The 264087-nt window shown below is 36.7% G+C and overlaps 5 protein-coding genes, 1 long non-coding RNA gene and 1 pseudogene across 13 annotated transcripts; 4 read left to right on the plus strand and 3 right to left on the minus strand.

Moving 5' to 3' along the window:
• Positions 1–8618: 8618 nt before the first annotated feature.
• Positions 8619–133377, minus strand: SYCP1 (synaptonemal complex protein 1). Of its 5 annotated transcripts, none has more exons than XM_078451532.1 (33): positions 133069–133158; positions 132626–132757; positions 129327–129411; positions 129105–129148; positions 126941–126997; positions 125438–125602; positions 124685–124752; positions 115924–115997; positions 106867–106925; positions 105360–105429; positions 104343–104416; positions 101889–101997; positions 94494–94588; positions 93843–94027; positions 92321–92388; positions 85435–85496; positions 78762–78866; positions 77844–77947; positions 76456–76573; positions 75591–75661; positions 72487–72568; positions 69180–69242; positions 66673–66735; positions 66448–66510; positions 52587–52703; positions 52055–52165; positions 50714–50806; positions 50127–50201; positions 29279–29338; positions 23014–23193; positions 16886–17029; positions 9156–9245; positions 8621–9058 (listed from the first exon to the last, which is right to left on the minus strand). In XM_078451532.1, the coding sequence occupies exons 2-33, from the start codon at positions 132731–132733 to the stop codon at positions 8921–8923; spliced, it is 3000 nt and encodes a 999-aa protein (XP_078307658.1). In that variant the 5' UTR covers positions 132734–132757; positions 133069–133158; the 3' UTR covers positions 8621–8920. The 5 variants fall into 5 exon arrangements, with proteins under 5 accessions (XP_060481329.1, XP_078307658.1, XP_078307659.1 ...); XM_078451533.1 differs by lacking the exon at positions 133069–133158 and adding an exon at positions 132878–132965; XM_060625344.2 differs by lacking the exon at positions 133069–133158 and adding an exon at positions 133198–133371 and having other exon boundaries at positions 8622–9058.
• Positions 133378–135277: 1900 nt separating this feature from the next.
• LOC132673624 (bile acid receptor-like) lies at positions 135278–184394 on the minus strand. Its single transcript, XM_060626342.2, has 11 exons — positions 184285–184394; positions 146935–147046; positions 144463–144825; positions 142714–142854; positions 140930–141069; positions 140720–140824; positions 140457–140556; positions 139487–139609; positions 138955–139080; positions 138689–138802; positions 135278–136110 (listed from the first exon to the last, which is right to left on the minus strand). Exons 2-11 carry the CDS (start codon positions 146996–146998, stop codon positions 135863–135865), a joined length of 1524 nt encoding a protein of 507 aa, XP_060482325.1. The 5' UTR covers positions 146999–147046; positions 184285–184394; the 3' UTR covers positions 135278–135862.
• On the plus strand, positions 155539–169024 carry LOC132673628 (uncharacterized). The gene is made up of 4 exons (XR_009608133.2): positions 155539–155623; positions 155779–155834; positions 166087–166171; positions 168821–169024. It is a non-coding gene; the product is annotated as an uncharacterized LOC132673628 (long non-coding RNA).
• LOC132670920 (microtubule-associated protein 1 light chain 3 beta pseudogene) lies at positions 180120–180602 on the minus strand (annotated as a pseudogene).
• SIKE1 (suppressor of IKBKE 1) lies at positions 184370–191645 on the plus strand. The gene is made up of 5 exons (XM_060626345.3): positions 184370–184528; positions 184766–184871; positions 185739–185881; positions 187739–187852; positions 189695–191645. The coding sequence occupies exons 1-5, from the start codon at positions 184370–184372 to the stop codon at positions 189794–189796; spliced, it is 624 nt and encodes a 207-aa protein (XP_060482328.1). The 3' UTR covers positions 189797–191645.
• A 10457-nt stretch (positions 191646–202102) lies between these two features.
• On the plus strand, positions 202103–241368 carry CSDE1 (cold shock domain containing E1). Of its 4 annotated transcripts, none has more exons than XM_060626337.2 (21): positions 202103–202232; positions 210982–211368; positions 217864–218010; positions 219668–219866; positions 221133–221242; positions 221643–221735; positions 222354–222451; positions 225458–225539; positions 225892–226020; positions 226130–226255; positions 227106–227318; positions 228938–229078; positions 229162–229326; positions 231636–231743; positions 232340–232515; positions 233074–233186; positions 234305–234424; positions 237478–237656; positions 238370–238533; positions 239540–239672; positions 240041–241368. In XM_060626337.2, exons 3-21 carry the CDS (start codon positions 217873–217875, stop codon positions 240086–240088), a joined length of 2535 nt encoding a protein of 844 aa, XP_060482320.1. In that variant the 5' UTR covers positions 202103–202232; positions 210982–211368; positions 217864–217872; the 3' UTR covers positions 240089–241368. The 4 variants fall into 4 exon arrangements, with proteins under 4 accessions (XP_060482320.1, XP_060482322.1, XP_060482323.1 ...); XM_060626338.2 differs by having other exon boundaries at positions 202214–202328; XM_060626339.2 differs by lacking the exon at positions 221643–221735.
• Positions 241369–241495: 127 nt separating this feature from the next.
• On the plus strand, positions 241496–252257 carry NRAS (NRAS proto-oncogene, GTPase). The gene is made up of 7 exons (XM_060626346.3): positions 241496–241628; positions 242133–242260; positions 244455–244633; positions 247267–247426; positions 247928–248051; positions 248637–248678; positions 248786–252257. Exons 2-5 carry the CDS (start codon positions 242150–242152, stop codon positions 248045–248047), a joined length of 570 nt encoding a protein of 189 aa, XP_060482329.1. The 5' UTR covers positions 241496–241628; positions 242133–242149; the 3' UTR covers positions 248048–248051; positions 248637–248678; positions 248786–252257.
• The last annotated feature ends 11830 nt before the right edge of the window (positions 252258–264087 follow it).

The raw sequence follows: 264087 nt of genomic DNA on the forward strand, positions 1-264087 counted from the left end.
GAATATTATGAACAACGTCATTTCAAATACACTCAACCATTTAGGAAAAAAAATATGCATTTTGTGAAAGATAGAAATTATCAAAATTGACTCAAGAAGAAATAGTAAATGTAAGTAGCCACATATTTATCAAATAAATTTATTCATAATTAAATATATTATAAAAAAAAAACTCCATTCCCAAATGATTTCCCTGGTGAATTCTATCATGCATTAAAAAAAGAATAATACCAATATGACATAAACTCCAAAAGTTAGACTGCGGGAATGCTTCTCAACTCATGTTATAAGGCCAGCATTACCTTGATAGCAAACCAAACAAAAATATTACAAAAAAACAAAACTAGATGCCATTCCTCAGAAAATCTTTAGCAAGTTGAATCCAATAATATATAAATAGAATAAAATATAATGACCTTCACATTCCAGGAATGCAAAGTTAGTTTAACATTCAAGACTCACTCGGTACAATTCACCATATTAACAGACTAAAAGTAAAATACCATATGATCATCTCCAAATATTCAGAAAAAGCCTGAGAAAATTCAACTTTCATTCATGATACAATTTTCAACAAATTAGCAATAGAAAGAACTTCTTTAATCTGATAAAAAGATATCTAACAACATACTTAAGGTTAAATAATTGGGGAAAAGGCAAGGATGTCAACTCTCATCATATATATACAACATTGTACTGAAGGTACTAGCCTGTGCAATAAGGCAATAAAAAGTTATAGATTGAAGAGGAAGAAGTAAAAATGTCTTTAGCCATAGATGACATAATCATCCACATAGAAAATCCCAAGGAATCTATAAAAGTGCGACTGGAACTAGTGAGTTTATCAAGGTTGTGGGATACAAGTTGATTAGACAAAAATCTCCACCTCCCCAGGCATCATTATCTTCCCCCTGCCACACTGTATCTGGAGGGCCTGGCCATGCCATACTCACACCTCCTTTTGGATCCTAGGCTCTATAGATGGGTACTGCTAGGGGGCCATCCTTGGGCCCATCTACCTGCTGTCCCGCTAGCTATCCTGCTTTAGTTCCCATACACCAAACACCATCTTCTGATTCCTCCAAACACATGCAGACCTCAGCAAGGCAGACTTCCTCAGTCAGTGAAGCTAGCAATAGTAGACCAATGCTCCATGCCAATTTGGCTTTTCACAGACTGTGGCCACCTATTACTGGCCAGAGCTGCCCTGAGGTAGCCCCTAACGTGTCCATTCATAGGAACAGTAGCCTCCAAGTTAACTCCAAATTTTTCAAAGAACCTGGGAGAAACAGGTGTGTGGTAACAATAGCTATTGCAGGCACCAGTCTGGCAATATGGATTCTGTTGACATTTCAGGTATTCCTAGGACAGAAAGGAGGCTTCTGAGGCTGGAGAGAGTCCACTTGGCCAATTTGGAGCTAGGGAACTTCTAGAATACAGGTCCTTCTTTTTCACTGTCCCTGTTAAATTTTCACCTTCACATGGTGAGTCAAATTCATCAAAATCCACTGAAAGCCTACATGTCATGGGCATGCATAAGATTGATTTTATTAATAAAAATGAGAGGTAATCATGATTAGCACTTGCTTTGTGCTAGATACCTTTCAAAATGCCTATTATTTTTTTCTAGTTATAAGTATCATCATTTTTTTAGACCTAAAACTCAGCCACACAGAGGTTGTTATTCAAAACATGAACAACAGTTGCTAAGATTACAAATTCAGTAGGCCAAAACAAAAAATAAAAAAACAAAACCCAAAACAAAACAAAACAAAACAACAAAAAAACCCACAATACTTTTAACTGACACTTGTAACATGCAGACTGGCCCAAAGAATTAGTTTTGACTTAAGTAAACATGATAACCCCAACAAACTATAGTTGTGATTTAGCTGATAAACAGAATATACAAAAATCTCAGTTATTATTATAAGGACTAGAAAACTTTTAATGTAATATCATATAACATAGCAATAATTTTTAAAAATTAAAAAATAATTTAGAATAATCAATTTGTATTACAGTTTACAACTCTTGATTATCACTTAACTTAATGTTTATTTTTTAGAGAGAAAAAGCATGAGAGGGGGAGGAACAGAAAGAGAGAGAGACAGAGGATCTGAAGGCGACTCCAGCTGACAGCAGAGAGCCCAATGAGGGGCTTGAACTCACAAACCACACGATCATGACCTGAGCTGAAGCTGGATACTTAACTGACTGAGCCACCCAGGCTTTTATAAGAGAATAAGCTGTACTCTGTAGAATATATTGTCATAGAATATAGTTTCAACTATTAATTACATAATGATTTACACACATAATATATATTTCCATACCAGTGATTACATATTTTTACTATCGCTCCTAGACAACACCTATTAAAAATTTTAATATGCATATCTGTAGGCCCATCAATTCCAAAGTTAGTAATTTACAGAAATAAAAGCACTAACATTAGCATTGTTCATAGTGCAAAAAACTGGAAACAAAGAGAATTCTCATTATATCAGTTAAGATAGAGTAGGTTATGCCAACAATCATAGACAACCCCAAACTCTCAGGGGCTTAATGCTACAAAGTCTTATATCTTATTCATACTACATGACCATGATGGGCTAATGGGGAAACTTTATTTTATGTAATTTTTACTCACGTAGAATGACAGGAGTTTTGTCATCTGTAACATCACAAATTGCTGCAGCAGGAGGAAGAATGTTCTAGAAGGTCTCACACTATTAATCAAATACTCTGGCACAGAAGTAATTAGTGCGTATCAGTTCTATCTAAACTCCCTTGGCCAGAACTTACAATATAGGCTCACCAAGATGCGAAGGGAAATGTAATCTTTATCTTGTGTGCCTAGAAGGAGAGAAGAAGTAGGTATAGGTGATCATAAAAGTCTCTACCATACTCTAATATATAGCTAAATTATGGTACATCCATGAAATATTACTACAGCCATTTAAAAGAATGAATTGCAGGGGCACCTGGGTGGCTCGGTCAGTTAAGTGACTCTTGATTTCAGCTCAGGTCATGCATGATCTCATAGTTGGTGGGATTGAGCCCTGTGTCAGGCTCTATGCTGACAGTATGGAGGCTGCTTGGGATTCTCTCTCTCCCCCACCCCCTTCTCTGCCCTTCCCCAACTTGTGCTCACTCTGTCTCAAAAATAAATAAACTTAAAAAAAATAATAATAAAAGAATGAATTGGAACTACACCATGCTTTAAAGAGATTGTCATGAGATACTGTGTAAAGACTCTGAAAAGCATATATATTATCCCATTTTTGTAAATTAACCATGACAAGAGAATCCTGTGTGTGTACCTATGTAGAAGTATGTAACTAAATATATTACATTTATTATCTACATCTATCAGTGATTGAAAAAAACAGGAAAGGATTTTTCCCCCAGGAGAGGGGGATTTGGCAGAGGGCGACCCTGATGTGTGTGGAGAGGGGAAGAAAGGGGGAAGACAAAAGCAAAAGGAAAAAAGAAGGCAGTAAGATTTTATGATTATATTTATGTATTGATGTAAAGTATGTATATGCATAGAAATTCAGTTTTCAAAACTATCTTTGCCTTTTAATTATGATTACTTTTATAGGCCTCAAATTATTGATCTATTGAAATTAAATTATCTTTTCAGTTCCCTCCAGCTCTAAACCCTACGATTTCATAACTTAATAACGGTAAGTCCTACCTGTCTCCTGTTTGTCATTTCCTATTTCTAACCCAGAGATGACCTGCCACTGATTAAAGTAGATGTACTTCTACAGCCTGTGGACTACTAATTATACTGAATTCAGGTTGCCTAAATTATAAATAATTTATTTCTAACCTTTATATCAACCAAAGCAAGTTGTTCTTTGACATCATTAACTTACATTTACATGAAGGAGGGTTTAAAGAGATAAAATTATGGATATTTTTCTTATGCTAGGTATTAGATATAATCTAAAAGTCTGGAACTTAAAATTTTTAGTCTAAGAAATTTTCCCATCTCTCATCTGGACTATTTCCATAGCTGCAATAACGTCACCCTGTTCCAACTGACCTTTAATGAGCTTTCTAAACACAAAAGTCTTTTTCAATTATGGGGATGAATAATAGAGTTGGGAGACCTTATAAACACTTGTTACACTTTTGTAAAACTTAAATTTTAAAATACTGTATTTTAAATAATAAAGTCTTATTTTCCTTGCTTAAACTCTATTCAATTTTCCATATCAAAAAGTCCAAGCTTTGGAATATAACATACTACATGAAGACACCATGGTCTGGTTCAGCTCATCCTTTATATTGCTATTTCTCCTGCCTTAATTTTCCCTTGTCCTTCTTATACACCGGTAGCATTCTTTTTTATGTCCAAAATTCATCTCTTCTAGAAGGTCTTCTCTGAAGCCAAGACATGAAATTATCTTTCACATCTCTGTATCTCTTACGTACTGTTGAATTGCTTACATTATAAGTGATTCATTTGTTTACACATTTATATTTGCTACTGGACATCAAGTCATTGACGGCAGAGATTGTATGTCATATAGATAAATCCAATTATTTGCTTTCAAGTATTGCCACTCAGAAGGATTGGACATGGGAGAATACTCCCTTCTTAAATCACTTTGGTCTTTAAGCTTCATGACCCCTTACACTTCACCTGTCTGTCCTTCTTAGTCTTTGCAGCAACTCCTCTATTGCTTGACTTTTAAATGGTCCAGTATCCCAAGGGTATTAACTCTTCTCTGTAACTACACACTCACTGTCCACAGAAAGAGTGCACACAGTCCTATGCTTTAAATGACATGTATATGCCAATGATTACCAAATAATGATCCTTCTGGAGAACTCCAGATTCATTTGTTCAAAGATCTATTCAACATCTCCACTTAGATATCAAAGATAGCTCGGGGCGCCTGGGTGGCGCAGTCGGTTAAGCGTCCGACTTCAGCTCAGGTCACGATCTCGCGGTCCGTGAGTTCGAGCCCCACGTTGGGCTCTGGGCTGATGGCTCAGAGCCTGGAGCCTGCTTCCGATTCTGTGTCTCCCTCTCTCTCTGCCCCTCCCCTGTTCATGCTCTGTCTCAAAAATAAATAAACGTTAAAAAAAAGAAATTAAAAAAAAAAAAGATAGCTCAAATATTACGTAGCCCCCGCCTCCAAATATTACATCAAAACAAAACTTCAAGACCCAACTTTGTACCTTCTTTTTCTCTCACTTCATCCTTATTTCAAGCCAATCTGTCAGCAAATCTTTTTGGTGTTTCCCCTTTTGCAGCAACCTTGGAAGCCCGTTGTTAAACATGGCAGAACTAAAAGTTGGAAGTAGCCAGGTTTCCTGAATCACTGCTTGGAGGAATGCTTCTCACTAAATAGGAACATTTATGTTGGAGTTTAGATAAGTGACAAGTTGATGAATGATTAGCCAGAGAAGCTTGTTACCTTAATACACTAGCCTGGTGGCTCAGTTGAGCATCTGACTCTTGATTTTAGCTCAGGTCATGATCTCACAGTTTGTGGGGTTGAGCCCCAGATAGGGCTCTGCACTGACAGCTTGGAGCCTGCTTAGGATTCTCTCTTTGCCCCTCCCCAACTCATGTGCATGCACTCTCTCAAAATAAACATTTTTAAAAAATAAAATGTTTGAAAATACATAGCTTCAAATACAAAATATCACATTATCAAGACCAATAATCCTCTAAAAAACACTTGCTCAGGAGACTAATTATAAAATTTCAATCACGATATCAGAAAGCTGAGGGGCATCTGAATGCCTCATTGGGTTAAGCCTCCGACTTCGGCTCAGGTCATGATCTCACAGTTGGTTGAGGCCGCATCCAGCTCTGTGCTGACAGCTCAGAGCCTGAAGCCTGTTTCAGATTCTGTGTCTCCCTCTCTCTTTCTGTCCCTTCCCCACTCATACTCTCGCTCTCTCAAAAATAAACAAACATTAAAAAATTTAAAAAAAAACAAAAACAAAAACCAGAAAGCTGGAAATCCCCAAACCATTTCCAGTTATCAGAGTATAGTCAAAGGCTTACAAATTGAAGGAGGAACACAATTTCTGTAATGTTATAGCATTTCCATTTTTTCTTGGCACACAGAATTCCACACTATGAGGGAATTAGAGTTCTACTACACCAAAATTGTTAGAGACAACTGGAACTATTTTTTATCTACTTGTCAGTTGTTTTGACAGTTTATTTTCGCTTCCCTAGTTTATATGAATCTTTTACCTGCTCATCTTTCTCCTCCATTCTCATTCTCAATTCTTACTCCACTAGGAAAATTGAAGCTATGAAACCACAACTTCCACAAACTCCTATCCACTTACCAACATCTTGTGTGATACACTCTTCCGTTTCTCTGGTTACTATGGTAGAACTCTCTATTTTCCTACCTAAGGCCCAGCACTTTCATTTTCCACTAGATTCTATTCATCTTGCCTATCATAGAACATTCTACCAAAAAAACCCAAAACAAAACAGTAAAAAAAGCACTTCCCTCTCTCCTGCATAATCATTTCCCCCCATCCTGAATCCTTCCCTAATTATTAAACATGCTATTAATTCTTAGATCTTTAAAAAAAAAAATCTCTTGATCCACTTCCATTTCTAGTAACTGCTTCATTTATCTTCTTCCCTTTAAAGTGTAACTTCTTCTGTTTCTTACACTTTTTAAAAAAATGTTATTTTTGAGAGAGAGCACAAGGAGGGGAGGGGCATAGAGAGAGACCAAGGATCCGAAGTGGGCTCTGCGCTGACAGCAGAGAACTGATGCGCGGTTTGAACTCATAAATCATGAGATCATGACCTGAGCCAAAGTCAGCCACTTAAACAACTGAGCCACCCAGGCATACTGCTTCTTACTCTTGATAGAGATGTTATCTCCACTTCCTCTACTCCCATTCTCTTGACTGTCCCCTTCAAATTCCAGTCACCAAAACTGCCATTCTTAAGATCATCCAGGCTCCACATTAACAACTTAACCAATTTTACTTTACCTCTGAGCAGTACTTAACACAATTTATCACTCCCTCTTTGTTGAAATACTTTCTTGCTTGACTTCACTATCACTCTTAGCTAATCTTTTGATGGTTTCTTATCATCTCTCTAATCTCCTCTTTTCTAGGTACAGTCACACCCATGATTATACATGTTCTCATCCAGTTTGATAGCTTTAAATATGCTGTTAACTCCCACCAAATTTATATCACTACCCTAAACTTGTCTCTAAGCCTATTTACCATCCCCTATTTGGATGTCTAACAGGCATTTCAAACCTGACATGTCCAAAACTACATTGCTCAGGCCGAAAATACTAAATTATCCTTGGCTCTTTTTCTTATCACGTCCCAGATCTAATCTTCAAAGCAGATCCAAAAGTTGACCACATTATTCCTCTACTGCTTTCACCCTTGTTCAAGCCAAATACCATCTCTCATATGCATTATTAAAATAACTTCCTGGGACACCTGGGTGGCTCAATCAGTTGAGTGTCCAACTCTTGATTTCAGCTCAGGTCATGATCCCAGGGTCATGGGATTGAGCCCCATCTTGGGCTCCATGCTGGGCATGGAGCCTGCTTAAGATTCTCTCTCTCTTGCTCTGGCCTTCTCCCTCACTTGCTCTAAAATAAAAAAAAAAAAAAAAGTTCCTGTTTTGTTTTAGCCTTTTGTCTTCTTTTCAAAATCTGTTCTCAATATAGTAGTCAGAAAGGTCCTTATGTTAAAACTTGAGTCAGATCATAGCTCTTCTTTGCTAAAAAATACTATTAATTTCACATCTTATTCAGGGTAAAAGCCACAGTTCTTACAGTAGTTACAAGCACTACATAAACTGCCCACCCAAATTCCCCATCCTGATAAAGATAGACCTTTTCTCCTTCTACTCTTCCTTTTGCTCATGATTCTCCAGGTACAGTGACCTCTTTGCTGCTTCTCAAATACAGTAGGCACACTTCCACCTCTGGGTCTTTGAACTTCTGTTCCTTGCGCCAGGAATGTACTCTCCCATAGAGCCACAGGCTCACTTGTTAGTCATCAGATCTTCAAATGTTATCTCAGTGAGGCCCACTCTACTTAAAAGTCCAACCTTCTTCATACTCCCTAGTACTCTTCTGTTTTATTTCTCCTAGCAATTACCATTAACAGTACACTATGTTTTGGTCTTTAAATTTTCTGTCTTGTCTATTTCCCTCACTAACATGTAAGCTCTAGAAAAACAGAGGGTTTCTTTTTTTTGTTCTGTTCACTGTCATATCTCCAGTATCTAGAACTGTGTTTTGCTCTTAGTGGGCATTCAATAAATATTTGCTTAAATTAGTAAGTGTTGAATAAATAATGTTATGAAGGCATACTGGTATAGCCTTTTTCCCCCTACAACTAAATAGATAGAGCTATTAGTATAGCTCTAAAGTTTAGTATAGCTAAAAGGTATAGCCTTTTCCCCCCTACAACTAAATAGATAAAGCTTCTTCAGAATTATGAAACTTCACTAAAAGGACCTTAAGATTTTAAAAACAAATATTATCAAAATTATGATAAGCTGTTCAGATGACCTCACAGAATCAATTTATTTGCGTTCAAAATATTTTAATAGTAAAGAATAAAGAGTAAATCTCAATGTGTTCCTAGCATTTAATGGATAACTTTACAAATTTGAAAACTTAGCTAAAACAGTTTTCATAAATACAAGAAAAGGTAAAAACAAAATACAATCTTCTTATTATTTGAATACAATTACAAGATTTCAGGTAACATGTGGTTATTTCAATTTAGGCCAAAATATACAAATTTTAAAAACCAAATTATTTATGCAAAAAGTCTCAATTTCAGAAACTGGCTCTTCAGAAAATAAACATTTTTAATTAACTATAAATAAGATGTTATTAGGCTCCTTAATCACACTTATTTTCTGAAATTAAGCAAATAGCTTTTCTGCATCCTTTAGTTTTTTTTTCCTATCCATTTTGGCAATTACAGCCCAACGATCTTCCCTCATTTTCCTCATAGCTCCAAACTTCAGTGTAGATCCAGGCGTTGTTAGAGATGAAGGGGTCTGAATATAAAATAAAATAAAATCATAGTATATCTAATTTAAAAAGATAAAGTCCAGCTTTTGAAATTTGCTTTCTGAAGTAAAAATGAAAAGATACCTGTTTTGGTGTTCTGACACAAAGATGAGGAGTTGGTGGATTATGAGTCTTGTACAGTTTTTTCGATGTGTCTTCTTCTGCTACCATGCCCTTAAAGGAAGATACAAAAATATTAATTTGGAGTCTGTCATCACTGATATTTGTTATTAAGATTTTTCCTACATATCACAGAGAGGAGGAGAAAAACGAGGAAGGGAAAAGAGGAAGAAAGGAGGTAAGAGAAGGGAAGAGAGAGGAGAAAGAGGAGAGAAAAAAGAAGAAAAACTGAAGACAATGACAAAATAAATCCTCCATCTGTCAAACAAGGACATAGATTTGGATTCTATTAACTGTGTTCCTGAAAGGTTATGTGAAATACAAGATGTGTATGAATAGTACTTAGTTATTTCTATTTCAGTTTCAGAGTCTTTATACTACCTTTCCTTCTCCTTCCCCCCAGCCCACTTATTCAAACTCACACTTCAGCTTTAGAATAAGCATTTATAATCCTATAAAGCTATAATGTTATCAATTATCAACTTATGAGTATTGTAATGTCCCTACACAATAGCTAACACGTATTTAGTACTTTATGTTAGAAACTGTTTTAATCACTTTGTGTATTTTAGCTTTAATCCTCACAACAATTTTATGAAGTAGGTATACTATTATTATCCCCATTTTGAGGGTGAAGAATGAAGACACAGAAATATTAAGTAACTTGCCTAAGATTATACAGCTAATAAGAGGTGGAGCCAGGATTCAAATCCAGGTAGGCTGGTTCCAGAATCCATTCTCTTAATAAATATACTACACAGATTTAGTCAGGCAAGCAATCTGTTTACATTATCTTTTCCTGCTCCTAATGTCACATTTACAGAAGCTTCATGAATAAAAATATTCAGAGAGATTTTCATGAATTCTAAGATTTCAGCAGAATTCAGTAATTCATAAAAAGCTGCCTTTTCAGTTATACTCAGAACCAGTATGTACCAACTGACCAGCTTAGAAAAGAAAAATTTTTTAAATCATCCTGGAAACTGTTAAAATTTTACTCAGTACATAGCAAACTGATAATTCATTAATGACTGCCCAAATAAAAATAAATTAACCCAATTAAAACAAAACCTTATCTGTCCTTCTAACTCTGTAATGTTCACCTTTTCATGTGCTTGTTGGCCATTTATATATCCTCTTTGGAGAAATGTCTATTCAAGTCTTTTGTCCATTTTTAAATTGGGCTGTATGGTTTTTGGTGTTGAATTATGGGGGTTCCTTATGTATTCTAGATATTAATTCCTTTTCAAATATATGATTTGAAATATTTTCTGCCACCCTCTAGCTTGTCCTTTCACTTTAATAGTGTCCTTGGATGCACAAAAAATTCTTAATTTTGAAGTCAAATTGATTTATTTTCTCTTTTCTTGGCTGTTTTTGGTGTCATACCCATTAGGTCCTTGCCAAATTCAATGTCATGAAAATTTTCCCAATATTTTCTTCTAAGAGCTTCATGGTTTTAGCATTAAGTTTAGATCTTTGATCCATTTTTACTTAATTTTTATATGTGGTATAAAGTAAGAGTCCAACTTCATTCTTTTGCATATGGGTATATCCAGTCCTAGCACCATTTGTTGAAAAAAATGTCTTCTCTACCCACTGAATGGTCTTGGCACTCTTGTCAAAAATCAATTGACTATATATGTGAGGATTTATTTCTGGGCTATTTTATTCCACATATATCTGTCCTTATCCTAGTATTAATCTGCTTAAATTACTAGCTTTGTAGAAAATTTGAAAGTTGAGAACTATGAATCCCCCAACATTATCCTTCTTTTTCAAAATTGTTTTAGCTATTTGGGGACCCATGTAGTTCTGTATGAATTTTAGTATCAGAGGTAGTTTTGACATCTTAACAATGTTGTCTTCCTATCCATAAGCAGAATTTTCTCCTATTTCTTTAAGTCTTAATTTCTTCCCGCAATGTTTATAGTTTTCATTGTATTTCAGTGTTTTACCTTCTTGGTTAGATTTGTACCTAAATAATAGTACTAGTAGTAGTAGTAGTAGTAGTAGTAGTAGTAGTGGTAGTAATTTCCTTTTGGATTTTAATCATTGCTGGTGTATAGAAACATAACTGATGTCATGTGTTCTACCCTTCCATGTTGCTGACTTCATTTATTAGCTCTAGTAGCCTTCTTGTGGAGTCTTTGTGATTTTCAATGGATAGGATCATGACATCTGCACATAGCTGTACACCATACTCCATCTGTATGCCGGCTTTTTAGCTCCCTCCCTCTCCCTTTGTCTTTTTTGTCTTGGCTATAACTTCCAGAACAATGTTGACTAGCAGTGGTGAAAACGGATATCCTTGTCTCATTCTTAATCTTAGGGGGAAGTTTTCAATCTGTTACCACTATGATGTTAGCTGTGGGTTTTCGGAAGTACTTTTTATCATGCTGAGGAATTTTCCCTTTATTATGAGTTTTTAATCATGAAAAAATGTTGGATTTTCTTGAGTGCCTTTTCTGTACCAATTGAGATGAAATTTTTTCCCTTTGTTCTATTAATGTGATATATTACATTAATTTTCTTATACTGAACCATCCTTGTATTTCTCAGAAAAACCCCACTTGGTCATGGTGAATAGCCCTTGTAATATGATGTGGAATTTGACTAATATTTTGTTGAGGATTTCTACATCTACAATCATAAAAGATAATGGTCTTTAATTTTTTTCTAATGATATCTGTATTTTGCTTTGGTATCAAGGTAATGCTGGCCTCAGGGAATGAGTTAGCATGAGTTCTCTAATTTTTTTAAACTTGAGAAGGTTATATCCTCAAATGTTTGATACAATCCATCAATGAAACCATCTGGTCCAAGGCTTTTCTTTGTTGAGAGTTTTATTATTACTAATTCAAATTCTTTACTTACTGTAGATAAGTCTGTTGAGATTTTCTATTTCTTCTTGAATCAGTTTAGGTAATTTGTGTTTTGAGGATTTTACCCATTTGTCCATTTCTTCTAGGTTATAAAATTTGTTACCATATAGTCACAGTATTTTTTTTTATCTCTGAATAATTAGTAATAATGTACCCACTTTCATTTGATTCAAGTTATTTACATCTTCTTGTTAGTGTAGCCAAAGATTTGTCAATTTTGTTCAAATAAACAAATTTTGGTTTCATTGATTTTCTCTATTGTTTTCTATTCTCTGTTTATCTCCCCCTTGAATATTTATTATATCCTTCTTTCTGCTAGCTTTGGGTTTAGTTTGTTCTTCTTTTTCTAGTTACATAAAGTGTAAAGTTAAGTTACTGAACTGAGATCTTTCTTTTTTAGTAGGAATTTGGGAACTATGCCTTTCCTCTGAGTGTGGTTTTTGCTGTATCACATAAGTTTTGATATACTGTGCTTTCATTTTTATTCATATCTAAGTCTTAATTTCCCTTGTGACGACTTCTCTGATTAAAAGTGTGTTAATTTTCACAAATTTGTGAATTTTCTAATTTTCCTACTCTTACTGATTTCTAATTTCATCCCATTGTAGTCAGAGAAGATACTTTGTATGATGGCTATCTTTTAAAATGTATTGAGACTTGTTTTGTAATCTATACGGCTTATCCTGAAGAATATTCCATGTGCACTTGAAAATGATGTGTATTCTGTTGTTGTTGAGTGTTTTGTATAGATCTGTTAGTCCTATTTGCTTTATTGTGGTTTTCCAGTCCTCTATTTCCTTATTTATCTTCTGATTGTTTTATCCTTTATTGAAGATGGGGTATTGAAGTATCCAACTATTGATGTAGAACTATTAGTCCCTTCAATTTTGTAAAGACTTGCTTCATGTACCTTGAGGATCTGTTATTAGGTATAAATGTTTAAAACTCTCATATCTTCTTGCTGTACTGAACCTCTTATTAATATAAAATGTCATTCTTTGCCTCTTGCACTTTTTTTATTTAAAACCTATTTTGTTGGATAGAAGTATAGCCAGCCCAGATCTTTTATGGTTACTATTTGCATGGGATATCTTTTTCTACCTTTTGACTTTCAATTTGTGTCTTTGGCTCTAAGATGAGTCTCTTTTAGACAAGACACTAGTTGGATCATTCTTTATTCTGTAAATCTATGTTGGTTGGAAAGTGTAATCCATTTAAAGTAATTACAATAAAGAGAGACTAACTTCTGCCTATTTGCTGTTTGTTTTCTATATGCCTTATAGGTTTGTTGTTTCTCTCTCATTTTCTCCATCACTGTCTTCTTTTATGGCTAGGTGATTTTTTTTTTTTTTTTGTAGTGAAATGTTTCGATTCCCTTTTCATTTCCTTTTGTGTATATTCTACAGATTTTTTTTTGTATGGTTACCATGGGGATTACATTTAACATCCTATAATGTTATAACAATCTAATTTGAATTTATACCAACTTCACTTCAATAGCCTGCAAAAATCCTGCTCTTATACAGCTCCATGCTCCTTTTCTGTTATTGATGTCACAAATTACATCTTTATACCTTGGGTACCCAGTAATGTAGATTAACAATTCTGATGCAATTTCTTTCAAATCCTGTAGAAAATAAAAGGTGGAGTTACAAACAAAATTACAATGCTAGCTTTTGTAAGTTCCTGTGTAAATTATTTGGTAACTCCCTCAGCTTTTGTTTATCTGGGAATGTCTTAATTTCTCCCTCATTTTTGAAGAACAGTTTTTGCAGGTATCAAATTCTCAGTTGACGATTTTCTTCTTTCAGCACTTTGAATATGGAAAACTATTGTCTTCTGGTTTCCAAGTCTTTCTCAGTGAGAAATCAGCTGATAATTGTATTGAGAGTACCTTGTTTGTGATGAGTTGATTCTCACTACTTTCAAGATTCTCTTTGTCTTTAGACAGTTTGATTATAATGTGTTTTGACGTGAGTCTGTTTGATTTTATACTACTTAGAATTCAATGAGCTTCTTGGATTTGTAGATTCATTTTCTTTCATCAAAGTTTGAGAAGTTTTCAGCTATTACTTTTTCAAATATTTTTTCCCCTTTTTCTCTCTCTTCTTCTTGGACTCGTACAAAACATATATTGATATGTTTGATGATGTCCCACAAGTCTCAGGCTGCCTACTCACTTTTCCTTTTTTCTTTCCTTTCCTCAAACTCAGTAATTTCAATGATCCTATTTCCAAATTCATCAATTCTTCTGCTTACTCAAATCTTTTGAATCTCTCTAATGAACTTTTCATTTTAAGTTACTGTACTTTCAACTCCAGGATTCCTTCTTGGTTCTTTTTATAATTTCTATCTCTTTATTGGTATTCTCATTTTAGTCATACATCATTTTTCTGTCTTTGTCTATGTCTTCGTTTAGCTCTTTCAGCATCTTTAAGATGGTTGTTTTGAAACCTTTATCTAGTAAGCCCAACATCTGGGCTTCCTCAAGGACATTTTCCGTTGACTTGTTCTGTTCCTTTGTATAGCCATACTTTCCTTTTCTTTGTATACCTTGTGATTTTTGTTGAAAACTAGACACTGGAATCTTATAATTAGATAGGTCTGCAAATCAGATTCTTCACTTTCCCCAGGGTTTGCTGTAGTGGGTTAGTTTTGTTTTTGTTTTATGTTGTATAAGTTTCTATGCCAGGGATCAGGATGAGGTGAAAATTTGAGATCTCAGGTTTTTTCTGAGCTGGTCTTTCCCTGGGCACATGTAGTGGTTTTAAATACCCCATAAATGTGAGTGCTTTTGAATGTACTAATTCTTAAATGCCTGGTCTTCCAAAGAAGAAAAATGAAAAGAAGAGGAAGGCAAAAAACAAAACAAAACAAAACAAAACAAAACAAAACAAAAAAACCCACAGGTACAGATCACTTAAATCCTCTAAGAAGACACAAGCCAGCGAGGGTTGAAAGAATGACAGGAAGTTTCTGTGCCTGCACCTCAGTGGTGAGAAGCAGCAATCATGATATGGAACAATGAACCTTGATACTCAGAGAAAAAGTCCTTGTTGCTTACCCTGGCTATGGCCAAGACCTGAGCATAGCTGTCTGCCACAGGCCTATGGATTGGATGATAGGTAGTTACCACCATTCTTAAGGTTGCAAACTTAACTATAATTTACCAAGTTGCAACCCTGGAAACTGCAAGCATTCAAATAGTCTCCAGAGCTCCAAAATAGTTACTTCTGGCAATTTCTGCAAGTACAATTGCTATCTAGGTGGAGAAATAAATTTGTGGTATGTCCTACTCCACCATCTTCTCCAAGATCACTTAGACAATCCATTTTTACATCTAACTTTTTATAATAATTTGAATGTTCATCAAAATTTAAACACAACAGTTAAGAAATTTACAAAAATAGTAACTTCAAATGATAATTATAACCAAATAAACAGACATGAAATGTCTTTTTAGACAAGTGGAAATAATTGTGTATACATATAATAGTGTAGTATGTTTATGGTGTTGCAAAGTTGTGATGCTCCTTTTAAAAATGAGATGAGTCATTTTGAATCTCAGATCAGCTAAATTCACACTGCTAGAAAAATAGTAGGGATTCCAACCCTGGAGTGTCTAATCCCAGAGCTCATAGTCTTTCTACTAATTCTCCTTACATTTTTATATATCTGGACTTCAGTTTAAGCTGGAAGTTACTATGTACATGGTCTTACATAGGCTTTGGAGCTAGATGGTCTGTGTTCAAATTTTGGCTCCCTGCCTTACTAGCTATGTGATTTTGGGCAAGGTATCTGTGTGACTCAGTTTCCTCTTCTGTAAAATGAGAACAGCAACATTGTCTATACTTCTTAAACAGGAGATTGTTCTAAGAAATAATCTATGTAGTCTTTGAAACATTGCTTGGTTCAGTTTTAATCATTAAAATGTTAACATCTATAAAACAACAGGTACTTGAGTAAGGATTCTGTATGTTAACTTCAATAATTAAAGTTTTAAGACTTCAGCTACTCATTTTTCCAGAACAAAGAAGTCCCAAAAAAGCTTGAAGAATCTCAAAAGTTGTAAGTGGCAACAATGAAACAAGTGCTTTTAACTGGAATTTTGTAATTAGGAATCTTTGGTATATTGCTTCATTTTGTGTGATGAGATTTATTTGGTTTTAAATTAAATGAATCTAAGTTTAACTATTCTCAATAAATCAATATTATAACTTCAGAAAACACTGGTATGTGTGGATACACCCATGGTAGGGAGTAATTACTACTACAAACTGCTAGGGGAAATATCTTCCTTAAACAACTCATCTTTAATACATTAACTCTTTAAGAATAATAGTAATGTTATACCTTGATACAGATTTCAACCAAAAAGTGGTATAAAATGAAGTAACATGTATATTAGCAAAATCAAAAGGGGCCCTAAATAACAAATTTGGCCATAGCAAGATTCATCTAACCTTTCTGAAAGAAAGAAAGAGGAAGAAGAAAAGAAACAAAAAAAGAGAAAATGTGGTTAAAAATTCCTTGTAACACTCTGCTGGAAAACAAGATTGTTAATCATGTGTCAACTATGTTACATTAAGTAATTCAAAATGCCATGTTTACTGAAGTTAGATTATTTGAACCCTATCCGAAATGCTGCAAAAGCATATAGGGCTCTGTGTTGTAGTAGAGTTCTACTATATTTTAATATTGCAATGGTAGATGCTATGTGTATATATTATACATATACATCAAAAAGTAATGTATAAAAATAATGAATAATGTAAACAAGTAATAAATACTGATTTGTAGTATTTTTACCAAAAGATCAGTAGTTTCTGAACTATCCGAGTTAATATCAAACTCAAAGACCATTTTTCTCTTTTTATTACTTTCTTCGGTAGGTATATTCTTGCTTTCTCTCTGCTGAATTTTTAGTTTCGTTGGTGTCTTCACAGTATATGCCTATCCAAAAAGAAAAACAATACATTTTCCCATCAAAAACCCCGTATTATTAATAAAGGCAAGTTAAGTCTTTAGCAATCAATAACTCTCAATTATTAGTGGAATGTATATAGAGATTTTTGATAAGAATTTAATTCAGGTATTTTTGATGCTAAAACTTACAACTTCCTTCCAAAAATTTTTAATAGAAAACTTTTTCTTTGTCCTTCCCTTCAACTTACTGAAGAAAATAATGGCAGGAGAGAGTGCGGAGAGACACTCTTCAACTTCAGGAGTCAACGATCTTAAGAAGAGGGATTTTTAACTTTTTTAACAATGATTCAGACCAAAAAACAGAGTGAGTTTAGCTCTCTCTACAAAAATCCTTACTGATTTATGAGAAAATAGGTATGCTTATATTTTGTTGATTAAGTAATTCACATTAGTCAATGTTTAGTATTCCGTATTTCCCCGTAAGTTTTACAATTTTTTTTCAAGTACCTTAAAAAGTTAGGTCAGTGACATCAGCAAAAATGGCACAGTAAGGTACTCCAAAAATTTTCTCTTCCATAAAGCAATAAAATACTAGCAAAATGGTCAAAGTCCACTTTTTCAGAACTCTGGAAATTAACCAAAAGCTTGTCACAAACTGTAGTGTTTATTTTAAAAAAATAATAATTGGCAGAGGGGTGCCTGGGTGGCTCAGTCAGTTAAGCTTCCGACTTAAGCTCAGGTCATAATCTCACAGTTTGTGGGTTCAAGCCCTATATCAGGCTCTGTGCTGGCAGCTTAGAGCCTGGAGCCTCCTTAGGATTCTGTGTCTCCCTCGCTCTCTCTGCCCCTCCCCCACTCATGTTCGCTCGCTCTCTCTCTCAAAACTAAACATTAAATTTTTTTTAATTATAAAATAAAATAAAATAATTGGCAGAACCTCCATAAGAACAGCAAGCTTTGCGGTGTCTTAACTTTTCTTCATCCTAGCTCCCATTCTCTATGTTACCCATAAAAATAACATCCCACACTCCCGGTCCAGACTGGCAGCCATTAGTCAGAGCAAAACAAAATTGAGAGCTCTTTCAAAGCTTTTATTCCCAAAGAGTTGTCATTATTTGATCTGTCTAGGGGTTCTGTGAAAGACCTCACAAGCTAGTCTGTATTTAACCTGATTCAGAACTCATTCAGTACAAAAGCTTTCTCTTTGGTGTTGAGTAGGACACAGCATTTATCAAGACAATTATAGACAAGTGTTTTCACTTTGCAGTTCCATGAGGCAATGATTTTAACAGGTCAAATGATAAACTAGACAAAAACTTCAAAAATTCTGGCATTCCTGGAAATGTAGAAAGCCACACATGCATAGGACTGTGAATAAGCACAGGAAAGACCTAAGAAGGCCCTAGTTGAGCTTGAAGATTCAGTTATCAATGGTCTGGCTGAGTGCTGAAGGTATACCCTAATAAGTACCTACAGTCCATTGGTAAAAATTGGGAGATTTATTGGTACAGGCTCAGTTGGTTCAAACATTAGCTGAACATTAAGCTAACCAAGTAGAAACTTCAGTGGCACTCAAAGAATACAAACTTTACAGAATTAGTTTAGAAAAGTCACTAAACAAACAACAACTATAACAAGCAGAAACAACAAACCCTAAGGACAGGGGTGAATCTGATCTCCACAGCTGTCACATTATGTTATTTTTAGTGTTCAGATTTCAAGAAAAAATTATGAGACATGCAAAGAAACAAAAAACTATGGCCCATCACAGGGGTTGGGATGGTACAATCAAAAGAAACTATCCCTAAGGAAGACCTGTCATGGATTTCCTAGACAAAGGCTTTAAGTCAGTTATTTTAAATATGTTCAAGGAGCTGAAGAAACCCATATCTAAAGAAATAAAGTATGATGACAATCTCTAACCAAATGGAATTATCAATAAAGATAAAACTTATTTTTTTTTAAAAGAACCAAATTGAAAATTGCAGTTGAAAAGTATAACTGAAATGAAAAGTTCAGTAGAGGGGCTCAATATCAGATTAAAGCAGAAAGAATCCATGAACCTGAAGATAGTTCAATTGAAATTATCTGGTCTAAGAAATAGAAAGAAGAAAAATGAACACGGCCTCAGAGACTTGTGGGACACCATCAAGTATACATAATGGGAGTTCCAAGATAAGAGCAGAGAAAGGGAAGAAGAAACATTTGAAAAAATAATGGCTGAAAACCTCCCAAATTTGGTGAAAACATTAATCTATACACCCAAGAAGCTCTACAAACTCCAAGGAGGATAAACTCAATTAGAACTACACTTAGACATACAATCAAACTGTCAAAAGTCAAAGACAAACTAGAAAAGCAGGAAGAGACAAGTGACTCATTACATACAGTTGATTTCTACCATAAAGCATGGAGTTAAAACAGCTGTAGGTTGACTCCAAAGCACTTAAAAAAACCTGTTTCCAAATAATTCAAATAATTCTATATACACCAAAACCATCCAGTAAAGAAAACTATATAATTATAAAAGATAGTATACATGTATTTCTGTTTATAATTCTTTTTTCCTATCTAATCTAAAATATAGACACATAAGGCAATAATTATTATACTGTATCAATGGGATTAAAATGTATAAATATATGATTTGCATGACAATGATATCAAAAGAGAGAGGGAATGAAACTAAGTCTGGGCAAAGTTTTTGTATACCGTTGAAATTACATTGGTATTAATTCAAACTAAATCATTTTAAGACGTTAATACTCAGGTAATCACTAAGAAAATAATTCAAAAAGTATAATAAAAAAACAAGAGGATTAAAATGGTATACTAGAAAATACTTAGGGGCACCTAGGGCTCACTTGGTTAAGTGCCCAACTCTTGGTTTCAGCTCAGGTCACGATCTTACGGTTTGTGAGCTCCACACTGGGGTCCATGCTGACAGCTCAGAGTCTGCTTGGGATTCTCTCTCTCCCTCTTTCTTTGCTCCTCCCCACTCATGCTCTCTCTCCCTCAAAATAAATAAATAAATACATAAACTTTAAAAATTTAAGATCAAGACTAGGGAAGTATGCCAACTAAATGCAAAGTGGTACCCTGGATTGAATCCTGGAAGAGTAAGAAAACATTAATGGAAAAATAAAGTTTAGTTAACAGTAATGTACCAATGTATGTTTCTTAGTTTTGACAAATGTACATGGTAATGTAAGATGTTAACAATGTAGAAAACTGAGTGACTGGTATAAAGGAATTCTCTGTACTACCTTTGCAATTTTCCTGTAAATCTAAAATTATGGTAAAAATGTTCTTTTTTAAAAAGTAAAGTCACCACAGCCATGAGAATGGCTAAAATCAAAAAGATAAAAAGTACCATGTGGTAGCAAGGATGTGGGGCAACTAGAACTCTCACTTGCTGCTAGCTTAGATATAAATTGATGTAATGATTTTTTTTTTAAATGATTGGCAGTGTGGTACAACAAGAAACATACCTTTAGTTTTTGTCCCTGGTTCCTGACAGAGAACTTCTAAAACGCATGTAATTTTCTGAGTGAAAGGAGCATCTTTTGGTACAACATTTGGTCTTTGTTGACAGTAATGTGATAGGAGTCTTTTCCTATTCAGAATGAACTCCTTTCAACTGGACAAGAGTTAATGTTAATGAAACAATTGGCAGTAAAGGGCACCTACATAACTTCAGGATGGTAGCTTATTGCCGGAAAAAAACAAGGTTTGATTAGAAGTTTGTAACCTTTCAGTTCCACCCCCTGACCTCCCGGGAGGGGAGAGAGGTTGGAGATTGAGTTACCAATGGCCATGATTTAACCAATCATGCTAGGTAGTGAAATCTCCATTAAAAAGAAACCCTAAACGATAGGGTTCTGAGAATGTCCATGTTGGCAAACACACAGAGGTGCTGCTGGAAGGATGGAACTCCTGAAGAGAGCATGGAAGCTCTATACCCCTTCCCCTATACCCTGCCCTACTCATCTTTTCCATTTGGCTGTTCCTGGGTTGTATCCTTTATAATACACTGGTAATAGTAAGTAAAGGAATTTCCTGAGTTCTGTGAGTCATTCTAGCAAATTAGCAAACCTGAGGAGGGGGTTGTGGGAACCCCCAATTTAGAGCCAGTTGGTCAGTAGTACAAGTGGCAAACCAGGATTGTGACTGGTGTCTGAAGTGGAAGCAGTCTTATGAGACTGAGCCCTAACTTACTGGGATCTACATTAGCTCTAGGTAGTGTGAGAATTTAATCAAGTTGTGGGACACCTAGTTGGTGTCTGCAATCAGAGAACTGGCATGAGGGGGAAAAAAACAAAAAACAAAAAACACATGTTTTGTATCACAGTAAAAAACAGCTCAGGCAATATCTATTAAAATGTAACATATTATGCATAATGCTATTACCCAGCAATTTCATTCCTAAAGACATACCCAACCAAAATGCATACATGTCAAATACTAGAATTTTTATAGCAACACTGTTCATAAAAGTCCCATCTGGAAACTACCCAAAAGTCCACTAACAATACAATAAATAAAATATGGCACATCATACAATGGATTACTATACAGGAACAAAAACAGAGAATCTACAACTTAAAGCAACAATATAGATGAGTCCCACAAACATAATGTTAAATGAATAAAGCCAAAACAAAAATAATGATTCTGTTTATAGAAAATGCAAAAACAGATACATCAAATATTAGAGTTCGGACAGTAGTTAGCCTTGGGGGAGAAGCTAGTAAGGGGGCAAGAAGATCTTCAGAGGTGATAGTAATGTTCTGTATTTTATTGTGAATGCTGATTACTAAAAAAGTCATCTTTAGTTTGTAAAGATTCATCCAATTGTATAATTAAGACCTGGGCATTTTTTTTGCATATATTTCAACAAAAAGTTTTTTTTTTAAGTAAGGTTCATTTTCTATAAAGATCATTTCATGTGAATAATATAGTTATAAATACAACAAAATAATTTTATATAAAAGCCTCTCTAAGCCATGTAGTTTACTAATTTTCATAATTTCCATGGTGTGGATAATATGTATCAACAGGATGTGAGAGACTCTTCTTTTTGCTCTGGAACTGTTAACTGGGGCACAAAGCTGTGGAAAAAAGTGCTAGTAACCCATATTCTAAAGAAAGTAACCTATGATTAAAGCCTGGATCCTTCAATCCTTCTTTTGGGCTTATTAAAAAGTGGTTAAACTGGCCATACAAGCACCAAACACCTCCTTTCTGGGAAGAAAAGAGGTTTCCTTATCTTAAGGAAACTGAGAAGGAAAGGTATGAAATTTCAACTTAGAAGGATACAAAGAGGTAGAGATATTTTTCCCTTCAAGTTCCAAGCCAAGTGAGGAACTAATATAAAACTAGGGGCACCTTTAAGAAGATACACACTTAATGTATACCTCACTAGATACACACTTAGGAAGAAATTTCATTTGTCTTTGCATCTGGCTGAATAGTTTAGAGTATAAAGAAATTAGAGAGAGATGGATGGTGGTGGGGGAGGGGGGGCGGGCCAGAGTAGACATTCTGTACTACCATTTAGCACGGAAAGGCTGAATGAATTCCCCATGGATTAAGTGGGCATATGGAAGATAGCTAGTAACTCAGCCACCTCCTGGTGGTACCTGATCCACCAAGGGCTGACTGCTAAGTAAAGGACTCTCCCAGCAAGATGATGAAGGGTAAATAGCAAAGGAAGCAACTGGGGTGAAAAATGCCAAGTCAGAACCAGATTTCCCACATCAGGGAATGCCACCTGGTGAATGCCAAAAATTTACGGAATCTGCCCAAGATGTCATTAAGTTGTAGACAGTAATTTAAAAAAAAAATTTTTTTAACTTAAAAAAAAAAAAAAAGGAAACCATTTCATGCTGGTATCACAAAAACTGAATTGGTTTTATATATGTATGTGCAATACCAGATATATGGCATATGATACTAAAACCTTTTTTAACCAAAACGTTATGAACTTCTTACAAATTTTAGCAACCAACCTTTGGCAATGGTGTGGATAAAGTACTTTTGGCAGATGTCCACAAATAGTCTCTTTTGTCTTTGGATTTGCCATTGTCCACTGATGTGATGTTTCTGGATACATTTTGTGAAGGAGCTACTTTAGAATCAAACTTCCAATAATGAGTTTCAGGTGTTTCCAACAGAGATGTCTGTGTTTTCTATATTGAACAACAAATAGGAATAAAATCATCACTATATGTCATTTAAAGTGCAGCAACTACTAGAGATAACACTGGAATAAACTAGAATTTACCCCCAAATTTATTATTAAATAACTTTCAATAAATTATATTTATCACTTTATATTCCCATTTAAGATGAAAATGGTGTCTGCCCCTCTCTGTCTTCACAGAGCTGCTATAAAAAGAAATAAAACATCTCAACTCTCTAACGGACCAAAAGTTGAGGATTTGCTAAAGAAAAACCTCTATTCCTGGTAGCAAAAAAGCCTTTCTTTGTTGTTCATTACAATAGTCTAAAAGCCAGAGGGCAGTTTATTCTCATTTCTATCCATTCTCTTTTATGCTTTCGTATTTCCTCTCTCTCATCTATAAAAATATCACCTTTCCTATCCACCAGCCTTACTCCCCACCAAAAAAAAAAAAAAAAAAGAAAAGAAAGAAAAATAGGTAAGAAAACCTATAAAAGTAAAGAACCAGAAATTTTTTCCAGGAGGAAAAAAAAAATGTTTGTTTTTTTTTTTTTAAGAAAAAAATTTTTTTGAAGAAAGAAATTTTCTTCAATTCTGAAACAAATTGCAAATTTACTTTAAATACTTAGGTTTTATTTCAATTCAATGTCTTCCATTTTTTTTCTACCTTCATATGTATCTTCTCTTTAGCATCTGACCTATCTTTCTAGTAACAGTTCGTAGTAGCTACTTTAGTGGAATTGTGTTAGTTGCTTTGTATTTTATCACTTCTCCTGGTTGCCACTGTCTCCATGCATGGCAATTACTCACAAGAAAAAACGGAGCACATACAAACCACACACAAAGGGCTATTCTCAAAAGTTCAGTGGTTAAGTCTGCCATAAATTTAAATTAGGAGGTTATAAGATGCAGGATTAAGAGGTGACCACATGTGCTATAAAAATATTGGGAGTAGGGGAGCCTGGGTGGCTCAGTCAGTTGAGCATCGGACTCTTGATTTCAGCTCAAGTCATGATCCCAGGGTCATGGGATTCAGCCCCGTGTCGAGCTCCCTGCTGAGCATGGAGCCTGGTTAAGGTTTGTTCTCTCTCTCTCCGCCCCCGCAAGTTCCCCCTCTCCCCCCTTTACAACTTTCACACTCTCACTCTCTATAAATTAATTAATTTTAATTTAAAAATTAAAAAACTTGGGGCACCTGGGTGGCTCAGTCGGTTAGGTGTCCAACTTCGGCTCAGGTCATGATCTTGTGGTTTATGAGTTCAAGCCCTGCATCAGTCTCTGTGCTGATAGCTCAGAGACTGGAGCCTGCTTCAGATTCTGTGTCTCCCTCTCTCTCTCTGCCCCTCCCCCACTCGCACTTTCTCTCTCTCAAAAGTAAATAAAACATTTAAAAATTTGTAATAAAAAATCCCACACTGGGGCGCCTGGGTGGCTCAGTCAGTTGAGCAACTGACTTCGGCTCAGGTCATGATCTCATAGCTTGTGAGTTCAAGCCCCGTGTCGGGCTCTGTGCTGACAGCTCAGAGCCTGGAGCTTGCTTCGGATTCTATGTCTACCTCTCTCTCTGCCCCTAACCCACTCGCATTCTGTCTCTGTCTCTCTCAAAAATAAACATTAAAAAAAAAATTTTTTTTAAATCCCACACTGGACTAATCAATAGACAAATGGATAAGGAGGATGTGGTATACATACACACACACACACACACACACACACACACACACAGAGGAATATTACATAACTGTGTTATTACATAACACAGAGGAATATACATATAAAAAAGGATGAGATTGTGCCATCTGAGACACCACGGATGGACCTAGAAGCTATTATGCCAAATGAAATAAGTCAGACTAAGAAAGACAAATACCATATTATTTCACTCATATGTGAAATCCAAAAACAACAAAAACAACAAAAGAATAAACAAAAAGCAGAATCAGACCTATAAATACACAGAACAAACTGATGGTAGTCAGATGGGAAGAGGATGGGAGAATGGGCAAAATTGGTGACAGGAAGTGAGAGATACAGGCTTCCAGTTAGGAAATGAATGAGTCACAGGAATAAAAAGCTCAGCATAAAGACTACAGTCAATGATATTATCATGGTGATGTAATAGGACAGATGGTAGCTACACTTGTGGTGAACACAGGATAATGTATAAACTTGTTGAATCACTATGTTGTACCTGAACTTACATAACGCTGTATGTTGACTATATTTTAAAAAACAGAACAAAACATTAGACTAAGAGTCAAGGAATATACTCTTTTCTCCTCAATCTTTTACTATCTTGCTGGGTGATTCTAAGTAAATCTCCAAGTACCTCTTGGCTTAAATCTGTCCATCTACATAAATCAAGGAGCTAAATGAGGTGACGTGTAGGCTTCTGCCCAGTTCTAGTGATCTCACTTCATAATCTTTTTTCCAGCAGGTATAAATTTTGGTAGCTTTTTTTCACACACTTGCATTTTTGTATCCTCCTTCCTAAATATTTCTGCATCATAGTTGATAACACAATTTTGATGGAAGTAAATCTTTTTGCTCTCTGGACTTATCAGGAGTCATCCTCAGAATTTCCAAAACGTAGCTGTTTTCATAGACAAATTTTTCTCTCTTGAAAGGACTGATAATGACAACTACACCACCTTGTGGCCAAGTCTAGGAATTTAACACTTCCTGGGGTAGAAGGGTAGTTTGAAAGAAAATTCACCCCCATTCTAGAATACTGAAATATTCCCCTTCATAATAAGTCATAGAAATGTATATATTCTCCTACCAGCTCATTCTTTTCTGAAGGTTACATTTCTAGTGATGCATATACAGGCATATCTCCTTTCACTACACTTCACTTTACTGTGTTTCAGATGCTGTGTGTTTTTTGGTGTTTTTTGTTTGTGTGTCAAGCAAGCCTATTGGCAACATTTTTCCTTAACCATTTTGCTCACTTACTGGAACTTTTTTCTCTTTGTGTCACATCCTGATAATTCTTACAATATGTCAAACTTCTCCCATTATTGTTATATTTGTTATGGTAATCTGTGATTGGTGATCTTTGATGTTACTATTGTAATTGTCTGGGGGCACCATGAATCACACCCTCATAAGATGGCTAACTTAACTGTTAAATGCTGTGCGTATTCTGATTGCTCCACTGACCACCCATTCCCCGTCCTTCTCCCTCTCCTGGAGCCTCCCTATTCACTGAGACCCAACAAAACTGAAATTAGGCCAATCAGTAACGCTCCAATGCCTCTACGTGTTCAAGTGAAAAAAAGAGCATGAGCTATAAATGATTGAGCTTAGAGAGAGGAAGGCATGTTGAAAGCTGAGATAGGCCAAAAGCTAGGCCTCTTGCACCAAACAGCTAGGCAGGTTGTAAATGCAAAGAAAAAATTCTTGAAGGAAATTAAAAGTGCTACCTCCAGTGAACACACACAAATGAGAAGTAAAACAGCTTTATTACTGATATGGAGAAAGTTTTAGGGGTCTGGATAGAAGATCAAACCAGCCACAACATTCCCTTAAATCAAAACCTAATCCAGAGTAAGGCCCTAAATCTCTTCAATTCTATGAAGGCTGAGAGAAGTGAGGAAGCTGCAGAAGAAAAGTTTGAAGCTCGCAGAGGTTGGTTCATGAGGTTTAAGAAGCCATGTCCATAACATAAAAGTGCAAGGTGAAGCAGCAAGTGCTGATATAGAAGCTGCAGGAAATTATCCATGAGACCTAGGCTAATTAATTACTGAAGGGGTCTATGCTAAACAAGAGAGTTTCAATGTACATGAAACAGCCTTATATTGGAAGCAGATGCCATCTAGGACTTTCATAGCTAGAGAGGAGAAGTCAATGATTGGCTTCAAAGCTTCAAAGAACTGGCTGACTCCCTTGTTAGGGGCTAATGCAGCTGGTGAATTTAAATTGAAGCCAGTGCTCATTAACCATTCTGAAAATCCTAAGGCCCTTTAAGAATTACACTAATCTACTTGCCTATGTTCTATAAATAGAACAAAGCCTGGATGACAGCACATCTGATTACAACATGGTTTACTGAATATTTTAAGCCTGCTGTTAACACCTACTACTGCTCAGACAAAAAGATTCCTTTCAAAATATTACTGCTCCATGACAATGCACATGGTTACACAAGAGCTCTGATGGAGATGTACAAGGTTACTGCTCTGATGCCTGCAGCCCATGGATCATGGAGTCATTCTGACTTTCAAGTCTCGTTATTTAAGAAATGCATTTTGCATTTTTTTTAATGTTTGCTTATTTTTGAGAGAGAGAGGGAGAGAGAGAGGAAGAGAGAGAGAGAAACAGAATGTGAGTAGGGGAGAGCAGAGAGAAAGGGAGACACAGAATCCGAAGCAGGATCCAGGCTCTGAGCTGTGTGCACAAAGCCTGACACAGGGCTCGAACTTATGAACTGTGAGATCAAGACGTGAGCCAAAGTCAGACGCTTAACTGATGGAGCCACCCAAGCACCACTTAATAAGTGCATTTTGTAAGCCTACAGCTGCTACAGATAGTGATTCTACTAATGGATCTAGGAAAAGTAAATTGAAAACCTTCTGGAAAGGATTCACCATTCTAGATTCCATTAAGAATATCTGTGATTCATAGAAGAGGTCAAATATCAGTATTAACAGGAGTTTGGAAGAATGTGATTCCAACCCTCATGGATGACTTTAGGGGTTCAAGACTTCTGTGGCAGAAATAACTTTAGATGTGGTGGAAACAGCAAAAACACTGGAATTAAAAGTGAAGCCTGAAGATGTGATTTAAAGGCTGCAATCTCATAAAACTTTAACAACTGAGGAGTCACTTCATGTGGATCAGCAAAAAAAAAAAAAAAAAAAAAAAAAAGTGGTTTCTCGAGATGAAATCTACTCTTGATGAACATGTTGTGAAGATTGTTGAAATGAAACAAAGGATTTAAACTATGATGTGAACTTAGTTGATAAATCAGCAGCAGCATTTGAGAAGACTGACTCTGATCTTAAAATAAGTTCTACTATGGGCAAAATGCTATCAAACAGTATCCCGTGCTACAGAGAAATCATTCGTGAAAAGAAGAGTCAGTGAAGCAAACTTCATCCTTGTTTTATTTTAAGAAATTGTCACATATCCCAACCTTCAGCAACCATCATCCTTGATCAGTCAGCAGCCATTAATATCAAGGCAAGACCCTCCACCAGCAAAAAGGATTACTACTCATTAAAGGCTCACATGATGGTTAGCATTTTTAAGTAATAAAGTATTTTTAAATTAAGGTATGTACACTGTTTTTTAGACATAATGCGCACTCAACAGACCACAATATAGTATACATGTAACTTTTATATGCAGTGGGAAACCAAAAAATTCATTTACTGTGGTATTTGCTGCATTGATCTGGAACTGAACCCGCACTATCTTCAAGGTGTACCTACATACAGAACATTCACGATTTTCTGCTTTACTTTTTTAATGGAAATATAATTAACATACAGTATTATATTTGTTACATGTATACAATGTAATGATTCAACAATTCTATACATTACTCAGTGCTCATCACTGTATTTTTTAAACACTTATATGGCATTTTCTATGTGCCACGCTCTATTATAAATGCCTTAAAATATTATCTCATTTAATCCTTATAACGTTAAAAAATAGATACTATTAATTATCCCTATATCAATGAAGAAACTGAGGCATAAAGTAATTTTCCCAAACTCAGAAATGTTTCATAAACCTAATAGTCATTACATATAAAGATTGTGCTATTTCAATATTGTTGGAATAAGGCATAGCAAATAAAAGCTTATTAAAATTTTTTATTTCTTGTATTATTTCCTCATTTGTAATTTATATATCCAGAACCCCAAACGAAATATAGGGCATTTACTAATCTAAATAATGGGCCTATATTACTGGAATTATACATGAATCAAAATAACTCCATAAGCATACATGATATATACTGGTATACTCTAAGCACATTCTATATTTAGAAATGAATATTAGATGTTCCTTACATATTTATCAAAAAAATTTTTCAGGTAAATGTTAGAAAAACCAGGAGAATTATATAAAACTCTTACCTTGTCTTTTTTTTCTTTGAGAAGAACTGTGTTTTCTTTGGTCTCTTTTTTGAGTTTTTCCTATTAAAAATGAGTACACACAATGCAGTCATTACTGTTATCAAAAATTAATGCTATTATCAAAATCTTTGCTGAGAAGTATCAACAAAGAATGCTAAACTCTAAATATTAGAAAATAATGAAAAAAAAGCAAATTAGTTTCTTTCTACAGAGCCCATTATTTAGTTTTGATTATCTTTTTTAAAAATTCTGATCTGTCTAGTATGTATCTGTGGAATCCTGAGTCTTTTAAAACTCTGAATCAACTTTCTCATTTGTAAAATGAAGTAGACGAATTGGATTATAAACTAAGGAATACACACAAGTAATAACTGTGAAGAGCTATAAAGAGATCCAAGTATTATGGGCCTTTAGATGTAGAATTCAATTTTTCTGTGTGTTGAGAGAGGATACATCTCAGTTGGACCTTGGATAATGAACTTTCAACATGAGATAATCAAGGATGAGGGAAAAAAGAGTACAAAATACTTAGGAAATAATAGATCACTTTTGCTGGAGATTAGGGTATGTGTACTCAGTATAGAAAAGAGAAAAGTTACCCCTGGCCTACAGAAAAGAATATGTATTATGCCTTTAATATGACAGCCAACTGGAAAACAGAATTGTTACAGCCCCAGGGGAACTTAAAGGACTCAGAGAAGGGAAAGTTCCAACACACAGAACTTTAAGCAAACTTGCCGTGCCTGCCCATGATGCCTATGCCAATATCAATCCTCACTGAATGCCTCTTGTACATTGTGCTCTCTATCCCAGAGTGTTGCTCCTAACCAAAAAACTCACTTCACCACAAAGACGCTGGCAGTAAACTAATTTAACAATAGTCACTATTCTTATTATGTATCCTATCAACCACCAATGGTTGATTTTTAGTTATAGTGAAAACTGGGGTCTCTACTAAGGGACTAGAATAAGGGCCTAGAATGCTATCTTCTAGAGTAAAGTACATCCTCTAAACCAGCAAAATTGCACTGCCTCTCTGAATATGTATCTTGGCTTCTAGAAGACAGAAGGGCAAAAGCACCTCTTATGACTGCAATGACTCTATTAAAGTCTGGAGACTTTTACTGGTCTGGAGATCTTAGTACAGTCTATTCTAATACAACATATGTTTCCAAGGTGGGAATTATTAGCTCATACACAAACATGTATCTTTGGGAGTGGTTAATTGATCTTGAGTTCCTTAAGAACATACCAACGCGCAGTCCACTATGGTCCCTATTCAATCTGAATAACTAAAATATGCCTGTAATACACATTGGCAAACAGAGGATTGACTTCAGCCACAGGAATAGAGAATGACAGGCCTATACCCAGATTTCAGACTTGAACAAATTAAATTTATAAACCTAGAACCCTCTAAATTAAAAGAAAGCCTGGTAACTCTTGTGGAACGATTTTGTAATAGTATCACAAATAAATACTGTATTTTCTAGTATCTTGTGCGCTGAAACACTAAGACTTATGGGTAAGTGGACACTGACTATAAATTAACCCCATTTATTACACCCATAATGTTACTATTTTTTCATTAGATCAAGTGCAGGCGTTTTGGGATCAGGTGAAAATGGCATTTAATCCAAGTCTACTTTCACAATGAGCCCATGGAACTATAAACCTAATCTATGGTCATTTCTTTGGATCCTAAGAATAAAGTTTGATAGAGAGTTTAAATTCAGTAAGTGCCATAATCCCCATACTGGTTCTAACCACAGAATGAGGGTTTTAAATTTGGAAGGACCAACTGGAAGACTTTGTTATTTTCCTCCATATCAAGAATGTAAACAAATACAAATCAAATGTCACATCTCACATAGGCAGAGACTAAGGTCCCATTAAACCATGGAAGATATAGAGAAGGTGATTTATCACAGTCCCACAGAGATAATTTTTGGAAAATTAAATTTGACTGTCATCTAGTAATAATTTGGTCATACCAATGGGCAAGTAACAGAAGTCAAAATACGGATTGCCATAATGACTGGGACCAAAATTGAGAACTAAGAAAATAGTTTCATATAAAAGATGAACTGAATCGGGGTGGGGGGAGCGCCTGGGTGGCTCAGTCAGTTAAGCATCCGACTTGGGCTCAGATCATGATCTCACGGTTGATGAGTTTGAGCCCCACATCAGGCTCTGTGTTGACAGCTCAGAGTCTGGAGCCTGCTTCAGATTCTGTGTCTCCCTCTCTCTCTGCCACTCCCCTGGCTCGTGCTCTGTCTTCCTCGCTCTCTCAAAAATAAATAACCATTAAAAAAATGAAAAAGAAAAGATGACCTGAATCTATGTAAATATAAAGCTCAAATTAAATACCAGAATCATGGTTACAGAACAAATACATGTGTTTATTAATCTTTACAATGTAAATTAATACCAAAATTGTATAAGCAAAGGAAGAAGCAGTAGGAGGAAGTGTTAGATACACTGTTTACAAATACAAAGGTAACCAGTAAAATAACTGAAAATACTACACACACCTTTCAAATTAACAAGATACCCACACACACATTTAGAGAAAAAGAAAAAATAAATAAATATTAATATGTAATGTAAAATAAGAGGACAAAAACATGATATAAATCATATCAATAAGGGGTTAATATCCAGAAAATATGTCAACAACAAAAAACAATTTAAAAATGGGCAAAGGATTTGAACAGACAATTCTCCAAAGAAGATGTGTAAATGGCCAACAGGGGAAGGAAACAATTAAGAACTTCCAAAATAAATTCAATAACATAAACATACAATCACATGCCATAATTTCTGATTCCAGTGAGACTCAGCACGAGAGCCACTGTAGACCTGTGCTTATTTGATTCTAGTCAATATGGCTCTTAACCTAATCACCACTTGTATAGTACTGGTGAAAGTGGACACATATAATAATGAGAATAACTGTCACTAGTATACCTGTATTGATAAGAAGTAATCTGAGGGGATAAGTAGGCAGTCCAGGAAAAAAAAAAAAAAAAAAAGAGGCCTATAAAATGCACAGAGAGTGAAAGTTTCAGGAAAAATGACTAAATTTTTTTCATTTTGGTCTATCTAGTCTGGATAAAGAAAGTACAACAAACATACCCATACAGAATTAATTATCCATGCCAATAAATAGGACATACTAGCAATAAAGTCAAAAGACAAGTTAAAAAAAAAAACAAGAAAGAAAAGATTCACCTGAAGCAGAAAACACAAAAAGAAGAGATTCACTGAAAAAATAAATGAATTTTGTCCTTTTCCCAGCCTCCCTCTTACCACGCTGTAAGTAGAATATACCAAATCACGATATTCTTATCTTTCTTGCATAAACTGCATGAAGAAACACAGCTTGAAGAGAGACTGGTAAATGGCAAAAGTGAATACACACACTGGAATAATACTCAGCCATGAAAGAGATCTTGCCATTTACAACAACATGAATAGATCTATAGAGTATTAAGTTAAATGAAATAACTCAAAGACACACATACCATCTGATTTCACTTATGTGGAATCTAAAAAACAAATAAACAAAGCAGAAACAGACCCATAAATACAGAGAACAAATTGATGACTGCCAGAGGGGAAAAGGGTGAAGAGATGGCAAAATGGGTGATTGAGAATAGGAGATACAGGCTTTCAGTTATGGAATGAATAAGTCAAGGGATGAAAGGTACAGCATAGGAAATATAGTCAGTGATATTATAACAGCACTGTATGGTGGCAGATGGTAACTACACTTAGGGTGAGCATAGCATACAATACTAAATGCTTTCAATAGGAAAAGAGAAGATTGATGTCAGCAAAATGGCAAGAGTTTTCTACCATCTACCCCACCAAGACAACATATTTTAACAATCATCCACAGATGAGAGTTCCTCTATGGACATCCTGGAATCCAGCAGAGAAGTTACAGCATTTCACTGCAACCAAAAAAGAAAAAAAAAAAGAAAAAAAATCATAGATCGAACACACTGAAGATGACAAGAGGAACAGTTTCACTTTACCCATGTTACCCCTTCTCCCAAGAAAGCACAGTTCAGTGCCAAGAAAGACCTCTCAGCCAGCAGTTTTTCCTATGGGAAAAAGTGAGACCAAGAGAGAGATGCCCAGCTTCCCCAGTTATATAGGATACTGCCAAGAGAGGGATGCCCAGCTTCCCCAGTTGTACAAGATCACTCCATCCATGATACTGAGGTTAAGTATAAGACTAAGGGGTGAGGAGGGTTGGGACTATAGCAGCAAAAGTTCAGAATGTATTTAAGGGACACAGATCCTACTAACTACATCATGGACTCTATTGGAAAGCCTGACTAAGAGCTGCTGAGGATACCTTGCTTGAAGATCTCCTCAACTGGCCAATGGGCATTCTCCCAACGCTCCACACATCTCACCCATACACGTCCTACCCCGCTGCCAACCTATGCATGCCCCTATAAGTGTGGCAAGTGTGGGTCTTTGTAGATGGCAAGTGATCATGTGCAGAAAGCTGGGTCAATGCTGCATCATGCAGACATAATGAAAGTAGTCCTTCAAGCTGAAATGAGAGGATGGTAACTAGTAATATGAAAACATATGAAACTATGAAACACACTGGTAAAGGTCAAATTCAAAATACTCTAATATGTATGAAGGTGGTATGTTAATCACTTAACTATCTCTCGTATAAAAGTTAAATAAGCATTAGAAATAGCTAGAGCTATAAAATTAACAAGTCAGGAAACAACAGATGTTGGCGAGGATGCAGACAAAGGGGAACCTTTTTGCACTGCTGGTGGGAATGCAAACTGGTGCAGCCACTCTGGAAAATAGTAGGGAGGTTCCTCAAAAAATTAAAAATAGAACTACCCTATGACCTGCAATTGCACTACTAGGTATTTATCCAAAGGATACAGGAGTGCTATTTTGAAGGGGCACATGCACCCCAATGTTTATAGCAGCACTATCAACAATAGCCAAATTATAGAAAGAGCCCAAATGTCCATTGATTGATGAATGGATAAAGAAGATGTGGTACGTGTACACACACACACACACACACACACACATGGAATATTATTCGGCAATCAAAAAGAATTAAATTTTGCCATTTGCAACACATGGATGGAACTAGAGTATATTCTGCTAAGTGAAATAAGTCAGAGAAAGATAAATATCATATGATTTCACTCATAGGTGGAATTTAAGAAACAAAACAGATAAACATAGCGGAAGGGAAGGAAAAATAAAATAAGATAAAAACAGAGAGGGAGGCAAACCATAAGAGACTCTTAAATACAGAGAATAAACTGAGGGTTGCTGGAGGAGTGTTGGGTGGGGAATGGGCTAAAGGGGTGATGGACATTAGGAGGGCACTTGTTGGGATGAGCACTGGGTGTTATATGTAAGTGATGAATCACTACATTCTACTTCTGAAAACATTACACTATATGTTAACTAACTTAAATAAAACTTAAAAATTAAATTTTAAAAATGAGAAAAAAGAAATACAGCTACAATAATTTGTTAATGGACACACATTATTAAAAGATGCAAACTATAACACTGACTGAAAACACAAAATGTAAAAGGGACTTGTTTGCACTACAAGTTATTATCACCTTAAAATAGACTATTAGAACTATATGAGTTTCTAGGGAGGCCTCATGGTAACCACCAAGGAAAAACTTACAGTAGGAACACAAAAGATAAACAGAAGGGAATCAGAAGGGAATCAAAATATACCAGTAGGTAAGATTATCATTTCACATTTCACAAAGGAAGATGCAAAAGAAGAAAGAAACAAAGGAACTACAAAACAGCCGGACAACAATTGGATGGCATTAGTAAGTCTTTACCTAACATTAATTACTGTAAATATAAATGGACTCAATTCTCCAAGCAAAAGATGGAGAGTGGCTGAATGGAAAAATACGGGTAATGGATGAAGAATGGATAAATAAAGATCCAACAATGTGCTGCCAACTAGACTCAGTTATGCTTTAAGGACATTGGTCAAAGTGAAGGGACAGAGAAATATTCCATGCAAAAAAAAAAAAAAAAAGTCTATTTGACAAAATAGACTTTCAGTCAAAAGCTATAACAAAAGACAATGAAGGTCATTACGTAATGATAAAGGGGTCAACTTATCAAGATCATATAACAACTGTCAATACATATGCACCCAACAGCAGAGCACCTAAATATATTAAGCAAATACTAACAAACCTGAAGGGAGAAACAGAAAACAATATAATAGTAAGGGACTTCAGTACCTCATTTTTTTATTGAAATATAATTAACAATGTTAAATTAGTTTCAGATATACAACATATTGATTCAACAATTCTATATATTACTCAGTGATTATCACAATAAGTGTAGTCACTATCTGTCACAACACTGTTATAATATCATTAGAACATTGTTATATCATTAGAACAACACTGTTATAATATCATTGACTATATTCCCTATACTGTAGTTTTCATCTCTATGACTTATTTTATTTTTTATTTATTTTTAATGTTTATTTATTTTTGACAGAGAGAGAGAGAGAGACAGAGCATGAGCAGGGGAGGGGCAGAAAGAGAGGGAGACACAGAATCCAGAGCAGGCGCCAGGCTCTGAGTTGTCAACACAGAGCCTGATGCGGGGCTTGAACCCATGAGCTGCGAGATCACAACCTGAACCAAAGTCGGACGCTCAACCGACTGAGCCACCCAGGCGCCCCTGACTTACTTATTTTAAATTGAAGTTTGTACCTCTTAATCTCCTTTACCTATTTTACCCCTCCCCACCACTTTCCCTCTGGCAACCACCAGTTTGTTCTCTGTATTTAAGAACCTGTTCAGGGCGTCTGGGTGGCTCAGTCAGTTAAGCGTCCGACTCTTGGTTTCAGCTCATGTCATGATCTCACGGTTTCATGAGTTCGAGCCCTGCATCAGGCTCTGTACTGTCAGACTGTCAGTCCCTCTCTCTCTCTCTCTGTCCCTCCCCTGCTCACACTGTCTCTGTCTCTCTCAAAATAAATAAACTTAAAAAAAAAAAAAAGAGAGAGAGAGAGTCTGTTTATTCAAGGGTGCCTGGGTGGCTCAGTTGGTTAAGCGTCCAACTTCAGCTCAAGTCATGATCTCATGATTCATGAGTCTGAGCCCTGCCTGCATTGGGCTCTCTGCTGTCAGTGCAAAATCCACTTTGGATCCTCTGTACCCCCCTCTCTGCCCCTCCCCTGTTTGTCCTTTTCTTTCTCTCTCAACAAATAAAAAATTTTAAAAATAAGTAAAATATGAGTCCATTTATTCATTTGTTTTCTCTTTTAGATCCACATATAAGTGAAATCATATGGTATTTGGCTTTCTGTGTTTGAGTATAATACCCTCTAGATACAGCCATATTGTCACATATGGCAAGATCTCTTTCTTTTTTATTGCCAAGCAATATTCCATTGTGTGTGTGTGTGTATCTCATGTCTTCTTTATCTAGTCATCTATCAATAAACACTTGGATCACTCCCACATCTTGGCTAGTGTAAATAATGCTGCAGTAAACATTAGAGTGCATATATCTTTTTGAATTAGTGTTTTTTGAGAAACAAAAAACCTCCTGATTTTAAGATTTATTACAAAGCTAGAGTAATTGGTAGAATTAGTGGATCATATGTTTATTTCTATTTTTAATTTTTTGAGGAATCTCCATACTGCTTCTCACAGTGGCTACATCAATTTACATTCTTACCAACAGTGCCTGAGTCTTCCTTATTCTCCATTCTTCCTTACTCTCCTTATCAACACTTGTAATTTCTTATCTTTTTTTATTCTAGCTATGCTGACAGGTGTGAGGTTGTATCTCATAGTGGTTTTGAACAGTACTCCATTTTCAACAATGGATAGATCAGTAAGGAAACATTGGAATATGAACTATGCTTTAGACCAAACAGACCTAACAGACATACACACAACTTTTCATCCAATAAAACATATTGAGACGAATATTCATTCTTCTCAAAACACATGGAACATGTCCATGGTAACTCATATGTTAGGCCATAAAACAAGTCTTAACAAATTTAGGATGACTGAAATCATACCAAGTATGTTTTAGAACCACAAGAGTACGAAATTAGAAATCAGTAACAGGAGAAAAACTGGAAAATTCACAAATAATGTGGAAATCAAACAACATACTCCTGGATAACCACTAAAGAAGAAATCCAAAAGGGAATTTAAAAAATATATAAAGCAAATGAAAATGGAAACATAACACACTAAAACTTACAGGATGCAAGTAGTTCTAAGAGGAAAAAGTTTATAGCAGTAAACACCTTCAACTAAGAAAAAAGAAAGATCTCAAGTAAACAACCTAAATTTACATCTCTAGAAAATAGAAAAAGAGGAACAAACTAAGTTCAAAGTTTGCAGAAGAATGCAAATAACAAAGATCAGAGTATAAAAACATGAAAGAGACAGATGAGGAAGGGGAGAGGATGGGACAGGGGGAGGAGGACAGAAGGAAAAGGACAATGGCTAAGTCTGATCATTTGAAAAGATAAACCCAACACACCTTTGGCTAGATCATTAAGAAAAAAGAGAACTAAGAGTCAAATGAATAAAATCAGAATTAAAAGAGGAGATATTACAACAAACACCACAGAAATACAAAGAATCCTAAGAGACTACGAAAACAATTATATGCCAACAAATTGGATAACCTAGAAGAAATGGGTAAATCCCTAGAAATGTAACCTACCAAGACTGAATCATCAAAAAATAGAAAATTTGAACAGACCAATAAGAATCAGTTGTCAAAAGTCTCCCAATAAGAAAAGTCCAAGAGAACACCTGATTGCTTTTCTGGGGAATTCATCCAAACATTTAAAGAATAACTGACACCAATCTTTCTCAAAATATTCCTCCCAAAGTGAGGAAGGAACACTTCCAAACTCATTTTACCAGGCCAGCGTTACCCTGTTAACAAAGCTAGGGAAGAGAATTATAAGAAAATTACAGGCCAATATCCCTGATGAACACAACTGCAAAAATCCTCAACAAAATACTAGTGAAGGGAATTCAACAGTACTGAAAGAATCATACATCATGATCAAGTGGGATTTTTCCCTGGGATACAAAGATCGTTCAAATACACAAATCAATAAATGTGATAAACCACATTAACAGAATTGAAGGGTAAAAATAATATGATGATCTCAACAGATGCATAAAAAGCACCTGACAAAACTGAACACTCTTTCATGTAAAAACTCTTAACAAATTAGGTATAGTAGGAATACACCTCAACATAATAAAGGCCATATATGAAAAGCCCACAGCTTACATCATAGTCAATGGAGAAAAGCTGAAAGCCTTTCCACTAAAATCAAGAAGACGACAAAGATGCCCACTGTCACCACTCCTATTCACTTATTTCTCTGCCAAAGAAAGCAGACAAGAAAAAAAAAAAAGGCATCAAAAATGGAAAAGAAGAAGTAAAATTATCTCTATTTGCAGATGACATGATTTTATATGGAGACAATCCTAAAGACTCCACCAAAGAGCTGCTAGAATAAACAAAGTTGCAGGACACAAAATTAATGTACAAAAATCCATAGCATTTCTATACACTAGCAACAAGTTATCTGAAAAAGAAATAAAAAAAATAAAGAAAATGATCCCATCCATAATAGTGTCAAAACTATAGGGTATTTAGGAATAAATTTAATCAAGGAGGTGAAATATTTGTGCATGAAAACTTTTCTTTAAATATAATTTATTGCCAAATTGGTTAACATACAGTGTGTAAAGTGTGCTCTTGATTTTTGGAGTAGAGTCCTGTGGTTCATCACTTACATAAAACACCCAGTGCAATGTACATGAAAACTTTAAGGCACTGATGAAAGAAAACAAAGAAGACACAAATAAGTGGAAAGATGTCCCATGTTCATGGGTTGAAAGAGTTAATACTGTTAAAATGTCCATACTACCCAACACCATTTATAAATTCAATGTATTCTCTATTGTTTCCAATGGCATTTTTTACAGAAGTAGAAAAAACAATTCTAAAATTTACATAGAATCACAAAAGACCCCAAGTAACCAAAACAATCCTGAGAAAAAAGAACAAAGCAGGAGGCATCACACCTCCTGATTTTAAGATCTATTAGAAAGCTAGAGTAATCAAAAAATAAATAAAAATAAAGCTACAATAATCGAAACAGTATGGTAATGGCATAAAAACAGACACATAAACAAATGGAACAGAATCAGGAGTCCAGGAATAAACTCATGCATATACAGTCAACTATTATTTTACAAGGGAGCCAAGAATACTCAATGGAGAAAAGACAGTCTCCTCAATAAATGGTGCTGAGAAAACTAAATATTCATAGTAAAAGAATAAAAGACCACTATCCTATATTTACACCACACACAAAAATTAACTAAAAATGGATTAAAGACTTAAATGTAAGACTGGAAACCATGAAACTCCTTGAAGAAAGCAGGGGAAAAGCTCCTTGACAGGATCTTAGCAATGATTTTTTGGATAGAACACTAAAGCACAAACAAAATCAAAATAAATAAGTGGGACTATGTCAATCTGCACAGCAAAAGAAATGATGGATCACATGAAAAGATAACCTACAAAATGGGGAACAAATATACGCAAACTATGTGTCTTATAAGGGGTCAATATCAAAAATATATAAAGAATTCACACAATTCAAGAGGAAAAAAATCCAATTAAAAAATGGGCAAACGACCAGAATAGACATTTTTCCAAAGAACATATATGAATAGCCAATAGGTACACGAAAAGGTTCTCAACATCAGTAATCATCAGAAAAATGCAAATCAAAACCATATTGAGATACCACCTCAAGCCTGTCAGAATAACTATCATCAAAAAGACAAAAGAGGATGTATAGAAAAGAAAACCCTTGAAGGGAGCTAAGACAGGGGAACGTAGGAGGACCCTAGGCTTGCCTTGTCCCTCAAATACAGGTAGATAAATATCAAATCATTCTGAACAGCCAAGAAATCGATCTGAGGACAGAACAAACTGCACAACTAGGAGAGAAGAGTACACATGACATTGGAAGGAAGGAGGTGCGATATGTGATTGGGGGAGAAAAGGATCTCAGGTGCTGCAGGGGAGAGAGTGCCCTGATCACAGAGAGAGGGAGGGAGAGGGAGGGGAAGGGAAAGAAGAAGAGGGAGGGAGGAAGGAGCACAAGGAAAACACTTTCCCAAAGCCAATGATTGAGAAAATGAAAGGGGCTGATTATCATGAGTTCTTACAACAATCAGAGTTCAAAGACTGGAGTTTTAGAGGTCTGTACCATGGCTGGTGTTGAGCCTGGTGGGCATTGCAGTGTTCCTGTGGAGAAGGAGGGCAGAAGGCTGGGAGCAGACAGCGAGATCTGACGATCTCCTGGGATGCACTGGGAGAGACGGATCCTCCTTCTTGGAGCACAACTGGAAGAGATGGCATTGCTTCTTGGCGGACAAAAGAGCCAGCAGGCACCATTACACTCTCCCACTCCTTAGCATAGGTGCAGAGACAACTGCTGAAGACAGCTAACCTGGACATTGGCTTTTTGCTGAGCTTTACTCCAAATTCAAAGTTCCTGCATATTGGTGTGACCCCTTCTGGGATAAACCTGCACCAGCCCCATCATGGCAAGACCCTCCCCCAGAGGATCAGCATGGATCTGCTCCATGCCAGGTCTCTAAAGTTTGGAGTTTTAAATTTTTTTTAAGTTCATTTATTTATTTGGAGAGGGGGGGTGGGCAGAGAGAAGGGGAGAGAAAGAAGCCCAAGCAGGATCTGTGCTCTCAGCTCAGAGCCTGACACAGGGCTCAATCCCACAAACTGTAAGATCATGATGTGAGCTGAAATCAAGAGTCAGATACTCAACTGACTGAGCCACCCAGGTGCCCCTAAAGTTTGGAGGGTGTTTTTTCCTTAATGTGTATTTATTTTTGAGAGAGAGACAGAGCACAAGCAGGGGAGAAACAGAGAGAGAGAGGGACACAGAACCTGAAGCAGGTTCCAGGCTCTGAGCTGTTAGCACAGAACCTGATGTGGGGCTTGAACCTACAAACCTCAAGATCATAACCCGAGCTAAGGAGGAATGCTTAACCGACTGAGCCACCCAGGCGCCCCTGGAATTTTTTAATCTTAGCCATCCTGCATTGGATAAAACTCAGGTGTACTGCACTGCCAGAGTGGGCAGATCACCCAAACACAGGCAGGGTGAAGGCAGGGATCTGAGGGACACCTGGCACACATGAGTGGAGATGGTTCACTCTTCCATGAGGGCTTCCCAGACAGCAGTGGGAGCAAACTCCACTCTCCAGGGACAAGAGAGAGGGCTGACATCATTTTCCTCCCCTATCCCTTAGTGTAAACTAATTTCAGTTAGCAGGACAGCACCAAAATTGAAGGCCTAAACCACTTATGCCAAGCCCCACCCCCCAGTGTTCTGCAGGTGCTTCTTTACTAGGGCAAGTGTGCCTGAGAACCAGAGCACCAGGCCCCTCCCCAAGAAGACCAGTACAAACCCCCCACATGCACCAAGTCTGCTGACCTAATAGAATGCTGCAAAGCTTCAGGTCTAGTGCAAATAACTGATCAGGTCTATTTTAACAAGCAGACAAGAACACACCTAGTTAAAACTCACTACACACTCTGGCCAAGGTCCAAATACTCCCCACTGCAGGCAAGGAGAAACTGCAGAGGACTGACCTAAGGGAAAGAGCAGCCAAAACACAGTGTACACCAGAAACACTTCCTAAAGCACCAGGCCCAGAACAATATATGACCTCTTCTTAAAGTTATTACTCTCAGGAGCAAGAAACATAACAGGCTTTCCTAACACACACAAAAAAGGCAAAGACCTAGACAAAATGCCAAGACAGATGAATTCATCCCAATAGAGCAAGAAAAGATCATGGCTAGGAATCTACTGGAAACAGATAAAAGTAATATGACTAATCTAGACTTTAAAACAACAATCATATGGATACTAGCTGGACTTGAGAAAAGCACAGAAGACACCAGGGAGTCCCTTACTGCAGAGATAAAAGACCTAAAAACTATTCAGGCCAAAATAAAAAATATTATAACCGCAATGCAAAACCAACTGAATGTAATGATCATGACAATGGGAGAAACAGAGGAACAAATGACTGATATAGAAGATAAAATTATGGAAAATAATGAAGCTGAAAAGAAGAGGGAAAGAAAAATACTGGATCACAAATGTAGACTTGGGGAACTCAGTGACTCCATAAAACATAATAACATTCATACCACAGGAGTCCCAGAATAAGAGAGGGAAAAAGGGACAGAAGGTTTATTTAAGAAAATGATAGCTGAAGACTTCCCTAATCTGGGGATGGAAACAGACATCGAAATCCAGGAGGCACAGAGAATTCCCATCAAAATCAAGGAAAACAGGCCAGCACCAAGATATATCATAGTAATGTTTGCAAAATATATACATAAGGAAAAAATACTAAAAGCAGCAATGGAAAAGAGGTCCCTGATTTGCCAGGGAAGACAAATAAGGTTATCAGCAGACCTCCACACAGAAACTTGGCAGGCCAGAAAGGAGTGGCATGATATAGTCAATGTGCTGATGGGAAAAATATACAGCCAAGAACACTCTATCCAACAAAGCTGTCATTCAGAATACAAGAGACAAAGAGTTTCCCAAACAAAACCTAAAGGAGTTCATGACCACTAAACCAGCCCTGCAAGAAATAGTAAAGGGGACTCTTTGGGAAAGAAAGACCAAAAGCAATAAAGACCAAAAGCAAAATAAAAGAATAGAGAAAATCTCCAGACACAATGACTTAACAAATAATACAATGGCACTAAATTCATATCTATCATTAACCACTCTGAGGTAAACAGGCTAAACCCTCCAATCAAAAGACATATAGTATGTCAGAATGGATTAAAAAAAAGACTCATCTATATGTTGTTCACAAGAGACTTATTTTCTCCTATTTTATTTGAGAGAGAACAAGCAGGTGAGGGGCAGAGGGAGAAAGAATCTTTAAGCAGGCTCCATGCTCAGTGCAGGGCCCAACGTGGGATTTGATCTTACAACCCTGGGATCATGACTTGAGCCAAAATCAAGAGTCAGATGCTCAACCGAGCCACCCAAGCACCCTAAGACTCATTTTAGACCTAAAGCCACCTGTATACTGAAAGTGAGAGAATGGAGAACCATTTATCATGCTAATGGATTTCAAAAGAAAGCCAGTGTAGTAATACTTAATTCAGACAAACTAGACTTTAAACCAAAGACTAACAAGAGATGACTAAAGGCATTATATCATAATAAATGGGTCTATCCAACAAGAAGATTTAACAATTGTAAAAATTTATGCCCCTAACTTGAGCACACCCAAATATATAAAACTAATAGCTAACATAGAGGAACTCATTGATAATAATACAGTAATATAACACCCACTTACAGCAATGGACAGACCACCTAAACAGAAAATCAGCAAAGAAACAATGGCTTTGAATGACACACTGGATTAGATGGGCTTAAGAGAAATATTCAGAACTTTTCATCCTAGGGTAGCATACACATTCTCCAAAATAGATCACATACTGGGTTACATATCAGGCTTCAACAAACACAAAAAGACTGAGATCATACCATGCATATTTTCCAACCACAACACTATGAAACTTAAAGTCAACCACAAGAAAAATCTGGAAAGACCACAAGTACATGGAGGTTAAGAATACCCTACTAAATAATGAATGGGTTAAACAGGAAATTAAAGAAGAAATAAAACAATACACAGAAACAAATGAAAATGAAAATATGACAGACCAAAATGTTTGGGATGCAGCAAAAGCGGCCATAAGAAGAAAATATATAGCAATACAGGCCTACCTCAAGAAGAAAGAAAAATCTCAAATATACAATCTAACCTTACACCTAAAGGAGCTAGAAAAAGAACAAATGAAACCTAAAGTCAGCAAAAGAAGGGAAGTAATAAAGATTAGAGAAAAATAAATGATACAGAAACAAAAAAATAAAACAGATCAATGAAACTAGGAGCTGGTTCCTAGAAAGAATTAACAAAATTGATAAACCCCTAGCCAGACTTATAAGAGAAAGGACCCAAATAAATAAAATCACAAATGAGAGGAGATCAAAACCAATACCACAGAAATACAAACAACTGTAAGAGAATATTATGAAAAATTACATGCCAACAAATGGGGCAATCTGGAAGAAATGGATAAATTCCTAGAAACATATAAGCTACCAAAACTGAAAAAGGAAAATCAAAAACGTGAACAGAGATAACTAGCAAAGAAATTGAATCAGTAATCAAAACACTTCCAACTAAAAGAAGTCCAGGGCCAGATGGCTTTTCAGGCAAAACCTTTAAAGAAGAGTTAATACCTATTCTTTTGAAACTGTTCCAAAAAAATAGAAATGGAAGTTCCTTTCAAACTCACTCTACAAGGCCATCATTACCTTGATTCTGAAACCAAAGACCCAGCTAAACACAAGAATTACAGACCAATATCCCTGATGAATATGAACACAAAAATTCTCAACAAAATACTAGAGAAAATCAAATCCAACAATACATTAAAAGAATCATTCACCACAATCAAATGGGATTTATTCCTGGGCTGCAAGGTTGGTTCAATATTCACAAATCAATCAATGTGATACATCATACATAAAAGAAAGGCTAAGAACCGTAATGATCCTGTCAATATATGCAGAAAAAAGCATCTGATAAAGTATCTCATCCATTCTTGATAAAACCCCTCAACAATGTAGGAATAGAGGGGACATATATCAACATCATAAAGGCCGTATATGAAAGATTCACAGCTAATATAATCCTCAATGGGGGAAAAACTTAGAACTTTTCCTCTACTGTCAGGAACAAGACAGAGATATCCACTCTTGCCATTATTACTTAACATAGTACTGGAAGTCCTAGCCACAGCAATCAACAACAAAAAGAAATAAAAGGCATCAAAATCAGCAAGGAAGAAGTCAAACTTTCACTATTCGCAGACATGATACTCTATGTAGAAAACCCAAAAGACTCCACCAAAAATTGCTACAACTGACAAATGAAATTAGTAAAGTCAAAGGATACAAAATCAACTTACAGAAACCTGTTGCATTTCTAAACACCAATAATGAGGCAGCAGAAAGAAAAATCAAGGAATCTTTGCCATTTACAACTGCACTAAAAACCATACAATACCTAGGAATAAACCTAAGTAAATAAGTAAAAGATCTGTACTCTGAAAACTATAGAACACTGATGAAAGAAACTGAAGATGACATAGAGAAATGGAAAAACATTCCATGCTCACAAATTGGAAGAAAAAATATTGTTAAAATGTCAATACTACCCAAAGCAATCTACATATTTTATGCAATCCCTATCAAAGCATTTTCACAGAGGTAGAACAAACAGTCCTAAAATTTATATGGAAGCACAAATGACCCCAAATAGTCAAAGCAATCTTGAAAAAGAAAAGTAAAGCTGGAGGCATCACAATTCTGGACTTCAAGCTATATGACAAAGCTGTAATATGCTACTGGCACAAAAACAGACACATAGATCAATGGAACAGAACAGAAAACCCAGAAATAGACCCACAACCATAGGGTCAACTAATCTTCTACAAAGCAGGAAAGACTATCTAATGGAAAAAAAGTCTTTTCAACAAATGGTGTTGAGAAAACTGGACAGTGACATGCAGAAGAATGAAACTGAACCACTTTATTTTTTAATTTTTTTATGTTTATTTTTGAGAGAGAGAGCATGTGAGCAGGGAGGGACAGAGAGAGAGGGAGACACAGAATCTGAAGCAGGCTCCAGATTCCAAGCTGTCAGCAAAGAGCCCAACATGGGGCTCGAACCCATGAACTGCAAGATCATGACCTGCACCGAAGTCGGACGCTCAACCAACTGAGCCACCCAGACACTCCAAAACCGAACCACTTTTAACACCATACACAAAAATAAACTCAAAATGGATGAAAGACCTAAATGTGAGACAGGAACCATCAAAATCCTATTAGAGAAAACAGTCAACAACCTCTTTGACCTCAGCTGCAGCAATTTCTTACTTGACACATCTCTGAAGCCAAGGGAAATAAAAGCAAAAATCAACTGTTGGGACCTCATCAAGATAAAAATCTTCTGCACAGCAAAGGAAACAATCAACAAAACTAAAAGGTAACTGACAGAATGGGACAAGATATTTGCAAACAGCACAGCTGATAAAGGGTTAGTATCCAAAATCTATAAAGAACTTATCAAACTCAACAGCCAAAAAACTGATAATCCAGTGAAGAAATAGGCAGAAGACATGAACATTTTTCCAAAGATGACATTCAAATGGATAACAGACACAAAAAATATGCTCAGCATCACTCATCATCAGTCAAATACAAATCAAAATCATGATGAGATACCACCCCCATACCTGTCAGAATGGCTAAAATTAACAACACAGGAAATAAAAGACATTGGTAAGGATGCGGAGAAAGGGGAGCCCTCTTACACTGTTGATGAGAACGAAAACTGGTACAGCCACTCTGGAAAACAATATGGAGGTTCTTCAAAAAGTTAAAAATGGAACTACCCTATGACCCAGCAATTGCACTAGGTATTTACCCAAAGAATATAAAAATACGGACTCAAAGGGATATATGCACCCCAATTTGTTTACAGCAGCATTACCAACAACAGCCAAACTATGGAAAGACCCCAAATATCCACTGACTGATGAATGAATAAAGAAGATGTGGTATAAATACACACACACAAGGAATACTACTCAGCCATCAAAAAGAATAAAATCTTGCCATCTGCAATGACATGGATGAAGCTAGAGTGTATCATGCTAAGAAAAATAAGTCAGAGAAATACTGTATTATTTCACTCATACATGCAATTTAAGAAATAAAATGGATGGACATATGGGAAGGGGGGAAAGAAAGGAGGGAAACAAACCATAAGAGACTCTTAAGAACAGAGAACAAACTGGGGGTTGATGGAGGGAGATAAATAGGTGATGAGTATTAAGGAGGGCACCCGTTCTGATGAACAGTGGATATTATATGTAAGTGATGAATCACTAAATTCTACTCCTGAAACTAAGATTACACTATATGTTAACTAACTAGAATTTAAATACAAGCTTGAAACAACAACAAAAACAAGAAGAAAAGAAAACTCTTGTGCACTGTTGGTGGGACTGTAAATTGGTACAGCCACTATGGAAAACACTATGGAGCTTCTTCAAAAAAATCAATAATAAAATTACCATATGATCTAGCCATTCCATTTCTAGGAATACATCCAAAGGAAATGAAAACACTATGCTAAAGAGATATCTGTCCCCACATGTTCATTGCAGCAGCATTACTTCCAATAGCTAAGACAAAGAAACAACTTAAGTGTTACCAACAGATGAATGCATAAAGTGTGATACACATACATACACATATATACACACACACTGATATATTATTCAGCCATAAATAAGAAGGAAATCCTGCCATTTGCAATAACGTGAATGGACCTTGGGAGCATTATGCTATATGAATTAATTCAAAGAAAAACAAATACTTACATGTTCTCATTTATATGAGAGTCTAAAATTTTAAAAACTCCAGGCACCTGGGTGGCTCAGTCGGTTAAGCATCTGACTTCTGCTCAGGTCATGATCTCACAGTTTGTGGGTTTGAGTCCCATGTTGGGCTCTGTACTGACATCTCAGAGCCTGGAGCCTGTTTCAGATTCTGTGTTTCCCTCCCTCTGCCCTCCCCCATCCCGCTGCCCTGTTTGTGCTCTGTCTCTCTCTCAAAAATAAACAAACATTAAAAAAAAATTTTTTTAACAAAAAACTCATAGAAAAACATCAGATTTGTGGTTACCAGAGGCAAGGGGCTTGGGGCTGGGGAATTATATGAAAATGGTCAAAGGTTCAAACTTCTAGTTATAAGATAAATAAGTACTAGGGATGTAATTTACCACACAATGACTATAGTTAATACTGCTATATGGTATACGTGAAAGTTAAGAGAGTAAATCCTAAGAGTTCTCATGAAAAGGGAAAGAACATTTTTTTTTTTTTTGGCATCTATATGAAATGATGGATGTTAAATGTATTACAGTAATCATTTCACAATATATGTAGGTCAAATCATGCTGTGTACCTTAAACTTGGACAGGGCTGCATGCCAAGTATATCTCAACAAAACTGGAAAACATTTGGAAAGAAAAGAACCTTAAGAGTAGTTAAAAACAATGAAGAAGACCTCTTATACTAAAACAGCAGGATAAAGGTAAGTATATGTTACTAATACAGGTGAAGAGAAAACCATTTAGTCATTCCTCTGACAACATTCATTAAAAGCAGAAACTTTTCAGAGCCTCCTTGGTGGCTCAGTGGGTTAAGCATCTGAGACCTTTGGCTCAGGTCATGATCCTGCGGTTTGTGGGTTTGAGCCCCGTGTTGGGCTCTGTGCTGACAGGCCTGCTTCAGAATCTGTGTTGCCCTCTCTCTCTGCCCCTCCCCCTCTTGCACTGTCTTTCTGTCAAAATGAACATTAAAAAAATAAAAATAATAAAAAAATAAATACATTAAAAAATTTTTCAAAGCACTGTGCTCAGATAAAGAGAAAACAAAAATAAATAAGATATAATCCTTGCCTCTGAAGAGCCTGAAATATAATAGAAGCATAGAGTGACATAACTATTTTAATGTAAGTACAAACTGCTATGAAAATACTTATATACAGTAAGCTCACCTTTGGAAGTTGAAAGATGTGTCAGATTTGCCATAGTGAAGAAAGGAATTAAGTACAAGAAACAAAGTGAACAAATGCACAGGGTCTTGAAATTGAAAGTGCAAGTTACCTAGGCTGCTGTTGAGTCATTAAGAGCACAGATTTTGGAATCATGTAAAATAGACCTAGATTTGAATTCTAAGTCATTTTACTTTTTTATTATGTGATCTTGAATAAATAACCTAAACTCTGTAAAAATGAGGATAATATGTATTGCTTATACCATTGTTGTAAGGATTAGGTAGGATAGTCCTATAGAAAGCAAGAATAAATAAATAGTATCTGCCATTTTAAAATAAGCCCATTCAGTTTGTCAGGGTGCCTGGGTAGCTCAGTCAGTTGAGCGTCCCACTTTGGCTCAGGTCATGATCTTGCACTTCGTGGGTTCAAGCCCATGTCAGGCTCTGTGCTGACAGCTCAGAGCCTGGAGCCTGCTTCAGATTCTGTGTCTCCCTCTCTCTCCACACCTCTCCCACTAACTCCTGCATGCGCACTCTCTCTCAAAAATTAACATTACAAAAAAATTTTTAAGTAAGTCAATTCATTTTGTATACTGCAAAACACTATACAAATATAAGGCATTATTCTTTCCTAAAACCTGATGAATAGTTTAAAAAACACATCTAAATACATAAGCATTTTATAATATATGAGATAATATTTTCCAAGTACTTCTATCTAAAAGCACTCCTAAAGTATGGCTATATTTATATGTTTAACATTTCAATAAAGGAATATACTAAATATGTCTGAAAAAGAAGCTAATGGGGAAAAACTATATTTTAAAAATATATATTTATTATATATATATTTAATATATATAATAAATATATATTTTCTAGTATGACATGTTTATAAGAACAATGTTGCAATTATACTTCAGTAAAAAATTAAGAAAACAAAGTCACACCTAAATGGTACAATTAGTTACTTTATCTATAATGCCACAAAACCTACCTTTTCTTCTCTTTCTATTTCAAGTTGTTTCTTAACAGACAAAAGTTCATTTTTGAAATTAGATAGTTCAGCTTCCTAAAGAAAAAAAACATGAAATTTTCAAGTACATCCATGTATTTCTCAAAACAATGCTAAAAAATGCTTCAGATATATTCAGTTTTTCAGAGAAATAAATTCACTAATAAAATATATACACTTTAAAAGTCTACTGATAGCCTGCTAGCTGAACATGACTAAAGATTTCATTTAGACAAATTTCTTACAGTTTTCTCTGAATAAATATTAACACCATGTATATTCTCCTCCTCAGCATCTCCTAATATATCCCATTCCTCCTCTCCCCATCTCTATCAGAGCTCCAAATTTATTTGTAACTGGAGTTTATATTTATTCATTTGAAAAAATAGTTCACTCCACCATTTCAGAATATAAATTGGAAAACCACTTAACTATCAAACCCATAAGATCTTTTTCAAAATGTAAGATTGATTCTATAGCTCTAAAATTATGGCTTTAATATATTACTCTTTACCACCAGCCATGCTGATATGAAAATTGGCTTTACTACTATTTGCTCTGTATCTCACCAAAGATGCCTTCATTGATGACTGTTCTTGTTCTTTGCTTTTATAAAGTCCTAATTCTGCGTCTCTTTCTTCAACTATTTTATCATATTGGTGCTATATTAAACAGAGAAAATATTTTAGGTGTATCAGAACACAAATAGGTCATGTTTTAATAATAGTGGTATTCTTAAGCATTTAATATTTGTTAGACAATGTCTAGGAATTCAGTGATATATATTTGAGTTTTTTCCTAACTTTTCAAGTCTTTTTTATTCATATAACGTAATCAATGAAACATAAAAAACAGTCTTGAAAATAATCTAACACAAGAGCAGCAAAAAATTCTTTTTAATTAGAAATGTTGAATGTCATAATTTAAAAACTAAGGTAGGAATGCCAGGACCTCTTAGAAAAGTAACTGATTCCAGATCTGGGAATACAGGATGAGTCTTGGAACATTTGTCACAATAGAAAGCAAAAAAGCTGTCAGAAATTATTAAGGTCAAAAGGACTGGCCAGTGAGTTTGAAGAGCCTCCCGCTGGCCAAAAGATAAACAATTTGAGCATCAAGGATTATACTGGATTGAGATATATAAAATATATTTAAATCTATGAGTTCACATTTAAAGTAAGCTCCACGCCCAGCGCGGAAGCCAATGTGAGACCTGAACTCACGAACCTAAGCTGAGATCATGAGTAGGATGCTTAACTGACTGAACCACCCAGGCACCCCGAGTTCCCAATATTTTTATGAATTCTGTTAATATTTATTACCTAAATATTTTTAATTCTTGTTGGTTACCTCATAACAATGTTATATTCCACCAACAATTTTTAACATGGATAGATAGATAGATATAGCCTACCTCCTCTCCAAATCTTGAAGGGAATAAAGGTAAATTCCCCTAAAAGAATGACTACTTTTAGAACAAAAAATACAGCATACTCACAAACACAACAAACATGAAGTCTTTCATCTATTTATACCACTGATAAAAATTTGTTTAGCTTAATATGTGTTAGCCATATAGATGATATAAATATTTACCAGATACATATCCTGGGGATGTGCTTAAATAAATAGAAGGTGGCTATAAGAGACTACTAGGAAAATTCGGAAGAAAAGTGATCACTTCCATACATCATAGATGACAAAGAGAGATTCTACCAAGGAAGTGACACCCGAACTCAGCTTTGTGTAGTTAAGACCCAAACTGAGAAATGAGAGATCAAGAATATTCAAGCTGTAATAAGACATTCTTGCATAGTTTTCTGACATATCAGAATGTTATCTTGATTTCATTTTATTCATAAATATGGCTCCAATTAATAGTTTTCAATACACCAAAAGGGAAGAGTTACCTTATGTTTTTCCATAAGTGCTACCATTTCAGCTATTTTATGTTGACATCGTTTATCAATTTCTTTCTGTAATTTTACTGCTTCATCAGCTATTACTTTTGCTTTCTCAACCTATCAAATAGAGTGATTCTTAAAATTAATGAACAAAAAACAAATTTAACTTAAATCCAAAGACCATACACACTACTTACATAAAATGCAGAAATCAAACACAAGGATATTAGGAAAGCCAAGCAGAAAATGCATTACTGTTTTGGTTCATTTTAGGGTGTTCTATCAAGTGAGATGACAATATAACACTGTAATGTTATAACCTTTTAATGTTATAATCTTAATCTTGGCAAAATATACTACTCAGTAATCAAATACCTAGAATAACAAAGATATTTTTAAGCTTCATAGAAACTGTCTCATATACATTTATTAAATCTTTTAAAAATCATAATTTAAAAATAAGAATTGCTTTTCTCTTAAAGTGCTAATAAAAAATATAGTTTTAAGATAACAAATTTTCAAACATAGTTTTTCCTACCTCTTCCAAAAGATTTTCTTCTGATATCGTTTTGTCTTTAATTTCTTTTTGATAGATGTCAGTCATTTCTTTAAATTTTTGTTTGGCAACTTCTAGTTCTAACTCTAATTTATTGACCTTTGAGCAAAGAAAATAACATGAACATTAGTAAATGCTGTGGATTACTTAAAAATATTCTGTATTCATTTTGGGGTATTGTGAATCTTAAAAGATTACTTATTCATTGCAATTGTGGTTAGATCATTTTCTTACATTTTTTATATGGTGAGATGTGCTTTATTTTTCACAAAATCTATCTTCTCCCCTGAAGTATGTATGCAGTCTTAGCAAGTAATGTTTTAAAAGCAAACATATATATTTTTTAATCCATTCCTCAGCAATATTTATTTAGTCTCAGGTTTAGGTTTATTATAGTAAGTACTCCATTTGGATAGAACACCCATGTGACTCAAAGAAAAGTCTGCTCTTTTACCAAAACAAAACAAACAGCTTTACTGAGGTACAACTGATACACATAAAAAAAACTACACGTAATGTATACAATTTGATAAATTTAGACATATGCATATACTGTAAAACCACCACGATTCAGATGATAGACATAATGCATCACCTCCAAAAGTTTCCTGCTATCCCTTTGTTTTTTGCCATTAAGAACATTTTAATGTGAGATCCTCTTAAATGAGTAAGTTCACAATACAGTATTGTTGACTATAGGTTCCATGCTGTACCATCTGCTGCTGTACAGCTGATCTTAGAACTAATTTATCCTACATAATGGAAACTTTATACAAATTGAGGAACTCTCCATTTCCCCCTACCCCTTGCCTATTCTAATCTCTGCTTCTGTGAATCTGACTCGTGCCTCAAAAAAGTGGAATCATGCAGCATCTGTCCTTTTGTGACTGGTTTTTGTTGCTGAATTGGAAGTGTTCTTTATATTCTGAATACTAGATCATTACCAAGTATATGATTGGCTAATATTCTCTCTATTCTGTGGGTTGCCTTTCACTCTTTTGACACTGCCCTTTGATACATTCAGTAAAATTTCTACCAACATCCCAACTATCTTTTTGTCAGAAAATATAGAAGCTGATCCTAAAGTTTGTATGGAATTATGAGGGACCCTGAATAGCCAAAACAATCTTGAAAAAGAATGATGTTGGAGGACACATACTCATTAATAATTTATAATAAAACTTATTATAAAGCTACAATAATGAAAACAGTGTGATATTGACATAAGATAACATACAGATCAAGGCAACAGAATTGGGAGTCCAGAAATAAGGCCATACAGCTATGGTCAATTTGTAACTTATTTTCAACAAGAGTAACACGACAATTCAATGGGGAAAGAATACTCTAACAAATGTTACTGAGACAATTGCTATTCACATGGAAAGAAATAAAGTTGGACACTTAACCTCGTATCATAAAAAAAAAACAAAACAGATTAAAGATTTAACTGTAATAGCTAAAACTATAAAACTCTTAGAAGAAAATAGGAGCTAACATTCATGGATTTGGCAATGGACTCCTAGATAGGATACTAAAAGCACAAGCAAATGAGAAAAATAGATTTCATGAAAGACATAGTCTTAAAGAGATTTTCTATAAAAAAATAGTATCTCTGATTTCTATTATTTTCATATATTTTGTACAAAAATGTACTGAGTTGTGTAGACATGATTCAAACACAGAAATTATCAAAAGAAAGAGAAACCTGAATTAGCATATCCACCCTCCAGAGTCACTTATTACTTTAGAGTTGAATTAGAAATGAAGAGTAGGTATATGGCAGGGACAGGAATTGGGGAAGGGAGGTATAAGTAATTTAACAATGAATCAGACCGTATACTGTACTCAAGAATCAACCACCAACTTTAAGATGGAATAGTATCAATATTGATAAATACTTCTGAGTGCCTCTTTTCATTGGTTTGCCCCTTCTGCCCCTCAAATGTAACAAATATCCTTAATATTCATTTTTCCTTGCTCTTCTTTATAGTTCTACCGTATATTTATCTACCAATACTTCAGAGTTGTTTTTGAACTTTATGTAAATGTATGTTTATTTTTCTTTCTTGTATTTTTTATTCATCAGTATATTTCAGATACTTATGTGTGTAAATACACTTCCTTCATTTTCACTGCTAAACGCTGTTCCATTGTATGAGTGTACTGTAGTGCTTGGTGATGAGAAAGAATGAAATCCAGTCATTTGCAACAACATGGTCGGAACTGGAAGTTATTGTGCTAAGAAATATGTCAGAGAAAGAACAGGTACCATGTACCACCATATGTGGAACTTGAGAAGCTTAACAGAAGACCATGGGGAAAGGGAAGGGGAAAAATAGTTTCAAACAGAGAGGGAGGCAAACCCATAAGAGACTCTTAAATACAGAGAACAAACTAAAGATTGATAAGGGGGATGGGAGAGAGGGGAAAATGGGAGATGGGCATTGAGGAGGGCACTTGTTGGATGAGCACTGGGTGTTGTATGTAAGTGATAAATGACAGGAATCTATCCCCAAAACCAAGAACACACTGTATATGTTGTATGTTAGCTACTTGACGATAAATTATATTTTAAAAAAAATGAGTGCAAGGGCGCCTGGGTGGCTCAGTCGGTTGAGTGTCCGACTTCAGCTCAGGTCATGATCTCACGGTCCATGAGTTTGAGCCCCGCGTCAGGCTCTGTGCTGACAGCTTAGAACCTAGAGCCTGCTTCGGATTCTGTGTCTCCCTCTCTCTCTGCCCCTTCCCCGCTCACACTCTGTCTCTCTCTCATAAATAAACATTAAAAAAAATTTTTTTTAAATAAAAAATTTAAAAAATGAGTGCAGAATTTTGTCAGATGCTTTTTCTGCAATCACTGAAATGATTACATTGTTCTCTTTTATTACTTGATACAGGAAATTACACTAATAGTTTCAAATTTTAAACTACCTTCTCAAGATAAACCTTCACTCGTTCAATGTAAGATAGTTTTCATTACAAGATTAAATTTACTATTATATTAAGGATTTTATACATATATATTTTTTAGTGTTATTTTTGAGGAAGAGAGACAGAGAACAAATGGGAAAGGCAGAGAGAGAGAGAGAGAGAGAGAGAGAGAGAGAATCCGAAGCAGGCTCCACGATCCAAACTGTCAACACAGAGCCTGACGCGGGGCTCAAACTCATGAGCAGTGAGATCATGACCTGAGCCGAAGTCGGACGCTTAACCAACTGGGCCTCCCAGGCGCCCTTATACCTATATTTTTAAGGGATAGTGAAAAAATAAAAGGTATTCTTGTAATGTCTTTGCCAGGATTTGGTATCAAAAAAACTAGTTGAGAATTGTTCCCCTGCTATTTTTAGGAAGAGTTCATAGAAGGCTGATATTATTTTAAAAAATTTCTGAACATACAGTTTTACATTACTTTCAGATGTACAACAAAGTCATTCGGCGTCTCTATACATTATGCCACACACTCACCACAACTGTGGCTACCATTTGTCATCACACAATACTATTACAATTACAATACTACTATGTTCCTATGCTGTACCTTTAATTCCCACAACTTATTCATTCCATAACTAGGAAGCTGTATCTCCTACTCCCTAACACCCATTTTGCCCATCCCCCAAAGCGGGTATTATTTCTTCCTGAAGCATTTGTTAGAATTCACCAGTGAGACCTTCCAGATCTGGATATTTCTCTAGGAAATTTTTCATGACGAATTCAATATCGCTGATATATGATTCTTTAGATTTTCTGTTTCATCTTGTGTCCGTTCTAGTAAATTAGGTTTTCCAAATTTTCCCATGTCATCTAAGTTTCAAATTTATTGGCATATAATTGTCCATGACATTCCCTTATTATCTTTCCAATAGTTATAATATTTATATTAATAATGTCCTATTTCATTCTTACCTTTAGTGAGTTTTATTATTTTTGTGATCAATCCTGCTAAGGGATTATCAATTTTAGTAATATTTTCAAAGAATCAACTTTTGACTTCATTGATTTTTTTCATTTTTTTTTTCTGTTTGTCTCTCTTCTGTTTCTTTGATCTCTCTTCTTTACTATTTCCTTTTGTCTACTTTCTTTCGGTTTAATTTGCTGAATAAAAACGTGAGTCATTTCTTTTCTAAGACAAACATTGTTGAGAGGAGAGGGAAGATGGCGGCGTAGGAGGACGCTGGGCTCACCGCGCGTCCTGCTGATCACTTAGATTCCACCTACACCTGCCTAAAGAACCCAGAAAACCACCAGAGGATTAGCAGAACGGAGTCTCCGGAGCCAAGCGCAGACGAGAGGCCCACGGAAGAGGGTAGGAAGGGCGGCGAGGCGGTGCGCGCTCCACGGACTGGCGGGAGGGAGCCGGGGCGGAGGGGCGGCTCGCAGGCCAAGCAGAGCCCCCGAGTCTGGCTGGCAAAAGCGGAGGGGCCGGATGGACTGTGTTCCGACAGCAAGCGCGACTTAGCGTCTGGGAAGTCATAAGTTAACAGCTCTGCTCGGAAAGCGGGAAGGCTGGAGGACAAAGGGAGGGAGAGCTGCTGAGCCCCCCGGAAGACAGAGCTCAGTTTGGTGGGGAACAAAGGCGCTTGCCAGCGCCATCTCCCTCGCCCATCCCCCAGCCAAAATCCCAAAGGGAACCAGTTCCTGCCAGGGAACTTGCTCGCTCTGCGCAAACACCCAACTCTGTGCTTCCGCGGAGCCAAACCTCCGGCAGTGGATCTGACTCCCTCCCGCTGCCACAGGGCCCCTCCTGAAGTGGATCACCTAAGGAGAAGCGAGCTAAGCCTGCCCCTCCTGCTCCCGTGCACCTTGCCTACCCACCCCAGCTAATACGCCAGATCCCCAGCACCACATGCCTGGCAGTGTGCAAGTAGCCCAGATGGGCCCCGCCACCCCACAGTGAATCCCGCCCCTAGGAGAGGGGAAGAGAAGGCACACACCAGTCTGACTGTGGCCCCAGCGGTGGGCTGGGGGCAGACATCAGGTTGGACTGCGGCCCCGCCCACCAACTCCAGTTATACACCACAGCACAGGGGAAGTGCCCTGCAGGTCCTCACCACTCCAGGGACTATCCAAAATGACCAAACGGAAGAATTCCCCTCAGAAGAATCTCCAGGAAATAAAAACAGCCAATGAACTGATCAAAAAGGATTTAAATAATATAACAGAAAATGAATTTAGAATAATAGTCATAAAATTAATCGCTGGGCTTGAAAACAGTATAGAGGACAGCAGAGAATCCCTTGCTACAGAGATCAAGGGACTAAGGAACAGTCACGAGGAGCTGAAAAATGCTTTAAACGAAATGCAAAACAAAATGGAAACCACGACAGCTCGGCTTGAAGAGGCAGAGGAGAGAATAGGTGAACTAGAAGATAAAGTTATGGAAAAAGAGGAAGCTGAGAGAAAGAGAGATAAAAAAATCCAGGAGTATGAGGGGAAAATTAGAGAACTAAGTGATACACACTAAAAAGAAATAATATACGCATAATTGGTATCCCAGAGGAGGAAGAGAGAGGGAAAGGTGCTGAAGGGGTACTTGAAGAAATAATAGCTGAGAACTTCCCTGAACTGGGGAAGGAAAAGGGCATTGAAATCCAAGAGGCACAGAGAACTCCCTTCAGACGTAACTTGAATCGATCTTCTGCACGACATATCATAGTGAAACTGGCAAAATACAAGGATAAAGAGAAAATTCTGAAAACAGCAAGGGATAAACGTGCCCTCACATATAAAGGGAGACCTATAAGACTTGTGACTGATCTCTCTTTTGAAACTTGGCAGGCCAGAAAGGATTGGCACGATATCTTCAGTGTGCTAAACAGAAAAAATATGCAGCCGAGAATCCTTTATCCAGCAAGTCTGTCATTTAGAATAGAAGGAGAGATAAAGGTCTTCCCAAACAAACAAAAACTGAAGGAATTTGTCACCACGAAACCAGCCCTACAAGAGATCCTAAGGGGGATCCTGTGAGACAAAGTACCAGAGACATCACTACAAGCATAAAACATACAGACATCACAATGACTCTAAACCCGTATCTTTCTATAATAACACTGAATTTAATCATACTTAAATGCGCCAACCAAAAGACATAGGGTATCAGAATGGATAAAAAAACAAGACCCATCTATTTGCTGTCTACAAGAGACTCATTTTACACCTGAGGACACCTTTAGATTGAGAGTGAGGGGATGGAGAACTATTTATCATGCTACTGGAAGCCAAAAGAAAGCTGGAGTAGCCATACTTATATCAGACAAACTAGACTTTAAATTAAAGGCTGTAACAAGAGATGAAGAAGGGCATTATATAATAATTACAGGGTCTATCCATCATGAAGAGCTAACAATTATAAATGTCTATGTGCCGAATACCGGAGCCCCCAAATATATAAAACAATTACTCATAAACATAAGCAACCTATTGATAAGAATGTGGTCATTGCAGGGGACTTTAACACCCCACTTACAGAAATGGATAGATCATCTAGACACACGGTCAATAAAGAAACAAGGGTCCTGAATGATACATTGGATCAGATGGACTTGACAGATATATTTAGAACTCTGCATCCCAAAGCAACAGAATATACTTTCTTCTCGAGTGCACATGGAACATTCTCCAAGATAGATCATATACTGGGTCACAAAACAGCCCTTCATAAGTTTACAAGAATTGAAATTATACCATGCATACTTTCAGACCACAATGCTATGAAGCTTGAAATCAACCACAGGAAAAAGTCTGGAAAACCTCCAAAAGCATGGAGGTTAAAGAACACCCTACTAACGAATGAGTGGGTCAACCAGGCAATTAGAGAAGAAATTAAAACATATATGGAAACAAACGAAAATGAAAATACAACAATCCAAACGCTTTGGGATGCAGCAAAGGCAGTCCTGAGAGGAAAATACATTGCAATCCAGGCCTATCTCAAGAAACAAGAAAAATCCCAAATACAAAATCTAACAGCACACCTAAAGGAAATAGAAGCAGAACAGCAAAGGCAGCCTAAACCCAGCAGAACAAGAGAAATAATAAAGATCAGAGCAGAAATAAACAATATAGAATCTAAAAAAACTGTAGAGCAGATCAACGAAACCAAGAGTTGGTTTTTTGAAAAAATAAACAAAATTGACAAACCTCTAGCCAGGCTTCTCAAAAAGAAAAGGCAGATGACCCAAATAGATAAAATCGTGAATGAAAATGGAATTATTACAACCAATCCCTCTGAGATACAAACAATTATCAGGGAATACTATGAAAAATTATATGCCAGCAAATTGGACAACCTGGAAGAAATGGACAAATTTCTAAACACCCACACTCTTCCAAAACTCAATCAGGAGGAAATAGAAAGCTTGAACAGACCCATAACCAGCGAAGAAATTGAATCGGTTATCAAAAATCTCCCAACAAATAAGAGTCCAGGACCAGATGGCTTCCCAGGGGAGTTCTACCAGACGTTTAAAGCAGAGATAATACCTATCCTTCTCAAGCTATTCCAAGAAATAGAAAGGGAAGGAAAACTTCCAGACTCATTCTATGAAGCCAGTATTACTTTGATTCCTAAACCAGACAGAGACCCAGTAAAAAAAGAGAACTACAGGCCAATATCCCTGATGAATATGGATGCAAAAATTCTTAATAAGATACTAGCTAATCGAATTCAACAGCATATAAAAAGAATTATTCACCATGATCAAGTGGGATTCATTCCTGGGATGCAGGGCTGGTTCAACATTCGCAAATCGATCAACGTGATACATCACATTAACAAAAAAAAAGAGAAGAACCATATGATCCTGTCAATCGATGCAGAAAAGGCCTTTGACAAAATCCAGCACCCTTTCTTAATAAAAACCCTTGAGAAAGTCGGGATAGAAGGAACATACTTAAAGATCATAAAGGCCATTTATGAAAAGCCCACAGCTAACATCATCCTCAACGGGGAAAAACTGAGAGCTTTTTCCCTGAGATCAGGAACACGACAGGGATGCCCACTCTCACCGCTGTTGTTTAACATAGTGCTGGAAGTTCTAGCATCAGCAATCAGACAACAAAAGGAAATCAAAGGCATCAAAATTGGCAAAGATGAAGTCAAGCTTTCGCTTTTTGCAGATGACATGATATTATACATGGAAAATCCGATAGACTCCACCAAAAGTCTGCTAGAATTGATACATGAATTCAGCAAAGTTGCAGGATACAAAATCAGTGTACAGAAATCAGTTGCATTCTTATACACTAACAATGAAGCAACAGAAAGACAAATAAAGAAACTGATCCCATTCACAACTGCACCAAGAAGCATAAAATACCTAGGAATAAATCTAACCAAAGATGTAAAAGATCTGTATGCTGAAAAATATATAAAGCCTATGAAGGAAATTGAAGAAGATATAAAGAAATGGAAAGACATTCCCTGCTCATGGATTGGAAGAATAAATATTGTCAAAATGTCAATACTACCCAAAGCTATCTACACATTCAATGCAATCCCAATCAAAATTGCACCAGCATTCTTCTCGAAACTAGAACAAGCAACCCTAAAATTCATATGGAACCACAAAAGGCCCCGAATAGCCAAAGTAATTTTGAAGAAGAAGACCAAAGCAGGAGGCATCACAATCCCAGACGTTAGCCTCTACTACAAAGCTGTCATCATCAAGACAGCATGGTATTGGCACAAAAACAGACACATAGACCAATGGAATAGAATAGAAACCCCAGAACTAGACCCACAAACGTATGGCCAACTAATCTTTGACAAAGCAGGAAAGAACATCCAATGGAAAAAAGACAGTCTCTTTAACAAATGGTGCTGCGAGAACTGGACAGCAACATGCAGAAGGTTGACACTAGACCACTTTCTCACACCATTCACAAAAATAAACTCAAAATGGATAAAGGACCTGAATGTGAGACAGGAAACCATCAAAACCTTAGAGGAGAAAGCAGGAAAAGACCTCTCTGACCTCAGCCGTAGCAATCTCTTACTCGACACATCCCCAAAGGCAAGGGAATTAAAAGCAAAAGTGAATTACGGGGACCTTATGAAGATAAAAAGCTTCTGCACAGCAAAGGAAACAACCAACAAAACTAAAAGGCAACCAATGGAATGGGAAAAGATATTTGCAAATGACATATCGGACAAAGGACTAGTATCCAAAATCTATAAAGAGCTCACCAAACTCCACACCCAAAAAACAAATAACCCAGTGAAGAAATGGGCAGAAAACATGAATAGACACTTCTCTAAAGAAGACATCTGGGGGTGCCTGGGTGGCGCAGTCGGTTAAGCGTCCAACTTCAGCCAGGTCACGATCTCGCGGTCCGTGAGTTCGAGCCCCGCGTCAGGCTCTGGGCTGATGGCTCAGAGCCTGGAGCCTGTTTCCGATTCTGTGTCTCCCTCTCTCTCTGCCCCTCCCCCGTTCATGCTCTGTCTCTCTCTGTCCCAAAAATAAAAAAAAAAAATTAAAAAAAAAAAAAAAGAAGACATCTGGATGGCCAACAGGCACATGAAAAGATGTTCAACGTCGCTCCTCATCAGGGAAATACAAATCAAAACCACACTCAGATATCACCTCACACCAGTCAGAGTGGCCAAAATGAACAAATCAGGAGACTATAGATGCTGGAGAGGATGTGGAGAAACGGGAACCCTCTTGCACTGTTGGTGGGAATGCAAATTGGTGCAGCCGCTCTGGAAAGCAGTGTGGAGGTTCCTCAGAAAATTAAAAATAGACCTACCCTATGACCCAGCAATAGCACTGCTAGGAATTTACCCAAGGGATAGGGGAGTACTGATGCATAGGGGCACTTGTACCCCAATGTTTATAGCAGCACTCTCAACAATAGCCAAATTATGGAAAGAGCCTAAATGTCCATCAACTGATGAATGGAGAAAGAAATTGTGGTTTATATACACAATGGAATACTACGTGGCAATGAGAAAGAATGAAATATGGCCTTTTGTAGCAACGTGGATGGAACTGGAGAGTGTGATGCTAAGTGAAATAAGCCATACAGAGAAAGACAGATACCATATGGTTTCACTCTTATGTGGATCCTGAGAAACTTAACAGAAACCCATGGGGGAGGGGAAGGAAAAAAAAAAAAAAAAAGAGGTTAGAGTGGGAGAGAGCCAAAGCATAAGAGAATGTTAAAAACTGAGAACAAACTGAGGGTTGATGGGGGGTGGGAGGGAGGGGAGGGTGGGTGATGGGTATTGAGGAGGGCACCTTTTGGGATGAGCACTGGGTGTTGTATGGAAACCAATTTGACAATAAATTTCATATATTAAAAAAAATAATAAATAAATAAATAAATAAATAAATAAAACAAACATTGTTTATAAATTTCCTTCCAAAACCTGCCAAATGCATGCCACAAATTTTGACATGCTGTATTTCTATCATTATTCAGTTTAAAATCATTTCTAACTTTTCTTGTGATTTCTTCTTTGGCCTATGACTTATTAGTGTGATATTTAATTTCTAAATATTCAGACTTTTCTAGGTATCTTAAGGTTACTTATTTCTAACTTAATTCTATTGTAGTTAAAGAATATACTTTGTAAAACTTCAATCTTTTTAAACATATGGAGACTTGTTTTATAGCCCAGCATATGGTCTTCCTTGGTAAACATTCTATGTGTCTACAAAATAATTCACAGCTTAACTATAGTGTTCTATAAATGCAAATTAAGTCAAGGTAGTAAATGGTGTTGTTCAGAATTTCTACATTCTTACCAATTTTTTACTAGTTGTATCAATTGCTGAAAGAGGTGTATTATAATTCATTTTAGTTTAAGTTTTTGCTTCATGTATTTTGAAGCTCTGTTATAAAATACAAACATACTTGTGATTGTTACATCTTCCTGATACATTAATGCCTTTATCACTGTGAAATGCTCTTCTGGATCTCTGATAATACTTTTATCTTAATCTGTTTTGTGTGTTATTAAAACAATCACTCCAGTTTTCCTATTCTTACTGTTTGCATGGTATACAATGTATCTTTTTCATCTTTATTTTCAATTTCCTTGTATCTTTATATTAAATAAAGTATGTCTCTTATAGGTAGCATATAGTTTGGTCTCAATTTTTTATCCAGACTAACAATCTCTGCCTTTCTTTTTATTATTTAGTCCATTGATATTTAAGGTAATTATTGATATGCTTGATTCAGATGTATCATTTTGCTCTTTGCCTTCCATTCACGTCATCTTTTTGTTCTACTCTTTTGGATTTATCAAAATTTTTTAGTATTCCACTTTTTTGGCTTTTGGCTGGGAGGAGATGAAGGTGCAACTGTCTTTGGTGGTCCTAAATCCAGATTCAGCCAACATCAACTGCTGTCACCATGCCAATAAAGTTTGATCCCAATGAGATGAAAGTTGTATACCTGATGGGCAATGGTAGAGAAGTTGGTGCCACATCTGTCCTAGCCCCGAAGATCAGCCCCCTACGTCTGTCTCCAAAAAAGGTTTGTGATGATATCACCAAGGCAACTGGTGATTGGAAGGGTCTGAGGATTACAGTGAAACTGACCATTCAGAACAGACAGGCCCAGATTGAAGTAGTACCTTCTGCCTCTGACCTGATTATCAAAGCCATCAAGAAACCGCCAAGAGACAGAAAGCAGCAGAAAAATATTAAGCACAGTGGAAATAACACTTTTGATGAGACTGGCAACAAAGTCAGACAGATGTGGCACCGATCTTTGCTAGAGAACTCTCTGGAACCATTAAAGAGATCTTGGGGACTGACTGCCCAATCTGCGGGCTGCAATGTTGATGGCTGACACTCTCATGACATCAATAGAGAGCAGTGGAGCTAAGCTGGTGAAGAACTGTAAATAAAAATATTTCAAAAAAGGATCATTTGACAACCAATGGAAAAATTTTTTTCTTCATTCCATTTTTCTATTGGCTTTTCACTGTTTCTTTCCATTATTTTATAGTGACTGCTCTAGATAGAATATGTATCACTAACTTATAGTCTACACAAGGACTTAATAGTGTACTACTTCATGTATCATGTAAAAATCCTGCAACAAAATAGTTGTATTTACCTTCCTGCCCTTTGAGCCATGGTTGTCATATATCTTATGCACTGTACATAGAATTTTTTTATAGAAGCCAAATACACATTTTAAAAATTAAAAAAAAGAAAAATATATAGCCTTTTGTATTCATTTACATATTTACTGTTTCTAGTACTTTTCATTCCTTCCATTGATTCAAGTTTTCATCTGATGTCATTTTCCTTCAGACAGAAAAAAATTCCTTCAGCCAGAAAAAAATTCCTTCAGCAGGTCTTTAACGATTAGTACAACTCTCAATGTCCTTATTTTTGCTGCATACAGAATTCTGGCTTGATGGTTTATTTCTGGCACCACTTTACAGATGTCATTCCTTTGTCATCCAGCCTTCACTGTCCTAATGCAAGGTCAGCCCTCATTTGTGTCATTGTTTCCCCATATGCAATATGATGTTCTTCTCTGGCTGCTTTTAAGTTTCTATTTTGGGTTTTAGCACTTTGACTAAGATATACCTGCCTAGGTATCATTTTCTGTTTATCTTCCTTTGGATTTGATAAAAGCCACAGATCTGCAAGTTTCTGTTTTTTATTAAATGTGGGAAATTTTTCAGAAATCCTTCAAATAACCTTCTTTTGACCTATTCTCTCTCTACCCTCTTCTTAGGGTCTCCAACTACACATTTAAAACCACTTGATATTGTCCCGCAGGCCACTGAAGTACCATTCCTTTTTTTTTTTTTCTTCTCCATCTTTCTTCTGTGCTTCTCTGATCATTTCTATTGATCCAGCTTCAAGCTCACTGACACTCTCTTCATCCATTTTCAATCTACTACTAGGACACTTGAAGTTTAAGATATTTTACTTTTCAGTTTTAGAATCTCCATGTGATTCTTTTTTAAAGTTTCCATTTATTCATGGAGATTCCCCATTTGTTATTTCATTATAATCATACTCTCCATCTTTGAACACAATTAAAATAGCTATATAAATGATCTTATCTGCTAATTCCATCATCTGGGTCATCTTAGAGTGATTTCCTATTGACTTATTTTTATACTGCTAATGGTTATTGTGTCATCTTCAGTTTAGGGCTACTATAAGTAATGCTGCTATGAAGATTTTGTACATTTCTCTTGATTCTACCTACAGAAGGCTGATTTATAGGATATATGTATCAGTTACTTTTCTACATAATTCCAGCAGTTTGAGACTTCTTTTCATTTTTAACACAATGTTTATATATTTTTAATCTCAAATAGTATTACAGGAAGGTGTAATATTTTTGCTTTCCTAGAAAAGGGACATGTCTCAAACACTGAGAACCATTGTTTTCCATTCAAGACTCAAAAACTATTTGAGTACTGTCAGTTGTTGTTCAAAGACTTGGGCATATGATAACAAATTAGAGCTCTGACATCATGAGCTGACATTCCCTAAGTTTAATTTGTTTCTACAAAACCAATGGTTCTCAAACTTCTTGGGCAGCCAGATAATCATATGTAGAGCTTCTATAAAATGTAGATTCCAAGGCTCCATCCCAAAATCTACTCAATCTCAATTGTGGAGGTATGGGTAAGGAATATGAATACACACATATACCACACATGTTCATGTATTTTAAGCTGCTTATATTATTTTAATTCAGCTAAATCACAGACAAGTACTCTATTACAACTAAAAGGATTCCTGTAATCTCAAAAGATAATTTCTGAAAATTACTGCTACAATATGAAGAGTTTAAAATTCCTAAGTTCTCATCTACTTACTAGTATTTTAAAAACAAAGAGTCCAAATACCTTTATCTCATAAATATTCAGTTGCTTGCTTTCTGCTGTACCCTTTTTTTTTAAGGCCTTATTCTGTAAAAAATTAAAAATACAGAATTACATTTAGTGATTCAATTTTGCACTGCCACTGACTTAGACTGAAATTACTAAAGGAAAGAAAAGCATTATTCTCTAAAAGTATAGTGAAAAAAATAGTTTTCCTTTAATAGTTTGATTTTGAGAATCAGCACGTACCTCTTGCTGGAGTTCTTCAATACACTTGCTTTTATTTTCAACTTGTTTCCTTAAATTGTTACACTACAAATTATGAGAAATTATAATTATTTTATTCAATATTCCAGTCAAAATAAGTAATTTTAAACAAAAATATTGCATAAGGTAACAAAGAGGTCATTTCAAAAATCATGTGGTTAAGTAATTCCATTAATGTCAAAAATTATGTGATCAAGTATAAATTGTATAATGAAGAAAATGTGCCTCTTGGTAAATTCTATACAGAAGGCTGAATTATATTAATTGGATTTTCAAAAGCTACAGCCAGAGATAAGATTAACTGTAATTTGTTCCCCATTATTACTCATTATTCCCCATTTAATTATTCCCCACTCATTATTCCCCATTTCTCATTTCTGAGTCTCTTTTACTTGTTATATTTGGGGAAGGGAAATAAGGTGATACTCTATGTTCTAGCTACATTCTAATTCCTCTTATCTAAACCACTTTTTTTAAATCTCACTTTAAGAGACTATTTCACCTGAGTACACAGGCATGATTGGATCAAGAGGCATTAGGCTAAGAAATATTTGGAGCACCATAAAAGCACAGATTTCTAAACAGTCCTAAGACATTACAACTTTGTAAATTGTCCTAATTTCCATCAAAATAGAAACTCCAAAGGGGGGGGGGGGGGAACTAACCTCTCTTAGCACAAACTATTGTGTTAAATATTTTTACTGCAAAACCCATGTGCAGTCATAGTTAAGTATTATTCTAAAGCTGAGTAATACACGGCACTGTTGTTTAAAGTGACTTATTTATCTCCTTTTTAATATCCCCCACCCCCAAACCGTCTACTTCACGGAAGAAAAGTTAAAGAAAAGTGATTTTCACAGCAATTTTACTGGTATAAACATATTAGCAGGTACAACTATTTGTGTATATAATTTTTCCTTACTTCCAATTTTGACAGAAAAGGCAGCTAGATACTCTGAACAACCTTCCTGATAATTTAAAAGTAAATGGCTACAAAACAGATAATCTGCTTACTTGAAATTACAATTTAAAGTGATAATAGTAGGTTTGCGGGTAGCACCAAAACCAGCTAAGGATGTATGTTGAAACTACCTAGGGTAAGGGAAATAGATAAAACTTAGAGCTCACTAAAGGTAAAGAATTCAATAACACAACCCCGCATAAAGCCATAAACTCAAAAGACTACCTACCCTATGAAAATGTAAACAAGAAATAAATCTGCCACACAGAAGGGTACTGTAAGAAAACTTGTCTGTCTTGATGCTAACACTTAAGTTAAAGGTATCAAAATCTTCCCTGAAATTTGTAGACATGAGGTAGCCTTATATGAGTTTATAGGCTTAATTCATGCTATCTCTATTATTTGGAAAAACTTAAAAATGGAGAGTTTAATTTAAAATGGTTCCTGGTGAACAGTGCTCCCAAGAAAATCTTTTGGGGAAGATCCCAACTTCAATACAAACCACAAAGAAATTCCATAGATGAAATTCCAAAGAATCATTAAAAAACACAAAAGAATCAGCAGAAACAAAAAGCAGAATGAGACCTGAAAAGACTTCAAATACTGGTATTCCTAAAAAAACCTTCTTTATTATTGGCATTACTACCATCCAAAAATTATATACCTTACTAAAATGATAGTGGCATCAAAACTATCAACTTTGAAGTCATTTTGACTGCCCCATCTCACTCTCCCTTCTTTCTGAATAAGCTAATGAAAATTAAAGTAACAAGTTTTCATTCCTTTTAAGTTTAAATAATCTCCAAATTTAGGGATAATGAAGATAAATATATTTGGTAGGATGTCCAAAAATTCTTGAAAAGGATTTAAACTATCACAGTTTTTGAAATCACAGTTCAATTTTAAATAAAATAATTCATGTGCATAGAAACAAAGAATTTTATTCACCAGAATTCTAGGTAGAAGAAAACAGTGTTGCTTATTAGAGGTCAGAACTTCAGAGAGTGAACTATACTTTTCCAGAGGACTACTCAACTATAAAGAAGGTCAAGTTTAGTACAAGTGTGTGGTGAGGGACAGAGAAAGGAAGAGTGAATTGGGATGGACAGCCAGGCAGTAAAAACACTTCATAACTTCACATAAAAAGACGAGAAAATTTTCTGTAGCTCCCTTGATTATAAGAATGAGAGCAAAGTCTAACAATAATGTTTAAAAGCATCTTGCCGCTCTAAAGATATCTGCAACAAATACAGCTGCTGAGAGTGTGAAATCTGGGGAAAGGGAAGAGATAACTAAAGAGAAGTTTAATGAAACTTTGCTCTTTGAAGCACTGTACAAAACTCCTGAACTAATGGCCTCTTCAAAGAAACCTGCAGTAAAAATCCAAAATTATTCCTTAAAGCCTTCAATGGAGAATTGAGATCTCTTTCTACAAGACAGTGTAAAGACTCCTCCTAAAGAATCTAGTCATACATATATTGTTACAAAGTCTCTTTTCTCAAAAACATTTTTTGCAATTTGATAATACCTTGTTCTCTAATATCTTCATTTGTTTATCTTTTTTTAAAACTTCACATTCAATGCTGCGAGCCTAAAAAACATTATATGACATCAGATTAAAAACGCTAACAGAATTTTCTTCTATGAGAATCTTATAGAAATGGAATTATAAAACTTAGTCTTATATTTCTACAAAAATATCCATTCTCCCAGTTTATTTCAGTATTCTTTTTTTTAAAAAAAAGAAACTGTCTTTAATGTTCATCATTCTTATCTTGGCCCAACAATCACTTTATATTTTATTAACTTCCCAGTTTACCCTGAAATTAAAAAAAGAGGTTTACTTATTTATTTTGAGGGAGAGTGCATGTGTGTGCGTATGCACACATACAAGTGGGAAAGGGGCAGACAGAGAGGGAGAAACAATCCCAAGCAGGCTCTGAGCATCAGCACCAACGCAAGCCTCAATCTCACAAACAATGAATGAGATCATGACCCGAGCAGAAATCCAGAGTCAGACACTTAACCAACTGAGCCACCCAGGCACCCGCTACCCCGGATTTTTAACAGTTGTCTTGCATACAAATGTTTATAATTTTTTAAATATGTCTTTCACAAACATTTGTTAGATCTGAACCTTGTAACAACCCAATGATAAAGACAGGTCAGGTATTATTATCTCCATTTTAGAGATGAGAAAATAGGCTCAGATAAAGCATGCATGAAACAATATAAATGTCTAAACTAAGGTAGCAGACTGGGGGAAAAAGTGTAATGAATATCAATGCCAGGCAAATATCTGAGAACTACTTACAAACTGGGATTCTTTCTGAGAAGCTGTTTCAATAGGTAAATAGAAATCCAACCATGGAAAAAGCTTAAATATGCTAACAACTTGTTTTGCATTTTGGGTTTTTTCCCTTAACTCATCACTAATATCTTGTACATTGATAACATAAATTTAAATTCTTGGTAGAGAATTTTTATTTTAAACACTAAATTCATGTTTTACCACAACACAAACAAAAGGACTAGGGTCTTGGGCAGCCTCCGATGCAAATTTTAAAGCAGTAAATTACATAGCAAGTCTTTAGGATAAGATTAAATTGTTTTTTTCTGGTTGAACGTAGTAAATATGAAACTGAAAGTAAAAAATACGTTTTTGGAAGAAAAAAATATGGGAGAGTCTAAAGAATGGTAGAAGTCTAGCACTACCACTACTACTTCTTATTCATGCCATTCAGAGTCTCAATTTCTTTTTTTTTTTTTTAAGTTTATTTATTTATTGGGGGGAGGAGGCGGGGAGAGATGAACAAAGAGGCAGACAATCCCAAGCAGGCTCTGTGCTGCCAGCCAGAGCCTGATGCAGGGCTCAGTCTCACAAACTGTGAGATCATGACCTGAGCCGAAGTCAAGAATCAGATGCATTACCACCAGACTGAGCCACCCAGGTGCTCCCAGAGGCTTGATTTCTTAATTCATAAAAAGAGGACAAAAGTAAGTTCCAGTTAACTAAGATAACATATATAGAGAACTAGAATGTTCCTGGTACACTGTAAGCCCTTCAAAATATTAGCTCATCTCATCCTTAGTTGAGATGGTCTGACAACTTTCTAAAAGTAAACATGACATTCCTCAGGTCAAAACTCTTCAATAACCTCAAATTCCTAAAATATAGTTTATGAGACTTTAAATAATCTGCCCTCATCTCTCCCAACTTTCATTTTCCCTATCCTCATCTCTCCACTCTCATCTTTCCCTACTCTCTACACTATTACCACAATCTTAAACTCCACCTTTCAACCAAGATGAACTTTTCATAATTGTTTAAATACAAAAGACTCTCTCATGGTCTGTATACAGTGTGTGTATACTTGTAAATTAGAACACTCTTTTCCCTGATATATTTATGTCCACCTCTCTGCCTTCCACTAATTCCTATTAATCTAAGGTTTCAAATTGAATGTCACTTATTCCAGGAAACTTATCCTGATTAGATGCCCCGTACAGGCTCCAACAGCATCTATATAAAGGACCTATGTTTTGGTCTGGCCACCATTCTTTCCCGAGAAAACTCTGTTAGTGTAAATTCCATGATAATCCTGCTAAATCCATGTTGTTTGATCGAAGCTAATCTGTCTCCAGGAGCAGGTGGGTAAGTACCTCAGGCTTTGCCAAATTACTCTACCCCTTACCCACAATAATCAATTCAGGAAGAAGTAAGTAAACTAAACTAGGCCAAAGTCCTTTCCAAGATTTTTTTTCCAGAGCTTTCAGGACACTTTTTTAAAGCCTTCCAACTGACTCCAGCACCTTTCATATCTCCTCATTCCATTCTTAAAAATTAAAAATATCACTTCCCTAATAACAAATCTTAATTGGGGGCACCTGGGTGACTCAGTCAGCTAAGCATCTGACTTCCGCTCAGGTCATGATCTAGTGATTCGTGAGTTCGAGCCCCACCTTGGGCTCTGTGCTGACAGCTCAGAGCCTGGAGCCTGCTTCAGATTCTGTGCCCCCCCACTCTCTCTCTCTCTGTCCCCTCCCCCCATGCTCTCGCTTGCTCTCTCTCAAAAATATATAAGCATTAAAAAAAAAAAAAACTTGGGGCGCCTGGGTGGCGCAGTCGGTTAAGCGTCCGACTTCAGCCAGGTCACGATCTCGCGGTCCGTGAGTTCGAGCCCCGCGTCGGGCTCTGGGCTGATGGCTCGGAGCCTGGAGCCTGTTTCTGATTCTGTGTCTCCCTCTCTCTCTGCCCCTCCCCCGTTCATGCTCTGTCTCTCTCTGTCCCAAAAATAAATAAAAAACGTTGAAAAAAAAATTTAAAAAAAAAAAAAAAAAACTTTAATTGGATCACACATTATCCACCAGAACAAATGAAGTCCAAGCTTGACACCCAGAACAGTGCCTAGAACATGGTGGAATCACATACTTTGTACTATTCCACTTTTGTGATATTCTTCCCGGAAAACCTTCTTCCTATCTCTATATATTGACATCATACCCACCAAAGCACAACACACACTTACCAATTTTATCAGTATGTCATTTACTGACAAATTTTTTCTTGAGCCTCTTTAGCCTAAAAATGTATATCAACATTAAATGTTGAGGATTTATGAAAGAAATTTAGAATTATACCACTATTTCTTTTATTTATAAATCCTGTAAGCAAAATAACTCAGCTTTGCCTGTATTTTTAAGGTCAGCAGTCTACAATAGTCCCTATATCACTATTTATACACTAGAATATTCCACTTTATTTTTTTTTTACACACATGGTGATTTTATGATTTGAAATTCTATTCTACAATTTATTATTAAATATAACATACATTTTCTTCGCTCTTGTCCAATTTACATTTAACTTCATCTCCTTTCTGCTTTAGTTCTTCTCGCACAGATTCCAGTTCATTCCTTAAAGGAAATGGAAGAGTGATATAGTAATAAACTTTATATTTTTTGTTCTATTCTTTTTCTGGGATTTCTAAAATGCTTGACTATATTTTTTTGTTGGTTTAGATTTTCATTTTGTTTGGTAATTATTCATGCATTAATGTCAACATATATACATCCTCTCCTACATTTAAATGAATTTATACATTTAACTTGAAACTATGTAGATCCTTTTTCCACTAAAAAAACCTCTAGAAAGAAGTACTTCTGATTTAAATCAAGACTTCACTTTACTCTTCCTTAGTCTTAAATTAGTCATCATAGTCAAGACATAGTTATTATTTTATACAAATAAATTAGGGACATAAATACAAGTGATTTTTAATGAACTACTACATGACTGAGATATTTGCATAGACAAATATCCTTACATAGAGAGAGAGTATCTCTGGAAACACACATAAGAAACAGTGATACCTCTGGGGAGGGAAACTAGATAGCAGAAAGACAAAGGAAAGACAGTTTTCTTTCCTTATGTGCCCCCCTTCGTCACTTTGAATTTTGTACCATATGCATGTATTATCCTTTCAAAATTTTGTAAATTAAAAATTTGTTGCACATGAAAGCAATGGTCTTTTGTCTTTAATCCTTGAAGCTATTTATTTTTTTCTTTTTTTTTAATTTTATTTTGTTTTTTTTAAAAATTTCTTTTTTAACGTTTATTTATTTTTGAGACAGAGAGAGACAGAGCATGAATGGGGGAGGGTCAGAGAGAGGGAGACACAGAATCCGAAACAGGCTCCGAGCTGTCAGCACAGAGCCTGATGTGGGGCTCAAACTCACAGACCGCGAGATTGTGACCTGAGCCAAGGTCGGCCGCTCAACCGACTGAGCCACCCAGGCGCCCCTTAAATTTTATTTTAGAGAGAGCACATGAGCAGGAGAGAGGGACAGAGGGAGAGGGACAGGGAGAGGGAGAGAGAGAATCCCAAGCAGGCTCCATGCTCAGTGTGGAGCCTGATGCGGGGTTTGATCCCACGACCTTGGGATCATGACCTGAGCTGAAATCAAGAGTCCGATGCTCAACCGACTGGCCATCCGGGCACCCCTTCTTGAAGCTATTTCTATTTATAGAAATATATAAATATTATTCAATCATATGAAATAACTGGCCTTGTAAAAACTGAATTCAGGCTATTTACTCTTTAACTGAGTATAAAATTTTTAATTGGCATATTCTTACTTCTATATATGAGTGTATATATATATAGTATATAGAGTTGTGATATATGTAATATATATTGTATATAAAATTACATAATATATATATACAATATATATAATTATATAACATATACAGTTATATATAACTCTTCAGAGTGTATATATACATATATATTCAGAGTTATTTATGTCCATAGAGTAGGTAGATGTACAAAAAGATATTTTCTAAGTAATTTTAATTCTCCTAAATAAAAGGTAGCCTTTCCCTAAAATAGGTCTTCATTTTTTATCTCCAAAATATACAGTGCTTTAATCACAGAGATTCAATCTAGAAATAACAGCTACTTTCTCTGAAGGAGAAAACTGAGCAACAACAACAAAAGCAATCATTAGAAGTGTAATAAAAGATGACTTTCCAAACCTAGAAAATGGTGACGGTCTTGTGGCCAGACACTATATGTAGTACTTTATTCACATTACCTCATATAATCCTCAATCCTATATATTAACCAAAATGAGAAGCCAAAGCTTAATACTTCAAAATATAAGTACAGACAAGGACCCCCAAGTATTTAGAAACCATCTAAATTAACTAAAGGATTAAAAGGAAACTTAAAATACAGGAACAGGTTGTTTAGAAAATAAACATTATAAACACTATATATCAAAACCTAAGTCATAGATCCATAGCTGTGTTAAGAAGTAAACTGCTATCTTCAAATGTTTTTATGATTTGAAAAAGAGAAAGAAAACTAAGTATCAATATATCAATTTGAAAAAGAACTAAAGAAAAGATTAATATGTGATTTTAAGCAGGCAAAACATTTCTAAGTAGAAAAGCAATGGAAAAATTACCAAAAAAAGACAACTAGATTTAATTCAAATTAAAAAAATTTACACACAACAAAAAATTACCCAAAATGCAAGGAAAACAACAAGTTGGGGGAAATATGTACTGTAATATATTGTAAATGTATGTAAATATATTATTTAAAGCTTAAGTAAATCAGTAAGTAAACAAGACCTCAAAAGTATTAACAGGCAACAGATATAAGCAATTTTAGAAATAAGAAATTCTAGCAAGCAAACACAAAAAATTCCAAAACTTACCCCCCAAAAAAGAAAATTACAAGTCCTAATAGCAATGAGTTTTTATCTATTATATTATCAAATAAATTAATAATAATACCCAAAACAAATTAAAAGATATTTGGAGCCAGCATTTTCATACAATAGTGATTGTACTGCATGGTTTACAACTAGTATAACCTATTAGAAACCATTTGACTATCAACAGTTATTGAAATAATTATTCCTATGACTCAGTAAATTCTCCTTGAAATGTATCCTATCAAATTCAAAATAAGGGAAAAAATCTGTATGCTCCAAGATGTTTACTACAATACTATTTATGATAGTGGAAAACTGGAAAATGTCATCTCTAAAACCAACAAGGATTAAAATAAATTGTTATATCCACTTGACTGGTTTACAGGCATTAAAAATAGACGATTGTGAAAACACCTAGAAACATGGACAACGTTTTAAAATAACATTAATTTTTTTAAATTTCGCTTCTAAATTTTCTTGCATATAATTACTTTCTTCGTGATGCTTTAAAATTCCTGTCTAACCTATTTCAACAATAGAACAAAAGACATTGTTATGATTTTATTTTTAAGCAGAACTCCAAAGCAATCATTCTAATTTTTTACTTTATACCATATCCAACATTAAGTGTAATTTAAATTAACCATAACAAATAGAAACATACTAAAATCTTTTGCCAGACAAAAAAAAGCCAACTCATTAGTCTTGCCTTAATTGTGTTTCAGTTTTTTCCATATTTTCTATTTGTTTCAACATCCGTTCTTCTTTCTTTTTGCTATTCTAAAGAAATAATAAATGTATATGTTAATCATTCTGTTTCAACAAAAATAAAATTGAAACTAATATTTAAAACCTTTATCTGTCACCATAAAATTCAATTAGTTATATATAAAACAAGACAGTGAGCTATTTAACTTGCATAGTTACATACTATTTTTCCAGCCTTATTTTAATTATTCCCCTAGTAATTTATATACAACAGCTAAAAAGCAAGTCTTACTTATTGTCTCCCAGTGACACTTTAAGGCCTTCTATCCTTGTTCATATTGTTGTGATTTCAAGGAATGCTTTTCCATTCACTATTACCTACTAAACTTATAATCAGTCATCTTTTAAGACCAAAATCAATGCTATATTCTCTCTGAAGCCTTCTCTTCCTCCAAGGAAGAAGATAACACTTTGTCCCCAAAACAACACATATAACATAGTATTTTAAGTTATTTGAGCATTTAGTTCTTCTCTTGAGTCATAAGATCTTAATGAGGAAAGAAGGTATTTTATTCATCGTTGTATCCTCCACACTGTCATATGATTTACCCGATAAATACTTGAATAAATATTCATAAAAATCCTAACGCTTAAAATTACATTAACTTTATCAATGGGTAGTTCTATAGTCTGTTGCCCATTATCACCATCGAAATCAATATGCACATTTTTCTTCTGAAACAGAGGATCAGTTCTAAGATAATCAGATTTGTAAAGGGTAAAGAATCTTGGAAAGTCATCTATTCAAACCCCCTATTTTTACAGGTTAGAAAACTAAGTCACTGGTACTTTCTTTTACAACTCACATCAGTATCTTCTTGCTGTTTCTTGAGTTCTAGGGCCATTTCACTTGTTTCTTGTGCTAATTTTTTGTTCTCCAGTGAAAGTCTGTTGCAGCTTGCATTTAGTTCAGTAGTCTTAAGCCTGTTTTTTAAAAACATGTCAGACCTAAATATTTACCTATTAAATTATATGATGTAGAATTTAATTCAAGATAATCTTAGGGGAAAGGGAGAAAGGGCTGGGAATATAAATAAGATTGGCCATTAATTAATAATTTCTGAAGTGCAATGATAGCTATGTGCTGCTTCATTACATTATTCCCTCTACACGTTTGAAATTTTCAACACTAAGTTAAGATGCCACAGATTTCCTTGCATATTCCCTACACCTCATCTCCCCATACTTTTCCACAAATTTTGAAGGGTGTCTTACTTTCTCATATAATTTTCTCTAGTAGACAGTCTCAAAACTATTCCAAACTTCTGGTGATTTGATTATAGTAGCACATGAGGCATGAGCTATTTTTAACAAAATATTTTCATTAAAATAAGTAAAACAAGATTTAATTTTTGTGTACAACACTTAAACTGCTCTTACAAGATCTCAAATACTCTACACTGGAAGAGAGATTACTACTGCTATTAGTGCAGTCAGGATCAATTTTAAATCAAAGAAGGGGGAACTGTGCGGTTCTATGGAATGATTTCAGTAGCAAGCACCTATTATCTTCTCCTACTTAACCAATACTGGAAATTCATCTAAGAGTAGATTAAAAAATGAAAGGTTGAAAAAGCAAACATAGCTTTGAAAGGTTGAAATAGGAAACACTAAACTAATGTATAAATAACCAGTCCATTTACTAAAAGGAATTTTGGTTAATAAGTTTTACCCAGAATTCAATGACCTGTATGTATTTTGTCACTTCACCAAAACAAATCTATGAAATAATTTAACAAGCAACCAAAATAAATGGGTAGAATTGCAAATAATTATTTTTATGAGGAACTAAGTATCGCCAAGAAAAGTAATATATTGATATTCTAAAGAAGTTCTCAACTTTGTGATATACTTTTTTTATGTCAATTATATATATATGTGTATGTATATATGTATATGTATATATGTATATGTATTTGTATATATATATTAACAATGGTGTGTGTATATATGTGTGTGTATATATGTATATGTGTATATGTATATACATACACATATATATATATATACACACACACACACCATTGTTAATTTCATCAGCAGTAAAATTAATAAATTATTTTGATCTCTAATTAGGAATAAAATACAACTTTAACCCCATTCAAATAAATATTGAATATAATTTACTAATTTATTAACTACCAGAAAGCTTAAAAATGAAATATATAAGCTATTTATAAGATAGAAAACTTACTTCTCATTTTCAAGTTCAGTTTTCAGCTCTTTAACCTGTTTGGAATAATGTTGCTCACTTGTCACAATGGCAGTTAACTGTACTTCCAAATCATGCACTTTTCTCTGGAAAATAAATGTGTATAATCACAGCAAACATTTTTACAATATTCTTATTTTAAAAGTATGGTCAGTCTGTAATCAACTCATATATTAGGCAAAAATTTGGTAAGAAAATGTCACATTTTAAAATTTAATAGACTTAATGCCAAAAGCATTATAATTTTAGAATAATGAATAATGACAAATGTAATACAAGTAAATTCCATCTTGATATTCTAAAGCTCAACCAGTAAAATTATATTTACAAATTATAAAATATTTTCATCAGTTTTACTCAACCAGGTAATTAATCTCCATTAAAATGTTATATTATCAAGAAAAAATATAATAATTAATGAAGTCAGGCAGTATCTTAAAAACTAAGCTGTTCTTACTATTTTAAACTATTGTATAGTTACAACGTAATACTGTTATGTATTGAAAAAATACCTTTATAAAATAAAAAACATATTCCAAAATTATAACGTAAGCACTATAAAAATTATTGTAAACTAAGAACTTAACAAAAGTTAAATTTTAAATGTTTAAATTAAGAATACTGAAGACATCAAAAATGTGATTGTTATAAACCATAGCATCATGCATACTCCTGATATCTTAAATGCTGACCTCTCTCTCCCACATTAGAATATGAAGATTTTCTAGATGTGTATCACATAAATCATTAGTACATTAAATGTAGCAGGAACACTTCCTTTGAAAGGAATTTTGTGAAGAAATCTTTCACAAAGCTAATAGCTATACCATAATCTATTCTGTAAATCTGTACTCTACTAACAAAATGTTGCAGGACAAAATGTATCTTTTCTAAACAAACCTCTCTGGTGTGGAGAAGACCAGTCAGTTCTTGTTGTGTTCCTTTTAATTCTTCAGCAATCTTCTCAAATTGTTTCTTTTCATCTAAAAGCTTTTGGTTTTCTACCTATTTAAGAACACCATAAATCATGACAACCAAAGCACACACGTATGCAAAACGATCAAACTACCTAACTAGAGTGAAGAGACTTACGAGTTTCTCTTTGGCTAAAATTTTTTAAAAAGAGAACACAAGTAATTAATAAGTTAATTCCAAAACTAAATATGATAACAAAGGATTGAATAAACAGAGCCCTAAAATTTTTTATTTAAAAAAAAATCAGACAGGTCATTGAATTCAAACCTTATCTTATGTATAATTCACTCTAATTTATTAGCATTTATTAGTCACTCACTATCCTACCAATCCTGTTTGTCTTTATATTGCACTAAAACGTGCTTCCCTATAACTTCCATGCAATTGTCATTGTTCTGCCTTTCTCAGTCGCATAGAAGTCTAATTCTTTTTTTACATGATAGCTGACAAATATTTGAAGAGAATTATCAACACTCCCTAACTTTTCTTTTTCTCTTAACCATTCTAAAATCTCTAATTCTTATTATCATTCTTCCTATGAAATGGTTTTAAATTACTTCATTCCCCGAGGATTCCTTTGTCAATATACAATCTTAAATAAGGTATCAAGAATTAAGTTCAATGTTGAAATATGGCCCTTTGTAGCAACGTGGATGGAACTGGAGAGTGTTATGCTAAGTGAAGTAAGCCATACAGAGAAAGACAGATACCATATGTTTTCACTGTCATGTGGATCCTGAGAAACTTAACAGAAACCCATGGGGAAGAGGAAGAAAAAAAAAAAAAAAAAAAAAAAAGAGGCTACAGTGGGAGACAGCCAAAGCATAAGAGACTCTCAAAAACTGAGAATAAACTGAGGGTTGATGAGGGGTGGGAGGGAAAGGAGGGTGGGTGATGGGTATTGAAGAGGGCATCTTTTGGGATGAGCACTGGGTGTTGTATGGAAACCAATTTGACAATAAATTTCATATATTGAAAAAAAAAATTAAATTCAATGTTCTAGACAATCAAGGATCAACAAACTACAGCCCACAGGCCAAATCCAGTCCCTACTTGTTTTTAATAAAGCTTTACTGTAATACAGCCAACATATTTATATATTGTATATTCCCATTTTGCCTTGTAACAATGAAGCTGTATAGATGCAAGAGAGACCAACCACATGGCCCACAAAGCCTAAAAATTTGCTACTGGCCCTTTAAAGAAAAATTCTGTCAATCTTTGCTTTAGATGGGTCCTATACAATAGAACTTTCTGCAATAACAGGAACATGCGGTAGCTACTGATCACTTCAAATGTGGCTACTAGAGCTGAGAAACTGACTTTTTTTTTAATTTGGTCTATTTTAATTAATTTAAATTTAAGTGCCACATTTGGCCTCTAGTTACCATACTGGATGGCATAGCTCTAGAAAGTGAGCAAAACTAAGTATAAAACAACCATTAACTCTTTACTTACAGGTGCTTAATTACTATCAACTCCTCCTGTTATCCAACATAGATTTAAGTCAATTTTCATGTTGTTTACTTAAGCATGAGATCACAACGGTTTATTAAAGGCTTGACAATAAAGGCCCTATATTAATAATAAAAACTACTAAATTGTGTTTATAGAGTCTCAATTTTATAGGCAATGTGGAGCTATTTAAAATTTTGATACAGCTATAACATGATCGCATCTGTGATTTAGAAAGCTAACTCCTATGCACTATTGCATAGGAAGACCCAATTATATACAGACTACATATATACATATACACAAGTGTTTACAAATAAAAGACTAATCCAGTTTGAAAGATATACCTTGCAAACCATAAACATTCTTCAAGACAAAAAGATACTGTCAGAGATAAAGAGAGATATTAATAATGATCAAAGATCAATTTGTCAGGAAGAGAGAATAGTTCTATATGAATGTGAGACTTATAACAGAAATTTAAAGTACGTGAAGCAAACATTGACATAATTATAGAGAAATAGACAATTAATAAATCAAAATAAGAGATGTTAACACCCCTCAGTAATAGAACAGGACAAAAAAAAAAAAATCGACAACACAGAAGATTTTCACAACACCATCAATCAAATGAATCTAACATTTAAAGAACACATATAGAACCTAACAACAGCAGAATACACATTCTTTTCAAGTCCACATGGAACATTTACTAAGATAGATTATAACCTTTATAAATTTAAATAATAAAGTATATTCTTGAACCATAATGGAATTAAACTAGAAATAAGTAAAAGAGGAAAATCTCCAAATACATGGAAATTAAATAACAGACTTCTAAATAACCCCAGGGTCAAAGAGGAAATCGAGAAATTAGAAAATATTTTAACCTAAATAAAAATGAAAATATAAGATATCAAAATTTGTGGGATGCAGTTAAGGAAGTGATTAAATTTATAGCATTAAATGTTTAAATGGAAAAGAAAAGTCTCAAAACAATCTAGGTTTTCATCTTAAGAACCTAGAAAAAGAACAAAATAAACCCAAGCAAGTAGAAGAAAGGAAATAGTAAAGATAAGAGCCAAAACTGATGAAACTGAAAATGGAAAAACAGTAGAGAAAAATCAACAAAACACAAAGCTGGTTATTTTGAAAAGGTCAGTAAAATCAATAAACTTCTATCAAGACTGACAAGACAGAAGACACCAATCACCAATATTAGTAATCAAAGAGTATAGACTATAGACTCCATAGATATTAAAAAAATAACAGAATGCTACGAACAACTCTATGCACAGAAAGTTGACAACTTCAATGAAATGGACTAATTCCTTAAAAACCACAAACTACCAAATCACCTAAGATAAAACAGGTCACCTTAACAGTTCTGTAATAATGAAAAACATTAGATTCATACTTTAAAATCTTGCCAAAAAAGAATCTCTAAGTCCAGATGATTTCACCAGAGAATTCTACCAAATGTTTAAGGAAGAAATAACACTAGTTGTATACAATCTCTTCCAGAAAACAGAAAGAAATGCTTCCCAACTCATTTTATGAGGCCAGTATTAGCCTGATTCCAAAACCAGATAAAGACCATTGAAGAAAACTATAGACTTCCCAAGAACACAAAACCAAAAATCCTCAACAAAATATTCATAAATTCAACAATTTAGAAAAAGAATAATATACCACACCAACTGGGATTTATCCCAGAAATGCAAGCCTGGTTCAATATTTGAAAATCAATGTATGACATTGATTAGAATATTAATATTCTAAATAAGAAAAACAACATGATCATATCAGTAAACACAGAAAAAGCACTTGACAAAATTCAACACAGATTCATAAGAAAAAAAGCTTAAACTAGGAACAGAAGGGCACTTCCACCAAAAAAAAAACAAAAAAAAACTAGAATTAAACATCATATTTAATGGTAAAACACTGAATATTTTCCCTTAAGATCACATCAAAGATGTACATGGTCACCACTCCTTTTCAACATCATACTGGGAAGTCTGAGCCAGTGCAGTTAGACAAGAAAAAAAGAACTACAACTGTCCTTATTTGCAGACAAAATAACTGTCTACATAGAAAATTATAAGGAATGTGCAAAAAAACTCCAAGAACTAGTAAGTCATTTTGAAAAGGGGTACCTGGGTGGCTCAGTGGATTAAAACATCTGACTCTGGGTTTCCGCTCAGGTCATGACCTCACCAGCCATGAGATCGAGCCCCACATCGGGCTCAGCACTGACAGCATCTCTCCCTATCTGCTCCCTCCCTCTCTCTCAAAATAAACAAACATTAAAAAAATAAAAAATAAATGATTTTGGCAAGACTGTAGGATACAAGGCCAATGCATAAAGCAATTGTATCCCCACCTGCTAGTAATGTACAACTGGAAAAATACAGGTTTTTTGGGAAAAGTACTTTTAAATACTACTTAAAACACTTTCCAGAAAGGAAATATTTAGGTATAAATACAACATGTACAGATCTGTATGTTGAAAACTAAAAAATGCTAAAGAATGAAGGAAGATCTATACAAATGGACAGATACCATGTTCATATATTAGAAGACCCAACATAAGTAATAACAGCAATTCAACCTAATTTGATTTCACACAATTACAATCATAATCACAATTACAATTACAATCACAATTACAATCATAATTCTGGTAGGATTTCCTTAGATAATAGACAAGCTGAAAATCTAGATGATAAAGGAACTAGGATAGCTAAAACAATTTTGAAAAAGAATATTAAAGCCAGAGGAACCACACTACCCAAATCTAAGACTATTAAGCTACAGTAATCAAAACACTAATATGTCAGTGAATTGATAACAAATAGATCAAGAAAACAGAAACAGTCCAGAAACAGATCCACACAAATATGGCCAATTGATTTTTTATAAAAGTGCAAAAGCAATTCAAGGGGGAAAAAGAATCTTTTCAACAAATGCTAATATCATCCTGGATTAACCTAAGTATTTAAATCTTAAATATCTCTCAAAACCATCCACTTTTTCTCACCACTACTTCCCAGCCTAAGCTACAATCATCTCTCCTCTAGCTACTGTGATTGTCTGTCTAATTAACTGTTCTATCTTAATCTGTTCTCAATTCTGCAAGCCAAATGAGCTTTTCAAAATGCAAACCAAGTCACTCCCTACTGAAATTCCTTAGAGTTTACCATACCTCTTGGGATAATGCAAAATTATCCTGATAAGATTTAAAAGGCCATGAACTGCCAAGCTCCTACTACCTAACTTTCTGGCCTCATTTTGTACCATTCTCTTCTTTTCACTCGAGGTTGTACTCACCATACTCCTTCCTATTAAAGAAACTTTGCACATAATATTTCCTCTACCTGATAAGCTCTTCCCTTCCTTCTCTGAATTTCAGTTCAATATTTATTTTTTTAAAAAAAGACTTTCCTGACCCAACTAGTTCAAATTCCTTAATTATAGGCCTCATAGCACTGAAAATTAATCCTTTATTGCCTTTGTCACCATTGTAATATTACCTTTGAATGACTGCTTATATTTAAATGTGATTATTTCATGACTGTAGATCCATGAAAGCTGCATATGCATCCATTTGCTCCCAGCTGTACCCCCAGAGTATAGCATAATAGAAACTCAACAAATGTTTGTTAAAAGGGCAAATGTATTATTTTATTTATCCCTTACAACTACCCCATTAGCTATGTGCATTTCAGAGATGGAGATCTGAGGCATCAAGAGTTTAGTTAAATTGCTCTTAGTCATACAGTTAAGAAGCAAAGAGCTAGATTACCAATCAAAACATAATTTTAAGGACCAAGATATTAATTGTGTTCTATTGCTGTCCAAATATAACAAAACCTTAAACCAGTTCTTGTCTGCATAGGAGTGAATCTTTACACTAAAAATAATGCTTTAGTATTCATTCATTCAACAAATATTCATAAAGTGTCAGTCATTGTACTAAGTACTAGGTTTATAAGGAAAACAGGGCATGGATTCTTAGCCCTTAGCCCTTATGGGAGCATACATTCATTCCACTATTTATTAACTGAAGACCTACTGTATACCACCTACTGTGCTAAGTAAGGGGGAATCAAAAGGGTGAATAAAGCTTTAAATAATTTTACCAAAAATAATTCTATTTGTGATAAATGCTATACAGGAAAAGTACAGGGTGGCTATGGGAACAAGCCATACAGAGACCTAAACTAGATAAGAGTATTAAAGAGAGGTTTCCTAAACAACTGATATTCAAGCTGAAACTTAAAGTATGAGTCTGCATTATCAAATCTGAAAGCAATGTAAACATTACTATTCACAAGAGTTTGAGTTAAAGCAATTCAGTGGAGAAAAGATAAGCATTAGGAAATAATGCTTCCCAAGAGATGGAAGAATCAGGAGTTGCAAAGTCAGGTAGAGACACAATAGGTTAAACCCACCATCAAATATCTATAATCATAAACAATACTATATAGCAAGGGTTGGCAAACTGTAGCCTGCTAGATAAAATCAGCCCACAATCTCTTTATGTAGGCCCTTGACCTAAGAATAATTTTTACATTTTATTTAAAAATAAAAGAGAGGAGGAGGAGAAGGGGGTGTGGAAATAGGAGGAGAGGAGAACTAACATTCTGTATATAGCTCATAAAGCCTAAAATATTTACTATCCAGTTCTTTAAATAAAAGTTTGCCACCCATGCTCCACACATTATAATCAATTAAAACATAATGAAGCCTACCCTAACAAATCCATTAAACGTGATTTTATCTGAACACTTAACATAGCTACTGAATATATAACATACATATCTTCCTTAAAAGTGTAGCTTTGTGGTTCAAAGGGATCAAAGGCATACCAAATTTACAACCAGCTATATCATATGCATTGCTCTTACTTAAAGGTACTGTCAACACATGTTCAAATAACATAAACACTTTTGCCAAGACAGATGTATAAAACTTGGTACAGATAAGAATGTGGTTTTACTAAAACACAAGTGTATTTTTTTATATTTAGCTGAAAACACTAATATAAAATATCTATAGTGTATGAGACTAGGTCAACAGATTCATATTATTTTGAAAAATAACTGCTCTGTATTAATAAGAGAAACTATATACTTACCAAGATTTTCTTCAATTCTTCAAGTTCTACTTCTTTGTTATTTTTAAGCTTAGTCATCTCTTCTAAAATAAGCAAAAGAATACAAGGTGTGAAAAGCCAGATTAGAAGAACAGGAAAGGAAAGATGAGAAATAAGAATACCACAGTTTGAAAGGGAAGAAAACCGAGATGGTTTAGTGCAACTAAAGAAAGCACCATAAAAGGACAGGTTTCATTCTTTCTCATTGCCAAGTAGTATTCCATTGTATATAAAAACCACAACTTCTTTATCCATTCATCAGTTGATGGACATTTAGGTTCTTTCCATAGCTTGGCTATTATGGCCTTTTGTAGCAACGTGGATGGAACTGGAGAGTGTTATGCTAAGTGAAATATGTTATACAGAGAAAGACAGATCCCATATGTTTTCACTCTTATGTGGATCCTGAGAAACTTAACAGAAGACCATGGGGGAGGGGAAGGGGAAAAAAAAGTTATAGAGGGAGGGAGGCAAACCATAAGAGACTCTTAAAAACTGAGAATAAACTAAACTGATCCTTATTAAAAAAAAAAAAAACAAAAAAAAAACGATACTGTTACCCATAAACTGATCCCTTATTAAAAAAAAAAAAAAACTGAGAATAAACTGAGTGAGGGTTGATGAGGGGTAGGAGGGAGCGGAAAGTGGGTGATGGGCGTTGAGGAGGGAACCTGTTGGGATGAGCACTGGGTGTTGCATGGAAACCAATTTGATAATAAATTTCATATTAAAAAATAAATAAGTAAATGCCTTAGTTAAAAAAAATAAAATAAAAAAGAAAGCCCCATAAAGCATAGAAGAAGTCCAAATGGAACTACGCAAAAATAATGGATACGTATTAATAGCAATGTTTGTATCAAGTTAATTCCACAACCAAATGAGCCCGGAGTTCATTAGTCAAAATAAGCAATACACACACACACACACACACACACACACACACACACACACTCCAAATATATTTGGAATGAGATTACTCAGCATGTACCTTTACCTTTAATTCATCACTGTCTAAATACCTGGCCTCTTAATCTTCACTCTCAACTAAAAAGGACAAGTGATCTACTTTTCTCAAGCTAATTCTGACCATTGTACTCTGGACCTCAACATTCCTACCTCCTCTGAGACTTTAGTTGCTTATATAACCAATATATATACTGACTCTCTGTAAAGGAATCTTTCATTTCCCCCATCCCATCGAAACATCTATTTGAATACAAAACAATATCTGACTGACGTTTCTGCCTTTTCTTACTACTGTCCAATTTCTTTCGTTTGCAAACAAATTCCTGTTTGTTCTCTACACATTTCTTAGTCCTATGCAAAACTAATGCCTATCTCATGACATTACATTAATTACATCTCTTACATTATTTTACATTATTTATAAGTATTTATAAATATAAATACTTTAATATTTATAAATAATTCATAATTTATATTTATAAAATATTTATAATTACATTATTTATAATTACATTATTAAAACTATGATCCTCAATAACCATTCTGTGGTACAATTCTCAGTCCTCTTTATTGTGGAGCTTTCTGGAATTTAATGCTATCAACTACTCTCTTTCTCTTTTTGATTTTCAAGACCTTGTGTTATTTGCATTTCCTGTTTTCTCTGCTGACACCCTTCTTTTTTTTTCCTACCCTAAATAATAACACTCTACACAACGCTTTTATTTCTATCTTCTATTAATTCAGTATTAGACTAATAAATTTATAAAACTTTTCCAGGCCAAACCACCTTTATCCTCCTTTCTTAAATTCTTTAACCGCCTACAAAGTTCCCAAGTGATGCCTAGCTGTCAGCTACAATTTTATTGTATTTGAAACATTGTCTTTCTTCACTGTTAATTAAGGGTTTTTAATAAATGGAGATATAAGAGATTTACTGGAAATTTCCAAGACTCTGTACATTAAAAATAAACAGGGGTACCTGGGTGGCTCAGTTGGGTAAGTGTCCGACCTCTGCTTGGGTCATGATCACATGGTTCGTGAGTTTGAGCCCTGCGTCAAGCTCTGAGTGGACAGCTCAGAGCCTGGAACCTGCTTTGGATTCTGTGTCTCCTTCTCTCTCTGCTCCTCCCCCGCCTGCACACACACTCTCTCTCAAAACTAAATATTTTTAAAAAATAATAAAAAATAAAAGTAAAAAATAAAAAATTGTAATAATTGCCCACAATTCTTAAGGAAAAATCAAACAAATAGGAAATGCCAGCATGGAGTCTAAAAGAAACACCTGTCACAAGCAAAGCTTATTTAACCACAATTTTCATTTTAGGTAAAAAGAGTTTTTCAAACTCAAGGATTAATTAAAAATAGTTGACTAAGCATATCTTCACATTCTCTCATCCCCACTCTCGTAAAATTTTTTAAAGATACATATATATATATATATATATATAGATATAGATATAGATATAGATATAGATATAGATATAGATATAGATATGTGTTTTATATATATATAAAATATAAATCATATATAAAAATATATGATGAGGGAGTGCAGGACAAGCTGAGGGCAAAACACAGGCTAATGGCACCACCCACCCCCAGGTGGGATATGTGTGATATTCCTCAGACAGTCCTGGCTACCCAAGAATAAAGGAAAGGGATTTAAGTGTTTGCCATGATGATGTGGAAAACGAAGACAAATGAAAAATTAAATTGCCTTACTGTCTACAGCCCACTGACAAGTCCTCGGAACAGGCAGAGTGACCTCTGCTAGGGGCAAAAGGAAATCTTGGCTTATCCTGACCCCCCAGGAATCTGTAAGTCTACTTCAACATATAAAAATTCCTTTGGAAACTTCCTTATCTCAACTCCCCTAAGATATATGCTGGCAATTATACTCCAAGCTTATGGCCCCCTGATACACATATGAAGGGTCTCATGACAGGTTTTACTGAACGGTAATAAATGGTGTTTTCCTAACACAGCTAGCCCCTCAAAGTCCTGGAAACCTTGCTTCCAAAATACCTTAGAGAGTTACTCTATCCCTAATCCCCTCCCAACCTGAGGGTATATAATCAGTTACCTGTCACAACCCCAGCACAGCTCTTCCTGCCCACGGGTCCTGTCCCTGTGCTTTAATAAAATCACTTTTTACACCAAAGATGTCTTCAAGAATTCTTCCTTGGCCGTCCGCTCTGGACCCCACCATCACCCCAAAACCCCTTCATATATATATATTTACAACAATAACAAAACCAGACAGACTACCATGAACAAACCAAAATACTGAAGAATCCTAGAAGGAGGAGGGGTCACCTACATTAATTCATTGAAGACTATGTGCAACAACTAGACCAGGTGACTATACCTCCCACCACAGAGTCCACCTCAGGTTAAATCAAAGATCCTAGGAATTGGAGCCCAAGGGGTAAGGCAGTGCCCCCAAACAGCTCATGATCTCTACAAACAATCCCCTAAATCCAAAAGATTAGCTACCGAGCCCACCCTTCCCTACAGTACCTCCCGTCTCCCCCCAACATAATCAGAAAAATCACATTATAACATATGTGGGAGAAAAAAGATTCTCAAATATTTAGATGAGTAAATAATCAAAAATCACCAATTAGTGAAGAAAAGCAAAACCATAAATGTTAGGCACCAAATTCAGAGAAGAACTAAAATAAAATTCAAGAAGGAATTAATAGAGCAAACAGAAGCAGAAATGTTGCTAAGTATAGTATGTTCCAACAGGATACAATATCCATGAAATTAATCACCTAGAGCTCTCAGAAACTTAAAATTTGGTAACTAAGACTTTAAAAACAGCAAAGTAGGGGTGCCTGGTGATTCAGTCATTTGAGTATCCAACTCTTTATTTCAACTCTAGTCATGATCCCAGGGTCGTGGGATCTAGCCCCATGTCGGGCTCTGCACTAAGCATGGAGCCTGGTTAAAGATTCTCTCTCTGGGGCACCGGAATGGCTCAGTTGGTTGGGCATCCGACTTTGGCTCAGGTCATGATCTCACGGTTCATGGGTTCAAGTCCCGCATGGGGCTCTGTGCTGATAGCTTGGAGCCTGGTTTGGATTCTGTGCCTCCTACTCTCTCTCTGCCACTCACCTGCTTATGTGTGCACTCTCTCTGTCTCTGTCTCTCTCTCAACAAATGAATAAACATATTTTTTAAAAATTAAAAAAAAAAAAAGATTCTCTCTCTTTCCCTCTGCCTCTCCCCACCCAGCTCATGCATGTGCTCTCTACCAAAAACAAAAAAAGGCAAATTAAACATATCTAAAGACTGAATTATTAGGGAGAAGCCAAAAAACTTTTTTCCCAAAATTCCCCTCAAAATAAACTAAAAAGTAAAGAGTTTAAGAGAGAAATTTTAAAATATAAAGGATTGGGGCGCCTGGGTGGCTCAGTTGGTAAAGCGTCTGACTTCGGCTCAGGCCATGATCTCATGGCTTGTTAAGTTCAAGCCCCGTTTGGGGCTCTGTGCTGACAGCTCAGAGCCTGGAACCTGCTTCTGATTCTATGTCTCTCTCTCTCTGCCCCTTCCCCACTCATGCTCTCTCTCTCTCTCTCTCTCTCTCTCAAGAATAAAAAACATTAAAAAAAAATTTTTAAATAAAAATATAAAAGATTCAGAATTTCTAAAATCCACCTATCAAAATTTACAGAGAGAGAACAATGACACTAGAAAAGAAGAATTAAGAGAACTTTTCAGAGCTGAAGACAGTGTCCTCAGATTCAAGAGCTCACCAAATGCTAGCAAAAGTGTGATATGATTCCACTTTTAAAAGATAGTCTCTCATGCCTGTACCACTCAAACAGCTTCTAATATGATTTCTCCTCTTTGTCCTTTTCCTATCATCATTCCCCACCCACCACCAAATTTATCTGCCATACAAAAGTGGCAGTGATCCTCTAAAAATGTAAACCACAGGCACCTGGGTGGCTTAGTCGGTTAAGCGTCTGACTTTGGCTCAGGTCATGATCTCATGGTTCATGAGTTTGAGCCCTGGTAGGACTCTGCACTGACAGCATGGAGCCTGCTTGGGATTCTCTCTCTCTCTCTCTCTCTCTCTCTCTCTATCTCTCTCTCTCTCTCTCTCTCTCTCTCTCTCTCTCTCTCTCTGGCCCCTTCCCCACCTGTGTGCACCCTCTAATAAATATTTTTTAAAAAGACAAAGATTCGCAAGATAGAGTTAAATTAGTTAGATCTTACAAGCTAGATAGATATTAAAAGTTAGAAACAACAGCACTGGATAACCAATTAGAAGTGAAAAGTAAGGGAGAAAGAACAGTACAGAATATCATTCAAGATTTTGATTTTGAGAACTATACTATTAACCAAAGAAGGAAATAAGCTAATGCTCAGTACTTATGTCATTGTTAATGCTGCTCTCCTACACATAATGCTTTATACATTCCATCATTCTCTACAACTACCCAAAGCCTCTTTATACCTTAAAGTCTACTTTTAAAATCTACCTCTTCTAGAGAATCATTTCCAATTCTGCAGTCCACATTGATACCTTTGGCTTCCTCTTGTCATCAGCATTAACACATCTCCATCAGCAACAAGTCTGTGAGCATTCACCCCAAATACATACTTATATATCGTGTAAAATTTTAAAATATAAATGTGTACTACACTATTCATTATGAAATATATGCAAAGCATAAGATAAATAGAAATAGAAACTCTAAATATTCCCTTCTCTTAATAGAATTCTTGCTCATCCCCTCATTGCTCTAATGATTTTATGTGTTCAACCTTTCTCTCATTAAATTAGAGATTTCTCTATTATGAGAAAAATCACCTTATGCATTTGATTTGTTAATCTGACAATAACAGCCACTTAACTTCAATATCAGACTGAATTGTTACAAATAAATATCCACTAAAGATATTTTAAGGACTAAAATTATTCCTTAGTCTACCACATTCAATTGAATAATTCTAAGAAAGCAGGTATGTGCAGTGATTTAAAATACTACATTATGCTTTGAAGGAAGATTTAAAAATTAGATGAAAATTGCATTTACAGTCATTGTAATATAAAATAATACCAAAGGAATTATTTACCACTGAAAAGTACAATTTTGGATGCTCAAAGATTGGTCTAGTCTATAGTGGGAGATTAAGCATTGCCAAAGGAAAGGCATAAATAAGTTTTGAAAGTTCAACCAAACATCCTAACAAGGCAAAATTTCTTACAATTATTTTAATTACACAATTTCTCAAACCTAATAATAAAGTTTACAGAATGTTGTGGAGACAGTCTAGAAAACACCTGCAAATTCCTGAGTTAATTTATAGAAATAATTCTTTTCACCAAAATTGGAAAAATGTTTTTATAGCTTTATAATTCTCCACATCTGTACATATGAAGATTTGTAAATATGAAATACAGGAGTTAAATTATGATTAGCTAATTAAAGGGTTATAAATTCACAAAATAACTACAGAACTTCTTTCTCTTTTGGCCATGAAATCTATTGAGTATTAACAATACTACATGACAAAACAGGACAGCATTCTCCTATAGATAGTTCATAATCCAACATGACTAATCAATAAAATGTCAAAATTCAATTAAAATATAACAGACCTTTTCCATTAAGAATTATTAAGGCCTCTAAATCCTAAAATAAGAAAAATAAACTAGAAACATCTCTTAAGCTCCTTCCACTTCTAGACATCTATGAATTGCATAATGGCACAGAATAGTCTTTCTTAAGGTTTAAATTTTCTGTCTTTGAAAATCAAATTAAAAGTTACAAAATAATTATTATTGATAAATGACAAAGGAGAAACTATATTATAATCTGAAATAGCATTTATATCTGTATAATAGACTAATATTATCACGTACACGTTATTCTCTAAATCTTACCGAGTTCACGTGATTTCTGCTGAAGCTTCATGGTAAGTATTTTCAATTGATCTTCACTTTTTTCCAATCTTGTAAAATATTAATTTACATGTAAAACATTCTTTTAATCACAATTCATCTAGTAACTAAAACTGGTGCAATTTAACAATATATCTTTCACAGATTCACCCAATTAAACAATTTTTGAGTACCTACCATGCCATATAGTATAACATTTCAAAATAAGGTATCACTATTATTAATCAATAGTTGTATATTAATTATATCTGCATAAAACCTTAAAGCTTATGGTCACAATTTATCTCTTAGCTATTGATGATAATCAAATTAATGCATCCTAGAACTTTAAAAGAGACTGAATATGTAACTACTGTTACATTGAATTCTGCCTTAGAAACAATATAAATGTGAGAATTGGGCAATCCGCTTAACTCTTCTAGCTTTCTGCTTCCTCATCTATAAAAGTGAGGTAATTGGGGGCCCCTGGGTGGCTCACTCAGTTAAGCATCCGACTTCAGCTCAGGTCATATCTCGCTGCTGGTGGGTTTGAGCCCTGCATCGGGTTCTGTGCTGACAGCTTGGAGCCTGGAGCCTGCTTCAGATTCTGTGTCTACCTCTTTCTCTCCCCTCCCCAGTTCTCTCTCTCTTTCCCTCTCTCTCTCTCTCTCTCTCTCTCTCAAAAATAAATACTTAAAAAAAAAAATTTTTAACTGAAATAATTGGAACAGATGATATTTAAGCTAACTTACAATTTCAAAATTTGAAAATAACCTATAATATCAACAAAGAATATATAAGATGAGCTGAAGTAGAAAAACTAGCTTTTCTTCCACCACCATACATAAGCAGTAGAGAAGAAATACTACTAGGTTCGGGTCATGAATTCACAGAAAAGCATGTTCCTGTCTTTCATCCTACTAGACTTACTAAACCCTAATGCTAATGGGACAAAAATAATAACTTAGGCCTCATAACACAGCTTTAAAAATACACATATAGTGAAAACAGAGTAAGTTTTTAATTCAAGCTTTAGACAAGCTGTTATTTAGATGAAATTCAAATGAATATCTTATATATAATATTCACTAATTCATTAATTTAATAAAAAAATGTTTTGAGTACCTACCCTATACCAGGCTAGTACTAATTTTATACATCAGAGAGGTTACAGACCCAAGTAAAACAAACTCACAACCTGGGAAGTTATTTCTATGAAGCTAATAATGATCCACAGTTTAATTAAATACGTCCTATCACTGCATCAGCATTTATGAGCTTCTTTATATAGCTGGACTCTGTGGCCAAGTATGCATGGGAACTATCCTAAAGAATACCTGCTATCTTTTCCCAGGACACCTGCCTACCTAATACAAACTTTTAAAATGTATTCCCATTTTATAAATTAAAAAAGAGACTTGGTTACAGATACTATAGGAATTAGAAGTCACTTGACAATGAATAGAAAATACAGTGAATATTGGAAATAAATTGTTTTTATCTAGCTAAATAAAAATAGCTTTACCTTTGCTGTTCTGTTGTCAATAATTCTTTCAAGCTGCAGACAGAAGTTTTAAGTTCAGTAACCACAAATGAATGAGCAGCTTTAGCTTTGTTAAATTCTTCCATCTGAGTTTCTTTTTCTCCAGTGAGCTGATATATTTTTTTTGTTGCTACCTGTAAATCTTCCTCTAAAGCCTTCTGAGTAATCTAAATGAAATAAAATACAAAACAAAAGCTATAATCCAAGGGCCTTAAGAAAAAAAACTGAACTCATCTGCCTTTGCCGCCTCTCCTCCCTCCTTATTATTCTATCACCCTCCTCCATTACCCCACCCTGGCCAATTTCAATGCCCATTCAGTATTCCTACTTCAATTTACCATTCTCCCAAAGCCAACCTATAGTCCCAACCTCCCAATGGAGTCTTATTAGCCCACAGTGTTCTTTCCATTTTTAGAACTACTGTAACAATTTTAGCCTGAATCACTCTGTTGGTATTTAGCAGAGTCTTCTATTTTATACTTTTGATGCGTTTTTACCCAATGTTTCTAATTATAAGCATTTTGTAGACTGGGATGAAGTTCCGGGTCCTTGTACACAGTATTAGCATTTTATAAGTATTTATTGATTCATAGTGTGAGGCTTATCACACACAAATCAGTTTTTAAATCATACCATGCTTCTTTGCAAAGACATTTTAGTATCTTCTAGTTCTGATGTCAAATGATCCTGCTTCTCATTTGATTCTTTTAAGTTTTCATTCTGTAATTCTAAAAAAGAGAGTTGTGGATTGGTAGTACTTAATAAAAAAATACATACCAAGAAAACAAATTATTTGTTCAACTACTTTTCTTTCCTCCATGAGATACTCCAAAATGAAGGAAAATTATGCAAATATAGACGCACTGATATTGGCATCATCTACTTTTACTGACTTTTCAAGACTATTAACTCCCAAGCATTCACCAGTAAACATGAGGATGTTTGATGCTACATTTTAATAACAGCTAAACAAAGGAAACAATCTAAATATTCAATAGGAGATAAATTAAATTATGATGGTACATACACACAATGGCATACCATGTAACCACTATAAAAGATAATGGACTTTATTCCAAATTGGAATACATATTCACAGAATATGTATTAAATAAAAAGGGCAGAATAAAAAGGGCAAGTTTAAACGGTATTTATAGAAATAATGCATATGAAAGGAAACAATACAAAAATATTGCAAGTAATTTACCTCTTAATGGTGAAATTATTCAATACTTTATTTTTATCATTGCACATCTTGATTTTTAGTTTTCTAAAATATTACATTTATATATTGAAATATTATGAAAAAAGGCTTTTGACTCTATACCTAATATTTATTAAATACTAAATGTTACGTACTAGTCTATGAGCTTTATATGTGTGCATTCTACTTTTAAACCTCATGGAAAAAATAGGGTGAAAAAAAAGTTCATGCTCTTCCCTGGATTCAAATTATTCTATGTCCTCTTACTAGCTACCTAAACTTAGGCATGATAATAACTAGTCTGTCACTACTTTTCTCAACTGGAGAAAGAGAATAATCATAGTTATTCATATCCTGAAGGATTAAACAAAATAATGCAACTTAAAATGATTAACCACAGTGTCTAGCATATATAGTCAATTAGTGTTAACGATTAGTATGATAATGATGGTGTAAACTAGAAACTGGGCCTTAAAAATTCATGGTATTTACAATGCAAGCAGACAAATAATCAATGATAACTGCTGATGGGCACTCACTCAGAAATTCTGGAAATATACAGACGGGGAACTTAAGCCAAAAAGGATCAATAAAAGTTAGAGGCAAGGGGAGACAGACATAAAGAGGGAAAGTTCAAGGAAGGCTTCCAGAAAGTGACAGATCAGTTCAAACATTTGAAAGCCAGTAAAAATTAATAAGAGTAGTGGGAGCTAGGAGAGAAAGAAATATCACAGACAGGTCAAAGAGCATGTACAAAGACAAAAATGAAAGAGACGAGATGACACATCTAAATGTCTAAATGAAATGCATTTCAGTAGCATGAAACATAAAGTAAGAGGGAAGAATCATAGCAATTATGGTTAGAAAAATAACAAGGACAAGATAACAGGATTTATACGACTTGTTCAGAGGTAGTTCAGAAGTCATAAACACTATGAAAAATGATGAAAGATGCTAGACCACAGAATGTTTCAAGTTCATATTTTTTTAAAGTTCCACTCTGAAAATCTGTGTAGAAATGAAAAGGTTAGTGGTCCACCTCTGAAAACAAAATGGGAAAAATAGATCTGGAGAGAGGAAAATGATTACCAAAGACTATGGTGTCTGCTATGGTACTATTTATTATAGTCTGGTAATAAATGTCTCCTCTGAGAAATCATAATCACAAACTAGTACTTCAGCATGTATGAGAACTGAATGTATGCTGCTTGAATGTTCTAAAAAGCTCCAAGCCGAAACTTAATTTGAAATGTCCTTAAGTTCACCCAGGAATCCAGAACTGCTAATGCAAATTTTCTCTGTAGAAATTTACTTCCAATCCAAGTCTTAAAGAAGTTCCACAGATGAAGTTACATGACCTCAAAATCACAAGAGAAAACAAAGCACCATGAGCAGAGTCAGCATAATAAATGAAAGGCGTACTTGGATCTGCAAAAATTTCAGATGTTAGAATTACTGGCTGTGGATTAAAAAAAAAAAAAGTATTATAACATTCTTTAAAAACTAAAAAAGGAAGATATCTATAAACTAAATAAAACTTCTAGAAAAGACTTTTTTAAATTTTTTTTTAACGTTTATTTATTTTTGAGACAGAGCATGAACGGGGGAGGGTCAGAGAGAGAGAGGGAGACACAGAATCTGAAACAGGCTCCAGGCTCTGAGCTGTCAGCACAGAGCCCGACGCGGGGCTTGAACTCACGAACCGCAAGATCATGACCTGAGCCGAAATCGGACGCTTAACCAGCTGAGCCACCCAGGCGCCCCTAGAAATAACATTTACAAAACTGAAACTGAAAATTCCATTGGGGTAATGAGTAAGATATGTCATTCAAACATTCCTCTAAAAAGGCATAAAAACCCAGGATCAAATGTTAAGAATATTAAAATCATTAAGCTCCTGACAAAATCGTAAGAAATTACCAGGACCAAGTGAAAGAGAAAACAGAAACTTGGAGAACATAAGCACAGAAACCCTCTTTTGCCCTGAAAGCATTTGCAGATCCTGGCAAAGTTAGACTTTTGATTTGAAATGAGGTGATGAAAAAATGAGGTCAGGAAAAGAAACATGAAAACCCAAAAAGACTGTATAAGACAAAGAATCCAAGAACTGAAGCGCCTGGGTGGCTCAGTCAATTGAGCGTCCCACATCGGCTCAGGTCATGATCTTGCACTTCATGGGTTCAGGCCCCATGTCAGGCTCTGCGCTGACATCTCAGAGCCTGGAGCCTACTTCAGATTCTGTGTCTCCCTCTTTCTCTCCACCCCTCCCCAGCTTTCCTCGCTCTCCTCTCGCTCTCCCAAAAATAAACAAACATTAAAAAAGGAAAGGAATCCAAGAACTAAACCTCTATACAATAAGCTGACACACTGTTTATGTAAAGGAAGCCAAAGGAAACCAATCCTCAAGCAGATTTGCAGCCCAGGTTCCCATGACCTGAGTGGTCCAAGGAACCCGAAGCCTTGAAACTGAAGCTCGGAGCCTGGAGCCTGGAACCTGCTTTGGATTCTGTGTCTCGTTCTCTCTCTGCCCCTCTCCCACTTGTGCTCTGTCTCATTCTGTCTCTCAAAAATAAATAATAGGGGCGCCTGGGTGGCGCAGTTGGTTAAGCGTCCGACTTCAGCCAGGTCACGATCTTGCAGTCCGTGAGTTCGAGCCCCGCGTCAGGCTCTGGGCTAATGGCTCGGAGCCTGGAGCCTGTTTCAGATTCTGTGTCTCCCTCTCTCTCTGCCCCTCCCCCGTTCATGCTCTGTCTCTCTCTGTCCCAAAAATAAATAAAAAACATTGAAAAAAAAATTAAAAAAAATAAAATAAAATAAATAATAAATGTAAAAGAAAAAAAAATTTGAATAGACCCATAACCACTAAAGAAATTAAATCTTACTCAAAAACCTCCCAACAAACAAGACTCCAGGGCCAGACAGCTTTCCAGGGGAATTCTACCAAACATTTAAGTAAGAGTTAATACCTATTCTTTTGAAACTGTTCCAAAAAATACAAATGGCAGAAAAACTTCCAAACTCATTCTATAAGACCAGCCACTATCTTGATTCCAAAACTAGATAAAGACCCCCACTAAAAAGGAGAACCACAGCCCAATTTCCCTGATGAACATGGATGCAAAAATTCCCAACAAGATACCAGCAAACCAAATCCAACATTACATTAAAAGAATTATTCACCACAATCAAGTGGGATTTATTCCTGGGATACAGGACTGGTTCAACATCTACAAATCAACCAACATGATACATCACATTAATAAAAAATTAAAAAAACTACATGATCCTCTAAATAGAGAAAAACCATTTGACAGTATACAGCATCCTTTCTTGATAAAAACCCTCAAGAAAGCAGGGACAAAAAGGAACATACCTCAACATCACAAATGCTATATAGGGAAGACCCACAGCTAATATCAACCTCAATGGGGAAAAACTGAGAGCTTTCCCTCTAAGGTCAAGAACATGACAGAGATGTCCACTCTCACCACTGTTGTTCAAGATGGTGTTGGAAGTCCCGGCCTCAACATTCAGACAACAAAAAGAAATAAAAGGCATTCAAATCCACATGAAAGAAGTCAACTTTTCACTATTCACAGATGACATGATACTCGACACGAAAAACCCAGAAGACTCCACCAAAAAACTGTTACAACTGATACATGAAATCAGCAAAGTCACAGGATATTAAATCAATGTACAGAAATCTGTGGAATTTCTATACACCAATAATGAAGCAGCAGCAAGAGTAATCAAGGAATTGATCCCATTTACAACTGCACTGAAAACTATAAAATACCAAGGAATAAACTTAACCAAAGAGGTAAAAGATCTATATGCTGAAAACTACGGAAGACACAAGAAATGAAAAAACATTCCATGCTCATGGATTGGAAGAACAAATATTGTTAAAATGTCAATACTACAGAAAGCAATCTATGTAGTCAATGCAATCCCTATCAAAATAACACCAGCATTCTTCACAGAGCCAGAACAAAGAATTCTAAAATTTGTATGGAACCAGAAAAAACCCTGAACAGCCAGAGTAATGTTAAAAAAGAAAACCAAAGCTGGAGGCATCACAATTCTGGACTTCAAGCTGTATTACAAAGCTGTAATCATCAAGACAGTATGATATTGGCACAAAAACAGACACATGAATCAACGGAACAGAATAGAGAACCCAGAAATAGACCCACAAATGTATGGCCAACTAATCTTTGACAAAGCAGGAAAGAATATCCAGTGGAAAAAAGGGAGTCCCTTCAGCATATGATGTTGGGAAAACTGGACAGTGACATGCAGAATGAACCTGGACCACTGTCTTACACAAAAATAAACTCAAAATGGATGAAAGACCAAAATGTAAGACAGAAAATCATCAAAATCCTAGAGGAGAAAACAGGCAATCTTTTTGACCATGGCCACAGCAACTACTTCTAGACATGTCTCCGGAGGCAAGGGAAACAAAAGCAAAAATAACTATTATATTTCATCAAGATAAAAAGTTTCTGCACAGTGAAGGAAACAATCAACAAAACTAAAAGGCAACCAATGGAATGGAAAAAGATATTTGCAATGACATACTGGATAATTGGTTAGTATCCAAAATCTATAAAGAACTTACCAAACTCAATGCCCAAAAAACAAATAACCCAGTGAAGAAATGGGCAGAAGACATGAACTTTTCCAAAGAGGACATCCAGATGGCTAACAGACACATGAAAAGATGCTCAATATCACTCATCATCAGGGAAATACAAATCAAAACCACAATGAGATACCACCTCACACTGGTCAGAATGGCTAATATTAACAACTCAGGAAACAACAGATGTAGAATTACCCTACAACCCAGCAATTGCACTACTAGGTATTTATCTGAAGGATACAAAAATGCTGATTCAAAGGGTCACATACATCCCAATGTTTATAGTAGCTCTATCAACAATAGCTACATTATGGAAAGATCCCAAATGTCCATTGACTGACGAATGGATAAAGAAGATGTGGTATATATAAACAATGGAAAATTACTTGGCAATCAAAAAAAATGAAATCTTGCCATTTGCAACAACATGGATGGAACTAAAGTGTACTATGCTAACCGAAATGAGACAGAGAAAGATAAATATCGTGTGATTTCACTCATATGTGGAATTTAAGAAACAAAAGAAATGAACATAGGGAAAGGGAAGGAAAAATAAGACAAAAACAGAGAGAGAGACAAGCCATAAGAAACTCTTAAAGTACAGAGAACAAACTGAAGGTTGCTGGAGGGGTATTGGATGGGGGGGGGGGGGATGGACTAAAGGGGGAATGGGCATTAAGGAGGGCACTTGCTGGGATGAGCACTGGGTATTACATGCAAGTGATGAATCACTAAATTCTACTTATGAAATCATTATTACACTATATGTTAACTTGGATTTAAATAAAACTTTAAAAATAATTTAAATATTTTAAAAATAAATTAAAAAGAAAAGCAAATTAGACACAGAAGGTGGGATTAGGTAACAGGTCAATAGAAGATCTCCCAACTGAAACAAAGAGAAAAAATAAAAGATATACCGCATATGGGACACAATGAAAAGTAACTTAAATGAATACATTTCAGTGCTTATGAGTCTGCAGAATCACAGAGAATTAGTTACTTAGTACCAGGAAATTGTTTCCAGTTTAAATGATAAGATTAAACATTCATTCATCCTAACAACTCTTTAGCTATTATGTACACAGCAATATGCTAGGCATTGAATTACACAGATACTTAATGAAATACAGCCCTGCCTGCAAGACACCCATAGTCACAGATGAGTAATGGTTAAGCCATTCTTAAGAATAAGGAGTTCACTGGAATTTAGGCAAAATATTTGGAGTGGAGGTAAGAGGCTCACTTGTGGTAGAGGAAGTAGCCAAAATCATGATGGAGAGATAAGAAGAACAAAAAATGTATGGGAAGTTAAACTATTTCATACCTGGAGTATACCGATTTAGTAATAACAGTAATGTAAAATGAGTGGGCAACGTTTCACCCAAACTATGTAATCATTTGCCATGTGAAAAAAAGAATTTTTTTTTAAGAGAGAAGTGACAAATATCACAAGATCTGTATGATGCTCTGGAAGGTATACAGTATTTCACAAAGTGTATTATGCCTTCCAAGTGCCCTGCCACCTAAACAAGTTTGAAAAATATTCAATAAGGTGGTCTAAACATAACATGACATTCAAGAACCTTCACAATCTGATCCAAACATTCTTTTCCAGTCATGTACCTGAGTTCTCTAAGATATAAACACACAAATCAGTGTTTCAAATATACCCTAACTCTGACACTTCTATGACTTGCACAAGGCATTTCTTCTGCCTACATTCTCCCCTCCAATTCAGTAGAGAAACTTTAATCATCAAAGGTATATTTAGTTTAACAAGCAATTTTCCCTAATACCTTTCCCAATACCTCTAGAGTGTTCCCAGGGTATTCATTCATTCATGAAATATTTATTGAGTATGCTGTGTGCCAAACACTGTTCTAGGCACTTGGAATGCATCAGTAAACAAAAGAAAGAAAATCCCTGTTTTCTTGAAGCATTTTGTTGAAATTCTGAAGAAAGGGACCGTATGGAAAAGTGAAAAGAGCATATGTACACTGAAAAATCTCCCTAAGTGACTCTATTACACCCTCCTCCAAAGATCCAATCCATGTTGAGAATTACAGCACTAGAAAGCATTACGACAAAACTGTAATGAAAGCCAAAATTTTAAATATAACAAGAGTAATACACAAGACACATTGTTATATTTTCTTATGTAAATTCTTACTTGTCTTTTCCTCTAATCGATTAACTTTATCTCTGGATTCCTCCAGCAGAAATACCAAATCTTTCATTTCATTTTCTTTCTCAGTATTTTGGACCAATAGTAGTGATACCTAAAATGAAATATTTAAATAATACAATATAAATATGAAAAATTAAATATAACACCTTAGCATTTACCATTACCTACGATTATTTATGTATTTGTTTATATGCTTTTCAACTGGTTGTGCCTGGCATTTAGTACATATTTGCATAATAAACATTTACTAAGTGAATGAACAAACTAATATGATCTACCCAATGATCTACGCGATATTATAATATGCATTTCAAGTTAGTACTTAGAATACACAGATAATGAAATAGATATATAATGAAATCTATTGGCTCATTTATTCCATAAATATTATGGAGCACCTACTTCATTCCACAAACCATAATAAGCATTGAGTATACAGAGATAAGGAAACTTACCTTAAAGAAACTCAGAGCCTACACCAGGAGACAACTATACTTGAATATTATTAGTAACAGGACAAAATGTTATATGAATCAGCACACACACACACACACACACACACACACACACACCTAAACCAGTCTTAGAGGATGTAAATAAAAATTAATCCTTCTCAGAGTACTGAATTGAGTCTTGATAGACAAATAGAAATTAATCAAACACAGAAATTAACATTCTAACTCATACAAGAACACAAAGGATCAAGAGATCATGTTTTATTTAAAGAGCTGAAAATATTCAGATGGCTAGAGTATAGAGTCCATGTGAAGAAAAAGGTAAAAGGTAAACTTATAAAGACAAGCTGAAGACTCACAGATTCAAGATGGCAGAAAGACCTGTCTGCCCTGTATTCAATTCCAAATCACCCAAGAAATAACCAGGAGAACAAAGACAAATTCCATTTCCCATGAAACTATGAGACTTCTATCACCCAAACCACAATATGTAAAGAAGGAAAGCAGTTAAAAGGAATGGAAAATGATGTAGTATAAAAAAGCAAGGTCAAACCTAAGAGCCTACACAGGGAAGATACTATTGAGAAGCAAAACAATTCAATCCCAAAGGACTCCAGAATGTTTCAAGAATTAGAGGCAACAGACACTGTGGAAGGTAGGTATAAAAAAGACTAAGTATAAGGAGGCTATTTGGAAGTCTGTATAAAGCGTATTAAAACCTCCCCAGGTCCACTTAATCCTCCTTTTTCGGACTCTCCTCCTTGATAGCCAATGTAGTCAGAGAACTAACCTGACTAAAGATACAGACGTAGTCATATTGAAAAAGAGAATCTCTAAACCTAGGTTTTCTAATCACAGGGAGGGTTGTAATGAAAGGTCAGCCTGTGGAATAGTAAAACTCATTCTGTCCTTCCTACTCTGCCAGCCTCAATCCAAAATGCCATCAGTCAAGTCTGTATCACCATGCAGGAATTTGGAGAATTAAAAAAAAAAAAAAAAAAAAGCATTATAAATAATGACATTTAGGAGTCCATAGCAAAACACTAGTTGGCCACGCCACCATTTCACAGGGAACCCCACCAATCTATAAGCCCTGCCCATGCACCCAGAACTCCAACAAGCTTTTTAGCACTTCCTTCTTCTTTTGTGTTCTTTATAATATTCACAATTTTAACTTTTAAAAAGGCCTTCTCTCAGAAATCTGGTTTAAAAGTTCAGTTACAATATGGAAAATTATTAAGTCTTTCAAAAGATCTAAGCCTTAACACATAAATTTAACCAGAATTTAAAAATACAAGTATCTTCTCTGTACTTTCAATTAACTTTTGTTACTATTGTTTAAGTAGATATCCTTGTTATCTATCATTACAAAGTATCTTATAAAAAATAAAAAAAAAAAACTCTGAAAAAATAGGGGGAGACAGAAAGAAGGGGATTCCTTTCTATAAAACATTTTCCATTGGTAAGCATGACTTGAAATTGATTAAGTTGGCATAATAATTGACATTCTTGTGAATGTCAAAGAACACAGACATTATTTTCACATTTTCCACTATGTGACATTAATAGAAAGAAGCAAAAGAGTATTTTAGTTCCCCCTCCTTGGTGTCATTAATACCAAATACATTTCAAAATAAACTGCAAAATAGGAGTTGAGTGGTCAACGATCATCATCTTTACATTTGATAAAATTTTTATCTAAAGTTCTCATAAAATATTTTTGCAGCAATGTTACCCACTAATATAAATATTGTAGAAAATTCACTGAGTTTTTAAAATAGGGCTGCCATTCAGGGCATGCATGTTTGAATCAATGGAAATTAATTCTGCTAGGTAAATAGCTAAGTATTTGGAAATATATATTTAAAATCTCTCACAGAAATTTATCATGCAGTCTGCAATAGATTTCTTTTGAAATTTTAAGTATTTTATGAATTAGCGAATACAAAGAATACAAAGAGTTGATTTTTTTTAAAAATACCTGCTTTTCCTTGTCATTTACTTCCCTCTTATATTCCTCTTCAAGGTGTTGGAATTTTTCATGATCTTCCTTTACTTTAAAAATAAAGCCGATCTACTTTAATATCTTAACACAATTACACAATAAAATTTAAAGTTTCTGAGACTTTATTTCACCTCCTTATGTATCTAGATACTAAACTTCAAAGTTCTATCAAGTTAAAACTGCTGTTTTCTTGCTGTTTAATAAAATATTGAATTTAAATAATATCAAAATATAACAAGAAAATTCTATAATTTTTATAACAGCAAATATGTAAAACCTTATACTTTATAACACCCTAACCTGAAATAACAGATTTTAAATATATACAGAGTTGACCCCTGAACAACAAACATTAGGGACACTGACCCCTACACAGTTGAAAATCCACATATACTTTTGACTCCCCAAAAACTGAACTACTAATAGCCTACTGATGACCAGAAGCCTTACCCATAACATGTTTTGTAGGTCATATGTATTATATACTGTATTCTTGCACTAAAGTAAGCTAGAGAAAATGTTAAGAAATTCATAAGAGAAAGTACATTTATAGTACTATGTTGTATTAACTGAAAAAAATCCACAGAAGTGGACCTGCACAGTTCAAATTTGTGTTGTTCAAGGGTCAACTTGTTATTTTATCATGAAACTTTACCAAGAAATGTAAAAATAAGACCAAATCACTCTTCTAAAAAATTAAGTACAAACCATAGTAAGTTTGATTTCAGGGAAAATGTAGCTTTGAAGCCAAAAGACTATTTTTAACATATATCAATTCCCTGCCACATTCCACAAGATTTTGAGGGGTTTACAAAACCCTGAGTACGAAATTTAAAAGACCTGAGGAATCAAGCTGAAACTAGGAAAACATTAAAGGAATCTAATTTTTTATTAGATTTATATATTTTTATTTATTTTTATTTTATTTATTTTATTTATTTATATTTTTTATAAACATCAGTAGAGTAATATAAAATTAAATAGGATCCATACATTTAAAATGCATTTCCAATCTGGAATTCTCAGCTTGCCCACGAAGTTCCTCAAAAGCTATTATCATTTTCTGAAATATAAAATTTGACTTTTAAGAATCATACTGACATTTTTTAAATAGGTTCTTCAAACTATGAAAATATTAATAAATTTGTCTCATGATCACTAGATATAAAAACACTCAACTTTGAATAATGAAATTCCCATAACTTGCAATAATTAAATAACTTACTAAAAATGTATTAAGTGCCTACTAAATTAGCTTCCCAGATGCTTAAATGCACTGGAGACATGTTACATACTACCAAACAGCAGCAAAATGATTTTTGGTATTCTAGTCATTTACTTAATAGCCCATATCAAAGTCTATAATTTTACATATTTTTTTGCTTACTTAATTTCTGTCTTCCCCCCACTAAAGTGTAACCTCTGTGAGGTCTCCCTCCTATTAGAGTCCAAATTAACACTTACGTCATCTAGCAGTGTTAAGTTCATTCAGCATTCAACAAATCCTGATTTGCGGATTTGTACGAATTCATTTATTTGTTTAATAAATAGTTACTGAGTATCTACCATGTGCCAGCCACTGTTTTAGGCACTTAGGATATAGGACAAGGTTCTGATAGGGAACCAATTTATATTCCAGGGTAATGGAAAATACTTACATATACATCTATATCAAATAAATGTCATGTGGCTTTCAGCAAAGTTAAACACGGTGAGGAGATAGAGAAAAACTGAAAGGAAAGGTATTTTAGATAAAGTAGTAAGGGGGATAATTAAAAAGGAGAATGAAGCTTAAGAGTTCTCATAAAATCTTGGACACAAAAGTTCTAGACAAAGTCAAAGAACCGAGATCATAAAGAAGTTACAAGTTTGAGAAACATAAAAGAGAATGACTATAGCTGAAAAAGCAAAGTGGAAAACAAGAGGGATAAGAAAGGTAAGGAGGAACCAGACACATTAGTAATACTTTGTATTTTTTTTTCAAATTAATGGTTATGTAACATAATGTGATAGTCTCTGACACAGAGTTAATACATTTTTGATAAATTAAGTTAAATGGTGTCACTAACACATAAATTCAAAAGCCACTGAATAACAAAACATTAACACACCTAGTACAGAATCTTAATCTTATTGGATATAATCCTATGTCAACAAATAATAATCCTTTTATCAAGAAGAGTTACATATATCTTTGTAGCTATCACTCAATTTTGCTTAGAAATGTCTCTATTTAGCAGTGCCTATGTGGCTCAGTCAGTTGAGCGTCCGACTTCAGCTCAGGTCATGATCTCATGGTTCATGGGTTTGAGTCCTACACATCAGGCTCTGCACTAAAGGCTCGGAGCCTGGAGTCTGGTTCAGATTTTGTGTCTCCCTCTCTCTCTATGCCCCTTCCCTGCTTGTGTGTGCTCGCTCTCTCCCTCTCTCTCTCTCTCAAAAATAAACACTTTTTTTAAACGCCTCTGTTTAAAACATTTAACTTTTCACTACAACTTACCTCAATGTTATTATTTAGATCCACATATACTTGCCTAGTTTCTTCCCGTTCATATTCATCTATTAATATAAAATAATTCAGAATTAAATTTAAAAATGATTATAATGCCAATAATACTCAAAATGCCTCAAGAAACCATTAAAATATTTAAAATTCTGTTAGTGAAATGTATTAGTATATCCTGAGTCTCTGAAAATAGTATCAAATGTACAGAATTGTTGATTACTATGTTGTACATCTGAAACTAACATAATGTTGTATGTCAACTCTACTTCAGTAACAAAGTTTTTTAAATAAGCTACTTCATAGTAGTTTCACAGCAAGGCACAGCAAGGCATGATTTTATTTCAACCTCAAAAGTTCTAATTTTCTTTTACCGAATTACTACCCATGAATTTATTCAAACTTTGTAAAATATATTTACAGTTTTAGCCTTTAAAATGAGTAGGGATTTAACAATTATTCTATTAAGTACTTTCTCCTGTGTATATTTATGATTCATAGAGTCCACATGAAAACCAAAGCCCATGATCTCTTGCTCTACTTCTGAGGAGGCAGAAAGGAAGATAAACTTGCTCTTCATGCCTTGAGGTTTAAGAATAGGTGTGGCTCCAGAGAGAAATCCCCTATAAATCCTCTACAACCTTTTTATTTTTCTGGGTGTTTTTTTTTTTTACCTGAGCAATGATTCCCTCTAGCTATGCTGAGGGGAATGAAGGTAGAAGGCAGTACCTTAATTACAAAGCAGTAACAGACAACGTGGCTGTTCCTTTATCATCCCCCCAAATGAGACCAGCATTACATTAAAGCATGTTAAATTTAAAGATGGTAGGGGCGCCTGAGTGGCTCAGTTGGTTAAGCGTCCAACTTCAGCTCAAGTCATGATCTCACAGTCTGTGAGTTCGAGCCCCGCATCAGGCTCTGTGCTGACAGCTCAGAGCCTGGAGCCTGTTTCAGATTCTGTGTCTCCCTCTCTCTCTGACCCTCCCCCATTCATGCTCTGTCTCTCTCTGTCTCAAAAATAAATAAACGTTAAAAAAAAAAAAATGTAAAGAGGGTATTAGTCCCAGACTCTCAGTAACCAGCTGCAAACAAGAGAATAGCAGCTGTCAATGGGAACCTAAATAACCAAAAAGAGGGTACATGAACTATCTTTAGAAGAATGCAGGTGTGCTAAACCCCTAAAAAATAATGGAGAAAGCTCTGGACTTACAGCATATGAAACAGGAACTGAACCAATTTTATCTGAATATTAAAGGGCTGGAAATAAAGGGCTGGAAAATTTAAGGAAATAGAGGCAGAATATATCAGCATTTGAACAGAAAGATAGTTCATACTTCTCACTCCATCTATTCTGTTTTATATTCACTACTTACACACTTAGTAACACATCTTCTCTATTCCTCAGAAATGATTTGTACCAAAGAACTGCATTCTACTGCCAACATCTCCAATTTTCCCATTACCAATACCATTAGTACTTCCAAGATACCATCCAGCCATTCTTCCAATAGAAAAGTACTGGAAATTAAATAAAACTACAAAAAAGAACATAAACGGGTATAGATATACTTTACAGTTGTCAGAAGCAAGACCCTATAGGTAGTACAAAGTAGGGACTCTGGTAGCTGTTGAGTGTTCCAATGTGGTAATGCAGTATTGTAAAAATATAACCCTACATTTTCTGTTTTTCTTCTTGATATTTATCTATCCATTGATCTATCTCCCTACCCCCCACCTTCACTCCCTTCCCTTTAGCCTCCCTCCCTCTCCCTTCACACTCTACCCCTCCTCCCCCCCTCCCCCACACATGCTTTGCCCCAGTTTGGGCAACTAGATCTTTCAGCATGTACTGCCTTAAAGAAGAAATGATTCAGGGGTGTCTGGGTGGCTCAGTCGGTTAAGCATCCGACTTCGGCTCAGGTCATGATCTCATGGCTCATGAGTTCGAGCCCCGCATCAGGCTCTGTGCTGACAGCTCAGAGCCTGGAACCTGCTCCAGATTCTATGTCTCCCTCTCTCTCTCTGCCCCTCTCCCACTCACACTCTCTCTCTATCAAAAATAAATAAACATTTAAAAAATAATTTAGAAAATAAGAGATGATTCAAACAAAAGCAAAGAAAAACTCTTTGGGTTTCAAAACACCAGATTGGGGATTAAGGGAAGGATTCAGGACATAAACACTAGGTTTTTTAAATATATGAGTCAGAACAAAGATTCTCATCCTCTACGTCAAAGAAATATTTACTAATTTGTGGGAAAAAGCCTTTAGAAGGGGAAGCTAAGAGAGCTTGGTAGGTTCTGGCAGACACTTAAGAAAAGGTTCTGGAGCCCTCTACACTCACCAGACTAAGCCTCAGGGTTGAAGACCACAAAACCCCCAGCGAGTGTGGGCCAACCAAGAGCAGAGTGAGACTATACTTTTTTTCTTCAGTAGGGCTCTAGAAAGATGACAAAACCTAAGAAGAAATGCCTGTGAAGTATATCTAGGCAGATAGGGCTTTAGACAGCTTCCATTACCCTTGTTGCAACACCCGATGCAGCTGAGCATGGTGGGACAAAGCACAGAGAACCAGCAGATCTGAATGGGCCCTGAGGACAGAAATGAGGGAGGACTCAGCAGCAACCTATGTGGACCAGTTACCCAATACCAGTCGAAACGAGAAAAGTCTCCGTGGATAACAAATGTCCTTCCCTACCACGTGGTACAATATGGGAACTTCCAAATTTAGATTCAACCCCAGGGGAAGGGGGAAAGTTCCCAAATTTACTAAGATTATGTTTCTTCTACGTTAGCAGCATCAAGGCTTTAAGATATTAAAAATTAAGATTTTTTAATATTTTAAGATATCAAAGTGTTATGCATGTTTCAGTTTATTGATTACAATTATGCAGAATCATAGTTTCTACATTTATCAGAGCATCAGAAAACTAGCCAGAAGGGGCAGAGTTACACAAGGTGAAAAATTTACAAACTGCTCAGGGATCTGCCATACAACTGTAAATATAAAAAGAGGATTCAGCCACTAAACCAGAGGAGGTAAATCCAGACTAAAGTCAGTTTATCACCTAGTTTATTTAGTCTGGATAGTTCTTGCTTTTTTCAATGACATATATGGTGAGAAAACCCACATGAGGCCTACAAAAAAATACTGTCAAACAAAGGAAAGGGAACAACATGAGAGATGTTAAAAGGAATAACCTATCTCTGAAAACAAAGTCTATCTAGAGAACCCAGATGAAGATTTCAGAAAACTATCCAGTATTCTCAACAGAACCAAGAAAATATGGTCAATGAAAGAGGAAGATACAGTGAAAAAAGACAGAACAGGCCACAACAGAAATGCAAGAAATGGGATAAATCAAATAGAAAAATAAATGAGGAGGAAAGGGGCAATGAATTAGATGACACTACAAGAGAATTACAGGTTAGAGGCGGAACAGTACAGAATTGATATTTCAAAAGTCAAACTGGAAATATAGGAAACAAACCCAATGAGGGGGAAAATATTAAAACAATTAGAGAAAAGAAGAACTGAAGGCCAACAAACAAGTATTGCCCAAACAAAAATCAGACAGTGCCCAAAGATATCATAAAGCATTCATGAGCTAAAAAAAAGACCGGTACAGACTGAAATGGTTGTACTGACAAAACTGTGAATTATAATGATCAAAAATACACACACACACACATACACACACACATACACACACACACACAATATCTAGGTATAGATCTAGGGAACTGTGATTACCCCCATTTCACAGATGAGGAAATTGTGAGACAGAAAATTATGTTATTTTCCAGGATTCCAAAGCTAGTGAGTAGTGGGACATGATTGAAACACAGGCGTGCCTGGGGGCACCTGGGTGGCTCAGTCGGTTGAGCGTCTGACTTCAGCTTAAGCCATGATCTCATGGTTTGTGGGTTTGAGCCCAGCATCAGGCTCTGTGCTGACAGTCTGGAGCCTGCTTCAGATTCTGTGTCTCCTTCTCTCTCTGCCCCTCCCCCACTTGTGCTCTGTCTCTGTCTCTCAAAAATAAATAAATGTAAAAAAAAAATTTTTTTTTTTTAAACACAGGTGTGCCTGATTAAATCTAGTTTGGATAAATGCAAAGAATGCTATCTGGATCCAAAAATGTAAATGTACATGCAAAGAATGAAGCAAAAAAGAAAATGTAAAGGTTTTAATTAATAGTGAACTCACTAAGCCTATAATGCATTGTGACTATCAAATAAGCTGACCTTAGAGTTCATTAAAGACACCTACAATTAGACAATGAATAGTCCCTTACACAGGTTAAGTTACAAAACTAGATTACCTCAGACAGATCTGGACTCTATAACAAAGATGTTCAACAGATCAACCAAAATGCCAAAAGCACTTAAGAATCTTCAAATGTCTAGGCTAACGACAAGATTCAAAAAGGACAAGAAGCCAGCTTTAAAGATCTAAAGAGATAGCACATAAAAAATGACTTAGACTTTTTCCATATGCCCTAAGGAGAGCTACAATAAGAAGACAGAAACTATGTCAAGATTTCAGCTCAACATAAAAATTAAGAGCTGTCCTTAAATGACAATCTTGGGGTTAGTGAGTTTCCATCACTGAATATATTCAAACATAAAAATGACTACCACTTGGTTAGACATGCTATAAAGGAAAGTAGATCAATGGAAATGTAAGTAGACTACAAAAGCTTTAAAGTCTTTCCCAACACTAAAACACTAACTACTTTAGGTTAGGACTTAAGGCTACAAAAAAAAAAAAAAAAAAAAAAAAAAAAAAAAAAAAGCTAGCGCAATATTTCGAATGGCAGGCTAAAGAATTCAATATCATTCAGTGTGCAACAGCCATTTAAAGGGTTTTTTTTTAAAGGTGCATCTAAGAACAGATTTGTTCTTTTTTTATTAACCTATCACCTACTATCTTGAAAGACATTGTCTAAAGAACGGACTATACTGAATTAAGATATGATCCCTTGTCCTTAAGCTTGCAGTGAGATGTCTAGCATATAGTAGTAGACACTCAAATATTTGTTGAGGGAATTCATAAATACAGTACATGGTAAAGGTATACAAAGAAGAGGAGCATCTAAATCAGACTACAAAATTGGGGAATATTTCCCAAGAGTAGTAACATTTATTCTGAGTTTTGAAGGACAAATACGAGCTAAGGAGATGAAGGAAAGAGGATCAGTCAATAAAAAAATATATTCAAAAGCTCAGAAGCATAATCTGTTTAGGGAGTAACAAGTAGTTCTCCATGAGCCTGTATATATGGGAAAGTGGCAAACACCATGCTATCCACCAAAAAACATATGGAAAGCCATTTAATGAATTAGACAGTAACATGATTTGGTCTGTATTTTAGGAAAGCATCAAGGACTCTGTTTTCTGGTAATAGCTAAGTAATTCAGACCAACCCTCCTACTGCAGACAGTTAAAAACCTGGAGGATTTTTTAATTCTTGAAGGAATCAAAGATCTAAAAACATAATGATGAAAACATAATCAGGCCAAGAATAGATTGAGGGTTATAATTCAAAAACACCAAACCAACTTCCAGTGCCAGTCAAGATGAAGTAATTCCACTATAGCTTTTCTCTCCCATTACTTACAGCTAAAATCCCTGAATGAAATACATAAAGCAACTACTTCAGGACTCTGAAAAGTAAGCAAAGGCAGATATGCTGGAGACAAAAAGTAAAATCTTAAAGAAATGACTCATGGGAAGGTGAGTTTCCTGTTAAGGTTTTTTCCTATCTTCCCTCCTAACAGTAGCCAAAGTGTAAGGCCCCAGCAGAACTGTAACAGGAAACATGAGCAGCAAAAGGAAATCTTGATTTTTTTCTTTTTTTTCCCCTCACAGCCCTGTCCCCAAAATGGCCCTAGTAGTGGAATAGTAGCAGCCATGGCAGCGAGGACATACAAAACCCCAAAAGAAATTCCACATTTACAGCCAACGGGCAGGGAAAATGGGCCCAAGGCTGAGCATGGGGGAGAAATCTTAAAGACAGCTCCAAAAGAGGATTACCTAAATTATGATATGAGTCCCATGGGAAAATTGAGAGACTATACATGTACAAGACAGACCCAAAACAAATACAGCAAGGGCTTTGAAAACTAAACTCCAATATAAACCACTACCCACATCCCAGACCTAATCTTGAGTGGAGCATACAAGAAACAGAGCCAGAGCAGTATACCAAAGGCTTTGAAAACTGAACTGATACTGGAACCCAGCACACAAAAGGCAAGATAGAACTTGTGATCTGATCTGGAGTTGACAAACTGCTAAAAAATAAATAAACAAACATACATTGTCCTGGGGATTTTAAAAGGACCCAGATTCTCACAACATATAATTTCAAAATGTCCAGGATATAATCAAAACTTTTCAACATTCAAAGAACCAGGAAAATGTGACACCATTCTAGGTCTCAAGCAAATAATCATAGATAATGAAGTACACAATGAGATAAACAAGAAGTAGAATCTAGAGGACGACACACCAGAATAGACCCCTTTAATAAACTTTATTAAAACCTTAATAAAATAATGTTTAATTTACTATGTTCATGGAGATAAAAAAGCTGAACTTAAAAATTTCAGCAAGGAACACTAGTGGTGAACATCGCATATTAAATCACTATGTTACACACCTGAAACTAATGTAACATTGTCCATCAACTTTATGTTAAAGAAAAATTTCAGCAACAAACCTGAAAGTCTAAAAAGTGACACTACGGATATTTTTAAGACCAGCTAATATATACAAAACCAAAAAATGCAATAACAAAAATTGAAACTTCGATTAATGAATTAAAAAACAAACTAGAACTAGCTAAAAAGAGAATTAGTGTACTAGAAGAGAGATTAGAAGAAATGTTCCCGAATGGCACACAAGAAAAAAGATGAAAAACATATACAAGGCAGAAATATGAAAGGTAACAGCACAGTGGCCTCACTGACTTGAAAAGATTAAACAGGCTTTCCTCTAAGGGACTTTGCACTTACTATTTCCCAAAATAACTACATGGCTCACCCCCCCCCCCCACACACACACACACACTTACTAGGGTCCCTAAAATACTTCCCCAATCACCCTATCCCAAAATACTCTCTCCTTAAGTAGTTACCATCACCCAACATATAATTTGTTTATGGTCTGTGTCCCTCCACTAGGATGCATCCTCCTTAAAAGCAGAAACTGTTCATTGCTGTTTTCCTCAGCATTCAGAATATTTCATGACCCAAAGTAGACACTTAAAAAGCTGGTGAATGAATAAATGAGACAGAAAAATCCAACAGCAAAAGGAAAGACTTCAGGAAGAATCTAGATGGAGTTTACATTAATAAGTGTAAAGACTTTGTATAGGAAAAAACGATCTACACATCATATCAAGATACACTCATCGGTTCATTTAAGAAATCACCTAAAAATCTTTTTAAAGATTCAGCAAACCTCTCCCACCATCTATCTCTGACTTAGAGAACATAAAACTAAACAGAGAAAAAAAAAAAAAAAAAAACCTAGCAGCCTTGTCTCTATGGCCCAGGTTACTTTCTACAAAGCAGTCAACACACCATCCCTCTACACCCATCAGTGTATACTTTTCACCATTTTTTATATATAGATGGGAAAGCTAATATTGAAAGTTGAATAAACAGGATGCAGTGGAGGAGCTGGTAGGGTACACTACATTCTAGAACTATATATATTAGTTCTAAAAGCAAAGTACTATGTGTAGGGACAAAGAATTAAAAACACTAGCAATAGTGCATACTGGAAAGAAAGAAAGAAGGAAAGAAAGAAAGAAAGAAAGAAAGAAAGAAAGAAAGAAAGAAAAAGAAAGAGAGAGAAAGAAAGAAAGAAAGAAAGACAGACAAGGAAGAGGAGAGGGGGAAGGAAAAGGAAGAGGAGGAGGAGGAGGAAAAAAAGAAAAAGAAAAAAGAAGAGGGAGGAGGAGGGGAGGAGCACTTTGCACTGTTATAAGCAATTTATATTTATTAACAAATTTAATTCTCAAAACAACACTAAGAGGCACTTTATTAACCAATAAACAGTGGATCAGAGATTATATAACTTATCCAAGGTCAAGTAGACAGCAACCTAACTCTTAAGCCCAGGCTCTTAAGCAATAAGCTGTGTGACACTAAAATTTTAGCTATCCTGAAAAAGCAGATAGACAGTATATCCTAATAGATTCTTGGCAGAAACAAAGTAGAGCTAGTGTGAAAATAATGACAAAGATAAAAGTATTATTTTTGAAAATAAAATTTGTTTTTCATCAAAATGAAAAAAATTCCTACAAGTAAAATCAAAATATGCATACAATGAAAAAGTGTACTTTCATATATATACCACAACCTTATTTGAATATTTTAAAAGCATGTTTCTTTAGAAGAAACTTGAGAATTCTATTTAGATAGGAAATAAATATTGCACTACTCTTAAGTACTAGGCCTTCAGCATAGCCTTCCACCAGTAGTTTCTATTATAAACATGGTTATGCATCAAAATTTAATATGCTGGTTGTTCCAGACAGAAAGAAGCTTAGTCTCAAGATCACATTTTAACTGAAATAAGAACTACAAATGTCAGATATACAGCTTTTGAAATAAATTATCTTTCAAAAAAACTTTGAGCTTTGAAAGCTCAAAGAACTGAGAATCAAATCACTACTTATGCAAAGAAATGGTATGAGGCACATGTAACTTGTTCAAATCAAAGTTGGCTCCAAAAAGTGAAAAAACAATTTCTTCCCTTCTCCATTAAAATAATAATAAGTTGATGGGGTGCCTGGGTGGCTCAGTTGGTTGAGCATCCGACTTCAGCTCAGGTCATGATCTCACGGTTTGTGAGTTTGGGCCCCACGTCGGGCTTGGGCTAGGTGCTGACAGCTCAGAGCCTGGAGCCTGCTTCTGACTCTGTGTCTTCCTCTCTCTGCTCCTCCCCCACTCTGTCTCTCTCTCAAAAATAAACATTAAAAAAAATTTTTTTTAAATAACAACAAACTTAGAAAATCACATAAAACAAGAAAAATATTTACATTTCTTTGTCTTTTCTGCAGATCTGGCACAGGTTTCTTTGAGTAAATTACATAAATGCCTTGTAGCATTATTCCTGAAAGAAAGCAAAGAGTCTGTGTAAGTGCAATCTGATCTCAAAGCAAAATCATATGTAAAAGTTATGAAACATTATTGTTATAATTTTTGAAGAAAGTCTTATAATACTTTAATATATATATCACATCCCTCATAAATGACTATATGGAAAAAAAATGGGTTGACTGCACTATTAGCAAAGATGATTTAGTAACTGCTTCCCTTTAAAGTAAAAAGGATAGTTTCTTAACAAGTTTCTACCCAAGTAGCTATCAATAACCCTTCAATAAACAGATCTAGATTTGCAGAAGAAAAAATATGAGAAAAGAGAGTAGGGCTTTTCATTTACTAATTACCCCACATATACTCTAGCTGTCTTACCCTCAAAACAGTAAACAGGTAATTTTCTGACTAGCCTTTCATTACATGAATAAGACGACCTCTGATCATCTCAATAGATGCAGAAAAAGCATTTAATAAAATTCAATATCCATTTGTGATAAAAACTCTCAACAAAGTTGGGTATAAAGAGAATGTACCTCAACATAATAATGGCCATATATGACAAGTACACAGCTTGCATCATATTCAACAGTAAAAAGCCAAAAGCTTTTCCTCTAAGATCAGAACGAGACAAGAATACCCCCTCTTGCCATTTTTATTCAGCATAGTATTAGAAGAACTAGTCAGAGCAATGAGGCAAGAAAATAAATAAATTAAAGTTATCAAAAAAGGTATCCAAATTAGAAAGGAAAAAGAAACTCTTAACATGATATATAGAGAAAACTCTGAAGACCCCACCAAAAAACTGTTAGAAAAAACCAGTGAAGTGTGTAGGATATAAAATCAATATACACAAAAATCAGCTGCATTTGTGTACACTGATAATGAACTATCTGAAGGAGAAATTAAGAAAACAACCCTATTTACAGTTGCATCAAAAAGAATAAAATACCTAGGATATTTAACCAAGGAAATTAAAGACCTGTGCACTGAAAACTATAATACATTAAGAAATTGAAGACACAAATAAATGGAAAGATATTCCATGCTCATAGATTAGAAGAATATTGTTAAAATGTCCACATTACCTAAATGGGTCCTAATACCAATTCCAATGTGGAGGGGCAGCGGTTCAATTCTTGGGACCAACAAGCAATTCTTGGGACACCAGTTGAGTGTACCACAATTCAATTCAATCTGACACTACCTACCTGGAGATAGCCTCAGATTCTAAGGGTTCGGTCCTACAAAAACTGCTGTTCCCCCAGTCCTACTTGAGATTCTACAAGTTAAGGGTTCGGTCCTACAAAACTGCTGTTCCCCCAGCCCTACTTAACCAGTTGCAAGCCCAAGTTGTTACCTACACTTCTGTCCAACTGGCTATAAATAAAAAATTCCCATGACTCACTCCTTAGTTTTCGGACACCAGTAACAAGCTCAGATTGTTACCTATACCTCTGACAAACTGCCTATAAATCTGAGGTTCCTTAGGTTCAATTAATTTGCTGGAGCAGCTCACTGAACACTGAGAAACAATTCACTTGCCATGTTACTAGTTTATTATAAAAGAATGTAAGTCAGAAATAGTCAGGTAAAAGAGATGCATAGGGACAGGCATGGGGAAAGGGTGGGGAGCTTCCATGCTCTCTCTCTGAGCTCACCACTCTCTTCAAATCTCTTTACCAAGCTCGAAGTTTTCCTGAACCCTGTCCTCTTGGGTTTTCATGGAGGCTAAGTTACATAATCATGATTGATTAAATCATTGGTCAATGATGACAGATTCGACTTCCAGACCCTCTTCCCCTTACCAAGGGTGGGGGGGTAGGGGTGGAGAAGGACTGTAAGTTCCAACCCTCTAATCACATGCTGGGTTCTCCTAGCAGCCAACCTCATCCTTAAGTAGGTTCCAAAAGTCATCTCATTAACATAATAAGAGATACTTTTGTCACTCTTAGCACTTAGGAAATTCCAAGGGTTTTGGAAGCTATGAGCCAGGAATGGTGGATGAAAACCAAATATATATACATATATATATATACATATACATACATATATGTGTGTGTGTGTGTATATGTGTATGTATATATATATTTATATTTATATGAGAAATACAGATTTGGTCATCTGAATGACCAAATATATTTTTCTTATAAATATCACACTACCTAAAACAATTCACAGAATCAATGCAATCCCAACCAAATTTTCAATGGCATTTTTCAGATACAGAACAAACCTAAAATTTGTATGATATCACCAACGAGCCAAAGCAAACTTGAGAAAGAAGAGCTAGAGGAATCACACTTCCTGATTTCAAACTATATGACAAAACTAGAGTAATCAAAACAGTCTGGGAGGAGGGGGGAACTGGTCAAATAGGTGATGGGGATTAAGGAGTACACTTGTTGGGATGAGCACCAAGTATTGCATGCAAGTGTTGAATCACTGTATTGTACACCTGAAACTAATATTCATTGTATGTTAACTAACTGAATTTAAAAAGTTTTTCAAAAGTATGGTATTAGCATAAAAACAGACACATAAATCAACAAAACAAACAAACCCATGCATATATGGTCAGTGAGTTCACTACAAAGGAGCCAAGAATATACAACGGGGAAAGGAGAATCCCTTCAATAAATGGTGTTGAGAAGGGGAACCTTGGTGGCTGGCTCCATGAGTTAAGCATCCAACTTGGGCTCAGGTCATGATCTCACAGTTGGTGAGTCTGAACCCTGTGTTGGGCTCCGCGCTGCAGCTCAGAGCCTGGAGCCTGCTTCTGATTCTGCGTTTTTGTCTCTCTCTGCTTCTCCCCTGCTCGTGCTCTCTCCCTGTCCCCCAAAAATAAACAAACATTAAAAATTGTTTGAAATAAATAAATGCCACTGGGAAAATGGAACCACTATCTTATAGCATACACAAAATCAACTCAAAATGGATTAAAGACTTGAACATAAGACCTGAAACCATAAAACTCCTAGAAGAAAACATAGGTGGTAAGTTCCTTGACATCAATCTTAGAAATGATTTTTTTGGATTTGACACAAGCAAAGGCAACAAAAGCAAAAATAAACAAGTGGGACCACATCAAATTTAAAAGCTTCTGGGGGTGCCTGGGTGGCTCAGTTGGTTAAGCACTGACTTTAGCTCAGGTCATGATCTCAAGGTTTGTAGGTTTGAGCCCAACATCCAGCTCTGTGCTGACAGCTCAGAGCCTGGAGACTGCTTCGGATTCTGTGTCTCCCTCTCTCTCTAACCCTCCCTTGCTCGCATTCCATGTCACTCTCTCAAAAATAAATAAACGTTAAAAAAATTATTTAAAAAAAGCCATGACAACTGAAATCAATACATGATCAGTATTTAAAAAATAATAATAAAAAAACAAAAATAAGTGCTTCTGCACAGCCAAGGAAACTACCAACAAAATGAAAAGACAACCTACTAAATGGGAGAATATATTTGCTGATCATTTTGCTATACATATATCCAATAATTATGTTTCATACCTAAAATTAATGTCATAGATAAATTATACCAATAAATTTTTTTAGAAAGTTCAATACAAAGTAGTCTTGTATGTTCCAAATCTCATTACATGTTAATGAAAATTTTTATTTTTTTTTTTTATTTTTTTTTTTTTTTAAAAAAAAGAGGGAAAAAAGACCTCTAGATATCCTGAAGTTATCATATGTTCAACAGTTAGATATAATTTTCCACCTTATAAATTTTCCATAGAAATGAACTGTTAAAAATTAATCATTAATAATGATTTTTGGGGTGTTTTTATATTTATTTATTTTTGAGAGAGCACAAGCAGGGGAGAGGCAGAGAAAAGGGAACAGAGGATCCAAAGTGGGCTCTGTGCTGACAGCAGCACAAACCACAAACCATGACATCATGACCTGAGCTGAAGTCGGACTCTGAACCGACGAGCCACCCAGGTGCCTCTCATTAATAATGATTTTTAGCAGCACCTGGGTGGCTCAGTCACTAAGTGTGGATCTCAATTTCAGCTCAGGTCATGATCTCACTGTCCATGAGTTCAAGTCCTGCACTCTGTGCTCTGAGCACAGAGCCTGCTTGGGATTCTGTCTCCCTCTCTCTCTTGCCCCTCTCTCACTTGCATGGGCATTCTCTCTCTCTGAAGAATAAATAAAAATAAACTTCTGAGTTTTTAAATCTACATATTAGTTTAGTAAAAAGCAAAAGATTATTACATAGACCATATCCTTTGACATTTTCAATCTAATAAATGACAAAGCTAAGAAATCACTGAAATCAAGTGTGGTTTTTTGTCTGCTTTTTCAAAATTTTTTACTTATTTTAATTCAGGAGTAGTCAACATACAGTGTTATATTAGTTTCAGGTTTATAATACAGTAATTCAACAATTCTGGAAATTACTCAGTGCTCATGATAAATGTACTCTTAATACACTTTACCTATTTCACCCACCCCCCACCCACCTCACCTCTGGTAACCATCTGTTTGTTCTGTTTTTGGTTTGCCTTTTTTTCCTTTGTTCATTTGTTTCTTAAATTCCACAGGAGTGAAGGCTGGAGGTATCACAATTCCAGATTTCAACTGCTACTACAAATATAGTGATCAAAACTGTGGTACTGGCACAAAAAGAGACACACAGGTTAAGAGAACAGAATATAAAACCCAGAAATAAACCCACAATTATGTGGTCAACTAATCTTCAACAAAGGAGGCAAGAATATGTAATGGGAAAAAAGTCTCTTCAACAAATGGTAATGGAAAAAGTGGACAGCTACATGCAAAAGAATGAAACTGGACCACTTTCTTATACTATCCACAAAAACAAATTCAAAATGGATTTTTGAAAGGCCTAAATGTGAGACCTAAAATCATAAAACTCTTTCCAATTTGGATGCCTTTTATTTCTTTTTGTTGTCCGATTGCCCTAGAAGAAAGCACAGGCATATCAGCCATAAAACATCTTTCTAGATAGGTCTTCTGAGACAAGGGAAACAAAGGAAAAATAAACTATTGGGACATCAAAATAAAAAGCTTTTGCACAGCAAAGGAAACAGTCAACAAAACTAAAAAACAACCTACTGAAGGGGAGAAGATATTTGCAAATGACATATCTGATAGAGGGTTAGTATCCAAAATATACAAAGAACTTATAAAACTCAACACACACAAAAAAACCTGGTAACCCAATTTAAAAATGGGCAGAAGACATAAACAGTTCTCCAAAGATGACATACAGATGGCCAACAGACACCTGAAAAGATGATCAATGTCACTAATCAACAGGGAAATGCAAATCAAAATCACGCCACCTGTCAGAATGGCTAAAATCAAAAACACAAGAAACAACAAGTGCTGACGAAAATGTGGAGAAAAATGAACCTTATGCACTGTGGGAATGCAAACTGTTGCAGCCACTGTGGAAAACAGTATGGAGGTTGCTCAAAAAATTAAAAACAGAATTACCATATGATCCAGTAATAGCACTACTGGGTATTTACCCAAAGAACACAAAAACACTAATTTGAAGGGATATACACAGTCCTATATTTATTGCAGCTTTAAAATAGCCAAAATATGGAAGCAGCCCAAGTGGCCACTGATAGATGAATGGATAAAGAAGATGTGGTGTATGCACATACACACACACACACACACACACACACACACACACACACACACACAATGGAACATTCTATCACTCAGTCATAAGAGAATGAAATTTTGCCATTTTCAACAACATGGATGGATCTAGAGAGTATAACGCTAAGAAAAATAAGCCAGTCAGAGAAAAGGTGGGTTTGCTTTATTTTTAAAGCCTGTGACTGTTCTCTAGTACAGAGCAGTAGCTCCCAAAGTATGATCCTTGGACCAGTAGCATCCACATCACTTGTTAGAAAGGCAAATTCTGAAGCCCTACTCCACTGAATCAGAAATTCGGGGTGGCGGGGGGAGGACAACAGTATATTCTTCAACAAGCTATGCAGATAATTCAGATGCTTGCTAAAATTTGAGAACCACTGGTCTAGAGAGGGTCTTTTTTGTTAGAGGTTTTGTAAAAATCAGAACAAGTGACCATAAACCTAATTTTTCAATTACAATTTGAAAAAACAACTTCAGCCTCTTCCTGCTAATCTATGGTGAGAGGTAAAGGAGGAAAGTGTCTTTAGCAATACGCTCCCCAAACCACAAAGACCCTTTGAGCAGCACAGCTTGGTATAAAACTAGCCATATATCCATATACAAGCAATCATCCAATCAAATAAATATTTCAAGTCTACTCTGTATTCACAATGGCTCAATTTTAGAATTCTGAAAACCCTTCACTGGCTTCAAAACGACCATCTGCAGCAATTTTCAATCTTTCTTTTTTTTTCTAGAACCAAAATTCTCTTACAAAATGAAATCTTAACTGGATACACAAGATTTTAAATTATACCGAAAAAATAAAACTATTCTTGTTGAAGGGAGCCATAGCTATAGCCAATCAGCCTTTCTTCAGCCCACTCTTCTTCAAGCCCTACCCTCCCACCCCACTTTAAGATAAAATCAAAACTCTAGCGTGTCACAAAATGCCAGAGTTGCAACCTCTAATTCTCCTCCTGGTTAATTCCTATTCGTCCTTTGGACATCCTCATCTGTAGAAAGCCTTCTCTTCTCTGATAACTATCACTATCACATGCATGCCACAGGGTTTGCCATATGCATGCCATAAGGGTTTAATTCATCAAATTAAACAAATCCCAGATAGGAGTCTGACAAATGCTGCCTTTTTTTTTTTTTTTTAATGAAACTTTAATGTATTACTACAACAGTATTCACATTTTGTAGAGTCAAGGAGCATGTCTGTAACGTTCCCCAGCAGATGAGAGTTTGAGCTCAAAATATCAATTGTTACTTAAATGTTACAGCTATGGAAATCATAAAATGCTGCTTTTTAAAGTAATTTCTGAATTATGTAATTGTGGATGCTTCAGGTTTGACTGCTGAAATTTGAAAATTGAGACACTAATATATGGAAATAAAATCACATATAAGGTCCTGCACTCCACTCAAAAAAAAAAAAAATCCCTCCCAAATTATCTAAACTATCTCAAAAGTCTTTTCCTGCTCAAAACTGTCAATAAATTAAAGTGTCCATTCCCTCTCAAACTTCTACTACAGGCCAGGCATATGGTTTTGAAATACCCAAAGTCTCTTTCAAATCTATATCCCTTTTAGAAAGTCATGACCAGTGAATAGGCTGGTCCTGAGCAACTTTATATTAAGTCTGTCATCCAACAATCAAGTCACTGGACCTTAAGTGCAACTTTGTTTCTCACCAACATTTTGACAAAGCTCTTACCTAAACGTCAAGGTTCTTTCAGATGACAAATGACAATTCAGCATTTGAGGGCAAAACAGACACACAACTCAAACAAGTGCTTAAAATAGAAGGAGATCCCATCCAAAATAAACTACCTCTCACCTCAAAAAAATGGTGTAACTCCTATGTCACGCTACACTACGTTACATTATACTATGTAATTAAACAGTCACAGTATTAACAAAAATACACATGTTCATTAATGGAGGTAACACCAAACTTAAGAAAGCTCACCAGTTATCAAATACTGGTATTAGGGTGACAGTAAGATACTGTAGGAACTCAGTCACATAACCTACAAAAGTGACCGTTAAGTACAAAATATACAATAGGCACACAATGTCAGAAACTTCCTCTTCACTCTCTCTTCTCCCTAATAACCAAACCTCAAGTAGGCAGAGAAAAAATTAAGGTATAATATTTCAATTTGATCTGGGAAGTCATAGGTTACCTTTTTTAAAGTTTGTTTATTTATTTAAGTAATCTCTAACCCCAATATTGGGCTCAAACTAATGACCCTCAGATCAAGAGTCACATGCTCTTCCAACTGAACCAGCCAGGCACCTCCACAGATTGTCTTTCACTTGGGCTAAAACAATTTGTCATTAAGAGCCCTTTTCACTTATCAGCAACTTCACTGACAAGGTGATAGGTCTTCTAAAACCATACTTAGCAAGCAAGTAGGAATAAATAAGTTTTGCACTCTTTGTGGACCCATACATTACATTCTAACTATTCAATATCTATTTAGCAGATGAATTAAACAATTATATATTTCTATTAAATTGTATATGATATAATCTGAATGAGGATGAGGTAAGAGTGTATAAAATAAGGCTTAGCTACTGCCTAGAACAAAAAAAAGGAAAAGTTAAAGATGACTCTAAAATTTAAAGCTAATGTTCATGAAACAATCATTAGGCCACTGACAAAAACAGAAACTTGAGAGTGAGAATTAGCTTGGAACTAAATTGATCACTATTTATACTATTTAACTATTATACTATTTACACTATAAATACTGTACCTAAAATACTACAACAGAAAGGTAGACAATATACATAGGCAGTTGTAGATACAGAATTATCAGATACCTTTTTGACACCCAATTAATGGTTTTTCCTACCTGACATTTTAGAAAGTGAAAAATTATTAGTCAGTGACCACTGTTTGCCAAACATAAGAATGTAGTATAACTATGTCTTCCTTCTCCCACAGTACCCAGGTAAAATTCTGTATATAATACATAATAGAAAGTGTTCAGTACATTTCTGGAAATTATTTTAATAAATCTGGAATAAAATTTAGAGAGAACAAATTCATTAAACGATTACTTACTCTTTTATTAAATCTTTATTTTCTTGAATTCCTTCTTCTAATTTCAAACTTACTTTTTCATTTTCAAACTAATTAACAAAACAGAAGAACAGTGCATCACATTTTGCTTAGGAAAATAAACATGAGTATAATTATTAAGCAGGATTTCTTTGCTAACAACTAAGAAGTGTAAAAAACTTCTTTGCACACAAAAAAGTTTTTTTGTCACAGCTTATGGATTTTCCCATAAGAATACAGTCTCACTTTCACAGATGTAAAATCAAGTTTGCTGAATCATCTCCAGAAAGTATCCAACAATATTTTAATGCAATATTATCTTCCCTAAACATTTTTAAATGATGTCTTATCTTTGTCCTAACCCAATGGTGCATTTTCTCAACCTTTTTCTTTCACTAGGCCACAAAACTGAAGCTCAATAGTTTCAAATACAGTTTTAACCACCAATATCATATTCCAATTAATAAAAGACATTTATTTCAAACAGAACATCAGTAATAGGAATTAAAAAATTCAAAGTCTATAATTAGAATCATTAAATCAATCTTTATCTAAAGTAATTTATTATTTCCCTAATCATTTGCATTAAGCTCTGTACAACTTGTCTTCTGTGTTCATCCTAAAGTTGAAATGCAGTATCGCTGAAACTTAAAAAAAGTACTGTCCTTAAAATCCACACCACAGAAATACTCTATTTTAAATACTAGTATGACAAAATCTACTACACTACATTTTCAATTCCAAATCTCATTATACCTGTAGTTCTTGAATGGCTTTCCGCTGTGCTTCAATTATCTTTCTATTTTCTTGCAACTTATTTTCTTTCTGCTTCAATTCAAATTCTATATTCACTTTCCACTTCTTGATCTTTTCAGCCTCCTTATACAGTTTTGAATACAGTCTGCTCATTGGCTCTGAATTCTATTAAAACAAATAGATTTTCAAAGATTGGTTACACTAAAATTATGAACAATTAAACTACAGCTGCCCACTGAAAATACCCAAGACTAATAGTACCTTACTAGTTGACAATAAATCTCTCCTCAAATTACGTCCTAATATCATACGGCTACATTAATTCTTTAAAATACTAAGGCAGTATTAGCTACTTTACTAAAGTTACTGGTCACTTGATTAAGTTATACCCACTGAGTATAATCAAATACCTTCAAAATGTACCTAAGCCAGAAATTGGAAATATTTTAATCAGTGAGAGAGTATCGCTGATTAAAAGCTAGAGTAAATCCCTCTACATGATATCTATAAATTTTTACCATGGCCTTAAAACATTTTGGTTATACAGTTTGAAGATTACCTAAAGGACAAGAATTTTAAAATATGACAAAAAATATAGTTAACAAAAGATCTAGCTTTCATTTATTCACAGTTTCTTTTTTTTTTTATTCTCAGGTTCTATTTAGATTTTATTTGGATTTCCTTCATTATCCATTTCAACATTATAAGGTAATGCCAGAGTTTGTATTTTTTAAATCATATTGATTTCTGTTTTCTAATTAGCTCTGTTATCAAAATATATGAATATTAAATTCTGTGATGCTATAATCACAGCAACAAACATATAGCATTTTATCAGGCCATAGTTTCTCTCTGTTGGATTTTTTTTTTTTTTTTTTTTTTTTTAAAGTAGATCCACACCCAATGTGGGGCTTGAACTAAGGACCCTGAGGTTAAGAGTCACATGCTCTGGGGCCTCCTGGGTGGCTCAGTCAGTTAAACACCAGGCTCAGATAATGATCTCACATCTCACGGGATCAAGCCCCTTATCAGGCTCTGTGCTGTCAGCTTAGGATTCTCTCTCTCCCTCTCTCTCTGTCCCTCCTCTGCTTGTGCTCTCTCTCAAAATAAATAAACCTTAAAAAAAAAAAAATTCCTTAGACAGCAAACCAGCCAAACAATCATACCTATTAGTTTTATTTGTAAAATAGTGACTTGATTCTCAGCCTTTTCATAAGCTGAGCCTATGAAATTGTAGCCACAGCCCCTCTTCTATTCTTGCTATAGTTTAAAATTAAATTTCTCCTAAAGGATGGTTGCTTGTATAACCCAGGAAAATACAGAAGCCTAGTGTTTCAATAACTTTAAAAGAAAAACAAAGAGGGGAAAAAGATTTTGAAGGATATAACTTAAAACATTAGCCAAACTTTAATCCTTTAGAAGCTTCAAAAGAAAAATATAAACAAATAACAATAAATGATACTCAATTACAATAAATTGAATATGGATAGAAAAACTTCTGACCTCAAAATCAGAGTCTTTTAGTCCTTCCTGGTAGTGACAACTGTCAGAGTTATCAACCTAAAAAAATGAATAAATGTTTCCTGTAAGAAAATATTTCTGATGAGAGTTTCCAAATAGTAGCAATTAAATACTGAAGGCTAGTAATCCAACAAATAGGGGGAGTGCCGGAAGATGGCGGCGTAGGAGGACGCGGGGCTCACAGCGCGTCCTGCCGATCACTTAGATTCCACCTACACCTGCCTAAAGAACCCAGAAAACCGCCAGAGGATTAGCAGAAGGGAGTCTCCGGAGTCAAGCGCAGACGAGAGGCCCACGGAAGAGGGGCTCCTCCTGAAGTGGATCACCTAAGGAGAAGCGAGCTAAGCCTGCCCCTCCAGCCCCCGTGCACCTTGCCTACCCACCCCAGCTAATACGCCAGATCCCCAGCAACACAAGCCTGGCAGTGTGCAAGTAGCCCAGACGGGACACGCCACCCCACAGTGAATCCCGCCCCTAGGAGAGGGGAAGAGAAGGCACACACCAGTCTGACTGTGGCCCCAGCAGTGGGCTGGGGGCAGACATCGGGTCGGACTGCGGCCCCGCCCACTAACTCCAGTTATACACCACAGCACAGGGGAAGTGCCCTGCAGGTCCTCACCACTCCAGGGACTCTCCAAAATGACCAAACGGAAGAATTCCCCTCAGAAGAATCTCCAGGAAATAACAACAGCTAATGAACTGATCAAAAAGGATTTAAATAATATAACAGAAAGTGAATTTAGAATAATAGTCATAAAATTAATCGCTGGGCTTGAAAACAGTATACAGGACAGCAGAGAATCTCTTGCCACAAAGATCGAGGGACTAAGGAACAGTCACGAGGAGTTGAAAAACGCTTTAAATGAATTGCAAAACAAAATGGAATCCACGATGGCTCGGCTTGAAGAGGCAGAGGAGAGAATAGGTGAACTAGAAGATAAAGTTATGGAGAAAGAGGAAGCTGAAAGAAAGAGGGATAAAAATAATCCAGGAGTATGAGGGGAAAATTAGAGAACTAAGTGATACACTAAAAAAAAATAATATACGCATAATTGGTATCCCAGAGGAGGAAGAGAGAGGGAAGGGTGCTGAAGGGGTACTTGAACAAATTATAGCTGAGAACTTCCCTGAACTGGGGAAGGAAAAAGGCATTGAAATCCAAGAGGCACAGAGAACTCCCTTCAGACGTAACTTGAATCGATCTTCTGCACGACATATCATAGTGAAACTGGCAAAATACAAGGATAAAGAGAAAATTCTGAAAGCAGCAAGGGATAAACGTGCCCTCACATATAAAGGGAGACCTATAAGACTCGTGACTGATCTCTCCTTTGAAACTTGGCAGGCCAGAAAGGCTTGGCACGATATCTACAGTGTGCTAAACAGAAAAAATATGCAGCTGAGAATCCTTTATCCAGCAAGTCTGTCATTTAGAATAGAAGGAGAGATAAAGGTCTTCCCAAACAAACAAAAACTGAAGGAATTTGTCACCACGAAACCAGCCCTACAAGAGATCCTAAGGGGGATCCTGTGAGACAAAGTACCAGAGACATCACTACAAGCATAAAACATACAGACATCACAATGACTCTAAACCCATATCTTTCTATAATAACACTGAATGTAAATGGATTAAATGCGCCAACTAAAAGACATAGGGTATCAGAATGGATAAAAAAACAAGACCCATCTATTTGCTGTCTACAAGAGACTCATTTTAGATCTGAGGACACCTTTAGATTGAGAGTGAGGGGATGGAGAAGTATTTATCATGCTACTGGAAGCCAAAAGAAAGCTGGAGTAGCCATACTTATATCAGACAAACTAGACTTTAAATTAAAGGCTGTAACAAGAGATGAAGAAGGGCATTATATAATAATCACAGGGTCTATCCACCAGGAAGAGCTAACTATTATAAATGTCTATGCGCCAAATACCCGAGCCCCCAGATATATAAAACAATTACTCATAAACATAAGCAACCTCATTGATAAGAATGTGGTCATTGCAGGGGACTTTAACACCCCACTTACAGAAATGGATAGTAATCCAACAAATAAAGATTTTTTTTTTCCTTTTTTCAAACAAGCAACTCAAGACCTAAACATGTTATATGTTATAGTATTGTACGTTATACTTAACTGACCTGTTCAAGCATGGGCAAAACCTTAACTTTTTGTAAAGCAGGATCTGCAAGATAGAAGACAACTGATATTAAGTATGCCAACATCTTATTTTTTAGGTCAAGTATTATATCTAGCTTTAATGTCAAGGCTATCAATATAATACTTACATTTTCAATATCTAACAATGTATATATAAAAAATGCTTATACGTATAGTGATGTATTGCTGTTCCAGTTTCTTACCTGAATCAACGTTTTCCCCATTTTTGGAGAGATTAGTCATTGCAAATGGAAAGCCAAAATCATCTTCAATACATTTGTTGAAACTCTAGAAACACAAAGAAGTTCTTAAACATACTGTTCCATATCACTCTGGTAACTAGGAGTGAATATGTAGTTATATATGGAACATACATCTGCTTGAAAAAGTGACTTTAATTGTAAACCCTTTCATGTATATACAGTATTTAAAATATCAAGTGGTTTTGCTATATAAGAAAGCAAAAAATTTTTTGACTTAGAAGATAAAGCTAAACTATAAATTTCACAATACACACTTTGGAAGTATTCAGTAAAATCTTATTTTATTTTTAAAAGTTTATTTATTTTTATTTATTTTTGAGAGAGAGAGAAAAAAAAAAAAAGCATGAGTGGGGGGAGGGGCAGAGAGAGGGGGAAGGAGAAAATCCCAAGCAGGCTCCACATTGTCAGTGCTGGGCTCTAACTCATGAACCATGAGACCATGACTTAAGCTGAAGTTGGGCACTTAACCAACTGAGCCACCCAGGCACCCCAAAAGTAACAGTAATTTTAATTACTAGCTTAATATATTAGTCTTCTTCAATTTCATTATCTTTCCCTTGAGAGAATTGAGAGTTGTCTTCACTGAATAGCATTTTAATGTTATCCTCTTAGCTATACAGACATAGAAATTTTTCTACAGCATATAAAATTAAAATATTTTAACATTTTATATATTTAGTATATAAATATTATATATTATTGGGTTATAATTATAATATTATTATATTATATTATTACATGTTATATATATTATATATAGATTATACATTATTATAAATATTGGAGATATTTATATCTCCAGATATAAAAATCTCCAGAGAGGGGTGCCTGGGTGGCTCAGTCGGTTAAGCGTCCGACTTCAGCTCAGGTCACGATCTCGCGGTCCGTGAGTTCGAGCCCCGCATCGGGCTCTGGGTTGATGGCTCGGAGCCTGGAGCCTGCTTCCGATTCTGTGTCTCCCTCTCTCTCTGGCCCTCCCCCGTTCATGCTCTGTCTCTCTCTGTCTCAAAAATAAATAAACTTTAAAAAAAAATTTTTTTTAAAAATCTCCAGAGAAATTTTTAAAATAATTTAGTAGTAAGAGCTGTTTTGCCTGAGAAACTTGGTATGATTCCCCCTTTCTGGTAAGAACTCTACTACAGAAATGAATTTTTATTCTGTCAAGCAGGAAGCTCAAAGCCAAATTTTAAGCTTAGTCAGACACTAATTTTTACCAGTATATTGACATATTTGTCCAAATTTTCTTATTTTTTTGATCCTAATAGTCTCTGAATATACTTTTATATCTTGCTACTTCAATGTACATGTCTTATAAGTTGCCTCCAAGAGAGGATTCAAATTAGGACCCATTATGTACCCAGAGTTCTATGGCAACAGTGATTATTTTTTTTAATGAACAATGCTCACAAACATTAAGTATGCTCATTATTCATTCAAAGCAATACTATTCAAAATTCTTGGGTAATAAAAATCCTGGAAGACAACACAGGCAGGAGTTTCTCTGACACTGGCCCATATCCACATTTTTCTAGGCAAGTCTCCTGAGACAAGGGAAACAAAGGCAAAAATAAGCTATTAGGACTACAACAAAATAAAAAGCTTCTTTGTGCACAGTGAGGAAACAATCAACAAAACTAGTCTACTGAATGGGAGAAGATATTTGCAAATGACATATCCAATAAAGGGTTAGTATCCAAAATATATATACAATACCAAAAAACCCAAATAATCCAATTTAAAAAATGGGAAGAAGACATGAAACAAACAGGTCTCCAAAGAAGAGATCCAGATGGCTAAGAGACACATGAAAAGATGCTCAACATCACTCATCATCACGGAAATGTTAGTCAAAATCACAGTATCACCTCACACCTGTCAGAATGGCAAAAACCATAAACACATGAAACAAGTGTTGGTGAGGACGTGGAGAAAAAGGAACACTTGTGCACTGCTGGTGGGAATGCAAATTGGTGCAGCCTCTGTGGAAAACAGTATGGAGGTTCCTCAGAAAATAAAAATAGAACTACCCTATGACCCAGTAATTCCACTACTGGGTATTTACCCAAAGAATATGAAAACACTAATTTGAAAAGATGTATGCACCCCTATGTTTCCTGCAGCATTATTTACAATAGCCGAGCCATGGAAGCAGCCCAAGTGTCTACTGATAGATGAGTGGATCAAGAAGATGTGTCATAGGTGCCTGGGTGGCTCACTCGGTTGGGCGTCCGACTTTGGCTCAGGTCACGATCTCACAGCTTGTGGGTTCGAGTCCCACGTCGGGCTCTGCGCTGACAGCTCAGAGCCTGGGGCCTGCTTCAGGTTCTGTGTCTCCCTCTCTTTCTGCCCCTCCCCGGCTTGCGCTCTCTCTCTCTCAAAAATAAACATCAAAAAAAAATTTAAGGATGTGCTATAGATATACAACGGAATAGTACTGATTTGTAAAAAAAGAATGAAAGCTTGCCATTTGCATCGACAAGCACAGAGTTGGGAGAGTATAGTGGTAAGCGAAATAAGTCGGTCAGAAAAAGACAAATACCCTATGATTTATTCCTATGTGGAATTTAAGACACAAAACAAAGGAGGCTACAGGGAAAAAAGAGACAAACCAAGAAGGCGACTCATAACTATAGAGAACAAACTGGTGGTTGCCTGAGGGAAGGTGGTGGAGGGACGGGTGAAATAGGTGAAGGGGATGAAGAGTACCCTTATCTTCATGAGCACTGAATAATGTACAGAATTGCTGAATCACTGTATTGTACACCTGAAACTAATATAACACTGTATATCAAGTAAATTGGATTTAAATTTTTAAATAAATTTGTTTACAAATTCTTGGGCTAAAATAAAATCAAAAATAGGGCGCATGGGTGGCTCTGCCCATTGAGCCACTTCGGCTCAGGTCATGACCTCAGGGTTCCTGGGTTCAGGTCCCGCATGGGGCTCCGCGCTGACCGCTGGGAGCCTGGAACCCGGAGCCTGCTTCGGATTCTGAGTCTCCCTTTCTCTCTGCCCCTCCCCCATTAGTGCTCTGTCTCTGTGTCTTAAAAATAAAACATAAACATTAAAAAAGATAAAAAATAAATTAAAAATAAAAATTCTTGGGCAAATCAGGCCACCCTTGGTGAAAAACAAATTATACAACGTACAAATAAAATTATACAATATTACCAGTTAGAAAGTACACCGTGCCTCTTTACCTGAAAAATATTCAAATCAAGATTCATACGCAAATTTACCTTGAAGAAATTAGAATCTCCTCCCAAATTCTGAGGTTTCACTGCAGATACTTGACTGCTACTTAATCTTGGTGGTACGAACAATTTAAAAGGCTTTTGCTTTTCCATTTTCTCTCTTCCAGTTGTAATTATCTGTTGCCCCAGCGGGCGGGGTGGAGGGAGGGAAAGCGTTTTACATGGTTTCATTAATACCCTCTTTATTTTAAAAGGCGATGTTTGTACAATAAATGCTGTGTCAAGGAGCAGGTGTACCTTTGCCACAATGTGAGTCTGCAGCGTCACATTACTGGGCAAAGTAAAAACACCCCGCAGTTGTTCCCTTCCACCCCCCACCGCCAATGGCCACGCTGGCAGCGTAGATAAGCCAGAAACTCCCACCCCAGAAAAGAAAGCTCTGCCCCCACCGGCCCTGGTAAATTGCATCACCCAGCCGCGAGAACTACCTTAGGTTCTTAGAGGGCTACAGCTACCAACGAGGCGCCGGGGGGTGGGGAGGGGGGCGGCCAGAATCAAAATATCGCCCAGCTCCGGGTTCGGTCGTCAGGAAAAGAACTCAGTACACCTGCCCTTACCTCTGAATAGTCAGCAGGAAACCGTGGACTCGGTGCCCACGCGAACTGCTACCCGCTGCCTACTAGGGCGGCAAAAAGAATCTACGAGAACTTCTTCCCCCGAACCTCCAGAAAAGCAAGAAATCGCTCCGCCTCAGCGGCCGGCCGAAAAGGGCCGGGTGCACAACGGTTTAACGGCTAAATAACGGTCAGCCGCGACCGTTGGCTCCCGATTCTCGCGAGATTTTCCTTTGTGTTAGTAACAATTCTTCTCTGGATTCTGTTTTTCCTTAGACATTCTTGAAGCTTCTGCGATTGTCAGAGAATGCAAGGAAAACTATAACAAGTCCCATGACAGATTGGAGCGAAGAATAAAAACTCCACTTGTGTTTTCCAAGAGTTCAGTCTTAGGGCAAAAAACAGATGGGCAAACAGTTGTAGCCACGTGTAATCACTTAAAGGTGGTAATTTTCAAAGACTGGTTAGGACACAGGGAAAGCGGTACTTTCAGTGGCCTGGGGAGTCAGGAGAGGCTGCCCAGATGTGATGGGCTTCTTTTAAGGCTTCCGTCAAGAATAGAGTGACTATAGACAGATTGGGCTAGTCAATGGGGAAAGACTACTCCTGAAGGTAGGCGAAGGCCCTGTGGTTGTGAAAGAGATTAGTACAAGAGAGACTCCAACAAATGTGCCGTACGTGTATGAGGACAAGGTCGGGGAATGGCAAGAAGGAGACTGCAGACTTGACAGATAAGGCCTTGATAAGACCTTTGGATTTTAGCCTCTGTGGATGGGGAACTTGTAGAATTCTGAGTGGAGAGGGAGGCAAGATCAAGTTCAGAAGAAAATTTGTAGTATGAGAAATGGTTTAGGCAGGCATTGGGACTTGAGTTAGGGAGACAGTTTTATTAGGCTGGGTGAAGTATGAGGACCCGAGCCATGACAGTGGCGCTGGAGATGAGGAAGAGGCATCAAAAGTAAAAGGTATTTAGAAGTAAAATTAATAGGAGTTGATGGGCTGTTTTAACAGTAAGCAGTGAAAGAGAGAAGTCTAAGATGACTTCCTAGTTTCAGACTTGGGCAAGTAAATGCAATAAATATTGTGATTCTAAGTACCTAGGTTTGAGCAATTAGATGAGTTCCGTTCCGTTTTGACCACATATGACTTTGTTTTCTAATGTCTATAATTGATGTTTTTCCAAAGGACTTGAGTAATATTTTTAAATAACCAATTTTGTTTTGTGTAAATTTAATGAGACATCATAGTTTCTGCTAGAATTTAAAAAATTTTTGAGCTTTGAAAGAGATGAGCCAGGTTGTCCTTCATTTTACACTTTAAGGAAATTGAGTCTAGATACCCTAAAAAAAGAATATTCCCTCCAAGAGAGGATTCCAGGTTTATGCCCAAGATACCCCCCCCCCCGGGGGGCAATAATTAATACATTTAAATAAGATCTTTTTGAAGTTGAGGATATAAATTCAACTATGTCTTTTTTTTTAAGTTTTATAAATATGAAAATTTTAACTATGGGCTTTTTTTTTTCATCGAAAACCAAACTGCTACTACTCCTGCTATCAAATTAACTTAAATTCACAGCATTGAAAGACTTACACCCAGTCTTTCAAAATAATAAAAACCACCACAGAATTTATTAATTTCATGTATTTCATATGAAATTTATTTTTACTAGATAGCCTTCCTATCCTTACAAGGATTAAAATATTTGTGGGAAGACTTCAGTTTTTAAGAACTTCATTTTTTTCTACAAAAGATATTGGCAAAAATGTCAAAGTATTGTCTGCCAGAATAAGCAGTAAATCGTGCCAGTATTTCCCAATATGTGTTAAAACATTTTAGGGGCGCCTGGGTGGCTCAGTCGGTTAAGCGTCCGACTTTGGCTCAGGTCATGATCTCCCGGTTCCTGAGTTCGAGCCCCATGTCGGGCTCTGTGCCAACAGCTCAGAGCCTGGAGCCTGCTTCGGATTCTGTGTCTCCCCTTCTCTCTCTGCCCCTCCCCACCCCACGCTCTGTCTCTCAAAAAATGAATAAACGTTAAAAAAAAATTTTTAAAAACCATTTTAATGATTTGTCACTTTAACTTTTTTCAATATTTTACCATCGCAATTTTTTTAAATTTAGACTTATAAAAGATTTCTTTTTAAAAAACATTAAGAAAAGGTAAGAGTTGAACAAAGTTTTGTTCCTCTTTAATAATTCATAAAATGCCATAACAGGAATAAGTTTAAAATGTTAGTTCTTTATCCATCAATCTGGCCTAATTAATGAGGTTCACAAACTGCCTTTATTCTGATTACAATTGTTTCCACTAGATACCCTTTCTCATGTCTATAAGTAATCTACATATTTTCGTTCAGTTTTCTACTAAAGGGAAAAAGTAGAGCATCTTCAGGAAAGAACTCTATTTAGCATTTTTCCCTTTAGAAGGAACCATGCAAACAATAATCCTTGCTTCTTTTGAGTCAAATCTGGAAAAGAATCCTGGATGTCCCTCTAGTGGTGGTCCTATATTCCACAAAATTTGATGAGCACTGATAATGTCCCATTTTATGCTGATACATTGGTAACCTAGCAATCCTGTTTATGTTTTTCAAAGCAGTCATCCTATAATGATAAACAATCTAGATTTTGAAAGTTTTAAGACAAACCACAGCCACATTCTAAAATTTCAGCAATGTGAATACAAATTCCATTTCTCTGAGAGTAAACTAGCCAATTTGGGGTCCTTTGCTTTCCAAGTGCTAAGTATTTCTGAGTAGTTGTGATTCAGTGTCCTCAGTTCTGTGAGCCTCCCTATGAGACGAGCAAAATGCTGTAGGTCTTCTGGATGATAAATTTTTGAATATTTGTATAAAATCTGTAAAACTGGTTCTTGTAAATTTTCCACATATTGCTTATTTTTAAGGCATGGACGATCTGAAAAACATCATCATATACATCTTAATGAATACTGGAAAGTGGTAAAAGATAGCAAATTCATTGAAAACAATACAGTTTGTAAATAATAAAAATAGCAAATATTTACTGAACCCTTAATATATGCCAGATATTACACTAAGTAATTTATTTCATGCAATGTCTTATTTAGTCTTCAGAGTACACTATGAGGTAAATTCTATTATTACCGCTGTTTTTTTGGACAAGCTTCTTAAGATGTAGAGAAGTCAAATAGGAAGAGAAAGGTCAGTAAGTGGTTGTAAGAATATAAAAGCAAGTTTCAAGCTTACTTGAAACTTAAAAAGATTAATTTCCTCCGGGTCAACAACAAGTAAAAGGTGAAGCTTCTTTTATTTATTTATTTATTTTTTTAATGTTTTTCTTTATTTTTGAGAGAGAGAGAGACAGAGCATGAGCAGGGGAGGGGCAGAGAGAGAGGGAGACACAGAATCTGAAGCAGGCTCCAGGCTCTGAGCTGTCAGCACAGAGCCCCATGTGCAGGGCTCAAACTCACGAACTGTGAGATCATGACCTGAGCCAAAGTTGGACGCTTAACCGACTGAGCCACCCAGGCGCCCCAAAAAGTTAAGCTTCTTAAGTACCTAGTTATAAAAATAAGAACCAACCAAGAATTTCTTAATGCTTAGGCAACAGTTATTTATCCAGGCATTTTGGTAGAGATACAGCAGTGAACATAAACAGACACAATTTCCTGCCCTCATTAAGCTTATATCCTGAGTTTGGGAGGAGTGGATGAGAAAAGAGACATATACACATTTTAAATAAAAATATAATATGACAATGATATGTGTTACAGAGACAAATAAACAGAGAAAGGGATAAGAATTTAGGGGGGGAGGCACACTAGCTATTTTTAAAAGGATAATCAGAGATAGGATGACATTTAAGCAGAGATCCAAGATGAAGGAGGGAGGCATGTAGCTCTTCTGGGGAAATAGCTTTCCAAGGATATTTGTCAAGTACAGTACAACCTGTGGCAGGAGACTGCTTGACATTTTCAAGTAACAAAATGTATCAAAAGTAATGTGGAAAAAAAAATGTGGCTGTGGTGGTGTAAGCAAAAGGAATAGTAGTAGGCAATAATGGAAAAAACTGGGCTTTAAGCTATGTAGAATAGGAAACCATGAAAGAGTTATGAGCAGAGAAGTGAAATGATCTGGCCTATGTTTTAAAAGAATAACTCTGGTCTCTATATAGAGACTAGACCCTAGGGAGGAAAGGGCAGAAACAGGAAAGCAAAAAAGGACACTAGTTTGAATTAGGGTGGCAGGAACAGAACAGTAAGACATGGTTGAGTTCTGGATATATTCTGAGGCTAGAGCCAACAGGAGATGTTGCCTTTTTGATATGGGTTTTTGGTTTGTGCAACTTGAAGGATGGAGATGCCATTTAGTAAAGATGGAGGAAGAATATAGGAGGATCGGGGAGAGATCAGGAGTTCATCCTGGGATAGGTTAAATTTGATATGCCTTACTGCAGGTTGAAATCTTGAGTAGGCTATTTAGTGGAGTTAGGAGTTAGTCCAAGTTGGTATGTAAATTTGGGAATTGGCTGGGTCGCCTGGGTGGCTTAGTCAGTTGAGCATCCAACTTTTGATTTTGGCTCAGGTTGTGATCCCAGGGTCATGGGATTGAGCCCCACACATCAGGCTCCATGCTCAGCTCAGGCTCAGCAAGGAGACTGCCTAAGTTCTCACTCCCTCTGCCCCTCCCCCACTCACTCTCCCGCGCACACACACATGCTCTCTCTCTCTCTCTCTCTCTCTCTCTCTCTCTCTCTCAGATAAAAAAATTTGAAAGTTGTTAACATGTAGATGGTGTTCAAAGCCATGAGATAGGATGAAATTTCAGAGGAAGTGAGTATGAAAGAGAAAAGAACTGAGCCTTAGAACACTCTTAGCATTTATCAGTGTGAAAGATGAGGAGGAGTCAACAAAGGAGATGGAAAGAGCAGTCATTGAGGAGGAAAATCAAGAGAGTGTGATGTCCTGGAAATTAAGTGGGGAAAAAAAATTTTTTTTCAAGAGGGAGGGAGTGACCAACAGAAGCCAAGTGATGAAAGTGTTCCAAGAAAGAAGGAATGATCTGCTCTGTCAGATGAAGTTGATGATGGGTCAAGTACAATAAGGACTAAGAATTGACCACTGGAATCAGCAATGCCAGATTACTAAAGATCTTGACAAGTTATGGCAGAATGGAAAGAAGGGGACAAAATCTGACTGCAGTGGGTTCATGAGTAAATGAGTTGAGAGAAATAAAGGCAGGAGCACAGACAACTCAAAAAGTTTTTTTTTTTTTCTGTAAAGTAGAACAGAGAAATGGGAGAACAGCTGAAAGGGGATTATAGGTCAAGAAGGCGTTTTTTGAGATGCAAGAAATTATAGCATGTTTGTAAGCTAAAGAGAATTCTCTCAAGGAGAAAGATTTTGATGAAACAAAATTGTTACATTTGGCATCAGTGAATAATGTAATAACCACAGACATCATGATTTGATTGCCAAACTTAATCCAAATTTTTACTTTTGAATGGTTTTTACCTGAAAAAAACACAGTTGTTGCTGCAAGCAGAGCATATTCAGTATTAGTAATATTAAGCTCACTCATTCTTCTGTAGAAGTAAAACAATGTGTTAATAAATTCTTCAGCAATACCTAAAAAGATTAATATCAAATGTATTTTCATCAGAACATAGTGCAAAATCAAACATATTGTCATTATCATTTTTTATTAAAGCAGAATAATAAAACATTATATCTGACCAATTTTTTCCACCCATTATATTTTGTATGATATGTAATATTACCAGTCAGTGTAGTAGGAGGACAGTCTTCGTTGCAAAAGGTTTCCATAGAATAAATAACACTTCCATTAACACTCTGATTGTGACAATTCAGTGAGTGATCTGAATGATCTGATATTCTCATAGTACCTAGTAACAGGGGAAAACATAAAGTCTGATTTTTGAAAAAAACTTTACACAGATAGTAAATCCATTCTCTCTAATCTGTTAGGAAACACTCCCAACAAATGGTAGATTTATAATTTTTATTACTGAAACAGGAAGTGAGATTAATAGTTTAGATTTTATATAAATTTTGTGTAGAAAACCTTCCAAAAAGATTTTTCTTATGATGCCATATAATCAAAATGGTTTACTTTAAAAGAAAAGCAAAAGCTAGACCAATGAATTAGAAAAGCTGTTACGAAATTCTTATTACTACACTAACTAGTAAAACAAAAATATAATAAGAAAAATAACTCAATGTTGTATAATTTGTTGCTGTATTTAATAGTTAACTGTTAACAGTAAGGTTATGTTGGCCGGACTTTTTTACTTTCAGAAGCTGATGAAAGACATTCTTTCAGGCTGTAAAGTTGGGCCCCGTGAAGAAACATCACTTCAGTTTTTGATCCTTTACGTAATGCAGTCTGGTCCTCAGTTGTCAAATTTTCAAATCCTTTAACAAAAGATCACATAATTGTTTGAAATCAATAATGAAAAGATAATTTTCAGGTATAAGATTTAGTATTTTTAACCATCCATTTAGTTATAATATAAATCCTAAATGTTTCCTTAGAATAATCACAATTTGTAACTTCAAATCTAAATAAAATTCTTGATTCCACATGATAATATTTTGGAGCACTTTCATCAGAACTAGATAATAATACTTTCATATGGCAAGAGCAAATCAAACATAGTTTAGCCTCAAAGAATTTATTTCTACAGTGAGTTATCTGTATATGTAGATAGGTAAGTTTTGGCCAACTGTACCTTGATTTTTTCATACTGTACCAGCAATTTTGTTTGTTTCATGTTTTATCTAAAGTTAAAAGATACAGTCATATTATTTCTCTTGTTCCTAAGTCCTTGAAGTCATATGAATATTTTAAAATATTTATACTTTCAACTACCTGATTGTTTAAAGCAGACAAAATGAACCATTTCCACCAGCTTTGCTGGAAAAATAGAGGTTTTTGTTTTCCTAAATGGTCCCCTTCCTTTAAAATAGGAAACTTAAAAAAAAAAAGTGTTGGGGCGCCTGGGTGGCTCAGTCGGTTAAGCATCCGACTTCAGCTCAGGTCATGATCTCGGATCCATGAGTTCAGGCCCCACGTCGGGCTCTATGCTGCCAGTTCAGAGCCTGGACCCTGCTTCAGATTCTGTGTCTCCCCCTCTCTGCCCCTCCCCTGCTCATGCTCTGTCTCTCTCTGTCTCAAAAAAATAAAGCATTAAAAAAAAATTTTTTTTTAATTAAAAAAAAAGTGTTAAAGTAATTTTTTTTCCAAAGGTGAAGTGATTACCTGGGAGTCCCTTGGTAAAATCCACTAACCCCTGTAGGTGTAGGACCATAGTCTCCGAGAGTTGCAAAAAGCTCAGCTCAGGATTTGCATACTTCTGGAGCTAGCCAGCAAAAAGAAATAAGGTTAATAGATTTTTTTCTTTTAAGTAAATTAAAATGTTTAACTTTTAAATTACAAGTTTAAATTTTTAACTTTCACATTGACACTCTTATTTTCTAACATAATTAGTTATAAATTATTTCCTGCCAATAATGAACACATACAAACATCTTTGTTTCCTCTAAAGGACTTGTGTATTTTTGATGAGCAGCCACAATGTCCTTAATGAGCTGATGTTCCTCGTGACTTAGTTCCATGCTCTCCTTAATCTGTAAGAAAACACGGGGGAGGGAGGAGAACTATAATGAATTCTTATTAAACAAGACATCATGTCATCATTAAAGAAACAAGAAATTTTATAAGAAGAGTCTTGCCACTTTTCCAGATCTAGTGGTGGATGATACAAGCTTGTTGTCTACTTCCTCTTCTACTTTGATGCTAGAGGAAAAACTATTCTTCTGCTTAAAATTCTTTCGAAGTCTCTTTGATTTGCATTGGATTTCTGTGAGCAAACCTGTGATATTACAAAATTCATATAAAATGTTTTAGGTATGGCAAATAACATTCTAGGATTTGATGAAAATTGTCTTATACTGGATACATATATAATCATAGACTTGTCTTTTCACAAAGAATCTTTCTTTTATGGCAAGCAGCAATTAAATTTACTACATTACTTTCTCCTTTTCCTTCCATCACTGCCTTCTACTTAAAAATACATAGTTAGCCTACGGGCACCTGGGTGGCTCAGTCGGTTGAGCTTCCAACTTCGGCTCAGGTCATGATCTCATGGCCCGTGAATTCAAGCCACGCATCAATCAGGCTTTGTGCTGACAGCTCAGAGCCTGGAGCCTGCTTCGGATTCTGCATCTCCCTCTCTCTCTGCCCCTCCCCCACTCACACTGTGTCTCAAAAAATAAATAAACATCAAAAAAAAATACATAGCCTAGACATAAATTAAAAATTAATTTTGCATCTCCAAACTATAAGTTTAGACCTTTTTATGTCAGGGAAATATACACATTAATTAGATCTCGGAAGTAACATAAAATATCAATTGGTATAGCAGTTGAACTAACTACCTTATCCATGAGCTTTTTTCTTTGATTTTTATATAAGGTCAAGAGAATATTTTGTGATTTTTCAAATGAGCTAAGTCAATTTTTTCCTAACAAGACAAGAAAATGGTATTTTGTTATGGCAGCCCGAGCAGTCTCAAGACAGGGATAAAGTAAAGGATTCAGGCTGGACAGGATAACCTTAAGATCTTCTCCAACCCTAGAATCTTAAATAGGAATCCTTTCGCTCAAAAACTTTGAAGAGTTTGGATTTTATTATAATAAGCTGTATAAAATAAACAGGATACTGCATCGGTATTTATTGAACAAGAATGTAACTTAATAAAAATTGAAGAATATTATAGCAGTTGAAGGTAGATTGAACTAAAAAACAGAAAATGAAAAAATAGCCATAAAATTAATATAATAGTATAAGTGCAAGATGATAAGAGTTTGTGCAAGATTAGACATAAGAAAACATTAATAGTACCTTACTAAGAAAAATGAAATTTTGAAATCACCATGAGATTTTGAGCCCTGGGAAATAGGAGAAATTGAGGAAATAATGCCAAAATCTTAGTGCTACTCTGAGGATTAAATGACATCATGTAAGTTTCAGCTAAAAACTCAGTGAACATACAAGGAACCCAAATAGCTTAGGTACTCTTCTGCCTGTTGAGTTGGGTTTTGACACCTATGGGTTGTTAGTAGGCTCTACTCCCCTATCATGTTATCATGTAGGCTTGTAACGATACCAGACCAAAGAAGGGGAACTACCAATTTAAAATTCTGCTCTTTACAGATACATTATATAACTTTAGGTTAAGTAATATGGCAGTACAAGGATTTCCAGTTAAGAACATATGATTACTGGAAAAATTAGAGCAATATAGGATAGAATGGGGTTTATGGAAATAATTACCTAGATTGGTTACTGGTCATCCTAATTTATCAGTTGCTAGAGAAATAGCTTAAATCTAGACAAGTATGTTACAATTCAAAATGACAATCTGAGGAATGCATTAAGTTGTCAGGAAGATAAGAAAAACTAAAATCCCCCTCAAAAAAAAAGAGCCCCCCAAATCCACAATAATACTTACATTCTGCCAACATTCCTACTGCCTTACACTTTTTTAGTCTGCACTCTTGACATTTCCTACGCATGTACATGTCCATTTCACAGTGGCCACCATTCTTGCAATGATATACTGCATTTTTGGTGATGCTACGTCGAAAAAAACCTAATGACAAGAAAAACTACTTTTAAAATTTACGACTAGCTATTTTTAGTTGTTTTTTATTAATATACCTTCCTAGTAAAATGATCAAAATAAAATTATTTCAATAAAGTGTGTTTTTCTATCAATAAGAAGGTTTGGTTTGATATACATTTATATTCCCTCGTGATTGATAATATTCTATTCCAAGGGTATTCCTTTCAATAATCACATCCGAAAATTAAACTAAATAGTTCCAACACATTAAGATTTTCTTTTATCTATTTTACCATGGTTATACTATATCATCTAAAGCATTTTTATAACTATGTTCTGCAGACTATCAAGATTCCATGAAGCATCTCTCTAGCTGCCTTTGAAATAATATGTGCTCAGGTGAAACCTCTTTTCTGCTCTCCTCACATTTCCACCTCAACCCATAAAGGAAGAGATATTCTTCGAAACTTAGTTCCCTGTCCTTCCTTTTTTAGCACCCCCACAGGTAAGAAAATATTTTTAAGTTATTTGGCCTGAGACATTGAGTCAGCGGTGTTATGTGTGTGTGTGTGTGTGTTGGTGGAGGTATCTATATTTGCTCTTTCATTTCCTAAATCCACGCATAGCAGTCCCCCTTCCCATTTCCTCTTTTATTTCCCATTTCTCTGTAGTCACCCCTGCTACCTTCTTAATCCATTCCAAGCAGTAAAGTTGATAAGCCATGTCAATGCCTCTCTCAGAGGCCTGCCATACCTTTTTTCTGTAGCCACACTTGAGAGTGAGAGTTTCATGACTTAGATTCAACAAAGGGAGCAGAAAGGTCAGCTGAAGTCTTCAAGAACTATGCCTCATCCTCCACCTAGTTTTAACAGCAAGGCCCTGCATTTTAAGAGTAAGCAAATACATGCCCAGCTATTCTATTCACAAAGCTGGTACTTCATTTCCCACAGTCTTTATTTGGCTATTCTTTGTGAGGGGTATGCTGTGAGATTCTGACAGTAAGTCTTCACCGTGAACTTCTAATAGATATGTTTACCTAGTGCTGCATTGGCCTAAGCATTTCCAGGTCTGTCTCAACATTGCATTTGTAAATAAAAATAGTGCAGAAGTGTTTTAATACCTCGAAATTTCATCAAGGGCTGTTTCACTTTTTGAAAATTTCATTGTCAATAATGATCTTTGCTTGCAAACTTCCCATTTGTTTTCAAAAAAGCATTCCAAAAGAATTAAAATAGACTCATAGAAGTCATTTAATTTCAAATTCCTTTCTAATGCATGAATTATACCAGCCGCATGAGAAGATGTATTAGTTACCATTCAGATGGTTTTAAAAATCATTTTCCATTCCAATATCAGATTCATCTAGGAACACAGAAACCTCCTGCTATTATATAAATATTGAAGTTTGTATTTAAATGTAAAAGTTTTCATCAAAAATGAAAACTAAATCAAAACTTTATTACATTCCACTTTCATGTCTTTTATGCCACAGATGGATCACCTTTAAATACATCAATGGGTCTCCCTGGTTTTCTTTTTCACACTTTAAAAAGTAAGGCTATTCTTACAGGCCTAAAATTTCATGTGTCTTCAGTGAACACTAGGACTTCAGTTTCGTTTTAACTTTATCCTTACCTTTGCAACCTTCACAAGTAAGTGCATTATAATGATATCCTGATGCTTTATCACCACAAACTACACAGAGGTCTTCCTGTCTCTTAATTCGCATAGAAGAATGAGTTAGTCTGGACCTTTTTATTCCAGAGTATCCGTCTTCAACATCATGGTCAACCACATAAGTGGGTTTATTTAATTCACAGGAAACAAGTCCACATTCTCCACCACTGAACTGTGGATCCAAGCTGTAAGTGTTGAAATGACTTTGCAAAGATTGGGACTGTAGAGCTGTTGGAAACTGGGCGGTAGAATACTGGCAAAAAGGCGATTCTTGAAAATCAGTGTCATACAGCTGATAACTGATTTGCTCTGGCAGAATATCTAGGTGTTTTTAGCATAAACAAAGAACAAATGGTAAAAAGTCAAAATTTCATAATTGTTTTCAAAGGTCAAAGAGTTTTATGCTCAACAAACAGTTCAACATGTCCACTACATCCCAGGGACTTGCTGTCCAGCATGAGGAGCAGGCAGTAAACTGTATTGCAATGCATCGTAAGTGCTGCCGTCCCAGTGGTATGCAGAGGTTGCCCAGGAGCTGGGAGAAAGGGCAGTCGTTGCTAATGGCCTGCATACCAACCCCAGCCTCCGTCTTAAATACAAATGCGTATTTCCCAAAGTTTGGAATGAAAGAAGGTTTTCCCCACCGTATGCATTTCCCTTATTGTGGATACAACCGTTTGCAATGCAGTCAGGCCAACAAAGAGATGAATTCATAAATTAGCACCTCCCCAAAATACCAAACTGAAATACAATTTTACCAGTTACCTGGTTATTTCAAGCAAAGAAAATTTTTTTTTCTGGGGCTCCTAGCTGGCTTAGTCAGTTAAGTGTCCAACTTCAGCTCAGGTCATGATTTCACAGTTCATGAGTTCAGTTCATGAGTTCAAGTCCCGAGTTGGGCTTTGTGCTGACAGCATGGAGCCTGCTTGGGATTCTCTCTCTCTCCCTCTCTCTCTGCCCCTCCCTGACTCGTGCTTTCTCTCTCTCTCTCAAAATAAATAAATTAATTTAAAAAATATTATTTACTTGAACTCCCCATTTAATATACCTTAACACTCTCCTTTGCAATTCATAGGCCTGATTTAAATTACTAGTTTCTTTTGTGTTTTGTTGACTAACAGTTCTAACTAGCAATTATGTGTGGTAAGTTCACCTACCTCAAAGGGTTACTGCAAGGATAAATAAAAGATGGTATGCAAAAGCAAATATAAAACATAAAATACAAAATAATGCTTAATGAATATCACTATTATAATTATCAGAAGCTCCCAAACACCAACTTACTTTTCACTTTCAGCAAAATTGTTAAATCTAAATCCAGAAAATTGGCTCCAAATGGATCCAGGAGTACTGAGTGTCCTATGTCTGTAACTAGCAATATTTGTACTTTTCCTGATGCTGAATCACCAGGTGATTAACCTCAAAATTCTACCAAGATCAGTAAACATTATAATTTTCATTAACTAACTCACATAAGTCACTTGCAATCTTAGAGCATTCAGTCTAATGCTAAGTGTTGAGTAAATACTAATGACCACCTGATATGAAAAGAAAGGTTATCAGTAAAAACAATGTAACTTTTTTTTAAAAGAAGAAGGCCCTTCTTGACTGAGTGTCAAAAGACTGTAGAATACTGGCTGATGTTCCATTGTCATGGCAATCCGAGTTGAAATCTCAACCCTAACCTTACCCCTAACAAGAAAACTGCCCCTAAAATAAATTTATATTATAGCCTTACTCTTTTTGGAGAAAATTCCTGTCATATCCTGCATTCTGTTTCTATTTCTTTCCCTTTGATAAAAATCTTATATCAAGATTAAAATTTCAAGTATATTGAATAGCACTCTGAGCTACATTTACTAAATTGCATGTGAACTAGCTACAACTAACTCCTAAAACAACTTCTAATGTGCATGTTAATTCACATTTTAAAAATTAAATACAATTTTGTACTATCTTGATTTTCCCTCCTTTTTTTTTTTAAAGTTTATTTATTTTGAGAGAGAGAGTGTACTCCCGCAGGCACACGGAGGAGGGTCAGAGCAAGGGAGAGAGAATCCCAAGCAGGCTCCTAGCTATCAGCGCAAAACCCAACTCAGGGCTCCATCCCATGAACTGTGAGATCATAACCTGAGCCAAAATCAAGAGTCTGATGCTCAACCGACTGAGTTACCCAAGCACGCTGGGCTTTTCCCTTTTACAATTGATTCTGGCTTACAATATTTTCATATTACTGATTTTTTAAATTATATTCTCGTAGAGGGAATAATTTTTTATTAAGTTTTTTATTTTAATTCCTCTTGTTAAGAATAATTTAAAGTCTTTGGTTTACTTGTTTATTTCTTTTTTAAAAAAACCCTATTATTAACCAATATTACACACACACACAAATATGTTTTATTAACTATTATACTGTATTTGTCTACATACCATAGTACTCCACTGGTTCAGCAAGACAGTACCCATCAGATGTAGTAACATAAGTATTTGCCATTCTCTGGTCCAATTCTCACTTACTCATCAGTGAATGCTGAAATAGAGCCTGAAGGAAATAAAACTTTTGTAGACTATCTGAAAGCATGATTATCAACTCAGCATGACTTTATAAAAGTACAGTACTATTTTTGGAAAAGAGGAGTTAGCAGAATTTATACTAAAATTAGACATCTATATTTATACTTTAATTGGAAAAATAGTGAGTTTTCAATTTCTAAACACCAAATTATTAATTCTGCCAATTTCTTTATACATATTTTTTTAAATTTTTAATGTTCATTTTTGAAAGAGCAAGAGAGAGAGAGAGAGAGAGAGAGAGAGATCATGAACAGGGGAAGGGCAGAGAGATAGTGAGACACAGAATCCAAAGCAGGCTCCAGGCTCTGAGCTGTCAGCGCAGAGCCCGAAGTGGGGCTTGAACCCATGAAACGTGAGATCATGAACCGAGCCAAAGTCAGACATTTAACTGACTGAGCCACCCAGGCATCCCTAATTTTGCCAATTTCTTATTGCTCAGCTCTTTACAAATAACTCATTAAACCTTGGTAATAATCAATGTGGCTTTTTTTTTTTTAATGTGGCTTTTGAAAGTGTACCAAGCTTTGGTGTCAGGCTTCATACACTGCTTTCACCACTTACTTATGGGTCATTTATTAAACCTCCCTAAACCTTAGTTTCCTCATTTGTAGAAGAAAAATAATAAAACCCTCCTGGCAAAATTATTGGGAGAGTTTAATTAATGTATGTAAAATCCAGCACACTTCTTGTCTTAATAACTGATTCTCATAATCTCTATTCTAATAGTTTCAAGATTTCACTGTTCTAAATTTAGATGAACTAGGAAGAAAAATGAGACTTTTTCACTAAGGAAATTAAAGAGTAAGAAAAAAATGCCTTTCATAGCACTTGTGTTTATCTTCTAAGTCCTCTATAAATATTTTTCATAGTCCTATGATATGCTAAACATTAAAACATTAATTTTGGTTCTGCTTAACTAAAATTTTATTTTTTTATTTATTAAAGAAAGTTTATGGATTACTGGAGAAAGTGTTTTATTTTTAATAGTAAAGCCTAAAAATCATAAGCTGTTATAAGAAAAATTATTCAAAATCTAAGGCTATCCTTTAATGGGAAAAAAAAGTCTTTATTTTTGTTATTTCCTAGAAAGGAACTCCAAAAATTTAAATAAACTTAAACAGGAAATCACAGTTTAAGAGACTGAAAATTATTGGAAGAAAATAAAGTTCACCCTAGAGTCCATCGTATCTTACAGCTTTATCTTCTCTATTAGAAGATAAAGACTGTTTTCACCTTCAAAAAGAACCAAAAAAGGAGAAATTGGGGTTTTAAATCATGCCAGAAAATTTATGTGACCAACTTCTGAGACAGTCTCTGAGCTTATATTGAAAAATCTTTCACTTGGATTTATTACCCATGGGACGAGTTCGTGGCTAAGGTTTCTATGTCCACGAAGACGGTTCAAATAGTAATATCTCTGAAATGTGTCCCCTTTATCATCTAATAGAATGTATGCTCCTTTAAAAGCGTTTGAATCTCCAGTCTTCTGACAGCATAGCAGTCAGTAGAAGGAGCATTGGATGGAAGAGATGAAGCAAAAGCAGTGCCCCCAAATAAGTGCAACTTTGATATGAAGTTTTCCTTCCTTGAAAAGTCAGGACTAAAATCAGTATGATCAGTCAGCATACACTTCTGTGTTTCCTATATTGCAACAGGTCAATTGGCCCTCCATGGAAAAAACAATTCTGAATGCCATCCATTTAATTTGTGTGGTCCCTTTTAGCAATGATCCTGTTCCGTTCTCTCCAAACTTCTCTTTGGAGTCTCAATTCAATTTCATAAAATTATAAATGAATGTGAAAACTTGAAGTTGTTATTCACCCTCCTTTTAAAATTGCTGCATTTGCCATGAGGCTTCATACAATATTGAATATCTGAAGAAGTCTGATAATTTAAAAGTATTTGGTACTACTTAGATACAGACTTTGCTGAGGGAGAGTTTGAGAAATAATATAGAACAAACCAGAGGTAGCACATTAAAACAAAACTGGTAGTATCCTGACAAAGACACACATAAGTATCCTGTAGTAATGCCACTATCAGGGTTCAAATCACAAACAATGATGTTCTAAAATCCAGTCCTTCCAATGCTGGTAAATAAACACCCAAAAATATTATCTAAAGTAAACCTGTTTTTATCAGTTTATGGACTAGTTATATTCCCGGGCATACATGAAACATACATAAATAAGCCTTTGATTAAAAATATGCTTCTTAAAATATGAAATATTCATCTCTCTAAATGCTCACAGTAATGTTGTATTATTTTCTACATAAAATTTTTCACTAATTTTCTTCAGCCTTTTAGATGTTTAATAGAATTATTTTAATATGTATACATAGTAAATAAAAGCTTTCAGAAATACAGTGTTCGTACAATTAGTTTAAGATCACTTAAGTAAATTATTAACAACATAGAGAAAGGTATGTAATCAAAGACTTCCTATCCTGTTAAAAGTTACAATAGGCCTGGCGTGATTCTGTTTTGTTATCTTTCCTAGTAAATATTTACTTAAAAACAAAAATAACTTAGTTAAGAGAGAAGCTTTTATCAAGAGGATCAATTTGGCATGGGCAAAGTCTATATTTTCTTTCTAGAACAAATATAACTTTATTAAAAAATTGTGCTTTCCACAGATTATAATAGCTATTTACCTGAAAAGATGCTTAATTGCAGAAATGAATTTGCATCTCCTCTGCCTTAACCCTAAATCATGTGTAGGAAATCTTCACGTAGCTAGAACTTTTAACAGGAAAAACATATTGACTCCGGAGAACTACAGTGACATGTTAAAGGCACGGTTTTTACATTTTCACTCTTGCAATAGGTCACTTGAATCATGAATAACGCATTGCATAAAACTGTTATCACTGAAAAGTAGATAGCTTCATAAGAAAAACATTTTACTCTTCAGAGTAGCCTCTACTAGAAAAAAAGGAATGGTAGCGCTGTATGATACACAATTATAAAAAGGTTTTTCAGAGCAGAACTTCTTTGATCCAAAATTCTCTGAGCTTATTGGAACCAAAGAAAATGAAAAGAATATATTTGAATAACAGCACAAATTAAGGCTTCTGGATTCCTTTACAAGGATCTGTCCTTTAACCTTCGAATACTTGGAGGATTTTACACTGTGAAGTCTTCACATATAGTTTTATCACGCAGCTTTTTTGAGATGCAATTTACATAATATAAAATTCGCCCTTTTAAAATGTACAATTCGTCGTTTTTAGAATACTCAGAGTGTGCAACTATCACCACCATCTAATTGCAGAGCATTTTTATTACTGCAAAATGAAATCCTATACCCATAAACAGTCTCTCCTCATTCTCTTCTCCCCCCCCCCAATCCTTAGCAACCACCAATCCACTTTCTGTGTCTATGTATTTGCCTATTCTAGACATTTCATATAAATGGAATCCTACAATTCCATATATAGTTTTAAATGAAAAAACATATTTAGTTAATATCATGTCAAGTAATTTTTACAGCTTAAGAAAGAGAAAACAGACTAAATGTTTAGAAAATTCATGGCTATGAATTTAATGTATACTTCAGAGATGTGGAAATACAGTTTGTGTCTACTTCCATAATCTGGAAGAATGTTTATAAATATCATAGCATTTTGAACAGAGGTGTAATTCCCTGAATATACCCCTATCAGAATATATTTCAAGTTGCCTTCAATTTACATATAACCTATTGCTTTAAAAAATAAAATGTGTTTTAAGAATAAGTTCTTGATTAAAAACACATTTCATTTTTAAATATGAGAGTAAATACCACTGTGAATCAACTTACATTATTACATCGAATGTCACCTGAAGCCCAGCTACGGTTCAAAATTGCCTTGTCATTCTTCAGGGGAAAACCAAACCACTGTATAAGCTACTTAAGTTTCTTGTTTTCAAGGAGCAAATGCTTTTTATAGTTTGACTATCATAGCAACAACATTGGCTTATTTGCTTTGCAAAAATTAAATTAATGATGATGGAAACTAAAGGGTTCCAAAAATACCCTTAACACCTTCCAGTTTAATAATAGTTTAAATTGCCAACAAAATTAATATTCATATTTAATTTAGACAGCATAAAATTATAAAATTTTGTGTTTTGAAAGAAGACAAAATACTCACAGTTAAATGATATTACTAGAGATTGTCCTTTTCCTCGCAGAACGAGTATAGATAGATTTAACAAGGACTTCAACTTTCCAGCTGGAGCAAATTGGACCTTTTCCCTATTTATCAAGGAGCGGAGAGGGGGGCACTCTGCATACACTTAGGCTCCAGACACTCTGCAGAGCAACGCTTCAGCTCTATCTCAGAAACAAACTTCCCAGACAATCCTCTCTTAGGTCAAAACAAGGGCAGTTATTATTTGACATAAATCAAATAATAACCAGATCATCAGGGATAGAGTTCTTTGGGACCTTCAGGTCACACTCTCCCAGAGTTCCTTATTGTTTACTTAATAAATATTTTGTTTTCTTGATTAAATTTGACATTCTCCCACTTTGGTTACAAAACACTGGGTCTCTAGAAACTACTAAGCAATATGTACAGGAAAGGAAAAACCGTCATTAATTCAAACGTCATTAATACAGGTGTTGTAACAATTCAACTTGAAGTTTATCTCTGCATTACCTACAAAGTAATTGTTAGTCCAATTAGAAATGTTGATAATAATTCAGATCGGTACAATGTTACATGTATACAAGCCATCTAGTCCAACCCTCTCGATGTTTTGGCTTAAAAAACTGCAACACCAATAAATACTACTCCTGGTTCAAGTTCTCATAGCTAAGCCAGTTAGTAGCAGAGTTGAAACTCAATGAAAATTCATGTAGTTGAACAAGATACATAAATAACTTCACTATGATTTTTTTTTAATGTCACTTACGTAAACAAAGTCTGTTGGCTACCAGGCTCATAGTATCATCCCTGTAAGGCATCTCTACAGAGGCATGTTCCACCATTAACCTCCAATTCTTCTGGTAACACCTCCTCTAACTCACCTATTTTACGTGACTCTAGGCTCTGGTCTCTGTCCTGCCCAGTTCTGCTTGCACGTTAACGTAGCACAGTATACATTTCCACCTTTCTTGGCATCTTAGTCCACCTCCCGTTTCTGACTTCACAACTACTATATCTGCTGAATTCTTCAAGGGACCTTATCTACTACTGGGAAGAATTCATGATAAAATCTGCAAGTCATGTCACACAGAGTTTTGCTTATTTCTTAAAAGAATAGGCCCTGTGTCTATGAGTTTTAATCCGTGAACCAAAGAATAATAGTTCCAGCATTATAAATTCATTTATTTGATTATAAAATATTCCAAAAACAGGCTCCAAATTATGTCTCAGAAGAACTGACACTCTACTGGAAACCTTACAATGAAATAAGGCAAAACAAACATACACTACTTGATGTGTTTTAAAAGCAATGTTTAACTTCTAAATATTTATCAGGAACATTTGCTTCTCAAAAAAAAAACATTTTTAAAAGAACTTCAGCCCTTTCAGTATTAGTATACAAGTATCAGGGATAGTTTATAAATTATTTTATCATTTTTTTATCTTTTTAATTGAGGTGTAATTGACATAAGACCTTGTATTAGTTTCAGGTTTACAACATAATTCAATATTTGTATGTATTGTCAAATAATCAACATAATAAGTCTAGTTAAGGTCTGTTACCATACATAGTTACAATTTTTTTTTCTTGTGATGAGAGCTTTTAAGATCTACTCGTTTAGCAAATAGCAAATATGCAGTACAGTATATTAAGTATAGTTACCATCCTGTTCATTATTTTATTTTATAGCTGGAAGTTTGTGCCTTTTGATCCCCTTCACCCATTTTGCCCACCCTCCACTCCCCACCCCCTCGGCAATCACCAATTTGTCCTATGAGACTGGTTGTTGTATTTTGCTTTTTTTAGGATTCCGCATATAATTGAGATCATGCGATATTTGTCCTTGTCTGACTCATTTCATTCATCACTTAGCATGATGCCCTCAAGGTCCATCCCTGTTGTTGTAAATGCAAATGGTATACATCATGTTTTCTTTATTCATTCATCTATCCATGCACACTGAGGTTGTTTCCATATGTTTCCTCTTGTAAATAATGCTGCAATGAACATGGGATTGCATATTTATTTTCAAGTTAGTGTTTTCATTTTTTTTTTCAGATAAATATCCAGAAGTGTAATTTCTTGATCATATAATAGTTCTATTTATAATTTTGGGGGGATTCTCCTTACTGTTTTCCATGATGGCTGCACCAATTTGCAGTCCCACCAACAGTGTACAACAGTTCCCTTTTCTCCACATCCTCATCAATGCTTGTTATTTCTTGTCTTTTTGGTAACAGACATTCTAACAGGTGTGATATGATATCTCATCATGGTTTTCATATGCATTTACCTGATGATTAATGATGTTGAGCACCTCTTCAGGTACCTCTTGGCCACCTCTATATCATCTTTGAAAAAATGTCTATACAGGTCCTCTGCCCACTCTGTAATCAGATTGTTTACTATTGAATTATATGAGTTCTCTATATATTTTGGAAATTAACCCCTTGCCAGATATATGATTTCCAAAAGTTTTCTCCCATTCAGTAGGCTGCCTTTTCATTTTGTTGATTTTGAGTATTTCCTTTGGTGCGCAGAGGCTTTTTAGTTTAATGTAGTCCAACTTATTTATTTTTGCTTTTGTTGCCTTTGCTACTGGTGTTAGATCCAAAATATCATCACCAAGACCAAAGCAATGAGCTTATAGTCCATGTTTACTTCTAGGAGCTTTATAAATTAATTTTATTATTCAGATAATTACCAATTTTAGCCTCTACTTATAACTATAATTATTAGTTTCTGTATTCAGTGATGTATCTCAAATGCTCAATGATTCAAACATTTCATTAATTCATATCACCATGACCACTTACACCCTCATTCCACCCTTACTATATCTGAAATATTACAATTCATTGCCACCAGCTTCCTTGTTTAGCATTGCAAAGAGTAATTCATTCAGACCTTTTTTGTTACAAATTTTTATATGTACTTCCCTGGTTTATGATAACACCCTAGACTTACCCTAGACTTACTATGTTGTTCACATAGTACTCATTCCAAGTACTTGAAAATATGTGCAAATATATGTTAATACTTTAAAATAGAGAATGCAGAACATATTTTTAAATTTTATACAACAGGCTACTGTCACCTAAGCACTCTATAATTACATAGTTCACTGATATTCCTTAATAAGCATAAATGGGGGAATCTCCTGAAGTTTATTCTTTTCATACAGTCACTCAATAGGCAGCTAGCCCAGATAGATAGATAGATACGTGCCATTTAAAATAAATATTAACATTGTTATCTTATCAATACATGCCATTTAAAATAAATATTAACATTGTTACCATATCAGTAACAAACAATCTAAAGAGTTATAAATCTAACCAACTAGTTTGCTGTAGGGTTGGGAGCATCATTACGGAAGGCTCTTAAGGAGATGACATCCAAGCCAAGACCTAAAAGATGAGAAAAAGCCACAGAAGGGTTGGGAGATGAATGTTTTCGTGGGAACAACACAGTGTTGTCTATTGGCTTGTGTAATATGGAAAGAAGTCCAGTGTGATGAATGGGGAAAGAAGACACAGTTAGCATAAAATGATACTGGGGAAAAGACATAAACCTGATTTTTTCCCCTTTGTTTTTCTTTCTTTTTTTTTTTAAGTTTTTATTTAAATTCCAGTTAGGTAACATAAGAGCCTTAGAGAGACATCTGAATTTTATTCCAGGTATAATAAAAAATCATTGAAGGACTACCCAAAAAAGGCACGTAATCTGAAGTATATTTTTTGTTTTGTTTTGTTTTTTTCCTGACAAAGTGAGGATGAGCACACGTGTGCGTGTGGGGGAAGGGTACAGGCAGGGAGAGAGAGGGAAAGAGAGAGAGAGAGAGACAGAGACAGAGACAGAGACAGAGAGACAGAGAATCCCAAGCAGGCTCCACGCTCAGCACAGAGCCTGATCCTGGGCTCAATCTCATGACCCTGGATCATGACCTGAGCTGAAGTCAAGAGTCAGATGCTCCACTGATTGAGCCACCCAGGCGCCCCTTTTTAAAAGTAATCTGTACACCCAACATGGGGCTTGAACTCACAACCTTGAGATAAAGAGTCACATGCTCTACCTACTGAGTCAGTCAGGTGCCCCTGCTTTTCTTAATGGAGCTTTCATTGACATCATTGTCAGCTCACTTGCAGAGGTAAGGAATAATACAGAGAGATCTGTCTATACTTAATCCAGTTTTCCCCAATGGTAAAACTTGCAGAACTATACTACAATAGCAGAACCAGGATATTGACATTGATACTGATTTCCCCAATTTTGCTTGTACTTATTTTTGCATGTGTATTAAATTCTATGTAATTTTATCACCTATAGGTTCATGTATCCATCACCACAGTCACAGTCAAAACACCGAATAGTTCCAACATCACCAGAAGCCCTCGTGTTGCCCTGGTTTGTATATACCCACCTCCCTCCTCCCATTCCCCATTCCTGAGTGCTGGAGATCACTAATTTTTCTCCATTTCTAAAATTTTGTAATTTCAAAATGTCATATAATGGATCATACATTATATAACCTTTTATGGTGGGCTTTTTTTTTTTCTCAGCATAATTCCCTGGAGATTGATCCAAGCTGTTGTACGTATCAATAGTCTACTCATTGGTGAGTAATATTCTATGGTTATAGGTATACCACAGTTTAAACATTCACCTATTGAAGGACACATGGGTTGATTCCATTTTCTGGCTATGGCAAATAAAGCTGCTATGAATATTCATGTACAGATATGTACAAGTATATGCTCATTTCTCTTGGGTAAATGCCCAAGAGTGTGATTACTGGGTTTTATGGTAATTGTATATTTTGTTTTATAAGAAACTGCCAAACGTTTCCAGAATGGCTATACCATTTTACAATTCTACCAGCAACATGCAAATGTATCTCTGTATCTTTGCTAGGATGCAATATTGTCACAGTTTTTTATTTTAGCCTTTCTGAAAGATGTGTAGTGATATCTCATGGTTTTAATTTGCATTTCTCTGTTGGCTAATCATATTGAACATCCTTTTTCTTTTGAGAAAGAGAGAGAGAGAGAGACAGCAAACTTGGGAGAGGGGTAGAGGGAGAGAGAGAGAGAGAGAGAGAGAGAATCTCAAGTAGGTTCCATGACCCTGGGGTCATGACCTGAGCCAAAGCAACTGACTGAGCCACCCAGGCACCCCTGAACATCTTTTAATGTACTTATTTGCCATTTGTATATCCTCTTTAAAGAAATGTCTGTTCATGTCTTTTTCCTGTTTTCTAATTGGACTGAGGTTTTGTTTTGTTTTGTTTTGTTTTGTTTTACTGTTTTGAGGGTTCTTTACATATTCTAGATACTTACTAATCTTTTGTTGCATATGTGATTTGCAAACTTTTTTTCCCCAATTTGTGGTGTGTCTTTGCATCCTCCTAAGGGGATCTTTTGCAGAACAAGTTTTTAATTGTGATAAAGTATAATTTATCAGTTTATCCTTTTATGGAGTGTACTTTAAGTGCTAAGTCTAAGAACTCTTCACCTAGCCCAAGATCCCAAAGATGTTCTCCTGTGGGTTTTTTTTGCAAGTTTTATATTTTAATTTTTTTTTAATGTTTATTTATTTTTGAGAGAGAGACAGAGTGTGAGCAGGGGAGGGACAGAGAGAGAGGGAGACACAGAATCCGAAGCAGGCTCCAGGCTCTGAGCTGTCAGCACAGAGCCTGTTGTGGGGGTCGAACCCACAGGCCATAAGATCATGACCTTAGCCCAAGTCGGATGCTGAACCGACTGAGCCACCCAGGCGCTCCTTAAAATTTTATATTTTAAGTTTCACATTTAAGTCTACGATTTTAGTTACTATTTTTAAAAGGTATGAGGTTTAGGTTAAGGTTCATTTTTTTGCTAAGAGATGTTCAATTGATCCAGCACCATTTGTTGAAAAAGCAATCTTTCCATTGGTGAATTGCTGTTGCACCTTGTGAAAATTCAGTTAGACATATTTGTGTGGATATGTTTCTAGGTTCTCTATTCTGTTCCATTGATTTGTGTATCTGTCTCTCCACCAGTACAACACCACGCTATTTTGATTGTTATAGCTATCAAGTAAGCCTGTAATATTGAGTGAAGAGATCCCCCCCCCCCCCCACTTTATCCTTCTTTAGTAAGATTGCTTTAGTTATTCTGGGACCTGTGCTTTTTCGCACAAATCAAATTTCAAAATAAGCTTGTCTGTTTCTAAACAAAAGAAAAGAAAACAAAACAAAAACTTACTGGGGTTCTTCATAAAAATTGTATTAAACCTATTGATCAGTTTGAGAAGAACTGACATCTTACTACATTGAGCCTTTCCAAACATGAACGTAATACATCTCTTCATTTATTTAGGTCTTCTTTGATTTCTCTCATCATGATTTTCAGCATCTATATCCTATACATGTTTTGTTAAGTATATACCTAAGTATCTCATTTTTTTCGAAGAGATTGTAAATAGTACTGTTTTTAATTTCAGTTACTTCATGTTCATTGTTGGTATATAGAAATATGGTTTCATTTCTTGTGTTGATCTTGTATCCTGCAACCTTGCTGAACTCACTCGCTAGTTCTGGAGTGATTTTGTTATTCCTCAGGATTTTCTTTTCTTTTCTTTTTTTCTTTTTTAAATATTTTATTTTTGGGGCGCCTGGGTGGCTCAGTCGGTTAAGCGTCCGACTTCAGCCCAGGTCACGATCTCGAGGTCCGTGAGTTTGAGCCCTGCGTCGGGCTCTGGGCTGATGGCTCAGAGCCTGGAGCCTGCTTCCGATTCCGTGTCTCCCTCTCTCTCTGACCCTCCCCCGTTCATGCTCTGTCTCTCTCTGTCTCAAAAATAAATAAACGTTAAAACAAAAATTTTTTTAAAAAGATTTTAAGTAATCTCTACACCTGGGGCACCTGGGTGGCTCAGTTGGTTAAGCATCCAACTTTGGCTCAGGTCATGATTTTGAGGTTCATGAGTTTAAGCCCCACAGCTGGCTCTGCACTGACAGTGCAAAGCCTGCTTGGGGTTCTCTCTCTCTCCCTCTCTCTCTCTGCACAACCCCCTCCTTGCTTTCTCTCTCAAAATAAATAAACTTTAAAAACGAAGAATAAATAAATAAATAAATAAATAAATAAATAAAAGTAATCTCTACACCCAACATGGGGCTTGAACTTACAACCCCAAGATCAAATCAAGAGTTGCATGCTCTGCTGACTAAGCCAGCCAGGTGCCCCCCTCCCTTTTTTTAAAAGATTTTATTTTTACCCTATGACCCAGCAATAGAACTGCTAGGAATTTACCCAAGGGATACAGGAGTACTGATGCATAGGGACACTTGTACCCCAATGTTTATAGCAGCACTCTTGACAATAGCCAAATTATGGAAAGAGCCTAAATGTCCATCAACTGATGAATGGATAAAGAAATTTTGGTTTATATACACAATGGAGTACTACGTGGCAATGAGAAAGAATGAAATATGGCCCTTTGTAGCAACGTGGATGGAACTGGAGAGTGTTATGCTAAGTGAAATAAGCCATACAGAGAAAGACAGATACCATGTTTTCACTTAGGTGGATCCTGAGAAACTTAACAGAAACCCATAGGGGAGGGGAAGAAAAAAAAAAAAAAAAAGAGGATAGAGTGGGAGAGAGCCAAAGCATAAGCAACTCTTAAAAACTGAGAACAAACTGAGGGTTGATGGGGGGTGGGAGGGAGGGGAGGGTGGGTGATGGGTATTGAGAAGGGCACCTTTTGGGATGAGCACTGGGTGTTGCATGGAAACCAATTTGACAATAAATTTCATATATTGAAAAAAAATGCAAAAAAAATAAATAATAAATAAAAAAATAAAGATTTTATTTTTGGGGTGCCTGGGTTGTACAGTTGGTTAAGCGTCTGACTTTTGATATTGGCTCAGGTCAAGATCTCACAGTTCATGAGTTCGAGCCCCACGTTGGGCTCTGCACTAATGTCGTGGAGCCTGCTTAGGATTCTGTCTCTCCTTCTCTCTGCCCCGCCCCTGCTTGTGCGCTCTCTCTCTCTCTCTCTCTCTCAAAATAAATAAATAAACTTAAAAACTAAAACAAAATAAAATTTAAAAATATTTTAAAGTAATCTCTACACCCAACATGGGTCTCCTTGGAATTTTCTATGTAGACAATCGTGTCATCTGCAAATAGAAACAGTTTTATTTCTTCTTTTCCAATCTGTATGCCTTTCATTTGTTTTCTTGACCTTTTGCAATGGCTAGAACTTCCAGTACTATGCTGAATAAGAGTGGTGAGAGCAGACAGCCTTCCCTTGCTCCCAATCTTGAGAAAGCATATAGTTTTTCAGCATTCTGTGATATTAACTGTAACTTTTTATAGATACTCTCAAGTTGAGGTAAATCTCTTATATTCCTCACTTACTGAGTGAATATTGTTTTTAAATAACTCTGGATGCTGTAAGAGGAATACATTAGAGGAGACTTTAAAAAGTAGTGAGGTAACCAGTTAGGTGACTATCACAGTACTCCAGGTGAAAGATGATGATAGCCTAGGCTTAGATGATGATAGTAATCTGAACCAGGAGATAGGTGAATGGATTCAAGATATATTTTGCTGTAGACTCTGTAGGATTTGCTGATGGATTGGATGGTTAGAGTTAGAAATTGCATTTGGATGCAACCAATAGAAAGTCTACTACAGGGCACTTGGGTGGCTCAGTCAGTTAAGTGTCTGACTCTTAATTTCAGGTCAGGTCATGGTCTCAGGGTCATGAGAGAGAGCCCTGCATGGGGCTCTGTGCTGGGCATGGATCCTGTTTAAGATTCCCTCTCTCCCTCTCCCTCTGCTCCCCCACCCCCACCTCTGTCCCTCCTCCTGTTCGCATGCTCTCTCTCTCCCTAAAAAAAAAGAAAAAGTCCACAACAATGACTTAAGTGGAGGGTTTTTCTCCCCCATATAACAATAGTCTGAATGTGACAAGTCTAACAGTTTAACAGTAGTTTTATTGATGTCATCAGTGTCTCAAGATACTTCTATGCATTGCTTTCTCATCACTAGCATGTAGCTTTGAACCATATGGTCACAAGATGGATGCTGTACCTCCAGGTATCACAGATAAGTTCCAGTAAGGAAGATAGAGACTTGCAAAGATTTTCTTTTAGTAAAACTTTATGTAGAAAGTTAAGCACTTCTAGGATGCCTGAATGGCTCAGCAGGTTGAGCGTCTGACTCTTGATTTTGGCTCAGGTCAGGATCCTAGGGTCATGGGATCAAGCCCTACATCAGTCTCTGTGCTGAGCATGGAGCATGCTTAAGCGTCTCTCTCTCTCTTTCCCACTCCCTCTCCTTTCCTCTGCCCCTCTCCCCCACTCACACTCTCACTCTCTCTCTAAAAGAAAAAGAAAAGAAAGTTAAGCACTTCTGTAAAGATCCATTCATATTTCCTTGATCAAAACTATGTAACTGGTGGGCGCCTGGGTGGTTCAGTTGGTTAAGCAACCAAGTCTCAATTTAGGCTCAGGTCATGATCTCATGGTTTGTGGGATCAAGCCTCACATTGGGCTCTGTGCTGACAGTACAGAGCCTGTTTGAGATTCTCTCTCTCCCTCTCTCTGCCCCTCCCCTGCTTGTTCTTGCTCTCTCTCTCTCATAAAATGAATAAACTTTAAAAAAAAGTTAAAAAAAAAAAAAGCTACGTGGCTACTCAGCTGCAAGGGAGGCTAGGAAATGAGTATTTCATTTTCCAGTCTTTAAAGGAAAGAAAAGCAAGGAGGAGTTTATTGTAATGGGTGTTAGGTGAGCCAACCCATAGTATCTGCCACATTAAAGATGATGGAGAGTAAGGAACCATGGATAACTCCCAGGTTTCTGGTTGATGGATTATATTACTAAGTTTACTAAGATATATAGACATAAAGAAGGAATGCACTTTTAAATGGAAAAGTAGTAGTTCAATTTTGGACATATTGAGTTTAAAATGTTTGTGAAGCATCTGGAATGTCAAGCAGATAATATGAAGCTGGAATTGAGAGAAGTCCATGCTGGTGGTAATACTGTGGAAGTTTTCAGGATACTGATGGTATTTAAAGCTATTAAAATACATAAGATCACTGAGGAAGAAAAAAGTAGTAGAACACAACCTTGACAAACTCCAATATTTAAGTATCAGTTTGACAACAGAGAACTTGCAAAATAGAGAGAGTAGCTAAAAAGGTAAAAGAAAAAAACAAGAAAAAGGCATCAAGGAAGTTAAAAGAGACATATGTTTCATGGAGAAAGTGCTCAACAGTGTGGAATGCTAGTGAGAAGTTAAATAAGATGAGGAAAGAAAAGGTTCTATTGAATTTAGCAGCATGAAAGTTGGTGGTGACTGTATTAATAGGAACGGATTTCAGAGTCAAGAAATGACAACAACAAAAAATGAGATTAAACCCAAATAAGAATCTGGGATTTTTTTCCCCACACATACCACAAAAAGTCTGGAGGTATCACCAGCTACAGGCGCTAGTTGGCAGTTGAATATCGGAGCCTGTTATGCTCTGATGGCAGCAAGATGGGTGTCACTGTTCTGGACTCGTGTACAAGGCGGGGGGGGGGGGGGGTGGGGAAGCTAAGGTGTGGAGCCCACAGTGTATGTCGCTTTATTAATAATAGAAAAACTTTCCAAGAAGCTTCCATCCCCAGAATTCTTTTGTACCTCATCAGTCAGAGCTATGCCACGTAGCCACCCTGAACTGCAAGGGAAGCTCTGGGAAGGTGAGAGTTGAATTTTTCTAGCCTCTACGGAGAAAGTAGACAAGGGAAAAGGGAGTTGGGAATGAAGGGTTAAGTCGATCAAAAGTGCCTGCTATGATGACCCTGACCACAACAGTTTTAGTGGTGTGATGAGACAAAACCAGATTACATAGGAGACTGAAGAGGGAACCGGAACTATGCCTGCAGCGTGTCTCCCTGTGTCACCTGCTTTGGACCTCTGTCCCCACCTCAGCCGGAAACAGACCCAACTGCCCCTGCTCCACCAGTGGCTTCTGCACATGCAGAGTGCAAATGCACTGCAGGAAGCAGAACTGCTGCTCTTGCTGCCTGGTGGGCAGTGCCAAGTGTGCCCAGGGCCGCATCTGGCATCAGAAGGAGGCATCAGACAAGCGCAGCTGCTGTGCCCGATGTGACGGAGAGCCTGTTCCAGATGTCAGTAGAGCAACATGAACAAACCTGCAGTTTTAGAACATTTTGTCCTATGCCTCTGACCTGTTGGCTACATTCTTATTTCTGTAAAATACATGGAATTATAATAAAAGTTGTTGACTTTTTAAAAAAGTGAATTGGAGGGAGAGGCAGCAAAACACAACAGATGGAAACATTCTTCATTTGGCTAGAAGTTTAGCTGTATGGAGGAGCAGAGAAGTGGGATGGTATCTAGACTGGGATTTAAGGTCCAAAGGTTTTTGGTTGCATTTTTTTTTTTTTTTTTTTTTTTTTTGCTATTGTTGTTTTTAACGCCAAGGAGACAATCTTTGTCAGGTGACAGGAGTGATCGCAGTGAAGAGGGGAGAGATTAATGATGCAGCAAGTCAAGGGAATAAAGAGGACTCCAAACAGCTCATGCCCATGGGTTCCAGCCTACTTGTGATCTTCTCTTCCTGTCCTGTCTTGCCTACGGACTTTGGACTCACTTAGCCACCCTTCACAAATGCTTCAGCTAATTCCTTGCAGTAAGTCCCTTAAAATTCCTGGTTCTGCTTCTTTGATTAAATCCTGACTGATACTGAATTTGATCCTTAAGAAGCCATTGAAAAGGCAATTAAGTTATCCACTGGTTTCTAGGAAAGCAGAGGAGTTACACTTGACTTAGAGAGGTGAGTGAAGACTTCCAGAGTGAGATTTCACTTAAACTGAATTTTAAAGAATTATTAACAATCAGTAAGGTAAGAGAGAAGTGGAAGCGGTGGTAAGCTAGTAAGCCAGCTTGCTGGAAAAACACAAACTTGATTTGTGGTGGTTGATTATTTCACTGGTGCATATACTCCCACCATGGCCAATATCAAGCCACCAATGTGATGTTATAGGATACAGACTCAGGAAAAAATGCGCACAGTTGGCTTGTATGAGTCTACACCACTTAAGTGGAAGGTGGAGGGAGAACAGAATATACAACAGAAAAGTATACACCAAGCTTCTTTCTTCTACAGTACACCTTGTCATGGAAAAAAGACCCAGTGGAGCCTCTTTCTCACACAGTTTTCACTGCGGTAAAAGAACAAAGTTCAGAAGCATGACTGTAGTGTTGGGCAGCTTACCAATAATGAACACCATTATAATAAATTCAGCTAAGAAATGTTTAGACACTGTCCTAAAGAAGCGGATAATGTTATTTGCCTAAGATCGATGACAAGTAAATGCAGACATGGGATTCAAAGCCTAGACAGTGTACAGAGACTGCTCTTTCCACTGTAAAATGCTTCCTCACTACCATTTCTTATTATAGGAACTAAACTAAGAGACCAGAATGTATAACATCAGGAAAATCCTTATACACCCCGCTAGCCTTGGATCAAATTTTTTAGAATCTCTGTAGTAAGATAAAAATGACTAGTTGGTTTTGCAGTAATTTAAAATCCAGTCTCTAATTTATTCATCTATGGCTAATTCATTTTTGACAAAGATGCCAAAACCATCCAATGGGGAAAGAATAGTCCCTTCAACAAATCGTGCTGGGACAACTGAATACCCACATGCAAAAGTGGATATTTTTGGAAATATATATATATATATATATATATATATATATATATATATCTCCATATATATGATATATCACATCATATAAAAAAATTAACTCAAAATGGCTTAATGACTTAAATATGAGCTAAAACCATAAAACTCTTAGAAGAAAACATAGGGGTAAATTGACATGATCCTGGATTCAGGAATGGTTTCTTAGATAGGGCATCAAAAGTATGAGTTACAAAAGAAGATATAAATAGATAAATTGGACTTCATCAAAACTAAAAACTTTTATGCATAAAAGAACATTATCAAAAAGGTGAAAAGAAAATCTACAGAATGGGAGAAAATATTTGCAAGCCATATATGTAGTATCCAGAATATATCAAGAATTCTCACAACTCAACCACAGAAAGATTTAAAAAGTCCAATTTAAAAATGCATAATGGGGGCACCCGCGTGGCTCAGTCAGTTAAGCATCTGACCCCTGATCTCAGATCATGTCTTGATCTCAGGGTCGTGAGTTCAAGCCCTGCATTGGGCTCCACACTGGGCATGAAGCCTACTTTTAAATAAATTAAATTAAATTAAAATGCACAAGGGACTTGATTACACATTTCTTTAAAGAAGACCTACAAACAGCCAACAAACACATGAAAAGATGAACATCATTAGCCACTAGGTAAATGCAAATCAAAACCATAATGAAGTACCACTTCATACTCCTTAGGATAGCTGTAATTTAAAAAAATAGTAAATAAGTGTTGGCGAGTGTGTGCAGAAATTGGACCTTTAGTACACTGCTAATGGGAATGTAAAATAGTTCAGTATTATGAAAAAGTTTATTGATAACTCAAAAAGTTAAACATAGAATTAGCATATGACCAAACAATTCTACTCCTAAATATATACCCAAAAGAATTGAAAACAGGTACTCAAATACATATGCATAGCAGCACTATTCACTTTAGCCAAAAGATGGGAAACACTACAAATGTCCACCAACAGACAAATGGATGAACAAACTGTGGCATAAACAGACCATGAAATATTAATTAAGCCATAAAAAGAAATGAGTCCTGACATGTGGTCCAATGTTGATAAGTCTCAAAAATGTTGTTAAGTAAAAGTAAGTAGATACAAAAGGTCACATATTGTATGATTCCACTTATATGAAATATCCAGAATAGGTAAATCATAAAGACAGGATGCACACCGGTGGTTGCCAGGAGGTGGGGATGGGATAAATGGAGAGTAATAGCTTAAATGGGTATGGGCTTTCCTTGTGGGGTAATGAACATGTTCTGGAACTAAAACAGAGGTAGTAAGTGTACAACACTGTGAATATACTAAATACCACCGAAATGTTCACTTTTTAAATGGTTATGTTTCGTGAATCTCAACTTAGAAACAGAAAAGCTGGATTCTAAATTTGGTTCTATACTTAAGAGTTCATATTAAGCAATCAAAAAGAATGTCTCCAGTTGTACTAACTTTCATTTCATGTTAAGATCAAGTGAATTCCATTTTGTGTTTTGGAGCTGTTTCACTGAATTTGAAAACCAAACTAGATATGGCTTTCAATACTAAACCAAACAGTAAGAAATAAAGTTATAACATAGGTGGTTTGGTTGGTTTTTTTCTTAAGGGTTTTAAAATATTTTTGAGGTTCTTAATAGTAAAAGGAAATCATATTTAGTACAGCTGGATCATTTCTACATAATTGGCCTTTCATTCTTGATCTGGTTTTGAACTGTTTACTCCACTTTAGTAATTAACCATTATCAGCTTCATTAATGAAACAGAAACCACCTCCTATAATCATTTATAAAATGCTTGTCAAACAAAATTTAAACAAAGAATAGGATCTGGGCAAAGTAACAGCTCTTTGAAAGCTACTGCAACTAATTATAAAGTATTCTAGTTATTTTGTTGTTGTTTTCCATTTATTATGAAAGAATCCTTCAGGACCTACAGATTTTCTCTTGGCATAGTTATCTGAATTCTTTTATCCAAGAGGAATTATTTTAACAATACTTTTTATCCGCTGTTATGAAAAGCTCTGAGTTTTCAGCTGCTTATTTATGTCTATTACTTATAAAAATCAGATTCCTATTTAATCAAGCCACCTTTAGAGACTTTATTTTCTATTTACTTGATTTTTAGGTGACTGAAAAGGAGCATGGGAGATAGTTGAAGACATATTTCTTAGTTCAAGATATATTTATGAGACCACACAAGCAAAATTATGGTTTGTATATCCAAAAACAAAATTAGATTTAAGTATTCTAAAAGACTGCTCCACTGGCATTTAATGAGAATGCCACAAAGTTTTAAATGATTTCTAGGAAAATAGGCTCCACTATTGTAATCCTTTCTCTCCAAGGCTTCATATTTTATAGAATTTAGAATATTACTAATTTAGAAAAATAAGGCAAAAATTAAAATGTTAATTCAGAATACAAGAGATAATGATGAGATGCAAACTTTATATATATAAATGATGCAAGTGGTAGATCACCAACTGAGCATGTTCTTTGAGCTTCTTTTCTAGTACACAATTGTACTTTGCTAGCTAAAAGATCAACAGTAGCAACGGAGCAGGAGAAAGCACATCGGGTGATTTAATCCCTGATCTTTTTTCATTACTATTCTATTAGAATGTTGGTCTGTGGCTATCTGCCTCCCTGTTGTGTTCCCAGTGCCCATCTCAGGGCCTGGCTCAGAATGCGTGCTCAGTATTTCTTGTGTGGATGAATAAACAAATGGATGAATGAAGGATGAATGACGGCTATGCTAACCAATTGAGCTAACTGTCCAGAACTTGAAAGCGAAGACGTAATAAAGTAATACTTCTGGCATTCGAGAATGTCAAAATACTCAATTAAGGAGCCCATTATCTTACACCTTCACTTTTGAACTCAACATTTATTTATCCTCATTTTGCAGGAGGAAAACTGAGCACTAGTAGCTAACACTGTTTATGCATCTGTTAGCACTTTATCTCCCTGGGCCTTAATTGTTTTCATTCATATTTATTTAACCCATTAGTCATGTATACCTTATGAGCAAACACCATGTTCGTTTTTATCTCCCTGGCACTTAATACAGTGACTTGTGCATAAGAGATGCTCAATAAATGCTTGCTGAACCCAAAGTTTAAACTTTTCTAAAAATATTTTCCTTTTCATTTTTAAGTTGTTTCTAGTGTATTAATATAGTACAGACCTTTCAGAATTCAGGAATGTGCAGATAATACCATGGGCATTTCTACTTATTTGTGACAATATATTTTCGAAATCTTATTGATTAGCTCTGACTTACGAAGAAATGGCTCCAAAAATTTATGACTTCTAATTAGCATTAAATAATATTTTAGAAATTTCTTCATTTGGATTTTACAGAATATTACACATTTAAAAAATTATATTAATACAACAACCAATGAAAAAATTAAATCTTGTTACAAACCCAATTTCAAGAGCAGAAAATTTAATGTTCCAGTTACAATTCTCCTATCTGGGGGATTTAGAAAATAAAATTTCCCAGAATTTTCCCATAATATCAGGGACAATCTAGGAAAAAATATTCATTTTTCTCCAAAGTGGCAAAGGTACATAGGCGCCTGCTAAGGGTCCGTATTCTGAGAGGAAACACACACACACACACACACACACACACACACACACACACCATCTGATTTAAATCGACAAGTGAATCTCCTTTATATGAATTAAAGAACTGAATGATAATGAATTAAAGAACTGAATGATATCAGGGAGAATTTCAGTCACCACTTATGATACTAACACTTTTTACCTGGAAATTTCACCATTGGTTTTAGACTGTCAGATATGTTTTATAAATGCACATTAAAATATAGAATTAAACACTCTAACATTTTTCCCATTATACTTCCCCTTGTTCCTTGATATTATGTTTGGCATAATGTTATAGAAATGCACATGATTTCTGAGGATTGTTTTGGCATTGCCAGTCTGCTTTGTGTGATGCAGCACTGACAGATCAGCTCAGGCTCTAATTGTAAGAATAAAAAATTTTTCACATTTTTAATGTAGTGTTTATGACTACTTGACAGTTCTCTTTACATTAATGTCAGAGTTAGAATGGGTATTTTTTTTAGATTAAGGAGGAGGATAGTTGCTCTGGATGATAGCTGCATACAGGGGAAGAGTTGCCCTTTCTTGTTTTTAACTAAATCAAGTAATTCTTTGTTAGCAGCTCTTCTGAGTCCTACCAGAATGGAACTTGTCTCATTTTGACAAGATGCAGAAGTGGCACTACTAGATATTAAAAGCATTAAAACATTAACCTTTAGCAACCTCATTTTTCACTCAGTACCCGCGTTTCAGTATTTTATCAAACTGAAGTCAAACGCTAAAAATTGGAGTGAACAACGGATCTATTCCCTTTAACCTAAAAGAATAAATGTGATAGAAAGTAAGGCATTAGAAGGAAGAGACAGTATAAATAGTTGTTTTAGTGTTAACATAATTCTAATCACTTATGACTGGTGAAACTAGTGTCAGAAAGGGAATTGGTCAAGAAACATCCTCTGTGATTATCTGGGGGTGGGGGGGGAGAGCGGGGGTGTGTGAAAAACAAGCTCTCTTGAATTCACTTTGACCCCAAGGCCCTCCACTCCCTGTTACTAGCACTAAGTTCAATTAACTCACAATTCCTGTCTGGCCCCTCCTGGTCTTTGAGTTTACAACTCCTAAAAGGAAAGAATATATATTTGAAATAATGCATATAATCATTCCAAGTTGTTGTTGAGATGCAATTCCCCAGGGTTTTGTTTGTTTGTTTGTTTGTTTACATACCTGCACATCTTGTAAGCAATACACTTATTCCCTTTGTTCACACTATGTTTTCAAAGACAGGTTTAGTGGATTTTGGTACTTGGGCTGTCCAAAGCATCAGACTCCAGCAGTCTTCAACTGATGAGCTGCTGTAAAGAGGCAAAGTTGCTATTTGGCACCTTTGCAAAGAAACTTCCCCAGGAATCTGGCTGGATAACTGTTCAGGGTAAGCTGAGATCTGCAGTAATGACTGAAGAGTATCATGGCAGGATGTGTGCTTCCAGCCCTAGGGTCAGTTTTTCTACTTCTGCCTCACCTTAGGACTGTTTTCCTTAGGAGTCATTTCTCAATAAACTGACTAGTTCCACAGCTCAATCTTCTGTGCTATTTAACCCTGAAATCATCCCAGACTAGCACCGACTATTTATGGACCAGGCTCTATACTTGGTTCTTTGTATATATTGCCTCTTTCATTTCTACAGCCACCATGTTACACAAGTACTCATGTAATCCTCATTTTATAGATGAGGGAACTTAGGCTCAGAAAATTTAAATGGCTTTCCCAGGATTACACAGCTGGTAGGTGTTTATCCAGATTAAACCTAGGTATATTCAACTAGTTATATTCAAAGCCCATACAGTGGTTCAGGAGGAGTAGGTGAAGACAGGAGATAAACTGGCCTATCCTCCTCAAAACGCCAATCACAGAGGGGCGCCTGGCTGGCTCAGTCAGTGGAGCATATGACTCTTGCTCTTGGGGTTGTAAGTTTGAGCCCCATGTTAGGTGTAGAGATTACTTAAAAATAAAATCTTAAAATAAAAAAAAAAAAAAGAAAAATGCTGATCACAGCATAGCATAATATATAGAGACGTTGAATCACTATGTTGTACACCAGAAACTAATGTAACATCGTGTCAACTCCACTCAAATTTTTTTAAAAAAGTAAAACAAAACAAACAAACAAACACTGACCGCAATATGTATGGCCTTGTGACCAGAGAAAAGGAAGAGGCCTGAAATAAAAACCATAATCCTCACTTCCTAGGAGCAACCTGTTGGAACTTCTTGGCTTATTGTTGAACATGGCCCATCTCATACAAGACCATCAGTAGAACAGACAAACTAAGCTGAGTGGTCCAACAGGACAGTATTATGACATAAACATAAGACTACATTTTAGTTCTCATCTACTGGGACATGCAACTATCCATCAGGGAGAAGACTGTAGAAATGGGCATAAAGGAGTAGCTGGAGGCAGAAGCTTGAGGCAGAAAATTCTCAAATGGCCGAGAAAATAGTCCCCCACATTTTAGCTAGATCAATAAAGTCAAATATGATAAAGACATTTAAGGCTACTGACTTAGAGTCAGAGGGACCTGACCCTAAAATGAATTCCTCTTCTATGAGATGCTAGAGCTTCAAAGCAGACTTGATTATCCAAGATACATTGAAGGAGTGTTCCTTCAATAATTGAAACATAGAATAGTAAAATATCTTGATAGTCTCTAAATGAGAGATTAGACTGAAGTCTCAAAAGAACACTAACATAAGTAATCTAAGTGAGCAGCCTCAATCATGTTATTTACAACCGAAATACCCAAATTTTTAGTATGTTCACAAAGTTGTGCAACCATTACCACAATCTAATTGTAGAGCATTTTCATCACCCCCAAACAAAGCTTGATTTTGAGACTTGAAATACTTAAAATACTAAAGAATATAATACATTGTATTCTCTTTCTCCTAGATAATGAAGAATAACTGTTAAGCAAGATTTGGAAAACTGAACTTCCACTATGCTTCAATTGACAATATTATATATTACACCTTAAGCCAATTTAAAATGACTAAGAAAGTCAACTTAAATATTTTCCCATCTAGCCTCCTGCCAGCCAAGCAATCACAAACCAGAATCTGCCAGCCTGACCCAGACCACAGGGACTACCCTGCAGACTCATGAACAAAATAGTTATTGTTTTAAGCCGTTAAGTTTGGGGGTAGTTTATTATGTAACAAGAAATAAATGATCCGCCTTCTGAGTCACTTCAGTACTTTATTCCAAGCATTCAATGACCACCCCCGCTACCATTCTAGGTACCTAATTTTACCTCCTTTTTCAAATAAGAAAAACAGACATACTTAACTCCCCACCCTGACCAAACACCGCACTATAGCATAGTGGCCAAGAATACTAATCCTAAGGCCAGACTCCCAATTCTTATCTGGACTCTGGCACATATAAGCTATAAGGCTGAGAGAAAATTACGTGTTCCTTCTCTGTAAGAGTAGGGACAGTGATAATACCTACCTCATACAGTTGTGGGGAAAAATATGAATAAAGCCTTGAGACCATTTTGTTTCCCATAGTCAACACTAAAAATATAAGCTACTATTATGTTTATTGTGCACTGGCCAGTGACCTTGACTTTTTAACACTTTCATTCACAACCATATTCAGTATTCATATACCATAAAATTCATACATTTAAAGTGTAAATTTCAGTGATTTTTAGTATGTTTATAGACTTGTGCAACCGTCACGACAAATCTAATTTTAGAGCATTTTCATCACCCCCAAACCAAGCTTGATTTTGAGACTTGAAATACTAAAGTGGCTGTCAGACACATCCTTGAGGAAAGGCCAAAAGTCCAACAGGGAATACCAAATACTGATGCCAGTCTAATGAGCAGGAGCAGAACTGTAAATAAGAGGTGAAGCCAAGAATTAGGATCAGATGGAAACAGACTGGAGAGGAAATGAAGTTCAATACATAGCCACAAACAGTACTAGCCTGACTATGGCTAACATTTTCACATTTGCCAGGCTGGCTTAAAGGTGTGGCACCAGGGAAAGCTTCTCACTTCCCACCTTCAGACCTACTCTGTCAAGACTTAAAAATCTAGGCGGGGCGCCTGGGTGGCTCAGTCGGTTAAGCGGCCGACTTCGACTCAGGTCATGATCTCTCAGTCTGTGAGTTCAAGCCCCACGTCGGGCTCTGTGCTGACAGCTCAGAGCCTGGAGCCTGTTTCAGATTCTGTGTCTCCCTCTCTCTGACCCTCCCCCGTTCATGATCTGTCTCTCTCTGTCTCAAAAATAAACATTAAAAAAAAAAAATTTAAAAAAAAAATCTAGGACTTCCCACAAATCTCTGCCCTCTAAAAGGTTCTAACATAGGGGCACCTGGGTGGCTCAGCTGGTTAAGCATCCGACTTCAATTCGGGTTATGATCTCATGGTTCCTGGGTTCTGTGCTGACAGCTCAGAGCCTGGAGCCTGCTTCTGATTCTGTGTCTCCCTCTCTCTCTCTCTGCCTCTCCCCTGCTCACACTCTGTGTCTCTCTAGCTTTCAAAGATAAATAAATATTAAAAAATTAATAAAAAAAATAAAAGATAAAAGAAACTACAACACAGGAAAAGATGATTATTTAAAACAAAATTTTAGTCATCATTGCCCTTGTATCTACTGGCAATACTTTACCACAGAGGGTTCCCTACCAGTGACCTTCAGTCGGCCACAGTGGTATAGAATGACAGTTCTCCTCCCAAAGTTCGGGGTCCTTTCAACGCTTTTTATCCTTTCCTTCCCAGGCCATGGGCTTTCCTGCTCTTTCCCAGACCCAGCCAGAGTAAAAGGCTGGCCTTCTCTCCTTAGGAGCCTCATCTCCTTCTCAAGGATGACCAACGGTGGGAACAAGTGTGGTATTCAGGAAAGATCTCCTATTTCCCACCACACAAAATATGATATGGGCCCTGGCCAAAGGAAGCCACAATAGTTTAGAGTTTCCAAAGTCTGAGTTACTCAGCCTTAACAGGGATCACATGTGGCTCACTGACTGTCTCACCCAGCTGCCACCGTGTCAGATCCAGTCCAGCTCCTTTTCCCATACTTTCCTCCAGGTTACACTGAAAAGATTTCAGATCTTCATGTTCTTCTTGTGGTCTGCTCTCCCAATTTCTTACAAACAAACATTTGTAACAAAGACATACACACTCCCAAATAAAAGTAATGATTATATTCTGTCATAAAGCAGCCTAATTCTGGAATGATAAAGAAAACAATTAACTGTAGGCAGCCTGTTCTGTAAAAGATGCAATTATGTGTAAAAGACGCACATAATTCACACTGTTAAGCCAAACTTTAATCATCTCAAAATTAAGCATATTAATTTGTTTTGTTTCACCCGGTCAGGATCATCCCCATACAGTAAGTACTATTACTCATTATTCAACATCTCCAACACTGAAAGAGGTCACCAAAATGCTTACAGAACAACTCCAAGCTCCATCATACAATATAGAGACTAGCTACTGTCCTTAAAATGACATTCTTTCCAGTTCATGTGACTTGTCCATGCCTACTTCGACCACCTGTGGTCAGGGGGCAGGATCATAAGGGCCTATAATCCCTTAAATATTCTTACAAAATCCAAAAATCTCTGAAATTTGAAAGCTTGTTTTCATAACTCATTTGGCAGCAAAGCTGGCTACCTCCCACTATATACAAATATTAACTCAAAATGGATAAGAGACCTACATGTAAGAACTTGAAAATATAAAACTCTTACATGAAACAAAAGTAAATTTTCATGACCTTGCATTATGCAGTAGTTTCTTAGCTATTACAGCTACAACATAAAAAAACAAATTAAAAACAGGTAATTTACATTCCATCAAAATTAAAAAACATTTGTACTTCAAAAACTACCATAAAGAAAGTAAAAAGGCAAGCACAAAATAGAGGAAAATATTTGCAAATCATATATTTGATTAGGGACTTAAATCCAGAATATACAAAGAATTCTTATGACTCAGCAAAAAGACAAAAAATCCAACTTAAACATGATCAATGTGTTTGTATAGACACTTCTCCAAAGGAGATATATCAGGGCCATTAAGCATATGAAAAGATACGCAACATCGTTAGCCATGAGGGAAGTACAAATCAAAAACACAGTGAGATACCATTTCGCCCCACTAGTATGGCTCTAACAACAACAACAAAAGGAAGGATAACAAGTGTTGGCAAAGATGAGAAGAAACTGACAATGTAAAATGATGTGTGGCTGCTTTGGAAAATAGTTTGGCAGTCCCTCAAAAAGCTAAATGTAGAGTTACCTTATGACCAAGCAATTCCACTCCAGGGTATTTAACCATAAAAATCAAAAGCATATGTTCCCACAAAAACTTGTACACAGATGTTCATAGTAGCATTATTCATAATAGCCAAAAAGCAATCCAAATATCCATCAACAGATAAAGAGGTAAATAAAATGTGATATATTGTTCCATTGTATGGAACATTACTCAGTCATAAAAAGGAATGAGGTTCTCATACACACCACAATATAGACAAACCTTGAAAACATTATGCTAAGTGAAAGAAGTCAGACACAAAAGATATATATTCTATGATTCTGTTTAATATGAAATACTCAGAATAGGCAAATCATTAGAGACAGAAAATTGATTAGAGGTTGCCAAGGACTAGGGTGAGAGGGAAATGGGAAGTGACTGCTAATGGTTATGGAATTTCTTTTCAGGTAATGAATGTCCTAGAATTAGTGTTGATCAATACACAACTTCTAAAATCTACTAAAAACCACCAAATTGTATGCTTTTAAAGGGTAAAATTCATCATACATGATATCTCAATAAAGCTAGTATTAAAAAGTAAAACAAAAAACATGACTTGGGTTATTGCTGAGTGAGGTTATATATAATCTTTAATACCCATGTTAAATCAATATGCATTATTTGCTGCAGAAATCTGTTTAATTTTGAGTACTTCCCCAGACCCTGCCAAGGGTGTTCTATAATATCAACATTATGGATCTCAGTGCCTCCGTAAAATCTTAAATTTTCTGAATCTCGGAATACATGGGACCCAAGATTTTTAGTAAGGAATTATGCGATTGTATAACCAAAACCTGACTTATCATAAAAGTCTGTGCTTGACAGATAATACTAAAGCTCTTTCATGCATGAAGTAGGAAATAAAAGTATCTAATACATGGGGCTGGTCCGAGTGCAGTGGTGTTTACAATTAATTGATCATAGCCAGTTACAGATTTCTTTGTTCCTTCTCCACTCCCACTGCTTCACTCAACTAGGCTTAAAAAAAATAAAGAAAAAAGAAAAAAAATCTAACACATAGGATAATCATGAGGATTAAGTAATTAATATAAAGTCCTTAGAACAGTGACTGGCACATAGTAAGCACTTATTAAACATCAGTATTGCTATTATTCTTGTTGAAGTAGGAGTTTGGTCCCAATGACAGCTCTTCTGGATCTAATACCTTCCATTAGACCAGGTGTCAGAGATGTTTATGGTTCTATAAAACCAGTATTCTCTTCTGTAAACTTTGGCTTCCCATGTCAGGAGAAGGGGGGCAGGATGTAGGCCTCCTGAGGCACAGTACAGAATGGTAATAGGAAAAAATATCACAGAATAGCATAATGAGAGGTAGAATTCAATGGAGTTGGTTATCTCTGTGGCTTTGGATGGACCCAAAAAGTCATCTTCCAGATTTTGATAGGAATAGATTGTACAAGCATAGCAAGAGAATTAGACAGGGACTTCCACAAGACTGCCTCTCCTGTAGGCCACTCTCTGTTGTGCATACTGAAGCACTCTGCTTTGTATAATGTAGATGTCCTGGAGGGTTGTGGTTCAACAGTGTGGGAAATTGTGGGAGAGTACTGGAATTGTGGGTTTTAGTAAAAAGTATATTAAAGTATTGTTTGCAGTTCTGCAGTGGTGAGGTAGGAGGACCAGCACTGTTATCTAGAGTAGATATGGTAGTGGAATTTGTCTTCCAGAATTCTGTTGATATAATCTGTTTGGCAAATTGGTCCTAAGGTGATTGGCAATGGACATGTGGACATACACAAAGGAATCTGACATGATTGCCAGAATCATAATAAGTCTGAGGGCCACAGGTAAGTTGTTAGTAAATCTCTGGAGATAACTCTTTAAAACAGTGGAGATGACTACATCAATCAGGAATCTAGAATATGGGCCTTTTGATTAGCACCATTTCTTTCAAAATTCAAGGGGGAAACAAAAACAGTCTAATATATTTTTCAGCTAGGGCTGAAAGCTGCAGAGTTTTCAAGAGTTCTCAGGGAACCTGCATGGCTTTTTGTCAAGGCTTATAAACAAACCTATGTTCCCCAGTTCTGGCTGTATGCATGATGTGAAAGGCAAAACTTTGATAAAATTGCCCATTTTATCTGGCATAGGCTAAGCATTTTCATTTTTCTCTGAGTTGATGCAAACCAAGGTGGTCAGACTTCACCATCTCAGGATTCCCATTTCCTTCAAAGTAGTTTTGAAGACAACTTGACTATCTTCTTATCACTTCACAGCTTTGCCTTAACCAACACAGTCTTCCTTACAAAGGCATAACAGTTTCTTATAGAGTAGACTCATAACATTCCTGAGTGAAAAAGCCTGAGATTTTTATGATACTGCAAATTTGAAAAGATGACTGCAGCATATAATTTTCCCCACAAAATGAAAACAAAACCACATATGCAACAATAAAATGGTGCCAGTGCAGAGTTAAGTTGTTGCTTAAACGAACCCACTAGCTAAGCAGAGACCCTACACACTAGCTTGTAGTAGAAAAATCACCATACTTCATGGACTGTCACGATCTTTTGAGAATACTCAAAGGTCACGAATGCTAAATCTTCGAATTCCAAGAATCTTCTGTGATGTGGCTCTCCATACGATGGAAGGGGATCTGTCACTGTTGGTTATATGTTTCCATAATTTAGGGACACACTGATCAGTCAAGGATGAGGGTAAGGGTGATAAATCTTTTGAATCAGAACACAGTGCCTACCCATTTAGGTGGGCCCATGTTACAGAGTGAACTATTTACAATCTCATTCATGTTTTACGGAACATTCAGTAGGCTTTGGAGCCAACTTTGCCTCTTAACCCAGGTTGATACTCTATATTATACAGCGATTCATATCTCACCTAACTCAGTGTTTCTGCTGACAAATTAACTCCATAACTTCATAACATATATTGCATTTAGAAATAATACCTCATTTGCTTTCTTATTAATCAACTGGCCTCTCTTTCCTTTCACTTTACAGTTCCAAAAAGGAGGGAGGGGATACTTTGGGAGTGTCCAGGCCTGAGAGGAAATAGAAAAAAAATATCTTGCCATTTCTGTCAGGGTGGACTGTGGAAAAAATCAGAAGATTGTGGGAAGACACAGACACATACAGGTCCTGACCTTTCTTCTGTGAAGTCCCAGGTTAAAGTCCAAAATAGAAGAATGTTTTGTCCTGCTTCCCATTTGAAATTCTATGCAGATGTAAAGCATTCCATTCCATACCATTATTATTTCTTCTAGTAAAATTTGAACTCATCGGGTCTGCTCTCTCATATAATACTAATTTAAATTAAATTAAAATTAATTAGTTAAAATTCCAGAACCTAACCTTCTAAATGCAAGTTTTCTTTTCTTTTTTTTCAAGTTTTAATTTAAATTCCAGTTAGTTAACATACAGTGCAATATTACTTGCAGGTGTAGAATTTTGTGATTCATCACTTACATACAACACGCAGTGCTTATCACAAGTGCCCTCTTTAATACCTATCACCCATTTAACCTGTTCACCCCCACCCCCGACTTAGGTAGATTTCTTTTAAACAAAGAGTTTGATAATCTGTATCTCGTTAGTTAAAGAGGAGGACTCCTTGCTGGCCCCACAACAACCATTGCTGATATAAAGAAGAGAAATGGTGGGGCACCTGGGTGGCTCAGTCGGTTAAGCATCTGACTTCGGCTCAGGTCATGATTTCACGGTCCGTGGGTTCAAGCCCCACATGGGGCTCTGTGCTGACAGCTCAGAACCTGGAGTCTGCTTCAGATTCTGTGTCTCCCTCTCTCTCTGCCCCTCCACTGCGCTCTCTCTCTCTCTCTCTCAAAATATTAAAAAAGAGAAAGAGAAACGGTGATCACAACATGGAAGACACCCAGATGTTCCCACTGGCCTCTAAGGAAATGAGAGCAGTAGCTGAGAAACTGGCTAGGAAACTTACCAGAGGAATTCACTGCAACATCAGGAGGTACCCAGGTGGTCCTATAACTAAGGATTCCAAATACTGCCTCAGCCAGGAACTTATTGAGAGGTATGGCCTTAAGGAGGTATTAGATGTATAAACCCCTCCCCACTGCTGCATATGGGTCAGGGAGGATTACTAGGTCCGGAGTCTAGAGAGGAAAGACCAAGCTTTCTGAGGGATGGAACCAGACCAACCACAGACCAATCACACCTCCAAAGGCTGGGGTTTGCAGGGGACACTCTTTGCCCAACACCTTCAAATACCCATACTCCATCATGGGTCAAAGAGGGGAAAGGGGGATGAAATCTGAAAAACAATCACACATAAGAATCTGATTTACCTAAAGAAACTGTTAAATTACTTAATTAGACTAAGTTTATCAGACTCAACTAAAAGCTAGGGTTGGGGTTTTTGCCCTATTTTACCTAATAAGGTGGACATGGGGGTTCACAAGAAATTGCAGATTACAGAAAATAAGCTACAGTTTGTGCACATATCTGTGTAATAAAAGTAAATTTGTGACCCTATTGCATATAGTTTTACAAATTGATCAGAATTGGTCAGCACACTTGTGAAAGATTTGGAGCACATTAGATGATAAACACTGGATTATACACAGAAGTGTTTTTTAAAAATGAACAATTAAAAGCATAGTCAGCCACCCTTTGGTCTGCACTGACTCCACCATTGTTAATAGGACTTTGGGGCTGCATTCACCTGCCTTCCCACTCTGCCAGGCAAGCAGATTCAGCAGAGTCTAATCCAACAAGAGGTAGTTTGGGTTTCATAACTAGGACCACCCATCTTGCTGTTCTCCCAACATTGTGATAATACCCCAAATGCCTGTTTCTTGGATTCCCTCGTTAATTTAATAAGAATAGGCTTTTTGTTTACTTAAGAAATATACCCATCACAGTTTTTGTTTCTTTGTTTTTAATCTCCATACATGAAGGAGAAGAAGGGTGAATTTATGGAAAGGCATGGAATAGATTTCCTCAGAGCCTCCAAAGGGTATCAACCCTGCTGACACCTTGACTTCAGACTTCTGGCTTCCACACATGTGAGAGAATAAACTTATGTTGTTAAGCCACCCAGTGGTAATTTATTATGATAGCCCTACAAAACTGATACACACATATAGTTGTTTTGTTTTTTGTGGGTTTTTTTAAACGGAATCAGAAGAACATCGCCAGTGATCACCAATGATGTTCTTCTGATTCCGTTAACACACACACACACACGCACACAAAACAACTATATGTGTGTATCAGTTTCGTAGGGCTATCATAATAAATTACCCCCGGGTGGCTTAATACAACATAAGTTTATTCTCTCAGATGTGTGGAAGCCAGAAGTCTGAAGTCAAGGTGTCAGCAGGGTTGATACCCTTTGGAGGCTCTGAGGAAATCTATTCCATGCCTTTTCCCTAACTTCCAGTGGCTGTAGGCAAACCTTGGCATTCCTTGGCTTGTAAACACACCATTCCAATTTCTACTTCCGTCACATGACCTTCTCCTCTTTTTGACTCTGTGTGTCTTCTTCTTTTCTGTCACTCTTTTTTTTTTTTTTAAGATTTTATCTTTTAGGTAATCTCTACACCCAACACTCAAACCCACAACCCTAACATCAAGAGTCGCATGCTTTACTGACTAAGCCAGCCAGGTACCCCCTTTTCTGCCACTTCTAAGGTCGACTGTCATTGGATTTAGGGTTCATCCTAATCCAGGATGATCTCATTTTGAGATCCTTTTTTTAATTACAAATGCAAAGATCTCTTTCCAAGTAAGGTCATATTCACAGGCATAGGAAGTTAAGGCTTGGACATATCTTTTGGGGAGACATATCATTTGGGGAAAGATCTCTTTCCAAGGAAGGTCACGGTCACCGGTACAGGGAGTTAGGGCTTGGACAAATTATTAAGTAAAACAGCAAATCAGAATTACAGACTTCTTAGATGTTAAAGGTTATTTTCACAGACCATAGCAACAATCTCTGAAGTCAGGGTGTCTCTTAATTAGAATTAACATTTACAAGAAGTTTTATGATACAAAATGAGTATCTGCTTTTCTGACTTTCTAGAAGACTAAACATTTTTCCTTATCTTATTGAGATTTCTTTTACCATAATTATGAAGGTCTGTAGTTTTTCAAGACCAAGTCCTAGAAAGCCATTAGTTAGCAACAACATGAAAAAAAATAGGTATGAGAGCTCAAAACTTACCATATGGAGGACAAAGGAGCAAAATAAAATAGACCCAGTTTTCTAATCTTAGACCAACAATTTCATTCCAAATGTCTCCTAGAGGCATATACCATATACCAGAAACCATTTTCATGCTTCTCACTTTCATACACCTCATAAATTGGCATGGATCCACTCACCATGCTGTGTCCATTCACAGCCAGGAAGAAGACTTGATTGGCATTGAATTGTAAGAGCCTGCTAATTATTTTGATGAGTTCACGCATTTTGATGTGATCAGGTGCAAAGAACTCAGTTTTATCCAGGATAGGAAACTGCTTCTCACCCTTTCTTGGTTCTATTATCACTGGGATTTGGGTAGGATACTGCTCTTGGGTAAATTTGGCATCTTTTATTCTTTGTTGCAAGGTGCAGAGCCACTTGAAGGTCTTCTCCAAGATCTTGGCATAGGAGATTGAGATAGGATGGCAGCAGCGGTGGCTCTGACTATGGAGATAGTAACTCCTGAAAAAATTTATTAAATAGTTACTATGTCCCTTTTCTTCTGGTTCTTCCTCCTTCATATGTCCCCCTCCTCTCTTTTAACTCTTCCTCCATTGGATCCTTCCCATATGAAGGCTATAAACATGCTCAACGCTTGTTCATAGAAATAAAAGCAAAAATGGCAACAAAAACCCTGTATCCTGTTTTAACCACTACTAGAATCATAGTATTGGTCAAGGGTTGGAGTTTACTGTTTGCATTTGGCTTTTTAAAAAAGTGCACAGAGGCACCTAGGTGGCTCAGTCGCTTAAGCATCCAACTCTCAATCTCAGCTCAGGTCCTGATCTGAGCCCTGTGTTTAAGCCCCATCTTGGGCTCCCCGTTGGGCATGAAGCCCACTTAAAAGAAAAAAAAGATATATAAATATACATATATATAATTAATAATTAATGTATGATAATTATACATAACATGTAACATATTATATAATAATATGGCTTAGTATATATAATAATTAAAGTATATTATTGATTATTAATTATATGCACAGAAATTAAGGGTACTAGAGAGACTGTGGTTCACAGTGGCTATCATAAGCTCCCTGTCTATTCAGGGAAAGAAAACTAGAGCATAACAAAATAATCTGATAGGTAGAGAGATTATGACATATTCAGAAATGAAAGAGCTGGATGAGGTCAAAGAGACAGTAGTGGGAGAAAAGTATGCAAGAACTAGACAGATTAAAATAAAGGTTGCAGTCAAATGATTAGATATGAAAGTTTAAAATCCTTTTTTTTAAATGTTTATTTTGAGAGAGAGAAAGAGAGAGCACAAGTGGACGAAGGGCAGAGAGTGAGGGCGACAGAGTATCCAAAGCAGGCTATGCACCAACAGCAGCGAGAAGCCCCATGTGGGGTTTGAACTCAGGAACTGTAAGGTCATGACCTAAGCCAATGTCAGATATTCCACCCACTGAACCACCCAGGTGCCCCTGAAAGTTTAAATTCCCAATGAGGAAAAATTGTTAGTGAATGATCAAGGGTGTGGTCATGGATACCCAAATAAATTCAATGTCTCTTGAAATGAAAAGGCCAAGGAAGACATTATACAAATTGTCCACATAGACATGAATGTCACCCAAGATGAGAGCAAACCAATGAAGTAATCAAAAAGACTGTAAGCCAATTCCTTATTCCTACGAATAAAGGGGACTATCCAAGGTAGTCAGTAACTGACAACAATAAGGAGGGACAGAAGATTCTTCAGCTGCATGATGTAAACTTCAAATAAAGTAGAGGTTGTAATTACACAACCAAGTACAAGTAATGGTTTGGCAGTGTCATTGGGGAATTACAATGACAGTCTAGTTTTCAGCCCTAACATGGGTGGGGCATAGAAGAATAATTGACACCATGGAAAGGGCAGCATGGCTTGTGGTGTCCTTAAGGGAGAGCTATTAGAGAAGAAGAAGACTTGAGGTAGGGAGAAGACCAGTTGGGAGACTGTTGCTGCATCTGGGTGAGAAAGGATGATGGCCCAACTACCCAGTAGCAGTGAGAATAAAAAGAAGGAAATATGTCCTAATGGTATAAAGGAGATAGATTGCTTTGATAACTAATTAAGTGTAAAGAATAAATAGGAAGGATAAAGGACAACTTCCAGGATGCTCTTTTGGGCAAATGGATATATGAATATGCTCTTTACTGAAATGGGGAAGAGCAGGTATATAAACATCAATAATGAGATCGGGTTTTGATCTTCTCCCTCTGCGAATACAAATATATTCTAGGTTCATGGAAAAGATTGGGGCTTCAGAGATGAATTTGAGAACCATCATCCCTGAATAGAAGTCAAAGGTAAATAAGTGAAAGAGATCACTTAGGGAGGGTATTTTGTTTTGTTTTAATGAATGAATGAAACCTCTTTGTATCTGTGGCTCTACATTATTCTTTATTCTGTCGATCAGTGGTCCTGATTTGTTATTTTTGTTTAACTTGTTCCCCATCACCCTCTTGACAATCACTGAATGTCTCCATTGTGCCATGTGTTGAAATACAAAAGTAAAAAGCATAGTTCTTTCCCCGCTGCTTCTCTAACCTGTCACTACTTCTCTGAGGCACTTGCCTGTTTTACCAGCCTCCTTATGCTGTCATGAACTTCAATTATTCATGAGTATGAACTCTTTCTCCCATTAGAATATAAACTCCCTAAGGACAGAGACCTTGTGTCATTTTCTGAAGCATTCTCAGACACTAAACAGTGCCTGAACCAAAGCAGTCTCACCAAAAATATTTATTAAAGTAATGAATGAAAAAGAACAAAGATTGGCATACAAGCTTGATATGGTAAACTCTTATAAACCAATATAACAAATAGTACGGAAGTCAGTGCCATTCTGGTTAAATTTATTATTTGTTAATTGAATTAGAAAGGAAAAATAGGCAAGCAGAAAATAATAATGACTGCATCTCATACCCATGAAGATAGCTATCAAAAAAGAAAGAAAGAAAGAAAGAAAGAAAGAAAGAAAGAAAGAAAGAAAGAACCAAGTGTGGGCAAGAATGTGGGGAAACTGGAATCCTTATGCAATGTTGTTAAAAATGTAAAATGGTACAGCCACTGTGAAAAACAGTATGATCTTTCCTCAGAAAATCTAAGGCAGAATTATTATTATATGACCCAGCAATTCCACTTCTAGTAAATACCTAAAAGAATTGAAAGCTGGGACTCAAAACAGATAAGCAAACATCCCTGTTCACAGTGGCCAAAAGGTGGAAGTGTCCCTCAGTGGATGAACGGATAGGCAAAATATGGCACATACATTTGATGAACTATCATTCAGCCCTAAAAAGGAAGTAAATTCTGAAATGCATAGATAAACCCTGAGGACACGTTAGGTGAAATAAGCTAGTAACAAAACAACAGATATGATTTGTATAATTCCACTTACTGTACTTGAGGTATCTAAAGTAGTCAAATTCATACAGACAGAAAGTAGGTTAGTGGTTACCAAGCAGTGAGAGGACTGCACAATAGGGAGTTAGTATTTAATGGACATATTGTTTCCATTTTGCAAGAGGAAGAGTTCTGGAAACGGATGGTGGTGATGGTTGCATAAGGAAGGCAATGCACTTAAACAGTACTAGAGTATACATTTAAAAAAGGTTCACTGGGTTAAGCGTCCAACTCTTTATATTGGCTCAGGTCACGATCTCACCGTTGGTGGGATGGAGTCCAGTATCCGGCACTGTGCTGACAGCGTGGAGCCCGCTTGGGATTCATTCTCTCTCTCTCTCTCTCTCTCTGTCTCCCCCTCCCTCCCTCTCTCTGCTCCTCTCCGACTTGCTCTAGCTATCTCCCAAAATAAATAAACATGAAAATGCTTAATATGCTACATTTTATGTGTATTTTACCACAATTTTTAAGAATTAATTTTAAAAAGAAACCAAGCACCAATTAAAAAAAAAAAAAAAAAAAAGATGCCTGCACAGCAATCCACATCAGTCAGAACCCACTGGGAAAAAAGACACGGACCAGAACCCAGCTTGACTACCTGGCCATCGGAGCCAGAAGCCAGAGGCGGGGCCAGGCGGGGCCAGGCGGGGCCAGGCCGGGCCGGGCCGGGCCGGGCCAGGCCAGGCCTGGGGCTCCGCGCAAGGCGGGGCCGCACGGCGAGGCTGCTGGTTAAACTGGGTCACCGGCGGACTGGGCCGCCACTGCGCAGGCGCATATGGCGGCTGCCTAGGCGCCTTTTAAACATACCGGAAGTGACGTCTGTAACGCTGAGACAGGTTCAGGGAAGGTTCGTGTAGGTGAGCAGGGCGGGGGGCCGTGGTCCTGGGCCGCTATGAGCTGCACCATCGAGAAGATCCTGACAGACGCCAAGACGCTGCTGGAGCGGCTGCGGGAGCACGACGCGGCCGCAGAGTCGCTAGTGGATCAGTCCGCCGCGCTGCACCGGCGGGTGGCCGCTATGAGGGAGGCGGGGACGGCGCTTCCGGACCAGGTCGGGCAGAGGGTAGGGGGCCGTGCCCGCGGGTTCTGTGCACCGGGAGGGGTGGAGGGCATAGGACGGTGGGAACCCGGCTTTAAATTTATGCCTGCTCTCAGAAGGTGGCGGTGAGACCTTTCTGCGGGGTCGGGGCTGAGAATGCTGCCCTGGAGCCCCGACCCCAACTTCTTCGGTTGCATCCGCGGCTGTTTTCCTGTTAACGGCGCGCTTAGTCTGTCTCTGTTTGTCCAGTATCAAGAAGATGCACCCGATATAAAGGACATGTCCAAATTCAAACCTCACATTCTGCTGTCCCAAGAGAACACACAGATTAGAGACTTGCAGCAGGAAAACAGAGGTTAGTCAGGTCTTTTTCTGTAGTTATTATTTTCTAATATCCAATAATGTTTCAAAAGTTCTTGCCAAACTAACTTCACATCTTATATATATCTCCGGATTAGTACTTTGAAAAAGCGTTATCCCTTGCTGGCCCGGTAACAATAAAGTTTACGTTACCCTTTTTAAGGTCATCTGACTGATTTTGTATTTATAGGCTGCTTACCAAAGTGGGTGCTTAGTAGAGTTGAATTATTGCATGGCTTATTTGTGTATCCCCATATGGATATTTGCATAAGAAAAGAGTTAATATCCTCAAGAGCTTAAATTTTTTGTTTATTAATTGACATAAACACTAAGATTGAAGAAGTTTTTTAAATGTTCTTGTGCAAGGTGGAAGAAATGAATTTTATCCTCAGGGTATATATTCTCAGGTTTAATGAGTAAATGATCAGTGATAGTATGAAGTTATTTGTATGTCAGTTTACAGAGAGCTTTCACATATATCATCACATTATATTCTCATATCTTCATTTTGAGGTAGATAAGCCAGTATTTAATATTACAATGCAGTTAATAGGCTCAGAGAGGTTAAATGATTTGCATAGGAGTAGTAGTAAGCTAGTAACTCACAGAATTGAACCGAAACCCATGTCTTCTGGTTCTACATCCCATGTTGTTTCAAACAGACTATTCTGCCTCTGCCTAGAAAGTTATTTTTCAGATAGACCTTAACTGTTGAGTTTTGTGGACTTAAACACTGAGTTATAACTTTGCATTCACAATATCTCATGGACTGTCATGAAATTCCAACTTTAAGAGCTTTGGCTTTGAGAGCTCTCTCTCAGACATCACTGCCAAGTGATTTTATTTATTTATTTTCTTATAGAGCTATGGGTTTCCTTGGAGGAACACCAGGATGCTTTGGAACTCATCATGAGCAAGTACCGGAAACAGATGTTACAATTAATGGTTGCTAAAAAGGCCGTGGATGCTGAACCAGTCCTGAAAGCTCACCAGTCTCACTCTGCAGTAAGAAATTTTGATGAATAAGTTCTAAATGAACAGGATTGAAATCTTGAATTGTTTTAAATTGTTTGCTTGTTTTTGAAGAAAAGTAAGCTTGTTTTCCTTTCATGTTTGTCATATTTGCTTTGATTTCCCTATACCTTTGTAAGGATATGAATAGAAAGAAGGGGGTAAGGGACTGTTCAGGTGCTTTTCTCTGAGTGGGATTAAGGTTCTTCCCTTCTTCACCAAGATCTCTTTTCAAGATTAATGGATGCTTAGTTCCTTGACCAAACAATGCCAGGTAGTGGTGAAGGTGCTCAGTAAATATTTGGTTGCTTATTAAATTTTTAAAAATGTTTTATTTATTTTTTGAGAGACAGAGACACAGAGTGAGCAGGGGAGGGGCAGAGAGAGAGAGAGAGAGACAGAATCCAAAGCAGGCTCCAGGCTCCAAGCTGTCAGCACAGAGCCCAATGCGGGGCTCGAACTCACAAATCACGAGATCATGACCTGAGCCGAAGTTGGACGCTCAACCCACTGAGCCACCCTGGTGCCCCAATATTTGGTTGGTTATTATTGTACTTTCACTAAACTATAAGCTCCTTGATTGTAAGGAGCATGAATTCTTCTTTTATCCCTAACATAGTACCTGGCACATAGCAGGCAGTCAGTAAACCTTTATTAAACTGAACTACATAGCATCATACTATGTTGTTAGAAGTATGGTTTTAGGGGCGCCTGGGTGGCTCAGTCGGTTAAGCGTCCGACTTCAGCTCAGGTCACGATCTCGCGTCCATGAGTTCGAGCCCTGCGTCGGGCTCTGGGCTGATGGCTCAGAGCCTGGAGCGTGCTTCCAATTCTGTGTCTCCCTCTCTCTGACCCTCCCCCGTTCATGCTCTGTCTCTCTCTGTCTCAAAAATAAATAAACATTTAAAAAAAAAAAAAAAGAAGTATGGTTTTAAAAAAATACATGGCGTAGTTTCTATACTTTGGTTGCTTATGATTTAATTTGGGAGACCTAGTAATTGTGCTTATGTTTGTAGAGTGCTTCATAGTTGTCATTGTACATTCACATGTACTATATCATTTAAAACGGGATTAAAAGATGGGCACCTATTTGCTCCAGGGAATTTATGAAAGATAAGTTGCATCTTAGATTCCTTTGAAAGCATTTTACTGACTTAACAAAAGTCTTAGGGAGCAGGAATATTTTAAATATGTGAATAGCTCTCATCTAGAAGAGAAAAATAAATGATTTTCTGTTATCTGGAGGAAAAAACTTGAACCTTAAAAGAGACAGTTTAGTTTGGGGCGCCTGGGTGGCTCAGTTGGTTTAGCATTGGACTTCAGCTCAAGTCATGATGTCACGGTTCATGGGTTCAAGCCCTGCGTCAGGCTCTGTGCTGACAGCGCAGAGCCCACTTTGGACCTTATCCTCCTCTCTCTCTTCACCTCACTCACTCTCTCTCAAAAATAAACATTTAAAAAAAGAAAAAAAAAAAACCAGTTTAACTCACATGAAAAAGTTGCGAAGAGATATGTCCAATGATAGAATAAGGTACCTTGGAATGCGGTGAGCTTCCTGCCAATAAATATACTCAAATTTAAGTTAAACAGCCACTTAGAGACGTTGTTCAATGGCCAGTGGTTGGTTAGACTCGAATCAATCTTTTGAAAACAAATTATTTATTTGCGAATACCACAAGATAACTTGATTATGTCTTTGCCTCTTCAGACTCAGATTGTGATGAAACTCCTGTGTAACTTCTATAGCATAGATTAAAGGAATTTTTTAACTCATAATGCATATGTTCTCGTGAACATCTGTAGAAAAGATAACTTTTCACCTTTGTCTTTTCTTAATCTTAATCTTTACAGGAAATTGAGAGTCAGATTGACAGAATCTGTGAAATGGGAGAAGTGATGAGGAAAGCAGTTCAGGTGGATGATGACCAATTTTGTAAGATTCAGGAAAAACTAGCCCAATTAGAGGTAAGATTGTTGCTATTATAGGGTCACAATATTCAGGGAGTTTTCTTAGAGTCCAGAAGGTATGCCATTGCTATCCTAGGCAGTATATTGATGTTTTCTGTGTGTTCATGATTTAAAATTAAAACTCCTGTTCTATATCCTTTCCAAGAAAGTAAATACAATCAGCAGCAAACAATGAAAATGCCAACTATGTATTGGCTAGAAATTGAGATATTATCATATTGAGGGGGGGTAGAGAAAGTAGAAGAGACAGATTACATGTGAGCTAAAATCCCTCCTCTGCTATAAAAGGAAGTCAGATAATGTCTTAAATTGATCATCAAGAAATAGCAGTACAGGGGCACCTGGGTGGCTCAGTTGGTTAAGCATCCAACTTCGGCTCAGGTCATGACCTCGCGGTTCATGAGTTCGAGCCCCACATTGGGCTCTGTGCTCACAGCTCAGAGCCTGGAGCCTGCTTCAGATTCTGTGTCTCCCTCTCTGCCCCTCTCCCACTCACACTCTCTCTTTCAAAAATAAACATTAAAAATATATATATAGCAGTACAGGCATAATAATTACTATTAATTATTCATTTATTAACTATGGAAGTAAGTACCAAAAGAAATAGATAAAAGTTTTAAAAGTAGTTGCCCTTGGGGAACAAAGCCAAGGGCATGCTATTTATTTTATAAGCCTTACAGTTTTGATTTTTTAAAGGCTCTTTTCATGTAATATTTTTATTATAATAGCAATAATTTACCAAGGGAAAAAAAAAGACCTAGAGGTATTAGAATCCCATAAAATTATTAAGAAAACACATAACAGTAAATCATTTGAATGTTGCTTATTACAAGATGCTGTCATGGTCCCTTTGAGAAATATCAGAGAGAAAGAGAGGATCCCTGCACAGAGTCTACTGAAAGGAATAAGACTAGTACTTATATGATATGAAATGGTTTGTACATGCTAGGAGAGATGCACAGTACTAAGGGAAGCACTTTATATGTTAGACGATTTAATGACCATGGACGCAGACTCTTGATGAAGGCTAAAAATGCTATGGTTTCCTAGAATTTCCTACAGAGAGAATGAGGATACAGAGTGCAAGCTGCCCTAGCTGGAAATCAAAGGGAGAGACAAGGTCCCAAGTAGGAATTAGGAGTTAGTTAAAACAGTAGAACAACCTTGTCTGTAGTATCCCTGATGTACCTGAAATATGGAAATAGCCCTAAGGAAATGTGGAACAAATTTTACTCAGTATTTTAAGTGGAAAGGACACCAACATCAGATTGAAACCCTAGCAGTATCACATCCACGTTGTCTGCATTTGGACAAGTTTTTGGACTTTGGTGAGCCACAGTGTCCTCGTCTTCTAGAGAACATGGATGTAGGGAATGGTACCTGCCCTACATGTTGTTGTGAGATGATGTATGTAGGACACCCACTGGTACCTGGCTGTGGACCCATGTGTAGTTTCTTCTCCTTTTCTTCCTTCCTCCAAAACTGTAGCACATTCAGAAGAAAAGACTGAGCACAGTAAAAATATTATTAGGAATTTAAAAGGTAGAAGAAATAGTAGTAAAACTAGCGGGAACCACAAAAAGTACAACAAGCACTGAATACCTCAGGTGGAGAGAGACTTTGGTTTTTTTTCCTTGTAATCCTAACATGTGGTTTATATAAATTACTCAGTAAATGTATATTAAGTGATTAATAATTAGTATTTTAGGAAATTCTCAGTTATTTTGTTTCTTTCAAATGTTTAAAATTAATATGCTTTCTGTTCCTGGCCCAAAACAATGTATTCTGATACAGTTTGACAATCAAAATACTGAAATAAACATACCTTTTTTTTTCCAGCTTGAAAATAAGGAACTTCGAGAATTATTGTCCATCAGCAGTGAATCTCTTCAGGTCAGGAAGGAAAACTCAATGGACACTGCTTCCCAAGCCATCAAATAACTCCACTTCTGAATGACAGCTGGAGATTGTCAAGGAAGGAAGGAAGTTATTATCTTTCTATTTGAGTATTGTCCATGTAATGTCTTGCCTCAGACTTGATTTAGTGTTGATTAAAGGTACCAGGTGGCAGTTCAGAAATTCGAAATCAGATTGGCTGTCCACAAAACAGTTTTTGGGTGTGTTCGTGAAAATACACACTGAGTTTCACCATTCCTTTCTCTGAGAGACTACTTTTAATTTTCAGTTCTGGGACCTTGATTTATATAAACTGTGTTACCAGTTCCTTTTTGTTTGTTCATATCTCTGAAACTTAGAGCCTTTTATTATAAGCCAGCAATTTTATTTTATATAGGACTGTAAATTACAATTCTAAAAAATTTTTAAAAGAGATTAGCTTTTTAAATCTACTTGGCACACACTGAGTTTTTTTTCCAGTTGAGAAAAGTAATACAATTCCATAGAACTAGATTAGTAGATTCTCTGATTTGTAACGTCATTCACCTCCTATGAAGTTTTAAGTCTCTCTGGTGCTAAGAGTTGGCACTTTTTGACCTGGTGTCTTTACTCTTAATTTGAGAGAACCTACTGCTAGTTCCCAAGAAACATACTTGAAAATAAGTCCACCTTTTTTCTGGTGATAGTAAAGTCATTGTATTGTTCAAAGAATCCTGAGAAATTTGTCCCGTGTATGTGCATATACACATGTACTCTTAGTTAAATCCTAAAGGTAGCTTTTATTTATTTGATATTAATAGTCAATTTTTCAATATTGTCCTCATAGGAAATCTTCAACTTGGGTGATTCACCCAGTTGAAGAGCATACAATGGGTTTATTCACATCATGGTTTTTAATGTACAACATTCTGTTTACTATACATAGAACTTCTTTTTATAGTTGAGTACCATCACTTACTTGGATGTCTTTCATTATTAGTACTGGCAGTTGGCTTTCTTTTTAGATCCACTTTTCACAAGGAAGCAAAGGTTTATCACCTAATGAGAGTTATTACATTCATCGTGTTGTGCAGACAACAAAGCAGTGTTGAGATTCAAATGCTGAGTGGTCAACTAGGCTCACTCATCAACTCATTCTCCCATCTCAATTTAGTCACATGTGAAATTTACAAATTACTTCATGTTATACTGTCAGATTAGGTTTGCCTAAAAATAATTGAAATAACAAATCCTAAACCTGTCCATATTTTCCAGTAGTACTAAGCACCATACTGCATAGGAGAGACCCAGTATTAAAAAGAGTTTTTTGTTTGTGCTTTGTGTGATGTAAACTTTCATACTGCCATAAAGAATTAATTCCAATTAAAACAGTAAAACTTCACTAAGATATCCTAAAAGCATCTGATCCCAGTAATACTGAAATGACTTTGCCTATAGTGGTGGTCTTTAATAATCAGGTATTTTAGAATTTGTCAAATTTCTATTCAAAGTCCTATACAGAATTTGAAAAATACTACCACCCCCAGTGTGGGCATTTTTATCTTGTTTTCCAAGAGTAAGTAAACCTTTAGTCCAGCCATTTGGCTTGAAGTATATACCCTAAGTGACACTGTGTGTCCCACAGTTCCACTCAGGAGGCAGTGGACTATACAGGGCCATCAAATGGCCCATTAAAATATGACATGGTGTCTCTTTATCTGCCTTATGTTCCTTTAAAGGTGTTTATAGAGTACTTTACATCTTAGATATCAGGATAAATGTCTATGTTAACTTTTCACCCCAGCAAATCAAAAGCTTGAAGTCTGAGTCTAAAGAGCTCTCAGCACCCTACATAATGTAATTCTGGCTAGTGTTAATATAAATGTTTCTAATAAAAACTTCATTTTGAGAATAACAGTTAATTTTATTCCGCAGTGAGTCTAATTATCAGGAAATACAAAGGTCTATTTTTCACATAATAGCAACATGTCAAGTAGACAGGGCTTTTCATAAATATTTTATAATTAGCATAATGTAGTCAGATGTATAAGTCTACAAATAGTTGTATCTAAAATGGTTTTAGAAGGGTACTTCCATGGCTCAGTCGGTTGAGCATGATTCCAGCTCAGGTCATGATCCCAGGTTTGTTGGATCGAGCCCCACATCGGGCTCCATGCTGAGCTTGACCCTGCCTGAGATTGTCTCTTCTCTCTCCCTCTGCCCTCTCTACCCGGCTCATGTGCTGGCTCTCTCTCTCTCTCAACTAACTAAACAAACAAATAAATGAATAAATAAAATAGTTTTAGAGATTTCCTCATGATTTAGAAATCCAAAATTATATGATTACAAATCAAATTACAAAAACTGAGTTTAGAAGTACCTTGAAAAATGCTTAAATATTACTGATCTTACCTTAATACCTTTTACGTTGACTTATATTGATAATTTTCACATAATTTGATTCAAACATTGAAGGTCCATTCCGTGTTCCCCAAAATTGTTTGCTGACTACTGAAATAGAAACTTAGGAATGGGATCCAGGAATTTGTATTTTATAATCATCCCAGATAACTTCTAAGGATACTAGTTTGAGAATGTCTAATCTGCTATGTACCAGGCACTTCATTTGGAGTTACGAATAGAAAAAAGGTGAGGGAAAGGCGTTGACACTGTTTTTGAAGAAAAATTTGGTAGAGGAGACAAGTATACATATAATTACAGGGCAGTGATAAATCCAATATGAGAATGTATAGGATACAGAGAAGGCTCTATAAGGAGGAGAAAGCTTGGTGCTTTCTAGTTATTCTATAATCTCCATTTCAACTATACCTCATTTTACATACACTCAGGCACAAGGAGGTTATGCTATCTGTCTAAACTGGAAACAAGATTCCAACCTAGAGAGACCCTTAAACATACTCTTAACCACTAAGTTAGGATGCCTTTAAATGCCAAATACGGGTCAGAGTTCAAGTGGTTCTTGATTGGCAAAATCTATTTTTACTAATAGTGCAAAAGAAACACCACAGCCCATATATTAGAAAATATGAATTCAATAAATGGAGTCTTAACTCATGAGACGTAATTGTCCTCTCTTTTCTAGAGTGGTGCAGCTGAGACCATGTGTGCATACGATTAAACAATGTTTAATCGGTGGTCTTACCTACATACAAAGAGTGCAGTGCTGTCTTTCAAATCCGCCTCCTGAGCATGCCATTTTTCATCCTTCATGCTCTTTTCTTGTGGTTGCAAGGTCGGTGCTGTGCCAGATTCCATGTCCATAGTGAAGGCAGGAAGATAAAGGGAAATGGCCTGTGCCAGCTGTGTATCCTCTTTTATGAAGGAAAGCAAAGCTTTCCCTGAAATTCCAGACAGATTTCCCCTTGTCTTAATTTGCCTGCCTCTTTAAATGGTAACTTCTATCTTCAAAGGAGGCTGTGTACATAGCTGCCTCAAATAAAGTCGGTATTCCATTAGCAAGGAGGAAAGAGTATTGAGAAAGCAACTAACAAGGTCTGACAAGTCCTTTTACTCTGAATCATTCTTAATAAGTGAAAGTTGAAGGTGTTGGTGTTGAGTGGCCAAGAGTGGCTGTGGCAGACAACTGTCATTTCTTTCCTGGCTGCCCAATATCATTCCTATCCTGTTAGGGAGTCCCTCACCTAATGAGGCAGAGGCCTTCCTCCCTCCTAAGAAATTTGTCAGATGTTTTCCCAGCCTCTTTTGCAGCTAAGGAAGATATACCTGCTTTAAACTTTAAAGTTAGGCATACAAAGAAGCAGGGAACTATGCAGAATTCCTTTTGAGTAAAGGCCTACAACGCTGGCTACTATGTCCAGTTCCACAGAGGAACAGCCCAAGCGGCTTTAGTGACAACATTTCAGTATCCAGTGTCAGTAAAGTCAATGGTGCGGCTGCAGTGTCTCTGCCACACAGTGAGATCTTCAATGAAGCAATTATCTGAAGTGATTTAGAGGCTCTGTAGCCTCTCATTTTGGTTTTCTGCCTGTCTTAGAGATCCTGAGGATTGCCTTTTAATAAAATCACTTTTTGTTAAAATGAACCTGACTTGCCTCTAATTAAGAACGCTGATCAAATAAGCATAGTCTAAAAAACAACTGTGCAAATACAAATTTTGCCAATACTTTATACATAATTTTGCACTTACGTTTTAATATTTGACACTTAGAAAAGGATATGTAACATGCAAATAAGCTATCAAACATAATCATTCATCACCTAACTTAAGAATTAGAACATCACCCATACTTTGCATTTATCTAAGCTCCTTTCCTATTCTCCCCATCTCCCTACTCCCTCTTTTTGATAGTTCTACCACATGCAAAAAGACCTAAAATACGTATGCATCCCTAAAGTGACATTTTTTAGTTTTGTTCCATTTTGATTTCTATAAAAATGGTACCATATTTTACATAGTCTATAGGGATTTGATATTTTCAACTGAACATGTTTCTAAAAATAGTTTTGTACATAGCTGTCATTTATTTCCACTGATGTTCACTATTTCATTGTGTGATCATATAATGTATTAAGAGATACATATATAACACTACAATTATGCATTTTGTAAATCCTTGCTAATATCTGACTTCCTGAATTTTAATTCTCCATCCACCTTTATATTAGATACATTTCACAATAAGCAGTTATATTGCACATTTTTCAGTATTTCACTTGCAGGTGTCTCAGCAACTTTTAGAGGGAATTAAGGACTATTATCTGCTAATATAATGGAAAGCAGATGATGCTTTTTCTTTTGTCACCCACAAAGAATGCTAAAGAGGAGGCAGAACCTTCAGAGCTGAATGAACTGCAATTTACTCAACATTTTATCTAGCCTAAAAACACAAGAGGAATTGATGGAAGTGGATTTCTATATGTTATTGATCCTAAGCTTGATTTTTATTTCATATGTTAACATCCCTGTAATTGGGATATGTCTTACACATGTAGGGGTTTGTGGTGTAGTTGACTGTAAGCATAAGCATAATTGGCTGTGTTCCTGGTGGCATGACTGGACAAAGGTAAGCTCTTGCTATTTTGGTCAAGAAACTATTTTAAGCACTATTTGAGAAGGGAGTAGGGGTTTAGCTGTTTTCTGTGAACTTTCCATTCATGTGAACCTTCTGGTAAGATCAAGAGAGTGCCAGCATAAGAACTTGGGAGTATGGCTATATTCGTTCTTTACTGCTATATAACAGATGACCACAAATTTCCCACCTTAAAACAATGCCCATTTCTTCTCTTACAGTTCTGTAGGTCAGCAGTCCATGCAGGGTTTAACTAGGTTCCCATCTAATGATGTCACAAGGCTGAAATCAAGGTGTCAGCATAGGCTAGGCATCTCATCTGAGGCTCTGGGCCCCCTCCCAAGCTCACATGGTTGTTGGCAAAATTCATTTCTATACAGGTGTAAAACTCCCAGGACTTCAAGGCCAAAAGGAGATCACTCTCCAACCTTCCTTGTCTCCCATCTCTAGACTCTCTTTTAAGAGCTTACATTAGGCCCAACCAGAATAATCCCCCTCTTGATTAACCCAACTGATTGGAGATCTTAATTACACCTGCAGTAATCTCTTTGCCATAAAGGAGATATGAGGTATCCTCTAATATCCACAGGTCTAGCCCATGCTCAAGGGCAGGGGACTATACACAGCATGTACACCACCAGGTGGCGGGATTCTTGGTAGCCATCTCACAGTTCTGCCTGCCACACAGCTTTTGCTAGCTTGAAATAAAATTCTGGACACCACAATGAAGCACTCTTAGGAAATCCTGTGTTACCAGTATTTTTGGTGGCCTAAGAATAATCCTGTGTGGAAAAACCTGCACATCTATGAGCCAAAAAGAGATTCAGTAAGATTCATCAATGTATGCTGTAATCAGTGAACTAAAGTGGTTTTTTTTTTTTAACGTTTATTTATTTTTGAGAGACCACACATGAGTGGAGGAGGGGCAAAGAGAGAGGAGGACAAAGATCCAAAGTGAGCTCTGTGCTAACAGCTCAACTGACTGAGCCACCCAGGTGCCCCTAGTGAACTAAAGTTTAAACAGAAAAAGGTATTTGCTTAGCTTCTATTAGTTTCCTAGAGTTACCATAACAAGTTACTACAAACTGGATAGCTTAAAACAACAGAAATGTATTCTGTCACAGTTCTGATGGCTAGAAGTCTGAAATTAAGGTGTTGACAAGGTTGGTTCTTTCTGGAGGCTCTAAGGGAGAGTATGTTCCATGCCCCTTTTTTCTAGCTCCTGCAACTCTTGGCATTCCTTGACTTCTAGATACAGCACTGCAATTTCTACCTCAATCTTCACATGATTTTCTCCCTGTATGTCTGTGTCTGTATCCAAATATCCCTCTTCTAAGAACAGTAGTCATTTGATTAGTTGTTGCTATAATTCAGTATGACTTCATTGTAACTTGATTACATCTGCAGAGACCCTATTTCCAAACAAGGCCATGTTCTGAGATTCTGAGTAGATATAATTTTGAAAGGACAATTCAATCAAGTCCCAAAGTATCTCCCCCAAAACATTTAGTAATTATAATGGAAAAATAACAATTTTACTATGAATAATCCTGGCAGACACCACTTTAACCAACTGATTAAGGTAAACATCACTAATAATAAATTTCAACATCTTATGCCCCCTGGTATAATGCAATGAGAAAGGTACATCACCTCCATAACATTCTTTCAAATAATGCATCACCTCAATCTAACCCAGGGAAGCATCAGACAAAAACAAGTTGAGGGATGTTTACAAAATAACTGATCAATGTTCCAAAGTGTCCAGGTCACGAAAGGCAAGGAACTGTCACAGAATGGAGGAGAGTAAGGAGACAACAACTAAATGCAGGGTGTGATCCTGGATTTGATTGTGGAAGAGAAAATGGATATCAGGGAAAGAACTCATGAAACCTGAATTAATTTTGTAGTTTAGTTAATATTGTGTCAAGGTTAATTTCCTCGTTTCGAAAATTGTCCTATGGCTAAGTAAGCTTAACATAATGGAAAAGTGGGTGAAGTGTTTATGGGAACTTTCTATATAGTTTTTGTAATTCTTTTGTAAGTCTAAAACTATCTCAAAACAAATATGTATTCCCTGGATTACTAATGAGGCTGAGCATAATATCAAATGATTATTTGCCTAACAGTTTTCTTTTTTTTAATTTTAGAGAAAGAGAGAGAGACAGAGCTCGCACACGCCGGTAGGGGTGAGGGAGAGAGAGAACCTTAAGCAGGCTCCATATTCAATGCAGAGCTCAATGCAGGTCTCAATCCTGTGACCTTGGGATCATGACCAGAGCAGAAATCTAGAGTCAGACACTCAACCAACTGAGCCACGCAGGCACCCCGTACCTATACAGTTGTTCATTTGTTTGTTTTAACATTTATTCATTTTTGAAAGACAGAGAGAGGCAGAGCATGAGTGAGGAAGGGGCAGAGAGAGGGAGACACAGAATCTGAAACAGGCTCCAGGCTCCGAGCTGTCAGCACAGAGCCCAACGCGGGGCTCAGACTCATAAACTGCAAGATCATGACCTGAGCCGAAGTCAGACGCTCAACCAACTGAGCCACCCAGGTGCCCTTAACGTTTTTTTTTAATGTAGACATTCAAGTCATTCCCCCATTTCTTTTCTTTCACTTTTTCCTATTTATAGGTATTAATTTAGTATATATTTATGATACTAATACATTATCAGCTTTACATGTTGCAAACATATATATTCTAGTTTCTTGATTTTTTAAAGTTTTTAATGCTGTCTCTTGATGAATGGAATTTTTAAAATACAGTAAAATTTATTACTACAAAGAAAGATTCAGAAGAGTTAGGTTTTGTGAAGAAGTTTTAGGAAGACCACCAATTTACTTTGCTTATTTTTTTTTTTACTTTATATACACACAAGAGTGACACATGATGAAAATGTTTTTAAAGTTTTATCTAATTAGACCTAAACCAGGTCTAAATAACTTTAAAGGAACTCCATTAACAAATATAAAAATTGTAACCAATGACAGTATTATGTCAGAGTGAAAATGGCAACATATTTTCTTCTTGCTGATGCACAAATAATGATGTATGGTACAATCAATAATGTCTTAGAATTAGTGAAATGGATAATTCATCCATTCGATGAATATTATTAAGTACTTACTGTTATGTCAGTCCCTGTCCTAGATTTAGGGGATGTAGTGATGAACCAGAGAACTGAAACTTGGACTATTGTTTAGAAAGAAGGGGAATAAACAACTAAATTCATAAATGTGTTAATTTTGGACAGCAATACATATTATGAAGACAATAAAACAAGCTAATACTATGGAGAGCGATGCTGATAGTGGGTACTTTTACTTTAGAGAAGATCTTTGTGAGGCAGTAACATTTAAGCTAACAAGTTACTGATGAGAAAGTGCCACAAAGTGATAATTTGGGGGAACAGCATTCCAGACAGCGGCAACAGTAAATGCAAGTCCTGAGTAGAAACAAATCTGCAATGTGGGAAAAACCAAAATAGCAATGGAATTGAATCACAGTGAACCAGAGGTTAGAGATTTAGTGGGAACTAGGTCAGTTAGGGCCTTGTAGGCCATGGTAAAAGAATTTGGGTTTTATTCTGAGTACAATTGGTTTCATTAGGATCTAAATTAAGTTTAATTAACAATATTCTTTTGCTCCACCCTTCCCTCTGGCTGATTCCCAGAGCTAAAGTGTTATGGTGACTACTTTTAATGCAGCAGCTTAGCATATAATTCTTCTCTTATGTGCAGTGTTGACACTTTAAAGGGAAGCATAGGGGCACCTGGTGGGTCAGTCAGTTGAGCGACTGACCTAGGCTTAGGTCATGATCTCACGGTTTGTGAGTTTGAACCCTGCATTGAGCTCTCTACTGTCAGGGCAGAGCCCACTTGGGATCCTCTGTCTGCCATCCCCCGCTCATTCCCTCTCTCTCTCTTTCCCTCTCTCTTTCAAAAATTGAAAAAAAAAAAAAAAAAAAAAAAGGGAAGCATTATACAAAGTTTTTGCATTATTCTTATTTAAATTCTAATATTTTATTACATGTTGTTATCCTTATATCATTCTTATTTACATAATGCATTTTAACTGTTAGAGGCTTGTTAATGAATAAAAAGTTTTGGAATGCAGGGTTCTAGGATTAAATCTTATTTACATTCTTGTGGAAATGATTCCTTATGAAAGTTTCTGCTCTAAATTGTGTTTTTCTGTTCTGAAATCTTGAATGTGGATACCTTTACCATCCACTATTAGCAAAATTTTATAAAAGTCCCCGGGGGTGCCTGGGTGGCTCAGTCGGTTGAGCGTCCGACTTTGGCTCAGGTCATGATCTCCCAGTCTGTGGGTTCAAGCCCTGTGTCAGGCTCTGAGCTGACAGCTCAGAGCCTGGAGCCTGCTTCTGATTCTGTGCCTCACTCTCTCTCTGCCCCTCTCCCACTCATGCTCTGTCTCTCTCTGTCTCAGAAATAAACATTAAAAAAAATTTTTTTTTTTAAAGTTCCCTTTAGGGGCGCCTGGGTGGCTCAGTCAGTTGAACATCTGACTTCAGCTCAGGTCGTGATCTTGCGGTCCATGAGTTCGAGCCCCACGTCGGGCTCTGTGCTGACGGCGCAGAGCCTGGAGCCTGTTTCAGATTCTGTGTCTCCCTCTCTCTTTCTGACCCTCCCCCATTCATGCTCTGTCTCTGTCTGTCTCAAAAATAAATAAACATTAAAAAAAATTTCAAAAAAGTAAAAAAATTTAAAAATAAATAAATAAATAAATAAATAAATAAATAAAAGTTCCCTTTACCTCCCCTAAATAGGAAAGACATGTCAGAATGAAAACAGCCCTTAGAATCTTGAATAAATTTAGCCTTATTTTTTAAAAAATCTCTACATTGACCTAATATTTCTCATTTCACAGAGAACTGACAAAAATCTCATCCTATACAGTTGCCATCACTGCTCAAGAAAAACTTACAAATGTGTAAAGGATGCTTTTGATTGTCAAATAGATTCGAGAGATATGTGCTTATTGATAATTGTAGAGAGAAAAAAACACAATCATAATCAATTTCACTATCTAAGTTTCTCAGGGAAGAAAAACTGGGATGATAAATACCAAAAAATAATGTATGCATTTTTTTTGTTTCAGTTTATTCCTTAATAGAATAAATATCTCCTCAAAATCCATAACTACCCCATTGCATAGGAGATGGCTTCCCAAGTGACTTCACAAGTTTCTGCTTTAACTTTGGTTTTAAAAAATAAACATAACATGATAACTACATTTCAGTTTTTTAATTTCACTTCAAAAGTAATCTGAAAAAAATTATTGCCCTAAAATGTAGCGATCTTCTAAAAATGAAACCTACCTCTAGTTATGGGTAATACTTGTAAAAAGAATAAATCACATAAGCTAGTGATTTAAATCAAATGTTTCCATCTTTTACTTTCTTTAATGCCTTGGATGCTAAAATGTATGCTTCTGGGTGTATGCATATTTGCATTTTGTGTTTAATGTAAATTGATACTAATTATGGATCATGGAGGAATTTAAAGGCAATTGAGACATAATCAGAATGATGAGGATGAATGGTTGTATGATTTAGGAAGGCATTTAGAAACTATGTGTAATAGTAGAAATCAAGACTTATTCTTTCTTATTAATAGGGATTGTATATATAGAATTTAATGAGACTATTATTTTTTACATTTCCCATTACTGTGATATTTGAGAATGCGTGCTCTTAGACCTAATTCTACTTTTAGCCCAGCTTCACATGACCTTGTTTCTAGTGCAAGAGCCCGGGGCAGTTTCTCTGTAACATTAGATTAGAATATCCAGACTAGATCTATTGCTGAGAAGGAGAGATCTCAATTTAAGAACTGGACAAAGGAAACAAAACAGCTGGTTTGACAGATGAAATGTTTTGTACTTCCCCAACAGAACACTCTAATTTCTAACAACATCCTACACTATTGTTCAGTGCTACTCATTCAACAAGCTTTTGAGAGTTGTCTATGCCAAGTACTGTCAGAAACTAGGGATGCAAAGATGAATGTCATTGGTCCTGTCGTAAAGTATCACTAGGTGGTATAAACCAATAATTACAATAGAGTGAGCTATGAAAACATTGAAAGCAAATATGAAGCAAATATCTTACCTTGGAAGCATGGGAAGGCATCAAAGAGAACAAAGGCAGCTTGGAGGTGGAATGGAATTGGACTAATAGCAACAGAGTTCAGAGAGAAATGTTTTAACATCATAACTAGAATACTGCCTCCTCTTAGAATTCAAAATAATTTGCTCACAATTGGAGGCTATTTACTCTTAACTCTGTGCATCTTTCCTTCACTGCACTTATGTCTCTGTGTACGTTTAAATTTGTTTTTGTGATTACTTAATGGTGCTAGACTGAAAGTTCCTTGAGGACAGAACTATATCCATTTGTCTTGAGAACTGTATACACCCCAATGATGACAGATATGAGATGCAGAATAAATGTATTTTGAAAGCGAAAATAAAGCGTAGGGGAGTTCTCAGGAGCGTGACTGGTCATTGTTTATCCAATATTGTCAAGAGGGAGAGCCACAGAATCTGGGAAAAGCATTCCTCTCACCAGAGGGTACTGCCCTATTGTTTGACAAGGGATAACTCATTGAACTTTTCTGTGGCCACAATGAACTATTTTCTTTCTTCCCCATACCCCTTTGGATTAATCATCATTTGCCCTGATTTCAACCTTTTGGTTACTGATTCAGCCTCTTTGATTACCAGATACAATACGAATATCTTCTGGTGACTAAAAGGTCAGTTGAAGGAGTTTTTTGTTTGTTTTTTGTTTTCTAATGGTTATGCTGCCTTGCTCACTCTTGTCCGTCTGTTGCAAGCACTACAGTTTCTGCGAGACAAAGGTCTCACGTAGAACTTCCAAACTACCTTACTAAAACCTACTCTATACTAACGAAAATTCCAGTATATTATAGCAGACAAGAGAAAAAAAGCCTTGCGCTGTGAGGAGAAACTGGGGTTTGGGGCTTCTGAATAATGTCCGAGAAAACAGAAATCCTTTATATGACATTCCTGCATATGCCCTCCAGATTGTTCGTCCTCAAAGTTTAGCCTGGTCTCTCTGTCTAAAGCATATTCAGGTTTGCAAAGATCAGAGACGCCGAAAGTTAACCGCCACCCCGCCCCATGCGTCCCAGCGGAGTCAGTAAACACGGAGATTGCTTCCCGCACCTCAAGGGGGAGGGAATGTAAGGGAACGTGGGCACCATCTTGGTTGTGGTTAAGCGTAGCGCACTAGTTGGCGTCATTCAGACCTCATGCGCAAGCGTATTAGGAATACGCTCCCCCTCGCTTCCCGTGCACGCGCTCAGAGCCCGCAACTCTCGCGAGAGAAGCGAGATTTATTCCTACGTACCGGGCCGTGCTGCTTATGGCGGCGCTGGAGAGGGGGCGCTGAGCTGTTGGGGTGAGTACGACCTCAGGGTCCAACTGGGGGTAGTAAGAAGCCAGGCTAGGTGCGGATGAGAAGACCAAGACTAACAGGAGAGACTTCTGAGTCAAGGTGGGCACTCCTAGAGCTCTGGGCAGGGAAGGTTTCACCCTGAGTCTCTACCCCGGCTTTTCCACCTGGCCCCCGTTTAACTGTCTAAGCCTCACGTCAGGCCGCAGAGCTGAAAGGAAGAGTCGAGGCCAGGCAGCCGCGCGTGGTGGTGGTGGTGGTGACTAAAGTGGGGGGAGGGAGCGAAAATGGAGGCTCCGACCGCAGCCAAGATGGAGGCAGGGGTGCGGGGCTCGGGCGCGGAGGCTGCTGGGAATTGTAGTCTGGCCACTTCCTCCTCTGCGGCTTGGCGGGGGAAACGGGAACTACAAGTCCCGGCGGGCGGGGCGAGGGGGGGTGGTGGCGCGGTCCTTTGTGTGAGGCTGGCAGAGCCGGAGGCAGAGGGGCCTGCTTTGACTCCGGACCCCATAGTTTACTGGCAGTCACCTGCTTGGGGATCTGACTACGAGTACCAGAGCGCAGTGCGGTAGTGGCGCCTCCTTTGTGTATGGACTGAGACCCCGCTCCGTCTAAATGCTTAGAGACACCCCTTTCCCCAGCCACGTCTGACACAGTAGCGTAGCCGAAGTGTCATCTTTACTTCCACTCACCTAGAGCTGTCTGTCTTGATTCTGAACACCCAACATTCCCTTCTTCGCTTACCCCTCGGCTTCTTGAGAAAGGGAACCAGCCCCTAATCGTGGGCACGTGGCTCTCATTCCTTCATCCTGGGGTTAGGGCGTACTCTATTAGAGCTCTGTGGAATCGTCCTTAGCACCATCTCTGCCTCTTATGGTGCCAGAGCCTGGCCCCTGTTGAGCAGCGAACGACTTGGCTTCGTCATTCTCTGTAGAGTGAGTTTTTTTAGAACCCTGGCAGGAGACCCTTGAAGATTTTAACCATCGATCGATATTTTATCAGTAGGAAATTTGGGGCGCCTGGCTGGTTGAGTCGGTAGAGCTTGCAAACTCTTGGTCTCAGTGTCGTTTTTAAACCCCACCTTGGGTGTAGAGATTACTTAAAAATCTTTAAAAAAAAAAAAAAAAGAAAAAAACACTATGACAATTTTAGTGCCTTGGTTCTTTTGGTTTCAGGTTTTCCTTTAGAAACACCCAGATGGCTCCTTTCTTGCTTGACTCAAAAGTGAGGCAGGGAACGCTCCCTAAAACAGCCTTCAATCTGCAAACACAAAAATCTGAACACTGTTGTAGGAGGTTGTTGTTTTGCACCTAAAATGAGTGAAAGAATGGTCCTCTAAAGAGTTTAGAGACAGGGTTAGAGGGCGAGGGAGGACGTCCAAAGACACTGTAGTAAAATTTCCTTTGAGAGACATAGTTTTTTATCAGGATGATATGAACTGCCAGCTCTTGACCAGAGCTACCGGCCTAACAAATGCAGGTACCAAATTATAGCTCATAAGTTATTCAGTATCAAAATGCTGAGTAATTTTCATTTTGAGTTTCTAGAAGGTAGGCATTTTCAATACTACATGGAGGGACAATATAATACCTTGGTGCTTTTGGGGTACTAATGAAAAATAGGTGTTCTTGGTGTGGGTTAAGAAGAGGGTTTATATGCCTGAATGGTTGTGTGTGTATGTATGTGGGTATATATATATATATATATATATATATATATATATATGAGTCATAAAATCTGGGTAAATATTCAGCCTTGTTTCTTTTTGTTTCCTTTTAGCCTTAGGCTTGAAATAAAAGAGATGGTAGTGGTTTGAGTGATTTTGCAGCTGCTCTGGATGTTTACCATTGGGATGAGTATTTATAGCAGCTGAGTTGAAAAGTAAAGTATTTGAGGCGCAGAAGATAGGTTTTCTTTTTTTGTAAATAAGTTCTGACTTAACAAGTATGACCTTTAGAGTGTGGTTGAAAATTCTGGTAAATTCCTGCAAATCAAAAAATGAGAGCGTGAAAGCTGACATACAGTCCTGCTTTATTCCACTCCTGTTTTCCCCTCCATCCATCTAAAGACACACTGTGCAGAGCCATCCAGCTTGTAAAAAATATTTTTTCTGGGGTGCCTGAGTGGCTCAGTTAAGCGTCTGACTTCAGCTCAGGTCATGATCTCAAGGTTCGAGGGTTCGGGCCTGCCTTGGGCTCTGTGTTGACAGCTCAGAGCCTGCAGCCTGCTTGGGTGTCTCCCTCTCTTTCTTCCCCTCCCCCACTCGTGCTCTCTCATGGTCTCAAAAATAAATTATAAATGTTAATAAAAATTTTTTAAAATATTTTTTCTTTTAAATTGTTGAAAAATATACATAACATAAAGTTTATAATTTTAACCCCCCCCCCCCCTTTTTTTAAAGTGTATGGTTCAGAGATAATAACTTCATTCACATTGTTTTGAGGACCATACTTTTGGCAAGGTAGCTGAAACACGGAAATGCTGTTTGGACAGATTTTTAAGGAGCTGAACTGTAGGACTGTATTATAAAATAAAAATTTTGATTTTTGTTAAACACAAAGAACTCTGTGCCTTCTTAGCTTTTGTCTTTTCAAAAAATGAAAGGGAAACTAATTTGAGATCTTTGACTCAGACTGTCTTATGGAGAGCTGTAAAACCTGGAGGATTTTTCATAATAGAGAATTACAGCAACAAAAATTACAACTTTTTTAAGACTTCATAGCTAGAATATCTACAGGGGTGAAAATGCTTTGGTAGGAGTGACTTGTTTTCTTGAATTCCATCATTTCTTGATGTTAAATTATTTTTGCCGAAGTCAGGATTTTAAAAATTCCTTTGTCTTGATACTGGAATGTTTCCACTTCTATGTAGGAGTACCTAGTAAAAACAATACAAAACTTTTTTTTCAGTTCGTACTGCGAAGTCTGAGGAATTATAAAATGTATTTTTCATTAAGGTTATTAAACTGGAGTATGATGTTCTAGGCAGTATTCTGTTCAGAAGTACTGAATGGGCATTTTATTTTTGAAGCGTTTTTATATTTAATATGTCCTTTAATGCTGAGGTTTAACTGTGTAGTTGAAAATAAATTGATTAGCAGTTTCTTCACGGTTAACATGTTGGCTATCCATTGGTTTGTAGCCCTAGCCAATAAATAACCAGTTAGTTATTTACACTTTTGCTTCTCAACGCAGTACGTACAAGCTCTTGCTATCTATGGTCAGGTTTGCTAGATACTGCCTCCTTTTATCTGTGAAAGCCTTTGCCAAAGAGCCTTTTGTTTTCTATGTATTGGGCATGCCAGTACCTTTTTCCCTCATGAGTCTGTACCTTCTGTGACCAATTTGGTAGTCATGTATGGCACTTAAACTGTGCACAATTCTGAATTGAAATGTGCTATAATTGTAAAATAAACATCAGATTTCAAAGAAAACTTTTTAGATTGACTACATAGGGAAAATAACATGTCAGATATATTTGGTTAAATAGACCTAATACAAATTAGTTTCACCTTTTTCTCTCAATTTTAACATGATTACCAGAAAATTTTAAATTACATGCATGGTTTTGCACTATATTTCGCATGAACAGTGCTGGTCTACACTATTTTCTGGGTTTTGTGTTTGGAGCATTTAGCTCCTTCCTACACTGGCATTTGTCCTATTTCAGAGTGCTAGTGTATTATAAAAGCGGTTAAGTGATAGATGGAGATAAAACTTAAAATGTCTTAGCAGCTATTCAGGTAATTAACAACCCAGCGTAATTGTTCTTACTGAACATATACAAAAAGATAGTTGCAGTAATTTGATTTTCTCTAATTTCTGCCTGATATGATGGCTTAAAAATGGTTAATTATCTAAACTTTATCATTTTCCTTAGATTCTAAAGCAAAAGTGAATTAAAATGTTAACCACTTCAGTTATACAGGTAATAGCAAAATATGACACACTTAAATTGTCTTGAGTTAAAGCATCTAGAAATATGAACTAGTGCTGCCTAATTGGATCGTTGCTCTTCTCAAAAAAAAAAAAAAAAAAGTATTTTCTGGGCACCTGGATGACTCAGTCGGTTAAGTGTCCAACTCTTGATTTTGGCTCAAGTTATGATCTCTCAGGGTTTGTGAGTTTGAGCCCCGCGTCGTCGGGCTCTATGCTGACAGCGCTGAGCCTGCTTGGGATATTTCCTCCCTCTCTCTCTCTCTCTCTCTCTCTCTCTCTCTCTCTCTGCCATGTCCCTCTCTTACGAGCACTCACACGTGCATGTACCCACACGTGCTCTCTAATTTTTTTTTTTTTTTTAAATTAAAAAACCTACTTTCTGAACAAAGTGGGTTAGGTGGGAAGACTTACAGACTAGCCTGTCATTACCATTGCCCCCAGGTGAGTGCTGTACAGACTTTGAGAATAACTTGTCAAAATGACAAACTGGGTTATGTGATATATTTTAGATGGATTGTTGGCCACGTAAGTGTAGTGGTTCAACATTTATTTAGTGCCTGCTGTTTGCTTGTCTTCTACTAGGCCTTTTTTTAAGACCGTTGAGATAGGAATACCTATTTGGATTATCAGTTCAGTTCAAAGAATTAGCTTTTAACTTCCGACTGAAGCTGTGTGACATAATAGTTGATAATTAACTAGTGGTGATACTGTTTCCATACAAAACAAAGGAAAAGGGAATTGATTACTTAGCAGTGAGGGAGGCTCTGAGATCAACATTTAAACTGTTCCTTAGTGTTTTGGTTGGTACTTCTTTCATGTGACTTAAGTATCTAGCTTTTGGGGGCTAGGGGGAATGCACTGCATTCTTAGGGTTAAGGCAGAAGAGTTGTCAGTACCGCCCATGAATGTTAATAATCTTGGCATGAGTGCATAGCCAATTTTATTAAAATGCCCAATGGGTACTTTTTAAGTGTTTCATTAAGTGTTAATTTGACTGAAAAGTGTTTTGTTAACCATAGAAGTCTCATAGCTGTGAAGATACTAATGAAGTAAAATTCAGCCACTTTCAGTTATTTTTGATAGCTGGTGCATTTGTTTGAGCTTTAATAGATCCTAATAGGCTTCATTAGTGCCCCAACACTAACTCTGCAATGCTCCAGATTTTAGATTCTGGAAGTCTCATTTCTGTGTTACTAAGTGACAATCTGGACAGTTCTTAACATAATACAACACCCTAGAACTGGGTTAATCCAAATTTTTCAAGATAAGTTGTTTCAGAAAAAGACAAATATCATATGATTTCACTCGTGAAATTTAAGAAACAACAGATGAACATAGGAGAAGGGAAAAAAGGAAGCAAATCCTAAGAGACTTAATGATAGAGAACAAACAGGGTTGATGGAGAGAAGGTGGGCGGGGAATGGGTATTAAGGAGGGCACTTGTGTTGAGCAATAGGTGTTATATGTAAGTGATGAATTACTAAATTCTCCTGAAACCCAATATTACAGTATATGTTAACCGACTAGAGTTTTTTTTTTTAATTTTTTTTTAAACGTTTATTTATTTTTGAGACAGAGAGAGAGCATGAACGGGGGAGGGGCAGAGAGAGAGGGAGACACAGAATTTGAAGCAGGCTCCAGGCTCTGAGCTGTCAGCCCAGAGCCCGACGCGGGGCTCGAACTCACGGACTGTGAGATCGTGACCTGAGCTGAAGTCGGACGCTTAACCGACTGAGCCACCCAGGCTCCCCAAACCGACTAGAATTTAAATAAAAATTACCAAAAAAAAATTCTCACCTCTTTTATCAGATAGCCTTTTGGGGTCTTTGGGTTTGTAAATAGAAGTTGGTAGAACTGCTGCACTTGAATTGTGGTGTCCTTTTCCTATTATGGACTAACTGCCTTTTTTGCTGTGGTAGTTTCTGCTGTGCTTAAGTTTGGCAGTGCTGGATTAGGTGCTGAAGGGGGCTGTGATACAGAAATAAACTTGTGGGGCACCTGGGTGGACTTTTGATTTCAGCTCAGGTCATTATTTCACGGTTTGTGGGTTTGAGCCTTGAGTTGGGATTCTCTCTCTCCCTTTCTCTCTGACCCCACTGTCCCCACCCCCACCCCCACTCATGTACACTCTCAAACTTAAAAAAAAAAAAAGAAAGAAAGAAACTTGTTTCATAATTGGAGGAACAAGACACATAGCATGAAGTAAGCAAAGTGCAGAAATGACTTGGTACCAAAAAGGATGATATGATGTATGCAGTGGGAGTTACTGCCTCACATAGTGGGAATTAAGGTATTAAGTCTGTACTGGAAATGGTACAGAGGAAGCTGTTTTGTCACTTTGAAGATGGTAATATTATCTCTTTGTGGGAAGACCCACATGCACAAAGAAGGCTAGAATTCAGGAATCTTCCAAGGGTTATGTTTAAGAATTAGGCAGGAAAATGTACCTATCTAGGAGACCTGGAGAGCAATTGAAGGTAAAAGATGGAAAGGTAGAATAGAGAACACCTTAAAATGGTAGTTCTTAAATCCTGCCACGAGTCAGAATCATACGGAGAGAGGAGAGATAAAATATACCAATTCCTGGGATGTAACCCTCGTGAAATTGAATTAGAATCTCAAGGTAGGACCCAGGCTTTGATTTTTTTTTTTTTTTTTTTTTTTTTTTTTAGGTTGCCCAGGTGGTTGGGTTGGATGTGTAGCCAGGATTAAGAATTTCCCATCTAAAGTGCTAAAAAAAAATCATTGAAGATTTAGGACAATGAAATGAGGTGAAATTGGAGTTTTAGATCAGTCTAGCAGTATTGTGTGACAGAAAATGGAAAGAGTTGACACTGGAAATTAGCAGATGTGTTAGATACCTATACTAAAATATGTGTCATTTAGCTATCTTGAAGGAAATATCGATAAGACTTGCGACACTGGATGTGGAGGTAGAGAAGGAGGAATCAAAGATCATAACGGAAGTAGCCTCACTTTAGGCCAATTAAATTACTTTTTTTTTTTTTAATGTTTAGTTTTGAGAGATAGAGTGGGGGAGGGGCAGAGAGAGAGGGAGAGAGAATCTTAAGCAGGCTCCTCATTTTCAGCACAGAGCCCAGTGTGTGGCTCAAACTCACGAACTGTGAGATCATGACCTGAGCCAAAATCAAGAGTTGGATTCTTAGCCAACTGAGCCACCCAGGCACACCATAGGCCAATTAAATTACTCTTTGAATGAGGACTGGGCTTAGGTATTTTTTAAAGCTTCCCAAGTGATTTGGGAACCATTGGCCTAAGAAATATCTAGTCTGGGAAATAAAATGATCCAAATAAAAAGAACAATATATAACAGCATTTGATATTTGAGGTAATAATACAAAGTCAGGGAACGTAAGGTATAGCCACAAAAAAACAAAAAACAAGCCACAGATCAGCTCTTGATGAGTTTTCATTTTGTGTATGAGAAACCAGAATTTAGAGAGATGAAATGATTTATTCAAGCATTTTACTAGTAAGTGTCAGTGGATGGACTGGGGCTCTCCTGGTCTAAGCTATTTCACAAGCTCTGACCTCTTGCACCTTATAGACATTCTTATTTCTGAGGTTTCTAAAATACACTATTCATCTCTCAGCATATCTAAAACCAAATCTACCTTTTTTTTTCTCCCTGTGTAAATCGTTTTGCTAACAGCACCAGTTAATATTTCGGTCAGTACAGAAGAAACGCTTTTATGGCTAATATAAAGCACGATTCTGTGGTTTTACCTATAAATATATTTCGCTTCCCATCTCTTCTCATCTTAATTGTTTCTTTTTTATAGATATTTTTTCTCTATTTCTGGCAACAGCTCAGAAATAGAGATTTCTCAGAAAATGAGATTTCTGTTACCTTCACTAACTTATCTCCCATAGGATTTCAAGACTTAATATCCTTTCATCAAAAACTAAGGCTCTCTATTTCCTGTTATATCAAGTTGAAATACTTCATAATCTGACTCCACTACACCTGTCACACCACGTATCCCATTTCACTTTAAGCCAGCCCTCTGTTCTGGCCAGACTAGACTGTTGATTCCTCTGAAACAACAAGCTGCACTTGTTGGCCATAGTCATTCATGTAATAATAAACCTCCCTTGATGTCAGGCATCAAAAATCATATACATGGTCCCTGCTTTCAAGGAACTTATGATTCAGTGGCATACCCTGGCTTGGCATACCCCGACATGCCTAGAATGCTTGACTGTTTTATTTCTCTTAAAAATTTGCCTATGTCTCTAAATTAAGCCTGTCTCTTATTAACTCCTTCTCTGTGCTCACCATGTTGTTTCAATGCACTTACAGTGGTGAAGAAACAACAAGTAGTAGCTCTAGTATACTGTATGTCATAGTACTCTGATATTGGTTGGGCAAATTAATTTTTGGCATTTGGTCCTATATTCTAGTTTTTCTCCGTGTATAACTCTTCTCTGCAAGAGTGTAAGTTATCTGATGGCAGGAACTTCTTTATTTTCCATAATACCTACCATAGTACTAGATGCTTATAAAACACTTTGTATTAAATTGAATATTATGCTTTATAACTTAGAACTTAAGGTGTGGAAGTGTCAATTAAGGACTGAAATTCCTGTTTTGAGTGTATGACACCAAAGGAGGTATCCATTAGCACTTGAGAGATTGCTCAAATAACATCAAATGAGTGTGCTTTCAAGTTTCTTGCGTTCCTTGTTTAGCCAATGAATGATTCTAACTTTATGAAATGAGCTTGTCACCTCTACCCACCCTCTGTCTTGGTTCTTTTATGTAAGTTATACTTAATGTCTTCATTTTTTATCTCTAGTATGAAGTGTAACAGAACAGATTTTACCACCTGAAACTGCTGCTTCAAGTTCAGATCAGGCAAGGAACAAACCTCGAAACAACCAACAAGACCAAAGAAGAGTACACTTAAGTTGAAGACACAACACTTGATCTGAAACAAGAAGTTTGTGCCTACTCAACAGCTTTGAAAGAGCACTTCCCAACGCTGCTAGTAGTCTTTGTTTTCTTCAGTGCTGTACTGTGAGATTGCCCGGTGCAGCAGCAGTTGTATTCTTTATTAGCTTGATAGATCATTTTCTCTCGCTCTTTTTTTTAATACTAGCAACTTTCATCCTTTGAAACGTGTGCTGAAAAAGAAGAATCAGCAAATACTACTGAAAGTGCAATATTTGATTATCACTGCGAGGTAGGTTTGTAGTTTCCTCTTGGCAAAGGATCCGTTTGTAATTTCAGAAATCCTGATTGTTTTGGCCAAATATAAAATCTTATTAATGTCTTCTTTTCTAAAGCTATTCTGAAAACAATTTATATGCTCAGCCATTTAGTCTGAAAATGTCAACACTAGATTATTTAATTTATTATCTCTTACTGGACAAGGACAATATTGATGGCCAAACTATGGGATTTTTCAAACCAGATTACATTTGTTAATACATGTGGATCTCTCTTAATGTATCGGTCTCTTAGAAAGGAAAACTCCCATTGCACTGTTTAAAAGTTAGAATTTCAGTTGCAGTCTGTTCAGCGATCTCTGTAAAGGTAAAGAAAGCCTTGGGGCGCCTGGGTGGCGCAGTCGGTTAAGCGTCCAACTTCAGCCAGGTCACGATCTCGCGGTCCATGAGTTCGAGCCCCGCGTCAGGCTCTGGGCTGATGGCTCGGAGCCTGGGGCCTGTTTCCGATTCTGTGTCTCCCTCTCTCTCTGCCCCTCCCCCGTTCATGCTCTGTCTCTCTCTGTCCCAAAAATAAATAAAAAACGTTGAAAAAAAAAATTAAAAAAAAAAAAAAAAAAAAAAAGAAAGCCTAGAGAGAAGGGACATTTGAAGGCGAATAGTGCTTTAAGAGGGAGAAGAGTCTTCGTAGAGGCAACAGAATGAGCAGATTCAGGGAGATCTGAAAGCATATAGTATATAATGAGTGGTCTATTATGAACAAAGTGGGAGATACAGTTTTGTGGGTAGAGAGAGTAACTAGAAAGGAAAACTTGCTGGAGGAAGGTTCTGAAGGTCCCAATGTATTTGACTTCGTTCTATAGAAAAGTCATCAGATGTTTATATTTGTAAGCAAGGGCTTAATGGGTTTTTTAATTTCAAAACTGAGATAGCTTTATTGCTTCAGGTTTTAAAATTATATTTTCAGAAGTGTATCTTTGAAAACAAGTAGAACAACTTTTTAAGAGATAGACTGAGGGTGGGAAAACCTGTTAAGAGCAATGGATAGGATATAAGGAAGATAAAAACTAGAGTATAGGCAGAGAAAGAGACAGTAGGTGTTTTTAGTGGTAGAAGTGATAGGACTTGATAACCAACTGAATGTGAAAATGAGCCTGGAGGGAATTGACCTAGTCTACCCAGTTATAGAAGCTCGAAACCTTTTTGTTCATAGGACTGGGGAACTTTACATGGGGACTTGTTGAAAGCAAAATATATTGTGGAACTCTAGTGCATTCATTAGATAGTAATCTGAAGTTGAGGAAATATGCTAGCATGGAATATTAAACAGTGGTTATTTGGGGAGGGAGGATTATAAAAGGCAATTGTCCTTTTTAGTCAGCTTTCTAAACTGTGTAGAAATAGAAGCTTGGAAATCAGAAAGGAGTCCTCGCTTTATAAGTAATAAATGAAGAAGTACCAAAGAAGAGAATGTTCAAAGAAATAAAGGTAGCCAGGAAGGAACACCGAGGAAGATCATTTTAAGGAGAATTTGGTTGATAACCCTTTTTTAAAATGCTGCAGTAATCAAATAGAATGAGGAATGAGAATATTAGGTCATTCCTAGGTTGTCATCTTACAAAAGCTTCCTCACCATTTCAAGAAGCACTTGGGCCTTTAATCTGTAATTTATTTAAAAGTTGATGAGCCTGTTGTGGTAATGATCATACTGTGGACCAAAATTATTCCTTAACTGTGAAAATTACCAATCATACCAATTTATTTAAATTATCTGTGTTCTGTAAACAGACGCTCAGTTACTCAGTTTTAAAGTTATTGTACCATTTGCTTCTTCTGTTTGTTTCTTCTTAACCTCCTCATTTGATTTTTAAAAAATAATTTTAGATTGTTATCAGTTGTGCTGGATTAGATAAGGTAATGCAAATTGAAACTACCATTTTCTTTAGTCTTCAGAAGAGTAAAAGACTAGGCACCCCAACATGAACTTTTTTTTTTTTTTTTTTTTTTTTTAGTGTTTATTTTGAAAGACAAAGAGTACACTCATGAAAAAGAGGGGCAGACAGAATCCCAAGCAGGTTCCACGCTCAGCAGGGAGCCGGATGTGGGGCTCAATCTCACAACCAAGGGATCTGAGCCAGAATCAAGAGTCTGTTGCTTAACTGACTGAGCCTTCCAGGCACCCCTCCAATTCTTCTTTTGTAAAGGGGTGGGTTAACGTTAATGACTTTCCAATTTTAAAAATAAATATGTAGGGAAGTTGGGAATTTTTATCTGTTGGATTCTCTATATGAGCACAGCCTAGAACAGTATTGATGTAGGTACTAAAACTCTTTAATGTGTAAGGCAGTGGTTAAGAATGTGGGCCATGGGGGTGCCTGGGTAGCTCAGTTGGTTGAGCGTCCAACTCTTGATCTCAGCTCAGGTCTTGATCTCAGGGTCTTGAATTCAGGTCCCGCTTTGGGCTCAATGCTGGGCATGGAGCCTACTTAAAAGATAAAAAGAATGTGGGCCATGGAGGGGTCCTGTCCGGTTCAGTCAGTAAAGCGTGCAGCTCTTAGCCTCAGGTTGGTGAGTTCAAGCCCTATATTGGGCATGGAGCCTGTTTTAAAAAATAATAATAATACGGGGCCATAGTATCAGTACTGTATTCTGTCCCCATTTACCATTTTAAGACACCTTCCAAGTGTTCTCTTGAGAAATCCGTGAGCATTAGATTAGACTTCTCTGGTCTTTTTTAAAATACATTTGAAATCATATTGTATAGATAATCTCTCTTGTCATTTCATATTATAGCATAAACATATTTGTCCATCCTTTCTAAAGACTGCATGGCATTTATACAAATTGTTGTGACTTGACCCAATGTTAGACTAGATTATTTCCAGACGTTTGTTATTAAAACATATCAGTGAACACATTGGTGCATAAAGTGTCATTCACACATTTCAGATTGCAGGTTTCCTGCATTGGAATTATTAAGGAAAACAACTCCACATTTTGATTCATGTTGCTGCATTTCAGAAAGGTTGCACCAGTTTACCAACATAAAAGTATTTGAGCATATTGTTCTTAGCCTACTTTCTCACTATTTTTAAATCTTTCATCTTTGGTCATTTGATAAATGAATAATTTGCTTTATCAAAATTTTGATGGTCAAAACTGAAGTTTTTCTTGTGTTTTATGTTTAATGAGTGGTCTTTAAGACTAATTTATTTGTCTAAATGCTTGCAGTATTTGACAAATGAGTGCCTAATATGTGCCAACAACTGTTTGTCTAGACTGTAGGAATTTAGCTTTGAACAAAAAGCCCTTGCCCTCATGGAGTTTATAATCTAGTACAGTAGGCCTCCCCTTATCAACAAAGGAATATGTTTCAAGACTCCCAGTGGATGTGTGGAACCTCAGTACTGAACCCTGTATAAACTGGTTTTTTTCTATTCCTACATATCTGTGATGAAATTTAATTTGTAAATTAGGTGCAATAAGATATTAATAGTAATTAACCCAATTATATCAGTATGCTATAGTAAAAGTTATGTGAATGTATCTCTCAGAACATCTTATTGTACTGTACTTGCCCTTGTTGTAGTGATGTGAGATGATAAAATGCCTACATGATGAGCTGAAGTGATGAATGACATTTGCATGTGATATAGTGTGAGGCTACTATTGACCTTCTGACAATATGTCAGGAAGTGTATCACATGTTTCCAGACTGTGGTTGGGGGGTAGGGAGGTGGGTAACAAATTGCAGAAAGCAAAATGTGGAAAAGGGGTGACTTATTATAGTTTAATTCTACTGATTTGCTTACATTTCCTTAATAATAACGCTGATACCTTTGTGTTTGCATTTGTTTTCCTTAGGTTTGGGTATAGAAGGTTGTCCTTTTTGTATGTAATCATTGACTCTTTGCAGCTTTTTCTGTTTTCAAATCTAGAAAGTCTTCCTTCCAAAAATTTTATTAATATGCATGTTTGTATTTAATATCTGTTAGGGTATTTAACTAGGTCTATCTTGATTATATTTTTGTATGCTGTAAGGTGAACAACTAAATTGTTCCCCTGCCCCCATTTAAAAAAAGCCAAATAACATTTACACTCTGGTCCTTTCCTTCCATTCCCCCTCCCCCCCTTTTTTTGATGTGTCTTTATCTTAATTTTTTACAAAGAAGCATCTGTTGTTGAGCTATCTATTTTTTCCATTGGACTTAACACTTTTATGTAATTGGCGTTTGTGTGTGTGTGTGTGTGTGTTTTTAATGAACTTTCTTTTTGTTTAATGGCACTTCTTTAAAGTTTTAGTGGTGCTGGTTAAGAAAATCTTACAGTGCCATAGAAATGTAGTTTAGCCTGAATTGTAAAGAATTCTTTGAAGAGAAGGGTGTTAACATATTGCTTTATCTAAAGTTGCTCCAGTGCCATGTTTTTCCTAAAAGAAAGATGAGGCCCCCCAAATGGATAAAGGATAGAGAAAGAAACTTCAGTCAGGAAAGATGGGAGGAGAAAGGAAAGACCCTTTTTCAATTCTGCTTTGATACTCATTTTGAGGTGAGATGAGACTAAAGAGCAATACAGTCCAAGTTCCAGAACCTTTGTTGGGGAATAATAATCTTAGAGGGAAAAAGGATAGCTCTGATTCCTTGTATTTCTGTTTCATTTTCCCTTAGAAAAACAAGTCTGACCTCGTATCTGCAGGAATATGTGATAGGACTGGAGACTTGAGAATGTGGTTTTTGGGACTTCATGGCCTGTGTGTTACAAATCACAGTATTGTGTTCTTACCTGTATGGTAATAACTCTAGTCCAAATAGCACAGCTTGAAAGCCATGATCCAAGACATGTCTTGGATCTAGAATATGGTCTTCAAATTAGTTTGATCATATTGTTAGTTAAAGCATGTATAGTCAGTGTGTATATGTGTAGATACTTCTAAATCGTGTAATTATACTACACACATCGCATTTGTGTTATAAAACATAGTCCTACAAATAAGGAAGATAAAGATGGAAAAGGTGCCTGGTTGGCTCAGTCAGAAGAGCTGGCAACTCTTGATCTCGGGGTTGTGAGTTTGAGCCCCGTGTTGGGTGTAGAGATTACTTAAATGAATAAAAACTTCAAAAAAAGAAAAAAACATCTAACTTACATTTTGGGATGTCTGGCTGGCTCAGTCGATAGAGCATGTGACTCTTATTAATTTAGGATCGTGAGTTAAAGCCCCACATTGGGCATGGAGCCTACTTAAAAACAAAAGATGAAATAAACAATACCATAAAAATAGTTTAGCTATTAACAGTACAGAAACTTCCCCCTCACTAAAAATGTTATGTCTAAATGCTTAGTTTATAAGTGTTTTAAAAATGTATACCATCATGAATTAATATCAGAGGGACAGTATATGTGCAGTGTGTTTTATTGCTACTAGTATAAGTCTGTATCATAGTCTTGATATTAACGTTTGGCAGACTTATCAGATCTTAAATTAGATGATCGTTTTACGTCATTATGTAGAGGTTAAAGAACTAATACTAGGATTAGAAGTGTCAGGGCCCATTTTCTTTGCTGGTGTTTGCCTTATATTAACATTTTTTTTTCTATCTAAGAGTCTTCTGTAGCAATCTTTTTCAACCATTTATCTTTTTGTAAAAAAAAATTTTTTAACGTTTATTAATTTTTGAGACAGAGACAGAGCATGAACGGGGGAGGGTCAGAGAGAGAGGGAAACACAGAATCCGAAGCAGGCTCCAGGCTCTGAGCCGACAGCACAGAGCCCGACGCAGGGCTTGAACTCATGGACAGTGAGATCATGACCTGAGCCGAAGTCGGACGCTCAACTGACTGAGCCACCCAGGTGCCCCCTGTTTGTCTTTTTGTGAGGGCTGTTTAAACTAGATAGCTACATTTGTCCACTTAATTGGGCAAATATAAATTGTAATATACGAAAGTAAATGAATGAGGGCTTCACTGTCAGCCTCTTGTGGAGTTTTTCACCCTCCCTCAGAACACCTAAGTAATGTATGCGCAGTGTGATATTATCTAACATACCACTCAGTCCTTTCCTGAAAATATATGATATTTATAATAAAGCTGTTTATCTGTGGGCAAGATAAATAATATAGTTGTAATATTTTCTTCCCACATCCTATTGGATTATTGTTGTGCATACTCTGAAGAGTCAAATAACTGAAAATACTGGATTCCATGTGAAGTTGTGAGACGTTGAGAAGAAGTTGGGCTGAATTGTGTCATTGTAGCAACCACCAGTGACTCATGGCATTTAAAAAATTGTAAATGTTGTGGATTAGGGATTGTGAAAGGGCTTTAAAAGATACATTTCAGCTTGACCTCTTAATGTTAACACTATAATTTCTTTTGTCAATAGAAACCTGATTGAATGAATTCTGTTTTGCTGAAGTAACCTAATGGTAAATCTGTAAAGGTATAGAAGTTGACTGTCAAGTGTGTGTTAAATTGTTATTGATCATAGTTATAAACATTGTGCTATGTTACCACAGCTGTTTGAGATGGAGAACGTTTTTACTGTATCATCAGATCCTCATCCCCCTCCTGCAGCCCCTCCTTCACTTTCTTTACCTTTATCTTCATCTTCTACCTCATCTGGGACTAAAAAACAAAAGAGGACCCCCACGTATCAGAGATCTGTAAGTCAGGGAAACAGTCATCCCAGCTCATTTTGCTTTGTGTTAAGAGCATGACTTAGGAGGGCCACTCACTTTGGTTGAAGTAACCTGCAAACTCACTTTCTAACTTCTCTAGGCATTTCCTTCACCCTGAATCATGAAAGATAAGTAGTTTAGGCCTTGCTACTCATAGTGTGTCCAAGAAACTAAAGCATTGGTACCACCTTGGGAGCTTGTTAGAAGTGGAGAATCTCAAACTTTAACTCCTGCCTCCACTACAATCAGTATTTTGTATTTTAGCCCTAGTTCAGAACCCAGATTGTAGAGGTAGGCCTTCTTGGTTTAAATCCTCTACCATTTAACTTTGGCAAGTCATTTAACCTTTCTGTGTCTGTTACCTCATTAGTAAAATGAGGATAATATTGCTTTCTCTTGGGCTTTGTAAAAAATTAAATGAGTTCATGCATGTCAAACAGAAGAATGTCTAGTATGAAAGAACTAGAACTTAATTACCTACAGATTTAATGGTTTTGATTTGCATGGTTTGGCCATCCCATGTACTGTTTAACTACTCATACTTGGGTTTATTGTTCTACAGTCTTAGTCTTTGTATTTTCCTAAAGAAAAATATTAATAGTGCCCAACATCACATTTAAATGAAAATGCTTCTTAATAAGTCAAATTTTCAATGGAAGAGTCTAAAACCAGTAAAGATGTGGATATGTTGCTGTCATAGTAAATCAGTTATAGACCTAATCTCTCCTAGGGATTTTTCCTCTTTTATCCATCACTTACATTAATAATTTGTTTTTATGGTTTTACTCAAATAAGGCAAAATGAAATCTCCAGTGTGATAGACTGTATTTGATGATCTAACATGTTCCATTGCATTATATTTAAATAGCTCTTTTCACTAAAGAATGTTTTCCTTTGTTTTACCTGATCGTAGAAGCAAATGACAGTATTTAGAGATTTCATCAGCATCTGAAACGGGTGAAAAGATTTCTTTAAATATACTGTGAAATGATTAAAACATTTTTAGATTTGAAGAGTTTTTGTCATGTACTTCTGTCTTAGAAAAATCCTGTTTTCTAAGGGTTATCTTTCACTGAAGAATCTGTTGCATTACTCTAATATTTTGTAGTTTGAAATAAGTATTGCATACAAAGTTTGTTTTGTTTTCATCTCTACTAATTTAAGTAATTGCCTTTGGATGCATGGCTTACCTAATAGTGTTGATTTCTATTTAAGTTTTAAAGTAGGTGTTAGCAAATTTCTTAAAGAAGTGTTTTGGTAGTCTGGGTTGCCATCCCTTGAATATCAGTTACCTTTGTTCTGAAATTATTGTTTTAGTAGTAATTTGAAGTTAACATAAAGGCAGCTTATACTTAACGTAGTTGCTTTACCTTAACACTCAACTCCAGAAATCCTATTTGTCTGGTAAGTGAAAATTCTACCATAAATTGGGGCAGTTCCTTAAAATAAATGGAATTATTTCTTCTGAAATATTTTATTAGCTAAACTAACATTTCAATAATAAAATCCCATAAACTTTGCTTTACCGATTTTATCTTTATTTTCTTTGCTTGTTTATATTAAAAATTTAGTGATTTGTTAATCATAAAATGCTTTAATGTACAGATCTGAATATATTAAGTTCTTTTTCTTCTTAAAACAGATGAGCTTTGATCCAAACCTTCTCCATAACAATGGACACAATGGGTACCCCAATGGTACTTCAGCAGCACTGCGTGAAACTGGGGTTATTGAAAAACTGCTAACCTCTTATGGATTTATTCAGTGTTCAGAACGTCAAGCTAGACTTTTCTTCCACTGTTCACAGTATAATGGCAACCTGCAGGACTTAAAAGTAGGAGGTAATCTGTCATTGACTATTCTTTTTAAAAAACTAATCACAGATTTCTCTTGCATATCATCTTGCTCGTGACAGTGTTCTACTACTTTTGGCCTTTTAATTGTCCCAGTTACTGAAATGTATCTCTGTAAACTAACAGAATCCTGATTTCTCTTGTGGTGTTGTCTTTTTGAGGGATAAAGGACTAATTGACTTAAAGATATCTTTGAATATTTTTTAAATAGATACTTGGAAGATCTAATTGTTCTCCCCCATAATAATGACTTTAGCTGTATATTAGATTTTAAGCCAATGAAAATATTAGACTTTTATAGTGTTAGTTTTGACTATTAAGTACTAATTTTGGTAGTACCTGAAAAAAATAACTCCTACAGTGTCACCACTTGAACTATTCATCTTGGCTGACACCATAGAAATTACTTTCACATGTGAAAATGTATGGCTTATTGGAAGACTGAAGTTACAAGGTGTCAAGGTGTGTGTGTTTAAAGATTTTATTACAGTTTTTTTAATGTTTTTATTTATTTTTGAGAGAGAGTGAGGGAGCATGAGCAGAGGAGGGGCAAAGTGGAGGGGGACAGAGGATCCAAAGCAGGCTCTGCGCCTACAGCAGAGAGCCTGATGCAGGGCTTGAACTCAGAAACCAGGAGATCATGACCTGAGCCGAAGTCAGACACTTAGATTCAACCACCCAGGCCCCCCCTCGGTGTGGTTTTTTTTTTTTGTTTTTTTTTTTTTAAGCATCTTTGGGAAAAAAGAGCAGTAGTTAACATGCATATTTGGCATACCAAATACTCTAAACCCTGCAAGAACATTATTTTGGTTAATCCTTACTTTGCAGATGAGGAAACTGAGATACAGAGAAGCTTAAGAAAGAAGAAAAGTTGCCAAAGGTCATGATCTTTATATCGCCTCATTTTCAGTATTTGTTAAATGTGAAAACTAAGACGTTGCTATCTTAGAATAAAACAGTGGTTCTGAAGCATTAGTATGTATCAGAATAACCTGGAAGGCTTGTCAAAACAAATTGCTGTACCTGGTGCCTAGAGTTTGTCTTTCAATAGGTCTGAAGTGGGGTGGGGCCCAGGACTTTGCATTTCCGCTAAGCTACCAGGTAATGTGCTGCTGCTGCTGCTGGTCCAGGAACTGCACTTTGAGAAATCACTTGTCTAAAACATCTCAAATGCTACATTAAGTTTGGCTTGAAAGTGAAGTACCATTTTGCCAAAATTAGTCCAACACATACAATACTTATACTTTATTTTAGATGATGTTGAATTCGAAGTATCATCTGACCGGCGGACTGGGAAACCCATTGCTGTTAAACTGGTGAAGATAAAACCAGAAATCCTCCCTGAAGAACGAATGAATGGACAAGTTAGTGGCTTTGATGCTTTGTGTTTTCTTAGGGCCCTGCATTTGCATATCTTTCACATTAGAAAAGGAAGATTCTCCCCATCTCCTCAGTTTGCACGCAAGAGAGCTATAGTATATAAAGATTACTATCTTAAAATTCTAACAGAAGCACTGGCATTTCTTGACCTGAAATAAAATATGGTCAAGACTCAATTTGGGTTTTTACATATAACCCTAAGACTACACTTACAGTCAGCTTATGTACTGTAAGTTTGAAACTTGGCAGCATGACATCCTCTTGTGGATCATATTAAAATGCATCCCTATGTATAGTATAGAGGATATTAAAATTCAGTTAATATTGCACAGTGCTGCTCCTGAAATGATTAGCAATGGAAATTTTTTTTTTTTTGACTGGTAGGTTGTGTGCGCTGTTCCTCACAACTTAGAGAGTAAATCTCCAGCTGCCCCGGGTCAGAGTCCAACAGGGAGTGTATGCTACGAACGTAATGGGGTAAACTTGTGTATTTTTCTTAAACCTTTGCCTGATCCACCATGTGATCTATAAGCGTACTTTAAAATTCAAAATAGAAAACGTAAGCTGCAGTTGATAAATTCAGTTTTAAATTTGGTTTCTAAGAGACTTCGAGTGCAGCATAATCAAAAACTTTAAAAGGAAAAAAATCCTTAGGACTTCCAAGTGTTTTAGCTTGCCCAAGTGTGACCTTAGTTAGAACATTAAGGTAAAATGTTCCTTTTACCCGAATTTTTGGGGGTTGTGGGAGGGGATCTTTTTTCTGGTTCTTTTTAAGCACTAACTCCATCTTTTTTGTTTGGAATGCCTTACATAAAAATTGTTTTTTTGAAATGTAACTACAGTCTCTGGGCAAATGCTTCCACGTGTGTAAGCTTTTTGAAGTTGGATTGCTGCTCAGCTGTGGACTCGCAGAAGTCATCAGCATCATGGAGGGGAAGTGTGTGTTTATATGAATAAAACAATGTACTTGTCATAAAGCATTGTTAAGACATTTGGTTTAAAATGCCAGTTTAAGAGGTATTTAACAAAATAAATCACAGTATACAGAGAATATGCATCCTGCCAGTATAGTAATAACAACTTATTAATTCACAGGAAGTGTTTTATCTGACTTACACCCCTGAAGATGTCGAAGGGAACGTTCAGCTGGAAACCGGAGATAAAATAAACTTTGTAATTGATAACAATAAACAGTAAGTTCTTTTTTTCCACTTAAGTTGGGAGTTTTTGTTTTGTTTCTTTTGTTTGTGTGTCCTCCCCCTCCCCCCAAGGAGAAGAAAATTGAAGTACGTTGAAAACCTAACTTGTAGATTTGGATAATTTTAATGATAATTTTCATGATCTTTTTTTTTTTAATGTTTATTTATTTTTGAGAGAGAGAGAGAGAGAGAGAGAAAACACAAGCAGGGGAGGGGCAGAGAGAGGGAGACACAGAATCTGAAGCAGGCTCCAGGCTCTGAGCTGTCAGCACAGAGCCTGATGGGGGGGCCCGAACCCACAAACCGTGAGATCATGACCCGAGCCAAAGTCAGACGCTCAACTGAGTGAGCCACCAGGTTCCCCTTCATGGTCTTTTAAACTTTTCATCAGCTAAGCATTTGAGGGTCTGTTCTATGATGGGCACTGTGCAGCTGTCAAAAATAGGAATATAATTAAAGTTATGGTCCGAGCTTTCAAGGAGCTGTTCTAGAAGTCAGTGAAAGTTTCGCAGTGCTAAAGAGAAGTTTTGAGGGAAATGGTGTAAAGTCACCAGGGAGATGGGGGGAGGGGGGGGATAGCATTCTGAGTAGAAGTATAATTTTGAGGAAATGGCCAAAAGTTTTGAGTTTGATTGAATTGATTGGATCATAGGAAGATGAAGTTTGAGCTTTATCCCAAAGTCCTAGGACTCTGGAGGGATTTTAAATTGGGCGGGGGGGTGGGGTCGGGCGCGGCAGGGTAGGAGCAGAGATGGAGGTGTGATTGGTTTAGATCATTGAAGTGGTGGAGATGGTAGACTTTTGAAGGGTAGGTATACGCTAGACTAGAAGCAGTGACTTGAGAGTTAATATGCAAGATGAGTGTCTACTATATGCATAGGCCAAGGATGGTTAGGTGGAGAAGTCAAGCCATTGATTAGATAGAGGTGTATATTGGAATTAAGGAAAGGAGAGTTCCAAATGCCACTTTTCTGGCTACTGGACAGATGATGTCATTAACCACAAGATACAGCAGAAAGTACTAAATGTGGGAGAAGAATTATACTTATTTTGGCATTTTTTTAAATAAATGTTTATTCATTTTTGAGAGAGCAAGAAGTGAGCAGGGGAGGGGAGGGGCAATGGGGAGGAGTGGACAGAGGATCCGAAGCAGACTGCGCAGAGAGCAACGAGCCTGATGTGGGGCTCAAACTCATGAATCGTGAGTTCATGACCTGAGCTGAAGTTGGGCCCTCAACCAACTGAGCCAAACCAGGCTCCCCTTGTTTTGACATTTTATGTAGGTGAAGATCATAAATATGTAGTTGCATGTAGAAGTCTGAAACAAGCTTAATGGACAGGATATACAGCTGTTGAATTCATTAGTATGAGCAGTTAAGGAAAGTGTAGTTAAGAAAGCTTAAGGATAAGGGGCACCTGGGTGGCTCCATCAGTTAAGCGTCTGACTCTTGATTTTGGCTTAGGTCATGATCTCATGGTTGTGGGTTCGAGCCCCACATCAGGCTCTGCACTGACAACGCCAGAGCCTGCTTGGGGTTCTTTCTCCCTCTCTCTGCCCCTCCCTCCCTTCCTCTCTTTCTCTTTCTCTTTCTCTCCCTCCCTCCCTCCCTCCCTCCCTCCCTCTCTCTCTCTCTCTCTCTCCCCCCCCTTCCCCCTTCCCCTCCCCCTCCCCCTCCCCCTCCCCCTCCCTCCTTTCCCCCCCCCCTCTGAAAAATAGGCTTTAAAAAAGAAAGAAAGCCTAGGGATAATTATTTTTGTACAAGCACAGAAGGAAGTTAAAAGTAGGAAGTTGGAAAAAATGCTAGGAATGCACTTTACAATAGTGTAGAGAAAGCAAAGTCTCAAGAGCATGTGCAGAATTATTAGCCCTGAATCTTACCTCTTGTCAGACTAAAAGGAATCAGATTGAGTTGGTGGGTATATTAATAGTTTCAGTCTAAAGCCCTCCGTTTGATCTTAGATAGGAATCTAGGGGATAATTTATTAAGTTCCTGTATGCCAAGCACTTGTACTAAATGTATATAATTGTTACTTCTGAGAACAGCTTCACCTGATCAGTGTCTTCATCTGTAACACAGAGTATGTTCTCATAAAGTAACTTGCCTAAAGTGATACAGCCTGTAAATAGCAGGTCTTTGAACCCCAGTCTGGCTCTAAAGTCTTTCACTATAGTAAGTTGCAAAGACAAATAGTATATTTTCCACTGTCTTCATTAGTCTGTTAAATTTTTGAAATAAAAACCCTAATTGGGTGACAGTTTGTCCGTGAAGAATTTACTTAGTCTTCACCTTTTGTTAAAACAACTACACCAATAGCCTGCACCATCTTTAAAATGAAATCAAATTTACATTTTCCTGCTCAAAGATGAGAACAGGATAACAACATGTAGGGTCTAATGGGTTTCAATGAAGGTGAATGTCTTTTTTGTTTGTTTGTTTTTGTTTTTAAAGCATAGGAAATTTCTCCTTTAATCACATTTATTCAACCTTCTTTTATGGCTGTTTAATCAGAAATCATTGATAGGATAGCTAGTAAATTCAGCATTCATTGCAAACAGGGACCATTCCGTATCCATCTCTATATCCCCAGTACCTTTAGTTTGCGGCACAAGATACTCAAATGTTTACCCAATAAATGACCTTCCTAAGACTTTAGATTACCCTATTTGGTTGCATTCCGCTTATGACTTTCTTTTGTTGTAATAGAAAAGCATAGGGTATCTGTGATACTCTTTTAAGATTCTAAGAGAAAAATGATATATATGTGTGTGCCCAATTTAGAAGGCTAGAGAATTTGAGCAAAAATCCTTTGCATATGAAGCCATGTGAAAAGGATCATGTGTCAAAAACTTTATATTTGCTCTTTGTGTTGACATAAAATTGAGCTCTCAGAAAACTAATTGTTTCTCTAGATTCCTCATATCTAACCAAGCCAATGCATTTTTTTTTTTTTTTTACCCCTTTTTGATCCCTCCACCCCCACCCAATTATTCCTTTCTAGTACTGGTGCTGTAAGTGCTCGTAACATTATGCTGTTGAAAAAGAAGCAAGCCCGCTGTCAGGGAGTAGTTTGTGCCATGAAGGTAAGTGTCCTCAAATGTGAAAAATTTGAGGTTTTTGTTCTTTGACTACTTTCAGTCCATACTTCAAACCCAAGCCTTTGGTTCTTTCTTTTCTTTGTCTTCCTTTTAAAAATATTTCACTGGTAATGTCAAAAGTAATCTTTTAAAATTTCTTGGTTACTAATTCATATTTTCTTTACAATGGGCCATGTAATTGATACTGTTAATATTAGACCTAGCCAAATATATTGTTTCCAGGGCAGTATAATTTTACAACAAGGCTTATTGACTGTAAATTGTAATCATAAATATGTACACTGAATAGTACCTAATGTTCCTATTATTTTTTTGGGTTTTGCTTGTTTGTCTTTAGGAGGCGTTTGGCTTTATTGAAAGAGGTGATATCGTAAAAGAGATATTCTTTCACTATAGTGAATTTAAGGGTGACTTAGAAACCTTACAGCCTGGAGATGACGTGGAATTCACAATCAAGGACAGAAATGTAAGATAGTTGACTAACTTGATCTTCAGCCTTCTTTTAAGGTCAGTAGTGAATTACATTTTTAGGAAACACTTAAAATTATATGATCTCCTCCCCCCTTCTGATTTAGGGTAAAGAAGTTGCAACAGATGTCAGACTATTGCCTCAAGGAACAGTCATTTTTGAAGATATCAGCATTGAACATTTTGAAGGAACTGTAACCAAAGTAATCCCAAAAGTACCCAGTAAAAACCAGGTAAATAGTCTTTTTCAGAAGAGTTTTCTATTGTCTCATCAGTAGAACAGTTTGATATACAGAAATTTTATTCAATTAATATAATTTTATGGTGGTGGAACAATTAAATATTTCTCTTTTTATTTATTTTTTAACATTTATTCTTGAGCGAGAAAGAGCATGAGTGGTGGGGGGGGGCGGGGGGCAGAGTGAGAGAAGGACGCAGAATCCAAAGCAGGCTCCAGGCTCTGAGATGTCAGCACAGAGCCCGACACAGGGCTCGAACCCATGAGCTGTGAGATCATGACCTGAGCTGAAGTCACACGCTTAACCGACTGAGCCACCCAGGCACCCCAAATATTTGTTGATATATATAATTAAGCTAAACGAGGGACCAGTGATTGATATGTCCATGAATAGGTTTTGTTTTGTACTGGGTGATAAGGAGAAAGGGACAAAAGAAATGCTGGTTAAATTGGGAAAAACCATTTTAGGTATGCATTTATTGGGGTTCTCTCCCACCTCCTCCCCCTCCTCCTCCACCAGTTTGTTTCTTTCATGTGGGAGGTAAGGTGAGGAGAGGAGACTGCTGGTGTCATTGCTAAAGAAATGTGAAACCTAAAAGACAAATTCTTTTCCTTAAATAAAATATCTCTGTCAGAGTGCAGGATCTTAACTGCAGTGTTGTGATTTTATCATGTGACCACAGAACACAAAGTTTGCAAATTGGGCTTATGTTGTCAACATTTTTTTTCCCTGTAGGGAACTGTTTATTATAAATAACATGGGTTTGCTGTGTGTTCTTCTTGTTTGACTTAGAACTAGGAAGGATGAGAAATCTCCAGCTAAAATAGTTTTTCCTTCTCATCAGAATGACCCATTGCCAGGACGCATCAAAGTTGATTTTGTGATTCCTAAAGAGCTTCCTTTTGGAGACAAAGATACAAAATCCAAGGTGACCCTGCTGGAAGGCGACCATGTTAGGTTTAATATTTCAACAGACCGACGTGACAAATTAGAACGAGCAACCAACATAGAAGTTCTATCAAATACGTTTCAGTTCACTAATGAAGCCAGAGAGATGGTAAGTGTTGGATATTATTAGATATTTGTATTCAGTATGGGGGCCTAATATTATATTCAAATTTGTAATGCTGTACTGAAAAGCATTTAAGTTAATGACGACATGGGGCAGCTTCCTTGTGAAGTGACTAAGAACACAGATATTTCAGTCAGTCTGGGTTTGGTAACTGACTCTGCCAGTTATCTTGAAACAGATGTGAAAAAGTTTCAGAATGGAAATGTGTACAGGAGGAATTCTAAGATCTTTTGAGAGTCCGTTACTTTGTGGACCTTAAATATGAAGACTGAGAAAATTCAAGTCTATCGTTGTAGAAAACAGATCTTCCCAAACTGTTCCATGTTTAGTAAACACTCGATAAGGTTAACTAGGTTTTGGATTTTTGGCTTTTACAGCAGGAATTTGCAAATTCTTTTCAGTGGGTATATGTCCAGGAGTGACCTGCACCAGAAATGTTTCCCAAACATGTTTTATAAGCTCTGTTTTCATAAATTAACTGCCTCAGATGTAATTTATAGTTCTGTTGGGATCGTAACATGAGTGGTATATCTCCGTGCGGTCAATGGAACTGGGTACATTCAATGAAAATTTAAGTTTCTTGGGACTTAGAACCTTTATCTTTGGAGAACTGATCTTGTTTGATACTTGTTTGATAAATTTTGAGAACCAAATGAATGGTGAGTGTGTGTGTGTGTGTGTGTGTGTGTGTGTGTGTGTGTGTGTGTGTTTTAAACAAAAAGCTTCTCAGGTAGGGTCTATTTTGCTTGACAGTATAGACTACATTGTCGAGTAGCTTGGCTGCCATCAAGATTTAGCCAAAGATTAAATGTCAGGATATTATTTATGCTATATTCAAAACTGGTTATAGAATAGTCGTCCGTAATAATACAAATAAATATGCAACATGTAAGTCATTGGTAGGTTGATAATAATTGTTTCAGTAAACTTCTGAGTACCTGCCATGTGCCAGCTAACTCTGGATGTAATTGCCCTTACAAAGCTGATAATTTAGTAAGGGGGAAAAATGAGGAAAAGATTTCGTATATTTTGTTTATTCTTCAGACCTTAATCTTAAGCCTTTCCTGCACCTAAACTCACATAAAAATTTTTGAGATTGAGACTAAAAAAAAAGTTCCCTTTAGTTGACTTTGGAAGTATTTGAAGTATTTGTGTAGATTTTTAAAATTTCTAGATATTGTCATAAAGCTTGGGCCTTAGGATCCATAGATTTAGAATCTTTGTTTTCTACCACTTATTAGCTGTGTGCTTTGAACAAACTGCTTAACTTCAGCCTCGATTTCCTCATCTTGCAATACAGGGTAATAACACCAAGTTCACAAATTTGAGAATGAAAAGGAGTATATTGTGTGCATGTGTTAACACTCAGATGTGATAGTTTTTTCTATGCATGCTGACCGGGGGGTAGCATCTCAGACAGTGGCTTAGAAGTTAATTTACTGAAAGCAATGAGTTTGTATTTAAATAGAAAAATTAAAAAGTGGGTACAGATTTTGAGTCATTAATTCAGAGAATTCCTAATGAGTTTAACTTGATGCCTCCAAAATTGAGTATTGTTTTCTTGGCAAGCTTCGCAGCCAGTGAAAATATTATCTGGATTTCAGGGTGTAATTGCTGCCATGAGAGATGGATTTGGTTTCATCAAGTGTGTGGATCGTGATGCTCGTATGTTCTTCCACTTCAGTGAAATTCTGGATGGGAATCAGCTCCATATTGCGGATGAAGTAGAGTTTACTGTGGTTCCTGTGAGTACTTTTTGAGAAAGAATGGGATGGTTTCTTGATGCTTCCTTTTTCAGTTTAAAGTTACTTTTGTTTATCATTTGTAGGATATGCTCTCTGCCCAAAGAAATCATGCTATTAGGATTAAAAAGCTTCCCAAGGGCACGGTTTCGTTCCATTCCCATTCAGATCATCGTTTTCTGGGCACTGTAGAAAAAGAAGCCACTTTCTCTAATCCTAAAACCACTAGCCCAAATAAAGGCAAAGAAAAGGTAAGTTTTAGATGATTAAAATGATTTGTGTAGCTCTTTATTCCTCTCTTTCAAGGAAACCACTGTCCACACAGTAATGGAATGAAGTATTGTCTCTTTTGGAATTCTCTGTAACATTAACAGTGAACTGATCTAAAAGAAGGTTTTTAATCTCCACATTATGACTTGGGGGGTGGGGGGGCTGTTCTGTGGATTGTGGGATGTTAAGCAGCATCCCTGACCTTTACCCACTAGAGATCAGTATCTCTCTTCTCCCTCTGTGTGACAGCCGAAACTGTTGCCATATCCTGCAAGACATCCCCTAATCCCCAATGAGAACTGCTCATCTAAAATGATAGTACTGATCTTCCCAAGCAGTTTAAAACTTCCAAATTTGTGTGGACTCCATTTTGAATAGTCCACAGAATAGAGATAGAATGATGTCTAACATGGCTTTTGCTCTCAAGTAAATAATAAATTGAGAGTTGTATAGAAGCAGGTAATTCATACAAAATATAAAATATTGCCATAAAAGATCAGTGAGAGCACTGTGGCGAAAATAAATTCTAATGTGGCAGGATCTGGGATGGTATCACTAAGGCACTGACACTTAATAGGTGGGTATACATGAAGAAAGAACATTCCTCACAGAATAGAGGTACAAATGAGAAAAATTCAGGGTTTCTTTAGAAAGCACTGAGTAGTTAAACAGGAAGATAGGGTTTTTCTTTGGTGGGTAGAATAGGGGAAATAAGATGAAAAATCAGGATACAGCTAGATGGAGAAGGTTCAATTGCTACTCTAGCGAATTTAGACTTTGTTCTATACTCAGAGAATATTTGTGGAAAGTGACATCAGGTACGCACTTCAGGAAGAAATGGCATAGTATGAGCCCTAGATGGGGGTGGAGAAAGACAAAAGATGAAGAGGCCTGATACGAAATGAGTTTAGGTAGACCTTGAACTGGGAGCAGATATCATGGGTCTAGACAAGAGCAGCAGGTACGTGTGGGAGATATTGGAAGGTAATGTAATTTTTAAAATGGCTACTTAGGATCCTGAGAGAACTGGAACAACATCTTGCTTACTATTTATTTTGTAGCTTAGCAAATCACTTCTGAGCTTCAGTTTTTAAACTGAAAAAATCATAGTCTCCTGTTATGGTGAACAAGGCCAGGCCCATAGTAGGAATTTCACAAATGCTGCATTTAACAATAATAAAAATAAAAGAAAATCAGAGGGGCTTGTTTTTAATGGTTTTTAAAAAGCTCTTAGAATGCCCTGCTTCCCAAATGGCTTTGACAAAACTGAGTTGATCAAGACAGCCTTTGAATAAGACTTTTCCTGCCCTTTTATTGTTCTGTTCTTCTTAGATCAACACTGGACCCTAGTAAGTCCTTCTGTCATCACGCTTATTTATAACAGTGTATTACAGTAAGGAATATGAATGGTAGAAGAGTAGAAATTAATTGGTTTTGTATAGTTGAAACCGTAAAAGTGGTGTAATTTGTGAGGTAGTTGAACAGTGTCATTTACAGTATGATTCTGTATGGTATACCAGAAATTTCTTAGACTTTTGACGAGTGAATCTTTCTGGTAATCAACAATGTTTTAAATTCTGGAAGCATTGAATATCAAATGCTCTGAACTGTGCTAGATCCTCTACCTAATTAAATTTTCGTGCATTGGTAAATACACTCTCATACAAAACACTGTAAGGTACTATGGGAGATTCAAAATAGGTGATACAAAAAGCTTCTTGCCCTATAGAATTTCTGTTTATTAAAAATACATGCTTGGGGCTTCTGGGTGGCTCAGTCCGTTAAGCGTCTGACTTCGGCCCAGGTCATGATCGCACGGTTTGTGAGTTTGAGCTGTGCGTCGGGCTCTGTGCTGACAGCTTGGAGCCTAGAGCCTGCTTCGGATTCTGTGTCTCCCTCTCTCTCTCTCCCCCTCCCCAGTTCATGCTCACACTCTGTCTCTGTCAAAAATAAATAAACTTAAAAAAAATTTTAAAAATACATGCTCAGTTTAATTTTTGGCTGGCTATGAGAAGTATAGAATGGGTGTGTTATAAATTTTCAGTAAGCTTTCCCTCCTCAATAATAAAAAGTAGATTCTCGGAACTAAAAGACCCAATTACAGTATGTTGAATCAGTCCTGGGTTTAAGGTAAGACTATCTTTTATTCATATGAAAAATTGGTTACTGTTAGGGAACCCCAGAACTGGACATTTGTACAGCTGTGCCAATTCTTTAGCTCCAGGGTCTAAAAACTAACTGCTTATTGCCTTTTTGTTCTTGATTCTTTTCATTGTATCCTATTTTGTAGGAGGCTGAGGATGGTGTTATTGCCTATGATGATTGTGGGGTGAAATTGACTATTGCTTTTCAAGCCAAGGATGTGGAAGGATCTACTTCTCCTCAAATAGGAGATAAGGCAAGATAATTCTGCTTATTTGAGAGGAGAGTTAAAGGTTGTCCTCTTCATCATAAGTCCTGCAAAATGTCTTTGGGTTTTTTTTTTTAATCTTACCAAGGTTTGCTAAAAAAAATTGTGTGTTTACGAGTTTAATATAAGAACGTCTTCCCATTTACAAGCAGCTTATTCAGAATAGGGTCTAAGAAGCCCTTTGTTAAAAGCTTTCTGAGGAGTCAGTAAGCACTAGAGAAGATCTGCCTAAGTCAATTAACTTATAATATTCTAAGCTAAACCAGTTGCTGAAACATGATCAAAGTAAAATCATACCCAAGATTTTATATTGCTGTGCATTTTTCTCCTCACTATGTCTGGTTTTCTGATAGCCCTGCTTTAGAGAAATTGAGAATCTATAAGGAATACACACTGGAGAACAAAACTTGATCCCCTTATGAAAAGTGTGAATGAGACCTAAAAGTGTTAGTTTTGGTGAAAATCTCTTCCATCAGAGTATTTAACACAAAGGATATTTGGAGTGGGAAGTTGTAGGTCCTAAGGTAAGGAGCTTGGTGTGGGAAAGACATGATATTAAATAGGAGTGTCCTTATTTTTCACAGGTTGAATTTAGTATTAGTGACAAACAGAGGCCTGGACAGCAGATTGCAACTTGTGTTCGACTTTTAGGTCGTAATTCCAACTCCAAGAGGCTCTTGGGTTATGTGGCAACTCTGAAGGATAATTTTGGATTTATTGAAACAGCTAATCATGATAAGGAAATCTTTTTCCATTACAGGTGAGGAATGCCTTTTAGGAACTTAGAGCTTACTATCCATTGTTTGGTTTTGTTCGAAAACATTTAGTATCGGGTGGTTATATATTTTGTAATTCCAAATTTCATATTGGTAAAATTATGGCACTATATAAACAGAAGTTAAATCATGTGTATAGGGAACATGTGGCCAGAAGATAAAGGCCTGTACCTGCTTTGAACATTGGGCAAGAACCTTCTGCTTCAGTAAAAGAATACTGTCTTCTATGTTGCTACCAGAGAGTTGTACATTTAATATGTGTCAGTTAAGGGCATGGGCTGTTAGATGGTTCAGGTTTGAATCCTGACTCTGCCACCTAATTAACCTCCTAGTATTTTAGTTTCATTGTCTTGAAGCTGGAGATAATGGTGCCTTTTCATTCGGTGTTTCTGAGGATTAAATGAGTCACTGCCTATAATGTGCTTCAAACAGTATCTAGCATAAGTAAGCACACCATGAATATTGTTACAGAAGAAGTAAATTTATTTGCTACCGTTGATGTTTGTGGTGATTGCTGATTCAGATGTTTCCTTTCTTCCCAGTGAGTTCTCTGGTGATGTCGATAGCTTGGAACTGGGGGACATGGTCGAGTATAGCTTGTCCAAAGGCAAAGGCAACAAAGTCAGTGCAGAAAAAGTGAACAAAACACACTCAGGTAATGAATTGTGATTTCTACTTATTTAGTCTAGGCTTTTGGTGGGAGATGAGAGACAGCATGGGAGAGGAAGCAAAAACCCAAGATTAGTGGTCCCCCAGGTGTGATACCCAGGTACAGTAGCATCACCTGGCCACTTAGAAGAAATACAAGTTCTTTGACCCCACCCCAGAGCTACTAAACTTAGGATGGGCATTCTGTTTTAACAAATCCTTTAGGTGATTCTGACGTACGCTAAAGTTTGAGAACCACTAGATAGATAGTTTAGATCATTCACTTTATTTTCAATTCAGTACCTCTTTCTTAAAAAATAACCCTAAGTTGTAAATATCCATGGGAATGGGGAAAGAGGCATTCTTCGAGGACGCTGTTTTGGAGAAGAATGAGAAAAATAATGGGAACTTAAAATGGTTGCTGTTTAGGATCTCTAACTTAAAAAAAAAAAAAAACCCGCAACTTTTGACTTTGATCTCAACTCCTCAAATAATACTTCCTCATGGTGAGACCTAGAGAAATGACAGCCAAGAATGTTCATTTCATTTCAATAAATATCTAAGCACATGCTGTGTTTTAAGTACTGGGGATACAGCAGTGAAGAAATCAAAGGCAAGAAACCTGCCTTTGTTGAGTTTATTTTTTAGTTTGTGTTTATAGGCAAGCAAGATGAGTAAAATTTTGTGCTTAGGAAGATAGTAATATATATTACTAACATATTGAGCTTAAAATAAAGGGAAGTGTATAAGTGTTGGGGTTGCATTTTAGAGATTTAGAGATTAGAGAGAGAGACAGTGCGAGCAGGGGAGGGCCAGAGAGAGACAGGGAGACAAAGAATCTGAAGCAGGCTCCAGGCTCTGAGCTGTCAGCACAGAGCCCGATGTAGGGCTCGAACCCATGAACCTTGATGAGCTCATGACCTGAGCTGAAGCCCAATGCTGAACCTACTGAGCCACCCTGGCACCCCAAATTAACATTATTTTCATGATAAGTTAGCAATAGTTTAAGAGTAGCAGACCAGCCAGCAACCCTCTGTTAACATTTGTTCTGATGATTTTTGCTTTTTTCCTGTGGAATAGAGTTAAAATTGTTGAATAAGAAGTATACATGCTTTTGCTTTGTAGTGAATGGCATTACTGAGGAAGCTGATCCCACCATCTACTCTGGTAAAGTCATTCGCCCCTTGAGGAGTGTTGATCCAACACAGACTGAGTACCAAGGAATGATTGAGATTGTGGAGGAAGGTAAGAGCAGCCCTATCAGATTGTTTAAAATTTGTTTTACCTTTACATGAGCACTTGGAACATTTTAAAATGTGGTGGTGTTTGTCGCAGTCGCTTTCAGACTCCTTAGAAACTGAAATTGAGGAAAAGTGCCTCTTCCTATCCTCCCCCTCAACCCTTGGTTTTTATGATCATCATCCTGGGTTTATGTTGTGAACAAATGACTATTATGTGAGCAACTGAGTTATACTGAAATAGACTGAGAACAAAATCTCACACTAAAAAGTACTCATCTAATGTTGGATGATAATCAGATATTTACAGTTGGCTGCATTTAGTACAACTTTACAGTTTTCTTGTATTATTCTGTAATTATTTACATCAGTATTAACAAATTTTCCTAGTAGCCAATTCACTTCTATAAATATTTTGCTTTCTGTAAATGTCCTATATTTATTTCTTAATAGCTAGGGTTCCATGTGGATCCTACTACCTGTTTCTGGGCCATGGCTCTCTATATTTTTCATTTACTGCTTTTTTCTCCCCATCTTCAGTAACTCCCTGATTTCTGGTGTCATCCCAACAATTAGTACCAAAAGACAACTTTGTTCATAAAATAAGTTTGCAATAGGAATGATAGTAAGGACCACTGATGATTAGTAGAGCTAAATTACCATAATGATGGGGTTGATGAGAAGAGGGTTTGAATTTCCAACCAAAGATGATAGCTTGACTTAAGAGAATAAATCTTGTGTTATCTAGGAGTCAGAGGGCATAAAGTGGGGAAGAACAGGTCATTTGAGAGAAAGAAATGAACCTTGATAACATACATGCTCCTTGTATGAGACCCTTAGGAGTTTCCGCTTTACATAGAATCGGAGTACATCCAGTTCTCCCCAACACACACACCTCCAGATAGGAATAGATTTTATAGCAAATCAGTCTTTTTTTTTTTTTTTTTTAAATGTTTATTTATTTTTGAGACAGAGACAGAGCATGAATGGGGGAGAGTCAGAGAGAGAGGGAGACACAGAATCTGAAACAGGCTCCAGGCTCCAAGCTGTCAGCACAAAGCCCGACGCGGGGCTCGAACTCACGGACCGCAAGATCATGACCTGAGCCGAAGTCAGCCGCTTAACCGACTGAGCCACCCAGGCGCCCCAGCAAATCAGTCTTTTATTTCAATAAATCATTCCTTTAGTTGATTCAGATCTAATTCAAATTAATTTTATTTAATTTTTTTTTTTTTTTTTAATTTTTTTTTTTTTCAACATTTTTTATTTTTATTTTTGGGACAGAGAGAGACAGAGCATGAACGGGGGAGGGGCAGAGAGAGAGGGAGACACAGAATCGGAAACAGGCTCCAGGCTCCGAGCCATCAGCCCAGAGCCTGACGCGGGGCTCGAACTCACAGACCGCGAGATCGTGACCTGGCTGAAGTCGGACGCTTAACCGACTGCGCCACCCAGGCGCCCCTCAAATTAATTTTAAAATAAACTTCCTTTGTTCTGCTTTCTCATCTTATAACTGACCCTGGTGGTTAAACACACTATTTTTTAAAAATCATTCAGTACAAATCTGGTCTTCTGCAAATCAGTATTTTAAATGAATGACATGATTACACCATACTCCTAAAAGGGCCGTGGGGACTGGGCAACTTACTCACCTTTGCAGTACTTCCTCTGTAACATTTCACTTTGACTTCTTTTTGTGTTCCCAACCCCCAATCCACTTACTCTTCAACTCTAGCTCTAGGATATAGTCAAGCAGTGATTTTGCGGGAAAGGAAACTTTTCTGAACTCTAATAGACCTTAGAGGGTTTTGAGACTAGACAGGTTACATTTCCCACTTGATAGTGAGAACAGCTCTTTCATTCAGGAACACTTTGAAGTAGGGCAAGGCCTAGATCTGAACACTACCTCTTCCACTTCTACCTGTATAACTTTGGACAAATTACTTAAATCTCTCCTAGCTTAGTTTCTTCATCTTTAAAATGAGGGTAATTTCTTTGAGAAGATTCTAGAATAATTAAATATGAATCTGTAAATGTTTAATAAATGACTGCTTTAATAAAAACTGAATCAGACCAGCTGTCTCTAGAGAATGCTTGTGTATGACTTTGTTGGAAGTGTATCCTCAAAAGTTTGTGGTTCCTGTATGTTTGAAAGGAAAACCTTCCCTTACACCTTATAATCATTAAAAGAATTGTTAAAAGCATTTCCAGTTCTGAAGCTTCCACTTCCACCTGATGTTTTTTTCTCCTCTTCACCTTTGTTGATTCAGTGGCTTCCCGTTCAGATGAACTGATATGATAAGCAACTGAACCTTTGGCACAGTTCTTATTCCTAGCCTGCACTCCTCTCCAGCCAATATTTTAGTCTAGGGCAGAGCTCAGCAAATAGGGTGGTTTGTTTCTGTAAGTAAAGTTTTCTTAAAACAGCTATGGCTGTAGTTTACATCTTGTGTTTGGTTGTTTTCCCACTACAACAGCAAAGTTGAGTAGATGTGACAGAAATAGGATGATTTATAAGTCTAAAATATTTACTGTCTTTTCAGAAAGTATGCTGAGCTCTGAACTAGGAGAAAGTGCCTGTTGGTTTGAGGGAGCCATAATCAGAACAAAGAAAGATTAGAATGCCAAGGAAATTTATCCACATTGTTTTTGCCTGTGCCTGGCTCGTTTAATGCCCAGTTGAGTATGGGTCAGAAATATTTTTGACTGGTTGGCTCATACTGTGAACTGGGGAAGAAAATAATTCAGAGGATCATGCTAGCAACCCAATCTGCTTAAAATGCCCACATATTTAGGTAATGAGGTTGAGTGCCAGTGTTCCTTTTAATTTCGTAAGGATGGTTTAAAACTGTTCATTAGCTAGTAAAGTACTACTACAAGTTCTCATTTGTTTTCTTGGTAATATTTCATTGAAGCTTTAAGGTAGGAGTTCTCAGGTATTAAAACATTTTTCTTAGGTAAGAATACATTCTTAGCAACTTATCTATAAACTTATGGCCATCAGCATAAGATCATTCTGAACTATTAGTTTTTAGACTTTATACCTGTCTCTCGTTACAGGGGATATGAAAGGTGAAGTCTATCCATTTGGCATAGTTGGGATGGCCAACAAAGGAGATTGCCTGCAGAAAGGGGAAAGTGTCAAGTTCCAGTTGTGTGTTCTGGGCCAAAATGCACAGACTATGGCCTATAACATCACACCCCTGCGTAGGGCCACAGTGGAGTGTGTGAAAGATCAGGTAAGTGGTATTATCTCTGGATCTGAATTTGATCCTTTTATGAGTTGGTACACAAGTGGTAACCAAAAGCTTGAAATTTTTTCAGCCAAGGGAGAACCATCAGTACTCATTTCTACTTTTTTCATTGATTTGAGGTAGCTTGTAAAAATATGAAGAAAATGACATGAAAAGGAAAAAAATGATGATATGAGCAAAAAGAAAGTTAAGAGTGCTATTGATAACATTACATGACAGGGGAAATATGTTCGGAATGAGATTTTTCAGAATAGAAAGACTAGGATTTTGTATGCTTGAGCTCGGGACTTCTTTTGCAGACCACACAAAGAACGAAAGCATATGTAAAGGTGTTCATAAGATAAGTTTAGGGCAAACAAAACTATTCCTCATATTGAAATCTCAGTGTGATTTTGCTTAATTCAGAAACTTCATATACTATATGAAGACACAGGCAACCTTTGTTTCAGACAGGCTATGATAGATTGAATGGCAGTGATTTCAAAGATACATTTCTTGACAAGTTTTTCAGACCCATATGCTGTTACATTATAGCATGAGCAATTAAACTGGAGTATCAGCATTAATACCATGTTTAATAAATCCCCTTCTAGTTAGGTGTTGTGCTTCATTCACAGTGAGGTACTTTTCCCCTCTGTAGTATGTCCTGTTTTTAGTTACTGTCTTTTTTTATTTTTCCCTCCCCCCACCCCCCTCAGTTTGGCTTCATTAACTATGAAGTAGGAGATAGCAAGAAGCTCTTCTTCCATGTGAAAGAAGTTCAAGATGGCATTGAGCTACAGGCTGGAGATGAGGTGGAATTCTCAGTGATTCTTAATCAGCGCACTGGCAAGTGCAGTGCTTGTAATGTTTGGCGAGTCTGGTGAGTTTGTTGTTGTTGGATTGGTAAATTCCCTGGACTGTCTTTAAGCTTTCATAAACTCTGGTTTAATCACACTTCTTCACTTTTCATCACTTCTCTTTTTATCCTGCTACTTTCTGGCTATTTCTTGATCTTTCCTCTGTGTGTGTGTGTGTGTGTGTGTGTGTGTGTGTGTGTGTGTGTGTGTGTGTGTGGTTTTTTGTTTTTGTTTTTTTTTGATATGTTTGATTTTTTTTTTTTTTTTTTTGAAAGAGTACAAGTGGGGGAGGGGCATAGAGGGAGATTGAGGATCTCCATGCACTGACAGCAGAGAGCCCGATACAGAGCTCGAACTCCAACCATGAGATCATGACCTGAGCTGAGCTGAAGTCGGACACTTAACCAACCGAGACACCCCTACTGTGTCTTTTTTACCTCTGGCCTTCATTTTCTAAATTTTAGTCTTACAAATCTGGCCTAATGAAACATTAATTGGGTACATTCTATGTAATAGAACTTATAATAAGATTATGTAGTCCTTATTCTTCAAGGATTCTGCTTAGCTTTTTCTTCCATTAAGTTATTTATATGCTACTTAAAATTCTAATTTTATAGTTTAGCAGTGCTTTCTCTGTGCTTTAAAAAATTTTTAATCTGTAATATCATGAGAGGAGCTGGGAGTCTCTTGAAATACTTCATATTTAACTTGTCTAAGGTTTTTCACATCTTATTACCTCGTTTTGTGTGTCTGTGGAACAGGTTTTTCTAGGTGCAGACCAGTCCAGGGATGACCCTCACCCAAATGATTCTTCCCTTCCTCCACAGTGATAAACCTTGAGTTAGGAATAAAAACAAACAAACTTGTCTGTCCTGTCTTGCTAGCTATAGCTAGGTGGCTAGATGAGGCAAGAGTCTCCTCATTAAAACTGAGTCATTTGGGTAGTTAGATAGAAAACATACTCCTCTGCAAGTACTTGCTTTCTTCCCACCAAGAGTTGCTGCTTCTCACCTCTTAACTTCATTACAGTGAGGGCCCCAAGGCTGTTGCAGCTCCACGACCTGATAGGTTGGTCAATCGCTTGAAGAACATCACCCTGGATGATGCCAGTGCTCCTCGCCTAATGGTTCTTCGTCAGCCAAGGGGACCAGATAACTCAATGGTATGAGGGCATTACAAGGTTTGAGGGGTGGGGGTAGGGGCAGCTGACAAACAATATGCCTATCAAGTTCCTATTTCAGCATAGCTCGGAGCTTAATGGCACAGGGAACTTCAGTTTTCTTTTTCAGTGTTTCAATATGCTTATAACTAGTTAAAACTCCATATACATTGGTTCAGCCCCTAACAATAATGATTCCTCACAGTAAGCAGCACATTTTCTGGTCTTCCTGATCCTTTGAACATAATAGATAATAGATCAGGAGGGCTTATTAGGGATTTCCTCCTCTGGGAAAGAAGTGGTGGTGGTTACGATGATTAAAAAAAAGTACTGCTTTTGTGGTGATTAACTGTAATTTTACTTCTTCACAGGGATTTGGTGCAGAAAGAAAGATTCGTCAAGCTGGTGTCATTGACTAACCACATCCACAAAGCACATCATTAATCCACTATGATCAAGTTGGGGGGATTCTGGTGAAGGGTTCTGAATATCCTCCTCTTCATCCCTCCCAAAATCTGGAATACTTATTCTATTGAGCTATTACACCAGTTTTAACACCTTCCTCGTGTTATGTTTAAAAAAAATAAATAAATTTAAGAAACCATTTTAAAATTATGCACAGTTGCAGCCTGGAAAACTTAAGGTGGCGCCTTATAGTATCAATCTTAGGAGCTTTATTTGGTGCATTTAACGCAACTGGTAATTGCAAAATCCACTTCGCCTGTGTAAGTGAAAAATATAGACTGTTATCTTGTTGGCCCTATGAAATTCTGCACTTGGTATTTAGCATATACTCTACCTTCATTACTATCTGGCAAGATGTTCTGCCTTAGCACTCAGTTGCATTCTTTTCCTTTTCTTTCCTGTTCATTATGCTTTAATTCTGAGGACCATATGAGGGTAGAATATATTAAAAATTACAAAAATTATAAAAATTTGTATAGGCAAACCATTTCCTTAAGTTGATGGCCAAATGTTAAAATGTTATTTTTCATATCATTTATAATCTTGTCACAGTCCACTTAACGAAGTTTGGTTAGATTTCAGTGAAAATTATCTTCCAGAGTAGTTTTTTTTTTTTTTTTTTTTCCTGGGATTAGGGAGGGGGGTAACTTTACTGCAATTAGTATGTATGGTGCAGAATTTCATGCAAATGAGGTGTGCCAGCAGTGTGGTAATTTAATCGTATTTAAACAAAAACAAACAAAAAAAAAAACGAATGCACAAACTTGCTGCTGCTTAGATCACTGCAGCTTCTAGGACCCAGTTTCTTTTACTGATTTAAAAACAAAACAAAAAACAAAAAAATAAAAAAAGTTGTGCCTGAAATGAATCTTGTTTTTTTTATAAGTAGCCGCCTGGTTCCTGTGTCCTGTGAAATACAGGCACTTGACCCTTGGTGTAGCTTCTGTTCGACTTTATATCACGGGAATGGATTGGTCTGATTTCTTGGCCCTCATCTTGAATTGGCCACATCCAGGGTCCCTGGCCAGTGGACTGAAGGCTTTGTCTAAGAGGACAAGGGCAGCTCAGGGGATGTGGGGGAGGGCGCTTTTATCTTCCCCGTTGTCGTTTGAGGTTTTGATCTTCTCTGGGTAAAGAGGCCGTTTATCTTTGTAAACACAAAACATTTTTGCTTTCTCCAGTTTTCTGTTAATGGCGAAAGAATGGAAGCGAATAAAGTTTTACTGATTTTTGAGACTAGCACCTAGCGCTTTCATTTTTGAAACGTCCTGTGTGGGAGGGGCGGGTCTGGGTGCGGCCCGCCGCGTGACTCCTGGGTCGGGGGCCCACGTGGCTGGGGCGGGGACTCGGACGCCCCGGGCGCCGACTGATTACGTAGCGGGCGGGGCCGGAAGTGCCGCTCCCTAGTGGGGGCTGTTCATGGCGGTTCCGGGGTCTCCAGCCTTTTTCCCAGTTGTTCTAAATCAGTCGGAAGCGGAGGCAGCGAAGTTTGAGGTAAGGCTCTGTTGTGTTTAGCGTTCGTCTTTGGCGCAAAGAGGCAACTCGTTGTTGCCAGGAATCGAACGGAATCTGCAGGCTGGAGACAAAGGCCCTTGGGCGGGGGTCCTTCGTTTTGAGCGTTACGGGGGAGATCTTTGAAGACCGGCGGGGGAGTAAGACGAGGGGATGGCCAGGAGGCTGCCCCACCAGAGCGGAGAAGACTTGGGGGAGGAGTAGGAAGAGGGGTTTCCTTTACCTTAGGCTGAGGGCGGGGCCCAAGGGCTGTTGAAAAATACCGAAGGGTGGGGGTAGTAGCTAGGAGACTAGCCAGAATTCTGAGGCCCGCAGTAACCTGCCAGTGCTTTTGCACTCCTGAAATCACTGAGAACCAAGTGGAGGGTCACGTGTATGGAACCCACATATTTCAAACTCGGGCTTTAACTTACTATTGATTATAGAAAGCTTTGAAGTACTGTAGATGTGACTCGCCAGTTAACCCTGATTGCTGCTTTCCCACAGGTTCTCGCTGGTGTGAAATGACTGAGTACAAACTGGTGGTGGTTGGAGCAGGTGGTGTTGGGAAAAGCGCACTGACAATCCAGCTAATCCAGAACCACTTTGTAGATGAATATGATCCCACCATAGAGGTGAGGCCCAGTGGCAGTGTGCTGACCCTACCTCTGGCTTTTGGCTCACCCTTACCCATATCCTTTAGCTTGCTCTTTAGCTAAAGGAATAATCAGGAGACAGAAGTAAAAGTTATTTTGGGTACTGCGTTCAGCAATACAATAAAGCTTTCCATGTTTGTGGAGAAGAGTTCATTTTTATTAGCTGTTAGAGTTTTTCTAAAAACTTGACAATTTAGCAGTTTAGTAAACTGTTGCATACTCGTTGAACTCCTATATGACAGCTCTATTAAAAAGAAACCGGCGGTGGGAAGAGTGACTGAGTAATAGGATGGAGATAAAGGATTCAGAGATCTAGATAGTCTGCAATTTTCATTAAAAGTTGAAGCAGCTGAGACTGGGCTGGAGTAAGAAAGAACATGAGATTTTGAGTCACTACCTAGATTTTTTTCAGTCCCTGTTGGCAGCTTATTTAGTTATGTTATATTGAACAAAACACTTAAACTCTCTGAGCCTCATTTTCTTCGTCTATTCAATTACTATAAACATGTCCTGCCTATCACACACAGGGATGTTGAGAAAAATCAGTATGTTTACATTTTTTGTGAGTCCACGTTCTAGATTGGCTTGAATAAATGGCATCTAAGGTCCTTTTAAAAAGGTTGTGTAATTTTATTCAATTTAGAAATGTCTGACTAGAGATTTTTTATTTTAATCCACATCCTGGTCTTCCTACCCTCCCCCCACCAGCTGCTGAGTGTTTAATGGAAGCTAACATAGCCATTATTAAAAATTAGTAAGTCCTCGGCAAAATTTTATTTAAGCTAAACAGCTTTAGTGTTAATAGTTAGAACCTTTTAATATTTTTCTGAGTTTTAGTTATTGAAGGGTAACATACATACAGTAAAATTCACAAGTATATCTACAGCCTAGTGACTTAAAATTTGTATTTTAAATACTTCCATAATCACCACTCAGAAATATAGACCGTTTCCAATACTCCAGAGAGTTCTCCCATGTCCCTTTCCAGTCAGTAAACCCCCACACTGCCAGGAAATAACCACTTCTCTCTGACTTCTATTAACCTAAGTTAGTTTGACTCAAACCTACCTTATAATTTTAATTTTGCTCATTTCCTCGAACACTCGTACACTTAACCATATTTCATACTTCAGGCCAGTTTTGGCAATGTGAAGTCTATGTTAATTTGAAAGTATATTATAGTCCCACAATGAAGTTGAGAGGCACTGATCAATGAACTGGGAAACCAGCTCGCATTTGTTTCTGGAGCTAGATCTTTACCAGGTGTGATGGGTTGTTTTCTTTGAACTGAATTCCCAAAATGTAAGTATCAAAATACAAGTAAAATTTTTGCCTTAGAGGCAAATTGAAACCATGTATATATTCTATGCATGTCTGTCTTTCTAAGGAATTATAACTATATACAGTAAAACCTTGGTTTGCGAGGTTAATTCGTCCCAGAAACATGCTTGTGATCCAAAGCACTTGTGTATCAAAACGAATTTCAAGAACCATTAACCAAGTTGTGATCATGTGACAGTCGGCATCACATATTGCAAGACGTTGCTAGTTAATAAACTTAAAATTTAGTATAAATGTTTGCTCGTCTTGCAGAACACTCACAGAACAAGTTACTTGCAATCCAGGGTTTTACTGCACCTTGTTTGGAACCTTTAGGAATTTGATTCCGGAATATTTTCCAAAGGTAAAAATCCACTATGATAAGAAAAATATTTTGGTGTTACAATTTTGTCTGAAATGAAAAGTATTTGTGTGTTTAGTTATAAACACAAATGATACTGTGTCCAAGGCCTGGTATAACTGGTGGAAGTATGTTTAGAATTTAAATGTACAATAAACAAGAAAAGTCCAGTTTATACCTTGGTAAAATAACACCTTGAATGCTAATCTCTAGTCTAACTGCTGTATAGCTGTCTTTTGAATTACCAAACTTTTTTCATCTTTTCCAAGAACAGAGTGACCACATTTTCCTTTCTGTAGGCTTTTTTCTTAGGGTGACATTAAGTACGTTCTATTTGTGATTATACATTAGAAGTTTGAGGGACAGAGAGATGGAAATAAACTTAGGAAGGAGCTTATCTAACTTTGGCAATAGCATTGCGTACCCTGTGGTTTCTAATAAAAATGAAATCTTCCTCTCTCCCTGCCGTCTCCCGAACCCTTCGCACCCCAGGATTCTTACCGAAAACAGGTGGTTATAGACGGTGAAACCTGTCTGTTGGACATACTGGATACAGCTGGTCAAGAAGAGTACAGTGCCATGAGAGACCAATACATGAGGACAGGCGAAGGCTTCCTCTGTGTATTTGCCATCAACAATAGCAAATCATTTGCAGATATTAACCTTTACAGGTACTAGGAGCATTATTTACTCTGAAAGGATGATTGATAAGTGTGTTCTGAAGCTTTGTGAGGGGATGAGGATACCACACTAGGAAAGATAGCATCTTTAATTATGAAGAGAGTTGGTTTTAGAGTGTTTAACATTGAGGATCTGGGGTTACAACTGGAAGTTAATATTGTGACATATTTTATATAATGCACTATGGCTGGAATGTGTGATAATACTTAAATGAAGCTTCCTAACGGGATGATTCAGGACCACAGGTGGTGTTAGAGATCCCACAGGAATTTCAGAGACGAAAACACCTCTGAGAAGCAGGCGTCAGTATGTGACAGAAGATAGAAAATGGTAGGAAGAAATGAACAGGCAGTAAAGAGAGATGAAAGGTGGTCTTTCTCAATAGAACCATAAAGTTTCAAAGCTCAGTGAGACCATAAAAAATTCTGGCACAACGTTCTTTTTTTTTTTTTCCAAGTATGTGAAGTTTTATTTTTTTATTTTTTTTAAGGTGGCAATCTTTTTTTTTTTTTTTTTTTTTTTTTTTAATATATGAAATTTACTGTCAAATTGGTTTCCATACAACACACAGTGCTCATCCCAAAAGGTCTGGCACAACATTCTTGTTTTACAGAATCAGAAATCGAGTTCAGAAGGTGTTTTGTTAGGTTTTTAGAGTCATGGTTGTTATTAGTAGCAGAGCGGGACCAAAAACCCAGGGCTCCTTTTCCTTAGCTCCATGTTCTTTGAGCAGAGTAATAGAACAGGTTGAAACTTGGCTCCATCATCCATTAGCCATGGGACTTCGGGGCAAACTACCAAATGGCTGTGATGCAGTTTCCTTATCTATAATATGGAGGTAATAGTACCTACCAAGAATTGTTTGGAAAATTAAACAAGATAATATAACATGTTAATCACCCAGAAAAGTGCCTAGCACAGAGTCAGTGTGAATGTCCTTCCTACAGCCTACAGGCATATTATACTCCATCCATTGAAGATGTCTGCTCATGGAAACAAACTAGTCCAGAAAAGTCACTCAGTAGGGAGAGTGGTTCGTGGTTGGTTCTTTCTTTCTGTCTTTCTGTCTTTCTGTCTTTGTCTTTCTGTCTTCTTTCTTCTTTCTTCTTCTTTCTTCTTTCCTTTTCTTTCTTTTGTCTCTCCCTCTCTCTCTCTTTCTCTCTTCCTCCCTTTTTCTTTCTTTCTTCCTTCCTTCCTTCCTCCTTCCCTCCCTCCCTTTCTTTCTTTCTTTCTTTCTTTCTTTCTTTCTTTCTTTCTTTCTTTCTTTCTTCCTCTTCTAGAGAGTGGGAGGAGGGGAGGGGCAGAGGGAGAGAAAGTGAATCTCAAGCAGGCTCCACCCCCAGCACAAAGCCCCAATGCAGGGCTTAGTCTCAGAACCGTGAGATCATGACCTGAGCGAAATCAGGAGTCAAGACACTTAACCAACTGAGCCACACAGACACCCCAGAAACAAACTAGTCCAAAACTGACTTCGGTGGGGTTTTTTCTGCTTAAACCTGCTCTGCTTTCCATTTGCTGCCTGGAAATAATAGCAATGCATAAGAAAATGTCCAGTACTTGGCAGGTACCTAATGTTGAATTTCTAGAAGTCCTTTTTCCTCTTAGGCTGTCTTGTCTTATATTATCCTTTAAAATAGGCTACTGCCGTTACTCCAAAGGTCGGTTCTGCAGATAGCCAGTGTAATGAATTTTAGGTGCATGATTGTGTGTGTACCCAAGGGTAGAGTCTGGAGTAGTGCTGTGCAGTATGGTAGCTACAACCTTACGTGATTATTTCAGTCAATTACAGTTAAATATAATTGAAAGCTCAGTTCCTTGACCACATAACAACTGACTTCTTAAGTGTTCAACAGCTACATATGACTAGTGGATATAGTTGGACAGCACAGATAGAGAATATTTCCATCATCATGAAAAGTTCTGTTGGACAGTATTGGTCAAGAGAAGCTAGAGCAGTAGTTTCCAAACTGCTGTGTGGTATGTCTTACATGTCACTGAAAGGAGTGCTGTAAGTTGGGAGTTCCCAGATCCTTTAGTTCCCCTTTAAGAAGAGCACTTCTGGTGTTTTCTATTTTATATCTTGGACTTCCAGCGATAGTATCGTTTGAAGAAAATGTTTGGACATTACCCATCTAGAGAAGTGGATAGACTGTCTTTCATTAAACACTGTCACTCTCAAGGAAACTTCAAAAAGTTTTTTATTTTGAGGCAGTATGCTTTACTTTTTATACTTTAGATCTTAATCTAGAGTATGATTTCAGGTTGCCAATTAAATCCAGAGCCAAGCTCTTTGGAGAATCAGGGAGCCTAACCGGGGTATGCGTCAAGGTAGAATAGCCATCCATTTCCACTAGAAGGTGAACCAGTACTTGGCTGCCTTATGGCTGCTGCATCAAGTCTAAACCAGTCCACTGTTGTGCATGGTTTTTTATAATTAAACCAAAAGACCATTAGGCATCATCTTTTATAATCCATGGGGGGGAAAAAGTGAAACTCCATACTAGATCAATACTAGAAGCTAACAGGCCTAGATAAAATTGGTTAGATTCTTTTTCCATCTGTTCATTTCTTCCTAAAAACTTACTCTTAGGTAATGATGATATGTTCCTTTTTTTTTTCTCAGGGAACAGATTAAGCGAGTAAAAGACTCCGATGACGTACCTATGGTGCTAGTAGGAAACAAGTGTGATTTGCCAACAAGGACCGTCGACACAAAACAAGCCCATGAACTGGCCAAGAGTTATGGGATTCCATTCATTGAAACCTCAGCCAAGACCAGACAGGTACAGCAGAGCTTTGAACACCTGGCAAGCATTCATTTAAGGCAGAAAAATTTGATTACTAGAGATAATGATCTGCATTCTTTGTTGTTATGGAATTTTTTGTATTTTATTTTTTTTAATCCTTCGTTTAAACCCCAAATGAACTGATTAATATCTTGGTGTGGCATTTTAGCCTCACGTTAATATGCACAAATATTACTAAAATGAAGACCCTTGATTAAAATTAGTTACAAACATTAGACCTTCTGCCATCAACACCAGCCAGTATTTAGGGATTTTGCTCTCCTGAATGGAATCTTTAGATCTGGTCGTTCTCTATGTCCCACATTACCCATTTTCCTGTGCTTGAGTATAATTTTTCAAAATTTGCCATTTGTATATATCAGTCTGTTGATGTAATTCAATAAAAATGCTAAATTTGGTGTCCCCAAGAAGTACAAATGAGATAGTTCACACCTTGGATCGTGTCTATTAAGCTGTCTTTATCATTCTCTTTTACAGGGTGTTGAAGATGCCTTTTACACACTGGTAAGAGAAATACGTCAGTACCGAATGAAGAAACTCAACAGCAGTGATGATGGGACTCAAGGTTGTATGGGGTTACCGTGTGTGGTGATGTAATAAGGTGAGCATGCGGTCTCTTGGCGTCATAATCATAAATTTTATTATTTAGCATCAGGCAGTTTGGAGGAGATTGCTGTTATTTTTTCTGTGTTGCTATTTGAGAGTTTCTACTTGCACACAGCTGTAAAATATTTTCCTTATGGCACCCTTTCTGAGAGTACTTTTAAAGCATTTAAGTATTTTATAGACATCATTACACTTTCAATAACAGTAGAAACCAGCAGACATTATTATGAAATGTATGCCTACCATACCATATTCTTGCACTGATTAGGAATTGGAAGAATCACTACATCAAAACTAGATTATAGGGGCGCCTGGGTGGCTCAGTCGGTTAAGCGGCCGACTTCGGCTCAGGTCACGATCTCGCAGTCCGTGGGTTCGAGTCCCGCGTCGGGCTCTGGGCTGACAGCTCGGAGCCTGGAGCCTGCTTCTGATTCTGTGTCTCCCGCTCTCTCTGACCCTCCCCCGTTCATGCTCTGTCTCTCTCTGTCTCAAAAATAAATAAATGTTAAAAAAAAAAAAAATTAAAAAAACAAAAAACAAACTAGATTATAATGACATGGTGTGTGTTCTTTTCTTATAGATACTTTTAAAGTTCTAGCATCAGAAAAGAGCCACTGTCAAGGTATGACAAGCTTGGAAGCGAACGTATTATCGTTCATGTTGATTTCTTAACCATGTTTTTCTCATAATCTCCATGTGCCATTTATACAGATTCTGTCTTTATTTTAGCTGCACTGACACCCTGGTCCTGACTTCCCTGGAGGAGAAGTGTTCCTGTTGCTATCTTCAGTTTCACAAAGAAGCTCCTGCTATTTCCCCAACTCTCCGTAGATCAGTACATTATTCTCTGTTTGAGAAGTTCTCCGAATAACTACCTCCTCACTTGGTTGTCTGACCAGAGAAATGAACCTCTTGTTACTCCCCACTGTTTTTCCACCCTGGTTCTCCCCCAGCACATATAAACAAACCTCCCAGGTTTTTCATCTGAAAAGTAATTCATGCTCTGAAACAGAGAACCAAACTGTAGACATGAAATTCTGTAGGAAACAATGTCTTGAGCTCTAAAGTAGCAACTGCTGGTGACTTTTTTTTTTCCTTTTTACTGTTGAACTTGGAACTATGTTGGTTTTTGGAGAAATGTCGTAAGTTACTGTTTTGCTGAGTATATAGTTAAGTTTACCATTCGGTTTGTTTGTAATGTTATTGGCTATACTCTATACCTGGCATCTGCTCTGCATTCATAAATACAAAAGTGAATTCTGACTTTTGAGTCTATCCTAGTGTTCTCAACTTCCACATAATTAAATCTAACTTTTGCAGCAAAGTGCCTTTTTCCTAGAAGTGGTTTGTAGGTTTGCTTTATAATACTTTGATGGAATAGATGTCTCAAAAACCATTATACATGAAAATGAATGTCTGAGATACGTCTATGATCTGTCTACCTTTGAGGGAAAGATATACCGACATAATAGCAGATGCCGTGTCTTATGTGTATGAAGTTGGATTTCCAGAGACCTGATTTGGGTCTCTTCCAAGAGAAAGATGAAACTGGAAACAATTATGAATAACTTCACTTAATTTTTACCTAATCTCTACTTCGGGGCGGGGGGGGCAGGGAGTAGGTTACCACTTACAAAATATATGCAATTTGTTTCTTCTAGCTTACTGATAATGAACTTCCATTCATATTTAAATTTAGGTCATATCCTAAAGCTTTACATTTGCAGGTGTTCGAAATTGTAAGTTTAATGCAGTTTTATTTAATAGCTATGATCAATGATTTTCAAGCCTCAGATGTATTAACGGACACATTTTCACTACGTATCATGATATTTTAAGGATGTATATTATAATTGCCCTCATTCCCCTTCTCATCCCGCCGCAATGGCGGCTTGGTTATTTCAGTTGAGTACAGCAAGGTGCTAATAGACCAGGGTCACGGTTTCAAAACTTGAGCAAGCCGGTTAGCATTGCAGAGAGAGAAATTCTTCCACATTTGCTCACTGCACCAGTAAACTCCAGCTAGTAGTTTTGCCAGATGCACACTATTAGTCCTGCAAGGAAAGAAGAGGTCAGTTAGCACAGATCCTTTACCATGACTGGAAAAACCTGCCGTCTTGAGGAGGGTCAGCTTAGAAATTTTTATAAATAAAATCTGTAGACCATTTTTAGCCATGTGAAACTCTGAATTAAACCAATAGTTTTTCTCATTATTTTGAGAATGAGGATGCCTCAGATCAAAATTTTTAAAATTTTCTTTCTTCATGATGTCCTTTGAAGGGTTTAAAACCAGATGTTGATGAATTCATCTGTGTATACCAGATAATAAGCTGATGGAGTTTGCTCAGAAGAGAAGTAGCCTTTCTATAGAAATTGCTGTTTGAGAAGGGAGTGGGAAGTAGAACTAATTGTTAGTTATGAGGGTTTGGAGGTACGGCGTTTGCATTTGCAGATAATTTCCTGGTAACGCCAATGAAAAGGAGACTTGGATAACTTTTGATGAGAGATTAGTTCCCAGATGGCCGCTTCCTGTTCTGGTCTCTTCTGGTGTGTACTTACTGAGGTCCTCTATCTTCTCAAACGAGCTTTCATTTAAGGAGACTCTACACTGTCTCTAAATGGATTCAGAAGAGGGCAAGAACCTGCACTGTGCCCAGAGCGAACAAGCCCAGAGAGTTGTGTTCCTTAGTGTTAACTTTGAGAGCTTTCACATACTGTCAACAGCTGTAAATAGAAACTCCCGCTGCTGGGTTTCTGCTCCTTTTGGAACATTGCCGTGTGACTTTCTTGAGGCTAGATGGAGTCTTGTCACCTCAGCTGTCATTGTCTTCCACCTCTTCCTCCTCTTCTCATCTGTGTGACTGACAGTATGACCCTTTTTGTAATATCAAATTTAGGGAAAAAGATACTCATTTTTGCCCTTATATGTATGTACCTTACAGTTTTTTCAAGTGTGTCCTAAGCACAGAATTATCTAAATGGGGCCAAAATTCAGACTTGAAAATGTTCTTTTAATAGCTTGTTAAGTGACACATAGGTGTGAATTTTGGCACGATAGAGTGACAGACTTACAGTTAAATGCTGAGTAACTTCAGTTGGTGTGAAGTAAAGTGTGGTTGTTTAGAATTTGTTTGTAATTGCTGAAAACAGTTCTAGTTTACCTCAGAATCTGAAAAGTCTCTTCCCCCAAGTTAAGTGCCTGGCCAGCTGTCATGAATTACATACTACTTTATGTGTGTTTGTGTTTCAAGGGTTGCACACCCAAGAGTGTGAAAATAAGATGTTCTGTGTAAAGGCCACCATGCCTAGTCTGTAAATGAAACTGTTAAGTGCTGTATTTGCTCCAGCAGCTTACTCTAGAATGTTACTTGGTAATGTAATATCATACTTCTTACAGTTTTCACTTTAGTGTAATAGGTAAAGTTATTCTCAGTATGTCTTTTAGCAGGCCCATGTTTAGTCTTTCATCATCCCTTAAACTGCTGTGAATTTTTTGTCTGACTTGAAAGCAAGGATGGAGAAACACTTTGAAGAGATATTTTCGTTTTTTCCCATTCCAGAATTTGTGAGCATGGTCATATTTTGCTTTTACATTTACAGTCATGAACTCTCAAGCTGGCAGCTACAACCAAGAACCAAAAAATGGTGCATTCTGCTTCTTGTAATTCATCTCTGCTAATAAATTATAAGAAGCAAGGATAATTAATTAGGGAAAATATTTTATTTAGGTGGTTTCTGTAAGCAAGAGACTATAATTCTTGTACATTATTTTCCATCTTCGCTGTTTCTTTAAGCAGTGTAATGTGCCACAAAATTATTTTTAAGGTGTTTCCTGTTAGGAATTGTTTTAAACGTGTTCTCATTATCAGAATAGTTGTAGATATGTTTCAGAATACAACTGGTGATTTTTAAAGGCCTGAGTACTGACCTAAGAAGCAACTGGATGAATTCTACTCTGGAGGGAAGGGAGGATCTCAGTGAAAGTTGTATGACTTTTATATTTCTGTGCCATCAGATATAGGTAAAAATACCAATTGTGCAATTCTGTTGTTTAAACAGAACTATTGGCCTCTTTGGTCCTAAATTAAGGGGCTGATACTTTAAGTTGACTATTTTATTGTAAATTAATCCATCCTAATTTTTAAAAATTTGGTTGAATGTTTTTCTTGTTAAATGTTTAAAAAATAAAAACTGGAAGTTCTTTGCTTAGTCATAATTCTTTTTTCTACTGAAGTGCCTTTTCTTGAAAGTTAATATTCATTTTAGACTTGGTTTTTTTGTTTGTTTTTTTAAATAAGTTTTATTTTTATTTATTTTGAGAGAGAGAGAGAGCACGGGAGGGGCAGAGAGAGAGGGAGACAGAATACCAAGCAGTCTGCCCTGTCCTCCCAGAGCCCTAAGGCTCGAACTCATGAACTGGTGAGATCATGACCTCAACCAAAATTGAGAGTCAGATGCTTAATTGAGCCACCCAGGCGCCCCTAATTGTAGATTTTTGGATGTGACATTTGGACAGTGTTCGAACATCTGAGTTCCTCATTTTATCTCCGTGTAAAATATGTCAAAGCCTGCTTTTAAACTCTTACCTTGGGGGTGATTCATAGCCATAATCCATAGCTATATGTCAAATTCTAACATAATAATATAAAGTGTTTGAAACTATCTTTGGAAATATTTTTTCCTGTTTTCACATTTACTGCACAGTCTATCTACCAACCTTGGTATCATTAGAACATAGTTCTAGTAGCCAAAGAACATGGGTTCCAACTATAATTTTGCTACTCTGGCCCATACATAGTTTGTTCATTTGCAAAATAGGAAAGTTGAATTAGCATGTTTCAGGTTTCCCAACCCAAATTAAGGAGATGCAGTTCTAAAAAAACCCAAACAAAAACTTCACACCTAGAATTTTTCACCTAACACTGAAATACTGTGATCATGAGGATCTTGGCTTATTCTACCAAAGACATCATTTTTACTTTCACTTTTTCTTCAAAAGGGGGCAAAGAGGGATATTGATATTTGGCTGAATTAAACTTGAGAAAAGCAAATTTAAATGACAAAATATGTTTCTAGATAGGACTACTAGGACATATAAACATTTTAGAATATAAAATATAAGTGAAAAAAATTATGGGCTTTGTGTATCTAAAGCATTTGCACCTAAAATTGATCCCCTATGCCTACCATCATTTGTTGTTTGCTAATATTGGACCCGGTGGTAACTGAGAAAAGAATGTAGAAGAGATGTTTTCTGGATTCTGCTGATGGCTGCTAATTCTGTTTGGTAATATGAAACTACAAAGAGACAAGTGGTGAAAAAGCGTAAGAAGCTTGTTTCTTTGAAATATGTGGAGACTTCCCACGCATCTCCGTGCTGTTAAGATTTCTGCCTTAGAGCAAGCAATACTGAAGGTTATTAAAAGGACAACATAGTTACATGAGTTATTTATATCCATAGATACATGTAAAGGGGCCAAGAGGCCATGCTAGTGATCACTTTGCAAAACTAAGACATTTCAGAGAGTATCCAACTCCTGTCATGACCCGAGGCCTAGGATCAATGTCCAGTATCCAAGTGGGAAGAATATGCTTTGTATTGCTTTAAAGTTGACTCTGGGCAATGAAATGGGGTCTGGAAAAGAAAACTAGACCTCTAGGAACATACGAAATACAGGAAACAAATACCCTTTTCAGTGCCAAAATGAGCATTAAAAGTTTCAGATTCATGAACTGGAAGGAAACCTGGTGAATTGATCATTCTTATCTGGAGAATTTGTATCCATGATTTACTTCACACTTGCACCAAAATAGTTTATTAACCTGCATGTTATTTTTCAATTTAAAAGGATGCACTTAGTCTCTTCTTAAAATAATAGTACAAATAGGGGCACCTGGGTGGCTCAGTCGTTAAGCATCTGACTTTGGCTGGGTTCATGATCTCACAGTCCATGGGTTCGAGCCCCGCACTGACAGCTCAGAGCCTGGAGCCCTGCTCCACATTCTGTGTCTCCCTCTGTGCCCCTCCCCCACTAGTGCTGTGTCTCCCAAAAATGAATGTTAAAGAAAAAATTTTAATAATAATAGTATAAATACAGTGTACCCTCAGTTTACAGGCATGTAGAAAGAGAACGAGACATAACACTCACCCAATGTTGGGAGTTAAAATGACATTAAATGTTTCTAAAATGTTTCTAAAGATAGAGGTGGCTTCCAGCACAACTGTCTAATGGGGGAGGATGTGGTTGGAACTGAGCAGGTGCCTCCTAGAACCTTTAGGCACTGGAGCCTGAAATGTTATCCAAGTTAGGAAAAGAAATCTAGGATGGCTTCTGTGAATGTGATAAAACTGGCACGATGACCCTTTCTATTAGAACTACAGATGTACAAGTTACACTGAATATTTAAGTCTGAAAAAGGAAATTTGTGCATTATTTTAAAACATCTTAGTACAAATTGATTCTCCACGTTTACAGCTGAGACCCAATATCCCTGATGTTTTGTTTTTTTTTTTAATCACTGGAATGAAGTCTAAAGACCTCTTCAAAATTAGATCGAGAACTCTCATGAATTTATGCTTGTTTTGCCTGTGAATTTGAGGAGTCTGACATTTAACAATTAAAGTCCAAAATGAAACTCTAGAATAGCATATGAACTAAAATTACCAAGGTCTGTGCCCGTGGCATCCCATCATTCTGTATCTGGTGTGACATTTCCTCTCAGAGAACCACATTTGGATCCCACCGTGACACAGAGCCACATGCTCTAACAAAATATATTTGGTTTGTTGGCTCACTCAATTTTCCTTATGACTTTCCTTCCTAATTCATTTCGCAAGTTTTTATTGAATACCTGCTATTGTGCCTGGGCACACCACTGCTCCGGACGTTTAGTAGCGAACCAGATAGGCATTGTTTTCTTATTCATCTTTTCTATTCTATTGAGGAGACATCACTAAAACAAAATTTCTTCGTTAGAATTTGGTGATCGTTTCAAAGACTCTACCCAGCTTTTCTGACTTCTCTGACTCCTTCCTGGTCTGAGAATGCTCAGGGATACCCAAAATGCACTAGAAACTGTCTCATGCCTCATTGCCACTTGGGGTTCTCCTTTTTAAGTCAGGTCTCGGTAGAAATGGAAACTATATATTGCTTTGCGAGTTCAAAGTGGTGCTCTTATGGACTTCATCTCATTCAGTCCTCAAGAACAAGGTAGCATAGGAATGGTCTCCCATTTTACAGGTGAGAAAACTGAATCCCCTAAAAATGGATGGATTTATCTTCATTTGAGCCCAGGTCTCCTGATTTTAGATCCCTTGCTCTTTGATTCACTTAGAAGTTTTCTTTTTTCTTTCTTTCTTTTTTTTTTTAATGTTTATTTACTTTTGAGAGAGAGCACTAGCATGTAAGTGCGGGAGGGACAGAGAGAGAGAGGGGACAGAGGATCCAAAGAGTGCTCAGGGCTGACAGCAGAGAGCCGAATGTGGGGCTCGAACTCACAAACCGTGAGATCATGACCTGAGCTGAAGTCAGACGCTTAACCGACTGAGCCACCCAGGTGCCCCTGATCCACTTATAGTTTTCTTTTTCTTTCTTTCTTTCTTTTTTTTTTTTTAATGTTTATTTTTTGAGAGAGAGCAAGCAGGGGGGAGGAGTAGAGAGAGGGAGACAGAGAATCTGAAGCAGACCTGGTGCATGGCAGCACAGAGCCCGACTTGGGGATCGAACCTACAAACAGTAACCGTGAGATCATGACCAGAGCCGAAATCAAGAGCCTGGGCGTTCAACTGCCTGAGCCACCCGGGCGCCCCCACTTTGTAGTTTTCAAACCACGTTTCTCCAAGCCCTTCCAGTCCCATAAAGACTTCTGGGAAAGCCTGAGTGGGTGGAGCCCAGGCCTTCCTCCTTTGTCCCCCTACTTTAACTGAAGCAGTCCACTCCTGTCTGTTTTTCCATTTTAGGCTTTCATTCAAGATTTAATTGGAAGATTTCATAAGAAAAAGTTTAAATACCACTTGATGTCACCAATCTGCTTCTACAACCATCTATCACCAAGTGGGGAATCACTAGGTCATACCCTCACGTCTAGTCCAGAACCCAGTACCCTCTAGGTACAGTCATGGTCATTGTACAACTAAATGGTGAGGCAGGATATAACACAGTGGTTCACAGGCCCCACGCTGCAGCCGGAATACCTGGGCTACCACTTACCACTAGCTGTGAGCCTTTGGGCAAGTCAACCTCTTTGTATCTAGGTTTCTTCAACTAAAACGGAGGTAACAATAGTTCCTTAAAAGACTATTGTGAAAATTAAAGGAATTGATATATGCTTAAGGGGGGAAAAAGATACTTGAAACAGTACTCAGCACAATCACCATGGCATGGATCCTATGGGCATGCCTCCCTCTCACTTCCAACAGAACCGCTGTGTGCTGTGAAGTTTAGATGGTTTTGTTGAAAGCAAATTGCTGAATTTCAGTTCCATTCAGGAGGCAGGAAATAGTCCGTTTGTCTCATGGAAAAGGATGAGTCTTATAAATTTGACTTCTTTATTTTTAGGCATGTATGGGAAATTATTACTGACAGGAAAATGAGGCTGAAAAAAATACCATAAAATTCCATAGGTTTGGTTTTACGCCAAACTAAAACTGACTACTTAGGTAAAAACTAACTTACATACCTCTAACAGGGTAACAAAAACAGCCCATGGTTGCTGCTGGCAGAAGAGGTACATTCCCAAACCAGAAGCTGTAATGAGCTCAGAACTGCTCCCACTGAGGAAATGTAGCAAAAGATTAAGCTGATCCTGAAAGTTCACTCATGGCAACCCTGAGCCCCACAGGCAGCTTTGGTAACTCTGAGCCGTGAGTGGCTGAGGGCATCGAGCAGGGTGGGATGGAAGGCAGGTTGGAAAAGGGTGGGGATGCCCGGCAGGTTTCACAGCAGGGAGGGAGGTCTGCTGTAGCAGAACAGAGGGGCTTGCTGGACAAAAGAAGGCAGGCGGCAGTGATCTGTTTATAGCCGATTCCCGTTATGTGTCTGTCATCTCCTTCCTGTACCAACTCAGGTTACCGATCTCTCTAACTCAATGAAATACAAGAGATCTCCCGCTTTTAAAAATGTTTGTAAATTTCTTATTTGGAACTCTGGATGTTTTCCATTGGAATAATATTCTAAGTGATGGTTAGGTTCCCAGGTTGGCTCCAACTAATGTAGTCCATAAGGTAGCTGAAATATTCACATTAACAATTTACAAACATTTTTTTAAATATTTATTTATCTTGAGAGCGAGACAGAGAGAGAGCATGCAAGCAGGGGAGGGGTAGAGAGAGGGAGAGAGAGAATCCCAAGCAGGCTCCATGCTGCCAGCACAGAGCCTAATGTGGGGCTCAATCTCACAAACCCATGAGATCATGACCAAAATCAGGCTGATATCAAGAGCCAGACGCTTAACCAACCGAGCCACCCAGGCGCCTCTAATTTAACAATTTTTAAAAGAAAACAAAATAATACTTTTTTTTGCTAAAAACTAAAGCAAAAAATAGAATTAAAAATAAGACTATCTTATATATTGAGGCTTGAAAGAAAAGTAAGCTTAATTACAGAAAAAGTATGGGTAAATAGAGACTTGTCCCATTGAAGGAAGCTTCTGAGGGTTTTCCCTTAAAGGCTGTAGGTGAGGACAGGATCGAGATTTGTTTTATTTCATTTTCCTTTAAATTCAGGTTTTATTTTTCTTATGATATAAATAACACTTGTTTATGGTAGAAAATGGAAACAAGCCAAAGAAAAAAGTAAAAAATCGCCATCATCCCACTACCCAGACAGAACACAAATGTAAGTTGCCCAGGCGGTTTATCAATGTATGTAGTGATATTTAAATTAAATACCTTTCATTTGTTTACACAAACAAGATTATACTAGGTATACATCTCTGTACTATGTTTTCTCACTTAATAAAATCTTTTATTTAATGTTTCCTATGTTACTATGTATTCATTCACATCACTAAGTTAATTGCTGTTATTTTGTGATGATTGCACCATACTGTAATCAGTCTTGTAGTTCAGACCTCTCAGTTGTTCCTACTTTTTGGCTCTGGTAACGATTTGGCTACAGTTAACATTTTGGAAGTACATTTTTGAGTACTCGTATAATAATTTCCTTAAAGTCATAAAAATGAAATCGTATCAATAGAGGAAGCACACTGTTTAAGTTTTTTTTTGGTAAATATACTGCCAAATTCGCTTCCATAAAGGCTAAAATCTTATACTTTCACACCATTATTGTGACTGTTTCCCTATATATTAAGCATTGAGTATTATCAAGAAACTGGTTCCCTTTTTATATCAAATTCACTTCAAAACTGTATGGGAAACAGAAACAAATTGCAAATGATTTAAAACACAGACACAGACACACACACACGCACACACACTAAATGTTAGAAGATACGCCATTTTAGAAATTCCTCAGAGTATAATGAATCTTATTTTTCAAAGCTGTATCAGGTGTAATTCACCAAAAGACAAGTCTCTTCAGATCTTTTCATTTTTAACGTGATAGTAAAGACTTCAAATCTGTTCTTCTCTTTTCCTCATTACTTACATCTACCACCTTGTGTCTGGACATCTCTGTGTGCTAACAACTTTATATTCATTAACTCATTTACTCAGTGAATCGGGAATATTAAAAATAACACAGGGCTTTAATACCCCAAATACTATCCCCATGTCGCAAAATTCTCTCTCTCTCTCTCTCTCTTTCTCTCTCTATCTCTATCTCTCTCTCTCTCTTTCTCTCTGCATCCTTTTCCCCTCCTCCACTCCAGACTCAGAGGAAAAATCCCTCTCTTTTCTTCGAGTCTCGCTTCCCCCTCCTCCCATGTCCTTCAAGACTGGAAACTTGTTCTGTCCTTGACGTTCCATTCTCCGGTGATGTTTATATTCCTCCATCTATAAATATATTCCCTTGACCCTAGATCCCTCTACCTGTCGTTCTATTTTTTCTCCGTCCACTCTCTGACATTGTTAGGAAAGAAGGGTCTCCACTTCGTCATCTCCCATCCACTCGTCAACCCACAACCACCAAACCTCCTCCACTCCTGTGACTCCTCTAAAACCTCCCTAACAGTTTGGCAGCCACAGAGCCAGGACAAGAGGTTCTTGAACTTGACCTGAGGAGCTGGCTGACAGCTTCCAGCTGCCATAACGTTTCATTTGCAACCCTGAAGCCATGCTCAGTACCCACACTCCCTACCTCACAGTGACTGAACATGGTGAGGGTACTAGAGTGGGGCCAGTTTTCTCCCTACAGGACTCCTTGAACGGGCAATCCTTGTGGGGAACGCCCCACTGGCCTGGCCAAGACCTTCCCAGACTAAAATCTGAGGCTCTTTCAAGTCATCCTCCTTCCTTCCTTCTCTCTTCTTACACCTGTCAGATCATCATCGGACCATGGTCTGAAGACTTTCCCTGCCTACCCCTGCTCCCTCCTCTTTTATCCTTCACAGGCATTACCTTAAATGCAATAAATCTCTTGTATGTCTCATTCTCTCTGGGCATCTTCTTAAAAGGAGCTGAACTGACCCATGGTGATCACCCACTTTCCTAATTGCCAAACCTATGAACTATTTTCTGTCCTTTCATGAAGTCTCACAACATTAAGCCCCATGACTTGGTTTCAGATTGCTTTTCTCCCAAAGCTTCCACGATACAGTATCTTCTTCTTCTCCTCCTTCGTCCCCCATCATTTCAACTTTTTCTGTGGTCTTTTCTTTCTACAACCAATCCTTAAATATTGGTTTTCCTTAAGAATCTTTTTCTATGGCCCTCTGCTCTTTGCACACGTTCTGTCTCAGTGCTGTAACTGATTATCAGAGTTTTAACCAAGATCATTGCTGATGACTCACAAATATATCTCCAGTTCAGGATTCTCTCCTGAGTTCTAAAGCCAAATATCCAACTGCCAACTGGACATTTCCATTTCGAGGAATTAAGCCAAATACATTGGTTTTGGCTTTAATCCTATCTATCCTCTTGTATTATCTTCTTACCAATCACTCACAAGGAAACTTAAGACTTATTCTCAACAACTCCTCTTCCATCACCCCATATCCATTTTGTGGTTTGATAGTCTTGTCTTCAAAATAGGTCATATCCGTCGTTTCTGCTGCAGTTCTACGGTGATTGTTTCCATTTAAGCCTTCATCATTTTTTTAAAAACTTTGTAAAACGCTCATTTTTGAGAGAGAGAGACAGAGACAGAGCATGAGTGGGGGAGGGGCAGAGAGAGAAGGAGACACAGAATCCGAAGCAGCCTCCAGGCTCTGAACGGTCAGCACAGAGCCCGATGTGGGGCTCGAACTCACGAGCCGTGAGATCAGGACCTGAGCCAAAGTTGGATGCGAGGTATCTAAATGTGAGGTATCTGAAAATCTACACTAGTAGTCTAAATAGTTTTGAGAAGAGACCTACTCCTGTCTTCAGTTATAGAATTCTCATCAATAGAAATCACCTTGTTTTGTTTTCTTCCTAGCATCCATTACTACCTGAAATTACCTTATTGTATGTTGCCCATTAGAACATAAACAGAGGCTGTGTCTTTCTTGTTCACCACCATACACATGCCACTGCCCAGGACAGTGCCTGGTTAGGTTTGCAAAAGTTGAGGCCACACAACTAGTAAAAACAGGAGATAAGACTGGAGCCGAAGTCTGTCTGAAATTACCCACAAACTTGGTGTCCTTGAGTACCCAAGAAATATTTGGTGAAACAACAAATGAAGTCAGTGAACTTTTGTAAGTTTATTTATTTATTTTGAGGTGGGGGGGGAGGAGAAGAGAGAGGAGAGAGAGAGAACCCCAAGCAGGCTCTGCACGGCCAGCTTGGAGCCTGAAGCGGGGCTTGAACCCAGGAACTGTGGCATCATGACCTGACACAAAACCAAGAGTCGGATGCTTAACCAACTGAGCCACCCAGATGCCCCTTGGTGAATGTTTTTAAATGGAGAGTGTAGGGGTGCCTGGGTGGCTCAGTTGGTTTAGCGTCCAACTTCTGCTCAGCTCATGATCTCACAGCTCATGGGTTGGAGCCTTGCATTGGGCTCTGTGCTGTCAGTGCAGAGCCGGCTTTGGATCCTATCTCCTTCTCTCTGCCCCTCCCCCACTAGAGCTTACGCGCACACATGCTCTCTCTCTCAAAAATAAACATTAAAAAAATGGAGAATATAGTGGTGTCTTATTTGTTTATGTTTATTTATTTTTGAGAGGGAGCAAGAGAGAGTGCATGGATGCATGTGAGTGGAGGAGGGGCAAAAAGGGAGAATCCCAAGTAGGACCCTTGCTGTCAGCATAGACCCTGACTTGGGGCTCTATCTCATGAACCATGAGATCATGACCTGAGTCAAAGTCAAGAGTCAGACAACTAACCAACTGAGCCACCCAGGAGCCCCTCAAAGTGATGTTTTAAAAAGATTTCATCTGGAAGTATTTTGCAATATGATTTGGAGGCAGCGAAAATAATTAAGAATCTATTGCAATCATCTGAATTTGAGGTGACTAATGATTTATGAAAATTACATTAGCTGCTAATAACCAAAAAACCTGAGTAATCAATTTCTTTTTTTTTTTTTTTTTTTTTTTTTTTTACATTTAGAAAGATCTATTTATTTGAAAGCCTTTTAAGTCAGTTTCTATTTAACCGCACTGTGAAATATGGTCATGTAAGCCATTTGCTTAGCTGTTGTATTATTTCTAAGACAGATTTCACATCTTCCATGCTGTTATTAGAAACTGTGTAGGATGAAATAGGAAATAAGCAGATAGTATTTATAAAAAATGCTTACATTTGTGCAGACGGAATACCACATATGAACGTATTTAAGTTTACCTTCAAATAAGGAAAACTAATCATTCATCTGAGTAATCAATTTCTAAAACAAATTTATTTTTCTTATATACAGGTAAGCCTTGAACAACATGGATTAAAACTGCCACATCCATTTATACACAGATTTTTTTTTATAAATACTGTAGTATAAATGTATTTTCCTTATGGTTTTCTCTTCTTTAGCTTACTCTTATAAAAATACAGTATACAATATATAACATGCAAAATATGTGTTAATCAACTGTTTATGTCATCAGTAAGGCTTCTGGTCTGTAGTAGGCTATTAGTAGTTAAGTTTGGGGGGAGTCAAAAGTTACATGTGGATTTTCGACCATACGAGGGGGCAGCGAGAAGGATGTCAGTAACCCTAACTCCAGCGCTGTTTGGGGGTCATCTGTTTTAGAAAGCCTGCAGGGGGGCAGTCCAGGGCTAATATGGTGACTTGAGGATATCTTCAAGGACCCTGGCTCTTTTCTTCTGCTCAGGTATTTCTTCACATGTGGCTTTTGTCCTGCTCATCACTTGTGTTACAACAATGGTTGATTTGCACTCACCCAGATATATATTTTTTTTATTCCAGAGAGGAAGAAGAAGACTGGCAAAAAAGCAGAACGTATGCCAGCTAAGATGATGTCTTCTAAAAGGGGTTTTATAGACATTGCACCCAGAAATTCTGTTTATATCCCATTGGTCAAACTGTACTTCATGGCCACGTCTAGCTGCTTGGAGGTTTAGCAAACACAGTTGATTTCGGCTGAGTACGTTAGTGCCCAAACTAAAAAGGGCTTTATTAATAAGAAAAAAAAAGGGAAAATGACTTTTGAGTAGATAGCTAGGGTATCTGCCACAAATGGAATGGGAAAATTGAAGGATAACATATAAAGATAAGGATCGCTAAAGAGGAAGGAAGATTGGGGAAGGAAATGTTTAGTTTGGATATATCAATTTGTAGATACCCCTGGGAAACCCAGGTGGAAATATCACCAAAAAAGTTGGAAAGGAATGAACAAATGTTTTGGTTCAGTAACACCATTGTAAATGTGTTTTCATGTTGCTGATGAAAAGGAGGCGATCGCCAAAAACGTAGGCAGCAAACTATTCAGTTTTGCCAACAAAAAAGCTTGTTCCAATTTTCCATAGGAAACAGTTAGTGTTGAAAAGATTATTCAGTCTACATCCATAATTCTGTTGTAATCTGAAGTTCCAACTTGTGCTACTGTCTTTAATATAAACTGTTACAACTGATAAGCTCTGCTGAATCTCAGAAATACTTTCTTTACCTAACAGTAATTATCACATAATTAGCCACAGCAAAGACTCTCTATTATTGTCGAAAGATCCTAAGATTTTGGTCCAGAGGGCCTTAGCTTTGCCATTTATGAGTAGAAAGCCTTCGGGCAGGATACTTCACTTTTCAGAGCCTCAGTTTTCTCATTTGGGAAGCAGGGATAAAGTACTTATAGGATTGTAATTAGGATCCAAAAGATAATGTCTGAAAAAATGCTTTATATACTATAAAATGTTATATAAAAGGAAGATATCATTCTTTTTATAACAATATACAAAGGAGGGGTAAATGAGCACTCAAGATGGAAGTTTAGTTTCTCTAAGATTTGAAGTAAGTTTACTATCTAATTCATTAAATAAATTCTGTCAAGGGGATTTCTGTTAAACATAGCCCATTTCTTCTTCTTTTTTTTTTTTTTTTACTTATTTTTAAAATTTGTATTTAATTTATTTTTTTAATTTACATCTAAATTAGTTAGCATATAGTGCAACAATGATTTCAGGAGTAGATCCCTTAATGCCCCTTATCCATTTAGCCCATCCCCCTCCAACAACCCCTCCAGCAACCCTCTGTTTGTTCTCCATATTTAAGAGTCTTTTCTGTTTTGTCCCCGTCTCTGTTTTTATATTATTTTTGCTTCCCTTACCTTATGTTCATCTGTTTTGTATCTTAAAGTCCTCATATGAGTGAAGTCAGAAATATAGCATATTTCTGATGAAAGTGTGGGTGTGTGCATGTACACACACGTGTGTGCTTCTGTGTGTGTGTGTGTGTGTGTGTGTGTGTGTGTGTGTGTGTGGAGAGAACTTGATGAATACACCAGCATATACATCAAACTCAGCAAGCTGTTCTCAT

This window comes from Panthera onca, chromosome C1 (genome assembly GCF_046562875.1).
Source record: "Panthera onca isolate mPanOnc1 chromosome C1, mPanOnc1 haplotype 2, whole genome shotgun sequence".
Taxonomy (NCBI): Eukaryota; Metazoa; Chordata; class Mammalia; order Carnivora; family Felidae; genus Panthera; species Panthera onca.

Bases quoted from the DNA above. Each gene is read 5' to 3' on its own strand.
- SYCP1 (XM_078451532.1), bottom strand. From the start codon at position 132,733: ATGGAAAAGCAAAAGCCTTTTAAATTGTTCGTACCACCAAGATTAAGT. The intron at 124,753-125,437 runs GTATAATGAGAT...TTTGTTAATTAG, and splicing joins AAGCCATTCAAGAACTACAG to TTTGAAAATGAAAAAGTAAG. The intron at 52,704-66,447 runs GTATTTGGACTC...CTTTGCTCAAAG, and splicing joins TGAATATTTATGAGATAAAG to GTCAATAAATTAGAGTTAGA.
- LOC132673624 (XM_060626342.2), bottom strand. From the start codon at position 146,998: ATGGCAAATACTTATGTTACTACATCTGATGGGTACTGTCTTGCTGAA. The intron at 140,557-140,719 runs GTATGTGTTCAT...TTTGCTGGCTAG, and splicing joins TAGAGGAAACAAAGATGTTT to CTCCAGAAGTATGCAAATCC. The intron at 139,081-139,486 runs GTAAAAAAGTCC...CCCTGTTACTAG, and splicing joins TCTTTCATCAGCTTCTGAAA to GTACTATGAGAATATCAGAT.
- SIKE1 (XM_060626345.3), top strand. From the start codon at position 184,370: ATGAGCTGCACCATCGAGAAGATCCTGACAGACGCCAAGACGCTGCTG. The intron at 184,872-185,738 runs GTTAGTCAGGTC...ATTTTCTTATAG, and splicing joins CTTGCAGCAGGAAAACAGAG to AGCTATGGGTTTCCTTGGAG. The intron at 187,853-189,694 runs GTAAGATTGTTG...TTTTTTTTCCAG, and splicing joins AAAAACTAGCCCAATTAGAG to CTTGAAAATAAGGAACTTCG.
- CSDE1 (XM_060626337.2), top strand. From the start codon at position 217,873: ATGGAGAACGTTTTTACTGTATCATCAGATCCTCATCCCCCTCCTGCA. The intron at 221,243-221,642 runs GTTAGTGGCTTT...TTTGACTGGTAG, and splicing joins AAGAACGAATGAATGGACAA to GTTGTGTGCGCTGTTCCTCA. The intron at 225,540-225,891 runs GTAAGTGTCCTC...GTTTGTCTTTAG, and splicing joins GAGTAGTTTGTGCCATGAAG to GAGGCGTTTGGCTTTATTGA.
- NRAS (XM_060626346.3), top strand. From the start codon at position 242,150: ATGACTGAGTACAAACTGGTGGTGGTTGGAGCAGGTGGTGTTGGGAAA. The intron at 244,634-247,266 runs GTACTAGGAGCA...TTTTTTTCTCAG, and splicing joins GCAGATATTAACCTTTACAG to GGAACAGATTAAGCGAGTAA. The intron at 247,427-247,927 runs GTACAGCAGAGC...TCTCTTTTACAG, and splicing joins CCTCAGCCAAGACCAGACAG to GGTGTTGAAGATGCCTTTTA.